A 288,358-nucleotide genomic window follows, 5' to 3' on the forward strand; every position below is an offset into this window, starting at 1 on the left:
ACCTCGGACAGCAGCCGGTCCCACACGGCTCAGCACCTCGGACAGCGCACAGCTCCGCACGGCTCACCACCCCGGACAGCGCCCGGCGCGGCGCGGCAGGCGGCTGCGGGCCGCGGTCCCTCCCTCCACACTGCGGCGGGGCGGGGAGGGGGCCGGGGCGCAGCGCGGCCCCGCGCCTCCACCGCCCGCACCAACACGGACACGGACACTCTCAGGCAATCATCGCTGCCACAACTCGTTGCCCTGCAGCGGCAGCAAGGGAAGGGCAAAGAGGAGAAAGGTAACAGCGATCTGCTCAGCAGGGAGACCGGCTAATTGCTCCAAATTAACTCGCAGCAATCCCCCATGCCTGCTGACTGACATTTCGGGGTACGCTGCTTTTACCACAAGCTAACAGCCCTGCTAATAGGCTCCAGCGACACTGGACTTTGCCACAGTATTTTAGTTTTCAAAGGTTCAAATGCTGAAGAATTTCTATTCTGATTTCACAGGCCTGTTAACCGAGCTGTACTGAACAGAAGCACTATGATTTAAGAGGAAGCATGAGTGTTCCAGCATATAAAAGATGACATCAGGGACAAAAGGTAAATAAATTTATGAATTATGAACAAAATAAAGAAGAGGAGGGCAAGCAGCAGAAGACAAAGCTTAAATTTTTCCACCCACTTTTATATTTCACATTTAGTTTGCGTTTATTTCTAAAACCCACGCTCAGAATTCCTGTGGACCCTGAACTTCTACGACAGAAGAAAGCAGCACAACAGCCAGATGGGACACAATTTAGAGAAACTAACTGTCCTGTATAAGCCTAACCTGCAAGGGGTACTTTGAAAAATACTGATTATCAGTGCAAATTAGAGAAAGTACATAAAAAAACCCCAACTCATTAATATTTGCATGTAAATTTTTGCAATGTGCAATACATTTTCCAATCACATGTTCACAACCCACAGAGCCTACTTCATTCTTTTCATAGTCAAGGTTTTTACACACCGAGAATTCTCCAATTAAATCTGGAATATTGTAAGTCTCCTAATAAGGTCTTTCTCTTAAAATACAGATACAGAAAAACACTGACCTGCTTAAATAATTCTGCCCATGTACTTCAGCAAGAACTCAAGAATGGCATCAAAGTCAAACTAATCACCTGGTGACAGGTTTGGTTTTGGTTTTTTTTTTTTTTTGAATACTATATGATTTGTCCTTGGCAATGCCATTTCTAATATCTGATTTCTGTATATTCCTTTTATTCCCCTTAGCAATTTCAGCTTCTTTATTGCCATTTGTTTCCCTCTCCTCTCTTATCTCAGAGAATCAATTCCACTTCTCTCAAAAGCAACTGAATAAACTAACTTAAGCATTACACCTCTGGCTGCTCAGAAATGGTGCTCCCTCTAAGAATATTACTTCAAAAATCTTTATCCTAACTTTCTTCCCTCTATCATCATTCTCATTCACCTGAAGTCTGAGCATTAACAGGATACCTACAAAATGAATCAGAACAATTTCTAGTACAAGTATCCCACATAAAATACAGAAAATATTACAGTCAGCAATATTCAGCATTCTTTAGAGAAAGGTGAAGGAGACTGTATAATCTTTAGAAAATCAGGACTGATAAATAATTTGGAAAGACTGTAGGAAAACTTGCAGTGGTATTTTTTATGATGTTACATGGCACCTACATACTTGATTAATGTGTTCAATGGAGATTCAGCCTTCAAGCAACAAAGATGTCAATCTACTTCTCTCTCTCAAATAAAAATCTATTATTTGATATATTTCTATTATATACAAATGATATATATGTTTCTAAGGGACTGGGTTTCAAGAGGGTGAAGCAGCTTGTAAAAAGATTTGCAAAACAGTAACTATGATTCAGTGATCTGAACGTCTGTAAGAAACCTGTAAAATTTTAGGTGGGCATCTGCAACATTTTTCTTTAACTGCTATCTGTATTTAATCTAATAAATTACTCTGAATAGGCACATTTTATTTCAAGGGGTTAGTTTTCTTGCTCAAATTAAAAGCTCCCAGCAATTAATGTTTTCTGACAGAGGAGAAAATGTTATCAAAGAGCATCTTGGGCTTTGTTTTTTCATTTAATTAATATTTGAATTTCAGATTTGGTCACAAGTTCAAATGCACAGAAATCACTGAAATAATTGCACAGAGAAGAGTTCTGTAATCAACTGTCACCTCAAAAAATGTGCAATTAATGCAGTACAACCACCTAAACAAATAGTGCACTAATAATTATTCTCATTCAACTTCAGATCAGTGGAAAACAATATCAGTTATGCCCTGTTATTAAAAAAACCCCAAACATTAAGAATGAAGCACGGTGGTAAAAGTGAGGTTATATCATTAAAATACAATACCTGGCCTTGTTCATTTAAACATGTACCAGCGACTTGTATGAAATAGAAAAATATGAAACCACTTACAAAAACATCTGTATATATTTTTATAAGTAATTATACAGTCCCCACCTTGGGTATTGTTTAATTTCTTACTGTTTGAGTGAGGAATTACTAGTTTCTGTAAAAATCAGGAGACTTAAAAATTTTCTAGTATGTATCTTCAAAGATTTTTTTTTTTTTAGTAAGTCTTGACTTACAAAGAGGATACTTTTTAAGGAAGTTTAATATTTTAACAGTTCACTAACATTTTTAGACAGTTACAAAAATCAAGTTGACTGATGTCACTTTAAATCATCTGTTGCTACTTGTAATTCTATGGTTTTACATCTGACATAATCCCTTTATTCTAAAGGAGCTGAAAACAATTATTTGGTCACACAGATTCAGAAGCTTAGTAAACATGTTTTAAGGAAAAAGCCATTTTTACCTGATGATGTTCAATGTTTCATTAACAAGAATGTACAGCTAAAATTTTACAGGTAACATTTTACACTCTTCTGGAAGAACCATTTGGAAGTAATCACCTAAATATAGATGAAAATATTTCATGATAATATAAAAATATGAAGAGAAAATCAGGGAGATTTTATATGTCTACATCAAATGCTAATTTTACATATCATGAAAAGCTTTCTCCCCAACTCTGAGAATGAATTAGCTCTGAGCTGTTTTTTTTAATTTCCTCACACACCTCAACATTAATAATCAAACCTAGCTCTTTATGAGGGAAGATTAATATTATCAGTCAACTGCTTGAACTACTTGATGTCTTTTGCTAAACTGGGTAGTCATAATGGTCTTCAAAAAGCAATTACAGTCACTGGCTATCTTACAGTTAAGCTTAACAATAAAAATCTTTACCAGCCATGATGCAGTACATTGCATCTGAAACTGCAAGGAAACTTTTTAAAGGAAATAATTGTGACTAAGCATCAGCAAGAAATATCTAAAATTATTTAGATGAATATTTTAAGTGTTGAATGGCAATTTGTATACCAGGGATCAAAATATTCAGTGTCCTATATTTAGACTAGAACAATTAATGCTTCTGTGATTAGTATGCCTCCTACAGATACATATAGAGAATAAACAAAGAAGAGAAAAAAGAAAAATCAAAATGGGCAGAAGTATCATCTTCCTGGGGAAAAAAAAAAAAAAAAGTAATAAACGAAAAGCCAGTTACCTTTCTATGAGTACTCCAGAAGAACAACAATGCACAGATTTCCAGCAGCAAAAGATGTGAGACCTCAAAAGCCAGCAGCAAGAACATGCAACATTTCCAGAGATGGGCAAAAGTGAATACCATTAGATTAATGTCACCATTAGAGTTTGAATAAATTAGTCTATTAATTTTCTTAATTAATCTGATAAACTGCACAGTAGCCCAGGGCTCAGGTTTACAAACATGGATAAATTTTAGATAGAGTCTAGGAGAAACAGCTGTACAGTTTTGCTTTTTTTTGGTTTGCCTTTTTAAGTATCATGAAGATGAGTCCACCCCAGGACTTCTCACAGCATGCAGAGATCCCAAAAGCCTCGCTTTGATCTAGGGAACCTCTCCAGCTGATCACATCACCACCCTCACAATATCTGAATGCCTTGCACCTGTTATCTTCCAACAGTCCCGTAAGAAGTAACTTGGTATCTTTATGTTATAGATCAAAGTTACACAGAACCTGAACCCAAAGCAAAAGCCAACCAATAAGAAACAAAGATCTAGATATATTTAGGAGGTTTAAATACAAGACTGAATGTTTCATCTAAAACATTAGTACTTAAACAACTGTGCAAAAATCAGTGGAGCCAAAGTAATTGCTGTTCGACCTGCCACACATCTGTAGACAGCCAGTCCCCTCACCAAGACAAGTCATAGTCCAAAATTCAGAGCCTTTAGATCACACAGGAATTCTTTTATACAGCAAGGAATTCAGTCAAGTCCTTGGCTAATGAGTCTGGATCTAGCAGAGACACAGTGAAACATAGGAAGAGACTTAAAGAACCTCACAAACAACCACTGACTCACAACATGGACAAGGCCACACCATTCTGCACCATGCTAACGACTCGTAGGATAAGTTGGGAGTCTGCCACAAATAAAATTCTCATCTTTAAACATTTTTTGTTCTACCAGCATACCACCACATTTGTTAGACTAAAAATGAGTATTTTTGCATATGTCTTCCTCTTTCCTACAAGAAGACTCTGATCAAATCACAGCTTATTGGTGTGTGTAACTTGACACAAGTCATAAAATTCAGCATATGCTCAAGTCTTCAAAGAACTTAAAAGGAGAGAAAGAAGTAAAGATGCATTTATGACCCACGGCAAAACTGCTGGCCAATGAGCTAAGGACAAAAAAAAGCCAGCTTTAAAATAAATAATTTACGAACTTTCAAGAAAATACTATTTCATGAAACTCCTCAATAAATTCAGTTATAACATTTTGATAAACGTAAACAACCTAAATATTAAGCTACATGCTTAATTTAATGCTCAAAGAAGAGAATAAAGATAGGTGAAATGTAAATATCAAAACAATAATTTTAACATGCTACTAAACAGCTTCGATTTTTCAAGAACTGAGAATGGGAAACTATACTGAATTACACCAATATATAAAATACAAAGAATAAACATACAATGTGGTTTCCTAACTTGTCCTATAGTCAAAAGGATGGGGATTTCATCATGCATGGCTAAAATTTAAACAATTTGGACAAATAAGATGAATATATGAATTTTAAATTGTGTTTGAAAATATCAACTTTGCTACAAAAGATTTTAAAAGCAGAGTATTAAAACTTTAAATTAGGTTAGCAAGATTCACAGAGCATAATCCATGTCGAATTGAAAAGTATCTATAATAGGATATCCCTACTTTAGCAGAACTTACCACATCCATCAAGTCAAGGCTCCCTTCTGACTGCATTTAATCTGTCCTTAGAACAACAGGACAGTTATGAGAGAGTCATACAACTGAATAAGAGAAAAGTTAATTACTGAAGTGGAAAATTAAACCTATGTTTCATATGGAAAACATTTACTAACGCTCTTAAAATGGGTAATTGTTAACTTTAATTAAAACATGTCTGTCTAACATACCTCTATTTATGATGGCAGTCATCATATTTTCAAGTAAGAGATTCTGATGTATTTCAGTGTAGTATTTCATGTACAGTGCTGAAAAGTTAAAGAATGAAACCTTACACCAGCATGACAAAGTTTATGCCTCAAACCATGGTTTAAGCTCTATTTTTACACTTTAAAAGCCTATGATTGTTATAAATCTTACTGGAAAATCTGGATAAATTAAAATAAAGTAAAATTAAAAAAAAAAAAGCTGTAAAAAGAAAATATTCAAATGTTGTTAATTCAGATGAGGAAAAAAATTCTTGTTAAAACACAGAAAACTGTGAGAAATATCAGAGAACATAACTCATTTCTAGGAAGAACTTTTCAATGAAAAAAGGCAACTCTTGACAAAGAATGCCTTCTGCAGCCTCAGACACACAACTGAAGAATTACATTTAAAACTTCTTACACTGTAGTACCAAATAGAGATGTAAAAATACCTACAATTTTTATATTCAGGCCTTCAAATGAATCCATATTTATACCTGGAAGGAAATAAAAATCAAACATTCTGAAAACTTCGAGTTTACCACAGAAGTCTAAACTAAAAAGGCAGGGGGAAAAAAAATCTTAACATGAAATCAGTCTTGCTGACATCACCTAATGAAATACATTATACTTGGGATTTATCTTATTTTCAATATCTAAAAAGACTGATGAGTTTTTCACAGTAAGTGATCCAAAACAGACCTAAATAAGTATGAAGTATCTTCTAATACTTTTTACTTAGAATGCAAAAATTTTTCACGCTTTTTGGGTTACAGTTTTGTCCTTCAGTGAATTAAGTACCTGTTGTCTTTTTTAACTATTCTTTTCTCCTTAACCTGAGCAATTTGTCACAATTCAAGGGTTCGTACGATTGTTGGATGAGAGGCAGTGTCAGATTAATTTAAATAATAAAAAAGAAAGAAAACAAAGCAACTTCAAACCCCAAATTCTCTTTTCCTGAAAAAGCAGAAATGAAGCACACACATGTCCCTCTTCAAAATCCTAGAAGGCTACCACCCGTGGTTGTTGAAAAGGAGTTATGTCTGGTCCTTTGTGTTGCCTGACTGCTTCTCACAAATGCTTTGCACCAAGTGCTGTGTTTCACTGCTGTGTACTTCATGTGATGCCAAACTTGGGCACGTCCTGCTCCACTCATTCTCCTAACTCTAGCTATGCACTCCTGCACTTACCTCAGACCAAATCTAATGAATCAGTTCAAAAAGATAGGTCAACCTGAAACTAACTCACTGAAGCACTGAATTGCTTTGTTATAGAAACACACTCGACTGGCTTCTTCTAAAGGCAGAAAAGCCGTTAAATTTGAAGCAAACAAGACAGAGGAATCAGGTGCAAAAGGTACCAGCAAAAGGGGAGAGAACAGGATTGCTCCTTTTAGCAGTAATTTGCAGTTTTACTGTGACAGGAGAAACAGAAAGCCACTGCCTTAGGAAGCAGCTCCACAATAGCCAAAGTTGATCTAAATTGGGCCTGCTCTTCCACTGACCCTAGCACTGAGGCAATCATGTGGGGCTGCTAAGAAGGTTAAGAAACAATGACACAAAATGGTTACTAGTTTTCAGGTGCTTCAGCTTTCCATAAAGTGGTTCACTGAGACATTGCGTAAGTGCTACTGCCAGCAAAAGAATGACAGTAAGTAGCAGCAACCACAACATGGGTTGCCTTAAATCTCCATGGGTCTGATCCTTTGATCTCGTTTAACTTTTCCATTAACTTCTAAACAGGAAAACATCTCATGATTTAGCTGTGTCTTGGAGGTAAAGCCTACTGCCTTGGTGCATTACTTCTCTTTGTTATCACACAGAGTAGGTAGACAAATAGGCTTGAATTAAAGAGTGCTGAGCTTGTTCCTGTGCTCTAAGAACAGTGAGAAGAGATCATCTGTGGATTTAAGCTGACAGCCATTACTTTGTTAACAAAACAGAAGACACTATCCAGCATATTAATAAGTAATCAGAATATTAGCTCTATCATAGTTCTATGCATAGTAAATTCTACCTGGAGAAAGCAAAATTCTTTTCAGCTTTGCTTGAACCTCTCCACCCTGAAAAGCCTTCAAAAAGAAGGAATTCAACAAGAATAAAAGAACATAACTTAGGAACAAGATTTGTGCAGACAAGATAAAGTTTAAAGAGATGACTATATAAGACAAAGAAAACTGTCACTCATTTCATCACAGCTGAAATAAGAAGGTTCGGCTCCTTCCTCTTCCCTATTTACCCTCAGCCCTGCTCCTGCCTGAATACCTTCATCACAGAACTTGCACCAACACAGAAATAAGTTCACCAGACTTCTTTGTGAGCAGGAAAGAGGGGGAGAAGGAACAAGACTCACCTTTTCACAAGAATTAAGTTTTACAATACAAAGTCTACTTTGCTTTTCTACTTTAGGAAGCTGTATTGTCAGAAAAGCAGCTTCATAGCAGAACAGAGACAAATAAAAGCCAAATCTTAAGTTTTGAAATAAACATAAACATTCCATTGTAAACCATCTTGCCATGCAGAGTCAGCCACTTTCTATTCACTCTTCATCTTTGCAAAGTAATGAGATCAAATCCTACTGCCATCTGAGAAACATTCCTTAGTGTCCTAAGCAGACCTCATGAAAATTTCAGTTGTTTTGTAACAGGAAATGGGGGAATGATAATAGGCTTATTTGGGATACAAATACGTATCTCTGGGTATAAAGAAAAAAGTGTTAAATGCTGCTTAGATCTAGACAGTCAGTGTAATAAGATATTTCTAGCCTAATAGAGCTACATGAACAGATACTCATGGCTTTCATACCCAGAAAAAAAAAAATCTATACACCGATTCTAAATGCTGGAGATTAAGGTAATGAAAACAAATCAGCAAATTATCATCTGAGACTACCAACTTCTTAAGTAATGAAAACACATTCTTAAATACAAGGTACCCTAAATACATTAAATACAAATCTGAATTTAATTTGTATTAAAGTTTAATAAAAGCAATGTTTAGAACATTTTTCACAGTATATTCTTGCTTTTACTCTCAACTCTTCTCCCTAACTTTGCTCATGCAACCTTAAACACAACAGAAACATATCGACAAGCTTTGGCAGTATGCAAAATAGAACCAACTAATGTCTTTGAAGATACAGCCCTGAAAACTTTGCTCTGTGAACCCCAATTATGCTATTGACTAGTACAAACCAGACATGAATCATCTGCAATAACTGACAACTTTCCTTGACGAGGAACTCCAGCCTGAAGTTACATAGGATCTCGAGTTAGTACCATTTCCAAATTCTAGAGTAGAAAAAAGTGAAGTTTTGATGTCACAGTGGAGTTCTATCATACTACATCCTCTTCTCTGCACAATCTGCAATGCCACTGCAGTGGTTTGTTCTTGTAAGCACTGCTTGTGGTACCCTTGACCCTGAAAAAATGGATTTTCATTAGCTAAGAATGAAAACTCGGAGTATTTCTGTCTTTTCAAATATTCTGAAGATTGAGCTTCACTGCATCTAAGATGCTTGCTAATGCAGACTACTCAAATGTACACAGAGGCCATTGGGAGGAGGTCAGAACACTACAAATGCAAGCGCTCATGGTTTGGGGTTTTTTGGTTTTCTTTTTAACAGAATGAGTTTGCATTAGAAAGTAAGTTTTTCTAAAACAGAACAGTACTTTTATGCTTTGGTGGAAAAAGTTGAAATTATCAATTTTCAGAACTCTCATTATTTTGTAATTCCATAAAGATTATCTATATTCAATGCATTATATCAATTCATTTATTTTACTATTGCATTAAAAGACAGCTTTAAATCTATTTATATGCATAATATGTAGATACTGTCTTACATACTTATTCAAAATGGCTCAGAATGATTAAAAAAAATACATTTGGAATTTCCATTCAGTAAGAATTTAAATTTCTTGTTAGAACCACTTGTTTTACAAACCTGTGTTCTTTCAAAATCTACAGATTTTAAAATAACTAAGTATATCTTCGAAGGAATCTGAGATACAGATATCCAGCAGTTCTGCATTGGCCACGCTTTCTGATATCCATATACTGAACAGGTCAGATGAAGTACAACTTTATTCAAATGGTCTACAAGATTTTCAAGTTTTTTTATAAAAAATTAGGCGCTAAGCTACAGATTATAAAAAAAAAAAACCCCCAACCCCCCCCAAAACAAAATACCAACCAACCAAACAGTAAAACATCAAAAGTCTATTTCTATTTTAAAGAGCTTTAGTGCTGGTCATATTGGAACTGCTGAAGTTTGTCAAGTTTCAGAGTTCTATAAATATCTAAAGGAGCATGGCTTAAAAAAAGCCCCAATAAAAAACTATATAAAAGAACAGCAGAGAGAAATACATTGAAAAATGTATCAATATGGTATAAATCACTATGTTTAGCTCTGTTATTATTTCAGATTTCTTGTATTATATTTAAAAATAATTCCTGAGATGTCTTGATTCTTATGACACTTATTTAACAAATCTATTAATGGAAATCCTCTATCTGTTTCAAAATGAATGTTGTTATAATTGTTTTAGATCTAGATGGAGACAAATGACAGACCAGCTGCTGTAATGGAATTTTTAATGAACTTGCACATTTCTGTCTGATTGAGAATACTACTGTGATCTACAGACAAACTGTTCAAAAAAGATGAAAATTCCTTAGATCTGTCTTTACCTTCTAGGAAGAACTATCCTATTCTGCACAGATCTGTAAATGTTTACATTCTGAAAGTGGTACACTGTCAGCAGTATATGTACTTTGTTTCAAAAATGCTTTGTCTCTTCTGTAAGACAGATTGATGTCTAAAATGAAAGACTTAATAATAGATAATCTGTCTCTAAAAATACACTCTAAGCTTAGGGTAGACCTTCTGATCTCATCTGATATTTTATTCTATGTCTCACCCAACTCCAACTCTATTAAACATCCTTACTCACTGGAGTCAAGAAGGCAATCTCTAGATTAAAAAATTGGAGCCTGATCTTCAAAAGAACTCTGCCTTGGGTATCTAAATGGCAGGATTTTGAGATGTAATTAGTATTCTGTAGCTTACATGAACAAATAGAAGCTGAACTCCTCAAACCTTTGCTACCAAATTCAGCATGAGCCATTTTCTTTCACACAACAACCTTTAAAATTCTGATCTCCAGGTCCAAACCTTTTTAAAAGATTAAAGCAGAAAAATTAAAACACAAGTACTCAACTGTGAATTGCTTCATCTTCTAATGCTTGTCTAAATATTGATAAAGAAGGGTGTGTAGAAGAACAGTTGGCGAGTAGAGAAGGGCTGGAAGGTGTTCTTACGTGAACTTCTACAGTTTCCAAACTGAGTTGTGCCAAATAACCAGTAGCACAATTTTAATCAGAAATTAATCAGATACAAAACCCCCCACACTATTTTTAGGAACACACAGTTAAAATCACAGAATAGCAAAGCTCTTATTTCAAGCATTTCTTTTCACTCTAAGTTATTTAGTCTTTTAAAGCACAGAGCCTTTTAACTAAATGGTTATACTTCCTTAGTGTATAGATCTTTTTGCAGTTGAGGCAGCTTTGGTTTTGCATCTCACTTAGTGTTGACCATATAGACCCACTTGCACCACCAGAAGAACCTCATTTCACATCAACAAGCAAGTTGCTGCATTATCAACATGTAAACTCTGGTCACACACACACTTATTTGTATACTTAATGCCAACACACCGAAGCCACTTGGTGACCATTGTAACATGGACAGATGTTTGGTATAAGCCAGAAAGAGTAACTGATTTTTTGCTATCCTATATATATGACAGACAGAACTGCCTCTGACTTCACAAACCGTAGACAGAGAAGTTTATGTTCAGGACTAATTCCATGTGTGATATTTTTGCTACTTAACTCTGAGAAAAACAGTTACTTGGTATCTAATGTTATTGTAGCCATCTATGTTTCTAAAGCATTCTGTCATTCCTGCATGCACATTAATTAGCTATTTGCCCGCTGTTGGAAACCTTGTTAGGAATATTAGACTAATCTGGCCCCAACAGAGCCAACAGCAAAATACCCATTAATTGGACAGAATCACATCCTCTGTCTCAGGCACGCTCCCAGGCATTCTGATCTAATAATTCATTATTCAACCCTCTAAGGTTTTGGTTTTTTTCTCATGTAAATGTTCACTCCTGTAATTTAAGCTCATTGCTTCTTGCAATTTTCATAGAAGACATAGAGAAAATTTAACTTTCTTCATCTCTTACACTTTTGAACTCTTATCACAACAGATCTCTTCTGTACAGTCTTATCAACCCCAATTTTACCATCTATATAAAAAAAAATAAGGCAAACGCAATTTAGGTAAGAAAACATAGCAAGACAAATATATTTAGAAAAAAAAAAGTAGATCCCATTTTGGACCTACTATCTTTATATCTATGATAATATACAGTAAAACATTTTAAAAATGGTCATTTATCATGTTCCTCAAGAGAACCAATAAAATGCAATGAATACACATCCTCTGATGTTGCACAGATACAAAATGTATAGTTTGTTTACAAACTAATTACTGAATGTAAAATGAAGCAACATTTTAAAAAAATATATTGGTAAAGGTCCAAAGTTTACATTTTCTAAAATATTAAGTTCATGTTTTATTTACAGACCAGCTTTCAAACAATTATTGGCATTTTAAGATAACTGCTTACCCTGATGAGTACATGAATAAAATGAAGCTGTAAAAAAAGCCAAACAAACAAAAAAACCCCAATAATCAAAGTTCCATAGAACAGTTCCAAAACCACTATTTTCGATTTCAAGTTAGAAAAGCAAGATGTGATCTACCACACGGCAACTTACCAGAAACTGGTCTAACACTTTCTTATGCTATAGGTATTGCAAGTGACCAATGTTACCTGGCCACATGCCCAAGAGCGCAGGTTTTTGCCCATTCCAACTTCAAATGAAGCTTTGACAACAGCTGTAGTATTTACAAATTTAAAACAAAGGCTCTATATCCCTTTGGATTACATTACGACTGTTACTGTGTCTTCTTTTGTTGACTACACACGGCAGAATGCAATCCAAAGACCACTTACTTTGTTGAACCTGTGAGTTAACAGTTAAATTAGCAGCATCTACCCAGCCTGTCTAGGAAAAAAAAAAACCCCAACAAAAAAACCAACAAAAATCAGGCAATTCTACGTAACAGGTATTAGTGAACACTGATTCTGGGTCAATTAAGACTGAAGTCTCTCACTGAAGTCTCCCTCTTGCTGAAAGCTACTGTGTTGGAAGGTGGGAGTTTTTAAACTCAAACAGGACCTATGAGCTGGTGTGACCAGCCATGACACACACACTGGGTTGCGCACTGCGGGCAGGTATGCAATAGCCTATGGCTGTGCTCTGCAGCTCTGGAGGTCTGGCAGTGACACCCGGTCACTCACCAGTACAGCTAGTCCTTCTCTGTTGTCAGAAACACTCCTTTACCTTAACTGTGGTGCCAGGTTAGGTGAATGGAAAGCTGCATAATAAAAACTACAGCCTCAGGCTGTATTAGCTTGAATGAATTTCTACTGGGTCCAGGTAAGGAACATGTCTCCTTCTCCATGCTGCACCCTTTCTGCTTTGTGGCTCTGTCCCATCTCAGGGGACCTGCATAAGAGTGAGCACGGGAACAAATGAGGCAGGCTCTTTCCCCACAGATGACATTGGTGAATGCTGTGACCCTTCTGCTTTGCCAGCCAGGACCACTGTGAATAATGCATTTTCTTCAGGAAAGCAAGTATTTCATTAAACTTGACACCTTGATTACAATAAGAGGGTATCTGAGGGAATGGAGTAAGAAGCAATTTCATTTTGACCTCTGCCCCCCCTTACACTCTGTTGTAGCAAGCACCTACATTAGGTGAAAAAAGGAGGAATTAAAAAGCTTAGGGAATAAATGTCTGTTTCTCAAAAACTGTAGGTATAACACCTTCACAATTATGAAAATCAAGTATTTCCTTTCCATGTCTGTTATTTTCTGAGATGCCAGCATTTTCAAACATAACTCACTGATTTCGATGTCTACATCGTACGCAGTATTCCATACTGGATGAAATAAAACATCAACCAGCGACGATGCCTGGTTTATAGAGAACTTGATCATATTCTCAAATTAGACCAGGTATTAGTGCATTATACTGCTAATGACAGCAAAATATTTCATATTCTAAGAATACCCAACTCTGAAATGTTTTAAAATGCCTAACCAATCAATGCTATTTGTTACTACGTAGCATTCAAATCCTCTAAAAATATGTTTTCTTGAAAAGATAATTCTCAGTCTAAATGCATACTAACAATAGATTTTGTTCAATTTAATTTCTTATATTATTTCTGATAAAGTTTCCGCTTTAGCTTTTAACTGCAAGCTATAGTTTCTAACTGCTGCTCTGCTTCAGCAGCCATAGCTGCTGCCTGTAACTGTTCCGTTTCACTCTGGATGGAATTGGCTGTCGTAACCTGTTTTCTTTCACTGTGCATATTGTTCTCATGCCTTTTTAGATCAGATGCTTTAGCAAACGCTTTAGTGCAGGAACTGCAGACAAAAGGTTTCTCTCCTCGGTGTCTTCTTTCATGGTCTTTTAGGTGGGACTTGTGCTTGAAAGCTTTATCACACATATGGCATGCAAACGGCCTCTCATTACTGTGAACTCTTTCGTGCTTTTTTAGATCTGGTGCACGAATAAAAGACTTTCCACATACCTCACAACTGTAAGGCTTGTAACCAGTGTGTATTTTCAGGTGCTCTTTCAAATGAGCTTGTGTGGTAAAGCCCTTCGTACACATTTCACAAACAAATGGTCTATCAGCAGTGTGTAGCTTTTCATGTTTTCTCAATCGCGCTTCATCAGAAAAGGTCTTACCACAAGCCTGACATACAATGTGTTCCCTGTGACCGTAAAGCAAATACTCAAACTTCATATCTCCAGCTGCTGTGGTCCAGCCTGGTGTCTGTTCATCTTTCACTTCACTTATGCCATCATTAAATGTCAAAGGCTGAGGGGTCTGAGATCCCAAGTCTTTTGATTCGGTTGTTTCCATGGGCTCTACTTCTTGGCCATAGCAGTTGACTTTTCGAACCTCTTCACTTCCCAACTCTTTCAGGATTGCCTCTTGCACTCTCAGGGTAGTGGTAGGTGATTTGCCATCTTCCTGACTTGGGGGAGTTCCTTCCACCGTCACATCTGATGGACTGTCGTCATGATCTCCAATTTCTTCCACCTCGTCATCTTGGGTATCATTAGGTTCCCCCATAGGACGGTTTATTTTTAGACAGTACTTGCTCTTGGACTGCGTGTTCTCTTCAGGACTAGATACATCACGTTTTTGAGAGCAGAGTTTATCCAGAAATCGAATACCAAGAATCTGGCCTGAAGACATCATCAAATTTACATCCTCTTTCTTAACAGAAATCTTTGCAGTATACATGTAATTGAGAACTTCCTCAAAAATGTCAGAACGAAGAAAATCTATTTCTATTACTGATGAACTGTCAACTTCCAGTTTTTTGAAAAGCTTTTTGAAGTAGGTACTGCAGGCAGCAAGCACGCACCTGTGTGCTCGGAATTTAACATCTTCAACCACGATAGCTATGTCACAAAATTCTCCTTCCAAACGTTGTTCATTTAATGTTTTCAGGAACACAGTTTTGTGATCATCGTCATTATATTTAATGGTTTCAGACATACTGATGAAAAACTCCTGTAAAATGACAAAGGAAAGTTTTGTAATTTTTATAGAGTAGTCAAGGTCATAAAATCCCAAAGTGTGTAAATGTCATTTACACACTAAAAGAATTTCCAAATACTTTTTTTTTTTCTCAATATAACCAGAAAAAGCCTTTCAGATGATAAAAGCATTACTCTCAAACTTCTTTTAAAATTGTGAATAAATACAGGTCTTTTTCTAGGTTAGACACTTTACAGTGATTTATAAAGGACTTTTTTTTGTATGAATAAATTATTTGTTTCAAATATTTATGAATTCAGTTATCCAAGATTGGAAATTTTCTCTGTGAAGCTGCAATTCCCAACTGCAGCAGAAGTCATTCTTACAGCTAAAGGAATTGCTAATACTAAAACAAGGTATAAGAAATACTCTAAATGTATCAGCATAACAAACAAAATGTGAAATAACAAATATAGGCCTTACCATGAACAACGTGGGAAATTTTCTGAACAAATGATTATTAAATATCTGACAGATTAATCCTCACAACGGGCCACCTTCAGCCTGAAAGACAGGAAGATAGTAACATTTTAAGCAATTATAAAATCTATTCCAAAAATTGTTTTAAATTCGTGTCTTAAAACACAGCATTTCCAATTATTTAAAATTATACAAAATGTACTGTTAAAATACCCAGTTCTAGAGACGACTGCATAAATTGACCTGAAAGTGCTGTGGTCATAAGCCATGTGTTTACTTGCCTCTGGCTACTTCAGTTTGCTGACTCCACATCCCTGCTACTTACTTTACACTACATCTAAAAGTCTGAAAAAAACCTCTACAGGGATCACCACAGCTAACCCAGTAACAAACGCATCAAGAAGGTGGTGAGTCTTCTGCTGAACCAGTGGACTGAGCAGGCTTAGCGGAGGGGGCCTGGCAAGCCGACCAAGCACCCCAACGGACAGCAGACTGGGCTGTGGATGGGGGTGCATCCAGGACCAGGGAAAGAGACACCAAAGATACCAGATCTCCAAACAATCATACAAACACAGAACAGTTTGGGTTGGAAGGGACCTTCAAAGGTCATCTAGTCCAACCCCCCTGCAGTGGGCAGGGACATCTTCAACTAGATCAGGTTGCCCAGAAACACACCCAGCCTGGCCTTGAATGTCTCCAGGGATGGGGCATCCACCACCTCTTTGGGCAAACTGTTCCAGTGTTTTACCACCCTCACTGTAAAAAAATTTCTTCCTCACGCCCAGCCTGAATCTCCCCTCTTTTAGTTTAAAACCAGTACCCCCCGTCGTGTTTCAACAGGCCCTGCTAAAAAGTCTCTCCCATCTTTCTTATAGGCCCTTTTAAGGTCTCCCTGGAGTCTTCTTTTCTCCAAGCTGAACAACACCAACTCTTTCAGCCTTTCCTCACAGGAGAGGTGTTCCATTCCTCTGATCATTTTTATGGCCTTCCTCCGGACCCTCTCTAACAGGTCCGTATCTTTCCTGCACTGAGGACTCCATAGCTGGATGCAGTATTCCAGGTAGGGTCTCGCCAGAGCAGAGTAGAGGTGCAGAATCACCTCCCTCGACCTGCTGGGCATGCCATGATTGGCCTTCTGTGCTGCGAGAGCACAGTGGAGATACTTGAATAGCAAAAGGATAACACAAAACTGAAATTATTCAATCCCAATCTCCCACAGGCATCTAACTGTGACAGAAGCAGGAAAGGCAGCGGAGAGGAGGGAAACTTCATATGTGGTTGAGAAGATACCCTCCATCACCTGACACAGAGCTACTGGAAACTTCTTTCCTGAAGTCTAATTTTCCCTTGACCATATACAAAACAGAAGTAGATGACAGGCATGCAATTTCCACTCGTGGCGCTGGGTGTTTAACATGGTATGGGAACACTTGGTTCCCTACAAATGCCTTCACATCTCAGCATATAGTGCCACTGGCTAAAAAAAAAAAAGCTAAGGAAAGCCAAAATTCTTTTCTTAGTCCTAAATAATAATATGTTAAAATAGCCAGATACATAAATATTTGAAATACACAAAGAAAAGCAAATCCAAGAAACACTGTGTGCATTTTTCTGGGCTGTCTGGGTCTGCTGTCCCAGGAAAATGCACCAATCCAGCACCAAAGAGAGGACAATCAACTATTTCAACAGTATCTGTTCATAGAATTCTTTGTAAACTGGGAAAAATGCTGCATGCTTTTAAGCAAACAGCAAAAAGTCACTGCTAATAATCCAGCAGCAATCTCACTCTGTTTTGTTAAACAATACACAATTTTGCTACAATTCTGTTGAGACTTCTTAAGCGAGAATCAGCTAAAGATGTAGTAATTGGCTGAAAACAGCGTTGCTGAATAGACAGGGGCATGTAATTGGTGCGAGAAACAGATACTGCTCTGCGACGAGAGTACGGCAGGCACTGGAGAGTACCTCCAGCACCGACTGAAGCCAGGGGGAAATTCCCCTTGCCACTAGGTTACTTATTCCATGGGGCGATTCTAATTATTCCCGCACACACACTTTATACACTGCCGTTACCACCGCAGGAACGGGGAAAACACGTCCGGGGTTACAATTATTCTCGCAGCTCCTGCCGCCGCCGCCCGAGGCACGCTCGGTGCCTCAGCCCGGCAGCTCTCCCGGCTCTGGAGGCGCGCTGGCGCGGCGCTTATGCGCTGCCCGTGCCCGCAGAGGCAGCCAGGCGCACGCCCGCTCCATGCACCCGCCGGCGAGGACGCGGCGCAGGCGGGTTCCCGGCGGGGCGCAGCGCAGCCCAGCCCAGCCGGGCCGCCGCCGCCACGAGAACCCGCGCCGCCACCGCCAGGGTCCGGCGCGGCCCTGCGGCAGGGAGGCGGCGCCCGCGCTCCCGGACCGTCGCCGGGGGCGCCCGCGAGCAGCAAGCGGCCCCTCTCCGGAGCGAGCCCGGCGCTACACCCGCCCCGTGCCGCGCCGCCTCACGGGACTGCGCGGGGCCGGCGCCTCCACCCCCCTCATCCCTTCCCCCTGCCCGCCCCAACGGTTCTCGCGCGGCGCCCGCGCCGCCGACGGGCCGCGGCCGCGCGCCCCTTTGTTGCGGCCGCCGCGCGGGGAGCGCGCGCCCCAACGAGCGCATCCGTCGCTGGACTTGTCCTCCTCCTCCTCGCCCTCCCCCCACCCGCCGCGCGCGCGGGAGGGAGGCGCGCGACGTGCTCCGGGCTGCTGCAGGCGGCGGCGGGCGCGCCCGCGGCGCCTCCATCTCACCCAGTGCCAGCTCTCATGGGGCTGATGGAGGCGGCGGCAGAGCGCACGGGGGGGGTGGCGCGCGCGAGGGTGAGGGGGCGCGCGCGCGCGCGCACCGCAAAGGCGGCCCTGCCGCTGGGCGCGGGGGGGGAGGATGGGGGGGTGGAGGAATAGGGAAAGGGCTCGCGCTTACCTGCCGCCCGCCCGCGCGCGCGCGGACCCGCACTTCCCGGGGAGCGCGGGGGGCTGCCGGTGCTGCTGCCGCCACCACGCGGGAGGGGGCCGGGGATAAGGGGGGGAAAAGGAAGGGAGGGAAGGACGGAGGGAGGGAGGAGGGGGGGGAATTTGGGGAGGGGGGACCTGGGGGGGGGAGGGGGCGTCCGCGCGCGTCTCTCCGATCGTCACCGCCGCCTCCTGCACGAGCGCCCAGTGCGCGCGCGCGCGCCGGGGGCGGGGGTACGTGCATGCGCGGTGCGGGCAGGGCGCGCCTGTGCCGGGGAGCGTGGGGGAGGCGGGGGCGGTGGTGGAAGAGGGGTCTGCGCGCGCTCCATCGCTCCTCTCGGCGGGACCGCGTCGCGGAGGCAGCGGCCGGGCGGAAGGAGAGGAGCTGCAACCCGCGCCGTGGGGCCTAGGGTCGGCCCTCGCCGAAAGGGCGCCGGGGGAATATGCTCCCGTCGCGCCTGCGCCCGCGTGTGCGAGACCGGCGGCGGCGCTCCCCTCTCCTCTCCCACCCTCTCCCCCCCACCCCCCACGTCTGGCGGCGCGCAGGGCGCGGCGCGGGCTCGGCTCAGAGGCGGGGAGCGAGCCGTGAGGGAACGGCGCTCGGAGGGGCGGGGCCGCGCGCCGGGCACGCCGCGGCGGGCGGGGACCAGGCGGCGCTCGCTCGCTCGCTCGCGGCGGCAGCAGCGTGTCGCGCTCGCGCCCGCAGGGGCAGCGCCGCGGCTCTGAGAGGACCGTTGGGGCCCCGCGCGGCCCCGGGCGGGGCGGGGCCGGGGCTTGAAAAGCGGTTGTGGGGCGAGCGCTCGTTGGCGGCGGCGCCGGCTCTGAGTGTCCCGGGCACGGCTGCGGGGCGAGAGCTGCACTGGGGCACAGGTTTGTGGTCAGAGGGCCAGAGCCAAGGGAGAAGCTGCTCTGTCTCCTTGTGCTCCTGGGGCAATGTGTGGTGTTCCAGCCTGTACTCCAGGGATCTGAGGCAGTGAAGCTCCCGCTTAATCCTCGTGTGCTGCCAGGGAGACAACGGCCGTGCTGGACTGTCCCTGAGGCTCTGCAGCCACAGGATGCTAGGAGTGCTCAACTGTTGCAGGTGTCGTTTCTGCCATCAACGCATCCACACTGTGGGTCGTGGCCTGCTATTCTACAGGCTGCCGGCTGGTTCCCTGCACCACAGCCACAGATTATACCATATGTTCCCTAGCAATGCACCTGACTACATGCTGCACAACTGCGTCGGTTGCTGTGAGGTGCTGCGGGGCAGGTGCCAGGCTCTGTGCGTGTGCTGCTGAGCCTGCTCGCCAAAGCCAGGAGAAGCTGGTGCCTTTGACTTCACCTCAACCACATCCGTGAACCAGAACTTTTTTACAGTGTTTCTGGGTGTAACCTGCAGATCTGTGCTGTTTTCTGTAGGGCTGTGCTGCTGTGTCCCGCTTGCCAAAGGCAGGGGAACCTGCTGCCTTTGACTTCTTCCCGACCACATCTCTGAACTGGAACTTTTTTATGATGCACCTGAATGTGATCTGAAGAATTGTGTAATTTTTCTGTGGGACTCTACAGTGCAGGTGCCTGGCTCTCCACATGTGCTACTGCAGCCTGCTCACCAAAGCCAGGACGAGTTGGTTCCTGTGCCACAGGAGCAAGTGGTGTGTGGTGCTCCTCCTATTCAGGAGCTTCAGCCACGCAGCTCTTTCCCACAGGTCTCAAGGCTTCATCTTGTTGGGCTGGATGGCCAGACACTGTGCAAATGCTTTCTGGTGCAGCCCCAGTGACTTGCTGTTGAGGCAGCCCTTGACGTGAGCTGCCAGCATTGCTGGGTTATGCTCTGCTGCTCTCCCCGAGTTCCTCCTCCTGGAAGCACCAGTGCCCCCATGAGCGTGAAGATCAGGCGAGGGCTGAGTGGCCGGAGTCTTTCTGCCATTGGCTGCCCAGACCTTCTCTGTTCCTGCTCTTGCCACCAGAGCCCAGCTATGAGCCCAGTGCTGCCATGGTGCTGGCTACTAGCAGGGTCCCTGTCTCCTTGTGCAGTCCTTGCTCAGGACTCCGCTCGCACTGTGTGTGCCCCTTCACCACTGCATCTTAGGCCATGGGGCTGTGCGGGGCAGGCCTACTGCTCTCCAGCCACGCGGCTCTGGTGCCTTCGCTGCGGGTGTGGCACAGCTGAGCAGCAGTTGGGACAAGCTGTTGGTGGCTGCTGCCTGCGCTGCTGATGGCTGTTTCGCTGGTGCTGGCACAAAGTGCAGAGGGTGCTGGTGTCACGGGCGGCAGCAGCAGCAGCCGCTGTAGCTCTTGCTGCCCGAGCTGCAGGTGCTGGCCGGGTGCTGCTGCCGGAAATGGTGTCTCCTGGTGTGACACCACTATGTGGGGCAGTGCCACGTGGTACTCAAGCTGCCTGTCTGAGGCCCAGTCAATGCCTGAAAACTTGGCCCCAGCGCCGAGGCAGCTCTGTGCAGTCCTGAACATGTATCCGAGTGAAACACTCTTCCTGTGAAATTAGCCTGTACCCAGCTAGCGCAGGTTAACATTCAGGCTTTGAAGTCGTTTTGCTGTTTTCCTGTCTGATGCACCAGCCTGTAGATACCGTGGAACCGTTGAACCAGCAGGCCTTTTCCAGACTGTTTGAATTGCAGGGATATCTGTGGGGAAAAAGTACCTTTTTTAGGATGCGCTTGGTTTGTTAGGAAGTTGTGTAACCGGAGGGAAGAATGACAAGTGCCCCGTTCTGCAGCCACGTGTGAGGCGCCGGAGGTGGCATGCAGGAAAGGCTGAAGGTTTGTGTCTAATGTGTTCTAAGTGGTGACTGTTTTAAAATGTATTGTAAGCGTTAGTGGGTTCTTGTGTGTTTTTGTGATGGTTAGATTCCTGAAGTCTGTATGAGTTACAAGTGACAATACGAGCATTGCAGTATTACGTCCAGTTTTCATGTATTCAGATTGTATCTTGGTCTTGCAGGAAAGGTCACCATACAAGGTGGACATAGATTCTTTGTGTTCACTTTTCATGGGTCAGATTTCTTGTCAGGCTGAGTGAAAGTGAAGATACAAAATGCCCAGTATTTGTGAAAGGGAATCTCAGAGCCTGTTAGCATATTCCCAAGTGTCAGCAAGGATGGTCCACATAAGCCTCGTGCGAGTTAAGTGACTGTGCTAGGACAGAGGAGGACAGTCAGGGAGCATATGCGTCTTGCAGTGTGCGTTTTCCTTAGCAACGTGGCAAATTTGCGTGCGAGTTAGTCATGTTTTCACATCATTTACCCAATTCTGTGTTTTCAAGTATCTCCACAGAAGAGGGAATAGTAGAGGCAAATGAGGAGGAGCAGAGGGTAGATGATGGAGATTGACAGCACAACCCCTGGCTAAGCTGTACAACTAGAGATGGTGAGAGGCCACCTCACCATCTGAATGAGTGGCCGAAGAGCACTCATAGTTTGCACCTGTGCCAGCAGGGACACAAGTCCTCTCTAGAGACCCCGATGTCTCAAATCTTAGTTAATAGTTTTGTATTCTAAGTAGAATAGCATTTTAATTATATACTTTTTTTACCAATTAATTCTAGTACACCCTGTGACATGTTTATCTACCTACGGTCATGTATAGTAATACATGATGATACATGTTTGTCAAAAGTTGCAGATATGTGAACGCAGCAGTTTGTGCTTTGCACATGCACAAAGCACTCCATGTTCTTTCTGTTTCTACAAGCAAAATAGTCTGGTTTAGCTGTAACTTGCATGGCTTCACATACCTTGTTACTGTCTCTCTTGGACGGACTCTACCTCTGTTCTCCTCACCTTCTCTGGGGTATATTTCTTCATGCCTTGGGGTTTGCACTCCCTTTCTTTAGTAATTTTTGCTATTTCTTCTCTATAATCCCACCACCCTCTCATTTTTCATCTCCTTTCTTCCTTTTTGCTGTCAATTACCTTACTCTAGACCCACTTCTTGACTTTGTCTCACATCCTCAATTGATTGGAACCATATGGACAGTGAGTGAAGAGGGATGGATGCCAATTTCCAGTGCCAAGTACCAGAGGAATATGAAATTTCACTTTATCTTCCTCTCCTGCAGCATTCTCTCTGTGTTTCCTTAGATTATATCCCGGCCTTATTCATTCGTGATCCTGAGCTCTGTTGCTGAAGCTGAGAAGTGCTACAGGTAGAGACTTTAGAGAGCAGCAATGGCTACTGTCCATCATACCACAGCACCCTGCTTTGGAAAGAGGACACTAAGCAGATACAAGATGTCCCAGAGGAGAAAGAAAGAGTGCTACATATATTTGGATCCTTCATCCTAGGTAAAGATGTTATCAAATGAGCAGGAGCCTAAAATTACACATTCTGTTTTAACCTGGATATTTCTTGACTTTTAAGCATGTAAAATATAAGCAGAATAGGAGACATTTTGGTGGATTAGTTAATATTCACTAGGTGAGAGCTGTTTCTGTGCTTGATTCCTGTTTGTGTTGCAGACCTAATGTTATGAACACAGTCCTAAGAAACGACTGGTCGGTATAACAGCTTCCTCGGGCCTGATCTATCAAAAGAGAACAGATTTCTCCTTCACAGGTCAGGTATACTTTTGCTTTACAGAGCACATGTGCCATCTGGTTCTAGAAGACTAACCCAGTGGTTTCAGTTTCAGCCATGTTTCATGTGCAAGGCAGGGTCTTTCAGTATGCAGTTAAATGAAGAGACTACCACTCTCTGAATTCTTTACGTGATGTCCAGCATGTGTAAGTAGGGCAGACAAATTTTTTTGGAGGAATGATGTGCTGGTGTGAGAATGGGCAGAGGAAAACAGTTTAACTCTGAGGTGGAGTTGTGGTTACCACGTTATCATGTGTATTGTCATGGCTATGCAAAAGTAATCTTTATTCAAATGTGAATTTTTAGCCATGGCATTTTCTGCAAGAGCGAAGCTTGCCAAATGTGAACAAGCACTGTTTACTGTGATGTACTTATTTTGTCAAAACCCTAAGCCTTTATCTGATCTTTGAGTATTGGAAACTGTTCTTCATAATTATGGGTAGGCTATAATTGAAAAATAGGCATCTCACAGCTACAGCCCTCGGTCCCCCTTCAGCCTCATTCTTTGTCAACTTCATGTGTTGTTATTCCTGAATGGTGGATGATTATGGTTACAGCAAGAACAACTCATTAAATTCACCATTGCTATTTTTGTTATTTAATGCTCTATAAATAAACTAAAAGCAGTATCTAATTTGATAGTTTCACATGAGTCAGCTACACAGGGTACAACAACAGAAGGAAACAGAGCCTTGTCCACGTTACATGAAATGCTTGAAATTCTGTACCTGAGACTGAATGACCAGAATTTCTGCATTCATAAACTTCTCACACAGCGCCGTGAGTAGAGAGGAATCAAGTCCCTCCCAAATAGGCTGCTTGCCTGCTTGTAGATGGTACAGCTGCTGTCTTCACTAGTTGTTTGCAGACGCTTGTTTGCAGACATTTTTCCAAGCAGTTTGAGCCTATTTTGGCATTCACGTGCGTAAAGAGAGATGGAGAACTTCACACAACTAACAGCTTGTACAGTATGACGTTTTATTTAAAGGTGATTGAGTTTCTTCACATTTGCTAACAACAGCCATAAAATTTCAGTTTTGAAAAAGTGGAAATTTTAGAATGGTCAGCACTTCCCCTGACTACTCTTGTTCGCACATTTCAAGCCTTCACCAGCGCGTTCCCCCCAGGAGATCAGAAAGGTTCTAGCCCATTAGCACCTGCATTTTTGATCTCACTATTGTATCTGAATATTTGTAGAAAGCATGGGAACAATTTTATTATTGATTGATTACAGAGGAATTCAGAACTGATCTCATCTAACACGGGAGTCATTAAAGATCACTGGAAAACGCATCACCAGAAAAAAGTTCATAACCACAGAAAAAACATTTCAGCTGAGCTGGATTCAGGCCAGAGGCAAAAAAAGCTTAGTGCTCTGTCAGAAGTGTTAAGTATCATTGATTGTAACCTGTTCAAGAGTAAGAAAGATTTAGATAATGGGAGGAGTGTTTGATTTATTTTCAGGGAATGAATGGGCCTAGAAAGCTAAAAGAGTTATCCTGATGCCATGCAACATGAAGGAGTTAAGATTCTTCTTTTCTACTTTCTTAGTCCCATGGACAAACATGCAACCTTCATTACCAGCCATTGAAAGTGCAGAGAAAGGAGTGTCTTCAGTATCAACTTCTCTTCCCTGAACTGACGGTCCCTTTGTTTGTAGTAAAGGTGTCATGAACTGTCCTGAAGAAAGAATTAATTCTAATGGTCTGTAATGTCAGTTATTAAAACTAGCTTTCTTCTTATGACTTTCTAGTCCAAAGTTGGACTGGCACAGGTCTAGTAAAGGCAGCAGCACCTCCTGGGTCCCACTGGCCTAGGCTCGTCTGAGCATCCTTAGATCAAAACCCAGCATTTCCACAGTTGGTCCTGGCCTTGGAGTAGTGGCAGGTCCCACAGTAAATCGTTCCCCTTACCATCTGCTTGTACTTCTGCTACGGGTAGCAGCAGGCCTTGTTGTTGGATGAAATTGGTTTTCTGTATTAATGTTTTGCAGAAGAGGATGTAATAAATATAATATAAAATGAATCTCAACAATGTAATAGGTCTGTACCTGTCCCAAAGAGGCTGCATAATATTTGCCCAAGAATATATGTATGTAAGAACATATATTTTGCCCAAGAATATATATGGGTAAACTGTGATAGGGAAGTGGTGTCATGGGTTTGGTTGGTGGACTGGTGATGAATATCAGTCTTTCATTTGCTGTTGAAATACAGTAGACACTTCTGGTTTCCATATTCTGAGAGAAAAAAAAAAAAAAAGAAAAAGAGCAGCAAAGAGCTTCAAAATTATTTGGAGGGCAGCAGGAAGTGTTTTACAGTGAGAGACTTTAAAAGCACAAGCTATTTAGCTTCCTGAACAAGAATGCATTAGAATGATTTGATTACGGCAACTAAGACATTTAATGGAGGGAAAATACTGAGTGAATAAATGGATCTTTGGTCCGAAGACAAAAGACCTGAATTGCCTATAGCTGGAAGCTGAGACCATGGAACCATTCAGATAGGCAATGAAGCATACATTTTTTTAAACAGAGGGAGTGATTAACAGTTGGAACAAGCCAGCAAGAAAACTAATGGATTCTCCATCTCTTGAAATCCTCAAGTGAAAAAATTAATGCCTTTGAATGGTATGCTTAGTCACACACTATTTAATTGTCTCAAAGTAAAAGCAGCAAGTGACATTGTGTCCTGTTTTATATAGGAGGTCAAACTAGATAGCTGTAATAGTTGTCTTTGGTTTGCCAGTCTATGAAATACTGCAACTGCCAAAGGCCTACATTAAAAGAAAAATAATGCTTTGAAGTTAAGCACCTCAAGGGTAAAGAAAGCAGAATTGAAGTTATTTTAGTAATCTTAACCATGATGCTCTGTGCATTTGCATTATAATGCACTCTTAACTGCTCAGTCACTCAGATTTTCCTCTCAGCATGGACCATTACCAAAGTTACATTCCTAAATTTTTAGAAATCAGATTCTTCTATTGCTTGATCTAAAGAAACGGTTCCTAACTCTTTTCTTTTACATGGGTCAACCCTTCGTGAGGGATGCAATGAACAAATAATTGTGTAAAGGACTGGCAGAATGAAAGGCACTTTGTATCAATGTCAAGTTAATGAAAATATGGTAACTCAGGATCTTTAGGAACAGAGGATTCCGCATTAGGCTATTAAACTTGTCCTACCTATACTAAAAGGCAGCACAGGTATGGAGGGGCCATGATCCTGTCATATTAAGAACCAATATTCTGTTCATAAATGCAGATACAGGATGTTGGTCATAATCCAGTTGCAGTATACAATGTATTTTTGCAGGAAGGATTTTCTTTCTTATATTTACGTGTGTTACCTGAGATGCAGACAAATATGAGACTACCATATGCCTGGTAGGAAAAGGAGTAAGACTGAGAAAATTTGCTGCTCAGTAATTTGCTTGGACTCCTTTTTCTTACAGTCAGTGGGAATATTGCCACTCATAATGGAAGTACATGTGAACCCATAATTTATAATCCAGTGTATAGATACACCTGACATATCAACTAACATGAAATTTTGAACACATCATTTCATATTTAGCAAAGCAAACTCAAATTTTGATTGAGAAAAATATATGGAGCTATGCAATTACCTTTTAAACCCATTACGAAGATCTTTTTCCACAGCTGTCTATGTAACAGTATTTAGAAAATAAATTTGCTAATTTAAAGTAAAATAATAGCATAAGTACATTTTTAGGGGAGAGGAGGAAAAAGGGTTTTAGTTTACAAAGTTGCCTGCCTTTGTGTCTTAGCAGTCCTCAACATTACATTAAAGAGGTGTATGTTAGAGTATGAAAGAAAAACCTAAACCTACATTTTGTTTATTTCTAGTTTGCCACTCTAATTTTTAGGTCCTTCCCAACTGTCATAGTGTTCAGAGATCTCATCCAACATCCACTAAAGTACCAAGAATGGCTCCCATTGATTTCCATGGAGACAGTGTCAGGCTGTGTTAAGAATAGGATTGAGCATATTTTAGCTCTCTTCAGATGTAGTGGAGTTTTATTCTGATAAATCTGTATAAATATTCTGATAAATACTGTAAATTATCAGTCTCTTTTCTTATGAAAAAACCCTACCTCTCCATTTAGTTTGATGAGAGTTTGGAAAAAGAAAAGTCCTTTATTAGAATCAATATAGGTATTATTACTGCCTTTGTCTGCTTTCTCAGGACTGGATTTTGCAAAACCTGTATTTAATTAAGTGATTATTTCTATTAAATGTATTCAAGTTATTTGCATCCTTCTGTGTTATTCAGTGTGAACAAAGTTTGTGGAATAATATGACTATGACAATGACTATGCTGAATCCTTTTAGATTTACTGTTTAAAACTGAAGCAATCCCCTGTGACCTAGTCTGGATCACCTCCAATGTTCATTATTAATATATTCTTCATCTCTGCATCGTATGGCTACTTGTCTTGCCCAAAAGAAACAATGCATTAATTGCTTAGTGGTTTTGGCTTCATTCCTCTGTTAAAGTTTACAATCCCTTGAGTTCTCAAATACTTTAATTTTTAAATCACTACCATGTCAGAATTTTGGAGCTTTCTTTTAGCAGTGTAGGATCACAGAGTTAATGTAAGTCTATATTTCTGTGCTTTTTTAAAGAGAAAAAATAGCAAGACCATTAGCTTCTTACATGAAATTAAAATAGTAAATTATTAATAGGCATTAAAAAGTACCACAAAAGGAAAAGTATTTGCTTTGTCGATGGATTGAGAACCTGATTGGGAATGAGAAAGCTGCATTCTGTGCTCGTTTCTTCTCTAAGAGGTCATTACCTCACCTCTGCTTCCTTCTCTTTCTTCCCTTAAGCTGTGCTCATGTTGATGCTTAGGTTATAAAGGTTACCAGAAGAGGCATTGGCTTCAACTACATTCCTTTCCAGATTAAAAAAAAAAAATAATAAAAATTCCTGTGATCATTTTTGCACCTCATTGTGATATTTCAGTATGAAAGGAGACTAACTGTTGGTTATAGGATTTGGTGGGTACAGAGAAACCCTTACTTACCCGTAGGTACATATTCTGTAGATAAGAATGATTTTCATCATCTCAGAAACACCCAAAAATTCTTTACAAAAGATCAGAATTTAGTGTCATATGAAGTGAAAACTGCAGGTAGGATAGCTAAGAGAAAATAGTCGGCAATCACTTACTTTGTGTATGCCAGCCATTCCTCCTATAACCACTTCAAATAATCTCTGGAATACATCCAAATTAATAGTTCACACTTTTAATTTAAAAACATATCTGGAAGGAAAACGGCTGCCTGATAGGGATAAGAGATTTGAACCACCATCAATACTTCTTTAGTTGTGCAATCTTCAACAAATTACTTTGCCACAGTTTTCTAAATCATTAAGGGAGCCAAGGATAACTAGATAAAAGTGATGATGTGCAGAAAATACTAACTTGAGATAACACAACTTAAGCAGCTCTCCCATTTTCTCCCCTTTCACTTGTTTTTGGCTGCTCAGCATCTTCCAGAGGCTTGTTAAAGAGTCCTCAATATTTACTGGACTGCAAACATTAAAAAAAAAAAAAAAAAGGGCAGTTATGAGCAAATAATATATAGTGGTCAACAAAATACTTTCCTGTACTCTGAGTGTGGACCATAGTGTCAGGTATGACAGATGGCCACAAGTGATTTCAAGGGATCACATTATTCAGTAGTTTAAATTCTCCTCACTTTGTAAAGGCCTTTACATTTTGCCTTTATATGGAAAGGAATTACCAGAGTAGAATATCCCTAGCAAAGTGACTAGTGTTTGGGGGGGTTTGTTGTTGTTTTTTTGGGGTTCTGTTTGTTTTTTTAACTTGGTTCTTACCAGAACTAGATCCAGAGCATACACCACCAATTTTGGTGGTGTTTTGTTTTGGGGTTTTTTTTCCCAACTAGTTTCCTATGAAGTCCAACTCCAAAAAATCTAATACAACAGCTTTCTGAAGCTTAGGCCTGCCTGTGTTTTGCTATTGACTTTAAACACAGCAGTCTTCACTAGTGTTTCAGGGCACCCTAATAGCTGTAGTTGGCTTTGCCATCATTGGAGAAGCCTGAAAATATCCCAGTATGTTGTAGCTCGTAATGTTTAACCTATGGCAAAACAATCTGACTTTAACCTCTGAGAGAACTGTGTAGATGTATTTGACTGATGTACAAGAATCCCCAGGGATAACGTATATCCTTATGTATACTGGTAAACACAGTTACCAAAATGAGAACTGTAACAACTATGGCATAAAAAAAGGTATGGTGCAAACAGTTCAATTTACAATTGGTCTGCTGCAGCAAGAAGTTATAGCACTGCCGAGTACTTCTTGCTGAGTCAGGAAACCTATGATTTTTCCAAATCTGAAGAGCTTGCCTACATGGGGAAGATTGGGAAAGATCCCATGGGATGTAGCTGCTGCACGCTGGAATGATAATTGGCTGTGGTGTGCCACTTCCCCTTCTGTGACGATGTGCAGCCGGACTTTGTCCGAGAACAGCCTTGGTAGTTCATCCACAGGATTGTCAAAATTTCTGCCAAAACAGACTGTTCTTAACAGCTTGTTTGACTGAAGTTCTTTTCACTGCTTGTGTCCCCAGAATATGTGTATTTTTCAAAATGATACACAATGTTGAATGCACGTGGACTTTATAGTCACAATCAGGTTGTGTGCTCCTGTGCAAGTTGCACAAAATACAAGAAACATAACTTGCGATATTTTATTGGCTTGGGTGAATTATTAGTTCCATGGAAATAAGCAGAAGTTACATTTGCTTGGTTTGAACAGTTTAGGTTTTATAACCACAGTCTGTTAGAGTCTTTTCCACAGGACAGATACAAATATTTCCAGCAGCTGTAACTGCCAAACTACTTGGAGCAAGTGAACATTGCTCAGTCTCTGTAAATGCAAAGAAATTAATAGCAATCATGCCTTATGGTCATCACAAACATTATTCATTCTGCTTTACCTAATGCATACTTTGAACTTAAATGCCCACCAACATCTCAGCCAAAGCTGATATAACTACAGTGTTAGTGATATAGCTACAACCTGTGATGGTAACGGAATAAGCTTGATATGTGCTATGATTTCAGAATAAATTGGGATTACATTAATCACTTATAGGACATCTGCAGCAGAATTTGCAAACTTATGGTCTGATTATTTTATGCATTGGCAACTAAACTAATCTGTATTTACTGTTCAATTCCAGTTTATTACTCACAGAATTCAAGGTGGATGGATAAGTGTTGTTCTCTGCTTTTCCAGCTTCTGCAGTTTTCTTTCCTGTTTTATTTTGATGTGAATGCAGAGAGATGGTCTCAGAAATATGGAAGAGAAACACATGCTAAAAAAAGAACCTCTTTTCAGAAAAGCCTAGTGGAGCTTCACAACAAAGTCACTAATCATCCAACTGTGATACTGAAGAAGATACAGCCACTGCTCAAAGGCCTTGCATAAATAACAGGATATACATACGCAGTTCAGGAATGATTGTTATAGAACCTTCTCAGTCCCAGTATCTGTATGTAATGTAAGTCAACGGAGAAAGAGACAGGGAGGACAGAGAAGAACCATTTTCACAGTATCAGCATAATAGCTCTGGCTGTTACGGAAAGTAATGCTTCCAGTCTGGATCATCCTTGAAATGGTGTGTCTCATGCAGGTGAAGTCAATGGAAAATCTATATAGTGCTTTAAGAGAGGTTCTGTCTCTTCATAGGCTTTTCCATCTCAATTATCATATCTCCCTAAATCAAATGCAAGTAGTCATTGTTTATGTTCATACCCATTAGGTGGAGATATGTGCAAATAAAGCAAGTGCGTGGTACACTGCTACTGAATATTGGCAAGCATTTTCTGAGCTTACCATAATCAAACCAGAATTTTCCACATGCTGTCCAGCGCTGCCCATAATGGTAGCAGTCACTGAAATGATTGTCAGGGTTATTTATGCACTTCTTTAGTTAGAGATATTTTCCAACTGCGGCAATTTCCAGATTTGCTCTCACATTAATAAGGGATATGGTTAGTAACAGAATTAAACCAGATTTCTTTGTGTCAGCCGTATGTGTGTGCAACTACATGCTTTCATACCTGATAAAATGACAACAAGGAAGATTTCATACACATTTGTGATGATTTAACCCCAGCTGGCAACTGAGTACCACACAAAATCAGTGTGCTGTAATTCTTGCTCCAGATACATCCATATGAGAGAGCGTGGCTGCTGTTTCTGTTAGACCACCCTGTTAATTTCTCCCATCAATGTCTATGGGACTAGTCCTAGCACGCACCGGAAGCAGCTTAGGCCATGTGTTTGGTACCTTAAAAGTACAAGCCCTGATTTCAGAGAAGTCTTTCAAACAGACTGAAACTTGGCAGATATAAGAGTGAAATGACAGCAGCTATAACATCACCTCTTACACAGACTATAGGTTCTGTAGATGTTATTCATCTCAGTAAAGGAAGTAAATTTATTAGCTTAAGAGCATACAGCTTGGCAAGTTAATGCCGCTTTTTACTTTTTTTTTTTTCAATTTAATCAGCGACTTTATGTGTACCATATTGAAGTATTTCATGCACCACACCAATCAGGAACACCTGTTAGATCTTTGGGTTGGTATGCTGCCTGTTAGGCAACTACACTGAGTGTTAACATTACATATGTTCGTGTGTTTTGCTGTAATAGTTACAAGATTGACAGGGTTATGTACAATCAACACAGAGGCTAAATATATCATAACAGCCTTAGGCATGGCAGGCTGCTTTGATTCAGCAATATTCACTTGCAGTTCTATTGAACTGCTATTGAAACTTTTTGCTTGCCTGTTTTGCAGGAGCAATTTAACCACGAAGCCAGCTTAGCCAATTACTTGGCTTTTCCTGAAACGTACAGTATGTTGCTTGCAGGCAATAACTCAAGTAAGACTTGGGTCCCATTTCCCTCTCATAAGATCATTAGCGCAGAAGGACCAGAGCGAGGATGTGACAGCTTTCCATTCTTCTTATGTTCAAATACTCTTGCCCGCTCTGGCTTTCAGAGCACTTGATCTCACCTCTCACCACGTTACCTCCGGGGTACCGGGACCGTACGGGTCCCTGCCACACCCCTCCACCCCGTCTGGCGGCGCGCAGCGCGCGGCGCGGGCTCGGTTCAGAGGCGGAGAGCGAGCCGTGAGGGAACGGCGCTCGGAGGGGCGGGGCCGCGCGTCGGGCACGCCGCGCCGGGCTGGGAGCAGGCGGCGCTCGCTCGCTCGCTCGCTCGCGGCGGCGGCGGCGTGTCGCGCTCGCGCCCGCAGAGGCAGCGCCGCGGCTCTGAGAGGACCGTTGGGGCCCCGCGCGGCCCGGGGCGGGGCCGGGGCTTGAAAAGCGGTTGTGGGGCGAGCGCTCGTTGGCAGCGGCGCCGGCTCTGGGTGTCCAGGGCACGGCTGCGGGGCGAGAGCTGCGCTGGGGCACAGGTTTGTGGTCAGAGGGCCGGAGCCAAGGGAGAAGCTGCTGCGTCTCCTTCGTCATGTGCTCCTGGGGCAATGTGTGGTGTTCCAGCCTGTACTCCAGGGATCTGAGGCAGTGAAGCTCCTGCTTCATCTTGGGCATCCACGGGCATGTTGGGCGTCCTCGGATGCAGACCGTCCGTGGGCTCCCTAGAGAGATGCTGCCTGCAGGCAGGAGGAGGAAGACGAGGCATGGGATGGAGGTGGCTGCCCTGACACAGCAGCACTGACACTGCCTGCAAGCCTGGCCCTGGCACTGAGGCATTTCCGTGCAGCCACGTCCCACTACCGGCCTCTCCCTCCTGTCCTGGCCCTCACCTGGCACCTCTGCAGGCTCGGCCAGCACTCGGTGGGCTGGGAGCAGGGTTTCACTTCCTTATCCATAGGTATCTGGGAATCTACAGGCATCTTGGGCATCCTGAAGCGCACACCTGCATTGGGCTCCCAGGGGAGATGCTGCCTGCAGGCAGGAGGAAGAGGACAAGGCATGGCATGGAGGAGGCTGCCCTGGTACAGTGGCCCCCACAGTGCCTCCAAGTTTGGCCCCAGCACTGAGGCAGCTCCCTGCAGCCCCATCCCACCACTTCCCTCTCCCTCCTGCCCGGCCCTAACCTGGCGCCTCCTATCCAGGCTCAGCCTGCTCTTGTGCGGGACCCCGCTCACACTGCCTGTGCTTAGGCCGTGGGGCTGTGCGGGGCAGGCCTACTGCTCTCCAGCCACGCGGCTCTGGTGCCTTCGCTGCGGGTGTGGCACAGCTGAGCAGCAGTTGGGACAAGCTGTTGGTGGCTGCTGCCTGCGCTGCTGATGGCTGTTTCGCTGGTGCTGGCACAAAGTGCAGAGGGTGCTGGTGTCAACGGGCGGCAGCAGCAGCCGCTGTAGCTCTTGCTGCCCGAGCTGCAGGTGCTGGCCGGGTGCTGCTGCCAGAAATGGTGTTTCCTGGTGTGACACCACTATGTGGGGCAGTGCCACGTGGTGCTCAAGCTGCCTGTCTGAGGCCCAGTCAGTGCCTGAAAACTTGGCCCCAGTGCCGAGGCAGCTCTGTGCAGTCCTGTCCCATGTTTGGCCTCTCTCTGCCCTGGCCCTCATCTGGTGCCTCCTCTGCAGGCTCGGCCAGCCCTCGGAGGGCAGGGATTGGGTTTTTGTTTCTTTATCCACCTTCCCTTGCTCCAGCGTGGGGTTTCTCCCTCATCACAGTCCTCCATGAATTTCTCCAACATGAGTCCTTCCCATGGGCTGCAGTTCTTCACAAAATGGTCTAGGGTGGGTCCCCCGCGGGGTCACAAGTCCTGCAACAAACCTGCTCCAATGTAGGCTCCTCTCTCCATGGGGCCACAGGTCCTGCCAGAATCCTGCTCCAGCACGGGCTTCACATGGGCTCACAGCCTCCTTCAGGCACTGATGTGCTTGGCCTTGGCCAGAGGTGGCTTCGTCCTGGATAGACCTGGTATTGGCTCTGTCAGACATGGGGGAAGCTTCTAGCAGCTTCTTAAAGAAGCCACCCCTGTATCTCCCCTGCTTCCAAACCCTCGCCATGCAAACCCAATAAACTGTGTCATATTTTTCATATAATGTCCCAGGTATTTGCTGTGTGGTCTGAATTTGTCAGAGCTGTTTGGTGAGCTTGCAGACTGAGAGAAAGACTTCCTCATTTCTGTGTGGAAATGCTTGAACGCTGCTGGATTTTTGCTATTGATAATATTATAAAGTGTTTACAGTGAGCAGTAGGAGTAAAGGCTGTTAAAATTTAGCAGTACCAGGAAATAATAATAAAATTGCAGGTGCAGATTAAGCAGCTGCTACTAAGCGGCTTATTTGAATTATCGCGAGTGAGATAATTACTTTTGCTGAGTAATTGGAGTGAACAAGAAATAGGAACCAGTGTCACATGAGAATCCGAGTTTCTGGTGAAACCTGCTTGTCTAAAGGTGACCGAAGAATGTCTACGCTGTACACCGTATGAACACCCTGTGCTGGAAAGTAGCAGAGAAGCCTACGAGTCATCTCAAGCACTGGTGTGTTTGAAGTACAGGTAGAATAGCTGCATATATAAAACTGAAGCACGATAACTGGTCTGAACCTGGGCGTGTGGCACAAGGATTTGAGAATAAAAGACAAAAGATAAAGGTCACTGAAATTTCCTCTGAAAAGACCTGGGGTTAAAAATATGTGTTATTGAAGGTGAAGCATAAGAATAAGAAAACACCTTCACTAGCATGTCTGTGGGATAATATATGCAGTCATATCAGTTGCCAAAAGCAAGTATATTTTCAATCTACTGTAAAATAGCCTTCTGCAGAAAAAGGGTAACCAAGAGGAAAACATGTCCTGAACATGTATCTGAGTGAAACACTCTTCCTGTGAAATTAGCCTGTACTCAGCTAGCGCAGGTTAACATTCAGGCTTTGAAGTCGTTTTGCTGTTTTCCTGTCTGATGTGCTAGCCTGTAGATACCATGGAACTGTTGAACCAACAGACCTTTTCCAGACTGTTTGAATTGCAGGGATATCTGTGGGGAAAAAGTGCCTTTTTTAGGATGCGCTTGGTTTGTTAGGAAGTTGTGTAACCGGAGGGAAGAATGACAAGTGCCCCGTTCTGCAGCCACGTGTGAGGCGCCGGAGGTGGCATGCAGGAAAGGCTGAAGGTTTGTGTCTAATGTGTTCTAAGTGGTGACTGTTTTAAAATGTATTGTAAGCGTTAGTGGGTTCTTGTGTGTTTTTGTGATGGTTAGATTCCTGAAGTCTGTATGAGTTACAAGTGACAATACGAGCATCGCTCTTGCAGAAAATGCCATGACCTTTCCTGCAAGACCAAGATACAATCTGAATACACGAAAACTGGACGTAATACTGCGAAGCTTGCCAAATGTGAACAAGCACTGTTTACTGTGATGTACTTATTTTGTCAAAACCCTAAGCCTTTATCTGATCTTTGAGTATTGGAAACTGTTCTTCATAATTATGGGTAGGCTATAATTGAAAAATAGGCATCTCACAGCTACAGCCCTCGGTCCCCCTTCAGCCTCGTTCTTTGTCAACCTCATGTGTTGTTATTCCTGAATGGTAGATGATTATGGTTACAGCAAGAACAACTCATTAAATTCACCATTGCTATTTTTGTTATTTAATGCTCTATAAATAAACTAAAAGCAGTATCTAATTTGATAGTTTCACATGAGTCAGCTACACAGGGTACAACAACAGAAGGAAACGGAGCCTTGTCCACGTTAGATGAAATGCTTGAAATTCTGTACCTGAGACTGAATGACCAGAATTTCTGCATTCATAAACTTCTCACACAGCGCCGTGAGTAGAGAGGAATCAAGTCCCTCCCAAATAGGCTGCTTGCCTGCTTGTAGATGGTACAGCTGCTGTCTTCACTAGTTGTTTGCAGACGCTTGTTTGCAGACATTTTTCCAAGCAGTTTGAGCCTATTTTGGCATTCACGTGCGTAAAGAGAGATGGAGAACTTCACACAACTAACAGCTTGTACAGTATGACGTTTTATTTAAAGGTGATTGAGTTTCTTCACATTTGCTAACAACAGCCATAAAATTTCAGTTTTGAAAAAGTGGAAATTTTAGAATGGTCAGCACTTCCCCTGACTACTCTTGTTCGCACATTTCAAGCCTTCACCAGCGCGTTCCCCCCAGGAGATCAGAAAGGTTCTAGCCCATTAGCACCTGCATTTTTGATCTCACTATTGTATCTGAATATTTGTAGAAAGCATGGGAACAATTTTATTATTGATTGATTACAGAGGAATTCAGAACTGATCTCATCTAACACGGGAGTCATTAAAGATCACTGGAAAACGCATCACCAGAAAAAAGTTCATAACCACAGAAAAAACATTTCAGCTGAGCTGGATTCAGGCCAGAGGCAAAAAAAGCTTAGTGCTCTGTCAGAAGTGTTAAGTATCATTGATTGTAACCTGTTCAAGAGTAAGAAAGATTTAGATAATGGGAGGAGTGTTTGATTTATTTTCAGGGAATGAATGGGCCTAGAAAGCTAAAAGAGTTATCCTGATGCCATGCAACATGAAGGAGTTAAGATTCTTCTTTTCTACTTTCTTAGTCCCATGGACAAACATGCAACCTTCATTACCAGTCTTGTAATTGAATTGTAATTCTAGTGATTTGCTTTGGGTTACTGCCAGATACCGAGTGGAAAAATCCCTTTTAAAGGAATTTTAGTCCTCTGAAGTAAAATTCTGAGGTAAGATCATACTTCAAAGAAATACTATACAAACAGTTTCATGAAGGATTTGGAGACCTATGATTTTAAAAGGCACAAAGGCTTTAAAAGACATAATTGTAGTTCCTGCCAACAGTGGAATGTATATGTTCCATATAAAGTTTACAAAATACCAAAAAGATTGTGTTTAGAAATGGGAGTACTTTGCAGAATTCTGCCCCATACAGAACTGCTGCCCAAACAAAGCTTGCCACAGCAGAATTCCTTTCGTCTTTTCTCATTCTGTTTCAAGTCAGGCTCCAACTGTTTTTCATTAATAACACATATCTCTTGCAGTTTCTGTTCACAAGTTTGGTTCTTAAAGTGCAAACACACAGTAAAACTTCAGTTTGAAATGACTTTTCCTGCTTTCAGTACAGTCTGGTGTATCTGCTCTGTATCTGCTGTATGCTCTAGCCTTCTGTCAGGATTATATCCTTCAGACCTGTTTGTTTGGGCTAGTTTGAATCCCAGACCTCAGAGCCTACAGACTTTCTTTTCCAAAGTAAGTAACTTAGATATTTCTGTTTATCTGTGTGATATAGGCAGATGCTATATTTTCTTTTAGATCTGTTATAACTTTTTCTCTGCCTGGCACTGTCCTGGCAATCCCAAGCACAAACACAGGCTGGGCGGAGAATGGATTGAGAGCAGCCCTGAGGAGAAAGACTTGGGCGTATTGGTAGATGAGAAGCTCAACATGACCAGCAGTGTGCACTCACTCAGAAAGCCAGCTGTGTGCTGGGCTGCATCAAGAGGAGCGTGACCAGCAGGTCGAGGGAGGTGATTCTCCCCTTCTGCTCCACTCTCATGAGACCCCACCTGGAGTGCTACATTCAGCTCTGGGGCCCCAACGTGAGAAGGATGTGGACCTGGTTGAGCAAGTCCAGAGAAGGGCCACAAGGGTGAACAGCGGGCTGGAGCATTTCTCCTGTGGAGACTGGCTGAGAGTTGGGCTTGTTCAGTCTGGAGAAGAGAAGGATCAGGGGAGACCTTATAACAGTCTTCTAGTACCTAAAGGGGGCCTACAAGAAATCTGGAGAGGGACTTTTTAAAAGGGCATGTAGTGATAGGACAAGGGGTAATGGCTTCAAACTGAAAGAGGGGAGATTTAGATTATACAATAGGAAGAAGTTCTTTACTGTGAGGGTGGTGAGGCACTGGAACAGGTTGCCCAGAGAAGTTGTTCCATGCCTGGAAGTATTCCAGGCCAGGTTGGACACGGCTTTGAGCAACCTTGTCTGGTGGAAGGTGTCCCTCCTCATGGCAGGGGTTGGAACAAGATGATCTTTAAGACCCTTTCCAACTCAAACTATTGTATGATTCTATGTTTGAAGGTCTGCCTCCCAACTCCCAATGCCGTGCCTGATTTATTTGTACTTGCAGTGGGACAAAGACACAGAAAATGATATCAATTCGAAATGACGAGTCTTCCACCCAGCTGATATGTCTTTGTCACAGGATACTTCTGCCTGCCTATGATGAGATTATGGAGAATATATTGTATGGCCTGTAGGGGAAATTAATCCACACTCTAATCTCCTATATTTATCCTTACCAGTCACAGGTAACTTTCTCTGGCTGAAGCAGGGCTTTTTAGAGCTGTGCCCCCAAACTTTATCACTTCTGTTAAAAACAGAAATCTACCCCAGCAGCTGAACCCACCGAGCTTGTGCAGGACAGTGACAGTGTTGTCATTCAGAGTGCAAATTTCATCACTTAAGTTCTCATTTTGTTTTGCTTGCATATCAGATGAAAATGGTAATTAATCAAGAAAATGGCCATCTAACCTTCACTGCTGAGCTTCCAGAAGTGCTGCACTGTGTTGTATTATTAGCAGCCATTTGAGTGCTGCAGAGCAATTGTCAGGGTCCGACTGGAGAAAACCCCAGTGGTGGGCCCTGTTTCAGTTCATGATCCCAAGAGTGAAATTAAGACGCAAACAAGGTCAAATACTGTAATTGATTAGCAAGTTTATTGCAAAAAGACAGTTATTATAAAAAAGGGAAATTATTGTAATAAAGGGGATAGCGATAGGACAGATTGGAAAAAAGGTAGAAAATGAAGCAAGGATTCGGGGTGCAGAGAGAGAGTCACCACTGTGGATCCAGCGGTGTCCTGGGGATCTGTTGTTGTCGTCGTCGGTGGTGGGAGTCCTTCAGGGTTTGTAGTCAGTATCGGAGCAGAGTGTCCCCCAGGAGTCCGTAGTAGTCATCAGAGGTGAGTGTCCTTCTGGAGTTGTCCCCTTGAAGGTACCCTGTGGAGGTGTCCTGATGGAGTTGCCCTCATGGCGATGCCTCATGGAGGGTGTCCCTCAGGGTCCGTAGTAGTCATCGGTGGAGAGTGTCCTCACGGCGGTGTCCTGGAGTCATCCTCATGGCAATGGCTCCCTGGCGATGTGCCTCTTGGTGATTACCTTTTTCCCCTTTTATCAGTTGGGGGTAGCACCTCTGTTCATGTCACGTATTATACGTTCCTGATGGACCAGTTTCCCTGGTCTTGCAGCCAGCTCTTCAACTGCATGTGGCTGCAGCAGTTCTTGGGATAATGGGTAGCAATTCCTCACACCAGTCCTTGAGGTAATGGACGGAAGAGTCTTAGCTCTTTCCCACTCATCCCTCAGGCAATGGACAGCGGAGTCTCAGTTCAGCTCCTCACACCTTTCTCCCAAGCAATGGATATTGGAATCTTATCTCAACTCCGCCCCCCCATCTCTGAGACAAAAGATAGGTGGAATTCTATCTCAACTTCTCATACCGATCTTTGAGGCAATGGACAGTGGAGTCTGATTTCAGATCAGTCTCTCTCAGCAATGAAGACAGAAGGAGTTACCAAGAGAGATCTAGAAAGAAATTACTTCAGATGCGGTCTTCTGGAAGACCTGATTGCTAGCAGATGCTTCTCAAATGTAATCTAGGTCTAGAATAAGGTTCTGGTAAGTCTGATCTGAGAACTATCTGGTAATTTTATTGAGAACGTGATGTATAACGGTAAGGAGAAAGGAGAAGGAGTTGCTTTTCATGTTCTGGTACTCCTATGATCTATAAAAGCAAGATCCTGACAAGCCATGCTGTTGAACCGCATAGCATACAACATGGGCATGTGGAGGAATCTACCCTTGAACGTCAGCAGACAGTTGTTATGAACTGGATGGGCATCTCTTTGAGAATGAAGCAAATATACATTCAGACACAAACAACATATTTGTAACCATTTATGAGGTTGATGTCTATCTTGTGAGGTTGATGTCTATTCCTACTGCTTAACAGTAGGAAGTGCCCTTCCTCGTTGGTCCTGACAGTTTTAGGCTTTTCATGAGTTCCTACAACTTTCTGGGGAGAAGGTACTAACCTTCTTTTCACCTTTGCTGTGTTTCAGCTGAGGATATTCTTCTTGCTGTTGAAGTCACCTTTATATGAATAGGAGTTGGCTGTTTCTGTGCAGCAGATGACTGAGCTTAGTCTAAAGGAAGTTTCTATTAAATATATTTCAGGAAATATTAACTTGTCTTCATCAGCCATGAGATTAATCTTGTATATTTTAACATCAGCAATGGGATATGCTGAATTCAGACTGACATTAGTTTTCTGATTGGCTCTAGCTGGCAATAATAGTAACATGCCCTGCATTTGTGAACTTCTGCTCATCAGCCATAGCAGCAGGGTATGAAGAGCTATGAATGATGGTGGGCATTCACAGGGAATAATTGTTGATAAATGGGTATAGACATGTTGCATCTATCATTAAAGAAAAAACAACCAAACCATTATTTAGGTTTGCGTTTCTCCTTTGGTACCTATTGTATGCACTTCTGTTCAGCTCACACAAAGGCTAGTGCTCAGGCAGATCCCCCAAGGGGGCTGGGACCCAGTATGTGGGTATTTATAATGTGAAGAACCTAGCCCTGCTTGCCATCATGGCAGGCTCTAAACAGGCCACAGGTATCAGCTGACAAGTAAGTAGGCATGAGGAAAGTCTTCCTGTCACCTTGCATGCATATGGATGTCTATGAAAATTTCTGTCACCGAGGTGCTAGGGATATTGTATTTGCAGGTTGAATGCAAAGACTAGTAAGATCAGATATTCAGGTCTTGTGATTTGTGTCACTGTTCTCTTTTATCAGGAAAATGGCAGTTAAACTCAGCATGAAGTGTGGCCATGACTCCATCCCAGAGAAGAAAGACAGAGATGAAGCTGAAAGCTTTGCTACAAGAGAGATGATAGTGGATGTTGAACACCAAGGGGCCCATAATGCATACAATGAGAAACACTGAAGAATAGCTGGGGGAGTGAGGGGTGGAATATAGAAAGCAGAAGCAGAACAAGAGAGGCAGGTTTCTCTCCAGTGCAGTTCTAGATTAGTCAAAGTGTAATGGAGCAGAAAAGGCTGGTGAGGAGACTGCTGCAAACCAGATAGAAAAGACACCAGCAGATCCAGTGCTCTCAAATACCACATCTTCTGAGGATGAAGGCTTGCCCTGTCTGAAACAAAGCCTCCATAGGCTTATGACTTCTTTCCATCAGTATGTTCCCAAGAGAATCAATAGAGAAATCCTGCTGTCTTTGTCAAATTTTTCCTCCTCTAGGGGAAAACAGATGCAAGAATGCAGCATCTATATTAGAAAGTCTTAGACATAACTGTTGTCTCAAAAGATCATTATTTCTCTCTCTAGCAGCAAAATGCTGCCTAATGCAGGAAGGATATGGTGTGTATGTGTTAATTGTTGGCGCCAACACAGTGCACATCAGTTTTGACAAAGAATGTTTGCTTTACTGATTGATATATGACAAATCTACTTGCCAGAGTAGCTGAACAGAGATCTTCTTTAACCAAGCAAAGATTTTAAGATGGACATCATTAGCCAAAGACGTACAGCTGGAATCAGATCACTTTGGAGTCTCAGCAATAGCTGCTTTGTCTATTTTCTGGTAGATTCAGAGATATTACTAGCTTAGAGTACAAATACTTTGAGTTTACTCACACAAATTTGTAGTTTCATGGCTGTCTATGTAGGGGCAAATGCAAATGATCGTACTACTGCATCATAAATCTGGACACCACTTGACATTTTGCTCATGTCTGAGTCATTAGCAGCAGCTTCACTAAGATAGCAGATGGAGCTGTGCAGGCACTGGATTTGGATAGTCTTTCCCCTAGTATTTCCCTGGTACATGTTAAAAATATCATGAAACAATATGTGTACATAAGCCGGGAGAAAAGTTGGAAAGGAGAGAAGATGCAGAAGAGAGGAGCCTGATAGGTCAAACACAAACGGGTTAAGTTGGAGAATATGAAAGCAAGCAAGAAGGGACAAAGAAAATTTAAAATAACTGTGAAGCGGTGGGATAAGCACTAATACAGGCTTTCTTCCCAGAGTTTGCAGAAGCTTCCTTGTCACAGGACCCCCTCATGCAGATACTCAAGACAGTCCGTTATTTCTGTGATGGCAGGCCACATGTTGCAGTGTTTTCATGTAACATATTCACTTTTATAGATCAATATGACAAAAAGTATCTGTACTGACATATTGCATCTGATTGCAGGAAAAAAATAATCTTGTGACATGTCAGTCACCAGATGGCATTTTGAATGGAAAAACAAAACAAATCCATTATTTAATGCATATTCAAGGTTGATTTCATAGAGATACTCTTAGAACAAATAATGTTCTGTGGAAAGATACACATGCGTGTATGTGTGCCTCTTTGTCCAGTAGCTTGGGCTTTAGGAGCTCTAAGGATGAGTGGTGAAACTGTCGAAACTTCTGTGACTATATAAAAAAGATTCACATTTGTCTTAGTTGGTTATGGGTTAGAGATTGGACTAAAGGAATATAAATGTCTTGAGAAGCCTTCAAATGCTAAATCCATCAACTGAGTTTGGCCAGAAAGCTGATATGTCCAAGAAACAACCTCGTAAATCCATCGAACAAAGATATCTGTGCAAGTATCACTCTTGATTTAAGGAAAGAATGAGCATCGTATTAGCTGGACTCTTCCTACTGGAAGAGGCTTTGAAGGTTTCATAATTATTTGCTTTTGTACTTTCAGATATACTGCTTTGATTTTTTTTTTTTCTTTGCTCTATTGTATGATTTATGTTGCATCCTTTCCTGAACCCTTTAATGTGCTTTGTCTAACCTTCTATCTTTTAAACTATAGTCACCTGGGATTATCCACCAAAGAACACATGCCCAGTACTTAAAAGCAACATGTGTGCTGTAAGGCAGGACTCGGTGTGGAAACATGCTGCTCTGGGTTGTAATTCAGGCAGCTCCAAAGCTCCACATGTTCTGGGATCTGTGTTTTGAAGTCCAGATTAGTTGAAATCATTGCCTGAGCTTTGGTTGTGCACAGACGAGTCCTGGTACACCTTGACACAGAAGCAGACAGCAAAGATACTTCTAGAAAATGAAAACGCAATTCCTAGTAAACTCTGGAAAAAAGAAACAAGAATAAAAGGTTCGTATTAAAGTTTTGCACTGGTGAAAACAGAGCTGGTAGACTGTACAGATAAATGTCTGATGTGTTTGAAAATGAAAATAATATCTAGTGTCAGTAATCTTTTTAATCTTTTTTTTCTTTTTCCTCTATGTCACTGTAGTCATTCTCAAAGACAGACCATTAATCCTACTTACAGTGAGTGATCATTGCAGCTGCAAGAGTGAGGTCATTGATTTATGGAGGTTATAGCTACACTTGGGAGCATGAGAGGAAGAAAGAGAGTTGACTGAGATTTCTGCATAATTTGAATCTACTGGCTTTCCTTAAACAAGGATTTTTTAAATTCTGCTCCTACCAGTCTTTACAGCAGCCATTAGTTTTAGCTTAGAAGCAGGACTGAGGTTGAATGGGAGACAGATAAAGGGTGGAGAATGAATCAAATGGCATAAACAAAAGTAATTTACAGTATGAACAAGGGCTAATAGGATCTCCAAGATAACAGAATAATATGGCTTCAATAAATGAATACAGGAATTCGTGGAAAACATTTTTATCTAAGACCTATCAGTAATATGCCTCATTGTTTATTTAAACCTAAATCCCTATTTGAGATAGAACTAAAAGATGCCTAACTAATAACAGCCTTTTTAAGCATATGACCATGTTTTTATTAGGAAGGCTGGTACTTTGTGTTGCTCTAAGGAAATGCAGAGCACCCATGGACAACCTCTTTGCTGATGTGGCATAACACTAATGACAAAAGACAGCATCATTTGCAGTTTAAGACTGATACAGCCTTTGAAATCTATAGATTTAAGTGCTTCATTTTCCCTGTACAATGGAGTAAGCATTTCTCATGGTCATTCATTAGTCCACCCATAGTCATCTCTTAGTCCATCCACAGTACCTCAAAACACCATTATACTTTGGGATGTACAGGGAGGACTTCAAGAGGTCCAGTTCAGCTCCTGTTGTCATAGAAAGCATTTCTTCCTGTTCATCCAGCCTCAGATGCTGTTTGAAAGGACTTTGGTCTTACTCCACTTGATGGAGTTTGTTCGGTGTCATTTCATCAGCACATAGCCATAGAAAACATCCACACTGAAAGCCTGTAACTAGAGATAGTGTATTTCAGGAGCAAAATAAATTGCAAAGGCATCTCAGGAGATTAGATCACTGAAGTCAGCTGAAGTACATTCAGTACCAGCAGAAAACACTTGAAAACAAATACCTGCTTCTTTATGTAATGGAGAGGAAGGGAAAGAAGAGAATGTAGAAATAGTTTTTAATCTCTCGTTAGCCAAGTGTTACTCTTTTATTTACTTCAGGAGAAAGTGGATCTAAGACTTGGTATGGGGAAATAGCCCAATTAATGATTTTCCTCAAACTTAACGATATAGAAGAGCTGAAATTAATTTTCAAAATAGTGAACGTTTGGAACATACATACCTTGAAAAACACTTTTCTTCTTAATGCTTTGTGATTGATAGCCAAAGTAAAATGAAAATGGGGTTTCCTTTGGTATTTGAACTTTGTTCATTTGAGATAGCTTTTTGTGTAGGGTCTCTGAATGCACGGGAACTAACAATATAAATATGACGCCAGACAGTTGATCAAACATGGTTGACTGGACAGGATCTTGTTTGAGCAATACAGCTCAGAGTATATAGTATGTGCTGCTGGTATGTTCAACAAACATTAAAAAAAAAAAAATCAGTCAATGTATCTCAGCATTGCCTCAAGCCTGTCACAAACATTTAACAGACTGGACTGTTAAAAATAATTAAAAATTAAGGTGTGATTCCTAGCTCTGCAAAACCTGGACCATTATTGTTCCTGTATAAAACAGGGGAACACGTTTGTTTACCTCACCCTTATTACTTGTAAAGAGGTAAGATGTAAAGGCAAAGCTTGTAAATGGGCCTTGTGATCTTAACTAACAGACTATTTTGATGGTCACAACTGATGTGATTGCTTGCTGTGCCCATCCTTGCCTAGTGTGCAAGGTCCTGCCTAGCCATCCTCATCCCATACTTCAATGGTGCAGAGCAGCCAGTTCTCATGGGGCTGAAGCTGTGACTCCAGCTGTAACAAGTGAGGCTGTCTCCTGTACTGGTGTCTGTGTTCATAATGATGTTTTCAAGTAACAGAATATCAGATGGTTTGTTTTCTAAGCTGTTTTACGTCAAGAAGCTGGACAAAGACCAACAATAAATGAGAAGAGACGGAGACAAAAGATAGTTGGTAGAAACAGGCAGGTGCTCTTTATTTCATGTGGCACAGCATTAGGCAGACAACCCAAGAAACAGTTTCTAACAAAAACCAAAACTATTGCTTCCAGGAACCATCCCCCGAACAAGGGTCTACTGCCAACAGTGGCACTGAGATGTTCTTGCCTGTCCATTCTCATCTCCTCAGTTTGCATATGCTCAGGCTGTATCTTAGCTCTGAGCATCCTTTCCAAGGAGGCTAACTTTTTAAGATACAATATCTTTAGACAGCGTACATACTGTGCAGTATCACCGAAGTACAATCTCCTCAAGCCATGCTAAAACATAACGCTAACTCTGGAGAGAAGGCTGTGCAATCGCCTCACATCTCTCTGAGGTAATACAATGCTGTTTCTTAGCCAACGACATGAGGGGCACCTGAGGGAAGATCAATATGGCTTCAGAGTCTATCTTTAAACTCCTGATGTGGTAGTGAGAACCTGGCATGCTGTCTGGGGAGACACGGGGCAATTACCTCCTCCAGCCCTGGCTGCCATTGGGCACTGGTGACACCAGAGACCTAAGCCTACGATCACCGCAAGGGCTGAGAACAGAGATGCTCTTGGACTAGGAGGTCAGTCAAAGATAACAACAGACTGTAATCTTTGTGTTGGGCATTAGGCAAGAGGTAAGCAATGATGGCGGTAAGGGGGAGTTACATAGTTAGCACTCTGGATTAAAGGCATGAAGAATGGCTGGTGGAAGGGAGATGTTTTAGAGGCTAAGGGCAAAGCTTTAAAAGCCTTGGGATATTACTTTTAATTATTATCTACAGGTTATTCTCTCTATATATACTATTTTTCTTTCTAAATTAAGAAAATAAACATTTATTAACAAGTCACTGAGTCAAATCCTGCTCTCCACTAGAGCCAACTCCATTGACTTCAGTGTAAGGGAGCCCTGTGTAAACAATGAAGGGCAAATTTGGCCCTTTATGTCCTGAAAAGTCTGCTTGTACCCATTTCTTTCAATTCTACAAAGAAATAGAGATTAAGGGTGAATTATTTGCTACAATTTTCTCTTGAGCTACGAGAGAAGTGTCAATGAGATGTGGCAAAGGAGCAAGAAAAAGGAAGAGATAAGTAAGTACTGCTTTAAAGACAATTTTATCCATGTTTCAGAACAAAACTACAAAAAAGAGAGTGGATCTGGATCGAGTGCTACTGGCCTTTACTTTCTAAGCAACCACAATGTCCTTCATTTAGCTTCAGTGAAACAGTACATAACCAGAGAAAATGAAAGGAACCAAAAACTCCTTTTCCTTTGCAAACATCATATGCCTAGAGGTGAACACTGTCATCCCTTTGGATGCTCTGCTAACTCCAACTGTCTGCGCAGTGCAGTGTCAGCCATTGAAGACAAAACATATCTACTGTGCAGATGAGTAAAACCTGTGGTGTCTTACAAACGTAACTTAATGTTTTGAATATTAAAAAACACTAGGTGCTTTTAGACACAGAACAATACGATTTTGGATGCATTTACCACTTTTATTTCACTATGCAGAAACATACATTCACCATGTGTTGTGATGCAGCTGACAGTGTAATGGATGCTATCCCTTCAGTGGGTATTATAGTTGGACACTAACGAGTTTTCAGTGGACGTTCTGTACAGGTTAAGGCTTGACTCTGAACTAGATACTAAATGTTGACCAGATTCTCAAACAGATTTTTTTCTTCTTTTCCTCTGAGAACAAAAGGGAAATCAATAGAAAACCATCACGGTTATTTCAGATTAATAATTTTCTAATGCTGCAAACTAAGTAAAATACAGATGATTTTTTTTTTCTCCAAAATAACTACATATAATTTACAAGGTTAGGATCTGTGAAGGGTGGCTGGAAGCTGACTCTGAACAATGCTGACAAAAATCGTTAAAGTTAATATACTAAAATCATTACTACCTTATAAGGTATTCAGTCAGGTATACAAAGCACACTTTGTAAGCATTTAAATATTTTGATAAGAGTAAAGAGTCGTCATCATTTATCGGGCAGTAATAAAACCAGATGAAACAAATATAAGATTCAAGTTGTTTACTGAATAAACTGTGTTATTGGCACATCTAATGTGTGGTAAAACATTATACACAGTACCTATACAGCTTCTAGCATTTTGGGGGTAATCTTCATTTACAATATCTGTAAACAAAAGGCTTGCCACCTAACAAATTTTAATTTGTTTAGACTTTCATAAACTGTGAAAGGCTAGAACTGTTTATGTGTTACATGAGATCACTGTTTATATTGTTTATGAACGTGCAGGTATAGCTGAAAACTTAGACATTTTAAGAAAATTAAAAATGCTGCTTTTCTGTAATTTTATTGTTGCTTCATGCAATATTGTTTAACTGCTGCTGATTCAGATTGCTTTCTATGGGAAGGTATCTCTGCCAGTTTCTTTATTAACGGTCAAGATCAGTTCTTCCGTACTGAAATTTTCCATAGACAGATACAAGTCAGTCAGGTTGGAACTGAGACTCCGTACAGGCTCTCGTATTCCTACTGGTGTGTATGTCTGGATTCATATGCAATCCAGGTTATTCCTGCAGGAAAGAGAACCGAGTTAATTATTTGAAGCAACTATACTCTTGCAAAAGAGATTCTGTCAATTTGTGCGTGTAACAAAAGCTGTTTGAAAATGGCATCATCCCAGAATAAGCAACTTGGGCCAAATTCAAAGTCCACTAACACCAATGAAAAGAATTAGTGACATCAATAGACTTTTAAGCAAGCCACAATGTGTTGTCTCTGAAACAATTAGCAGAACACTACAAGAATCACAGCTACTCACTCCTCAGTGACTGGTTCCATCTTCCAAATAAATAACAGGTACTGAAATTCAGTTTTCTTTAGGGTCTGTATATCCAAAAGCAGGAGAGCAAAACAGCTTCAAAAGGTGCTGTGCATTATACTCTGTTACTTACAGCAAGTGCTAGGGAATATATACTGTTTTAAGAACAAAATGCTGCTATCTATTTAAACAAATCAGACAAGCAGCTATTTTTTCCCATTCTGCATACAGCATTCAAAGCAATTTGTGCAATGGTGCTGGCATTAATGGCCTTTGCATAGCAGGTTAGTATGCATGACATGTTTTTGCACACAGAATAAATACAGTAATATTAAGACATCTGTTTAGCCAGCCACAACTAGAGAGCATGCCTTTACTGAAAAAAAGCTTGGCACAAGAAAAGCTGCATTATCATCTCATCCTGATAAACAATGCTGCTTTAAAACACAAAATGTTCTTTAAAATACAAGAAAGCCAAGACATCCAAATACTGACACACTAATTTGCTGGGTTTAAAGGAAAAATCAAAAGCAAGTTGGGCCATACCTTTGCAAGTTAGGAATTAAAACTTAATTTGTAACATATCTGCGTGGGACATATAAAAAGCAGCTGCTTTTTCCCTTGGCATTTTTAAACAAAATGCATACCTTTAAGAACAAAATAGATTTGTTCTTAAATGACACAGAAGCAGACAACAAATTTTTCTGACTTCAGAATTAGAAAATTAGACTATATCAAAGCATGGACAATGAGGACTTTCTAGAGAGCCAACAAAAGCAAATGAGTAGTTTCTCTTTCTCCAGCTGGCATCATTGAATGAAGAAAGACGTTTTAAGCTGAATGTGGTTTACATTTAAATACCAGAACTGATAACCAGCACAAATGCAACTTGCAAATACCAGTGAAAGAAAGCAAAGAGAGGTGAACTATGGTAGGAAAACATTTGCAACATGCCAGCCCAGTAAATGCCTAGGAAAATCATCTAGTCCTCTTACCTGTGGTCAATCCTCCCCATCTTCTGGTGTGATTTCTGTCTCTTTATGTACCACTACTTTGGTCACTGACATGTCAGGGTGCTGCTCTTTGGCTTCTTTAATTGCCTGAGCCAGCGCCTATCCCAAGGAAACCACAGAAGGGCAAAAACAAAAAGGAGGTGGAACATGCATGATCAGTAGCAAGGTGGAGAGATTCATGAGATATTACACAATTTACAAATGAGGAAAATGATTAAAATATGGAATATACCATCACTGATTTAACTACTAATCCAGTTTAATTTAAGGCATGCCAGTATGAATAGTATCTTTTTAAAGCAATGTTTAGAAATGTTCTCTTTGACAGTCTTCAGGGTAGCCTTTAGCAGTTTATAGACTTTACCTGATCATGATCAATATCTGCATCTCCTGTGATGACTATTCGTTTTTCAATTCTTGTCTCTGAGATGCCGCCTTTCACAGTCTAGATGGGAGGGACAAATGCATGTCAGTAACTTAGTTTAAAGAGTGCTACTACTCACTCAGAGAATGATCAGTGCAGGAACCCAGAGGTGACTGGACTAACTATCTCAAACATCACGCACAAAGGGAATGACCCTGAACTGCAACCAGACCAGCTCTGAAGTTGGCCTGAATGGATTATATGACCTCCAGCGGTCCTTCCAACACAGATAATTTTATTATTGTAGTCAGTCTGCACACGTGTCAGAAGAGATGTTTGTATGCCAGAAATGGCAGTTATTTATGGTAAATTCATCCCATGAAAAAAGAATGGACATACAGACAGCTCATATTAAGACCTAGTTAAGTCCAACTGCAGGCTTCAGAAGGACATACAGGGCAGTATGACCTTTGTATAGCTCACCTACCGAAGGGTGAATTTCACTGTAGAAAGACAAAATCCTATCCTCGGTGAACACTGGTAGGAGAGCTGTCACAGCATTAAGAGGGCTTCTGCTTAGGGCAGAACTGTTATTTAGATCCTATCTTGGAACTTGGAAGACCGAACATCATTTGTCTGTGCAGCCATAAGCTTTTGGCTTGGTTGTTGGCAAATTCCTTAGCAACGTGACTGTGGCGTCTGAGTTGACTCTGTGTCCCATTACGACTACATGATACAGATTTACTATGTGCTTTCAACACCGTGCAGGGATAATAGCTCAGGACTCAAACACAGTTATAGACAAATCAACAGAGCCTCGTTCTCAGGCAAATTATTCCTTCCAGGCTACAATATGATGCCAGTGTGGCTACACTGCTTCCAGTTCCAGGCAGTATTTGCAGCTATGTCTTTGCGCAGCAATGTTTTGTGCTTGCATAGACATACCCAAGGGGTTTATGATTTTCAGGACTCTTGTCAAGCCCTTGGATGATGCGTTAGCGAAGCCAGTATAGCCAAAGACAGGTGAATGAAGACAAATATCCAAAACAGGATTTTGTCCAGAGAGCATAAGCGTGTGTCCACGCCTTAAAAGAAATAATAGAACTGAAATTAAGAAAACATACACCCTTGTGGAAAAAAAAGCTCCCTGTTTTCTAAGGACTCACTTTGGTGATATGCGTAGTGGTTGTAGTGCTGGTGGTTTCAGACGTGATAGTTTGTGCACTCATCAGTACACCCGGTTCTGAGTCAGCACTGCAATCCACCTAGGGAACCAAAAGAGAAAACCAGTCATCAAAACCAAGATCCTGAGCACAGGGAGGCAAGAACTGGACTGGCTGAAGTTCCCTATTTCTACAATTCTTCATAAAATGAGTACCTAATGCTAGGGATATAACTGCTGTTAGGGTGAGCATGTGCATCTGGAGACTCTCCTTCGCTTCTGGAAGGACAGATGAGAACCTGGGGCCTTGAAATCTGCAGCTTCGTCAATGTTCTCTAAAAGCCCAACACAAGGACAGGAGAGCCACTCTCAAGTAAGCTATTCTTATATACATCCTTCCCATGCTAATATTCAATATTTGAACAATTTAGAATAGCTTACTCTAAGGCATACACTTAAAGATGGGTGAAGAAACATGGGTTCCTTAAAAGCATCTTAAATTAGATTCTGGCTTTTGCAAAATTTCTTACCTGAGAAGACTCATACGTAATCGTTTTTGTTTCTGTATGGACTACTGGCACTTCCTTTGTTGAAATTTCAAGGTTTTCCCCACCAGCAGAAACACTACTGAAACTGATAGTCTCAGTCTTCACAACTGGTGACTGCATGAACAAAAAAAAAAAAAGGAATTGGAACATTTGGCAAAGCTTATGGGTTTCTCAGAATGTTGGTTGGTTGTTTTTTTCCCTTGGGAAAAGGAGGGGGAACAACTAAAAAATGGTCTGCACTTAACGAAAAAAAAAAGAAAAAAGAGAAGATTCTCTTTGTTACAGTAGTACATACATGCATATACGGCTGGCAACATTTAGCACTATCCTAGATTTCATGAAAACAAACTTCAGAAAATATCTAAGCACTACAAGAGGCAATGGGCACAACCTGAAAGACAGGAGGTTCCCTCTGACCATGAAGAAACACCTTTTCACTGTAAGTTTGACTGAGCACTGGCACAGGTTTCCCAGGGCGCTTGTAGAGACTCCATGTTGGAGATATTCAAATGCTGTTTGGACACAGTCCTGGGCAACTGGCTCTGGGTGACCCTGCTTGAACAGGGGAGCTGGAGCAGATGACCTCCAGAGGCCTCTTCTAACCTCAACTGTTCTGAGATTCTGTGATTCTGTATTTTCTTAAAATGACAAGAAAACTAATCCTATCCAGGCTCAGTCTTCCATCCAGCTCTCAGATAAAGGAGCAAGAACAAGTTGTTTTTTTAAACTCCTCTGGAAAACAGTTCTTGGAATTCTGCTCAGATAAGGAACCTGGGTTGTTTAAGACATAGTGCACTTATTTACAGCTGTGCCAAGCATGGAAAAACAATATATTTTCTGTCTTTGAGGACACATAAACTTTGCCAATCTTGATGGACTTCACAAAGAGAATGCCAGCTGAATTTCTGTTATCCATTGCATAAAATGCCACCAAATTAGGTATGTCTCTGTAGCATGAAAAGCGCTTTTAGGTAGAATATGCATGGCATTTTGCCAATGATGGAAACCAGCAACAAGTTCTGCAGCTGCCATGCAAGGAGGAAATAAGAGGAGAAAATGCCTGCTGTAAGGATGCAATCATACAAGCTCAGTACACTTTACTTTCCATAACAGAAATTATCTTAGTCTGCTATTTCCCACATTCACAATTCAGCACAGACATGACCAATTTAGTTACCTCAAAATGAGGTTTTCTTTCCAAAGACTCTGAAATGTGGACTGTTGTACTGCGCTCCTCCGCTTGCTCACGCGAAACAGCAGCAGCAGCAGCAGCAGTGACTCCTTCCTGTTTGGTTAGGGCTTTGCCAGCCTCCTCCCTTTTTTCCTCCTTTTCTCCCTCAGTCTCAGCAGAGCCCTCCTTCCCTTTCACGCCAGCAGCCACCACTGATGCTGCCTCAGCCTGGGCATCCAGCACAAGTCCAGCCGCTTTAGCAGGATCCCTGCTTGCACACACATCCATCCCACGCCTCTCCTCGATAACTACAGTCTCCTGTACAACCTTCTTCACAGTATCCTGATGTGGCTGAACTGCCTGCTTTATTTCACTGGAAGTTATCTCCTGAGATGTCGTCGTGTCTATTCTCTGCAAGGAAGGAAAAGAAAAACCCCTCAGTGTCCGAAGCGGACAATGCTACTTGCAATAGCTCCTCAGCTTCATGTACTGTGAACATAAAAATGGGTATTACATTTTGCCAATTTATTTCTCTCACATTGCATGGATTTTCATTCTTGGGATGTTATCAGAATGGTAGAAATTAAAAACAAAACAAAAATCTCATTTCTTAAAAGTGAAATGTCACAGTGTTTCTCTTGTTGGTATTTTTGTGTGAGTTTTATAAAGGCAAAATACAGCACCCTGCAAAATGAACAAAATAAAGTGAAATGAGAGAAAACGGTGGGTTTTTTTTCTTTTCCATGAAGTTTCTATTGTGGTCTATTGTAACAAAAGAAAAGGCACAAGAACACATGCATTAGTTATACAGTTTCTGAGTTATGCATAAAACCAGAAAACAAAACAAAAGCAAAAATAATTGGTGTGTGGTTATGACGTTGATGGAGGGAATCAAATGGCCACCTGAGCCCAGCTATGTGAAGTAGAAGTAACCCCTCCTATGAACTCAGTCGGTTTTCTGGCAGACTCTATTAAACTGAAGATATCTGAACCATCCAAGGTTTTTTCACTGGTGGACTGTTTAGTCTAAATAGACAAAGAAATGTAGAGTCATACACAGAAGAAAGGCAGACCCACATGCACAGACATGTTAATTACTAAAACTGAAGGCGGAAATAGAGGAAAGGGAGAGAAGGTTGCGGGAGCACAGAGAGGTTGGAAACAGGAACAGAATGGGAAAATAAATCAGAGCATATTCATAATGGCTGTAGTAAGCAGTAGTTACAAAGCATAGTTGTTAGCGTTGGCATTTTGCTGGTTCAAGCAAACCTTTTTTTTTTTTCCTTTTATTAACAAGCCACAGCAGCAATACTACATTTCAGTAACATGGATCTTTAAATAAACCAGAAAGGTTGAAAGCCTTATGTAATGGCTGCTTCAGACTGTGGACGGATTCAAAGTATGAGGGGAAAAAAAATAAGCTGGGTTGTCTGCTGTCAACATAAAGCCAGGCAGCAAGAGAACCAAAAGGTAGGGTGGTGTGAGGGGATTGCCTAAAAGAAGTCATGCTTTAATCTTTAAACCATGGCGTGAAGTCAAAGCCACTTGTTACCACTACTTTGGACGCAGACGACTCAGTAACATAGTGAGCAGTAGCAATGGTAAATGGCTGTTCTCTGGAATATCTCCACTCAGACAGGCTCTTATCTCTCCGGGCAAATGCCCCTGCTTTTATAGCTTCACTGCCAAGTTGTTTTTCTGCTTTGCCATGCTGCAAGCTTCCCAGTGTACCATGTAACTGCAAATCCTGGTCCATCTTGAGTGTCTTTTTCAAACTCTCCTCTTCAGGACTTTTTAACTGTAATTCTGCTTCCTTTATGGGTGTCAAAGAGTCAGACATCTTTCTTTTTGTGCTCTGCACGTCGGATCCCCACCTGGCTTTCTCATCAGTGACAGGCTTGAGGATTTCATACTCGGACACTACGGGAATGATTTTCACAGATTCTTGCACTTCCCTTTCCATTTTTTGCAAAGCTTCTACTGAAGGCTGTACTGCTTTCTCACCCTCTTTAGCTTTACTTGTCATAGTTACAATTTTCCCGGATACGGTATCATAAGACTTTCCTAGAGTGAGCATTTTCTGCTTATTCTCCTCTTTGGATTGTATTTCACTTTCCAAGTCCTCAAAGCTCTGCATTAGAATGGTACTGGATTTTAATATCTCAGGTGGAAGAGTAGTTTTACTGCTCACAGTCACTACTTTGTATGCCAGATTTTTTTTCGATTCACCATCAACTACCTCAGAGGGTACTTTGTCTATAATAACCCAATCCTCAGTGCCCTATATTTGAGATATAAAAGCTAGATTAGAATATCTGAAGGTTTATCTGTACATCAGGAGCACTAAAGCATGAAAACTTTTAAGAAATCAATGCCGCCTCTTCTGAAAGCATATAATAACTTTTACCATTGTACCTCTTAGCGCAGTTATCAAGCAAATAAATCACCTTAGGCAAAGTATGATTTCTTTGCATATTCCCTCCCATTAGAGGCCCATATAATACAGACACAAAAAAATTACTTTTACCAAAGCAGAATAGCATTTTAGTGCATCATTTAAAATGATGATTGGAATCATCCTGAGGTTAAAAATCATGTACCACAATGGTTTGTAATGCTACGAGTCAAAAACAAATTACAAAAATAAGGGAAATAAGCCCATTCGACTGTTCCTCAGTTGTCACAAACACACTGTTTTGAGGTTTTAGAACAGCATGCATTTGTATGTAGCCATAGTCTGCACTGAATTTCCTTGTTTTCATTAGAATAACATCAACCCTCTTTTGGGTTGTTTAAATTGAGCAGTACAACACAGTAAACACCGTACTACTGAAGATTCTGAATGGAACTTAATGCAGCTTCTTTTTTCCTCCTTATGCAAATATGCTATGATATTTGCTTTGACTATGCGATTGGCATCCAGTTATTTGACCTTGAGACCATAACTTCTGTATTTAACTAAGCAAATGGGGTAATTTAAAATCAAATGAATTAAGAATAACCTCTAGGGATGATGGGATACTTTTCTGGATAATGATTTGATGAGAAGTAACCAAAGTGCCAGCAGATTCTCCTTCCTGCAGCTTCTTCTCTATCACACTTGGCTAATAGAAAAACCAATAAGAATACAAAGTTCACCATCACTCAGCATAATCTGGATTCACTTGACAGTATAAAGGAAATTCATTCTAATGACAGAAGTGCCCCATTCACCATAATGTTCTCAGTGATGCTTATGCTGGAAATGCATGCACAACTGCAAACAAAATCCACAAACAGCACCGTGCGCGAAGACTTCTAACTAGCAGAGAAAATCAGTCTCTATTAGGAAGCCATAAGCTCTGGAGAGAGCTCATTCCTCAGAATTTGGCCCCCAGATTACATCTCTCTCTGGAACTTATGAAATAATAATAATAATAATTAAAAAAGGAGGGTGGGGGGCTTGGAAAGGAAAAAATATAATAAAATAATAAATCATTGCCAGCCTATCTGACTGCATTTCAAGAACGTATTATTTGGTTTTACCTTCAATTCAAGGAATGTAGTACCTCCCTTCTGCAAAAATATGAGTTTTTCTGATTTTTCTCTTTCTTCTTTGGTCTAATGTCAGGGGAATAAATGGTTTTAGTAAATGGAGGGTATAAAGTCCACTATACAATAGCTCATCATATTTCTCTACGCTACACATTATTAACTGCATGGTAAATTAGGAATGAGAATTAGATAATTTTACAGAGGTTTCCAATAAGTGAAATTAGTGTCTCTCTGTAATGAATGTAAAGCAGACACAAGCATACCATTTGTGTAGCACAAAACCCACTAAACTGAATAACACCCCGGTGTGGTTGCACTGTGTTCATTTCATCTTTCATTATTCATTTAACTGTGTCTGGTGCCAACTTAGATGGCTTCCATCAATAGCCTAGAACAGGCCCCTCCACCTTCACCCTGGACTAAGCACTCTCCTGAGTTTGCAGCCTTCCCTGCTGAAGCAGGCTGAAGGTGTGACCTGCAAAGATTTCAGCTCTCCCTTTCTCCTTACAGGTATAAAAGGTCTCAGAACCTTTTTCCTATGCAGGAAGCTAATCATGGCTCTATTATCGCCCCAGTATGACATCAAAATCCTCCTTATTTTATCCTATCATGCCTTACCAATGCTGTGAGAATAGTATCTCTGCAACTTGACCAACTGGAAAAGTTTTAGATGCTGGTAAGACTCAATTTCCTAAGCCTTTTGAGCCCAGCTTCTAGGCTGTCCACCTTTTTCTTTGGCCAGAGCAAGTAAGCCCTTGCAGAGTAAAACAGGTTTCTTGCCAAATCCATTCTACCCACTTCAATGGCTAGTGTATTCATTAGACATGCCAAATGAAGTGCTATGAATGGCATGATAAAAGGATACTCTTTGAAGTATGTATACTCCATGTACTCAGGAAGAAAGGCAGACATTTAAAGAAGGATACAAAACTAGAAACTAGAAAAAGGGAGAAACGGCTCATCTCCTTGACTGCAGTGAGATGCATAACTTCTTTATTTCTAAAGTGCTGGTTTAATCCAATCGAGGTCAGACTAAACACTGTCAAGGAGTTTGTCAATATGATGGCTTTCATGTCCTGCAGCTATCTGGCCACAATTACAACAGATATTTGAAACTGTATTTTTCATAACTAAAGAAAAACAAGGTATTTCCCCCATTATTGTAAGAAACTAACTGGTGACAAGGCAGGCTTAAAGTCAAACTGACCAAATGCACGCAGGTGACAAATGCTCAAAGCACGTGTTTTGAAATGGCATATTTTCCCTGGTCTTCTTGTCTTATTATAGTAAAGAGGTACAGGTAACAGCACTGAATAATTTTTTAAAGTGGATATGCTAAGTTAATTTCTTTGACTAGAAGAAGCCACTACATAACGCAGATCTACGTGCTCTCTATCCTGACTACCTCTGCATTTCTCAGTAGACACCAAGGTGCTACATTTTGACCTATCCATAGCCTCAGTTTTTTCATGAAAAACTCCTCTCTCAGCATGACTTGTGAACTGATACCATACGGCTTAGCAGGACCAAACAGAATGGTGAGATGTTATCTACTGCAGGGGTCCCTTAGTGCCAGAAGTCACCTCGCAGTTAGGCTCTCATAGCTCAAATCCACTCAGTTTTCCACAGAAATACCTTAATTTGGATGAGAATTTGTGGGGCAGCTGTAGTTTACTTAGGTGCATATAAGATACAGTTACGGGACATTGCTTTTGAGCAAGTCTTTTTCTTCCAGTACAAGAAGAGATACATCAGATAATGACAACTCTTGCCCTTTTCCTTTCCAAATGAATGGTTAAATTTGGATATGTTACCTTAGCCTACATAACTGGGTAATGCTTTGCTACTGCCTGTGCATTTTAATGATAAATTGCTATTAAATTTCTAAAGTAATAAAGACATGAAATTAATTGGTAGGCAGGTATAAGTTTGTTTCACCTGCACTCCTCTGAAGCGCTGCTAGCCAGCTGCTCCCTTTTTGAGAGTTCCTTACATCCCTAATATGTTAAATGCATCCTGTTCATCATACTTACAATTATACTTTTAAGAAAGAAAACCTGTATTGTCAACTACAACCAAATGAACATGGTCATAAGATCTATTGTGATTTCTGACCAAGACAGCAGGAGCAACATTAAGACTCCTCAGCACTCTCTCCAAAAGGTAAGCTTTGGGCACCACGTCTGCTTTTTAGGTATTTTAATCCAACGTCATGGCCACTCTAATGTGTCTCATGCTTGTATCGCCTACTGTTTAGATGGGTATAATGTGGGAGAAGAAGAGCTGAGGCCTTTTTCTTGGCAGCATCCTTTTCCCTAAGAGGAGAAGCTGCCACATGCTATCTGCGTGCCTCCAGGGATTCCCTTCTCCAGAGAGCTGTGGGTCTGCAACGTCAACCTTTAATTTAAGGTGGAAAAGCAGAAAACTCTTGAATTCTACTGTCCAGCTAACTTTTGCTGAGTTCCTTACAGCATCACCTCAGTGCTGGGGAGACAAAAGCAAGCTTTATGACCATTTCCTGGTCTGTAATGCTAAAAACAAGTGGTAACCATAAAGATTATTCCTGTGAGACAAAAATCAGGTATCCATCCACAATAGAATAAAAAAATTAATGTTCATGCAGACTACACATGCATGTTTCTTTTTGCTCCACTGGATTTAAACCAAGACTCTGCTTTTTGTTGAAGATCTATGTATTTTATGGCAACATGAACGTTACACTGTCATCTCTACACCTCATTATCTATTCACAAACTAAATTAAAGGCAGCTTTTTAATTGGCTTTTTAATTGTTTCTTGCAAACACTTCAAGACTCCACAGTGAGCAAGACAGTTTTATGCATACATGCTACTTGAAAATGCATACGCTTAGCAATCTGCATTGGGTCTTCAATGAAACGGTATCCAGCAGACTGCAGCAACTACCAGCTCTCTTATGGAACTGGCCAGGCAGGTCTAATTATCATCATTATTTCCTCTCTGTCTTCAAAGACTGAGAGAGTTCTGCCCTTTGCTCTGTATTTTCTTGTCAAGCTTGGTACCATAACCCTACCTGTCCCGCTACACCGCTGCTCCCAACCAGTCACCATTATTTAAATCTTCTCTCCATCACCTTCATGGTTTCTTTCATGCATGGCTGGGCTTCCCCAAGCTCACCGAACCTGTAACGAAGCCTGCACTTCTCACCCTCAGAGAGACCCAATTCTGCCATGCAGCTTACAGTTAATTTCATACTCTAGATATACATATAAAAGTTATCTGCTCTTTCTTGCATCTTTGCCACTATAACCTGAGTCCTGAGAAAAGGGAGCACCTGCAAGCAGGGAATGGCCTCTACCTATGGCCTTTAATCTACTGAGAGCTATTATAAGTAAAAATGAATAGACAAATACATAACGAAGCCTTTCAGCTCACGCTGACCTCTTCAGGCACTAGTGGTTCAATCATAGGAGCTTCCTCCTGCCTTGCTGCAAGCCGAACGGGAGATGTGGAAAGCCTCTTCTCCCACTCATTAGATACAGCCGTTTCTGTGGAGGTTTCCAAGAAGGTGCGTTTCAGCTCGCTTATATTGGTCTGATGTTTCATCAGATCTTCCTGGGTTTTGTCTAGGTCCTGGACAGTTTTAAAAGAATAGAGCAGTTTGTAATACATCCTAAGCCAGCCAAATTTTTGAGCCAAAACACACAGCTTGGTTAGTAAAGAGGGAAGTAACATCTCAGGGAGCCAGGGAGCACAGCACTAACACAACACTCTGTGAAAATGTGGCATTTTGAAAGATAACAGCATAGCATATCTTGTACAAGTGAGCATAAATATACTCTTAAAAAGCTTATCCGTATTGCTGTAATTTACACCTGATAAAGAGGCTTCAAACAAACATACATATGCGCGTGGATGCACACATATATACGCGCGCACATATATCTACATTTATAGTACAAGTTAGAGGAGTCATCGTACTCTGAGAAAAAAAAATCTATTTAATTTATTAGCAGGTGGGAATACACAGTTCATGCATCAGAGTGCAGATTCACAGTTTACCACTAAAACTAACACACATGTACGTACATGCACTGGTATATACCAATACCAACCTCTAACATAAGATTACTATGTTTGACATACACATTTTCACCCTGTATTCGCTTAATCAGACTATTCTGAAAGAAGTGAAAAAGAAAGGGAAAGGTAAGGGACACAGTATTGAAAGGATACAAAATGCTGTTTCTACACATTTCTTCACAGAGAACCCACAATAACATGCTGAGAGAGGTGAACACCTCCAACATTGGTACCAGTAACATCTAGACCTTTCGTTTCTGTACCTGTGCCTTTAGATCTCCGTCCTCCTCTTGATCCGACTGCCAGCATGAGAAAGATTGGAAAACAACACCTTACCCACTCGTAAGACTGAAGGCTTTAGAAAACTCGGTGAGAGGAACACACTGGGTGAAAATAACATTCTCTCTGCGTTAAGGGCTTAAGGAGAAGGAGCAGACACAGTGGCTGACTTTGCACAGTTCGCCTAACTCAGAGCAAGCCTCCTCTTTTCAGATTTGTTATTTGTGAACAATGACTCTTAAACATTTTCCTTTTATCAACATTGGTGCACTCCACATTCACATATCTCTATTTAGAGAGCAGCAGCTCGACATTATCACCAAAATTACATCTGATTCAGGATTCAATGGCAACAGCAAATTCTTTGGAAGTCCATAATACCAGAGTTGAAATGTATGACATCTCCTGGGCCACAAGCGAAGCCTGGCATAAACTCACCACAGGTAAACAATCCACAATGCTTTCTACACAATGAAGCACATTTTATTTGCTTAAAATGCTATTTCCCTAACCTCAATCCCTTTCTGTATTTGTATAATTGTATTTCATATTTAGCCTGTATATATTCTTTTAGGACCTATCTGCAATGCTGGTCTTCTGCAATGACACATCACATTTACTTCAGCTCACATCTTCAAAAGCAACACAATAAGCCCCATTTCTGAGGGCTGAATTTTCAGATGGCAAGTATACAACAGGTTTGAAAACCAGGTATCCATAAGGAAAACTAAGGTTTACAGAGTCTTCTCTCCTGAAATAAAGACAGCAGCTAGGGAGATTGTCTAACAGTTTTTAGTAATAAACTGAACATTTTAAATGTCACATTTTTAGGATTATGTTTTACTTTCTGTAGGGCTCAAGGCCTGAACTTACAGAGTGCAAGAGGCACTTGAAAGCATTTTGTAATCCTGACTTGTCCCAACTTTGTGAGACCTCACCTGGAGCACTGGGGCCCCCAACATAAGGATATGGACCTGTTGGAGTGAGTCCAGAGGAGGGCCATGAAGATGATCAGAGGGCTGGAGCACCTCTCCCGCGGACAGGCTGAGAGAGTTGGGACTGTTCAGCTGGAGAAGAGAAGGCTCAGGGGAGACCTTAGAGCAGCTTCCAGTGCCTAAAGGGGGCCTACAAGAAATCTGGAGAGGGACTTTTTAAAAGGGCCTGTAGGGACAGGACAAGGGAAAATAGCTTTAAACTGGAAGAGGGGAGATTTAGATTAGGTATTAGGAAGAAGTTCTTTACTGTGAGGGTGATGAGGCACTGGAACAGGTTGCCCAGAGAAGTTGTAGCAGTGTTCAAGGCCAGGTTGGGTGGGGCTTTGAGCAACTTGGTCTAGTGGAAGGTGTCCCTGCCCATGGCAGTGGGGGTTGGGACTAGATGATCTTTCCAATCCAAAGCATTCTATAATTCTATGTTGTTGCTCCATTTGGATTATTTTAATGCTCATGCTGCTATTTTATTGTTCATTTTTCATATAGTCCTAATTACTCAAACTACCCATGGGAAAATCTGTTGATTACTTTATAACTCAGTTCAAACCTATTCTATTTACAGCCGAGGCCGAATTGTCCTGACGTGTCATACAGAGGATCTTTCCTTGATAATTTTAACAGTCTGAAATATTAATGCGATCCTACTGAAAAGCTACAGTTCTCTTCATGGTAATACTTTGTCTTCTACCAGATGTCAGACCACAGTTTGCAGCTGCAAGCATATTAATTATGAAAGCATTATATGCACTTCAATGGAATCACATAGGTTTGAATTTGCCTGCACAGTCTATATACCATGTTGTGGATATGAGGCTTCTCAGTGCTAAGAAAATATAATTTTTTTTACGTTCCTCCTCTGAAGACAATACCTGGACTACTGGTGGCAGTATGTGAAGATTACATGTGACATTACATTCAAGGAAAGTCTGAGATATTTATAATGTGGAAATACCTTTATGTAGAGAACTTGAAAAATGTTTTTGACTGTCTTTACCCCCCTCTCTCTCAAACACAAGGTGAAGATTACACGAGCAAACAAGCAAATAGAAAAACACAGGGCACAACCTGGCCAGCATGACCATCCAGGTGGGCTGTCTTGGTGTGCGTGACTCTGCCACTGCCCCGCCATCTGCAAAGCACAGAGGCCTTGCAGTTTCCAAATCAAACGCAGAAATAAGAGGAACCTGTAGGGAGCACTGAAAACTCTAGACTCTCACACTCGCGCACACACACATGCACACATGCGCAGAGAAGGATCCCGAACTGCCAGAGGAAACATGCAGTTTAGCCCTCATGCCCAGGGTTGGGAAGAGATGAGGCAAAACACTCTCCCCTGCCATAACTGGGTGCCAGCGACTGTACAAACCTCGGTGGCAGTGGTCTCACCATCAGCTGCAGTATCCGTCTGCTCACTGTCAGTCTATTTGGTTAGTCAAGTAACCGGGTCCCAAGAGGAAAGCAGGAATAAAGAATAAACCCAGCTCATCAGTACACGCAGCTCATATGGGGAACTGTTAAATTCAATATCCCTGTGAACTGCATTAGCATTGCTTTTCAAACCACGCACAAGTCAAAGAAGCAAAATAAAAATGCTATATTAGTAAACAGAACAGACTCAGAGGAAGACTTGAGGCGTACTGTACACAGTATACGGCTTTACTGGAACAAATTTATAAGCCAAATAAAACATTACTGGAAAAGTGTTATTTGAATAGCAATTTTTTTTTCTTAAGAAAGCCAGGTGGCTTTTAAAAAATGGGGACAAAAAAGCTAATATTCTCAAACTTTTCCTCCCATAATAATTTCTTTAAAAGAAAATTACTCATCAAATTTTTGTTCTAGCCAATACAGATCAATGTGGTGGTTGACTTTTTATCCAGAGGGGGAAGAGATCATTAAAAAAAAAAAGCTACTTTAACAGTCACCTGACTTTCAGCCCCTCATTTGTACAGAAGTTGTTCTTGTCTCCACATTTATACACAATGAGGCTGTCTGCATTACCAAGGAGTTCAAGTAACCGTACTCCCAGCCCATCTACTGTCTGTCTGTGGAGTAATGGTAAAGCTCAGATCCCATTCGGTTCCAATAAAGAGCAGCTGATATTGTTAATGATAGTAAAAAGAAAGAAAACTGCCATTAAAAAAAATAAAAAATACTTCTCATTCCATTTAAGAATATGGATGAAATCAGGAGAAAAAGAAATGTAATTTCCCCCCCTAAAAAAAAAAACCAAAACCAAACCCAAACACTTACTAGGTAAGAATGAGAAAAATGAAACAAAGCACAGCATTGCACAGACTGATCTATCCCTGCTTTGCTCGACACCATGAAGAACAGTTTAGTGGAGAATGCAAATGTCAAGATTTAGTAAATAGAGAGTAGAGGGTAGATTACTACAGGCTGAGAAGAGAGTTCAAATGACTATTTTTGATGTTATGCAAGCTTATGGAAAACTAGTAAGTAATCAAAGTGCTGTCTAGTGTTCCAGATGGCACATCCCAGTTGTTTCAACGTAAGTGAAAGCTCTGCTTTTGATTAGTGATTTTCTGTGGTCCTTAGATAATCTAAAGTAACCCAGGCAGGTAATGTAAAGCTAAGCAATACATCTCATCCTCAAATCACATCAGTATGAAACAAATCAGAGAAAACATCAGAGAAAAAAACAATCTACTGGTAGATGGAGTATCAGTCTTAACTTTGAATCTCCTATCTTCTGTTATTTTCTGACAACTCAAATGTATGTTTCATAAAACTGCTTTTCTGATATTTTTTCATTGCTTTGTTTTTTATCATTCATTCCTTTAAATAATTTGTACTGCTTGTATGCCAGGCAGAAGAACAGGCAGGCATTTTGTTCTATTTGGTAAGTGCATGAATGCAAGTTACATGCAATTTTCTAAGTAATAACCACTCACTAGACAGACCACTTTTATTTTTAATTGAAACTGTAATGCCAAAATAGTCTACCCAGATGGCCAAATAGCTTTCACTAAAGTGTTAGAGAATTGTTTCTTTATTAGTGAATGATCTCACATCTTTACAACAGAAGATGTCCTTGCTCATGCAGAGGGGGTGGACTAGATGACCTTTGAAGGTCCCTTCCAACCTGAACTGTTCTAGGATTCTATGATTATAAGCAAGTGTAAAGGTATGGCAATATAAAGAAAAAAATCCATGCATTGTCACTTCTATTTACAAAAAAAAAAAAAAAGAGAGAGAAGAAAAAAAAAAGATGAATTAATGAATGTAGGCATTTAAAAAGAATTAAAAGATTTGTGTCAAGGTACTGTAACATATGAGTCTGGCAGACAGGGTTCATTAAGAACTTGAAATTGGGAACATTAGAGAAAAGTCAATAAAACTATCGGCTGCTAAGGTACAAACACAAAAGCTAATGAAATCTAAGGTTTGAGATTCTGTCTCTGGCTGCACAGACTTTCTCCAGATGCACTGCTCAAGGGAGAACAGAGCTCAACATGGTATGAGATTGGTTCAGGATACTGCCTGTAGCCTTCTGCATCACTGTGAGCAATCTTTTGTGAACTAGGAGGAAAAAATGATTTCTATTTCTTTTACCATAACAGCAATGAAATCCTAAATAAGGCATAAAATTTGCTTTATTGCAACATGTATGTCTGCTAATAAGCCAATCAACAGCCATGGAGCTGAAGTCAGCATTACTGAGTTATTTGAAATCTGGGCTTATTGCAGAGCAGGGAATGGTGAATTGAAGCTGAGCAAGGCAGGTCTCCTCTGGAGCAGAGAGTAAGAAAGGTCGGGCTCAACTCCGAGATGGGCTATAGCGCAGCTGCTGGTGGGGCTTGTGAGCGTGCGAGTGATTGAGCAGGAAGAGGAAGCAGCTATCTCTGGGGATGGTGTGGCTGCACCTCCTCTAACTTGCGATCATAATTGCTGTGATTTGTTTTGCCAATGTAATGCAGACATGCCCGAGTTTAAAACATACTCATTTTCATGCAATATTTTAAACAAGAAATACCCCTGGATTAGGCACAAGTCTGTGTTGTCTGCCAGGAAGCACTGCCAGAGTAATCACCCTCATAAAAGAGTGACACTCAAAAGCCTATTTAATGCATTTTTATGCTCAATACTGCCTAACTTTACTAATGAAAAGAAGTGCTCATTTCTGAAAGAGGAACAGACCAATGCATTACATAAACACTGCCTCATTATTGCCTCTGGAGCTGGCACTGTATTAATGCTGTTATTGCTATTAGATTAATCCAACTGCAGAGCTAATGCAAATTGAGACCTAACTGCTGTCTCAAAATGAGGACACGAAATGAGACAGCAACATTTTCGATGCCTTTTATCAGAAAATGCACATTATTTAGTTGTTAGGCATCACAGAGCCAAAAGCATCTAAAAGCAATGTTTTTACAAGATAAATTAATGTGACTTTTGGCCTTCCATAAAAAGGAAATGAAATCCTGCACTGTCTCACAAAACTAACAGCAGCAGAAAACACAAATGTTCAGATGTGCAAGCTGGTTTATTGAAGACAACTACAGTAACAGCATCAAAAAGTGTCCAAGATGACTTTACAAATGGCCAACTGGTCTGCGATTGTCTGATCTGTTTTTGGTTTTATGTTTTTGGATTTTTTTACACAGAGCAAAACTGTATTTTTGAATTTGAAGATGAAAGGTAAAAAGGAAAAAGGAGGAAAACCTGAACTCATTATTTTATTCTGTCAACAAAGAATAACAGTACCAGCAAAAACTGAGATGCCAGTTACTCTGTTACTTAAACAAGTAGATTCCTTTCCTTCTTCTGGATATATTATCACATTCACAGTTCCCAGATCCACTGTAGACTCCTACTGCAGTTGGTTTATCTGCCTGTGATGACCCTGGTGGCTTGAGGCATTGGTTTCAGCAGTGCTAACTGAACACTGCAAATGGCAAGTTGGCCCACAGCTGTGGAACAGCTGTCCCAATCTGACCTCTCACTGATCTATTGGATTTAAGCATAGGAAAACAGTTCAATCTGCAGCAGAGATGGGATCAAGGCTGAAAATCCATATCCAGGTTTCATTGGACCAGAAAGCCTTCTCTGGGCTCAGGCTACAGCTGATAGCCTCTTGCAAAGAGCTCAATCCCCCTGAACATGCTAAAGTTGGTGAGGGTGCCCATTATTATTATTGGGTGGCTAGTTACACAAATATAATGTATATGTATATGTATATGTAATTATGCAGGAAATTGTACTTAATACCCTCTATTTAGATAACTATTCTAACCCTAGTACAAACTGATAGGGGAAGAAAAAGGTCTTGGTGGGTTCAGATACAATACATCAGAGCTGATCAGTGGCAATTTGTTTAGTGCAAGTCACTTTGCATCAGCTGACACAGTTTAAATCCAGCCACTTCCACACAGTGTTGTGCCTAACCCTGGGCCCCAAGCTGTGCTCCCAACACAAGAAAAGTAAATAAAAAAAGGAGTAAAAAACCCAAGCCCCAAACAAAAGAAAGAAACCAAACCCACCCCTTCTAACAGATCAGCACAGACAGAAATGAGGCTCTGAAAGTAGGACCACTATTGCAGCAATCTAACACTGGTTAGGACTGAAGCACTGAACACGAAAAAGAGTGTGTTCAATGCCGAGGTACACACCTCTTCCTCTGAACTGTCACTCAGGTCATTGGCAAGTGAGGCACTCAAGGAGGCCGCCTTGGGCTCCAGGTAGCAGAGGCACATAGCCAGAGGAAAGGAGAGAGTGAGGGCGTATGGCACTGAGAAAGAGGCAGAGAGCAGAAAGAAAAAAATGAAGAGGAAGCAAGGCACTAGGGAGGGGGAGCGGATGGGGAGATAGTGCTGCACGCTGGCAGGCAGGAGGTTGGTTTCGGAGAGGTTAGGGAGCGACAGGTAGCCATCGTCATCCAGGAGAGAAGGAAATGACTCTGGAAGTTGCAAGGAGAAGGAAAACAGCGTTCCGCCTTTGCTGGCTTTTTGCTTATAGCCGAAAGCCACATCTTGCTCGGCGGAGCACACTCGCCCCTTTCTGTCAGAGTCTGGCTCCAACTCGCCGTGCTTTGGGGCACTCTCTTTGGGCACCTCACAACCTAAGGACTTTGTTCGAGTGCTCTCCTTGCATCTCCTGCGAAGCTTTGCTGAAGATACATGGGGGCCAGGCTGCGAGGATGGCGAGGGGTGGTGGGAGTCAGTGCCAAGCAAAGATGGCTGGTGACAGAGAAAGAGCAGCAAACAAGGCGCAAAAGCAAAAGGACAAAAAGAAAACTGTAATTAGTTAATTTTCCTTTGTGATGATAAATATTATAATATATATATAAAATTATAAACAGTATTTCAACACCACAGCTTTCTACTGAGTTAAATGGTGCTTGTTCCCATGCTGCACACACCATAGGTATTAGTGAATCAGGGTTACAGCTTACAAAAGGCAACTTCTTGTTTCAGCATTTGTCTAGTCATCTGCAGTATGGGATTTACATATAAACCTTCACGGCCATATGTGGAGTTTCAGGTGCTGCCAATTTCCACTTACTGTACGACTGGCTTCAGATTGTAAGGAGCTTTCAAACATGAAGCACATGGAGAGCAACAAAGAAATAAGGGAACGTACTGCTAATACCAACACTGCTTGTGACAGTGCTCCTGCAGTCAGGAGGAGACCCAGTAGGGGCCAGATGCTTCCCATCTATGCCTTGGACAGACTCAGCAGTAATAATTTAAAACACCAAGGATTTTAAAACTGTTTGTACCCAAATTCCTCTATTACAGAATTAAAGAAAAAAATCTAGGTCCCAAACCCAACTAAAACACATTCTGGTTTGGGGGAGCATAAATCCATACATGAGCTGTTACCATTGGAAAAACTGGACTAGCTTGATGCCTACCCCAGCAGCCAGCTCCTCAGCATGGCTCCCACCACCACGCAGGCTGGCCTTCGCTGGGCATCCCCACAGCCCTGCCCTCCCTTCTGCCCCCTCCCAGCTATGTGCCCTGCTGCCCCTCTACACTGCTTCCATAGCACGCTGAAAGAAGGGAGCTGACCAGAGGGAGGTCCCTGCCCCACACAGCCACATCACAGTCAAAAGGTGATGCTTTACCAACAACAAAGAGGTAAAAATGTACCCAATGCTGTTGCCACAGATTTTACAACAATGCAAAGAATACTGGCTACCAACAAGCAGGATTTGCTTTGATATGCCGCTCGTAGGGCATCCCAGCAGTCTTTAAAGTCATTCAAGGATAAAAAACTGGTAGGAAGAGGGAGGCGATTTAGCAGGACGGGTGATTGCCACCTAGCACGCTCCCAGCAGGCAGCCATGACTGCTCTTTAGAAGGACAACAACCACCACTGCCACCAAAACACCCCAGTACAACAGACCTGCCACAATGCTGACGGATCAGAGACCTTCGGGCCAAAGTCAACTAGGTGCACTTAGCTGTAGGGACACACTGACTCCACAACCAAACCCCAAGTGCTTGAGCTGCTCCATCCACCATGCATCTCCCCCAGGAGTTACATAAGGCATTTCAACCTCACTGCCACTCACAGCTCCCAAGAGCAAAATGACTTCAAAAAGCAAAACAGCATTTGCCTGTACAAGACGGTGTCAAATGAGAGCCAACAAGCAGGATCCAAGTTTTAGACACTGGCTGCATCAATGCTAGCTACTAAGCTGAATCTTTACCAGGTATATCAATGGTAGGAATGGGATTTAAACCAAATATTTACATGGAAGAGCTTCGTCCCTTCTCTTTAATATTTCTCTTCTCTCTTTTCTAACCAGAACAGTTAAAAACCCAATCTATCAGTTCAGACAATCTATATTCCTGACTTAAGCAATGAGAACCAACCCTAACTTCAAACTGCTTGCAAATGTCTTCTTCACAGGCTTAATACAGTAACCTCATGTCAAAATTTAATGCTGATGGACTCACGGGAGTGGATGTGAGCTAAATACACAGAACTTCTCTTTATATTGTAAAGGCAAAAAAGCCAAAGTAAATTTATTCTTTGCTAATACAGACTATTCACTTACTGACATCTTTGCAGTGTTAATATTTAGAATAACTTCTAGTACTAAAATACACATGGATAAAACAAAGGAAAAATGTCTTAGTGGAAAAGTTGAAAACCTACCTATAAAATTTATATACCTTTAAATAGGAATTAATTTTTAACTTGTCCTGTTTCTTGAGACTCTATTCTCTTCATGATGAATGACAAAGCTGTTAGCAGGTCCAGTGGAAACAGGACTGAGATCTCTATAGACTTATCGAACTGAAACTCTATCAACAGATGGTTTAAACAGAACCCACCTCTTGAGTTGGGGGTAAAAATCATTAATTTGTACATGTTTAAGTACCATCAAAATATTCTCCTAAAAATATCTTTGACTATTTCTAGCCATATATAAGGAACAGATGATCTTCCAAACACAGCTGATTTCTCCACTGACCCAAATTAATAAACACTTGGAACAGAATTAGTTTCTATTGGGTATTTCCTGCATATTTGATTTCATAAATCTTTCTCCATGCAGAAACTAATGGAGTTTCAAGAAGACCCCAGCTAAATTGTTCAGAGTTTGGCTGGTTTTTTTTTTTTTTAACGCTACAGTTACAGACTACACTTTAAAAAGAAAGTATTTTCTCATCTGCAATTTTGAGTAATTCAGTTTGTTTCTGATTTTTGGTACCTTAATTGTGACCCTTTTTGAGGAATTGATCCTTCAGCTATGTAGCTCATTCTGGCCTTACATGATAAGGTTAGAAGTGCGGTCTCTAACATTTGCATGCATGACAGTTTTGTGGGTGTAAAGGTCTACATCAAGGTTTTTCCTCATAAATGAAGAGGGTAAATCTTACTAGTTTAGCAAGTGCATTCCATAGTACACCTTTTGTGTGATATGCTGGATTCAGTATTTCGTATTCTGTTTTCTTCTCCACAATATGAAAGAAACAGAGGACATTTTATGCCTGATCTTTTCTGATTCTACCTTATTTCTCTTCACTGTCAATCTCTGAAATTCAGTATCTTCTCTGTCCCCCTGCTTGACTTACTCCGTCTTAACTCAGTAGGTATAATGCACAGCCATATATGCATGTGTATGAGGTGGGTGTGGGACTGGAGATGGTGAGGGATGAATAGCTTTAACATCTGAGCAGAGAATCATCAACAAAACCAGTTTTCTTCAGTGCAAAACTTCAAAAGAGAGAAGCAAATGCTTTTGTAAGCCAGAAAAAAAAAAAAGCTTATAATAGTATATTAATACCCAAAAGTTAATTGAGAAAAATGCTCATTAAAATACATGCAAGGGAACAAAGTGTTTTGAGAAATTAATGAGAAAAATACAACAGTTTAAAGCACAGAGCTACATACAAGAACACAGAACTATTTTTTTGCCTTGTCAAAAAATAAAAACCATGATGCCCATACTAAAGTCAAAATACAACTGAAGACCAAAGGAGCAAAAACGTGCACTGTCAGGCTACTTTTGGATATTTCCTAAAGAGCTCTTGAATGCTGTGTAAAAACACTATGCTCAATGTTAAGCAGATTTAAAAAACAAAAGTCCAAGGCAGGAACTAACTTTTACAACATCATATGAAATGCAGAAGGAGTATAAAAATATTGATTCAAGACACATATATACAGGTACATACATAGAATATACAACCGTGTATATTCTAGTTTCCTTTCACAGAATGAGGGACCCCTTCCCTCCCTCCCTGACAATTCTGTGTTTCTCCAAGCACTCTCCAGGCAGGTCAGTTTAAAACAAAACCCTCAAAACTCTACCTTGGTGTCATGGCGTACTGCTGAGACTGGGGTGACTTCCTCTGCTCTTTTCTTTTTGCCCTCTTCATCATCTTTCTCTTCTTCTGCCTTTTTCTCCGGAGTCACAGTGGTTATCAAGTTGGTCTGAGAGATGCCCTTTGTTGTGGCGTACTGGCCAGTACCAACCTCTGCAGCAGACACAGAATCCTTCATGTACATTTCATGGTTTTCATTCACTGATGCTAAAAGCAAATATTTAAAGAGGGAAAGTCTGAAATAGCTTTTGCTGAGAAGCTGCATAAAATTAAAAAGCTGGGTTAGTAAAACATTTAAGATATTGCTGAAAACACAACTATGTCATGTTTCAGGAAATCAGAAGCATGTGCATACATTTAAATAAACTGTTTACTTGAAATAAAGCTAGGAGCTTTTATATGCATAAACATATATTATGGATGTGTTTACATGCATTAGTGTAGCTAATGTGCGCATTACACGGTTGTTAAATGTTAGCAAGCCATTAAAAGTGCTGCTGTAGTAAAACATTAGAAAAAAAAAATCAATGTGTTGCCAGTTATCAGGCAGGAAACATAAGGAGAACCAGCTATGACATCAGCCATGGGGGTGGAAGAGGGTTTTTTTTACATCTGTCAGAATATAACAATGCAGATCAAATGCATGGTAAGTAACGTGCTGCATTAAAGGAAATGATAATATTGATGTAATGCAGGCATAATATCTGAGAATCAAGAAATGGGATCTTTGTATTATTAAGTATTGAAGTCTGCTAGTTCAGTGAGCTCATTATCCTAAAAAATTCTGGGAAGTGATGACATTCAGTTCAGCAGACCAAACCAAAATATTTGAAGATGCAAGCATTCAATAATTTAGCAAACTTAAATATATATATAAATGATTTTGAAGTAAATAGTAAATTTACAGATAGAATGTAATCAAAACATTATTATACACACAGACCCCACTCTTGACTATTATGTAACTGATTTCTAAGTCAATACGACTATTCAAATTTATAAAGTTACTTGCATCTGTAACAGATGACAGGGCCAGGATGACAGCGTAATCATGATGCAGAATGTTACAGCCACGTTTGTGTTATAGTAACATTAGTGAAGTAATCATAAGCATTGATTAAAAAACCTCCTTTCCCCATCTGCACTTATGCAAATTAACATCATAAAAACCTCGCAGAGTCTAACAAATGCTGGGGAAAAACATTTCGGATATTTTGTCTCTTGGGAATGAGCTTAGGAGGCAGGAGAAAGCAAAGGGAGTAGAGGCAGACATTTTGTTTAAGATGTTGCAAACAAAATAACGCAGAAGGATAATTTCTGCTTTGAGACACATGCACAGCGATCAGGTCACCAGTTGCTTGGTAACGAGCAAGAAGCGCATCAGAATTAGAAGATTCCAAAATAATTAATGACAAGCAGCACCTTTAGGGGGAGAAAAGAAGGCTTGTGACTAGTATTTTTAAACCGAAGCTTCTCCCCTCCTCACAATCAACTGTACTCATTGCAATTCATTTGTGATATTATGCAGAAAAATTCACCTTTTTTTTTTTTTTAATTGTGAATTTAGTCTCAGTCTTTTTTTGTATAAAAATAAACTACAGCCTCTTTTTACTCAACAGCCAACAACAGTAACAGCTGAAGAAGTAGCTGAGACTCTGAATCACATGCTGGCTTAAACTAGAGGATCAGTAGAACCATGACCTTCATCTACCATGGAGAAAGAGAGGAGGAGGAAGGATATACTATTAACCTGTGTATGTTACTCTCCATCTCACACCCTCAAAAGAAATGTATGGAAAAAGCCTGTTAGTGCTCATCCAACTAGGACATGAGGGAACTGGAAGCAAGTGTTACTAATCGGTCAAGGGAAGTACTTAATTTATGAATTGGAACATATACTTAAATGAAAAACACAAGAAAAAAAGCCAAATTAAACCAAACCCTGAACAGTTACTCCTGCAAACCCTGAAAAAGCGTTGAAGTTTGACTTGCTCAGGCAGGCAGGTCCATGCTGGCAGGTCCAGGTGCCCTGCCCTTCCCTAAAGCAGGGAAGTGCTTCGCAGGTGTGAGGCCAAGGACAGAGGCTCCATGAAGAGTGGGCTCCCAAGGACCTCCTCCTTGGCAAACACTGTAAGGACTGCAGCAGCACATTGAGCACAGTATTTCTTCGCATCCTCTCCTACCCCTGCAGTGAATGTGGAGGTACTCACAGCCTCCACTCAGCCGAAGCTCAAGATGAGATGACAAGAGGCTTATACCGAATCTAAAGCAGTGACCACCACGATGATATCTTTTGACAAAGTCAATTGAGATGACCTTACCCCCATCTAAGCTTCGAGACATGGTATAACGTTTACTAGAAGAGCGCTCAAAGTAAGGTGCGGGACGGTCTATGAGGGCACTAGCTCTTCTCGTCTGGGCCTGCGTCCGGCCACTGTAGCGAAACTTGGAGCCCAGTGTGAGGAACTTCTTTGGAGGTGCTTCTGGCAGCAGGAGCCTAAAACACACCAAGCAGTGCACCCATTACTCCGCCTCCTCCAAAAATCAGTCCACTATTTCTGCAGAGGAGAGAAGACAACTGTTGGGTATCACTCTCCATTGTAACTTGTGCCTCACATGTCTGTGGCTAAAAGGGAATCAAAAGATGTCCCTCATACAGCATGACAAAACTGCTTAGCTAATGCATTTGAAGAGCTAAGTTCTTCAAACCAGGCAAGAATCACTCAGTCCCTTCCTGCTTGAAAATCACATTTATTATTTCTAATTGCAAAACTAAAAATAAGGTATTCCTTGTATCAGCGACCCTGATCTTGGCTGAATCATAGAATCATAGAATAGTCAGGGCTGGAAAGGAAATTAAGATCATCTAGTTCCAACCCCCTGCCATGGGCAGGGACGCCTCACCCTAGACCATGTCACCCAAGGCTCTGTCCAACCTGGCCTTGAACACTGCCAGGGATGGAGCATTTACCACTCCTTTTGACAACCTGTTCCAGTGCTTTATACTCCAAATTCAACATGGTGCTGCTACACTGAAGACAGCGCCAGAACAAATTTCCAGTGTATGCCAGGCAGTATTCATTCACAGGGGAGGCAGACATTTTTCAGGTTAGATCCTTCTCACCCTCTCTATTTTGGCTAAGGGAATTTGCCATTCAATTTGCCAATGGAAAAAAGCCATTCTCGTGCTATTAAGTTTATGTTTTAGACATCGTTTTTCCATTAAAAATCAGAAAACACCCCAAAAATGCACACTCAATTTCTTTTCATATCTTTTGCTGCTAAGACTGCATTTCATATGAACATAGAGACAGGCTAAACAAATAGTTTTAAGAAAAAAGAGAAATTCTTCAGTCCTCCCAAACATCTTCAGAGGGGTTCCTAAGCACTGCATGCCGTTTCACACCATTGAAAATCTCACCTTTTGAGTTTCCATTGTTAAGTATCTCTTTCCTGACTATCTCAGCACAAACTAATTACAGCATTTATTCCACTATCCCAAACTTTTCTCAGGTCCTCTTAGATGTCAAAAACATAGCTGCAAAATTCCTCAGTAATACAAAAATGACAGCTATGGATTGGGTATTCTGGGTGACTACAAATACACCACTGACTACTGTCTGTATTTTCATTTGAAATTAAATAAAAATATATATTTTTTAAACTCTTTCCCACATCCCCCAGTAACTTTCCATGTAAGCTGTTCTCCCTATACAAGCATATGTGCAGAAGTGCAGCAGATTCCTTAGTCTCTTTAATTATAGCAGCTGATAATATCATGGCACAGATAAAGGAAAACAATTAACTGGGACCATATGCTGATTTTAAATAGTATCTATCTGAAACAGTATGAATAATTTGGGTGAAACACTTAAAATCTTGCAGAAGCAATAACCTTCCCTTGTCTGCTCAGAGATGCTTCATGATCAATAAGATGATTTAATTTCTGCTGACAGAATTGGTCTTTTCTGTTGCATTTTATATCACACCTTTAGGAAAAGAAATCCACATACCTGAAAAATGTATGGTGCTCAACACACACTTTCCATAAGCGCTTTGCAGCACGATGATTTGGCAACTTAAACCCAATAGTGCTTTCAAACTGCTCAAACTAGGCAGGAAAAAAAGAGAAAGTTTAGAGAAAGAAAAAAAAAAAAAGAAAAAGAATAGATGCTGTGCATCTATGTTTAGACAGTGTATACAGGATCATCTTCATTTCCTCCATCTATATCCCCTTATTGCAAGGGTATATATAACCACATATATACACATCCTACAGACTACTGTGTCTGGGAAGGAAGCTGTGAGTGATAATCAGTGGCAACCTTTTTGGGGAAAAGCCAGATAATGAGCAAGAGGCTTTTGATGGTGACAGTGTTTTAGGCCCTATAGTAACAAAGAAGACTTGGGAGACTTCTGAGAAAAACATCATTTAAGTGTTTTAGCCCATTTAAGTTGTTTTAACTTTACCAGTTAACAGTGGGAAGCTTGATAATAGCCTAGAGGGGGGCAATAGTCCACAAGGACTGATCTGGTCCCATGCAGCCTTAGATTAAGGAGATTTACAGTGACAGAACTACAGTTAGTAAATCACAGTGTTTTTAGCTAATTTATCTCCTGGGGAGGATGAGGAAAAGACAGGTAATTGAAAAGAGTCGGCTGGGGATACTAAGAGACCTTTGTAGGTTGTGCTGCAGATTTATATACTCCAGATGCAAAAGCTGTGCCAAATACAACCCCTGTAACGAGTTGATGGCTACATGCAGATAGATGAGTAGGTGAAACAGAGTTGCTGCAATTGGGGAAAGGAAGGCAGAAGAGCACTTGTAGGGAAGCCTGGATCCCTGTGGGGAGCTGACAGAAAGAGACAAGGCAGGAAACAGCAAAACAATAAAGATGTAAGTGACACATGGGATCATGAATCACATTATCATCAAATGTGATTTGGGAAGAGACTGCACTGATTAGTTTGCATAAGGAACTATGACCTGGTCACTGGATGCCACATACCAAGACCAGCAGAGCTCAACATGCTTCAGTGGTGGAGAGCTTGAGTGCAGGCATTGGGAGCAACACTGGCTGTGTGTTTTGGTTTTAAAACCAAACTCAAGACTGAGAAGTCAGCCACTAAACTCTGCCTGCTGAGAGGCAGGAGATGTAGGTGTGTGCATTTTGGTTTAGGACTCTAAAAAAAAGGCTCGGGCCCTGGGCTGGTGGGGGGCCCCAGCAGATTTTCCAGGTCACTTACGAAGTCAGTACTGGGGACACTGGCTCAGACTCCCAACTGCCATACTGCATTAAAGAAGAAATGCCAGTCCTCATCCAGGTGATTTCTCTCCTGCTACACAGCTCCACCCTCTAAAATGCACACGGATTTTTTATCTATCGCACACCGACTATTGTACCAGCACTTAAAATGGAGACGCTCCTTTGCCTGTGGTGATCCTGAACTCCTCCTGGGATTTTTCCTAAGATTTATGATTTTATTTATGGGTTAACACACGCTCAATCCATGAAGTAGGTGTTTGCTGTTCAGCGGGTTGAGCCACGAGAGGGCACTCACTGCATGAGATTTCACATCACCTTTTCCAGAGCCAGACCAGGAGCTCCAGTGTGGCTGGAGGGCTCATGTGTGGAGCTACCAAAACTGCTCAATAATAGATGCCTGGTTCCTTTTTAATCAGTCACTGGATTTCTGTTCCAACTCCAAATATACTGGTCTGATATGCTCATAAAATCTGGTATGACCTGTGTACATCTCCTAGTAGGCAAGACGAATGGACGCTAATTTAATATACAACATGAAGGTGGATAACAAGCATGCCAGGAATAAACAATACATTACTTAAATTCCCAAACTATTCATAATATGGATGAGCTTTTTATATGCAGATGCACAAACTTTATGTTAGTTCATGGATGTAAACATAAAAACACCAAAGAAGGTTTTACCTGTATTTTAAATAAAGTATTTACCTAATCTTTCCAAAGAAAATCAGCACAAAACATATAAATGGAGAGGAATATTAAAGGCTTGTAAGACGTGACAGATTAACAAACAGAACACGGGCTTTTCGAAAAGGTTCATTCACTAAAGAGTGTCAGGACATCCTTACCTCCCCCGGTCGGATTTTGATGTAGAAGTTGTTCCTCTTGTAGGAGATTTTTAGAACCTTTGGCCAGGCAAATCTATTTATTCTGAGTCTGTCTCGATATATTAAAAGACCACTTGCACAAACTCCTAACATGATTTCCACTCCTTCAGAATCCTGGAAAAGCAAGCAAGGCACTTTGTTGAACACTTTTCTCCTTACATCTTACAGTACTACAGATTCTTATATACTGTGTTTCTATCTGAGCTATGTCTTATTAATGCATCAGCTGTAGTGACCTGATTTCTGAGAGCTACCCTACTCACTGACTGCATTCATGCAAGTAATAGTAAGGTTGGGCAGGAAGCATTGTGAATGTTTCCTTATATTTTAGAAAGACTTCAAAAGGAGGGGGGAAATTTCAGATGCTATTAAAAGAATGATATTAACCATACAGCAACATTTTATTAGCATAACAAAAAAGTGTTATTAGCATAAATACCAGATTGAAAGTAAGTGGGGCGGCATACAAATTTACTTCTCCTGGCATCATTCATCTCTATGACTAAGCCTTGTGAATCCTTAGATAGATTTTTCTTCCACAGTTTGCTTGTCTTGGCTTTCATTGGTTTGTTAGTTTCCCTAACGCTGTTGTGCCTATGCTCAGTATTTTCACTTTGAAATGACCAGTGTGCAGAAATTTAGGAATTTGGACCAGAAAGACTCTTCCAAAAGTGTGCAACTGTGCCTGTGCTATAACCCATGTTATGACAGAGAAGCTGTCGGTCAGACACATTAGCACTACAAAAGATCTGGCCACAACCTTGTCAGAATATATCCATAAATACATATTTTTTAAGTAAGAAGTACACATTTCTCTTTCCTTTAGAAGCCTTCAAATAGTCTAAACTCAATCTTCACTGTTTGCTACCACCTGTATAATTTTGTGGGGTTGTTTTTTCACTTAGCTGAGTGCTAATACTGCTGGAGAAAAGAAGGATCTACCTTAAAGTACAGAGTTCTTCAGTAATTATTTTAAAATAACTTAAAGTTATAAAAGCCCAACAAGAGAAGCTATGATGTCACCCTATGATAATCACAAAATGAATTCATCTTTTAGGCACACAGTGAAAATCTGATTACATTTTTAGATGAACACAATGGCATGCATGGTCAGTCATGATGAAAAGGCTACAGCACAGATCGAAATACAAAAAAACCCCCCACGTATGTTTTAAAATCAGAGACACAACATAGAATTAGTGCCTCAAATTCATTCCTGTGTTAGAAAACACACCAAGAGAGGACGCTTGCAATAATCATTGAATCACACCTTAATGGTAATTTTTTTTCTAAATAAACCTCTCATGTAGTATCACTGTCAGGTAGTACATAAAAGACAAAGCTAATTTTTTTCAGTGGACTTCAGTTTCACAGTTTTCTAAGCAAAGAGTAATGTCTAAATACAGTGAACACATTCTAAAAAAGGAAGTCCCATTGCCAGTAATCCCACTGTATGGCCAATGCCTGAAATGCATGTGTGCTCACATGTAGCACATAGATGCAGGTGCAAGGGGCTCCTTTTGATACACTTTCACAACAACTTGTTGAGCAATGCCTTCTTCCCTCATCCCCACCTTTGCAGCAGATCTAACTCCATTCAATGCTTCTGTTACTTGTCGGTGTCAAAGATTGCTTTTCAATGTGATACTTTTACTGATGTAAAATGAAACCTGAATAAAAGAATTTGGGTTTTTCAGGAGTGATGTGGTTGCATGGAAAACTGTTAGCCCGAATGTCCGAGCCACAAGATGCCGAACTGCACATCCCTGCAGCTCTGCATACAAATGGGGGGCTTTATCAGAGTGGTGACAGCCCAGAGGACAAATCTGTCTATTTGAACACATTTTTTATCGTATCATAGTGTTGGGTAATTGAGAAGTAGTTTTAACAGCAGCTGGCGAGTCCAGCATCTGTTGAATACCTAAGATATTGGCACAGCCTTAATGAATTGACATTTATATAGAGACATCTGCCACAGCACGATTTTCAAAAAGGCATCCACAGAGGTACTTGTCCTGTAGCCTGATACCATCAGATATCACTGGCAGACACAATTAAAACTAAACATTACTTCTCATGCAGTCTACTTTTGCCACCTTCAGATCAGTTTCCAAGATTACCATTGGGTTTCTTAACCTACAGACAGACCCAATTTGGTTACCACTGTAGGTTTCTTAATTCAGAACATCACGTTAGAGAGAGATTGGCTTGTCTATCCACTTTTCTTTCCATAGGAAAAACAGAAGAGTAAGACTGGATAGTAATATTTTCTAGGAAAAAAAATAAACCCCAGGATATCCTTTCTTAAACTCCACAGCTTTTCTCCAATATTCTGAAAAAAAAAAAAATAAAATAGAATACTTAAGCCTTAATGCTATGCTATGTTAAATCATCAGTAACAAAGTCTGTAATGTATTTAGAACAGGAACTGACTTTGCTGTTGTTCTGAAGATTTGTGTCAGAAAAAGGAAAAAAGCTACTGAGTGACATTCACCAGTCCGTTTCTATCTCTGCTCCAAATATGCCTCAAGATTTTGTGCCTATCTGCAAGACACAGGGTAGGCAGTGGCATGCCTCCTGGTAGAGTGCTGCCCGTTGAACCATACCCAGATTTTTCATTTTCAGTGAAGGCAATTAACAGAACACAAAAGATTGCCTTGGATTCTATAACACACATGCACAGCTCCTATGAAATGCCCCAGGGACACTGCTGCAAACCTTTTCAAGATCCAAGCTGCAAATTTATCTTGGTTCTTGAAAGGATCTGCTGCAGCACAAAACCAGGCTCACAATAATTTGACCTTTACAGAAAATGCAGTGCTTTCCACAGCTCAGGATTCTTTGTTCAGGACTCATTTGTTAAGGATGCTTGCTAACCTCAAAGATGTTAAAATCCATTAACCTTACTTTGAAAAGTGAAGAAAAATTATTTATTTGGAAAAAACCCCACAAAGAAAGAAAAATCACACAACCAACACTAGGCTGGTAGGTGGCTCTCCCAAGCCACAATAAGAATGAGCATGTTTTATTCATAACCTGCCAATGATTAGAGAAACTACTTCATCATGGGAGAATGTTTCCAGCAGAATTACTGCCCTTCCAGTCAAGTGCAAGACCACACTTCAAAAGAGAGAGAAGCAACTGTGTCCCCATTATGATCAATCTGATTAGGTTTCCAGCACAACTAAATAATTGCTTGAAAGTCCTCTGCAGTGTTAGGAATGATCTGCTTATCTAGTTAAGATACCATCATTGGCCTTATTAAATTAGAAAATGAAATGACAACTGGTCACTCTCTGGACAACTTCTAAAATTCTTCCTCGTTACTCTGTTCATTCAGGATTTTCCCAAAGGATCTAGTTGTTTAATCAACATGAAAGGTTGATGTGCAACATATTCCAATCTACAGGCTAAGTTATATGTTAGTTACAGATATATTTATGCTTATCCCATGAGTCACCTTTCTTCGTGTTGACACATGGTTTATCCCACAAAATGCCTGTCTAAAAACAAGAAAGAATAAATCACGGAGTCCACACAGACTCAAGTACTATGCCATAGGAGAAAGATGACCGGTGAAAGAACTGGACTACATACCTTGGCATGATGGAGATCTACTCCATACATTGACAGTTTTTTGGCATTCTCCAGGAAATGCATCTCAGCCTCTGCAGGTGTCATTCCCCTGAGGAAAAGCAACCAATTCTAGCATCATTATTAAGGAAACAGAATCCAAAATAAAATCCAGCAGCTGGAAAACAGTTTCAGCCTGACAGAAGCACAGCATATCCCCTAGGTAGTAAGGGTACACCCTACCAGAGCCAAAGCTCTGGTGCAGACTACAGTGATGCCCTCTGCTTACCTGTGGCTCTTGTGCAGCTCGATCACTTTGTCCTCCAGCTCCTTAGTATGATTCGGTGCAAAGCGAAATTCGCTGATGTAGTCACTGCCGTACTCGTCGGGGTCGTAGTCACCAAGCTCTGACTGCACGGTGTAGGAGCCCAGCAGAGCCAGTGTAACAAATGAGCAGGGCAGCCGACCCGACACAATGTCATCTCTCAGTTGCAAGCAGAGGTAGTACCTGCAAGGACCACCAAGACAGCTCAGAAAGTGCTCCTCCACCAGTGCCCCCAGAGGAGCACTGCCCAAGCACCTGCAAGAGGCCTCGGTTCCCCTACTAATCTGCAGACAACTCACAAGGCCTAATTTATCTTTATAAAGCAATATGGAGATCATAGAATCATAAAATGGTTTGTGTTGGAAGGGACCTTAAAGACCATCTAGTTCCAAGACCTTTCACTAGAACAGGTTGCTCAAAGCCACATCCAACTCGGCCTTGAACACTTCCAGGGATGGGCAACCACAACTTCTCTTGGCAACCTGTTCTAGCATCTCACCACCCTCACAGTAAAGAATTTCTTAACATGTAAATCTACCCTCTTTCAGTTTTGAAGACATTCCCCCTTGTGCTATCACTACGTGCCCTTGCAAGAAGTCCCTCTCCAGCATTCTTGTAGGCCTCCTTTGTGTATTGCTTAGTGACATAGGTGGAGAATTACCTATTAAACATACCATGTTTCTATTATACATCACTAAGATACACAGCTATCTAATGATACTTTTAAGGAGAAAAACTAAAGCCTTCAAATACTGTTCATTGAACAGCTGCTGAACTCCAAGCATTCAAAAAATATAAGCTGTCTCTTTAGCAAACTGTTGAGCTTTTTCAAAAATACATTTAAACAGTAAATGTTAAAACCACAGTGATAAGCAGTGCAAGGGATCACCAAATAGAAGAAAACTGGAAAAAGGGAAGAGCATTGGCTTGGTGGTGAAGGCACAGATTTCCCAGGGGAGATTTGAGAGCAACAAGAGGCAAAAAATAATCCTTTCTTTTGGAAGACCTCTGTTGAAGTGTGAATTCTCGGCACGCTGTCTTTCTGTGCAGTGCCTAGCACAGGGAACCTCTGATCTAAGCCAAAGGATTCATGCTACCTTAAAAGCAACAACTAGTCCACAAGGCCACGGGTTGCAAAATGTTATAAAAGGCTAGGGAACAGTTTGCTGGTGACACAGAACTCGTCACAGCTCAGAAGTTTTCCTACCATATACCAAGGAGGAAACCAGGTGAGTTTTTGTTTTTCTTTTTTTTCCTGTGGTTGCAATCTGAATACAAAACCAGAGAGTAGAGGTGCAGACCACATAGCTAAGTGTCTTGGATAGCAAGGAGGAGCCATTCATTACCACCATGTTCCTGATACCGTGCACATCAATTGATTACCTTGTCAAATGACATACAAAAATTACATGCATGCTTATTCTCATCCTACTTCTTTCTTTTCATAGTTACGATTATACTTACAATAACAACTTGTTACCACTGGCAAAAATGGGCATCAGGCGTCTTTGTGAAAATTAAACTCAACAGTCAGGAATATGTATTTTGGAAAATGTGGGGTTTAGGGTTAAATTATAGATAAGTCTTAGCTGAGAGGACAGACCCTGTACACAGTGTCTTTTCTGCCAAAGCACTACGTATTTTCCATAAGCTCGTAAGAGAAAGGAAGCCAATGGGAATACAAAACATTCCTTTTCTTGGATAATCAGAGTTTAAGCGCTACTACAAGCAGCTTTTAAGCCCCTTCTAGAAAGGTATTTAATGTTTTAAACACCTGGTAATATCTTCAGATAGCTGGGCAGGGTCTGGAGGGTAGAATTTCACATTAAATGCAAACTGCCAAGCACCACCTGGAAAAGAACACAGATTGACTGAAAGAACACTGTAAGTGCAAACAGAGATGCTCATGCTGTTCAATTACCAGCAAACTTTAAAATACTCCAGCCAAGCACTTCATCAGAACAGGATATAGCATCTTTTTCCCATACATCATTCTGAAGATACTACTTTTCCTTCTCACAATTACAGTATTAGATCATATTTTACAGCTCTTATTTAGTAAGATTTCCACTGAAGCGAGGACCCTAAGGGAGCACGAATTTATTTCTAACACTAAAAAAATCCTCAGTCTGAAAACAATGTCCTACTGGATTTAACCACCTGAAAACACAGCCTATACAAGCTTTAAAAACTAGTCACCCAAAAAACAGAGGTGCTGGAAATACTGCAAACCAGAGTACTAATGGGGTCTGGGGTGGGGTGATACACCGAGGTCTGGCTGCCCAAAGCAGCTCACAGAATCCTCAGAGTGCTGCCTCAGCACATAGCTCCCTGTCTCCAGCAGACATAAATTACTGTGCAGACAAAACTGCAAGGACAAACACAGAGAGCATGACTGAAAACCAGTATGTAACACTAAGGAATTCTTATTTTGTTACTTCAGTAAGTTTAGGTGACCCGTGGGATGGATACTGGTTTGCGTCACCACATGGTGTGAAATTTTTTATGGAGCTTTAGCTTTAAATGTTGTAAAGAAAGACTATCAAGACTGAAAAAAAAAGGAAGAGTTAAACATAGTATGCAAATATAAAAGCTTTCTGAAAAAGGGACAGGTTATACTAGCCCATGTTTCAAATGCAAATAAAAAGCAGTAACAAAAGACCAAAGCACAGTGTTCTTACAAGCAAGGCAGTGGCTTTTCAGTATGAGGCTTTTCACCCAGGCCTCTGTGTGGGATATACCTCTTATACGTACTTCTACCACATAAATTACAGCAGTGAAGGAATATGCAGTGAAGAAACCAAAGCCAAAGTAGTGACACTTCTTTTTCCTGAAGCACGCTGATGTCAAAATACAGATCTAACTAGAAATAAATGGATATCTCTTGAAAAGTCCTCATAGGCTGTCTAATGAGGAAGTGTTCATGAACACTGCGAAAACCAGGAATCTTCCTTATAAATCTGGCAGGGTAGAGCTTTCCCATGATCTTCAATTCAGTGGCTCTGTGTGCTTAGGTACCTCCTGAAGAGGTTTGAACGTGGATCTGCTGCACTCTCTGGTAGCATAGCTTACGTGCTGGACAGATCTGCTTGCCTGGGAATACTGTATGGCTGTTTAGGAGTACTTATTTAGAGATAACAAGGAAGTTCCATTCTGTGCAAAGCCCCATCCACTCTGGTCATCCATGCACCCAAGCAAACAGACTCAACATGCAAGAAAACATTTACCATCAGGACTTCAGCTCTTGGTTGGACTTCTGGGCTCCCTGATTTTAGGAACTTTTTCACTCTCTTGGGCCATAAAAGCTGATGGAAGTGGCTGGCACTGAAGATGGAACATGGTCCCACTAGGGACTGAGGGGGGAGCAGAGCCTGTGGATGACACCTGGCCCCATGACAGAGAGAAAGGACGAAGGCCCAAAAAATTATTCCTCTGGCTCACACAAAGTACATCTAACCTATGATACAGCCTGTCCTAAAGCATGGGTGGTTAAGATACCAGAGCAAGAGGCTTTGACCCCCCCACTTATAGGGGCTTAAATAAAACCTAATACTGTTTTATACAGTGTTACACTTGCTGTGTTTATAACACAGCAAGTTAGTGTGTTCTAACTCAGCCTCCTTTCTCAAATACTGGGATGAAATCCCTGTGGTCTGCAGTGGAATAATGGATATCTGAGTGTTGTACAACTCGACCAGCATTTAGCAGGATTATACGTTTGTCTTTTTGGAAGTGTCATGGGTAACAGCCCTACTTTTCCACCATCATCCTGTTCCAAACTCCTGGGGTGAATTGTACAGAGCAAGCAAATTATTGCTGTCATCTTCTGCAAACGCAACTGTCCCCTACGTCAAGTCCAGGACAAGACTCTTCTGCCCTGGTTAATCTCTTGCTGTCACAACCTTTCATTGTCTATCTCATGGCTTGGGCACATATTAAATGCATTTTAAATCAGTGGTGTGGAGCTGAGGTGCTTTACTTGCATTGACCATCAGCATAACCTGACTCATCAAGGTCTACATCACCTTCCTCTCCATCTTCTCACGAGATTAAAAGGTGGCAGATTTTCATTACTTTTTATTGCAAATCACTTACTTTTCATGAAAATAATACTGATGGAAAGGCTTACAGTAAGTGGGGAAGTTTTCCAGCCAGTGTAAATTAACCCTTTGAATCTTGGAGAAGGAAGTGATTCATTTGCTGGGCCTCACCCAACAAACGTGAACTACCAGATATATTTGCTTGTGAAAGCACAAGTGCTACAAGAGACCATATATAAAATGTGAAAAGAACTGCTGAGGCTTTCCTGCTTAAAGAAATCAGACACACAAACTTTTCATCAATTTTAGGAAGTGAGGGGCTGGGAAAAACGCAGGTCAAATTTTAAGCCTGCAGTCTTGACAAGATTCTCCTTCGAGAGGTTTTTGAATTTCTGATGTAGCAGAGGGCTAAATTTACCAATTGAGCTTTTTAAAATATTCATGAGAAGCAGAAAATTGTCTGGTTCTCTGTCAGTTGAATGGTCATTTTAGGAGCAGAGTTCAAGCTTTTGAAATACAGAAAGGAAAGATATTTTACATAGAGTGCTATCTTTGCATCAGTGAAGTATTTCAGTATAAGGCATGAACAGTGTTTCTGGATATGATATAAACATCAGTAATGCAAAGAAACAATTTACATACATGGTCTAGTCCCTAAGGTTACACTGCTTAATGTCAAACTTCAGTTTTTTACATCTCTGAAAATGTCAAGTTGTTTTCAGCAATGCAAGTTCATGTGTTATGAGTCTCTGTAACTGCTTTCACTCATCATGGGGTAAAATACCTAAAAGATGTAGGTAATTCCTTTGCCAAAGGCTCGGGAGAGGATGCAAAAGACGACTGTGAAATAGGCTTTGTATACCCAGGGGGAGAATGCCTTGGGGAGCATGCCCTCCTGGGGGAACGCATTGAGAATGCAGCCATGGACCCATCCCACCTCTCCCCTCACCTTGTGGGTGAGGGGCTGAGAAGAGTGGCCTGCCAAGCCGCTGGTGCTGGGGGCCCCCATGAGATGGGCCCTTCAACCTAACAGCAGTAAGTTATCCCAGCCATTTAGGAACAAGCCCCAAGGATCAGAGGGGCTGTGCAGCCATGGACACCTGGTGCCTACGATGCCCTTCTTGCATGCCAGGGAGCCCCTCTGTATCTCGCATCCCCACTCAGCGTCACAGGGGTCTGATGTCTTCACAAACACTGATGGCATTTTAGAGGAAGAGATTTTTTTGTGTAGATTTTTTGGGTCCAGATACACCAGGAAAAAAATTTTCCAGACCCCCTGAAATAAACACATAATGGTAACAAACTTACTTCGGATCTGCTTCTTGATTTCCTTGGCAGGATCCAACCAATTCTGCAAAGAAAATAGTTCCTTTTTTTTCAATTTGAATTAGAAAACACAATAAACATTATTTTTACAACAGTGCTATGACTCAAAGCTAGAACACGCAAAGGTCTGCCACCCCTTTCTCCTTGGAGCAGCAGAAGGCAGGAATAACATTAACTTTCAAGAAGTGGCCCTGGGTAAAAGCAGGACTTTTACTAACCTTCCCAGACATTGAATCATAGAATCACAGAATGGGTAGGACTGGAAAGGACCTTAAGATCATCTAGTTCCAATCTCCCTGCCATGGGCAACGACACCTCATACAACCATGTCACATAAGGCTCTGTCCAACCTGGCTTTGACCACTGCCAGGGATGGAGCATTTACCACTTTTTTGGGCAACCTGTTCCAGTGCCTCACCACCCTCACAGTAAAGAACTTCTTCCTTATATCTAATCTGAACTTCCCTGTTTAAGTTTAAACCCATTACTCTTTGCCCTATTGCTACAGTCCCTGATGAGGGCTAGATGGCTTGATATAAGAAACAATAAAATATAAATTAATAAAATAAATCCACAGAAATATTTTCCAGAGTATGTGCGGGGAAAATTAAATGCCTACAAGCTTGTTAAAAAGGTTTTCTCCCTCGGGACAGAGGGAGTGTGTGGGGAAAGCAGAGGCAGAATCACAGCACCAGGGCTGCCCCCATCCATGCTGCGCAGAGCCTGGTGACTACCCAAGACAAAACTCCTGACAAGGAGGTGGGGAATTATCACAGTGATGTGTTACTACTCCATGAATGTCAAGAAGCAGACGAAATTCCTCTGGAGGAGGTGTGCAGCAGCTTGGGGTCTCTTATTGCCACCTCTGCCTTGTCCTTTACCAGAATCAATTTATTACTTAAAATGAGTCACACAGCCCAGCACAAAAAATTCGCTTCCCCTAGGAAAGTTCCACTTTCTCCAAGGAAAGATAAATGAACATATCAGAGAAAAAAAAATATTGAAGAAATATCAAACAAGCAGAACACAACAATCCGCCCCCAACAAAAACAACCAGTTTGCAGCTGTCCAAACCCAGTCTGTGGTGCAAAACATAAGCCTGAATAGCTCCAGCTACTGCTGAGCATGAAAGCACACTATGCACCAAGAAACATGCATCAGGATTTCTATTTCCAAAGATGACATGTGATGTGGGTCTGTGTATTGTCTGGCTAGAAGTTATCTGGCAGAGGATGGAGGTGAATTGCTAAGTATTTTGACATTAAAAATATGCATGTTATTGATCTATAAATGTGATGGCAGGCAGTTATTCTTTTGTAGTTTAGCTCCAAAAAGCTAAAATCTACACATCCATAAATGTTTAGTGCTTCTAAACCACCTGTTAAAAATGAATACATTCTTCTCTTTCCAGTACAGGAAAGCACACCTATCTGGAAATGCACTTAAACATCTGTCTCAGTTTTACCACAACTCAAAACTAAGTATATGCTGAAGTGTTATCTTGCACCAGCACGGACCAAGTGACTGCTTAAGTGATTTTCTGAATCAAACAAAATCCTCATATTCAGAAGACTGTAAAGAAAGGGAAGGAAGACAAAAAGACTGATTTCTTTTGTGTCATATCACTGAAACAAAGGGAAACCTAGGAAATACGGGTGTTATTCTCAGAAGCAAACAGCTAAAGAAGTAGTAATAGCTCCAGATCCATCAGGGAAAACCTTTGAGGCCATGCAAAGCACAAAATATCTTTACCTAGTGAACGCTGCTGGGCTACTGCATATGTTGCTAGGAAGTTTTGTTACTAGTTTCTTTCAAAATATTTATCTTGAAGTGCCCAAATCACACAGCATATTTTAAATTATCCTTTGATACTCTCTCTTTCATCACGTGTTGAAAATTTTTTTGTATATGTATATGTATATATGCGTGTGTGTGTGTATATATACACATACACACACATATAAAATCACCTGCCCATAAGATCATCTTGGACAGTGTTAATACACAGCTTATTTAATACTAAAGTTGAGATGCAGAGAAGCAGAATGTGATTCACTATTGCTACCAACTGCTTCTGAAGACTAATGTCTTTAGCCAAATCAACAACAATGCTTGACTTGAGTAAGTCAAGACTTAAAGCCTTACTTTATCTGAGCAGTTAGCAGGAGCAGTCAATCAACTCCTGCCTATCTGTATCCCAACCACAGTATTATTAAGCCATATTTTAGTATTATATGTCTACTAGTGTATCTATGAATGTAAACCTGACTTTCATCTACGGCAGAAATGAAATAAATCATACTAGAAAGAGAACCAGCTATATGATTAACTTCTTTCATGCCATAAATAGCCAGCACAGAGGGAAGCCAGGGAAACACAGGGGATGCTCTTGACAAGTTACAAAAACCAGTAGCTCAAGCTATGTCTATGGAACTTGGCGAGGAAGATAAAAACAACTTCTGGACTATTTGCAACTGTCTGGGGGAAGTCTTGGGGAGCTCTGATGTCCACATGCCAAAGGCTGGCTGAAGTTTGGTGGGTTACCTTTTGGTTTTCTGTGTCTCTGTATGTTAGCCCAAAGTAGTCTTTTTCCAAAAGGTTCAGATGCTCGCACACTTTGTCAAATAGCACTTGACCTCTGGAACGTTTCTGCAGGAAATGAACAGGGGGAAAAAGAAAAATCACATTTGCAGAACAAAGTAATATAAGCATTTTTTAAAATAACACATTTTCTGTTCAGTCTTCAAATCAATAACCCCAAAGGATTTAATTAAACTCATCCACCTTTTAAACCTATTGACTTGGAAATTCGTAAGAATCTGCTGAATGGGGTAAACCTGCTTTTCGTGAAAGTTAAGGTCAATACATGTCATGTTTCAAGTTTCAATGAGAAGACCTCTTCTGTATTTCAGAAATTGCAATTTCAAATGCATGCAGAGGTCATATCTCAGCAAACCAGAGTATTCTTTGTGTGCAACAACAAACAGTGGTACAAAGTATTCCCGGTCATGGACTAACAGAGCTGTGACTAGGGCCGATCCACTGGAGGAAAACCGAATGTGAAGGTATTTCTTGCTTCGGGTAACTACGTGGACTGATTACAGGATCCTTTTTTCTCTAATACACGGGGAAACATGGTACGACCATCTACTGAAATCACTGAAAGAATCTAGTATTTCACTGGGAACACAGCTGGGTAAGAAAACAGCTTTCCGGTGTCCCACTAATCTTCTTTACTGCTAACATGTTAGATGAGATCTCTGTCAACAGTCAGAGCCCTTAGCAGAAGCTTCGTAGTATCTCTCGTACTGGCTGGCAAAAATTCAAGTCATCCTAGTTCTCAGTGTTGTATGTGACACTGAGAAAAGATCTCCAAGAAAACCAAACACAGACAGAAATGTCCTCTTTATAAGCTATATGTGCCAACTTTGATATGCATTAATTATAATAAACAATTCAAAATTATTTGGGCCACTGTTTCATCACTGCCTGCTTCCCTAAATGCAGCTGAGCTGAAGGGAAAAAAAAAACCTCTTCATTTCAAACACACGCATACATAAACATTTTAGTTGCTGTCAGTGCTGTATTTTCTTTAACTGTAGCATACATATGACTTGAAGCAGACTGAAAATGCACTACTTTCCTCAAACACAATGCAGGAGGCCAATACAGAAGAGGAGAGAACACTGCCTCCGAATTTATGTGCGTCTGCTGACAGAGCTGCGATCAGACCGTGCTCCCAGCCCAGCAGCCTTGGCCGGGGGGTGGATATTTCACAATCCAAGCTGACACAGCTATGCCAACAAGCTCGCAGAGCCCAACGCTGGCCTCAAACTATTTTAGAAGTGGTAAGCAAGCCAAGAGGAAAGGAAAAAAAAGGGAACTGAAGGTTGCTGCCTAACCCTGTGAAAACATTACAAGAGATGATGGAGGGAGTTGTGCAGCGTAACCTAATTTATGTTATATTTGGTATTTCTACTGGGGTTTTGATGTTATATTAGAAAGGAAGCAGGGTAATAACCTCCAGATTTTTATCGATGGGGAAACTGAAGAGTGTGGCTGACAGAGTGTAACAAATGTTCTCCAGCCGAGAAAAAAACACAGGCACTGAAGTGCATTATAAGCATATTGCTGCAACTTCATTTTCTGTGTCCTCCAGCATCATCTAGTCAAACAGCTCCAGGGCCTTGTTCTGCTTGTCTCAACCTTTCCACCATCTAGTAGGAAGCATAAATACGTCCCAGTCCTGTTATAATGTCAAGCAAAAGTTAAGTAAATTCTTCACACCCAAAACTTGGAAGTAGATAATAAAAGGTTGGTAGTTTTATACTTGATGCTCCATGGAGAGTATCAGGTGGATAAAAAAGATCTCACTGCTGGTGTGCAGAGAGGAGCCAACTCAGAGCGTTAAAGCCAAAATAGTCACATTTCTGCTATAAGGAAGCAATGCTGTGTTTTACCAATTTTCTTGCTTTTCTGCTTGATAACAAACCAAGTGATTATACTGAATGGAGAGAAATAAGCAGGTTAGCTCTAGAGGATACATGCTTTGAGAAACACTATGTCTGCACCACTTCACTATTTACATGTACTTGAACTGTGACAATTCAGTGTCCTCTTAAGAGTCACACAAGACCAACACAGGAGCTGTTTTATGTGGCTGATCCATGCAGCTACACAGATGTCAGCTTTGAGAAATAGCAGCTAGCAGCTGCAAGATAGAGCGTTTTAATAGGGAATTGCAGGAAACAGTTGTGTGAGGCTGTGCTGTAATAAAACCCAACCAACAAAAAACCTCCCAGCGCTCAGGATTTCTTGTTTGGCTACACATTGCAGGCAAGTGAGAATAAATATGGGAAGCCTGGAATAACTTGCATAGATCGTTTTTTGTCCAGGACAAAACATATCCTCCTCCTCCTGTACAAAGTTGCCCAAGTCGCTTCCCACAAAATTCCTGCCATGTCAGGATGTCAGAAACCCCTGTTGGTGCTGTGAGAGGACATCAGAAATACCACATAAAACTAACAGCCCTTCCCAATCAGGGTCCTCTCTTCACCAGCCACGAGGTGTGAACGGGTGATGGTTGAGAGGAAGCCTTACCAGGCGCATTGTCCTTCTCACTGACCACAGAAATGCCCATGAGTGTCCCAACAGATGAGCCTCACGTTGCAGCCTTGCCACTGCCCCCAAGCATCTCTTCCCAGGCCAGAGCTGACCCATGGGATCACTTGGGGAGTGGGGGCTGCCCGGCAATGGAGCCAGCCCGGCAATGGAGCCAGCCCTGCTGTCCTCCTAATGCAAAGACCAAAAGAAATCCTTGTGTACCTGCATATATGCATCACTGCTGCTTCATACCCATGTGGTGTGAGCACACACACTCTCTCTCTAAAACTCTGTTTCACAGAAACACAGTGAGGGTAAGCTAGTGCATAAATCCATGGGAAATTAAGAGGTTTAAATAGAAATATATAATAAAAGCAACTGAACAGACCTCCCGTGCTCTTGTTAATTGCTTTCATTTTACTGTGTGCCCAAATAAGCATGCCAGACAAGGTATGGGTATCATTGCTTTGGCAGGGAGAGAATGGGAGGAAGAGGAGGTAAAGGTCACCTTACAAATTCATATAGCTCTTCAACCCACCCTAAACCTTTGCTTTGCACCATTTTGGGGTGACATGTCTAGAGGCGATGAAAGACTGACAGCCTGCTGGTTACTGTGGATCACTAGTTAATGCCAAAAATGCCAACCAATTCTCAGCTGTCCAAAAATAAAGAACTTAAAAAAATATCAGACTTCATGTTATAAAATACTGGCCCTGTAAATTAGGAGTTTTTCTGAAAGGTAAATATGTCAAGAGTCTCCTCCAGAAATATTCTTTGCTATTTTTCAGCCATGGGATGAAATGAAATGTGCAGATGTGGAAAAAGAGATACTTCACTTCGGCTTTGGGAAATCAAGGCAACAGAAAGAATGCAAAACATAGATTGTACTGTATAAATGAGTACAGAAGCCTGGGAGCAAAAACTTTACGCTTTTCACAGTCTCCTCCCTGCAGCTTTATAAAGGCCAGTGCTCTCACTCGAAGCTGGAATGGGAATAAACAGCCTCCTGGTCAAGCTCCCAGTGAAAGGAGCCAGCAGCAGAGAACTTGGCAAGCCTGCACCCACCAGCAATTCTCACACGCAAGGCAGAGGAGAAGCTCCTCTCACCAGCTTCTCCTTGGTTGTGGAACTCAGCTTCTTTCTCCTTGGGAGGCCAAAGGCCACAAAATACTCTTGTGTCCCCTAACTGGCTTCTCCAGAAACGGTCCATGCTCAAACCTCTTCACGTCAGCTTCTTCAGCTTTTCCTCCATCATACCCCCATCCTTACAAGACTACAAGTCCAAGATAACACATTGTACATGACTGAGAGTGAGAAGTTAAAAAATCAAGTACTTCAATCTTAGCTCTGCGTGGATAACAAGATTATTATAAATTCAATTATTCTTATTGGAGGACATTTGGGTACAATGTCTGGCATTGCACAATGCAGAAAAATAATGACAAAGTTTTCTTTTGAGTAAGCCCATAAACTGTAATGTACTTATGATAAACAAACATTATTAAAGTGAAAAAATGCAAGCCTTTGTTACAGACACATTATCAGTTCAGCCACAAAATATGTATTGCACTTTAATATAACAGAATCACAGATTAGCTGAGACTGGCAGGGTCACCTACAGCAGGTTGCCCAGGGCCATGTCCATATGGCTTTTACGTATCTCCAAGGAGATGCTACAACGTCTTTGGGCAACCTGTGCTGGTGTTTGAGTGCCATCACTGTAAAAAGTGTTTGTTTTTTTTTTTTTCCTCCTGTGTTCAGATGGAGTTCCTTGTGTTTTTATTTGTGCCCATTACCTCTTGTCCTGACAAATGGGTACCACTGAGCGCAGTCTGTCGTCTTTACTTCTCCCATCAGATATTGATACACATTGGTAAGATCCACCTCAAACTTCTCCAGGCTGAACAGTCTCAGCTCTCAGCCTTGCCTCATAGGAGATATGCTCCAGGCCATTTACTATCTTCCTGGCCTTTTGTTGGACTCTCTCCAGTATGTTCATGTCTCCCTTGTACTGGGGAGGCCAGAACTGGATTCAGCAGTACAGGACTAAGTAGTGGAGCAGGATCACCTCCCTTGACGTGCTGGCAACACCGCCCAGGATGGCACTGGCCTTCTGTGCTGTTATGGCATATTGTTGACTTTTGTTCACTATGTTGCCCATCAGGACCCTCAGGTAATAATAAACCCTGCATTGCAGCAATTAAGCTACCGAAACCATATGCTACTGTGCTGTGATAAGCAACGAGGAAAATTACACGGGAAACGAGCAACCAGCAACTTAATACAAAGATGTGACACCAACTTCCTTGTCATGCAAGTGCTAGTAAGACCCCAGGAACTCTCTTTGGTATTTAATGAGATATAGGGAAAAGGTCAGGAAGATTTTGTGTTACGTGCTGGATGGTGCTTCACAGACTGGAAGCTAGTTGTAACAGAGGAAAGCTTATCAGGATCCAGAACTGCCACCTCCAAGAGACAAATTTTGCTTCTGTGCAAGAGCGTAGGCTTGGCTCTCCCCATGCTGGGAGATTCCATCTCTTGGAAACATCTTCAAGCTGCTGTGGCTCCAGGTTTGGCAATCCTGTTCTGCCCCTGAAACATGACCATTTGCAATCTTCCTGCAGGGCATTTTAACACCCACCTTGGTGATACAGCCTGAGCCTCTCTCCTGATGCACCCTACCCTGAACAACACACCTTCATTTGCTGGATAACCTCCAACCTACAGGACCAGCCGTCTTTCACAGCTTTATTCCAGCAGAAAGGCATCCATGCTTAGGACCTGTCACCACTCGGGCTTCTTCCAGACGGAATCCAATCCTGTGTCTGACAGATTTCTCCCTGGAGGGGCAATGCTGCACTAGGACTGGCATCTCAGCAAGTCTGAGGAGCCTCTGTTTTCAGAGGGTTTCAAGACATGGGCTAGGCAATGCCACATCTGGCCTGACCCAGAGCCAGCAATCGTCCTATTTAAATCAGGGTCCTCCCCAGTCCCTTTGAACCAGTATGGTCATGATACTGGGCTCCTGGCGCACCTCTGCAGGTGTTAAGGGGTTAATCGCTGTGTACCTTATTAAAGTGCAAGTGTTAGTTAGTCTACTCTCATACTCTATTTTTACCCAGCAGCAGATTACCTTCCTCTCACTGATAGCGAACTAGGATGAGGAGCTGAAAAGCAGAAAACAGTCCTCCCAGCCTCCTAGAAATGAAAGCCACTGCAACCTCTCAATTGCCGCATTTTGGAATGGTTCTACTTTTGCATCCGATGCTGCAGTCTCACATGGATGCAAAATGCTGAGCAAGGGCTGCCTGCAGCATGCAGGTATGCCCGTCCTGTTTGAAAGCAATTACAAGAGATCACATTCAGACCAAATTTTACAGTCAAGGGAAAACACAAAGTAGAAAGTCCCACAGCCAAACAGCTGTAACGGGATTTCTTTTAGCCACCACCAACCATCATCTCTCCTGCACAGTAACTGCAAGGTCAGGGAACCCCAATGAACTGAAACTTCACCTCTCTTTCTGTTCAGTCAAGGAGCACAGCAAGATGAACAAGTATCACAGCTGTGGACCTGGATTTTAAATGGAAAGAGTGCACACATATCTTTCTGCACCAATACACATGAAAACAAGACATTGCCACTTTCCTCAGAAAAGCTGTCAACCTGCCAGTGAGCAGCACCACATTAGCACTAGCCTGGCGTTAAAATCTGTACAATTACTGTAATAACTCTAGTTGGGCACGATTGCTGGAAGAAGGACAAACAGATTAGTATCATGAAATCCCGGTAGGAATAATTGGACTTTAACTGATGTTGAGGTTATCTGGTTCACATTCCTAATTAGCATTTGCACTTTCCAATGGATCTTAACAATGCACTGAATAAATGTGTGGGCTGGTTCTAGCCTTGCATGCTGTAATGTATTTTGGCATGTGGCTGCACTAACCTCTTCCTCTCTCCCCATTCTTTCTGGTGGAGAAGTGTTAGCTAATTTTTTCACTTGCAATGTGCATGATGAAAAAGATTGCTATCGTGTCCAGACCACTGATTTTATTTCATTTTACTGTTTCGATTTAAATTGCATTGTTGCAAGTTATGTTGGTTGATGCTTTGGTTTCTACACTGCGCAGGCCACATGGTGGTCTCCTCTGTGCAAGTGCAAGGAAAACTCCCATAAAAGTTAAAATGTATATGGCAACAAATAACTAGCACACACAGGGTGGAACTTTCTCCCTCCCCATGTTGCAGCTTCTGTAATTATTCTTGCAACACAAGGGTAAATGATTAACTGGTTGTCAGGAATACTTTGTACTTGCTGCAGTGAGCACTCTCTTCCCACAAATTCCCCCAGCTGAGTCTCTGAGTTGCTGAATTCCAGCCTCCTGACAACACACTTTTTCATTCTTTCCTCATGAATTACCCAATTTACACAAAAATATGCCCAATCCCAGGAAAAAAAAATTACTTGCGCAAATGGCCATTACTTGCAAACTGAAACGGTAAAGTGTATGCAAGCTTCCAAGATCGCTTCTGTACTGAGAACTCCATTTCCGGAGGAGGGATCTGAACATTACAAATATGTCATAATTTAATATGCACAAGCAAATATGTGAATAACAAATGTACATAATATGTGCATACACAAACATATATCAATTTATAAGTGAATGTTCAGTGTGGTTACAAATGCAGAGGAGCTGGTGACCACATCACAAGGCTTCTCTATCTATGAAGAGTCAACCAGAGATGCTAAACTCACGCGGTCATTCTGGTAAGGAGCACATTTTTATCTTTGAATGAAATAAAAATCTACATACTATGACGATTTCCATGTTTTTTTCTGAAAGAGTTGAGCTGGTCAAAATACAAAGGGCTGAACGGAGAAATTCTAGAAACTAATCACTGCACTTCAGGCCAAAGAATTTCTAAATAGGGAGGAATGTATTTTTTTAATAAATCTTGATTAGAAGATGAAAATAGCAGAAGGTTTATTTTTCCCAAGGAAGATAAATTGAAGAAGTCACTCCAAAGAAGTTTAACTTCATCCACTTCTACACATTTGTAATTTGAGTTTTCAAAGGATTTGCTCTTGTGTATTTGCACTTCTCCACAGGGGAAAGAAGATAAAGGAGAAAGGTGACAGAAAAGAAATCCTGAATTTCTTCAAATATATCGTTTCTCAACTGAAATCCCCCACAGGCAGCAAAGCGGGGAACATCCAGGAAGAGGAATAGAATTTTCTGGAGTGTTAATTGGCAGAAAATCAGCAAGTTTTCCTCTGGTTTACTGAAGTACCTCCTACAGACAATATGTATAACTTGCAGGATGAGAGTTTTTAAAAGCATAACATGGCTTAACCACTAGAATTTAGGCCCCTACATCCCCTGTGGTGCTTGCCGAAAATGGGACTGGCAGTTCCAGAAACATCAACATTTAGTTCATCTGAAAGTTCGGTGTGTTGAGAGCTGAGAGCTATGGTCTAGGCACTATACAAAACATTTTAGAGTCACTTCTGCTACAGAACAAAAACTTTGCTGAAGTTACCAGCACAATGTTGTACACCAAAGATAGTGGTAAAATAATACAAAATGACAAAGCAAACAGCAAATACCCTACTCTCTTCTCCCACACAGACAAACAGAGAAAAGTTCAAAGATAGATAGAAGAAATGACTTCATCCGGTCTCTTCAACTATTTTATGTTTCCTAGGGAAAAATCTTGGGTTTGGCATACACAGAGTAATATAAATGTATCCCTTGGATGGACATAATACTCTCATCAGTTTCTAAGCAGTTTGCCAGCACATATGGGAGATACTGAACAAGACCTTTCAGGTGGCAAAAAATAGCAGCAATGAAAAGAAAAGCTTCAAATCAAAACACATTCATTTTTTGGTTTTCAAAAGAAAGTACTATTTAATCTTTTACATATTTTAATGGTAAACTGCATTTGGAAATGTCCCAGGTCACAATTCCAAATACAATCTACTGAATAAACAACTTTTAGCCAACTGCAGGGAGAACTAAGAACTAGGCAATTTCAGAAAGATTTACCTGAATAAAAGCTGTGTAAAAAGACTTTTTTTTTCCCAATGTGAATGTATTTCATATAAGGAAATTATTTTCCTGAAAGCTGCATGCCAATACAAGCTCTGCAAATGTTCTATTTCTTTAATAACTTTTATTGCGTGAACCTGCATCTGCATCTCAGTAGATAACTAATATAGTCTAATAGCTTAAAATAAAACCTGCAATAGTATTCTGCCTCTCTCTGCTTTTTAATTTAGAACTCCATCCCATACTGCTCTGCACATATAAATGAACACCAGATAAGAAAACTTAGAGTAGACCAGAAAGTATTTTAATACACGGTGGCAACTGATCATTGTCTTTTTTCCCCTCATGGTAGTACTATGATTTATCAGCTTAGTGATATTTATTGTAATATAGCACACTGAAATACCGTTCCTGAAAAATTACCTTTTCTGACACCTATCTTTTAAGTATTTAATACAAGCATTTAGATAAATATGTATCACTGTCTATGCTACAGTTACATACCTGCAGCAAGTGTCAATGACATTGTATAACATGACATAGTTTTTATCAGGGGCAACCTTCTTTAATACCGTTTGAGCTTGCAATCCTAAAAAGCCATCACTAATCTAAAAAAACCCCAGGGGACTGCTAAATCCCAGTAAGAAGATTGGTGACCTAGTCCCGATTCTGGCATCAAACCAAATTAGGGTTTTGCCTTCTACATCAGCAGCAGAGATCACACGAGCACTGGCATCATACGAGCTCTAAGCGTATTGACGTGCACGCTACACAGTTTGTACACTTAGGAAAAAAGCAGGCACTTTGTTCATGGCAATGCAAAGCAGCAAAAGGGGGCACATGAGAAATAATAAATACCCTGGAGCATGTCTTTATATGTGGAAGTATAACAGCCATGGCTGCGTGTGCACAACAGCTGCAGAAATACCTGTCGAATGTGATGATTACCAAATGCTTGGGCATCCCAAGTGCATCAACAGAATTCATACTGTAAAAAGTGAGAATTGGTAACAGCTTACAAGCACCACTCTCCAATAAAGGAAAAAACAGTGGATACTATTTCTCCAACAGCAGTTCAATTCCCAGCACACTGATTAGTCTCACACATTTGCTAAATCCTTGCATAAAATAATATGTATTAACTATAAATAAAATATGTATTAATAATATATAGTAAGTATTCCATGATTTTTTAGGCTTTTCAACAAAGAAAGTACCCCTTCTTGCTCAGCTTTCTGAAGAACACAGATTGTTTGGGCTTGGATTTTAACTAGATGTGCAGTTGATCCATTGGCTTAATGCCTCCTGATTGCCCTACTGCTTCCTTCAACACGCTCTGCGGTAACTCAGGTGGGTCTCTTGCAATTCAATATAGCAGCTGAAGCTTTCCAATGGGGGTTATAAATACAAATATTTTCCTTATTCTACCTATACTTGGATGAGCTCAGCAAACATTCATCTATTCTGCATAACTGCTAACTATGCACAAGCCTAGTACCAACACAGCAAGTACTGGTAACATAAACAGTCACTGGCATACGTCGGCAAAAATCAACCATAAATGTTATGTTTATTTCCAGCTGAAAAAAAACTCTACCGGCAACAGAGTCCAACTTACAGAGTAATCTTGCCATATGAATTTAAAAGCCACAGAGATCTTCCTGACCTACGTTGCCAAGCTGGAGTGAAAAACATAAATAAATCACACAGAACCCATAGCACAGAAAGATGCTCTTGAGGTAGGAGAGGCAGCACAATGATCAGGCTTTTAGATTTGGGTACCTTAGACAGTATTACACCATCAATGCTGGAGTTGTCAAGAAAAATAACATAAGCCGGTTCTCAGGCTATATGCAAGCTTTATCCACTTCAGATCAAAACCATTTCTGCCAGAGCAAGATAAACCATGAAAGACAGACCTCACCCTATAAAAGCTTTGCAAGCAGGTATTTCCTCACCACCCAGTCCCATCTCTGATATTTTGTTCACTGTAACAACGGATGGGGATAAGAAAACATAAAAGCAGCCCAGCAAACACTGCATGGGGCCCATCTGGAAAAAACCCAACCGTATGAGGTGCTAGGATTTTATATGACAGGTAGTATTTTTAGGGGATGATAATAAAGTGATCATTTACTTAGTTTTGGTCTGGAAACAGAAACTCTAAGTGTTAATGTGGGGACAGCACCTATAAAACTGAAGCAACTAGCAAGAGAGTTGGAAATCAATTCAAACAGTTCGGATGGGAGCTGGAGCAGTTAACAGGTATTTGAGTAACGCAGAAACATGGCAGGAAACATGACAAAATGCAGGGAGACTTGGCCAGGCAGTGACATGAAAATCAGCAACTTCTCTGGGAGTATGGGCAGGGGGTATCTGGGGGAATGGACACATTATCCAGAAATAGCAGGAGGCTTCGAAATCTGAGCATCTGTCTGGAGAAGGGAAAAGGGTAAGCAAATCCCTTCATCCACTGTGATTTATACTCCAGTAGTATTTAAAAACACATACAGAGAAGAAGCAGCAGGCTCTCTGGGGTGAGGACCTCCCCGAGTGATGAGCCTGGAGAAGACAAACGTGGAGGGACTGACACAGTCTCACCCTGGTGAGGCCATCAGCAAGGACGGTGACAAGGACAGGACTCCTGGAGCCAACAGACCTCTATCTGTCTGGGGTAAGAGGTGGGTAAAAGGTCATCCTCTCCTGGGCTCTCGCAAACAGGTTAACCAGAAATGAGCCTTGCATTGAGTGTGCATGACCAAAAAATTTTTAAAAACTTTGCCAGATGGAGAACAAGCTCCTGTTGCCTGGCTCATGTCCAAGTGGTGCACCAAGGGGAAGGAACCGGAGGCAACATTCCACTAGAAGTTTTCAGCTAATCATTTATTCCCTAGAAAATGCAGTTTCAAGGCAGCTGAAACTATTTGTCAATGTAGGTTGACCCCTCTCAACAGTTTTCACCACTACGAAAAATGGCTGGTGCCTTCAAAGTATCCAAATGAAGATTTTTGTCTGCTAAACCCATCATTTTACTGCCTAAATTATTTTCAGAAACTATTAACGAAAGGCAAGAAATAAAAGGACTAGATGCATAAAAAAAAAAAGGATGTGGAATGGCTACAGATATATTTGCTGTTCTTTTAAACTTTTGGCATTTATTTTGACTGTGACTATGGATTGTGACCATGTCCTCTGCTGTGACAAAAGGTGGAATTTAAAGCCCAACCTGCTGTTCACTTGGTACAACGTCTGAAGAAGTGACTTGGGTTTAATTCTTTGTTCTCCTTCAGTCTCTGTGTAATACTTACATATTAACCGGAGGAAATACAAGAGTACCATTTGTCTCACTGCTTAGGTGTGTTTTCCTATCAATGTTATAAGAGACCTTTCCCCTGAACACCACACAGCCCAGATGTTCCCAGCTGTGAAGAGCTGAGCCTCTCCTGGTGAGGAGGAAACACCCCAGCCCCACAAATGCCACACCAGCATCCTCCCTCCCCCTTGTGGCATTTCCAAATGGCTTGGCTCAACCTGAAGAGACTTTTTCTTGGTTTAGATTTCTTTAGCTTTAGTGAAATAATAATAATAATCACCATCATCATCACCACCACCACTAAAAGGGAACCCAAATGTTTTGTTGTTTGGTTTGTTGGGTTTTTTTAATTACCAAACTGAAGCAAAAAAACTTTTTCTGCTCAGCCTCGCAGTTGATTATTGTAAGCTGGACAACATGAGTATCGATTTCCAAACTGTTATGCCTCTTGAACTGACAAGGATTTTAACTCATAAAAAGCTACCTACAGTACTTGGAAAACACACACCAGAAGAGTTGTGTATTAACTGTATTAGCTGGAACATACTCAGGCAATACCCAGACTCCTACTGACATGTGTCAGGTAACATAGATCTTAACTGAACCCCCTGGCTAATCAAAGTCAACCCTAATTATCGGGTCGGTGGACAGAAAACATTCTGTGTGACGACGACGATGCATCTCAACCCAGTCACATTTACTGAAACGCATCCCAGGGAAGGAACAGAAAACTAAAACAAAGCTCTTCATATTAAATTAACTGAAATGTAAGCAACGAGCAGGTCAAAAGGAAAAGACTTAATAAAAAAAATTCCCGCTTGCATTCAATAATCAGTTTCACATGTAAAGTCATTTGCAAAAGGCTGTGTGGAATTCATTAAACGATTAAAATGTGCAGGGGGTAACTGAAACTGTATCCTTCAGAAAGCAGAGTGCAGCTTATTACAGAGTTTCCTTCCTGACCTTAAAGCCTACCTCAAAATGGATGAGAAATTCAATGTTATTGAACTCCCTGTGCAAAAGCAGCATGCAGATCCACACTGAGACAGGTTCGGGGGGAGGGTTAGCTTGGATGCTAAGGAGGAGGAGAACACGGCCATGTATTCCCCCACTGCCATACAGAAACACAGAAGGGCTTTTTGTCCAGAGGTTGCCTTGCAAGCCAGGACAAGAAACACATGCAGCACTGAAGTCAGCCACCACTCTCTTTCATTTCTGGCAGTGGCAGAAATAAATCTGCTTGTTCTTTATTCTTGAAGCCTGTCCTATGACCATCTTTAAGGACCTATTTTTTAAATGAAGTATCCACGTACTCTCACTTTTTAACAGGAAAAAGAAAAATTCATGTGCAACGCAATGCTCCCGTCCAACCTGGCCTTGAACGCTTCCAGGGATGGGGCATCCACAACTTCTCTGGGCAACCTGTTCCAGTGTGAATGTTGGGAAACCCACTAAATAGTGTCTCCATCAGGGAGGAAGTCACCAGAGGTTCACTACAAAGGTGTAGCAGCAGCCTCAGCATGGGACACCCAGCTACTGCCTAGGTCCCAGCAGCAGCATGGCAAAGAAAATTGGAGGAAAACCCCCCCCAAACGGTGTATTTTACCAGTCCCCTTCTACCTCAACTGACCCTCACCCACCAAGAAGAGGGGATATCATTATGCTTTTTGAGATGTCAGCATTCCATGTGCTCTGCAGCCTATCTGAATCCTACAGCAACTCACTCTGTTTGATGTAGGGCTGCAGAGATGCCACAAGACAGGCTGCCATGGAAACATTTGTTTTCATTTACTGGTGTCCTGCACGATAAGAAAGTCTGAGTGGTAGAGGAATGAAGAAAGAGCATAAATTGAGCTCAGACAGCTGAGCCTTTGAAAATTAAGTTTAATTATTTTACCATTAATTTATACAGATTATGTTATAGCCTTCTGATCCCACTTTGTGTTTAATAACATGTGTATATTTAGAGCAGAAACGAAGGCAAATTACAACCTGTTTCAGGAAGACACCTCGAATTAAGCTACATGTAAGGGACAGGATGACAGCTGGTTCCACATGCATCTTTTAATTAAAATGCAGTAGTCGAGATAACAGAAAATTGAGATGGGGCAGAGAGGGAAGAGGACAGAAATAAATCCTAGAAATAGCATAATTATACTACAGCAGTTGAAAACCCCTACTTAAAGTGGAAAGAAACCCAGAAATAAGGTCTTTCTAATTGTTTTCTTGTATCTTAGGAAAAACCTGAGCTAGTGTGTTCATTGTCTTTTTCAAGGTTATCTGAAACCAATTTGCAGTTTTGGATCGTGCTTTGTCTTTGGTTCTTCAAACCAACAAATGCAAAGTGCATTAAGCAAGGTCAGCTTGCTTAACAGAGAAGTCTTTGGCATCCTCTTGGAAGTGCGCTTTTAGCCCCAGCTCCGGACTTGACCACTTATGACAAAGAGCATTTCTGATCCTGATGCTGGCTGGGAGAACACAACGAAGAGTCCAAAGAGAACCACTTCCATCAGGGGTGAACATCCAGGTATAAATCACTGCTCAGTATTCCTCTGAGCAGAATGCATCAACTCCTGTGACTGAGCACCCATTAGAAACCTCCAGCTTCTTCATGACACAGGAGAACCATGTAGCCATGCTAAGACTGTTTTTTTTTTTGACAGGGTACCAGGGACAATGTTATTGTACAGCAAATACTTCTGCTCCAAAAGCCAACAGCTGCCCCTGGACAGGTGAAGCACCCTTAGGTGGCCATCCCTGTAGATACATCTCATACAATATGAAAAACTCCTGGTGTCACACATGCAAAGTACTGAATGTGAGAGACTAAAAGATAAAGCAAAAGGCAGTAAGAATGCTCAGCATTAAATATGGAATAAGAAAAAGGGGCTTCTGAAACAAAGGACACCAATGGGATAATGGATTAACCAAACCTGCCTCAGAAGCATCTCAATCTGTGAGTACGTGCAGTTTCAGCTGTCAGGTCATTAACTGGATAAACACATAATTGATAAGCTCTAGGTTGTGCTCTACTTGAAAACAATAAGCTCCTTTTAAGTGATATTAATATTTAACATACATAAAAGCATTTGCCATTTGCAAAGCACTCTATAGAGTAACTGATGGATTCTATAATGACCCCCAACTCCCAGGCTAGGGAATGCAGTTCTGGAGGGATAAACACCTGGCCCATGTCCAGATCAAGATTCACTGACAGAGGTATTATTTTAGCTCAAAATTGTATTTCTAAGTTTCTGGTCCTTCTAGATTACACTGCTTTGTAGCCTTCAGAGGAAAGACGCATGACACAGACAGAGCTGGAAGACAGGAGCTGACAACATGGGATGATATTTCTGACTCACATTCACGGACTGTCACATCCCTAGCCTGGGCCACTGTCCACACTGAAAAATGCATTTAGGTGGGTCAAACACATGGAATAGAAATATTAAATATTTGATTACCATGTGTTGTCCACCCCTCTCCCCTTTCTTTTAAGGAATTAATCTGGGGGAATTCACTGACCTCCATATTTTGTTAGGTCTTCCAATATACTTTCCCCTCCCTGACAGTTTAAAGGCATACAGTAATTTCACTTGTAGGTGATCCTTAAAATAGGATAGCATTTTTCTGAAATGTGACAGATCATTTCTCATGCTGCAGCATTGAGTTTCTGTGAAACAGCCACAGAATTTTGTTATTACCCAAAATTACTGTAGGAGAACTTCACCTTCAGCCTCCTACATGATTTCCTGAGACGTCTCCTGAGACAGACCCTCAGTCTCCCTGCCCTACTAACTCCCTTTATATATACTTTTTCTCCCTGGCAGAAAAGCACAATGAAAGTCACATCATTTCTCTTGGCTGGACACAGCATTCTTTTGCTATAGCTGAACCTTATGCATATGGGAAGTGGTCTCCCCTGGGGATCTACCAAGTGTTCCCATGGGCCAGAGTGGGATGTGCCAGAGAGGTACCTACAGTTGCATCCTCAGTACACACAATATACTGACAGTACCACCTAGGAAGGGATGCAAAGTCTGGATCACCCATTTAAGTTATGTAAATGCATGCATCACGCCAGCTGCACTTGTTCCCCGAAATATTTGAGCGTCCTAACTAACTTCTGTTTCAATGAACCCGACGGTCTGCCCACCATCATAGCCTTACAGCTTTGTCATTCGAGGATTCATTCTTTTAAGAGCTCTATTCTCATCAATATTACATTCTGCCAAGAAGTCTGACCATCTTAGAAGCTGATGAAGTGATTACTGATGACAGTCAATACAACTTCAAAATATTTCAGGAGCAAAGTAGAAAAAATGCATACAAAATTTATACTGGACATTATTCGAGCTATTAAATATGTGCAAAGTAGAGAAATCTGACAAGCAATAAAATATAATGGCTTCTATATGCAAGCATTTTGACACTTCAACTCCAACAGAGTCCAAGTTTAGTGAAAAAGCAGATCTTCCTAAAAGAAAGTATTATTCACAGCATTTTTTTTTTTTCAGAAGTGGAAGTCTAATATAACAAATCTCGATTCCTGCTTAGGCTTATATTTTCATAAAGCTCAGCCTGCTAGACAAGATTTCCATAGAAATCCTATTTGGTAAAATTTGATTGATTGTATTCCAAAAAGTGACTCACATTTTACAACTAAGTGGCTAAAGCTGAAACGAGTTTGACTCTTTCCATCAAAGTCAGTATTAGTCAATTTTCCAGTTTAATGGTTCGCACGCTAATCTTAACAGACAAAACTGGGACCGCAGGCCAAGAAAGTACAGAATCACAGAATGGTTTGGGTTGGAAGGGACCTTAAAGATCACCTAGTTCCAACCGCCCTACCATGGGAGAGACACCTTCCACTAGACCAGGTTGCTCAAAGCCCCATCCCACCTGGCCTTGAACACTTCCAGGGATGGGATATCCACAGCTTCCCCCGGCAACCTCTTCCAGTGTCTCACCAACCTCACACTAAAGAATTTTTTCCTAATACCTCATCTAAATCTACCTCTTTCAGTTTAAAACCATTACCCCTTGTCCTATCACTACATGCTCATGAAAAGCCCGTCTCAGGCCTGTTAAGGTGCCTTGCGATAGCATCCCTTCCCTCCAGCACGTCAACTGCATCACACAGCTTGGTGTCTTTGGCAAACTTGCTGAGGGCGCACTCAATCCCATTGTTCATGTTGCCAACAAAGACACTAAACAGTGCCGGTCCCAATACCAACCTCTGAGAAATGCCACTCCTCACTGGTCTCCACTTGGACACTGAGCCATTGACCACAACTCTTTGAGTGTGACTATACAGTCAATTACTTATCCAGTGAGTAGTCCATACATCAAATCCACGTCTCCCCACCTTAGTGACAAACATGCCATGCAGGACAGTGTCAAATGCCTTGTACAAGTCCAGGTAGATGGCATCAGTCACTCTTCCCTTACCCACCAATGCCATGGCCCCATCATAGAAGGCTATCAAATTTGTCAGGCATGATTTGCCCTTGGTAAAGTCACGTTGGCTGTCACTAATCACCCCCTTATTGTCCATGTGCCTTAGCATAGTTTCCAGGAGGATCTGCTCCATGATCTCACTGGGCACAAAGGTGAGACTGACTGGCCTGAAGTTCCCTTGGTCTTCCTTTTTTCCCCTTCTTAAAAACTTGGGTTATGTTTCTCCTTTTCCAGTCACTGGGAACTTCACTGGACTGCCACAACTTCCCAAATATAATGGATAGTGGCTTAGCCACTTCATCTGCCAGTTCCCTCAGAACCCATGGATGCATCTCATCAGGTCCCAGGGACTTGTGCACCTTCAGGTTCCTTAGATGACCTCAAACCTGATCTTCTCCTACAGCAAGCAATTCTTCATTCTCTCAGATCCTGCCCTTGCTTTCTGCAATGATTTAATAGTCACAAAGTATGTGGCCAGATAGCTATTGCTAGGTTGAAGGAAACAACACAAGACCTGTCCAGTGGAATTATGTGGCCAGATAGCTATTGCTAGGTTGAAGGAAACAACACAAGACCTGTCCAGTGGAATTAAAAGATAGTCAACAGCATAGCTGCTAAGTTGCTGTACGAGCAGTAAAATCACAGCTCCTGTCTGAAACTAACTCCTAGCATAGCAAAATTTGGCCCAGACTGAAGCTGCAGTTAAATAAAAATCATAAAGTTCTTCTGCACCTGCCACTCTCAAAGCACTTAAAAAGAGAATGGCTGGAGGACACAAGGGCTGAGCGTTATCTGATTTTAAAGACGTTATGATTTGGCTCCCAGTCAGGAACTCCTTTCTTCCACTCTCTCTCCTTCATGTTCCTGCAGATTCTCCTTTCAAGCCTGTATCTCTACCTTTACACTCACCCATTCTCCCCAGGTGGCCTTTCTTTGCAGTGCTCTGTGGTTATCCAAAGGAAGGTTGGCTTTGCCAAGCCCTCCAACACACATCCTTTCCTTCCTGGCTGCTGCTAAGGCTCAGCCTTGCCTTGTGTGCATGGCCTTCTGACCTAAAGCAGGCTGGTCCACTGTCCAAAGACCATTTTGGTGCCAACAGCCGAACAGAGAAATGGGTCCACTCTGAGATGAGTCCACTCTCACGCTCACTCTGAGATGCTGAATTTGCTCACTTTCTGCTTCTCTGTGACCTTGTGGGGTTGCAGTCAAGGCATCCTCTTAGCATGGGTCTGCCTGTAGGCACAGACTAGCTCCTAAGTGAGAGTGTAGCAAAGACCATCCCTCTCAAAACAAGGCTCCCGGCAGAGTCCCAGCAGGGAAGGTGAGTTTCCTTACAGAAAACCACCAGCACCTTTCTGCTAGTAACGTTTAGACACAGTTAGGATTCACAGACATCATGGATGAGGACATAAAACTCCCCACTTTCACTGTTATTTGCTCTTGATGTCTCCCCTGTCTTCCCTGGGTATCTCTCATGCCCCCACTAATCTCATGATAGTCAGAATTAGTTTGGACAGTGACTCAACATGAGTCTCAACTCAGCAGATAACCAAGGAAAAGAGAAGACTGATGGGATCAAAATCCTTTGTTTACAGGCTTTGCTGCCCATAATTCATTTTCTGCATTCTGTTGCGGCATGTGCTGACACAAAATTAATCTAAAGTCTCTGGCATTTCCAGGAACTGCTCATGATCCCTCACCCAGCTCAAATCTGTGCAACGTCTTCAACCTCCAGAGAAAACAACAGAGGCATCTTTGTGCTTGGCACTGGCGAAATATCACACCATTCACTCTTTTCCTTTAATTAGGAATCTAATTTCAACTATTTTCCTCCAGACAGGATGAAAAAAAAAAAGGACAAAAAGCAATTTACCTCTACTTCACATGCATATTCTGATCCGTCCAGGAGTGTCACTTTGCATTGCATATTTTTCGGTTTCTTGACAATCTTTAGAGGAGACTTGGAAAGTTTGCTAGATGACGATCTCTGTGAAAGCTTATCGTCCTCTAGCTGCTGGTATTCCAGCTGTTTTGCACTTGCAGCAGCAAACTCCTGTTCTTTGTCTGTGTCCTAAAAGAGAAAGAAGGATACTTTTTCAAGTGATATAAACCGATCATGCTGTGCAATACACTATGCATCCAGTACTAAACCGTTTAAGTGAGCCTAGTGTGGGGCTTTGGATGAGAAAGCCCCTGATGCAGGACGGAGTCTCCTTTCTGTATTGAAAAAACTTCCCATATTCCTCCCAATCCTCCTTTCTCACTCCAAAATGTAGAGAGCACCTATGAAGGATAGGCATGTATAAAAATACTTTAGGCTTCTACTTTTTCCATAGGTACAAAATCCCACTTGGACTTCCTGGACCTGTTTGTTTGCTCTGCTGGAAATGCTGAATAATTGGTAAATGTCATGAACAGATATTGCTACAGTTTCTTGATATTACTTTTAAGTCGTGTACCTATGAAATTGTCTGATGCTTCCACAGTGTCATACAGAATAGGAAAAGACCGTCAGGTTTGCACTGATTTTGCTGTCAGTGAAAGAACAGTACCCTGAATGAGGGCATGGATCCCTGTGACAGTGTGAATTCACAGGGGGATGCTGACATGTCTGAGAGTGTGAAAGGCTCCGTGAGCAAAGGGTTAAACAAACAGGACGGAAGTGAGGGACCAAACAACTTTCATGTGTAGCCAGCTGGCTAATGGATGATAAGTACAGGGTGAGAGGCTGAATTTTGCTCTCTGCAAATGCCTGGTAAGTCTCTTAAGCTGGCAAGAAGTAGGTGCTATTTGAAAGACAAATACACTGCGGGGAAAAGGGGCAAGGAGAAACAACTGTGCTTACTTTTGCTTGGGTTTATCTGAGGGTCAGACCATTTGAAGAGTTTCTGAGATGCAGCACAGCCCGTAGTCCTCGCCACAGCACTAGATGAAAGCCAGAACAGCTCTACAGCATTTCACCTTCCCTACAGCTCTGTGCTGCAGTCGTTACCCTTCTCATCAGTTATGCCCCTGATAGTCTCCAAACAAAACCTCAACGGGAGTGAACTAACACCTAAGCTAAAGCTTAAATAAAATAAAACAAAAATAACCTATTTCCATTATCTCACTACAAGGAAAGAAAACCCAAACATGTCTGGCTCTGAATGATGTCAGAGTAATACGCAACACACATTGCTGGAAATATAATGTAAATTAATCCTCCAAGTCTGTTTCCATTCATTGTATATAATAAACCTTCATGAGAATGGAGCAAATCCATCCAAATGCTTTAATCTGCTTTGAGAGCAAAACAACCTTGCATCATATAACCAGCAACAACAGCATACTGCTAAATCACAGGGAACTTTCCCCTAGAGATTTCATACAAACAAGCCACAGGCTTCACCTCTGCCTTTGGGTGAATGGCGGAAAAAGGAATTTGGAGTCAGCTGTGCTACCAACAGTGCCAGCTCCCACCAAAGCCCCAACAAATCACAAAGAGGCAAATGCAAGGAGGTGGGGAGAACCCCACAGTCCTCCTTTCCCTGCAAGAGAGGACACACGGCCGTGTTCTTCTGGGCTTCCCTGGGTGGGGAGATTAAAAGAAAGTGGGACTAGAAAGATAAAATAGTAAGAGCTGCTTCAAAAATCCACCTTGTTCCCTGAGCTGTGGAAGTTCTTCCCCTGGAGCAGCCCCATGCCAGCCAGCTCTTTCCCCATCTAGCTCCAGCACTTGGACACCAGCTCTGTGCCTGGATATCAAGGTTCTCTTATACCTTGAAGACTGGTGGGAGATGAAGGCACAATGTATGTCAGAGGATTAGCTGTTTGCTGAGCATTTAACACTCACAGTTGCTGTGAGGAATGGGGAGAGTTCCTCCATGCTCACAGCAAGGCTGGAGGCCACTTACCCCTCTACCAAAACCACGGCCAGCTGGCACTGGTCCAACCTACTGCACCAAGAACAAGACTGAAGATGTCTCCTGTTAGGGCCTCTGTGAAAAGCTGCGCTGCTGACGTTGGGCAGAGGAGCTCTTTGATGATTTCCATATGTTTTGTTAAAGAAACCTGCCAGGGAAGGTGCACATGCACATCTGTGAGTGTAAAAGTCATTCCAGGGCTGGAAAAAATATACTGTCGTACCTGGTGGCTCATTAGATTTCTGTGAGAGTTAGCACCCCTCTCCAACAGAACGACAATAAAAATCTCAAAACAGATACATGGAATTAATCTGCTTCAATAAAACAGAAAACCTGCTTGAGAGAAAAGCCCACAACAAGGGAACCGAGCAGCCATTTAAATTTTAGAATCATCTTCTGCCTGCAAACATTTCTGCGAATCCCAATGGATTGGTGATTACGTATCTTCATTAAGACATTTGGTATCTCAAGACTATAGCAGATATTTGCTTATTTATAAATATTTAAAAAAATAGTATCAAGGTTATTTCATTTGTTAAGGTTCCCATCTACATGAAGATCAAGGGAATGTGTCTATGTTAAAATCATACAATGGATTTTCTCTCATTTGTCTGGAGAACAAAACATGCCAAGAAGTATTACAGAAGATCCCCCAAACTATGCTGACATGTTCAGGCACTGAGGTACTTTCAGACTGTATTAAGCATCTTCTTCCTAAAGAAACCTGACATTCTGGTATCTAAGAAGAGGGGGGAAAAAAGCGGCCAGTGAAAACCCATGTACTCAGTGAATTATTTTGAACTCTGCAAGCACAGTTGCATTTTCTCCTAAATTCTTCTCCAAGATACTTGTGTGCTTTATTTCTGCAGTATTTTCAGTGTTGTGGACTAAATTCTAGTGCAGCATGGGTTGCTTTAGGATTTGAGGTTTTTTCAGCATAAGGTCTCTCATTTTCATCTATATTACTGCACCTTACTCTGACACAGCATGTCCAATCCCTTCTGAAGCTGGACTCCTCTCTCGAAAAAAGCCTTTGGAGTCACAGGCTTCAGCAGTAATCGTCTTTGATGCTTCATAGCTTCTTACTGCAGTATGAAGTTACCAAGCTTGCACAACACATGAATCTCATCTACTGATCATAGTTGCTCAGTTAGTGTTCAACTCCCACGATACCTTCTTGCTCTTTCTCAACAAGATAGGAAGGCAGGAAGATAGTAAGATTGCATTACTATACGTGATAGGAAGGACTCATTTCTCTAGTAACTGCTAATCTCAACATTAAGAAGTCTTCATTAAAATGTTCTTTTTTATGTGTATAGAATGACAAAAAGTTACTGTCATGGATTGGTAACTTAAATCTTTCTTCCCAAGGTTCTCTCATTGGCTTTTTTAATGACACCATTACCAATAGCTCTGTCTCTTAGAGCTGCATTTAAGTAGTTCTTTCCTGTGATAGAGACACTTAAGCTACTACAAAACATACTGGGCAGATCACTGCAGCTGGATTTGGTAGTCACTTTACAATATGGACTTTTGGATTCAATCTGGTGATCTCAGTGAGAAGGTCTCACATGTGCCTTCACAAACCCAGTTCTTCTATCAAGGCTTCTACAGACACTGGCTCACAGGTGGTCTTCTTTGGGAAAGAAAGGGATCACACAGCAAATGAGAGCGTCTCAGGTCTCCAAACTCACACCTACATAAACACAGATGGACAAGTTTGGTGTCTAAGGGGGTTTTGGGTTTTTTTATGTTTTGTTTTGTTTTTTTTAACTGGGGACAGAAAGATTACTGAAGATGTCTGGAAGAACAGAATTAATAATACTTATGCCTAGGCTTGATAGAATTACGCTTTAAATTAATACCAGTTTCTGCAGTACCTTTCTCTTCTGGACAAGCATCCCTGCCTCTTTTCCCCAAAGTAACTACATGCAATTTCTCACCTCTTTCAGAGACCAAAATTCTCCCAACACATAATTGGTGGGTGTGGGAGCAACAGCAGAGGTGTCTTTGCTGGGCATGGAGTGAGGATGATCAAGGGTTATATCAATGGTAAAAATGGTTGGCAATCGAAAAAATAAGCAGTTCTTCCAATCTTTGACCTCCAGTAGAAATAAACACCAGAAATCCTGCTCTGCCATGTCTGCCTCTTAAGCTATGAGAAGTCAGACATAAGACATCGCTTTTAATTTGGTCCCATGAACATTTGTTGCTCCAAGCATTGATATAATACACCCTTAAATGAGGGAGATACATAAATACTTTGTATCTGAAATTGCTGACACCCCCATTTTTTCCCCACCAACAGCAAGTTTGGGCTGTAGCTCTGTTTAAAACCCAAGACCACAGCCAGCCCTAAAGAGCTTCTACAGGAGCAGTCACACTGTTTTTAAGTAACGCCTTGTATCTGCTTGCTTCACCAGCACTGTCTCACAACTAGGTAAAATAACAGGACCCCACTTTTTAAAGGATGAAGGAGAGGAGGAGTTAGACTGACTTATTCCCCTCTTCAAAAGTGAATGCAATAAAGTGCATGTCATAACCTTACAGAGCTAAGAGATGTGATTGGCAGGTACCTCAGTAATTGTGTGTCACTTACCCATGAAGAACAATGCCTGTTAATCCTATTGACTGGAAATTATTAACAGGGAAAAAGAAAGCAGCTTCCACAAATTTAATAAGTGCAACAATGAACCAAATGGAAAAGCATGTGACAGCTCTTCTGAAACCTATTACATGAATAGTTAAAGTAATTATAATGCAGTCACTTCAGAACTACGAGAAGCTTAAGGGTCCACAGGTTCTTCATGGCTCACACATCAGACAAGCAAGCATGAAATCAGTTTTCAGCAGGTGTCAAAGAAATAAACTCTTAAAACATCTTCAGCTTCTTAAAAACTGGCAGTGGTTGCTATTTAATGCAAATGGTAGATTGCAGATGTTTCCTGCTTAGTTAATAAGACTACCCTCATATTTAAGCGCTGGAGACAGAAAGACCTAACACGAACTTCCAAACATTCTGCATCAGAACTATTATTTTTTAAAAGCTAAAGACCAACCAGTCAAGATCTTCAGTATCACACCAAACAGCCTTCCATGCATATCTGAATATATATTTCCACTCCAAGCATACCAGGCTCATTTTATCCCAGGAGCCATAAGTGGACAGGTAGCTAGTTGGGTGCAGCAAGCATGCATGCAGAGGCTCCCTTACCTCTTCCTTTTTCACTGGTGTGCTGTGGGCTGCCACAGCCGAGAACTGCTCGAGTGCGTTATGATGCTCTTCGCTCAGCTGCTGCTGGTCCTGCGGCTGGGTCTCTGCCGCCCCTTGCTGTGCAGGGCTCTCCTGCTGATCCTGCTCCTTATCCTTGGACTCGGAGTCCGATCCTGATTCCGTAGTCATGGTTGGTTATTCTGTAAAACAAGGTGAGTACACCTACTGAGTACGATCTCATAGCCGTGAATTCGTAAGCTAGGCTTACAAAATGGAGAAACATCAGGCACAAGTTTTAGTCTCGTATGCTCAGCTTTTATAACTAATGTGGCCCAACAAGGTTCCCTAGAAAACCTTCCCTGGTACAAAAGACCAGGTCTAAATGCATACTCTAAGGAAGAGCGCATTGCCATAAAATCTTATTTTACATTATGGTGCCAGGAGGATGGTGCCAGACTCTTTCCAGTGGTGCACAGTGACAGGATGAGGAGCAATAGCCATAAAGGAGAGTAACATACTGAGAAAAGCTCATGTGACTGAGGGCCCTAAATCCAACACAATTCACTGCAGTTTGGGTTTCTGAACCATGTGGAAACTTTTGAAAACACTAAATCTTTTGTTCTTTACATTAAAGTCAACAGGGCTTGAACTTCTCAGCACCTGCACTCCCTTTCAGAAATGGAGTCAAGTACTTTTGATGCTTCCAGGCAACATTTATGCTAGAAACATCCAAAGTGGGCCCGCCAACATCAGTGCAAATGTACAACTGTCCTCAAGCCCACTTCCGTCCTTCCCACTCAAATTCATCAACACTTCTGTCATTTCTTTCTAAGTGCTAGAGCATCTAGAAGAAAAGATAAATACTTCCATTAAGTCATTTTACATATTAGATTTAAAATGAATTTGACTTTCCTTGAATGTGAAAAGTCTAGGTTTGAACTTAACTTTGTCCAGTACTAAATGAAAATTAAAATATTACAATATTCATTCAAAATCTTAACTATTTCAATTGAATAGTTTAATTACAAATGTGTGTGTGGCACCCAATTCTCAAACTACATACAAGCTAAACCCAACTTTAAAAAAACATACTGTGATTTCGTATCAAAACAAGGATTTGAAAAAGCAGACTTTGTGCCAGTTGAGCAGAGTGCGCTTTTATGTTTGTTACTCATACATTCTTAGTCCTCGCGATCTTGAGCATTTTGCTTTTAAGCAACTTGAAAACAAACAAGTCTGCTGTAATCTATTTCTGTTCATCATCAGGCCATGATTTCTTTAACCTGGTAACCATAGCTACTATGTAAATATAAGCAATTCCACAGAATATACATCTGCTAATTCATCTGCTAGGAAGTCACTATCAAATCTTAACATACACTACAATGTTTACTAGTAGAAGCATGTTAATTAAGAATCACAAAAAAAAGTACAGGCTTTTATTTTTTTGTTTACTTAAATGCTTAATAAGCTACATTACTTGACAGAAATGTTTTTAATTAGGCCAATTACTATTTTCAAATTCATTTATGTATTCTGCACTTTCAAGGCTAAGTTCTACAGTGAGTATGTGTACCTCTACATCAAGCAAGTGCACAGCATTCAGTCTGTGCTCAGTTTTTGCATTGTGACTGGGGCCGGGAGTGCATGTTCCTACCTCCTGCATGCCAGAACAGCACAAGAGAGAAGCAGAACTAGAAAGCATATATGGCAGATTTATGCTTCAGGCCATATTTTCAAAGTACTAACGTGTGACACACTTCTTTAGGAATACATCGTAAATTTCTACACTCAAACCGGCACAGTTATATAAAAAATACATATTAAAATGTATTGTTTAATAAATTGCCTTTACCATCCACAAAAAGCAATAATTAACTCATGTCTTTTAAAATATGACAGTCAGAAAGGCATTCACCTAATCAAACTTCAGATGTCCACATCTGAGATGGTCACTTTAAACGTAGAGGAGAAAGCCAGACATTTCAGAGCACTGACCTATTTTAGATGCCTGCATTAAGCTGAGATAAATCACATACTAGCATGACGCCATCCAACTCACTACAAAGGAAGCCTAAACAAGTTCCTTCAATGTAGATCAAACTCCATTTTTAATTCTATTAAGCCACTATTTTTTTATGTTTTAAAAATTAAATTGTAGAACAATGTTAATCTCTCAGAGTTTTGTTTTGTCCATCTCCCAGATGAATATGGAATAAACAATTTTTCAGCTGATTATGGGTGCACTGCTTTAAAAGCACCCAGGTCTCCACTAACTCCCCCACCCCCAACCCATGTTTTGTACAGGTGTACGAAGATATGACATGCAAATTAACCAACTAAATAAGTAATCAAAATCAAATTATGTTTTTGATTTTCTTTTCCATAAACTATGAATTAGGAAGCAACAAAAAACTACCTTCCAGCTAGAAAAAACATTCACCAAACACCACAGATGACCAACACAAAGTGTACTGCTTGGAAGTTGTAGCACAAAGCCTTTTTTTCCCCTCCGTCTTGATATAAGTTAGGGCAGTGTAAATAGGAAGCAACTATCATTATTTGCTGTTTGGGAACAGTCAGCCCAAGTATCTCAAGGCATTAATCTGTATAGGATCAGACTGATAGTCAATATGAACCAAAAGTCTGTCTTCCTTCAGCTGTCATCAATGTGTTTCTGGAAGCTCATTTTTGCACCTTATGTAGCTTCTTTCCTAATGAACATTTGTATCCTGGCTGTTCATGAGCATGGAAACACAGCCATTTAAATTAGCTTCATAGACACAACTTCATGTAGCAAGAGATTAAATCAAGCTTTACTTTTTTTGCCAGCTATAATTTTGTATCTCAAGGAACAACAAATGTGGTTCTTAACTTCTGCGACATTCCCACATGAAGCAGAGCCTCACAACACTGTGAGTAACTCTCTGGGACTGGTTTTCTCTCCAGTTACATGAGTCCTTGCTTGCTCTAAGAGTGCTTTGTTAGAAAACTTTTTGTGAGTTATCAAATCTTTTAGCATAAGTGATTCCCTGGATACAATATTCCTGTCATTAGTCAGACAGCAGATGGATTTAATTAACCCAAGGTTATCCATTTCCAAATGTCTTCGTTATTTCCGTACGCATGTTAATATGTTTAATAACAAATACTGAGAACAAAATACTATTGATTTCACGCTGTTATCTCACAAATGTAAACAGAAGCAAAACACACACATTCTGAATCCAATTTCTTACAAACTCTTCAGATGATTGTGCTGTTACAATTTATCTCATTCCATCTAGTGCAGGTTGAAAATACCTACACTGCAAGGCAGAAAACAAAATTCCTCTCTCAGTGCAAAACAATTGGTTGTTTTGCCTTCCTCAGCAAAAGGCTGCTTTATCCAAATGCACTTTGAAAGCATTTCATTTCTTACAAATGGCACAACAATCCTCCTAGGCAGAGGAGATTTCACTTATTGCAAGGAATAACAATGATCTTAAGAAATTTAACAACATAAATATTACTCTACCTTTGTCACAGCAAACCTGACAAAATAGCTAAGTGTCTACTGATTTGTCAAATATAATTGGCTGAGAAGTTCTTGTTTATTTACGATACCTGGATGTGTACCAAAATCATGACTTCCAATGCGAATTTCAGTACAGGAAGAAAGAAATCACTGAGGTTCCTTACACTTTTTCTGTTGCCAGCACAACCCCTGTATCAAATTCCCCTTTTCAGCAAACAGAAAACAAATTAATGAAAAGACACTATGAGCACTACCTTATACAAATGAGGTAATACTGTGCAAGCCAGATGTGCTCTTGGATAGCTAAGTTTTGGCTTACAACCCAATATTCAAAAATTCCAAAAGATTAGCTGAGTCCAAACTTAACACAGATGCTGCTAACACTGGATAGTTAAAGACTGAAGTCAATTTGGCTACAGAATTCAAACAGAATGAAAATCAAGTCTTTTGAAAAAAAAAAAAAAAAAAAGAAAAAGAACAGAAGAAAAAAGAAAAAAGAAAAAAAAACACCACCCCAAAAACCCAAAACAAAGCCCCCCCCACCCCCCCAAAAAACCCCAAGAACTAGCTTATTTTAGTTGACTACTTAAAAATTAAGTTAAAAACATATGTACTTTCAGCAGCGTGAAGGTTTAAAATATAAGTGACTGCTGCAGAAGAATAATTAAGGGAAGATAAACATTCATATACTATCAAGGTATTAAAACACAACTTCAAAAGACTACGTGACATTTTTTAGAATAATTTTTATTAGATCAAATCACAGAAAATAAATGTTTTCATACCCTTAGACTATACAAAGTAAGGACAATACACAGGGATTGCAAAACCTGCAAACCACTTGCACAAAAAGCCTACATTTTAAAACCTTCCAACGCACCTAGTCCTCGTTACCTACAGTTACCAACATACTGCAGCTTGGGACATTACCATTTCCATTACCAATTACTTGCTATGGACTTAAAGCATAGGATCATAGAATCAACTAGGTTGGAAAAGACCTTATCATCAAGCCCAACCACTACCGCAGGACTGCCAAAGCCACCATTAAACCATGTCACTAAGGGCCTCATTTATGTGGTTTTTGATTCCATCACTACCCTGAGAAGTCTGTTCCAACACCCAAACACCCTCTCTGTGAAGAAAATTTTCTTAACATTCAATCTAAACCTCCCCTGGCACAGCCTGAGGCTGTTACCTCTTCTCCTGTTGCTTGTTACTTGGGAAAAGAGACCGACCCCCACCTCACTACAACCTCCTTTCAGGTAGTTATAGAGAGCGATAAGGTCCCCCCTGAGCCTTCTCTTCTCCAGACTAAACATCTACTGAGCATCAAAATTCACAGATAATTGACAGCAGAATCCATAATTTAATTAACCCAGCAGTCATAAATAAACCTTTATTTATATATAAATACATGTTAGCGAACACATCTGCTATATTAAGCAAACGGAAGTCACATTACAAAAGAAACTGCAAATTAATTCCAAATAAATTGAGATGCAATGACAAAACAAAATTGAACCAATTAAATGTACTATACATAGCTACTATTTCCTGTAATGCACAGATTAATGATTTGCATTTAAATGCTTTTTTGAACTAATTAATTCTCTTTGTGGAAAGTTCTACTTTAATTACAATACTTTCTGAAGATTGTTTTGAATTATTGCAAAAGTCCAAATTTGGAAGTTATGTAATAAATAATGATTCCATACTTCAAAAATAATGTTCTGCAGAACTAGAGACATATTTATCCAATAATGATGAGCTGCTGATGAGAAGAGCATATGGAGAACAATATTGCTGCAATGAGCAGTAACAGAAATGTCAATATATGTTTCAAGAAAAGAATACATGCCAGAACGCCGACTTCTAAGTTTGAAACACAAACTGTTTCCATCAAACTGCTTCAAGTTTCAGCTCACTTCATTCCAGCTGGGTTCCTTATTAGGAGAACAACTGCTTTTTATTGTTCCTCTTTAATTTGGGTGAGTTTTGCCCTCACTTGCAGGAGGCACCTCAGCCACAAAAGCCTGGTGCAGGGTCCCCAGGAGAGGCACGACCTCTGCTGCATTTTGCCAGGAGTTAAGACCAGCTCTTTCTTTATCCATCACCATCCTCTGGTGCCAGCAGCAACCAGAGGCCTTAGAGAGGAGGCATCTTCCTGACATTATGGCTTCTCCAATGGACACCAACAAGCCAAAGCAACTGCAGAGACATGGCCTTAATGAACACAAGTGGGAAAAAACCCCAAAAGGCCAACTGGATGTGCCCCCTCCTAACTGCATGATCCTGTCACCTCTCCTGCGCCAGCACCAGTGTGATTTTGGGGGGCCTAGTGGCTCAGCTGGGAGTGTTGAACCTCTCCAGCATGGGGAGGGGGAAGGAGCACCCCTCATTCTAGCATCACTGGACACCCACCTGTCTAACACAAATGCAAGCCTCCAGCCCAGCAAGTGCAATCCTTCTACTTCAGCTCACAAACACACTGGCTGTAATGCAACCTTAGCATTGCACCTTAAACATTAAAAATATAAACACAAACACATTAGAGTCAGCATGGGGAAAGAAACCCACTAAAAGAAAGTAAAAATAGTAGTAACAAGATTGACAAGAGGAAAAGCAATAGAGAAAGGTGCTAAGCATCAGGATGAGCAGCAATCATGCCAGCACAGCACGCTCTGTGTTAAATGACTTAACAGATCTGGTGGCACCAGCCATGGGCCCAAACATAGGTGCAGGAGAGAGACTTCAGGGAGGATAGGGAGGTGTTAATTCTCAATAATAAAAAAAGGCTGGTTGGAAGTGCTACAGAACATGGGATGAGTTAAAATACTCATTTGGCCTTCTAGGAAAGTGCATGGTACAGATTTCTTGAGTGAAATCTGAAGTGAAATCACCTTCTTCAAGTTTCTTGAAAGAAGGAAAAATGGAGACAACATCTGAGGAAGGAGCCATGTAATCCAGAGGAGATGGAGGAGACACCTTAAAACCAAAAGACACACCCTTCAGAAGGGACAAAAAGGCAATGGCAGACCTGAATTACCCATTAGGATCCAAAACTCCTGCACCTCAGGCACACATGCACCTCCCTGGTACTACCACTGAAAGAAAATGCGCTAAGTGTTTCTAGAAAGATTATCCTCTACCTAGCAAGGGTGGGGATGGGAAGTGCCAGCAGTTTCTAAATGATGGGAGGAGGAAATATATCCAAAAGGGACTGTACGCCGAAGCAGAACCAAGGACATATGACTCAGGGATGAACATACAAGAACAACATCAACATATAAGGAGAAATGAGAACTAGGATGCAAAGTGACTTACAATCAGCAAGAGATGCAGCAAACAATAGGAAGAGTCTATGAATAGATTTAGAAGGAAAATCAGGCCTGTTACTGAACACAGGAAAGGCTGAATTATTCAGCGCCTCATTTCACAGCAGCTAGCTGGGACCAGATACCCGGGGCAACTTTCACGTCATGTGCAGAATGTGCAAGTGCAGGCTGGAGGAGTGAGGGAAGAACAGAGCAAACACATCAGTAAGCCAGGCCGTTTCAAGTCAGCAGGAACCACTGGAAATGCCCCTATAGGTCTTGGGCAACCACTAGCAATCATCTCTAAACCATTAACCACTACTCTGCAGATGCCACAGAGGCCAGGTAAGGTCTAAAAGAAATGAAAAGACCTAACATAGCACCTGATCTTAAAAAGCAAAGTGGGGACAGAAAAGCCAGAAATTACAGCACACTTAATACCAGAGAAGTTACTGGAGCAAAATGCTAAAGGATTTCTAATCCTGTAAAAATAATGAGATTAGGAAAAAAAAGCAACTAACAACAACAACAAAAAACCATGAACAGTCAAAAAGAACATATCAAAAAGTCATGCCAAACTAGCGCAATGTCTCTCTCACTCTCTCTGACAGGGCATCTGATAAACAGAAAGTGGTACAGATGACAGAGGCTATATTTAGAAAGGCTTTTAAAACAGCCCTGCGTGACTTTTTCATAAGTGAACCACAGAAATAGTTTAAATTATTAAACGGGGGAAAAAAACCCAGTTATACAAGTGATTAAAAAAACCAACCCCAAATCCTAGCCAACAGTTATCAGAAGCACACTGACAACCTGTGAGAACTTATCAATTTGAGGAATCACAGCCCTTTGAGCATCAGTGAAGGAGAGTGCCCAATCCATGCCCACTGGGGAGGCTGGAGCACGCTGCTGGCATCCTCAACAGACTTACAGAAAAGTAGTCTGACAGAAAACCATCTATGAGCTGAATCTGACTACATTCCCATAAGGGTCACAGTCACATAAGTGGGGACCTCAGAAGTGAAAAGTGATAGGGAAGCTATGGCTTAAGCAGCAGGCATGAAGCAGCATGAGGGTCTGAAGTCACACATTAAGCAAGACGAGTTTCTGTCTGGGACATGATGCTGAACCTGTTCTGCCTTCTGCAGCAGCAGGGAAAAGTATATTGTATTTCAGTTTGGGATTCACAGCTTTTGAGAAATATGCATTAAAGAGTGCCAAGAAGAGAGTAGGAAGAATAACAGGTTCAGAAAATGTGAACAGCAGAAAAAGGTTTAAGGAGCTGAGTTTGTTTACCCTGAGAAAGGGAATAGAGAGAGGGGAGCTGATAAGAGCCTTGCAATACATATAAGCTTCTTGAGGAAAGAAAGTAATCAAGAATTTGCTAACAGTGGAGCAAGAACTGGACTGTCATCAAGTGGGATTTAGAATAGATGGTATAGCAACAATAATGACAGTCAAGAACAGGTTATCCGTAGCTGTGTGGAGTCATCACTGGAGACTTATGTACAGATAAACAGCAGCAGCAAAATTCTCAGTTTGCAACTTTATAAAGCATAAGCAAATCAAATTTTGTTGATTTTGCTACCCCTTCCACTCGGATTGGCAACTGTGAATTCACAAAATGCATATATGTCCTTCTGCTTCAGAGCACATGGATGGACAGGGTAACATTTTTATCTCCTGGTTACCTTTCATTTCTATGATTCCGTGAAATTACCAGTGTCTGTTTTGCTCTCATGATGGGTGGCTTCCAACAGCAATAAAACCCAGAAACACTGTTATTTCTGTTGCTCGTCCTGCATGCAAAGTTTATGAAGGGTATGACTGATCAGGTGCCCTGAAGACACCAGATCATCTGGTCATATCCCCTAGATCACCCCAAGGCTACCCTAATTTCTGAACAGGACAAGAAAAATCAGGCCACCATAAGCCGTTTTCGCTGTTTTTTCTCCCACCCTGCTGATACAAGCAGTTTTCCCCATGGGCAGACATGGCTTTACCAGACAAAGAAGGGAACTGCGTTCTCCCACCAAACTCTCTGTAGAGGTCTCCAGACAATGGGGTGCAGTTGCCGCTGCACCCTTTCCTACACCCAGAGTGGAGGCTGGCTCTGCCCCCCTCATCCCCAGTGCCAAGATTCATCCACCTGCTCCAAAAGCAGGATCGTGGATCACTGCTCACGCCGCAGTTCCTGCAGATGGCTGCTGTATGGAAGAGACCATGCCAACTTTCCTGGGAGCACTGGGTGTAACTGTAGAAGTGCACAGAAATTAAACCCAAGTGTGGCTATTTCATTCATTAAAAAACCCAAAAAAACTAACAAACAAAAAACCAAACCAACCAAACAAAACCCAAACAAAACCCCCAAAAGGTAAAAGGAGGACTCCTGAGAAACACAAAAAACTGCTGCTTATAACAGACTTCAGCAAAGCATCTGCTCACTGAAAAGCTTTAATCCGTTCAAATACTGCAATTACAGGAAGGTAAGGGGGAGCAGAAATAACACACAAGTAACTCAATAAATAAGTATGCTGAGAAACAACAGGAGGTTACAGGGGGGAGGCAGATGTGAGGAGGAGGAAAAGGAAATGAAGGAACCAGTAAGGGAGACTACAGCAGCATCCCACAAATGCTGGTCATGAGAGAATTGCATAGAAACACCCCCACCTTCACCCTCTCCTCATTTCACTTAAAAAAGAAATATAGGCAAAACAAAACACAGCAAAACTTCTTGTAGTGCTGTGATTACAACTGATTGATGGATTATTTCATTGAGAAACTAAAAACGCAAGAAAGAGACCTCAATGGCACACCCTGGTATTCTACAAAGTGACTTTGATTACCTGGGTTACATTTCCATGAGGTTTTGACCTTTTTGAATTGCTCTGGAGCCAGACATTCACGTGGGGCCCCCCTGCATCATTCACTATTTAAAAGTCGTATTTAATGCTACAGAGACTGAGTGTGCTTCAGGCATCAGATCGTTAAAGTTCATATTCTCTTATACTGAGCACAAAATAAAATCAATTCACAATTTAAAATAAATAAATAAAAGAGTTGCAGGAGCTGCTGACACATGGCAGGTGTGCTACATTATCACACTACCCTTAGGCCAAAATACTGTAACACCTGTGAACAATATTTTCTGTTTCATACACTACCTAAATAGACCGTGCTCTAGTGCTCCCAAGCTGGTGACCTGCCTAACCTCACAGGAACAAGGGAATCAGATAGGCAAGGGATACATCAGAGCATCAAGCCAATCTCCTGCAAGGTCTTCCTGCTCCCTCTCAACAGACATTTATCTTTCTAACTCAGGTGATGCAAAAGCTTATGAAGTAAAACAACAAATGATGAACTGAAATTTAAAATATCAATATGGCTTTTTTGATTTCCTGGACATCTTACCACCTAGAATTCAGCAAAGAAACCAGCTGGGTTTTTGTTTTATTTTACTTAGTAGTGCTTGAAAAAGTGACTGATGAATTAACACCACCTCCCCCAGCCTGTTACTTGCAAAAGAGATGTAGTATCACAATTTATTTTTATTTTTTTTCCTTTGTAGTAAATGGATAATTTTCCTCCATTTTTATGGTTTGGGGGGGATTATTTTTTAAGTTTTTGTAGCCTTTTCTCCAATTCAGTGTGGTTCAAAGATGGAAAAGAGGAAGCACTCGGGGCAGAGAAGACAGACGTTTTGCAGTCAGCTGGCTAATGACTCTTTCAGCCAGCGACTGCCATTTCCATCGTCCCAGCAAGACACATTAGCACTGCAGCCAAGAGCTCTGCTCCCTGCTCCCAGACCTGGCATGGACCCTCGCATACTGCTGCCTGAAGCCTGCTCAGCTTCAGCAGGCCACAATATTTTCCATGAACCTGCCCAGAACGGAGCCTTTAAAAATTTTTTATAAGGAGGTCATCAATCATTTCTTCTTGGAGGAAGCCATCTGACACGGGTCATGCAAGACAGGGTACTTGAGGGATGGATGGCTGGCCCATGGCATCCCAGGCCAGTGCCCACTCTCCATCCCTGTGGTCCTGCAGATTTTCTGGAACAATGGATTAAAGTAATTGGGAAAACTTCAAACTCAGGCAGACATGAAAGAAAGGAATAAGTCACAGATAGTGAAAAAACCCCAGAGGAACCACCCCTGATTCCAGGGTCCTAGTTAAGTAAATGTGTCTCCATGTGAGGAGAGCCATCATGCTGAGGCCTGGGGCCAAAAGTGCTCCCTCTTCATTATTCCACCCCCACTCCCACCCTCCCACCCCAAATATCATACTAATTTTACATCCTATTTTTCAACTTTTGAAGGCATTAAGCATGTCTGATGCAGTAAGGCTACATGATGAGGCATCACAGTGTGTTTAGTCATAATAGCTTTTGTTTTTCTGAGATAGATTATTCACTTTGTATTTAGATTTTAATCTCCCAGTCATTCATGTCAGTTTTGAACACAAAACACACCCTGCAATATCAAATAAGAAACTTTCCAGTTTGGAGCACCGCATCAGGAAACCACTGGCTCCCCAAACAAATTAAAATCTTTCGAGTCTAAACAACCAAACCAATGGCATCAGACAGCCAGCTTTTTGTACTTCAACTCCTCTGGGATCCCCATGCTCCCCATCACTTTACCTACCCATTACAGATTACAAAAATACTGTTTGGCACCAGCAGCTAGCCTGTGACACCTGTGATCCAGGTTATGCTGTCATTCCAAAACCATCCTCCCGGCCCAACGCCATGTGCCAGACATCCACTGGGAGAAACGGCCAGCTCCCAAAATGCAGTTCACCATGTCCCCCCAAAACTCAAGTGCACATACTAGCAGTCAGCCACAATGCCTCAAAGCCACCAGCTGTTAAATAATATGTTGGAAGCAAACCAAGACCTAAAGATCGTGTGGGAGCAAGGACTTCTAGGAACAAACCTGTCAGATTGGAAATGCATGGACAACAAGGACTTACAGAAGGCCCAGGCATCTGCAGAGTAGAGCGATCTCACTTAAAATCACTGAGTATGCGGGATTCTCTCCCAGCTTCAGTCACACTTTGGTAACATGTTTTCTGACCATTTTACTTACGTGGTTTCAAAGTATGGGAAGCTCAAGCACACGTTGTCCCAGTGCATACTAGTTAAGTCCTGAGGGTCCTTTGCATGATGAACTCTACAAGGAATTAAGAGCAAGCTTTCTGTGTCTTCACATAACATCCCAATAAAACCAAAACCTTTCACCACCTGTGCAGCTACACTAAATTCTGAGGATTTGGAGACCAGCATCCAGTACAGCCTGAGAAAGAGAATGGCTATCTTTAAACAGGGTCTAAGCCTTTTTACCTGTTCAATCCTGAAATGCTATACATACAGGTATACAGTAATTGCTTTATATACTCCTGACCTAGTATTATACTAGATTCATCTCCGAAGATGGATGACACTGATCTGGCAACTCCTCTTCAACATGTATGACTATCTTGGACTTAAGAAACATAGAAGTGACAGCAGCTCTGAGAGGACAGAAGGGGTTGAGGCAATGTCAGGTGGCTTGAAGTGCCCCCAGAAGACATTGGTCAGAAAAAAAAATGGGGGAGGAAGGAAGGAGGAGAAGAATAAGAAAGGAGAAAGTGGCAGTGACACAGCTTAATCACAAAACTGAGAGTAAGAAGGAACGGACAAATTTTTGCAGCAGAAAGAGGAAGAAAAGCTCTTTGCAGCTTTTAAATCACTGGGGATTCAAAAAGGAAAGTCAGTCACATAAATCATTCTACATTACTCAACAGGAATGAATCATTTAAAAAAAAATAAAAACGTATGCTGTATCAAGTTTATAACATGAAAGCAGAAGTGAAGGTAATTAAGCTAGATACTGCTATTTCCTAACTCAGGAATGAATGACTTGACAACCTGAATTATTTCCTTCTCCATGTACTTTTCCTTATACATAGCTCTGCTAAATATTTGATGGTGTGTTTTTAAGGCTACAAACCACTAATTTAGTAGCTACTAAATAATCCAAATGATCTACCTTACTTTAAGGGAGAATCCTACAATTCAGAGATAAAAGACTTTGATACCAGACCCTGTTTGGTGTGCTGAGTTTCAAACTTGTCTCATGTGCTAACCAGGAAAGCACCCAAATCAGTGAAACAGGCCCATAAATGGTGACTTTTTCCATCCTTCCTCCTGATGTTGTACAGGACCTAATGCAAGACTCTGGGCATATGACAAAGGACCACTGTGCATTGCATCTGTTGATTATTTTATGCCAATCCATTTCTTTCAGTACTCTTCAGATCACAGTGTATAAAATTCAAGTTATTTATATTTTACATTATGTGGTAGTGTGCAGGGAAAGAAAGGCAACTGTCTCTTTACTGGAAAGATTTTCCCAAGAAAGCATTTACCATTTCAAAGTTTAACATTAAACAATACTGATATCTTAGTTCACAACTCAACCTTCTCAGGAGCTAATAAATATGCAGAAAATACAGAGAATTACTTCCTACTTCATCATAAAATGTATTTCATTGACAAAAAATTTCTTCTAGTAGCTATAGCTGATGCTAGGTAAATGCATTTCACCTCTCCCTCCCTTCTTCTGTTCACTGTGCAGTCTGTTTTCTGTGGGGACAGAAATCTCCACGCCAATACTCACATGGCCATTACATCTGAACTAAAAAATGAATGAAGTAATCCACCCCCTCCCTGGATGTCATGAATGCCCTGGGGAAGTGGTACCCTGCAGCCGGGGTCCAACCCACTCTGCTCTCCATCGCCTTCACTATACGCATGTGTTTCACCACAGCTGGGGCCACCTTTAAGAGATCTTTTTTTTTAAAGGTTTGCAAGGAAGCAAGAAACCAGCTAATCCTTCCGCCAGTTCCAGAACTGCATTAAATAGCCCTACAGTAACAGCCACCAAACATTATTTTTGAGAGATACAGCCATGCAAGTATGCCAAAAACACCACCAACAAAACAAGCACGTCAAATACATGCCAGATCTTAATTAGGGGACTCATTGTTTCAAAGTGTCTTGCATACCAACATCAGTGCTTCATGGTCCCCTTCCCACTTTCCTCTGTCTAAACTCTACCTGGTACATATCTATGTTCCCTGTCACTAAAATCCCACAATGCTGAAGTTTCCATGTTCCCCACAGGCCATTTATTCCACTGCCTTCCTGTTTAGGAAAATTCTCCCAAATGACTGACCCAATTCTTCCTATTTGAAATGTAGGCACACTCCTCCTCGCCCTGACAACAGTGGATGCGTAACATGGCTCTGCAGCTTGCAGACGGCTGCTGTCCGCCCCTCAGACCACTCTCTTCTTTGCCTCTTCTGGCAAGTCCTATTTTTAGTCCTCTCTCAGGCTCTTTCTCTCTCCTCTGTTCTCCTTCCTGTTCCCCCGTCAGCCCACCTCTTTCCCAAGCAATAGCATCCAAACCCTAATTTCTGCTTAAGATCAACTGTGCTTACTGGTGCTGAACAGATTCCAAGGATGGTTTCATTTCTGAATACTCTTTATACCTCCTGGTAGTAAAGACTTCAATTTTTTCACCATATTACAGCACTTACCAACTTAGTTTAGCCTTTGATATCATCATAATCCCACAATGTTTCTCTAAACATTGGCTCTTCTAAACATGTGACTCTTCTCCTGGAAAACATGCTAAGGCACATGAAAAACAACGAGGTGGTTGGTGACAGCCAACATGGCTTCACTAAGGGGAAATCCTGCCTGACCAATTTGGTGGCCTTCTATGATGGAGCCACGGAACTGATGGACAGCGGCAGAGCAGTTGATGTCATCTACCTGGACTTGTGCAAAGCATTCGACACTGTCCCACATGACATCCTTGTCTCTAAATTGGAGAGACATCAATTTGATAGATGGACCACTCGGTGGATAAAAAACTGGCTCGATGGCCGCACGCAAAGAGTTGTGGTAAATGGCTCGATGTCCAGTTGGAAACCTGTAACGAGTGGTGTCCCTCAGGGATCGGTGTTGGGACCGGTCCTGTTCAACATCTTTGTCGGTGACATGGACAGCGGGATTGAGTGCGCCCTCAGCAAGTTTGCCGACGACACCAAGCTGTGTGGTTCGGTTGATACGCTGGAGGGAAGGGATGCCATCCAGAGGGACCTTGACACACTTGTGAGGTGGGCCGATGCCAACCTTATGAAGTTTAACCAAGGCAAGTGCAAGGTCCTACATCTGGGTCGGGGCAACCCCAGGCACTGCTACAGGCTGGGCAGAGAAGAGATTCAGAGCAGCCCTGCAGAAAAGGACTTGGGGGTGTTGGTTGACGAGAAGCTTAACATGAGCCGGCAGTGTGCGCTTGCAGCCCAGAAAGCCAACCGTATCCTGGGCTGCATCAAAAGAAGCGTGGCCAGCAGGTCGAAGGAGGTGATCCTGCCCCTCTACTCTGCTCTTGTGAGACCCCACTTGGAGTACTGCGTACAGTTCTGGTGTCCTCAACATAAAAAGGACATGGAGCTGTTGGAGCGAGTCCAGAGGAGGGCCACGAGGATGATAAGAGGGCTGGAGCACCTCCCATATGAAGACAGGCTGAGAAAGTTGGGGCTGTTCAGCCTGGAGAAGAGAAGGCTGCGTGGTGACCTCATAGCAGCCTTCCAGTATCTGAAGGGGGTCTACAAGGATGCTGGGGAGGGACTCTTCCTTAGGGACTGTAGTGGTAGGACAAGGGGTAATGGGTTCAAACTTAAACAGAGGAAGTTTAGATTAGATATAAGGAAGAAGTTCTTTACAGTGAGGGTGGTGAAGCACTGGAATGGGTTGCCCAGGGAGGTTGTGGATGCTCCATCCCTGGCGGTGTTCAAGGCCAGGTTGGACAGAGCCTTGAGCCACATGGTTTAGGGCAAGGTGTCCCTGCCCATGGCAGGGGGGTTGGAACTAGATGATCTTAAGGTCCTTTCCAACCCTTACGATTCTATGATTCTATGATTCTATAAACTCCTGCCTAAAGATCTCCCAAGTGGAAGAAAACTATTTTAACTACATTATATTCAATAAAAACACCACCACTACCACTAGGTAGATATTATTTGATTTTTTTTCATTTTATATTTAAAAGGTTTCTTCTTTTGTGCTGAGTATCATTCAAACAAGTATTTACTAATGTACCAGATCTAGTTTCAGTGACAGAACGCATGTGATTTATATTAGAACAACTGCGGCTCCCTGTATCCACAGTACATTCAAGACATGGTACTCTCTTATTTATTAAAATATTAGGAAATACCAGTTGGAAACATTTACAGTTTCACTTACAGCTTGCACCCACTGCTGAAATACCCACTTCAGAAGCGGTCACCTCAGTCCTTGGCTGGTTTTAGGGGCATTATTATCAATTAGGCAGGCTGACCCCTCGACACGTTTTCTGTAGCAGTTTCACAGGAGCTAAGGACATTTCCAAAAATCGCAGGAACTCAACATTCTTGACTGTTTTCAAAAGCCTTGGGGCCATTAAGGTGACCTGAGTGGCAGTGCTGTAACCTTTAGTAAATTGGGAGCAAGCTCACATGTGCTAGGGAAGTCTAGTCTACCCCATTTTATGGTCTCTAGCCAAGTCAAGCACATTAAAATATGTATTACTTCTGTCTACCTGTCACTTCTTGTAATATGCTTAGGTGAACCTATGGCTGCAAGCCAGAACCCAAACTGTTTCAACACAAGCAGTGCTTTTGGGGAAAACTTATTTGCAACAGAAGTGCCAGGTCCCTTTCAGTATGCTTGGCAAATGCTTGCCTCAACGCTTACTGAACACCAAAAGTTAAATGGTGAGGAAAGACTGCAATTTCAGGTTAATCTGGGCATCTTAATAAACTCATAAAATGAACTCCATGCTATGCCTTGCCCATGAAAAATGGAAAATCAAAAGGCTGATTCCTTTAACCTATATTTTAAGAACAGCTTTGATACTGGTTTCTTAAGAGGGAACAAACCCCCAACCTATGTTACACCACTAAGGAGAACATCTACTCTTCCCATCCCCGGTACTGACAGAAAACATAACATGGGGAGATGATGCCAAGGAATGGGCTGACAGGCCTGTATAGGATACCATTTCATTCAAACCAGTTGCTAGACAATGGCTGGCATTCAGATGGCTGAAAACTTGCAGAGAAGCTAGTTCAAGCTGGCTTAAGTAGATGCAAGTGTGGACTTGGATATTTAGGAGTTCTTAAGAAGAAAAGCAGCTTTTCTACTGCAGTATTTCAGGGTGGGGCTCTCAGACTTTTTTTTTTTTTTTTTTTTTGTCTAATCCATTAGTACTGAATAAGACCAGAAACATGGCAGGGTCCTTTGTGCCCAGAACCGCATCTAAGCCTCGAATTACAGCTGTAATTAATGGGTTTTCCAAGCTGGAGAGGGAAAGAATCAACTGGGGGGGGGGGGGGGAAACCTTAACCAAAAGAACCCCCAAAACCCCAGCAGCGTACAGACCGAGCAAGTTATCTTCTCTTACTCACACATACACACTCACATGCAAGCACACAACAAAGGCACAACTCCCAAAACGCACATACTTGAGGCTCTTGCCTGCTCTTGCCTGCCTATTGCCATGTGTAATCTTTTCGGGTCTTGTAAAAGTGTGCTGCCTTCAGGAAGATGAGGGTTCCTTTTATTTCTTATTATTTCATCTGCAGGTCAGTGCATTGCTTGACCTACACTGACATAACCTTAAGTAAAACAGGTTCAAGTATGCAGTTTCACCAAGTGAGCCGTATTTTGTTAGGGTTTTTCCTTTTTTCTCTCCCTCTGCTCACACTTCTGAAGAGAGGAAATGCCTGCTGTGAAATCTTGTCCAATATTTTAAATACTACATGAAGTGCTTTCTTTCCATCCCTGGTGTGCTTCCCAAGGACTGTAAGCCCTCCACGAGCTTCCCAAGGACTGTAAGCTCTCCAGGAAAGAGAGGTGCAAATTCCTTTCTCCTTCCCTGGCGAGTGGGAAGCAGTTACGTTGGAGAGAGAGCCAGCATCCCCTGCGTGCTACAGCACCCACCTAGCACTCGGTGCTGCCTGAGCCCCTTCTAACCCTCCTCACGCAAGTGAAGACAGAAAATACCATTGGCAGGATAACCAGCCACTTCACTGCCAAACAGCTCCAGTTGTAACCAAAATTGGCAAGAACAAAAAAGCTACTAACTTTTGGTGTGATGATCACTCCGTTATTTTTCAAGCAGCCGGTTGTACTACCCTATACACTGCAGCCACACATTCATTAAGGTGGGTCATATTGAATTATGTGCGGAAAGGCTGAATTACTACCTTTTTGCAGCACCCTTGGTGGTGTAACACCCAGAAGTTTCATACAGGACAGTTTTGCAGCTTATTAAACTAGACACATTTTTGTGCTCCACAAGCTTTTAATTGTCAAGGAAGATCATATACACCTATAAACATATTAAATGTATTATAAATAATGCCACAAGTTCAAATTAGTTTGATTTTATGGGGAAGATGATTCCCTTAGACTTGTCCATATATGCTATTACTATTCAACATAAGAATAGAAATTCCACCAAGTCGCTATTGCATATCTGTTTTAAACACTAGTCAAAACCAAAAGGCTAGGTTTTTTTGTTGTTATTTTGAGGTGGTTTTTTGTTGTTGTTGTTGTTGGTTTGGGTTTGGGGTTTTTTTTCAGATGAAGGCTCACGTTATCATTCTGCCCTCTCAGAGCATGACCTCTGGTTACTGGAGTGTGTTAGAAAGCAGATTTGTTAAGTCATGTATGCACCTAGCAAGCTGAAGTCTGGCACACATCCTTTCCAACTCCTCCTCATTCAAACAAAAACCTGTGCCATAGAAAGGGAAAAAAAATTAAACGTGCTATTTTCAGACCAAATGTACTTGAATGAAAAAAACCTAAACTAGTATTGAGAAAAATGACAGAAAGTGAAGACTGTTTCAGCCTTAACACTGCATTGGCTATAACTGGCCTGGCAATTTGCACCTTTACTAATCTCACAGTGGTGCCTGATCTGTACAACACAATTTATAGGTACCCTAAGCAGATGCAGAACTACTTCCCAACCTATACACTTTCAAAGGCAAAAGGACTTGGAATTTTCCTTACTAGCCGTGTGGGTCTGCAACACGAGCTACAGGGTGCTTACAAACCCCGTACTCAGTGGCATGGGGTTTCTAACTTGTTTTAATTCTCAGGTTCTGGCAGACACAGGCAGCATGCTGTTTGGGAACAGAGTAAAGCCAGTGCAAAGCATGTGAATGCCAGGTCCTCAGCCCTGACCATTTCATTGTATGGGTCTCCTCCCAGGCCAATGCCCCTTGCCTAATGCGGGCTCATGCTTCTCTCCCAGTTTATATTTATCCCTGGCCCAGGTGCTGTTTTCCAACAGTGAACACAAGTTCGCCCATGCTGAGGGCTCTGAAACAAAGACAGGAATTTTGTCCCCCTTCTACACACTCCCCTACGTGCGTGTGAACAGTTAAAATGATCTCATACAAGCCAGGTTCACGTGTCAAGGAAAAACTGCCCTGCACTTTCTGAATGTTCAGAGCCAGCGTATGTTTGGTCCTATGCTCTGTGTGCTATATGTACTTTGCCACCCTGAAGCCTAAAGCAAACAGCTGTCATTAACGTTCACCCCTTCTGCTAACACTTTCCTTAATCCCTAACTGACTTTCCAGCCTATAATTAAACTTTCCAGCTGCCACAGTTGGAGATGGCACCAATATCCATCATTTGTTTCTAAGTAGTCCCTAAAAAGCTCTTTTTCCAATTTCCAATACGATAGGCTAGGACCAAAGCCTCTTACACTTATAGATTTTAGGCTAAAAAACTTCATTCACTTACAAATTGTTCCATCTTTTACTAGGGAAATTAAATGGCCAAGAAGTATTAATAATTAAACTAATGCATTTTTATAGTGCCAATAAGCACTGTAAAAAAAAGTTTTCAAGCAAAGAGCTTGAAAACTGATGGATATATGCTGCAAGTTCTTCCACATTTTGCATAGAAAATACACTGGAAAGAGCTGTATAAGAACCATCGCTTACAAAGATGTTCAATGAAAGCCCAAAGTTTAAAGAGCAGCTCTGAGATGAAAGAATTAAGATTTGGAAATACCTTGTGAATAAATGTAATGAAAGACTAAACATATTACTTTAGACTGCAACAGTAAATTGGGATTAGCACTTCAATCTTGAAAACCTGTTTTTCACATTTCATGTAAATGATTACTTGAACAGTAGAGATGGTTGGCAACATTTTTGTCTGATGCTATTGTTGCAGTGTTCAAGAGGACTTGATACTTTGTGAGAAAATGAACGGCTTCACAGCTGAAAAAGGAAGGGAAAAGAGGTCTGAAGTAAACACTGTAGTTTTTGGTAACATGACACAACCGGACCCTGGGGCAGCTGAACAGAGCATGTTAGGGCAGCATAACACCCAGTATACACACACACACACCACAGGCTTCAGGATAACAATGATCCACAAGCTGTTCAGATCCAGGGCAAGAAAACCCCACCAGACAGCCACAAACTCACATCACTTTTGTAAGCCTCAAATGTCTCAGACATCTTTTGAGCTTCTGAGTCCACAAAGCTCCCTCACCCCAAACCTGAAAGCTGAATAACCACACACAGCATCCTCAATCCCAGACCTCTACAACTCCTTACTGCAAACCAGGAGCCAACATCTCCAAATATTATCTGTTACAGAGTAGGACAACATTTGCTCGGCAGACGAAGCGCTATCATTACAAACAGTGAGCAGGCTCCATTCATAACATGTCTGGCCAGCGTCCACGAGCAATCATGACAGCCCACCAGCCTGCAGCAATCACGCTGCCTGCTGATGAAGACGTGGGGATGTTCGGGGTCAGCCACCCCCGTGTCTCCTCTTAACATGTTTAGGAGTCACAGCATGCTTTGGCTTTGCCTTTTGCCCCACATGGCAGAGATAAATTGAGTGCTTAGATCCAGTCTTCACATTTCAGAAACCACAGGCTGGTTTCATAGGAGATGAAGGCTGCAGCCTTGCTGAAAGTTAGCTGCTATTTAAACAAAGTGGGGTACCTTCAGGAAAGGAACACATTCATTTTCAGTTTTACCCTGCTGGTTGAGGCTAACAATTTAACATTAAGGTTTTAATGTTGAAAAATATTTCAGTAACTGTGCAGGATTTATCAACTACCATAAGGGTATTTTAGTAAGCTACCATAAGAGTAATCATTTGAGTTTTGTCAAGTCTAAAAGCACTGCTGCTCAGTGAAGGGATCATACCAGACAGGTGCAAAAAATCAAAGCTTGGACAGCTATGGTTTGTTCCTAGTGGCAAGGCAAGAAATGTCGACATTTTAAGTGGAAATTAACATGCTTTCAGTTCTATCTAAACTACAGTTGAAACTTTCTTCCCTTCTTACATTAAACATATCATTGTAAAGGTAAATTATGAAGAGTGCATGTGACACATAAGCTTCAAATACGTATGCTTTCAGAGGTTAAGAGAACGCGCAAACAGCCTTTCACTGAACACTGTTAGTCACTTTTAATCACAGGATAACTCTACAAGAGGTGTGACTGATGCAATTTAAATTTTCACTTGACAAACTGAATTATTAATCTTCACAGCACCTACAACAAAAGATCAAGTCAGTGAGTTACCAGCCCCAGGAGCTACTACAGAACACCTCTAAGACAGGGAAGCAGCATCTTGCAGCACCCCAAGGTGAAGCACTTCTTGCAGGTGCTGCAGCCAGCAGGGCACAGGACCTCTGTCCTTGTCCCCACTGCTACTTCCTAGCTTCGGCTTTCCAAAGCAGGGGAGGACCTTGGGCAGCGCAAACAATACAAAATGCTGTGGTTTGCAAGGAAGGTGACTGCAAAACAAAGTTGAGGGCTTTATCTACACCTGGAAAGAGCTGTTCATTCTGTACTGTCAGCTCTGAAAAGGAGGATTAAGAAGCTTTAGGAGCTTTTTACTTGCATCTGAAGGAAAGCTTTACCTATTGCAGGTCATTTCCCCACAGAAGGTAACAAACAGTCCAAGCTCACATTACGTTTTCAAGGAGTTGACTTTTCCTAACAGAGTGCACTTGTCATGATGTCTTGCCAACCCAATTCTGGAAGATATCATGCTTTTTGCAGAGCTGTCATCTTAAGCGATGTTAAATATTACTCTTAGGTACTAATTTTGTCTCTCTCTAATATTCAATATTAGATCAATAATCAATAGATCAGTAACTTCCTTTTCATGTGTCTAACCAGAGTTCAAAAAGAAATAAAGTTGTAAACAATTTCCACAGAGTAACTTAAAATGGGGTTTCCATACACCACAATTTCAGAATACTGGATTAAATTACAGTGGGTTATACAAGTTCTTAAAAGGAAGGCAAAATGCAACCAGAAAGTAAGATTCCTTGCTTGAGAATCTTAAAATGTTGGGCTTAAACATGCCACTAGTCCAAGAATGACTTCTGCTCAGCCTACTTCTCCAACTAGTATGTTTTTAAGTAGGAAATAATCCTGTTCATCATGTAAACACTTACTCAGACTCTTGATAATGTTTGTGTTATACCTTCTCAATTTCTGGACAGTTTCTTTCAGGCTCAGCAGCTAACAATTAAAAGATATTAAACCACTAGTATTTTTTAAACAATGGCATGTATGCAAAAATAATTGCCCATCACAACTACTTTACAAAATCAAAATACAGCCAATGGAAACCAGATACAAAACACTCGCCTTCAGCTGAACTAGTTTTGTTTAGAAAATGAACAGACAACGCATTTCCTTGGCTGAGACCTTGATTTGTTTGCCAAGTCCCATCCTGCAGTGATTTTTCTTCTTACCACAACATCTACGAGGCACACAGGGCACTATCAAGGAAGCAGACTCACAGTTCTGCAGGTTAGGAATGACGATAGCCCTGGCAAGCCTTTAAAAAAACCAGACATAGCAAAGCATTTTTAGTAAACTGCATAATGTAGTATGTAGTTAATGTATCCATTTTATCCCTTCATAACTGCTGGGAAGTTAGAAAATTATGGATATCTTCTTAGGGCAATTTGTATCTGTATAACATGATGGCTTGTTGCTGTATCATCTATTGCACACCCGCTTTATTTTTTTTTTTACTTAAATAAATCACAGCAAGATTTCTTACAAATCTATGGAGATATTAAACACTTGCATTGATTTCCACAAACTGGTTAGGAGACAGAAGCACAGCTACACTGATTGCGTTCTTCAAAGCCACATCACAGGATCAGAAGGTCACAGGGGGCACCTTCTTTCATACAGCTATCTTGCTTTTAGACAGAAGAAATGCCAGCAAGAGTTAGGAAGTGGTGCTTCTGCTGATGGAAAATGCAGGACATAAGCAAACAGCAAAATAAAGTACAATAACCAAACTGCTATTGGGGTGAGGTGATTCAGAACAACAGATGGGGAAAGCACTATCATCATGTCTGCATGGCAGATAGGTAAAAATAAAATTGGAGCTGAAAGGGAGGGAGTCCAAAACCAGGCAAAGAATTTACTTTAACATGGACACTCCTGTTACAGAAGCTGCTGGTGTCCTTCTGGCCAGCATAACACAGAAACTACAACCGCCGTGACTCTGTGGGTAACCCTCAAACCCCACCATTTGGTCTGTACTGGCAAAAAGCATTTTATGTCTGTTCCTATAGCACAGCAGTGGGAAGTTGGTAAAAATGTAAGAAGGAATTTCTATTCTTCAGTTCTGCATCCTTAACGCAATCACTGTCCCCTTGGGTTGAGAAAAGGACTGGCTTCACTGCTCTGCATTGCCCTGTTAGTAGAGAAGCTGCAAAGTAAAATATTCATCATGGCTTATATATAAGAAACACAGTTTTGGGTTTGCACAATGAAGAACAAGTCAAGAAATCTGTGTCGCTGGGCTGGTTTTGGCTGGGGTAGAGTTAATTTTCTTCATAGTAGCTAGTATGAAGATGTATTTTGTATTTGTGCTGGAAACGGTGTTGATAACAGAGGGATGTATTATTAGTTACTGCTGAGCAGTGCTTACACAGAGCCAAGGTCCTTTCTGCTCTCACACCACCCCACCAGTGAGTGGGCTGGGGGTGGAAAATAAGTTGGGGGGTGGGGAGGGCTGGCACAGCCCAACTGACCCAAGGGATATCCCATACCATATGGCATCATGCTCAGCATATAGAGCTGGGGGAAGATGGAAGGGAGGGGAACATTCAGAGTGATGGTATTTGTCTTCCTAAGTATCCATTACACATGATGGAGCCCTGCCTTCCTGGAGATGGCTGAACACCTGCCTGACCATGGGAAGTGGTGAATGAATTCCTTGTTCTGCTTTACTTGCATGTGTGGCTTTTGCTTTACCTGTTAAACCGTCTGTATCTCAACCTACGAGTTTTCTCACTTTTACTCTTCTGATTCTCTCTCCCACCCCACTGTGGGGGGAGTGAGTGAGCGGTTGTGTGGTGCTTAGTTGACAGCTGGGGTTAAACCACGACAGTCACGCAACTAGCAATTGAGGATAAAATACTTTCAAACTTTAAACATGGAAAGTTCTGGGTGGTTTGATTTGGCTTTGCAAGAACTGTGGTCAATTGGTACACATCGGAAATAATAACCTCAATGCCAACACTTTGAAGAGAGAGGCAGGCTTTTCCACTAACTTTAGTTACATCAGCATTTCACCATCACAATAAATGTGTGGCATATTTAGTTATGTGCACAGCAAGTACGTGGTTTATGCAGACAGACAGCCTAGCTGAATATATTTAAATATACTGATGCAGGGGGTGGGTGCTGTCTTTTCTCCTTGTCTTGGACAACTGGCGGAGGAGGTAACATCATATGCTGACTCTTCTTCTCCAACCCATTACAGGCAGAAAGGGATTCCCAAGATTGGAATAAACTAAGACAAGTCAATTATTCCCTGGTCTTGAGGATGTCATTAAATAGGGTGGTGTGAGAAATGGTTCTGGGTGGTGCTTATCTTTTTTCCTTTACTTTTCCCAAGATATAACCCATTAATACATTATTATAACCTACATACAAGACCAGTGGCATTGAAGGCTGGACTAAACACAGAATGCAAACCAGTGTCCATACCAGATCTAAACTAGTGTAGAGTCCGTCCACAACCTCTGCTTGCTGCTCTTAGCACACTACCCCTGCAAGTAAGTGATCAAACCCCGACAGTGTGCTGGCACAGGATGAAAGGACCCTCCTAATTGCCATGCCTCAAATTCCAGCTCTAAGCCTGCTAAGAGAAAGCCTGCAAAACTCTTTAATAAATCATAGAAATCAGACGGAAATTAGGTCATCTTGCCTGCGCCTCCCCTCCGCACTGCAAGTTTGCTACCCATACGCTGCTGCTGAGTGCTCTGTCTCGGCAACTCCTAAATGATTCAAGTGCTGAGGTTTCTCCCAATTCCCTGGGCAGGCTGTTACACAGCCCAGCAAACCTTGCCATTCATACGCTTCCCACCTACCAGCCTCATCCTCTCCATCCCAGTTTTACCTCTGTCTCACTTTGTTTTGTTCCTATTTATATCTCCCTTTGACTCCCCAAAAATCCACTCTTGATGCTACCTCAACCACCATCTGGCAAAAATTGTTGCTCAGGAAACGTTCTTCTGCCTCTCCTGTAATCCCACTGTAGTATGCTGCTATTTTTAGGAGAAAAAGGAGGTGGTAAGGGAATGAAAGGCTGCCAGCTCCAGCTGTACAAGAATAATGCTCCAGTATATGGAAACTACGTTACAGTGTTTCCCTTTATGCACATATAATTAACCAAAACTTTCAATCTTCTGGAATGATCCAAAAGAGAGAGACAGAAGAAACGGAAAAGACAAATTCCAAAGTAAAAACCTGCCATCTCACTTCACCTTTCAAACCCAAAGTTGGGCCCCTCCTTTCAGGGCTGTTCTTAACATTTCACATCGGTGTTTGCCTAGCAAGACACATGGTTAAACCAGCCACTTACTTCTATTATAAAATGATATATTAAGAAACCTGCTTACAACAAAAGGCAACTATGCCTTGCACCGGCCCCTCAAGTGAGAGCGAGACCTGTGTTTTACTCCTGCTTTGAGACAAGGTGACATGCTGACCTCTGAAAAGGCAGCTGTCCATCACCCTCCCCAACCTGCCCAGCCAATGGCGGTGCCAGATGTCCCATGCAAAGGGCTCAGTGCAGCCAGTGCCTGGACTATCAAGACCATCTCGCTGAAGCAAAAAGACCCTGCTTTCCTGAGAGCACACTTGCATACCTCACCCACCATCTTCACCTTTAGCAAACCTCACATTTACTGATATGCACAGTTAAGAACCGCTGGTTCTTAACAAACCTAGGAGCACTAGGAACAAACCAGAAGCACTAGGTTTCTTGCTGCAAACAATTCCCATATTCAAGAGGCAATATTCCTCTCTGTATAGAAGTATGTGTACGTATACTGACTCCAACAGAGCTGTGGGGCATTTGCTGCAATCACGATGTGCTGAGGAGTAGAGGAGCTGAGCGCTGCCTGCCCCAACCTTTGCTCTGCAACAGCAGTGATTTAATTGAAAGAAAACAGTGACGAATTCAGTGGACCTGGTGAAGTAATCATCTCCAGGGTCCTTACAGAGATTACAGCTTCCCGACCCAAGCTAGTGGGGTCAGATTTTGACACCTCTATCTAAACCAAATCAAGCCTTGCTTACCGATTTCTGTGGGAAGACTAGCAGATAAAGATACTCCTGACATGAGTCAGGGTGCAAGAACAGAACTCTCAGCATAAACTGTTTTGGTTTGGTTTTTGTTTTGGTTGGTTTTGGTTTTTTTCCTCTTCACAGCCTGTTTGCATTCGCTGGCTTATTAAACAAGATTTTATTTGCAGCCAGTATGTTCTAGGAAACTAGGAGGTGTTACACATAATTGCCCTGAGATTCATCAGGAGTAAACAAGGTAACCTCCACCACCAGGGATGATTCCTGCTCCATCACCACCAGCCATGTCACACGCCCCAGCTGCTGTGAGCAGTGTCACCTCCTGGCACCTGGGAAAGGCTGCCTCCCAGGATTTACTCACCGCCTGTGCTCCTCTGGGGAGGTGCAGAGCACTCAGGCTGAGCCACTGCAAGGTGGGGAAGCTCTGAGAATGGAGAAAGCAGAGGGATAATCCCAAATCAGGAGGCGGGGAAGTGGAACAGGTGCTTGGCCACCTTCCTGGGTGATGGGAAGGATGGATGGTGCCACAGGCTCCTGCACCAGCAGGGACCCCTCCATGGAGCCCAAAAGAAGGGTCACCCAGCCAGTGACCACAACCAGGGAAAGGGGACTTGCAGTAGGAGCAGCAGGCAGGAGGCTGGCTGGGGGAGCAGGACACAAGTGAAGAGAAGAGCAAAACCACAGGCATAAGTGTGCAGCTTGCTCTGGTCTGACATGGGCCAGAGATGGGTGCTTTCCCTTCCTCTCTCCCATGAACATCCCATCATCCATCAACAAGGCTCCAACCAAGAACATGCCAGGGTCAGCTGTTCCCACCTCAAATATATTCTCTTGCTTGCTACCTCCAGCCCATCTGGAATCAAACTGAGACCCTTTCCTTTAGGAAAAAGGCTGTAGTAAAAGCCAAGCAACAGACACATGCTATACCTTGGTAGTTCAGATTTTAACACAGCATGACAACAGAAACATCAACCATTCTCCAATTCCACACAGGAACTTTCTTATCCCACCTCTAACTCATTAGAGCAGTGCTATGACTTTTGCCTTCTGTCACGTTTGCCAGTAAACATTTCATACAAAATACATGCACTTAAGTATGTATTCAAAGCTGTATCCTGCTTTTTTTCCTCTTTACACACCCCCTCACCCCTTCCCGAAATATTTCTTTGTATTCACATATGCTTCCCATTTATTCTAGCCCTTTACCCCCCACCACGCACTCTGAGTCCCCAGTTTCCACATTCTTCTTTAACCCTCTAAACTATAAAGACTTTTCTCAGTGGGATCAAACATCTGGAGGGTGATCCTCATGCGGATTTCAGTACTTCTTTTGTTTCCCAGCTTGCCAACAGATCAGTTTTGATATGTAGTGAAGCCACTGAAAGGGATTCTCTGTCTGAGGCACTCAAAGTATTTCCATGATCTATAAAGGAAAGGGTAAAAATTGAAGGGGTTTCTGTAAAATGGTTTTTTTTTTTTTTCCCTTTTCTTACTTCTATGTTGTTTTTTAAACTTTTATTTATGTATTACCCTTCATATACTGCATCCCATAGGATGCAAATAGATACGTGATTTAGATTATTATAATTTCCTTTTGCTTTTATCCACTTTATTCAAGAACAACCAGATTTGCTGATACAATCAATGACCAAGTAAAAAGTAAAGATTTCATCTTTCTCCAGAGACAAAAAGCTGACAATTACTCAAATTGCATTATATCAATTACTCAGGGAGGGTGCAGGAAATACTGAGTTTGCTGTCTGTACAGCGCATAGTCTCAGATTAACTCAGTTGTCCCAAATACTGACCCATTTCTGCTTTTCCACAGATATTTAGTCCCCAGCAATCCTACCGAGTTTCCTCTGCACCGATGCTTTGGTGACAACAACTGAGAATGGCAGAGGCAGGAGCAAAGGGCCCATAGGATTTCTCTTACCAACACCAAGATAAGTGCCCGAGCTCCTCTTCTCCACTACCTGTGCATTTGAAATTTTAAGAAATAGAGGTCTTTCCAAAGAAAACAAGTTTTTCTCTTTGGGCATTTCTAGCCAGCTAATGCAAGACATTTCTAGCCAGCTAATGCTATGTGTCCATACACACATTTAGACTTGCTATTCCACGGTATAAGCCATTAGAAATGGCTAATACTAGAGATTAAACGTTAAGAGAAACACACTATAAAACCTAGCTAATGCACCATCTTTTCAGTAGTTCATCTCTTTTAAAGGCCTCCTTTATGATACTGATTCAAACCGCTTAGCAGTACTTATTTAAGTCTAGGTTTGGGTAAAGGTCTTTATATATATATACACACTATAACTTTTGTACCAAATAAAAATCTGTCATGATCCTTTGGAATAAACATGTTTTCAGCTTAATTTTCAGCCTAGTTGACAGCAATCATATTTTTCAGTCATACACATGCATTTTTTTTCCCTTCATTAGAGAGAAATTATGTCTAAACAAAACACTTTGAAAATTCAAACTCTGCAGCCATAACATACTTCCAGTTAAAAACATGATAAATATAATGCTAAAATACAGTACCCCAAGGCCATGCTACACACACTGAAGAAGCACAATCCTGCAGACAAGATCCCTCCCTGCATGGACCCACCCTTTGTTTTCGAAGCCCAACATACACTGAGTGCACACTGAGCATACACAGATTCTCACCCAAGGATGTATTTTGATGTGAAAAAGTCACACAGTTATTAATACTTTCATGTTGAGAACGCTGTAGCTCAGGAGATAAAGCTGATGCTTCATCTCATGAGAAACAAGTATTCTTTTATAAAAGCTTATAAATGGTTTGATGTTTTCCCCGAGACAATAAGCAGTCATTTACTGGTACATGAGATTTCCATGAAACAAGTCTGAATGTCACCCAGCATGAATAACACATTTAACACATTTCAAGAACTTTCTGTTAACTCAAGATCATGCTTGAAATACAAAGAAGTGACATTTTATGTATTTAAAAAAAACCAACACAACAAACCATGCATAGCCCCCAAGGAATTCAGAACCGCTGCACCAAACAACAAATCTAACAAACATAGGTGTGAGCGTGTTGCTGTGGGTCAAACCTACCAGGAGTGCTCATATTATCTCTAACACCACACACACCCCCCCAGCCATCAAAGACAAACCTGTAAACAGTGATTCTTTTTCAAAGACTAAATATTCAGCAGGTTTCCACTAGAGACAAAATAAAAAAAAAAAAAAAAAAAGACCTCGCCCTCCTTAATTCAAAAATTACATAAGCCGTAGCTTCACCTTCACTTGCTCCTTCTTTGCAAGAGAGAAGAAAACCCCAACTAAAATCAGACCTCTCCAGTTCTGCTGCAGTTCCCCAGCAGACAGACTCAGCCCTGCCCTGCAAGGAGCTGCCAAGGCAGAGGCACTGGGGGGGGCTGGGGACGGGTGCCACACCCTGAGGTCCCCCCCCACTCCTCCTCTTCCTCCTCCTGCTCCTCAAGGCTAAACCTGCCCACTACAGAAGCAGGCTCCCATCGGATGAGCTGCTGACACGCATCCGACCAGCTCCTCGGTCATACAGGGCAGCCTTGGGGAGAAAAGGCCATCAGCTGCATCATTAACGGAGGGATGTGACTGCGTCCAATTAATTTGGAAAGAGGCCCAGGCTGTAACAGTCAATACGGAGCAGTGTATTTTTAATACTCCCTGATGTGTTTCGTGTTCTTTGCTGCAGTGAGCAGGTCTGCAGCACACTGGCAACTCAAGAAGCCTTCCTGTTCAAGGAGTGCCGTAAGGAATAAACTTCCAGCAGCTCTTACTCTAATGCAGTGCTCTCGGGGTTTCGTCTCCCCTCATTGCCATGCAGGTCTCACCCTCACCTTAGAGCTGAAACTTTCCAACCCAAGGAGACCAGCACAGCAGTATTCACCTATACTATATTATGCATATACACAGGTGCAGCAAGACCCGTGAATTTAACCACGCCAGTAATGCAGCATGATGATCTTGACCTTTCAATACTCTATGAAAGGACTACTCTCCATAGATTTAGAGGAAAAGCATCCACTGGATTGCACCTGACCAAGATTTACTGGTCAAAACCTTACAGATTTTGCTTATATTCTCATTTTCTACGAGATTTAGTCATACCTGCTTTCTTTATACAAATCTTTCAGCTTTCTATGGGCACAAACACTGACAATATTAGAAGTAAAATGTAAAAGAGATCATTCAGTTCACCACACTGTAAAAAGACGGATGCACGTGGGACACACCTAACCCAGAGCTTTATTTTTGGCAAGCAGGCCTCTGACTTGACATCATTTTGACAGAAAGACTTGAAACATAGTGGGTACTTTCCCTTCGACTTCCAAGCAACATGCATATTGAGTTGAGGATACACTTTCCATTTCTGCCTCAAACACTGGAGCAATGACCACTTTTACTGAGCACCGTCATCCTCAAGCACAGACCAGAGAGAAATAAAATCAAGAAACCGTAGGGACAGACTGTCTACACTACTTGGCTACTTGCGATGGTCATGGAGTGGGGCTTTCATACTCGGTATATATGATAAAGTTTTATTCTCAGTATATAAAGTTTCAACTCTGAGTGAAAAACGAGAAAGCCTAAAAAGCCAAACTGCTGTTCCACCAGCCCCTCTCTGCTCTGCGCAGCAGGATGGGGAGGACGGGCACTGCACTGCCTTCCTGCCGGCCACATCCGCGGGATCTCCCTTTGCCCACACACCCGGCCGAGCACCGCAACTTCCACGCCGCGCTTTGCGGGGCCACGCGTGGAGTGTGTTTGAGGGAGGAAGCAGCGCCGGGGCCGCCGCTCTCGCGCACCTGGGAGCTGGCGGCGAGGCAGGCAGGCAGCAAGGGCGGGCAGGCGCGATTCGTTCCCCGGGCGGCCCCGGCGCGGCAGCTCTGGCGCCCGCGGGCGGCGGGGCCCCACTCTGCGGACCGGGGCCGGTGCTGCCACTGCAGCGGTCCGGGGCCGCGATGTGCTCCGCACATAACCACACCCACCGCATTGCAGAAGCCACGGCCGGGGGGGGGAAGAGGGAAACAGCCCCCCCTCGACACCGCAAGGCGCGCAGCACCCCCCGGCAGGGCGGTGAGGGAGAGGAGGGCCTGGGGCAGAGTGGGGGAGAGCCTGCTCCCCCTGCACCGCCTGGGCGCTGTGCCCCCCAGGTGAGCGGGGCAGCGGACACCCGGAGGGGGAGCAGGTCCGCGCCTCGCTAATCCAGCCCCCCTCCCCCCGCCATGCCTCTGCCGCCTACAGAAGTTTCGCACAGAAATGCGTATCGCCCTGGAAAAATTAAAATCTCAACCACCACCCCCCCCTTCATCCCTCTCCCCAGCACAGCTGCGGCGGGAGTAGCTCTGTCGTGTCTGTGTCACCGTCCCCCGTCCCCCCCGCCGCCGGGCCGGAGCGAGCCAGACACCCCGCGGAGCCCCCACCGCCCTCCCCGCTCTGCGGGGGCCACCGCTCGCCACCTCCCCAGGCGCAACCCCCACACTCTCCCCGGCACCCTGGCTTCACTCACACGCCAACCCCCGGCCCACCCCCCCCCGCCGCTGTTAACTTAAAAATGGCTCCTAGGAATGAGAGTTTTATCTCTATAAACCTTATATATATATATACATGTAGATGCGTATATATATATGAAATATATGTATATATTAAAAAGGAGGGGATGCAATCTGCCCTCCCCCCCCCCCGGGTATATCCTCTGCTTCCCCTTGCGGGGAGCACACTGCACGCACCGGGTGCGGGAGCAGCGGGAAGGTACCTTGGCGGCGGCGCGGCGAAGGCGGGGAGCGGCGGCGGTACCGGGGCGCGGGGCTGCTCCCGGCGCAGCGGCGGGAGGAGGCGGCGGCGGCGGCCACGCGTCAGCAGCGCAACCCGGCTCTGCTCTGAGCGAGCCTCCGCCGCTTCCCAGCAAATCAGGGCTGCGGAGGCTCCTCCGGAGAGAGGGAGGGAAAAAGGAAAGGGGGAAGAGAAGGGAAGGGAAAAAAATACAGAGGAGGAAAAAAAAATGGAAGGAGGGGGTGCGAAACCCACTCCGCGGAGAACGGCAAAACTGATGCCGGCAGGTTTCTGGATCCAACACCCCCCACCCCCCGCCTGCTGCCGCTGTGGGAAAGGGCAGGGTGCCAAGGGCAGCTCCCCGGGCACACAGCAGGGAGGGCCCCCTCTTCTCCCGGAGCCCGGCCCCGGGATCCCCACCTGCGTCCGGAGCGATCCGGCCAGTTTTTGGCTCAGCTAAATGAATTCTTCTATTTAGACGGATGAGTTTAGCTGCGGCAGTTGCAACCAAACCCTAGCGATGGAGGGACTCCCTGTGAACTTCAAAGGAGCAAGCTGGGTGCTGGCAAGGTCTGGCTTTGATTTGCACATGGGGTTTTGCTTGGGCAGTGGGGAATGTACCGGCCTTTTCGATTTTAATTTCCAGTGACAAACCACATGCTCTTAAAATCTGGACCCTATTTCACTCAGCAGCATCACCAAAACAGAAAAAAAATGTAGGTCTTGCCACACATGAGCGCCCGATCCAGAAAGGGTAATGTAAAACTGGAAATTACTTCTGAGTTTGCACTACAATACAGACCACAACATGCCACATGTCAGGAAGCATCAAAAATTCCTAGCACATACAGAAGCTGCCTGGGAGGCGATAATTCTACTTGCACCATTTCATTTTGGTAAATACGTAGCTCCTCTTAGAGCACATAACTAACTACACGCATAGCAGCAGCAATTGGATTTGAAACTCTGCCGCACCCCGGCATTCAGAGGCGCCGCTCCTTCGCTTCTCTGGGGTACCAGAAGCGGCTGAACTTGCTCTTTTCCAGGGAAAAAATTGACCATGGGAAGGGTAGCGATGGCTGGGGCTATGTGGGAGCCACAGACAGACACGCTGTCATGATGCACCTTCAATCCTGTTGCAACACAGTGGACCAATTAGGCTTATTCTCCCCTTAAACAGTGTATTGAGAGCTCCCCAAAACGATAAGATCCAAATTATATTCAGGCCTCTGATATCAATTGGGGGGAGGGGAGGGTAGTATCTGATTCAATTAGCAGCATCTCTGGGGGATTTAAGAAGGGAAAGAGGTTTTAATAGTAGGCAGCTGATGTACCATTCCTCAGATCTGCAAAACTGCACTGCTCTGTATTTAATGTAGAATCATAACGAGACACGCACAGACACACAGACCTTCACCTGCTATGCAGGAGTGCCTTTTAGCAGATCTGGCACACTGTAACATGCATAAAAAGGAGAGAGACTTCAAAAGGAAAATGCATGCCATCAACTGAGAGAGGGCATACCTCTAGTCGGTTGAAATACAAAGACTTGTGTACTCTTCTCCTGGAGGAGCTCTGGAAGCCATCATGAATCACAAGGGAATGGACTTGACAGCTAAGACACACATTACAGTTAACAAGGTTTGATGGGGGGGGGGGCGGCAGGAAGCAAAGTAGGAACAGGACTGAGTTGGTTTGAATCAAAGCAAGTCTCAAAAGCAAGCTAGGAGACTTAAAGAAATACTATTTGAAAAACAATGCCATTGTTTTTACATGAGATTTACCAGCTCAACATTTTGCAGCTCTTGTCCTGCCCATTACAGAGGAAGGTGTTGACACTGCTTTTAAGCAGAGATAGCACTGCTGGAGTATTAGCACTTCCTTCACAGCAACACATGTTGTCCTTGAGCAGTACTGCAGGCAAATTTGCCCCACAGCTACAATATATTCTCTGATCCCTTTTGTGGATATACTACATACATAATAGCATCTTTCATCTGAAGATCTAGAAGGCTTTCAGCACATTGATTTAACCTCAAAACATCAAGTGGCATTAACAGGCTGTTCCTGCAAGCAGGAAATCTTTGCAACAGATATGAGATAGCCTGCACTTCTGGGATACCAATATGGCCCTAAGTTTCAGAGTACTCACTTTAACTTTTTTTATTTTCATTTTCAGATGTTACTAATTCCCAAGTGGGTTAGTTGGACAGCTTGCCCTGACTTCTGCCAGATGGAAGCTCCATGGAACTTTAGGGTTCCATGAATCAGCAGGTTTTAATAATTATTTTAAAATCCTATTCTTCCAGTAATTTACGGCCAGCCAGAATCCATACTCTTCTCACACAGGTGGGAAACATGAATAATCCCCCCCCACACCCCCCGGAGTTATCCAAGTGTCCACTTACATGAAAGGAAGCTGAGATGACAAGTCCAGGCACCACTAGAAGAGACTGTTCTCCTGCCTTGCCATGGGACAATAGTTTTATTTTTGCTATTTTCTCACCTTTCTGGAAGTGGTGCTCCAGATCAGGATGTCAGGAACAAATAAGTTCAGTGATCCCATCTGAGTTTGTTTGTCCCAACTCCCAACACATCAGGCTTGGTGTGGCCCAAAACAGTCCTTTTTTGCCACCACGAAACGCCTGATGAGCAGCCCCTGCTGCCTTCTACAGAGAAATTTAACTCCTATATTGTGCTCATTAAAACCAGCACCTACTTGGGCAGGAAGAGGGGTGCCACACACTTATGGTAGCCGTGAATGCCCAGCCTTTGAACCCTTTGCATCCTGTTGCTCTAGACCCAAGCTCCCTGTCTGCCACTCCCCATGCACCATCTCCTCTCCATTCCAGTGACTGCAGAGAACTTCTGCCAGTCTGCTCCTGCTGGGTCATCCCCTTACCTCTTCCCATACCCAGCATGCCCCATTCTCCATCCCCACTCAGCGCCTTCTTCCCCTTCCTCCATTACCACTGTACTCCTCGCCGGGGGCCTCCCAACCCTCTATTCCTGCTTTGCCCTTACAAGAGGTATCTCTTCATCTTCCTTCCCTCTAAAGCAGTTTCGTTGTGCCATATACCTTCCCTGCATCTTCTCCAGGCCAGGATTCTCCATTTCCTACCCATGCAAGGAGCTAGATGCACACCCAAATTGCTCTGTGCTGGTCTGGAATCCAGGTGGTTCCAAACACCCCACCCTTTGGGGAAGAAGGTACACAGCTATTGAGATGCCAGTACCCCACTGTATGAGCAAGAGTCACCCAGGAGATCAGCACTAAGCTGAGGAAATGGGTAAACCAGGCAGCAAGTTCTGCCCTCCATTCCCTTTTCTATCACTTGGTTTTCCAGTTTCTCCCCTTCGGTGAACACATGCAACTTGCTTGGGAAGGCTCTGGGAGGAGGAATGAAAGGAACTATTCCTGGCGCAAAAAGCTAGGGAAGAATAAAGGCAAAGACAGCCTCTGACATGAAGTAGGTAAATTAGAGGTGGGGAAGGAAAAGGTACCAATGCGCCCCCATTTCCCATGCGGTACCAGTTGGAGGAGAGCAGCCATAAGGAAAATGGGCCTGTGCAGAGTATTTGGCCACGACAAGGGCTTTTCTTTTATAGGAGAGAGGAATGGGGAGACAAATGGTCTCTGCCAGGAAAGGATGAATAGGCAACCCTGGAAGAGCAGGGACAAGGATTATTGCCCAGCCCTGGGAACTGCTGCCTAAAACATTCTTGTGATTCCCTAATTGATTGGACATGGCATTCAAAATAGCACATTACAGAAAAGCAAGACACAAAAATGGTATCAAACCTAGCAAAAGGCTGTCTCAAGCCCAGCCAACGATGAATTAGCTGGGTACAGCACTTTGAAAAATGGCAAGTACCATAAAAGTAGTAGCATTATTACAGCATTATTAAGAAGATACTTCTTAGCAGACAGGAGCTTGGCACTATCTGTCTAGACGGGTAGACGGGTCTGGAGTCAAACCGATTTTTTTTATTTTTTTAATTATTATTACCGTATCCACTTCCATTTATTAAAAGCAAACTGTTCTGCCCATGACTCATGCATCTTAGCTTTCTGCATGGCAACGAAACAAAATTCTCATAATTAAGAGCGATCACTGTGAGACAGCAGATGAAGGTAAGATTTGGAAATCAGACCAAATCTTCTATTTTTGTCTTCCCCTACTGCAAACATAATGCCCACAAACATCTAATTAGCCAGTATTACTACTGCTTTCAAATATGTAAGTAGTAAATGTTCAGGTGAGATATCCCTTAGAGATATCCCTCTGTGACGCAGCAGGTCAGATTTATTCTTGACCTCAGTGCAGGGATTTATTTGGTCTGTCATTTGAAGTAAGTCTCGCTCTGCCAGTCAGTGCCAAATCCACCCCTTTTTAAGATTATTGAAAGAACAATCAGTAAATTTGGCCCCAGTGCTTCTGCAACTGAAATCCTGCCTATAGAAGATTTACTGCAATTAATTCAGTGCTGCCCTTTGCCACTTTCATATCTGTAGCTACTTTCTGGCTGAGAGCATTAACTGGATTATTAAGCGATTACTGCCTGCTGCAGTTCTCCAGCCCCCATTATAAACCAAAGGTAACCAAATTTTATGGATATATAATGCTTTTGGATGTACCTGAGGCTGTGCTGCAAACAGACAAGAATTAGTTTTCAGACAGAGTAATAAACTGAAGCTTTTAATCTCACTTAAGGTTTTAATTTTGAATTTATTTTGTCTATGCGTAGTCATTAATATGGTTTAACTGTACTCTGATTTAATATACGCTGACTATAGGAAACAGAAAATACAGAAGATACACAATGTGCAGTTAACACAAATTTATTTTGATTTAAGTAGGGTTCCTAAACAGCCTAACAGTGAGGGAGGCAAGGACAGCTCTCATTTTCTATTGGCAACTCTAGGACTCAGAGCTTCCTAGATGGCAACCACCTCTATCAAGGTCAGCACAGACCACCCTTCTTTACTGGGGTGCTTTTTGTTGAGTCCATCAATTTCAGTCCATGAAATTCTGTCTTTTTGTTCTTCTCATTTCCCCAGTGCGTGCTGTTTTGCCCTACTTGTGGGGTGTTAAGCAGGGAAGCAGATACCTTCCTTCCCTCTTTTCCATGCCATTAAACCCAGTGTGGCATTTTAGTTACCAAACTATCTCAAGCTCTTCTATGTCTTCTTTTCATGAAGCATCTAATTCAGAGAAGGATTTAAGGAGGAATTTACGTTGAGCATAAGCGTAAGTCTTACTGACTCGAAGGAGAATCAACGCTCATATTTGTTAAGTACTATCAGAAATAGAAACGCCATCCTGAATCATAACTGCCTTCTACAAATCTCTTTTTAAGATACCTTCTCCTCCTATCACCTATAATTAAATGTCTCTCAGTAGCCAGGTTAATAGGTACCGCCCCCAACTGCTTTTATATCATTTGTCTTTGCAAGCTGCATGATTTACCAGGGAGGGAGGCACTTTAATGAGTGTTTGTATAGCACCCAACACAGTTCACCTCTCATCTTAATGAAGGTTAATAGCAATCAAGGGAAGCGCTAGTAGATTCTTATTTAAAGTACAATGAATGCTTGTGTTTGTCATAATACTAAAGTGTTATTAAGAAAAGGTAAGAAGTCCTGCTCAGGAATGAATGCATTTATCCTATATGTGTATTGTCTCACATTGTCTCATATTGTCTGCACATGCTAACATGTCAGAGGTTGTTTTCATTAACGGTTGAAAGATTACTTTAGTTCCAAGGGGTCCTTAGAATGAAAACATTTCTAACCTGGCATGTCTGAAGAAGACTTTTAGGTTCCTTGGCTATCCTTCCTGTTAAACAATCCCTCTCCATTTTTATTCTCCCAGAGTGCCAGAAGAGAAGAAAAACCCTACCTGATGTTTGACAGTAAGTGAACTTTACTCGCAGAAAGGGAAAGGGCTGGTGGTTTTAATCTACCAAATATGCTTATTGAAGAAAACAACAACAAAGCAAAACCCCACAATAGACAGTGCAATTTCTCTGTCTCTAGTTAGAAAAGCGCACATTCGTTCCCAGTACACTGCCTCCTCCTGCTATTACTTCTTTCCTTGCACAGTATTTTAACAGCAGAAGTGGCTGCTCTTCACAAACCAAGGACACAGTTCTGTGTCCATGCTGCACGTGGCTGCTCCAATCCCGCTCACCCACCCAGATGTTCCTCTTGGGAAGATGTGGGAGTTGTGAATGCTCCATCCCTGGCAGTGTTCAAGGCCAGGCTGGATGGAGTCTTGGGTGACCCGGTTTAGTGTGAAGAGTCCCTGCCCATTGCAGGGGAGTTGGAATTAGATGATCTTAAGGTCCCTTCCAACCCTAACTACTCTATGATTCTATGTAGCCCTTGCTCCTTGCAGCCTGTCCCCATCTCACAGTCTGCCACGCTTTCCCAGCCAGTTACATGTCTGCAGTACGAACAGGAGAAAAGTCTCCATCTTCCTCACCATTTCCTGGCTGCTCCTTCCCACCTCTATCCAGCTCCTTTCACCAAGCCACTACAAGCATTTATCAAGGCCGTGGGAAGAAGTAGGCAAACCAATCCCAGTTAAAACTAAAAAAGGAGGAGAGACAATCATATTATAGACTCATAGAATAGTTAGGACAAATCTGATCAATTCCTCACCATGATTCCCCATGAGATCTCATCAATATGAGACTGAAAAGCAGGCGGTGTGGTGTGACATGAGAACTGGGGATGATGGCAGAGTCACACCACCGCCTCTTTTGGCGGCCACACCAGCCTGCGCTGGTGTCAGACTGTGGTGCTGGCCACCAGCCTTTATTAATGTGAGCAACTGCTCAAAATGATATCCCTAGCATTCAGCCCCTGCAGGACTGGGTTCCCAGGGACCAGTCCACTTCTACCTAACAGACAGCCCCTGAGCACAGCCAGGAGCTCCTCCACTTTATGTTCATAGCTGGTTAGACACTTTCAAAATGCATTGCCTTTAAAAACCATGCTCTAATTCAGTACACAATTTAAGTCTCACACTGAGTTGATGGGACGCTGCCAGCAAAACTGAATTGAAGGTAGTGAGGAGAAACCCATCCTTTCCTTCTGCTTTGACAGCTTACTCACCCTGCAACTCACTCCCACTACTCATGGAGAAAAATCAGGGCTACCAATCCAGGCTCTTTGTGTCTTTCCCTTAGCAAATATACTGGCATACCTTAAAGGCGGGTGGTCTGTGTGCACCCAGCATTGTATCCTGGGATAGAAAAGGAGCAGAAAGTCACACTCCACTGGTTTCTTTCTAACTGCCATAAAACTAATAGCTAACTGGACACAGACCTGCAAAACAACCCCCAGGGGTATCTGGGTTTCTATCTTTGAAGAGCAATCCTCTTAACAGCATGAAAATGTTACTATTGCATTAAGGGGGGTACTATTACATTAAGCAGGGGTGGGGGGGAGGGAATCACCTTCAACTCACAGCTTTAAGCTAAACAAATTTCACTCACCCAAATGACAAGTTATATGTATTTGTCCCCTAGGTACTGAAAAATAACCAAGACATCCATGTTGGCCTCTCACCCTTATAAAAGCTTTTTACACTTCGCAAATAATGAGTATCACGAACAGCCTCTCACAGTGCAAATGTTCAATTTACCACACATCCCCTGAACCAATAATTTTAGGACCGGGTTTGCTCGGTTGCCACCGGCTTGCTCCCAGTCAGCTCCCAGTGTGCAAACATCTGTCCAGCTGCTCCCTGAGAGACGCACGCACAGCCTGAAGTTGCCAAGCAACATCCTCAATGCCTTAAGCATCGGGCCAGCTTGCCTGCTTTAAGAAAGTTACTCAGAAAAAAGGCTGGTAGGAAAGCACAAGCTTACGTAAGGACCCTGCATTTAGAAGAGGTGCTCTGCCTCTTTCCCAGAAAACTTCTGGGCACACAATTTGTTCCTGGTAGTAAAAAAAGTGCAGCAATGCCTGTCATCGCCTCTAAAAAAAAAAGTAAACAATTTGTATGCTGGAGTTCCTAAGGTTGAAACTGAAATCTAAACAAAGATTCAGGTTGAAAACATCTGTTTTCTGGGTGACAGCAGACAGTCCCTTACCCAAATTAAGGAACAAGCAAACACTGATTCAGTGCATCTGGGACGCCAATGCAGTGCCACTGGTGGCAGTTAAAGGTAAGCGCATCTCAGTGGTTACAAAAAAACCCATAAAAATAATGTATTTACAAAAAGCCTGTGAATCAAAGAGATCAAGGCTGTGTCCTCCCCCACATTTGAACTCATTTTTCCTCAAGCATCAGTCAAATTATTTTCAAGGTCCTCTTTAATATACCAATCAAAGCAGCCAAACACACACATTTTCCAAGGTTTTAATGCTAGCTCCTCTCCCAAAACAAAGTAATAAACAGAAAAAGTGGGACCAGCATCTTTGTTACAAAATAAAATCATGCTAATAGCGTCAAGACTTACAAACAGTCCTCAGCTTCCCAACTTGCCTGCAGGAATCTGATGAGACCATGGTGACTGATTGCATCAGTTTGTGCTTTGGTATCTTGGCCAATGGAGCTGCTTTGGAAAAATGTGCAATTGCCATTGCACCTATTAACAACTACCATGAACTAGCAGTGTTCTTCAAAGTAAACAGAGCTCATAGTATTTGGAATTTCACTGATACTTGAGGTGCCAGACAAGTGCAGTAAGGCTGTAAAAGGAGTAATTTCCTTTTGAAACTTTGTTTTCTCCTGACGAGACACGTAACTGCAGAAATAATGAAAGCCACAAATATTTTCTCAAAGGAAAAACATGGTGGCATTGATATGAGGTACTGCATTTATACAGTATGCATCACACAGTTGTTTCATTTGCAATTGCAAGAAAAATCTATTATTCAATTAGTTTGGAATGAAATGTCCCAAAGCCCTCCAATTCTGACTTTGGTATTGAATCCATTTCTGGAGGCTTGGCCCATTTTGCTGCTTTTTGTACAGCAGCTAATCTATAGTCTAAGTGTTATTTTAGTGGAAGAAAGAAATGAAAAAGAAATGTAAGCAAGCCAGAAAAATGAACTCATACAACAGCCTTCAGAGCGTTCAGATGACTTCAGTGATTTGCTCTCCTATGTTCCTTTCACATTTTGGGGAGCAAAGCTGAAAAAAGGAAAATTTAGTACAGGAATTGTCATGTTCCTAAGGTTTTTATTGCTGCTCCTTGTCCTCTACTCTCCATTCTTACAACCACAAAGCCCAGCACTTCAAATATCCCTTCAGATCTTTCTGTCAGGCAAGAGAGAGCATATGCAGTAGCTATATGCATGCTGACAGGCAGCACTGCACATGCTGGTCGTCTATCACAACATACGCTTTGGTTACTCAAACAGGCTACCTGCCACTACAGCCTCACAGGACATTTAATTGCTGAGCTCATGCTAAATCATTTCCCTTAGAGAGGCAAGGTTTGCCTCCAGACCCTTCTACACCACATCACTACTCTTTATTTCTGTCACCACGTGTGAGATTTCTCTCATCTACGCAGGGTAGATCTGAACATGTAGTATCAAAGATGCAGTAGCAGTGTCTCATCATATAGAGCCTCTACCTCTTTCCCCAAGCCACCCACCCTCTGCTTTGCATTAAGCATACAAAGTCCTGCTTTATTTTCCTTTTTGGGGGATTCTGCCACTCTTTGAAGAAACCTGAAAGTGATTATACAGATGAATGATGAAACCTGAGCTCTTATTCTCATGTTTCATTCAAGTGAAAAAGCAGGAGATACAGTGGCTTATTCTTAGAGAACTTAGCCTCAAGCTTCCACCACAACTGTGGCGACATACTTGGGGTGCAAGAGTGGCAAAATCATTCAGACGGCAATATCATTTTTGTGTAGTACCGTGAAATGAGTTTCAAAGTGTTTTCATATCATCAGTAAATTCCTCACTGCCAGGTTTTGGTTTTGGGTTTTTTTCCTCCCCCTTTTTAATGAACAGCAATTAACATAAAAAAAAACCAACAACAAACACCCCACAAAAAAAAGCTCCGCCCCCCCTCCAAAAAAAACCAAACCAAAACCATCAACACCTTATAATGAACATTTCTTAGAATAACATAAAAAAAGTCTACCCGTTGAAAAAAATAACTCTTCTATACTCCACAACTCCCATGAAATCAAATACTCTGACATGCGTCCACTATTATGATTAAAGTGAGGACTTCTGAGGTTAAACTCCCCAGTGATAACTTATGAAGTAAAGCAAAGCAAATTTTTATTTTCCTGTAATTGACTGTGATCTTGAAATGAGCATGAACTGCAAGGTTTCTTGCAAAGGCTGTATTATAAACATGGACATTTTATTCCCTTAACTTCTTGAAAGTTTCTAAAGCTAAAATTATGTTCCCCGTTATTTATCCACTTTATTTAGACTAATCAAATAAAATTTTCACTTTGCAACTTCCCAGATACCACATGTATAGAATTCATCAGTCAATGAACTTAGCAGAGCAACATTCACAAGGCAATTACAATGTCTGAAAAACTTGCTATAAAAACAGCAGTTATCATGCATTATATACATGCAAACTGAGTTATGGTAAGATTATGAAGCATTTTACATCTTTTTTTTCCTTATCTTTTATTTCCTTAATACCCTCAGCTTCTGTACAGGGAGCATAGCAACTGCTCTTAACCACTTCCTGTTACCTCTTTCAGTGTCTGAAATCTGTAAGACACTTTCATGGTGTAAGGGGGGGTGTAGAAAAAGTCAAGTCAAGCCGGTGGCCAGCTCAAAATCAAAAGCAGAGTGATGGCTGCTTGAAGAATCTAGGATGCAAAGTGATAGGGCAAAACCTCATGGTACCCTGTTCAAACTTCACTAATTCACAAGTCTAAACATTTGTTATATAAAATACAGATGAAGTAACTCTCTCTCAAAAAGAAACGTGTTTATATCACTTTGTTTGGTTAAATGAAAACTTCAAACACATTGGCCTGCACTGCATTAGCTGAAAGAAGAAAACCACTACCAAAGATACTCCGTTCAAGTTTTGTCTTGGGAGTCCACATGCCAGATTGAGAAAAGTTTAGTTGCATAAACTATCTGAAAATAAAACTAAGATTTCCATAAAGGGGGGGGGGGGGGGGAAGACAGAGTTGTTTCTTTTTCCATATTTACAAAAGAAAAAGAAAGTAATGGAAAATATGGAAACTTTTGAAACACCTACAGTAGTTATTTACTAAGTGTAAAAAGTTAAGGATAAGGAACATTTTGGGTACAAGTTCCTTAGCTCACAGAAAATAGTTATAGCTATACTTAGGCAATTCCAAATATTTGAGTGTTTTACATATGGGGAACAACTGTACACTGCCTGTACAAAGATAACACATCCGAAGCGGAATGCGAGAGAGAAACAGCAGCTGCTTGCAACTGCACAGCTGACATCAAGCTTGAACAAGCCCATGGAGCACCTCCACCTTCTGGGCCACCAAGCTGGAGACCTGCTGTGGGAACTCATCTGCACAACTGCAATGCAAGTGAGCAAACACATGCCTGAAAACAACTCTGATGATACCAGGATCACATCACAGGAAGCCTGTATTTTGTGGTCAGCCTGGCCCGTTATGAAGGACCAGTAGCGAATCTGACCTGAGAAACCTAGGTTCTGTGGAATAGATGACCTGCAAATACCTACTAGTGGAGCAGAATAAAACCAGCCTGAAATTCTTACCAGAGAAAGTGTTTTAAAAGCATTGCAATGTAGCAGTAATAAACTTTCAACTGTATTGTATATTTTCTTCCTCAAATTTCCGATGTTCCTATAGAACCATAGAATAGCTTGGGTTGGAAGAGACCTTCAGAGCTCATCTAGTCCAACCCTCCTGCAATGAGCAGGGACATCTCTAAGTAGATCATGTTGCCCAAAACTACAGCCAACCTGGCCTTGAATGCCTCCAGGGATGGTGCATCCACCACCTCTCTGGGCAACCTGTGCCAGTATTTTACCACCCTCATTGTAAAGAATTTTTTCCTCACATCCAGCCTTTTAGTTTAAAACCCTTATCCCTCATCCTATCACAACAGGCCCTGCTAAAAAGTCTCCCTTCATCTTTCTTATAGGCCCTAGTTCTCCTTATATACATATATTTTGGGAAATAAAAACTACCAGGTCTTTCTGAGAGTTTCAATTCCCCCTTCTTCCTCCCACCCACATCTTTACATCTCCTGGTTTTGCTTAAGCCTCATGGCTCCAAAGAGCAGTAAAGCAACTTGTGGAAGGGAAGCAGAGTGTTGTAACTGTCTGCTACTAGAATAAGAAAATTAAACATAGAAAGGAGAGGTGGTATGAATCATGCCGAGTTATGTGACATTTATTAACTCAGAAAAAAATTAACTTTTTGAAAATTTTAGTTAATAACAGAAACTCAGCATTGTATAACTCAGACTCCCCAGTGAACAACTAGTATAAATTATTTGGACCTGCTCTTATCCAGGCTTTTTATATCTATATAATTTTCTTTATTTTTTGTAGTCTTCATTGCACTGTGATAAAGTACTTTCTACCATAAAAGGAACTCAAACTAAGCATGTGTATGAGAATAAGAAAAACCCAAACAAGATACTTTGTCCAAGTGTTCATCATTACACTGAGGATGCACCAACCTATTGAAACATCTATTATGTTTTCTAGTAAATGATTTTAGGAGATGCTATCCTCAAGTTACTATAAGCAATGGAAGATTTTCATGACCAGAGTCAGACCAAACAGTTTGCTTAAACAGACAGGTTTAAATCTGATTTGAAAGCTGCACCGAACCTGAGTGCACTGGCTAGAGGAAAGGAGGGGCAGGCAGAAGCAACCCTCCCTCCTCCATACCCATTTCCTAAATCATACTCTCCTCTCAGGCAACATCCCATAATTATATCAGTTTTCACAAGACCGCTTCTCTACCTGATCACTTTTGTTTTTTATAATACTAAGAATTAAAGCAGCATTACAGAACACACAAGTAAGTGGCCTCTCTGCCTTTTTGCACGTGGGTTATTTGTTGGTGCTTCTGAAAGGCCTTGACACATTCTTTTCCAACCAAACCACTGAGAAGTAACAGAAACTTTCTAAACCTCTGTTTGAAAACCTTATTACTCACTCAACAAGAGCCTGAAACACACTATCAGGACTCCCGGAGCGTACAACAGAGGTGAAAAAAAATAATGAAATCAGTTATACCTACAGTATCTCCCACAGTAGTTTTGCATAAGCAAACCTGATAACACCCCTCCCCTCCCCCCCGCAACAGACGGGTCTAATCTCAACAGCTCAGTGCATGAAATCCTGGACCACTGAAAAGGATGGGAAAACTCATCAGCGTAATGATGCACAGGTGTCCCTGCCCTGAGCAGTCTGATATTCCTGGTGGTCAAGCAGTTGGCCCAACAAATCCAACAGAATTAGTGTCAAAGAGAAACAGCACATTGGCTGACTGTTCTGTTTTATAAGCCAAAGATAATTTTAATAGCTGTACAGCTGTGTAAATGTGTACTATGGGAAACTAAATTCTGACCCCATCCCTTTATTTGTTTTACCCAATACTAGAAATGCTGTTTTCATTAAAGAGTTTTTAAAAATACCTGGGTTGTTTTTCTTTTTTTTTCAAATAAATGAAAAAAAGTACATTCAAGAGAAACAGCTACATTATTATATGCCTAGTAATGAACTAATTATTACAAAATACATACTCATCCCAAATGTATTCTAGCATATGATTACAGCCCATTTGATAATTCAATTCCAAATGCAGTCAGTAGTTGAAAATTACACACACACGCTTCCACAGAAAAGAAAGCAACTGTGTTCAATATGGGCAGTTAGTGCAATTACAATAATTTCTCATCTAAGCTATGTGCACAACTTGATTTTGCATGTGGCTCTCAGCATTAGACCCGCTGGACCTCCCTCTTCCCCCAGCAGCACATGAAGGTCAGCTGCTTTTAGCACCGGAAATTTAGTGAAACAGCTCGGTTTGTTATTGCATTGAAACTGGCTTTAGTCAGGGCAGCTCGCAGCTAAATGGCAGGCAGAACAAGCAAATTCAATTAAAATAGCTCTGAGGCAAAAAGGGAGATGAGTGTATTAGGAAAATACAAATGGGAATTTAAACGGGTGCTACAAGAGCACAACCAGGCCATGACACAACCCGTCTTTCTTCTGTACCCATGTTCTTCTCTTAACTGTGAAGAATATTTTTAAACAGGCTGTATCTTATCTCCACATGCAGCGAGCGGGCACAGAATAGCTAGAGTTTTCACTGGTCCTGCCACACCAATCCTTTCTTGCAGAGAACTTGCAAAATGCATGGCCCGGAGTATTCCTCTTTTCCAAGCTTAATTTTTTGACCCCTGAAGCAGAGAGAAGAAATCCTTTCAGCAGGCCAGCAGCAGCAGGCCTGCATACAGGGAGGCCGGCTGGGTGCTGGCAGGGTAAGAGCTGCCACCAGGCCCTAAGCAAAAGGGAGCAGAAAGCGGGGCGCAGCCCCTACAGCTCCAGGGCTGCTCTGCCAGGAGCTTCAGAAGTAATTCTAAGTTATTCAGGCCAGCAAAAACACTGCCAATATTCATGGAGTCACACAAACGGCCACATAATCTTTTTTTAATTGTTTAAAATCACTGCAAGACACTGCTCCACATGTTGTCAAGGATAGCATAACATTTTCTTGGGCTCATTCACTCAGGATCAGAGCAGTTTGAGACCTCTTCTCTAGAGCATGTTTTATTCTAAGGAGTCCTAGAAAAGAACATCACCAATGAACTGTGCAGCTCCATGTCTCCCCCCAAGAGCCAGGGTCCTCTGGACTAGAACTCATCTGCACCTTGCTTTGCAATTAACTAAATTCCTTCCCTTCATCACTGCTTTTGGCACCACTTTTACCTCCCGACTGCGGAACACTATCTAGATAAGGGAACGTCAAACCCATTTTACTCCCACCAGATACAAGACAGTCCTACATGACACAGAAGAGAAGCAGGAATAAAATTAACATTTTCATTATATTCAACTATGTCTGTGTCTCTCAATGAAAGGTTGGGGTTTGGTTTTTTTTTCAAACTGAACTGTATATGTGTTTTCAGAACATCTACACCTCTCTTGTGAAAACAGCCCTAACAAAAGACAAAAGAGAAAAGACAAAAAAGACAAAAAATCATCTTTCAATAGCTGTGATGTGCAGCTACATCCTTCTTGCCAGCACTAGATCAGATACCAGGCTACATCCTTCTTGCCAGCACTAGATCAGATACCAGGACCCATCCAAATTACCAATTCAGTTCTGTTTCTGTGACTCTTCTGCAAGTTAAAAAAACAAAAAGTCAAAGCAATGTTTGAGTAACACATGTTATTGAAGTTGAGCCTCAAAGTTTTTACTGTTCTCATAGCTAACTGAGAACAGGCATTTTCTGAACTAACTAAAGTTGTTTGTGGTTTGTTTTTTAGTGTTGGGGTTTTCTTGGGTTTTTTTGGGGTTTTTTTTATTTTGTTTGTTGGGGTTTGTTTTGGAGTTTTGGGGGTTTTTTTTGCCTTTTTTCCTTTCTTTTTTTTAGCATCAAAGTATTTTTCTTTCTCATAACATGCCTAAATTTTCCTTGTGGTTTGCACGACGGTCTTAATAATCAGAGAACTAATGGACTTGGGATGAAGACAGACCTCAGAGAGGACACTGAATAAAACCTTTAATCTTTTCTGTCCTTAGTACCACCTACTATTTGGGACACATTTTTTTAAGAAAGAGAAAGATTTTCTCCCCCCCCCCCCTTCTTTTTTTTAGCCCCAGTTTATTTAACAGTTCTGGTAATCATTTTCAGGTGTTAGTACGAGAATGAGAAAGCCTTTTCTATTGATACATATAAATAACATTATTAATTCTTCTCCTGTAGCATCTCAGAACTCCAGGCAGTGATAAGAGCTAAAACACGCTATACCCTGTAAACATCAACGACAGATAAAACTTGCTTTAGACACCCAGGATGAAGATTAGCAACAGGGGTAAAGTGAAACATTCACAGGGAATCCAAGTAACTTCAAATTTCTTACATATAATTTTGTTTATGTTGTGTCTAGAGCAAGTGTAACTTGGCAGGAGTGCAATACGCTGCAGACAGATATGGCAGCAGGAGAAAAGACAGCAACTCTAAAAATAAAGGCTCTAACAGTATCATAAGCAGGAGCAAAACGCAGAAGAAATACGTATTTGCTGTCAGTGAGGTGAAAGGGATGGTTGAAGCCCATGCAACAGAAAGGCCCGCTAGGTCTCTGACAGCCCATTTTTACTTTTCTGTGAGTGAACACTGGTAATGCTGAGGACGAGAACATACTGAGAAGCTTCAGAGGAACTTGTCACTAGGGCGAACTTTTACGAAAGAAAATTGACAAAACAAATAGGAATACAATATTCTATGTAAAATTACCCACCATAATATATTAAACATTAATCTTACAGAAGTCAGTACTTAAGAAATGCCAGAATTAAGTTGCCTTCTATCAACACACAGTTTCCAACCCCCTTCCCTTGGTTTTTGGTTTTGTTTTGTTATATTGACAGGAAGAAACTGCTGCCTTATCCAGTGTAAAGGATGAAGAGTATTGAAGGAATTGAACTATGAAGACAGTACTATCCATTTCCTTGCATGCTTTCCTGTAGTGCTTAACACTGATAAATGAGCACTGCAAGAATAGCCATCAATACTGATAATCACCATTTTTCCAGCCACTATTTTACACAGGAGACTGAGCCACACACATTAAAGTCAAAAGCATCCATCAATTTGGGATGCCCAACTTGTGCCACCCAGGGAAGAGTGCTTACGCCACTTGGTATTTTCTAGCACAATCCCAATACTTTTCATCTACAGCTCATCATTTTTGCATCGTGATTCTCAAACCTCAGCTCAAACCACAGAAAAGGGAAAATTCAGATAAAGTGACATAGCATCACTGGGGAACTCTGGGTCAATGGATAGGACTGATTGATCAGTCAAGCCTGACCTGCTACTTCATCACCTGCATTGCCTTGCCCCATTTACCATAGCCCTTCTGCAAAGAGTAAACAGGAGGCTGGCTGGCTTCCAAGCACAGCACCGAATGAGTCTTACCCAGGACAAAGCAAAGATACCACCCTCCAATCCTTTCCTCCGACTTGTTTCTGTTCTGCTCCCTTCTTTTCCTCCTGCTTTCTGATCCTTGTCATACCTTCCACTCTGAGGCTTTCCTTCCATTCAGCCCTAGTCTTACCAACTTGTTCAAATCTCCACTGAACACCAAGTTTTCATGCAGTATTTCTCTCAGTATGGCCTTGCCAAAAACCCACGCACCCTGCCAGACTAATAGGCTTTGCCAGAAAGCATGAAAATAATAGAATTTTTGAGAAAGGACTGTCAAAATATTTGAATACAGACAAAACAATGTATTACCTTTTCATTCTTGAAAACAAGCTTGGGATAATTTTGGCTTGGAAAAAAAAAAACCCAAAGCCCTTCTCTTCCACTCCAGGCGACACACACTCCTTTTCGATAAAAGGGTTAGCCTAAGTGTATCAAATTGGGAATAATTATGGGTGGTAAAACACTTTCCATGAGAAACATTAGACTAGCACTCATTCCTGCTAAAAATCAAAAAAGTTTATAAAGCATAGGATTTTATTTGAATCATTGATTAATTCAGGCTGGAAGTGGCCTCTGAAGGTCAAGTCCTGTCTGATGAAAACAGGGTTAACTTCAAAATTAATCAGGTTAATCAAGTGTTTGTTCCCTCAAGTCTTGAGTATTTTCAAGGATGAAAAGTCTGCATACTCTCTGGACATCCCATGTTGATATTTGATCATTCTTACTGTGAAATTTGTTTATTTACACCTAGCAGGAATTCCCATTGCTGCCATGCACTTTCAAGCTGGGTCTGATCCACCTTATCTATAAACCATGATCCCCCCTTTAATTTTTTTCTTCTCCAGGATAAGTAAAGCCACATTTCCTTCCTCTCTTGATCAGTCATTCTGTCCTTCAGCCTCCTTGCTATCTTGAACTTCCCTCCTGTGAAGGCATGTAAAAAAAATCAATGCAACCTAGGAAGTACTAAACCAGATGATTACCAAGGAGGAATGATTGATCTTTTGGGGAATGAGGTGAGGGATGTAGAATTGATAGGTTTCTTTCCCCCTCCCTCCTCTGAAAAGAGCATGAAGCTGATGGATGACTTTGTGAAGGAACATATTGTTAAAAATGTTGGCAACGCATCGCCAACCTTTTGGGTCTACTTAATCAATTAAAATGGCTGTCTCTGAAAGAATCGAATTAATATTAGACATGAAAGATGAAGAAAAAGCAAGAAGATGGAGAAAGGAACATATTTAGCTGACTCATCCATTTGAGATCCCTGTTTAATGACACTTTGCCCACAATGGAGAGAATTGTTTCTCAAATAAAAAGTTCACGGAAAGTAAATCACTTCATCCGTCACCACTGAAGCAAAGTATTGGTGGTAGGATGCTAATTATCATCTAAATTCCTACAATATTTAATTGAACCAGTAAGTGACATCGCTGGCTTCTCCCTCAGAAAGGTCAGTGTGTTGCCGCACACAAAAATAGTTGCTGGTGATCTCAGCTGGGATATAATCACCTACCCATGCCAAGGGCATTGCAGTTTTTCTGGTTGTCAGAAGAAATACTTTAACCATATCCCTGTGTACCTGCTTTGGCCAGCTTTGCTTTCTCATCATTCTCCGCCCTTTCCCAAAGCATTAAAACCCCCTGTGCTACTGTCCTAGGGGTTTTTTGTATGATTGCCCTGCTAGAGCAATGCGAGGAAGGCTGCCCAGCCTCCCTGAGCTAGTAACAGCACATAAACCTCACTATCAGTGCTTGACACATGTTTCTATTGTGCAAAAAAAAAAAAAAAAATAGCTGTTTGCTAGCAATTCAGCTACAGTTTTGCTTCCTGGATTAGATGTCAGGGTCAAAAACTAGTTGTAAAAATCACAGATCTCATGATCTCTGTAAGGAGCCAGATTCTCATCTGGCCCAAACTGGCAGGGCTCCACATTGACAGTCTGGCTCCCAGTGCAAATGGGTTATAAACGTGGTCTTTGCTTCATCTGCGAGGCTTTGGGTATCTTAAATTTGACAGCCACTGAATGAAACTTTACTCTGGGGTTTAGAAGCAAATTATTGAACTGACTTGGTAAATTACGTTTCATTAGCAGCAAGAACATTACAATCACACCCTTTGTTAGCTGAGCTTTCAATTTGATTTTGTCAAGACCATTTCATCGTTCAATTTTCTAAAGCAAATGATTCTGAAAGGTTGTGCAAAGAGCATAAAAAGCAGCCACAGAGTAATAACTTTCTGAGCAATCAGTGTGTGGGGGCAATTTATTATTTTTTTTTAATAGTGAAATTAAAGTTTTCTAAGGCTTCTCAGATCAACGGTCCTCAATGACTTCACAGTCAGCTAGCATATTCTCAACCCAAAGGTGCAAACCCTGACGAACATCACGAGAGAGCTTTGCACGCCTGTTTTTGAGGAGCCGCAGAGAGCTGCAATTTGATATGCATCACAGCAAGAGTATTTCCAGCTGCCAGCAGAAGAGGAAAAAACCTGGGAAACAGTTTCTGAGTTACTTTTGTAATTCACCAGCTAGGTATTGAGGAGGAGGAAAAAAAAAAACAAGAACAGAAAAAAAAACAAGAAAGGAAGAATGGCTGATTCAAAGCCTATAAGGAATCACTAGGTTTAAATCTACCTCTGCAGAGAATGAAATCACATCTGGAGTTTATATTATCTTTTTCCACAGAAGCAACGCAGATTTGCTTGTGAAATCCTGAACAACATAAAATGAAAAGCATGTAAAATACACCCTCATAAGAGACTTTGAAAATAACATCTTTACGCAACATAAAGGCCATGGACCTACAAAACTCACTAAAAATGTTTTAACACCCTCTTTGTTCACTTTCCAAAATTATTCTGCATATTCTCATATACAATCATTTTGTTTTCAGCTGTACTTGAAAAAGGCAGCCCTGTGACAGTTTTAAACTGTAGGTGCCCAGACTGGCTGATGAACTTAAGACTGGAGGATTACAGCATGCTCTGAGCACAGTCTTGGCTTAGGAAGTTTTCAGGAACAAGAAGAAATGGAGCCACCGAATTATCATGTGAAATTTCAGATCACACCACTTCCCACCAAAGATAAAGACCCACATTAGCCATTGGATAGCTTCTGAGAATAATTCAAGGCAATAGGTTTAACCTCCAAAAGCACCAAAATGCTCGGGAAGCAGCTTACACAGGAGCTCCTTCCCTCCCAGTTATACATGACACCAGAGAAGATACTGAAGCTCCAGCCCCACAAGAGCTGCCTGGAGAACACAAAATCCCTTTGGTGTCCCAAATCCTTCCTCCTTCAGACTGCTATCATTACTGTGCTTGGGTGCTACCTGAATACACTGCCGAGGACACGGGGGCTGTACTGGGATGCAGAGTCACACTTAGTTGTGAGCCTCCCAAAGAACGTGGGACAAACTTTTCTATTCGTGTACTTGCAAAGCAAACAAATGAGATGTGTTGAGGTGAAGCATAGTCTAAAAATATATATCTATAAAAAAAAAAATACAAAAATGCAAGGGCTTATTTGTCCTGGCTGATCTATATTTACTCTCCCCGTCACTATCAGCAGTAGAAGGAGGCATTTATGTAGAATAAAAAATAATAAGAAAAATGATTGTTCATTGTAGTCGAGTTGCAAATCCCAGAAAACCAAAAAAAAGTCTGAAAACCTTTGCTGCCGCTTCCCAGTGGAGTGTGGCCTCTCCACTGGGTGGGAAAAACAGCCCAACCCTTCATTTCCCACTCTAGTTTGAAACTGGTACAATATGCAGCAAAATAAGTCCTGCCCAATTTATACATGAAAAAGCTCTGCAAGCACCAGACAGCCCATGAGGTTCATGCCTACTTCAGGAAGTCCTAGGGCAACCCATAACCAGAGATGGCCACACGTTGGTCATCACAGAAGAAGGACCTCTGCCATTTTTCCAAACCTGTGTTTCTCACAAGCGTCACGGCCACGCATTAGAACAAGGTTTTGGTGTCAGTGGACAAGAGGTATCTTGGGCATCCCACGTCAGATGATAACACATAATCACATAAAACACAGTACCTTTTGAGCAAGTTAATGTTTCTGATTTACAAAGACGTCACCATCGGACTTGAAGCACAGCAGGTTTGTGCTTCATTATGCGGGGTGGCTGCTCTGTGGCACAGACTCCGGCACTGTTATGACCCATTTCAAAGCAGCTGGTGTATAAACAAAACAAAGCATCCGCAGCATGCAGCCCTGGGCACTGAAGGGTTGCTGTGCTGTTGCAGATATTTCATCCGCAGTTACTGCCATCAGAGAACACATCTCCGATTCGTGGCAGGGAGGCCTCACTGAGCAGCTGAAACACTACAGTCTGGTCATCAGCACTAATTGAAGGGAGGAAGAGGGTTATTTTGAAGTAGAGTAGCCCAGAAATTAAACCCAAGCCTCCTAAGTAGGAGCCTGGAGGATTATTCCACCTCCTCAAAGCCATCTTTGTTTTCCTGAGTGCTTCCTAGCCCACAAAGTAAGTAAAATGTAACACCTTTTATTATTATAAGCATAATTTAATTCTTCTCTAATTAAAAAAAAAAACAAACCCAACTTTTTTTTTAACTTTTTTTTTTAAAGGAATAAAAAAGCTCTGCCATTACTAAGAACAGAGATAACCCTACTCACCAGTGGCACGTACAGAGAGGAAAAACTCAAAGCACTCCAAATTTTTACACTGCAACGATTAAATTTATAAGGTCAAAGTGATCCCTTTGAACATTTTTCTACTCAGTCCTCCTGATGTGTTGTGTAAAAACATCACATGTATTGTACAGAGTAAGAAGTCAGTCCAGAGAAGCCCACGTGCAAGATGTCAGTAAACCAGAAATACAACATCATTTTAGCATTACATAAAAAGGAGAAATATTTGTATATAAGAAACTAAAGTACTTTTAAAAAGTACTTGGAAAAGAATATGCAGTAACCATGGCCAGCAGCAGAGCTCTTTCATATTTACTTTTCTACGGAAGTCTTAATTGCAGCCTTGCAGCAAAATTCACTTTCCTATATTAGTTCATTACTAATTTGCAACATATATAAACTTGAGAAACAAAAATGGTTTAACTCTTAGAGCAGTCTACAGAAGACCACCTCCACATAATTTATGTTACTACTTTCAAAGTACACTCCTCACATCTCACACTCAATTTTATCTTATTCTCCCACTTCCCTTTCCAGAATTCATACCACCAGGGATAGAACGTGCATAATTTCTGAATATCACCGCAAATACCACCGCATCATGTTTTCTTTGAGGGGAAAAAAAGAAAAAAAATAAAAAGAAATTAAGAAAGTGCATTTAACTTTTTCCTGAAGGATCAACAATGCCAAGCAGCACAAACCAGTAGCCAGAGCTGTCACAGTGGTAGAGGTTTTGAGGATCTGCACTGAAACTGCAGGAATGTGAAAACCTTGCCTGTAGCCAGCTGGCTGTCAAAGCGTGATTGATGACTTACTCAACCAAATTACAGGAACAACCAATTTTGAGGTGATTGGTTTGATTTTAAAACCTGATTATTGTTCTAAACACCCACCCTTAACATCAGCCTGATGCCATTCTAAGAGACTTCATTAGGATTTGTGTTCCATTAGACAAAAAAAACCCCAAAACACAACAGCTATGCTTGCGTGAAGAGCAGCTGCACTTTGCCAGGACATCTGCTAAAGCAAGATTAAACCCAAGCCTCTTGCCACCTTGATGGGCAAAACAGACTTTAGCACAATAGAAACAGGAAGAAGAGAAAAGCCTTCATCTGGGCAACCCATGGAGCTGACCCACAGATACTTTTGCTCCGCTTGTGTATAATGACATATACACAGCCAGAGCACAGTGGTGGAGGATATGACATTTTTTATTAGTCCTTAATGTTTATTTTACTATCTGTTCATGCAAAGATAGCCTCCCAGATCATATCTCATTAAATGCGTAATGAGCCAAATTATTCTCTACTACTGTAAAATTGGTGCAGGTCCATTGATCTCATTACCGGAGAGCAATTTACACTTGCAAAGAGGGTGGGTGACTATTTCTAAATGAGGAAAGGGAGCAAAAGCCCTAATGCTGGGGAGCCAATTCAGGAACAAAATGCATACAGATTACTGCCTTCTCCCCCCCCCCCATCTGAACAGCTATATTTATACCAAATATTCACAGTAAAGAGCTAAATAGTTTTTAGAACAACTTACTGAGCTTTGGAGACTTTGACGACTCTCTGCCGTGTTTGCAGAATTGAATAAAGGCAGCTTCCTTCCCCTGCAAAGACACCAGAGCCTGGGACTTGCTTGGCATTTCTAAAGCGTTCCTCCTCCATCCCTTCGCAATAACAGCCAGGGCCACTGACCACTAACCATCCCATCCGCCCTCTCCTCAGCAGCCACCACGGGTGACATCTGCCAAATGCAATGCAGAAACCTGAGCAACACCTCTGCTAACGTAATTGCCAAAGCATCTGGTGGACTGTATGTGTTTCATAAATTTGGGGCGGGGGAAAGATCCAGGAGGGAATAAGAAACTAATCTCTCTGCCACGAACTGTCTTATATAAACTTTAAACAAAACAGGGAGAAAGAGGAAAGAACAGTTTAAAAACTAAACATCAGTGCACCTCACTCTAAGAACTGATGATTTGTTTACATTTCCTCTTGGTATATTATAACGTGTCTTGCTACAATATAAGCTAGGTAGGAAAACTCATTTCAACATGGAATTACAGAAAGCACTTGTAAGCAAACAAATAGACAAACCAGAAAATTACTTATTTTTGCATGGTGTATTAATCACTTTCAAGCAGATGAATCTAAAGGCATCATTTGTTAATTAATATAATGAAGAATTATTCCTACTGAATTTGATTTATTATTTAGTATACACAGCTGTAGTCTTCTCACAGAAACTTCCAAAACAGCTCAATAGAAGGTACTTAATTGTAGTACACAGCATGAAGTTAAAGCAAAAAAAATTATACAAAACGGCTTCAATAGGCAAAATGCAGCTTATTTGGCAGAAGTAACGTCTCACATATAATATTTTCAAAAATTGCTTGTGCAGCTGCTTTTGATTCCCATATTCAGCTCAGAAAAAGGCTGAGGAGATGCTGAAGACTGATAATTAGCAAGCAGGAATCCCTCCCAGTGGTCCTCCCAGATGGTTGTTATTAAGAGAGACACGCTTGCTCTGCTGGGCAACAGGCCACAGAAATCACCCAGGATCCTATGGATCTCTGGGGACAGGATCCTGGGAAAATCATCAGCAAACTGGGATTGCACTCTAAATCTCTTGTGCTGCTATAGTGCTCTCCCATTGATGGCTGCTGCTCTGACAACTGGGATCTGCTGAGCTCTTACCTTCTGGGAGACCCACAAAAAGAGACAGGATGTCCCTCTGCTCATTACCAAGTACAACCTACCACAAAGGGACAGGAATGTCCTTCTCACAAATCCCTAGTTAATAATAATAAACAGTAAATACCACTGGACTCAAAAGCACACCATCCCAAATGGGGAAAGCATATGGAAGAAGCTGCAAGGACTGTGCAGAAAAGCGCTCTCTCTGCCCTGGGACCAAGAGCCCAACCTCCCTCTGCTGGAAGTAAGGATGTTTGGATTCGATTAATAACTGCAAAGTGCTATTCTCTCCTATGCAAGAGCCTGTTACTTTTTTATTACTTTCATTAGCAGGAGGAGGTGTGCAACTGTATGAAGGAGCAGCAGTTGCATCCTTCCCAAATGCTGCTTCAAGAAAGGGCTCATGTCTGAGTTGAGGACCGGAGACAGAAGTGCTTCCCACAGTATAGCGGGACAGGCGAAAGAAGCTCATGGCCCAGCAAGCCCATAACCACCAGCCACTGCTTTTCTCTGGGTGTCATCACAAACAAAGAGCTTTAAGGAAAGTAAAAAGCCATTCTGGTTCTGATCTGAAAACCTGACAGCTATTAAAAGTCCTTTTCTAGCTATATTTTATACAGGAGGCAGGGGAAAGGAGAACCTAGAGAAGGGCAACAAGCAAAAATTTTCCTTTTTTAAGGGAGCAAAAGAAGAACGAAACATAGAAGGGAAGAAGATTACCCAGTATTTTATCAGCTGTCATTCTGGAAGAATGTCCAAGTGAAAGTGGAGGCAGAGCAATGAGAGGGAGGGAAGGAGATGGACCATGAACCTGAGACAGTGATGGCTGGGAGAAGAGCTGAGGGAAGGCTGCACTTATGCTAGACCAGCATGATATCATAGGAGTCCTGAATTTATCCTGAAAAGTCAAGATGGCTGTGCACTTTCTGCCAGACACACTCTGCAGTATGTTAGCAACATTCTTCTCAGTAATGAAAATAAACCCTGGGCTATTGACAGGCTGCCATTTAACCATGCTTAGAAAGGACGTTTCCAGAAGTGAACTGGCATAGGAGGAAGCAGCAGCATTTTATGGGGAGGTGGAAGGGAAGGAGGTTTTCACCAGTAGTTGTGATACATTTATTCGATACATATATAGATCTTTATGTTGCTGGCCGAAGAACAATTCTTTCTGTAAAGCACAGTAACCTTACAATGGATGAAAGATGCATTTGTTTAACGTTACATATGCAAAATAAATAGTAACGGTTAAGCCACTGCACTTCAGTGTATCCATACTCAAAAGTTCAGAGAAAATTAATATAATGAAAAAATATTTACAGAATAAAAGTGATGAACCAGAAACCTAAGGATTATTTTGTGCCTAGAAATAAGAAGAAATACAACTGCATTAAAATTAAATAATCAAATTTAATTTATCTTCCAGTAAATATGAACATTTGGAAAGTACAGATCACTAGCTAAAATGTTAGCCTTATCACAGTGATTTCCTTCTCCTCCTAAGACGTCATCTACTTATCTAAGGTTGGCATCAGACATTCATTAAGAGGAAGGAACATTCTGTAGAGGTCAAACAGTGAAAGCTGTCTTTGGTGACCACTCTAGATAGTAATAGTGAGCCAGATAGCTCCACCTCTGGGATTCTTTAAAGGCAATTCTCACCTTAACCATAAAAGTTGCAAGGCTTTCAAGGGGAAATTTCTCAGGCTCTTTTTTTAAAGATTAAGTCAGTTCAAGAGAGCTGTTCTAGTAAGGTATCCAAACAGAAACAAGCTTTCTAGTGCTGCAAGGTTCTGGGCCTTGAGTTTCCATTGTGATCTCAGTCAGAAAATTTTAACACGTCTGCAGTCATATCATAATATTATGGAATACCAGGTTGGAAGGGGCCTCAAGGATCATCTGGTCTAACATTTGCTTCAGCTTCAGGGGAGCCACAAAAATCAGGATGGGGGGAAATGAAAAAAGCTGAAATGAAAGGGAAATGAAATGTGAGTATAGCATTTAAATTAGAAAAAGAGGGATTCAAGGGAAGAATGGGAAACATCAGAAACCCTCCAGCCACTTGTGTGTCTGTGCAGCCAGCCACCAGCCTCCTCAGTCCTCTGCCCCATGCAACTGCTTGAGATGAGCTTGTGACAGAGGGGTGAAGCCAGCAGCGAGACAGGGGCAGAGTGGCACAGGGATGAGATGGCAGGCAGAGCCCTGCTGGAGCAAGGAGAGCACCCTGAGATATACCCAGGTTCCCTGTGTCATGACGGGAGGGCATGGAAGGACAGCAAGTGCTGGACACAGCGGTGAGATGCCAAGCAGGATGGCAAGCAGAGGTCAAGAGCAGTTAATCATTTAGAGAAGGAAGCAGGGGGGAGATCCAAAGGAAACATCCTTATGCAGTGGGGTGGGAAAAGGGAACCCGAGTGTTGCAACAAGCAACATGGCAAGGAGAGGGGAGGCAAAACCATGGCAGGACTTCAAGGGAAGAATACCCCACTGACAGAATCTCAGGTGCACTTCAGGGCAGAGACTGCATTTGTCAATAAAAGGGTTCCAAATTTCTGTCTCATAACTTTTTTTTTTCTGGTGGTACAATAGGTGGTTCAAAGATTTCCTTTCCTCTTCATTTGCATCAAGCAGTAGGAATTCATTAAAAGCAACATTTTTTGCAAGACCGGCTTGGGACATAATCCAACAAACAATTATAAATCCGCTTAACTTCAAGAACATAATAGGGCCTTTTGACATTGAGACTACTCACATACCCTGTCTTAAGCAGATGTGGAGTGTGTGCACGACATCACCTAATTCAGCTTTTAATTGCATGATGGCCTCTGCATCTTCTGATTTACCTCCAGACTGCAACCTGTCTTTATGCACACACCCTTCTCTCATCCACCTTCTTGCCAGCAGGCTTCAAGCAAGATTCCCCTCCTCCCTTTTTTTTTTCCTAAACTGGAAATGTTGCAGCAAGCCATTTTAATCATATATAGAGTAGTACCAGTATAACATCAGCAACACTAAATTTTAAACTTAAAGCCAGCAAATTCCTACTACAGTATTTTTTTGATCAGGCTGATCTGAGATATAGTGCAGTCACAGATTTTACAAGCAACACTTCCTTTCTAAAATAATGAAAATATTATTTTCTCTCAACAATAAAATAGCAGATATTAGGACTTAATGCAGGTCAGAAAGAAATGAAATAATTCCCCCACACAAGAAGTCTTTTATTTTATATCATCACCAGATATGTCAGTTCCCCTATATTCTTTTCCCCTACTTCCAGAAAAAGTAATACCAGTGAATTTCGGAATGGATGCCAAAGTCCTCATTTTCAAAAAAGTGATGGCTTATTTCCTATTCAAAAATAAACAACAGATTGAAAATTATTTTACTCCTTATCTGGCAAAATAAGCCAGGCCAGAAAGAAAGAACATAAAACTCCTGTGCAGTGCTAGTATTGAACAGCTCCTGAGAGCTTTATAAATACACTTTGGTCATAATACCATCTCAAACATCTCACTCAGACGCATCATCACTTATCAATACTGCATTTTTTCTGCTCTGATTGAGCTAGTTTGATGTAATGACAAAATTGATCTCTAAATATTCAAAACTCTGATTATTGCACTTTTATGAGATGCATACTTTTTTTGCTTAAAAAAAAATAAATCCTAGTACTGATAACATTTACATTTTCCTTTGGAAGAAAAAGACTTGTCTTCATCACTTCTGTTTGCAATTTACTTTATCTCTTTTAACATTGAGCACAGCAAGGAAGAGATATTTGCATGCAAAGTGTGAATGCAATCAAATCAAACAAAAAGTAAGATCATCTCTGGAATTAATGAAATTCTTCTTCCCCTCTTACAACATGAACTCAGCACTTTCTTTTCCCCACCACTGACCAGCTGCCAACTCTTTCCTTTACTGGAATTACGGAGAAAACCAAATCTTCAGGAATTTGACATTGTATTGTGCATTAAAAAAAGTTATGAAAGGTTTTTTGGTGTTTTGTTTTTTTTTTTTGTGAGAACATGTACACTTTAATTGACAAATTCAGATCAAATCCCAGTTTTTCTAGAATCAAAAATTTTCAGGTAGGTGTTGTCCCTTTATAACTTCAAAGGAAGGACAGGAAGGATAAAACCATTACAATTTAAGACAGGAAGGATAAAACCATACCAAATGCTATTGCATACTCCAGCCTGATCTAGTTTTATATTGCTATTTACACAGCAATCAGATCACAAATAGCTCCAACTAACCTCATACCTACTTTGTAAGGACAACAGCCGCAAACATGCACGGGCTTCAAGCATGAGGGACATTTACTGCAAGAGCAGGCATTCTGGCAAAGCAAGCTAATAAAACTTGGATTACGTGTAACCTGCAAAATGCCCCGTAGGCAAAGCAATATTTTTTGCCTATTGCATTACAAGGTATTATGTCAGATGGCATTTTTCATGGGTTTTGTAACAAAATGAACCTGAAGTGATTTTAATGGTGGGTATTTGGCTTTAATAATGCTATTTAAGATTAGATACTAAATTGTGTAACTTGTGTCTTCAGACTGGGCAATTTCATTACTTTCTCCTATAAAAGAAGTGGCTTTAATAACTAAGCTTTTAAATTGTTTTCCCCATAATAAATAAATGAAGCCAAAAGGCACTTGTCAGCCCTGAAGAGTTGGATCCAGTGGACATTAACGATACAGATTAGATCAAGCCAACAAAACACTTAAAGCAAAGATTTTCCCTATTAGCTGTAGCAATCTTAAAACTGAGATTCAGTAATATGATTTTAATGCCAGGTGAATGAGGTCAGACAAAGAAGAAATTATGTCAGCGACAACAGGCAAATTCTTACCAATTTAATGACTACAAATTAGAGCAAACTTTACTTCAGAAACCTTTAATGTCTCTATAAGCATACAGGATACCAAAAGCAAATCACATCAGACTTGTGAGAACAGAGCTACAATACAATGATGTTTGTTATTATTTCTTATGGGCACATTAAAAAAGAAGTTATATTAGCAGATCCATCTCTTCCCCAAGTAAAAAGATAATTTAATGATAAAAGCAACAGTTTACATCATGAAACCAATCCTCTCTATCGCAGGACAGTGAAGTTGCCTTCCTGATTTCTCTTCCTGCAGTTTAAACTGATGTCCTTTTAACAGCAAGTTTCTGGCTCATAAATTCCGATGCCACATGCTAGCATGGCACAGACCCAACAGGTCGTGCAGCTACCAAAGACATCAGTCCCCAGCAGAGAGTTCAAGTGAGGTAACCAAAGCCAATGCAAGACTGTGCTGGCTAGGTCTAGCTCTCACACCAGCAGGCTCAAGTTTGTGTGGGGAAGAGAGATGAAAGTACAAAAGAGGTGAACATAGATCTACTGCAACACAGGTGCTGTGCCCATTGCATAGAGGAACATTAACAGCCAGGAGCAGACCATACCATGGTCTGAAATGCTGATCTAAATTAAGGATCTTGTCGTCTTAGCATCCTTAATCTAGTTAGTTGATGTATTAGTGTATTCTCTTCCTCTCAAAATACACTGCCTAGCCCTTCAATTAGCTGATGCTAACTACCTACCCTTATTATTTACTTGTACAGTGCATTGCATATCTGCTACCTCTACCATAAAACAAAACATAGATAATAAATTATTTTATAACTTAATTTTGCTTGGAGATACTGAGTCCAAAGTAGCCAAGTCTTCTTAATATTCTACCTCTCCTCCACAATTCCCCGCTTGCTCCCACACCACCACCACCTCCCCCACTCCCCTTTTTATTTATAGGTTTCTTTTCCTTTCAGGTTAAACAGGACAGGACTAATTACATCTTTATGACCTGCACTACTTGAAATCATGAATCATTTCTGCTCTTTTCCATTCCCTGTCTCTATTGTAGCACTTTCTTCCTCTAACAGGGTGACAGAAGTGATCAGAAAGCTCGAGACACCACTTTCATGTGCCAGAACCACCCTTGCAACCTCATGTTCTCAAGACTTTGCTTTCCTTAATTGCTCCTATAAACCCTGCAACAGCTCTCCTCGGTACAGCAAAGCATCTTTCCTCTAGATTATCCTCAACTTTGCCATTCTGCAGTACAGAGGGACTATTTGGCATTTGTTTTGTCACTCTGGGCTCTTCCACACCCAGCAGAGGGACTTTGTGGACACAGAGGCACCCATTATTTATGAGCTTCCCCTCATGCTGCCACCTCCCTGCCTGCAGTTCAGCATCACAGAATCATAGAATGGGTTGCGTTGGAAGGAACCTTAAACATCATCTCATTCCAACACCTCCTCCATGGGCACGACGCCTTCCACTGGACCAGGTTTCTCAAAGCCCCATCCCACCTAGCCTTGAACTTTGCCAGGGATGGGGCAGCCACAGCTCCTCTGGGCAACCTATGCCAGTGTCTCACCACCCTCACAGGAGAGTGTTTGCCTTTCTGAGGTTTCTCCCTCCTCCACTGAGCTTCACCACAAGCGATCTGGGACCTGACTGGGAGGTTCAGATGCAGCTCTACCATGGGGTCATGCTGGGGGATGGGGACAATTCTTTGGAGACTCTCCTTCTCCCCAGCACCAAAACAAACCACCACCACTGCGATCACCAGCAGTGTTGCACATGGCAAGCATGGGTTCAAAGCCCACCTCTCACAGACTCAAAGGAAGAACTTGAGTGAGGTGCTCCATCCCGTTACCTGGTGGGTGCCAACAAAACCTGCCTGTAAAGCCTTTGTGGTCAATTTTAGCCTCAGCTAGAAGTATGGTGTTGGTTACCATGCAAACCAGCTTGTGCGTGGTGCAGCATTTGAGTTGACAACGCCGTATTATCCAGCTCTAAAAAAAAAGATACTGCCTTGCTTTTTTTTAATCTTTAATTTTACAAATAGGTTTTAAAGGCACAGTGGCATTTTTTATTTGGACCCAATTTAATTTTAAGGAGGGAAAAGGGGTTTTTTACAGGATTTAAGAAAAAACAGGTATTTCCATGTTTCGTTTAGAAATTGCAGTGTAACCACTGCTTCTAAATAGGTAATTAAAACAAAAAAACCCCAACCCCAAACAACACAAGATATCTAGTGATCTACTGGATCACTGTAAGGCTCAGAGGCCTTAAGTGACACAAACTTCTGTTTGCATTGATTGTCCGCTCTAGGAGAAATGTGAAATTAAGTAACATGGAAAAGTAAACTAGATTTAACAATATGTTATTTTAATTTTTCTAAAAAATTCAACAGTTGAATGAATGGGGTTTTTTTCCCTACAGAAGACAGTATTTAATAACAAAAAAAGTGGTCAGGCAGTCCAGCAGGTTCACCCCAACACTACTGTCTCTGTGGGGCTGAGAGACCAAGTTTACATCTATTTGGGGCTGGAAGTTTAGAAGTTGCCAAGTATACCAGAGTCTCAAAAGCAAAACAAAACCCGTGCCTGTGGCTTGGCGGTGCTGCCCTGTGCCCAGGGTGGGTTTCACCACCCACATTCAACTTCCCATGGCCACCACTCCCAATCCTTTCCCCCCCACGCTGCAGTCATCTGGGTCCCCCAGCACCCTGCTGCAGTGGCTCCTGTTTTCATGCAGCCGAGGTAACATCTCACTGCTCCCTCCCAGCACCAGATGTTTCCCATTAACTTTGTCCACACTCAGCTTGTGAGTGTCAACTGGAAAGCCCAGACCCCAAATATTTGACAAATGAAACAACAACAGGCTCTTTGCCAATGACACAGGCCTGGATCCCAGCCCCTGCTCCACATTGCTCTGGCGCCCAGCAGAAAACAAGCCAAGAGCTGTCTTGGGATATGTGTCGGGGATCTCCACCTTTACAAGGGGCAGGCAACTCCACAGATCTCTGACCACAGGGGCAAATTACACAACCCCACCATGCCTTCAAGCTGCAGCAAAGGTCTGCAACTTCCCCGCTTCTCCAGTTTGGTGTTTGAAAGGTCAGTGGAGAAGGCAAATCTGTGTTCAGTCTGAAGTATTTCGACTTTCTCAGTCTGAGCCAGTTTCAAAAAAAAGAAAAATAAGTTGCTTGTATGAATTATCACCACGTTGAACATATGAACAACTGTTTTTCTTCATGCTTCATGCCTGTTTCACAACATTGTTTATTATCAAGACACTGGTGACATGAGACAATATCTATCAAATACTTTTCTATTTTAGTTTATATTAGTTCAAAATGTGATATCCATTTTAATAACAAAGTAAATAATTTACACAGCCTTTACCAGAGGATTACATATTACAAAACCTGAAATATTAAGAAAACAGTAAAAATAAAGGACAGAAGCCCACATGCTTCTTTAGAGAAGCGTTACATACTGGAAAACTGTTCTGTTGATTGGATATTAATATCCAGTACATATTTCAAAATTCATTACTTAAGAACTGCACAATTAGCTTTCTAAATCTAACTTTATAGACAAACATGCTGGTTTCCAACATGCCACATCAAATAATGTGAGAATACATACAGGAACTAACGACAATATAGTCCAGGATCACATTATTGCCATTCTGGTATAATTTCTTTTTAGCCATATACCATTTCATAAAAGAATATTATAGCTTCAAGTGCACATGCAAGATATAAGCAGTCTTTTGGCTGCCATTCGCATACTGACTGTATTGAGAAATGTCTCATTCTAGATAATCATCAAGGAAAGTGATGCCTATCGCAATTCCTCCACTATGTCCTTTATCCACACTGCAAGGGCATTCAAGAAAAGGAACTGGAGTTTCTAATCTTTAATTTAAACACTAGATGGAGCCCACTTCCCAAGACTGGAAAAATGAAAGCCCTCCTTGCAGCGAATTCTTACCAGCCTATTGCAATAGTCATGCATAAACATGACAGAACTCCAGCAGCTGCGGTGACTGTCATTACTGCAGAAACATATACTGGCCAGCAATTAGACTTCTGCATAAAGAGACAGGCTTTAATACTGAGCAACTGCAAAAGAATTTATATTCCTCTACAGATACATTAGCTTCATGTAAAAGACCTGCAATACTTGGATAAACTAGGCACATACGGATTTTTGAAGTACCCTACAACAAACATAATGCTGGTTTGAGAGGACTACGACAGAGTCTGATCCCTCTGGATTTTGACAATAAACTCTCCTGATTCAACTATATGAGAATTTTGCATGAATAAATTTATATTAAATAGGAAGGATCCGTTTTCAGTTGGTCTGAATCAGTTCTAATAAGAAAGCTCATCTGTGATGTTTGATAAAATGCCATCTCTCTCAAATGAAATATACTACATCTAACTAGAGATAAGCGAGCCTTGGTGTTAAAAATAGGATGCAACACCACCAAACCTTGGTGTAACTATTCTGGTGGGAAGGAAAAAAGAAGAGAGCCAAGTTGCCAAGATCGAACTTAAGCAGCCTCACGGTTACTGGATAAATCCGCTTATCTCCAGCTCCACTACAAACAATTGCCACTTCTGCAGTATTTTGGCCATGCTGTGGACTAGCTTCACAATCAAGGGGCAAGCAGAAATCGTAGGCAGTCAACCCTTGGCCTTTCCTTAGCTTGCTGAAGGACATGTTCACAGGAACAGCTAAAAGCCAAGCAGACAATAAAGTTGTGCAAAGCCTGAGATGCGATTCCCAGCAATGTAATTCTGCTGACAGCTGAGATATCACTGATTGCTTTAACCTTTGCTCGATCTGGGCCACTGCCTTCACCTAACTCTCTTCTTAACAAACCTATGGTAATAGCTTCATCAAGGTTAAGATTAGCACAAAGGCAGTTAGCTTTACCACAGAAGACTACCTTTTGCTCACAAACAGTGTTCCATCCAGCTCAAACAAAATTAACCACAGTAACCCAGCTTGCCTTAGGACATACTCTGAATCACCTTGGAGGAGAGATGAAGGAAGTTATAACTAGCCACCAACTTGGATCCTAACAGCAATTTTCAGAAGGAAAAATAGTGTCTGTGAAGAAAGGTGCAAATTTTCTCTAAAGGACCCTGCTCGCTCCTTATTTTTGTGAAAGAAAGATCTACATAGTATATTTTCATGGTCCCACATCCCTGTGGATGAAAGCTCATCTTCAGGGTCTTGCTGCTGTGATGCTTTGAAACCAAGTAAAGATCTTCAAAAGTGAGATCTGCTGCTAGGAGATCATGGCTTGTACTCACCATCACGTTGACAAGCAAATGCTCACTCTACCAAAGAGCGGGCACAGGGCGATGTTCACATCTGCCCAGTCTATTTGTCAGACCCAGGGCTTGCAAGCAAACATGCTGCTGCCATAAAAGCAACAGGCTTTCCAGCTGTAGCAGGCATACAGTCAGCTCAAACATTAATACTTCTGTTGATGAATATCCTGGTTCAGTCCTGCTACATTATGTATGTTTTCCAATATACCTGAATGGAACATGTATCTGCTCTTAGGCAGACAGATTCATTTGTGTCTTGGTTTTGGTTGTTGGTGGGTTTTGGTTTTTTTTTTAAACAGTGGGTATAGCAAGCACCTAACATTTATTTTAAAAGCAAATCTGAAAACAATGACTATGTGTTTGGCACTTGACCTAAAACCATCTGGGGGAGCACGCCCATTTACTTCCACAAGCTTCTGGTTCAATAAAACAGGGACTTTATTAGCAGGAAGAGTATCTCACCAACTGCACAAATTAAGTGTCAGCAAAAGGAGCAGACAATCGAAGTACCAGCCACAGTTGCAGGTTTGACTAAATAGTAATGTTTAACTACTTCCTTATCACAATCTTGCTGTACAACTATAATTTAGGAACCTTTGCCACTGTAATTTTCTCTCCTTCATTTTCTTTACAGCTATGCTTTTTACGTGACAGACTAAATACTTGTTCATCAGCGCTATTATCCATGCAACAACTGAAAATAAACAGCTATGGGGAAAAAGCCGAGAAGAAGAAATACAAAGTCTTTGCATATATATAAAAAGTTAAAATAAAAGGCATATTACCCAGTGTAGTATTCGAGACTGGATGAAAAATATTCATGTAACTATTGTGACTTTGTCCATAATTCTAAAGATAGTCACTGTGCAGGCACATGGAGCAGCATGACTACAGTCTAGGTAAAGATTAAAATCTAAAGCTTTCAGTTTCTCACTGCAATAACCCTGATGGCTTTCAGCTTCTGAAAATGGAAGGGATGAGACACTTAGGCCTTGCTGGGACCTCACCCACTGACCATATCCCATCACAGACAGGGCACCAGGCAAGAATAACAGTTCACTTGCTTTGTGAGCAGAAGCAGATGGGATAGGGGTGGGAAAAAAAAAAAAAAAAAAAAAAAAAGTGCAAAAACAAGAGAAAGCCTTTGAAATCCCAGTCAGAGTTACTAACTGTTGCTTTCCATATTCACACGTATTGTTTCCAAACACAAGGAAGGAAAAATCAACCTGTAAATTAAACTAACTCTCTTCTGGAAAGAACAAAAATCAAGCCAACAAAATCAGAAATACAACAGAAAAATTGGGATTGGGTTAAACACTTCAATCACTTGCATGATCATAAGCCATATCCTATTAAAAGCACATTTTGTATATTTTGTTTTCCAGTGTTTGCCAGACTAACTCCAATGTTGCAGGCCATCTGCCTGAAAACATAAAGGATTACTTGGGGAGTTGTCTAAACCATGAGCAGTCCTTCGCTCCTCCAAAGTCGCTGTGGACATCTCTGACCCATATACACTCCTCTTTACAAACTCACCTACTTCTTCCTGCAAGGCTGCCTTGGTATTTGACCACTTCTCTCTTCCCCACGTCCTCCATAGGAGCTGTTTGCCTTCACATGACCACCCGAAACCACCTACCTCACACTGGGGAGCTGACTTCTGCTCAGTCCAACCAACCACAGGTTTTAATCTGCCTCCTATTCGCACTCTCACATAATTTTTGAAGGACTGGGAACGGCCACACCAGAGTCAGTTGTGAGACCCGACCAGGTTGCTCAGGGCTTTAACCACTCAGGTCTTGAAAACCCCAAGGATGGGGACTGCGCAGCCTCCCTGGCAACCTGTGCCCCTGCCTGGACAGCCATCCTTAGGGTGAAACTACTTCTCCCTGTAACCAGTGTGAACCCCGCTCCTTTCAACTGCTGCCCACTGTTTCCTGGCCTTCCACCACACACTGCTGGGAAGAGCCTGGAGTGACATCCATTCTACTCTTTTAGCGAAAGGAAAGGAAATATCATTCCTTACACTTTTAGCTCTGATATTTATCTGTTTATGCAAAGTACACTCTGCACTTTGATTTAGATTACTGTTTCAGATTTTAACTTTGCTAACTGCATTTGCCAAAAATTCAAATGTAACCAAATTGGAGAGAAAGTGAAAAATAAATCTAAGAATAAAACTTGGGTGGAAATGCTCATCCATGTGATCACATCAAACTTCCCCTGATGTGCCATGGTGATGGCAGCACTTCAACACTCATATTACCGAGTTTCCAGATATTGAAGCGGCATATCTTTAAATAGGTGTAACACAAGAGCCAATTATTCATATACATTACAAAATAGGCTAAAAAAGAAAGATACATGCTGAAGCAGAGCCATAAGGAATGCACTCTGCTCATTCTCAGACTCAAAGAGGTTTGGGTAGTCTGTCCATCACAGTAAATACACATTACTTTCATTCCTGGGCACAGGAGCTATTACTCTCTCAGGCTGATCAAGGCTCCTTAGCACATCAAACCATGGCAATCTGAAGCAGCAGTCCACTTACAGACCTTACTGCTACTCAGTTGCCAAATTACCATGTACCAGTCATGCAGAAGAGTTCTTAACTGCACTCCTAAGCCACACTGCTGAGGAATAAAAGATACGTAACCAGAACTAAGAGAGGAGAAAAATGCAGTAGTGCAACAGATGTTCATCCTGCCTGAAAGGTCATGTGAAATGTGATTAGTGCCATTATCCTCCAGGACTCATATATTGCCTTGAGGCAAGGGCTTTCCGGAATAAGCTATGGATCAATAAAAAGGATTAAGCAACAATATTTCGGAAGTGCTCAAAAGCAAAATATCAGCTTTATCTCAGATTTCTCCAAAGCTGTACCCAAGAAGAAACCCTTAAGTTTAAGACCCATCTTTCCGTCTCAGGCTCTTGCACTGGGGGAAAAGATGTAGGTGCCACAGACTGCACATTCAAGAGAATGAAAAGGAAGGAGAGGGAGAGAGATGATGCCAACCCCCCAAAGGGGTGTGCATCAGCTAAACCCAGTGGCAATCTGTTGGGAGAGCAGCCAGCACACAGCCCCACACCTTACCCAGGATGGGGCCACCATACAAGTCATACTTGCCTTCTCCCTCAAAACACAAAGCTGTGCATGAGGTTGTCACCACAGAGGTGAGAGGCAAAGCAAGTTGATTTCCTTAATTGAGCCTATTAGTAGTAACAAGTCACTCCTGCTAGGTCTAAATAGCTCAGAGATAAATCCCCAGTGTGCTAAGCTGCCAACTACCTCCAGTCAGTGCTCAGATGGAGCTTTACTCCTACAAACAACGCTGGGTGAATACTGCTACCTCCAACCATGCTTCTGGAGCAAATCTCTGGGCAGATACATTTGCAGCAAGTGCCTTCCCTGCAGCTGTCTGGTTACCTTTCATTGAAAATCTAAGTGCCAAAGCCTCATCCTCAGGGAGTAACAGCGGATACCCCCAGACTGGTATTCCGAGGTCTGCCATGTGCATGTGAGTAAGGAGTATGACCCTGAGAGAGTGTTGTTCTCTTTTTTAAACTTTAAAAAAAAAAAAAAAAAAAAAAAAAAGAAAAGAGAGAGAGAGATCTCACCTGAGACTACTTGGGATGTTAATCCTTTTCACGGAAAACTCTGGTACAAGATTTAATTCAAACACACCATCAACACATCATCTCTTAAAGTTCACACCACAGGCAACACAGGTATTAGGAACAGTAAGAACTGCACAGCACTTTTCTGAAAAGCCATCCAATGAATTAATCATTTTCTGTCTGAACTATTTGCAGAAACAACTGAATAAGCCAGAAAAGAAAAATTAAAATGTTCCAAGCCATTGCTTCACAGTGTGTCTTACAGAAAAGTAATTTTAAAATTATTACACTCAATCTCATAAAATGACACTATTTCAAATTAATCCACTGCGTGTTAATTCCTTCACCTTTGCCAACAATAAAACAGAAGAAGAAAAAACCACTTCATCAAAAAAAGTTGAAGTTCAGTAAGCTTTGCCTGTTGCTTCTACAAGACAAACATCACAGAATTAGCTTTCATCAAGCCCAACTTCCAATAAGTAACACTCCTCTTTCTCCCAAGTAGCATAAGGATGTGAAACTCATTTTGCAGACTCACCAAAGTCATCCATATTCCAGGAGGCAGCCGTTTGTCCAGTTTGTGAAGTCCATGATTGCAGCATGTTCATAGCAATCAGCAGGAAAACGAAGGGGAAAAGAAGGAAAAGAAAAAAGAACTCTTCAGATTCAATGAATAAGACAACATTATTGTTTTCTATAAAGTCTGTGTTACAGAATAGTTTCAGATAACTCATTAAATGGACTGAACATACACCTACACCCTTAACTTACTCTAAAAAGAAAGAAAATAAACACAATAGCAACATCAATTGATAAAAGAATAATAATTACAGTCTAATAACAAACTGTCAAGGTTGGCCTTCATAAGGAAGGCTTTGTGAGGGGGGAAAAATATTTACAAAAAAAAAAAAAAGAAAAAAAAAGGGCAAATCTTTCACAGGACACCCTCACCCTCCCCCCCCCCCATTAGCAGTAACAGGTGGAGAACATCACATCCAGAAAAGGTGTATTATTTTCTCATATTGCTGACATTTCTAAACCCTTGATGAGAAGATGTAACATTTGTCAAGGAAGTACGTCAAAAACGACAACAGGCCACAGCGACTGCTCATTTTCAGAATCCTCAGTCAAGGATGGGGGATTGATAATTTATTCTTTGCAATTAAGGGGGCCTGACGCCTACCCCACATCTAAGTATCTATGCACAGTTACACATCTGCAAGATGTCAAGAACACCCAAGGTGAAATAACAGATTTTCTTTTACTTGGACCTCAAACAGTGTCTGGGTGACCAAACCCAGTAAGTGTCACCTCTCCTACTAATAAAAAGCCCAAGAACAAGTTTTATAGCTTTCCCAGGCTCAGTGTTGATTTCTTTTGGCAACCACTCCAAAACATTCGACCAGTTTAGCATTTGGTATTTTGCTTTTTTATTATTATTCCTTTGGAGAAGGAATGCTTCAAAGAGATTTGTACAAAATGACAATTACTATGGGTTAGCCTAAACAAATTGCACATGTGTATGTAACGGCAGTGAAAGGCATGCTCTTCTTTTGACTAGAGAAATCAATTGCATTTGCAAGTTAAGAAGAGCACAAAGCCATGAGTACAGAGACACCAGATGAAGAGAGCACTGAAGCTTGCAGTGGAGAGGTGGTGGCAGTGAAGGAAACCTGTCATCTTCTCCCAGCAGCTGTATGATCATCAGATAGATTGTCATTGCAAACACCACCAAGGCTGACGAGATGCCAAAAAGCCAAAATTCACTGCAAAGTCTCCTGCAACAGACTGGGATATCTTCCCATTTCATAGGTTTAGACCATAGAATCATAGAATAGTTAGGGTTGGAAAGGACCTTAAGATCATCTAGTTCCAGCCCATCCAAATTCTTAAAACCAACTGTTCTCAGGAATACAGATATCCTCACAACTCAGTGATCTCCTGCGGGGTCCCAGCAAAGGAACCTGGGGCCAGAGCAGCATTTTGCTCCAGAAATCCCAAGGCAGTGTAAGAAGGCAGTGAGCTACCTGCACAAATCCTGGTGTGGTTTCTTTCTGATCCCTGTAGAAACCATGCCTTATGAAGGCAAATTTATCTGTTGGTGTCAAAGAGAAAAACATAACTGGCACAGTCAACTAATTTGCAGCCCCCCTGTGGATTACGGCTGATGAGATATCTCCTCCTCTGCCTCCACGGCCCATTAATAAGACAGCACGAAGACTGCAGAAGAAGGATGATGATTGCTCATGTATTTACCACTTTGCTAGGGAGCAACTTCTTTTTACGCTGTTTTTGTAGGAGTGCTTTTACAGAAGGAGCCTTTCCAACGCCTTCATGTGAAGAATATTAGAGGGGAAAGGAAAAAGAGATTGCAAAGGATTTGCCTTAATTTCTGACTTCTCTTTTCAGTCTTGTGAACCACAGTCCTTCCCCAGAGACATGACCATACACCATTGCTGTCAGCGTGACTGCTCAAGGTATTACCTATCTTTTCCCCCTGCAAGGGAATTTGTGATTACTGGGAGAACACTTTTACTGGAGCAGACATGATTCCAAGATACTCCCAAGGACTGTAGTGGCCACTGAGTGACCTGACTAAACACAGGACTTCAAATTAAGGGAAGTCAGATTTTGATGGTGGCATGGAGCAAGACGAACATTAATGAACTTATCAGGAGATGAGAGGTCAAGAGCTCACAGGAAAGCATATGTTGAGTAGGTGGGAACAAGGGAAATGTGGTGTGCAAAAAGAGGAGGAAGGAACAAAAAAAATAGTGTGGATGACTCAAAATCTGTAGAATTTGAGCAGGAAATCTGCTGAACTAGTTTATTCAGGATGGTGAGGGGATGGGAGAGAGGGATAGTACTGCAGCATCGCCATTGACAATACTGCACATGCATTTCTGCAAGGGAACAAAAGGTGGTTGCTGAAGTTTGACATGTTACAAGGGGCAGCTTTCCATGGGCAGCTCGGAAGGTTTGTGGAGGCGGGGGGGAAGTCACGATATGCCATGATGGGATGGATGTATGAATGGGTGTGATGTAAATTGCCTTGAGCACTGCAACAGCATCCACTGCCTACACTACATGCCAGTTGCTTGGCTCAGGGTGAGGAGAAATACATTGGAGCAAGACCACAAAGACATTTTGCATTCCCCTGCTCCTCTTTGCATGCTATTTTTGCATGACACTGGTTATGAAACCAAAAACATTGGTTCAGCTTCAGGCAGTAATTTTAGGGTCAATTGCTTCTTCACCAGACACTGAAATCACAATTTTTCAAGCATCAAATTAACTGTGAATGTTTTAGGGGACAGTGAACTTTAGTTATGCAGTATTACTGTGGGTCCCCTATCTCAAAAGCCTATCTTGTAATCCCTCTTGTTATGCCAGATGCCTTTTTTTTTTTTTTTGCTAGAATCACACTTTAAGATGAACTCTGCAATTACACTACTTGCTTTTTGCTCCATCAACTTGTTCCTGACTGTTACACATTCTCCAGCATACAGCTTTCAAGAGGTGGAATTCACTTTCAAAACCACGTGAAGCATTTCATCCATTTATCACAGAAGTACATCAATATAGGTTTTCCAGCTGAAAGCTTCTGAAAGTTTCCTCAAAACTTTTATGATCAGTTTGGACCCATTCCTAATCCACAGGCAGGGTAAAAGACTCATCTGGCACCAGTGCACCATGAAATAAATAAACGATAAAGCCTTAATGAGGTTAGCTGTCCAACAAATACAACAAAAACCAGGGCTATGCACCTTTCCCTAATACTGTCAGTACAATACAGAACAACTACAAGCCTTGAAGCTGTATCTGATTTCACTCTGGATCCAGCTGAATCAAACTGGTATTTAAACAGCATCTCAGGCAATGCTCCAGTGGGCTGAGACAGAAACAAATGGAAATTGGAAAGCCGTTGCTGGGGATGATGTCAGATTTGGATTTATGACATCACCTGCCAGTGGAAATTCTAGGACAGAATCGGACTTTAATATTTTACTCTTCTATGCAAATGTTATTCAAGTGTGAACATGAAAAAATGTTCTTTAAAATGGAAAAAACCATCCAGCAATATCCTACAAATTCTGTAGATCTTCAGCTAATCTAAATGAGAAGTGCTATTTCATATAAAAAAAAAACCCTTTATGGAAATAAGATAGTTGACATGACAAATGATTAAATCAGTGCTGTGGAGATTTCACATTTGAGTGATGCATAACAAAGTCGAGTTTGGTTTGTTTGGTCTCCATTTCAGGTCTACAGTCCCACCTCCACAGCTTCCTATCTGACAATTGAGACAATTGCCTCAAGCTTACCACATCATGAGCAATGAGCTATACAACTGAAAATTCCCAGCTGCCTTCAGTAAAGCCAAGGCAGCATTAAACATCAGCAGTATCAAAATCTCCCCTCTATCCTTGCAATATAAAACCCAAGCGCTATTTGAGTTTCACAAAATGCAAACTGTGGTCAGTCTTCACAAGGTGAGAAACTTCAGGTCTTGGCAAAGTCTCCTAGGTTCACCTAAGAGCAACTCTATGAAAAACCCATACACCCATATGTAAATAAACGTAGTATATGTATGTATACACACAGAGATACACACATACATAAATTATATCGAATTTATATAAAATTTGTATTTTTCTGTCACCCAGCAGGTGGCACTCGTAGCACAAGCTCCCGAGGCTGGAGCTCTGTGGGAGGCTGCGAGCAGGCACAGCTCTACAAGAGGCACCATCTCCTGAAAGGTAAAACCACCATGGTCACGAAAGCGTCTACCACCCTTTTGCAAGACCTGAAGCACGAAGTCCAGCATCCGGGCCAAAATCCCATTAAGCTTACTGGCCAGGCACCACCTCCATTAATTCCCTCAACAGCTGCCAAATCTCAAGTGCTGTTGCAGCCTTTCCAGAGGAGCAGCATTTGGGGGCTGGAAGGGTTCTGGGATATTTTCAACATAGAAGCATTACATTATGATATCAAGGACAATACAATTAAATGTAAAGCTTGCTTCAGACTTCATCACTTCTTTTCCCCATTTAACACACCAAACTAGTTTTCAATTAGTCCCGCTAATAATTTGGGCTTTTGAAGATCTCATGAATGAGCAAATCAGAACTGGCAGAGGAAATGCTGTTTTCCTTTGATTAAAATTAAAGACTTGTTTTCACCCATGACTTAAGTGTCACTATTGTACGTACATTCTTAATACACCTCTTCTTCAGCTGAGTGGTGCTTCAACTTCAGCTGAGTGGGTTTGTTTCAAAAAAACCATTTTCCCTTCAAATTCAATATTCCACCCATCTGCCTCCCCTCTCTTAAAAAAAAAAAAAAAAAAAAAAAATCAGTTCAGAAGCATCCATTTGAAAACATCAGCTCTGTGCGGAACAGTGTTGTTCCCTGTAAGAGAATGCCTCGTGTCAGATTGAAAGATGCCTTTCCAAGGTCATTTTATGTTCCAATAGGTTTGTTATGAAGTTGTGGAACAGCAGATAAGGTTGCGCGAGATAGTGAAGTGCCTTCCTAAGCTAGTTCTGGGCAGTAATGTGCAACCATTATTTGAGCAAGGGACTTCTATACCATTTACCTCTGAAAGAAACTTCATACGCTGAGATAAATGCTGCTGCAGGAAGGGCAGGAGTAGTGCTGAAATATTGATAGTCTATTTTCCTGCTAGCTCCCAATTAAATCTTTTTTTAAAAAAAAGGCCAAGAAAAAATCATTTTCTTGACAAATTTACATTAAGTGCATGTGCTTATTGCAGCTGGCAAAGGCTGGGGGATTTCTAGGAACATTAGGGGGTGTCTCTTCAAGAAGTTTTGTTAAAATACCTGACCCTTCTTAATGATGAGAATTTGATGTTAAAAACCGCTCAATTCAGAATCAACAGCAAAGCTTCCAAGTTGCAAAACAAGGATATCAGAGTAGCTCTTTATTAGGTACCAGGACTAACAGTTTTCAAGGTTAAGGGGGGCGGGGGGGAAGGGCATATATAAAGCATATATCTAAGAATGTTTATTTGAAAGTCTTGTAGTCACATTGTGAGGAATGATGATCCGGTATTTTTAGATGCTTCTAATATAGCCTGAAAATGGAGGAAACCATAAAACAGTATCGTCTTAGCAAGCTTTTAATACTGCCTGAGCCTATCCCAAACTCCAAAAGAAGGTGAGCATCTGGCAGCACACTGAATTGCGTGTCACCATTTCAGCCATCATACCAGGGACTAAAACCTTCCCTGGAAAGAACAGGGGAACACGCATATGAAGTCCAGAGGGATTGAAGCGGGGGAGGGGGGGAGGGGGGAAATCCTTCTCACAAATGGTTAGCTACATCTTAATGAGGTTTAAAGCTTGCTGAAGGATCACCAATTTGGGATCCCAAAATGCGAGCACTTGACACCGAAACAGCCCTAGCAAAAGGGTGAGGGGGGGGTTCAAGTCCCACACGAGCATTTGGGGGAGTCCAACAGCCCGTCAGGAAAAATTAGAAAAATGGCCACCCAGCACTGAATTGTGCACAAAATGCAGAGTTTCGGTGCTTCCAGTTCTGCATTGCACCCTGCGCTCCCAGCCCCCCGCATACCCACACGCTCCCGAGCGCCCCGCATCCCCTTCTCGCCGGCGGAGCGCGGAGCTGCCGGCCCCCGTGCGCTGTCCACTCCGCTCGTCGCCGCGGCTCCACTGCTGCGACTTCTGATTTTCCTGCTAGTATCACTTTTCTAATGAACTGCTGTTACTGCCGAAATGTAAATTGTGCCTGCTGAATAGTTTTAGCTTTTTTCAAACATCCGAACATGTGCATGTGTGTGGGGAACACCTCATAAATACCCTATTACATATTTTTAACGCTGCAGACGTGCTGACCCCGCCGCCCGCAAAACCTTGCGGCTTCCTCAGGGCTGGCCTCAAGCCTACACTAAACCACCCCAAAACCGGGCTCCGGCACCCCATCAGTACCGAACGGGCTTACCAGTGGATGTTCCCCTGGCCGCGCTCCAGACTGCGCAGCGCGGATCCCCCCGCTCCCTGCCCGCCCCGTTCCGCAGCTGCACCGCGCAAAGCCCGTTAACTTTGCCGCTGCGCCCCAGCCCCCCGCACCTGGGCGGATCTTCCGCGGACGATGCCGTGGAATCGAGAGAGGCGGGAAGGGCGGCTGAGGGACAGGCTCCCGCAAGAGCCGTACCCGCCTGCGGCACTCCGCACCGCGTGGCCCCGCGCCTCCCGCACCGCGGGCGGCAACTCCGCTCCGCCGCCGGATGGAGGGGGGGGGTGGCGAGCCCTGACGGAGGGCACCGCGAAACGACCCACGGCGGGAGGTGAAGGGGCCGGAGGGATATCCTAAACAGCCAAAACCAAAAACGCGGAGCGGGGAGAAAGAAAAAGGGGAAGCGGCGATCCCGCAGCGCCGACCCGCGTCCCCGGTCGTCTCCCTGCGCAGCGACGCGGAGCGGAGCGCAGCAGCACGGCGACCCGCGGGAGCAGCCGGGGCAGCGCACGCCCCTCGGCCCTCCCCGCTGACCTCAAGCCAAGGACAGCTCGGCGGTCCCGCTGCGCATCGCGACCCGGCGGGCCGGGCTGCGCGGCGGCACCGGGCTGGCAATGGCAAGGGCGGCCCGGGGAAGCGAGGACCACCAGCTCCTCACCTGAGCCTGCCCGGGACGTGTTCTCCGCCGCCGCCGCGGGAAGCGCCTCCTCCCGCTCTCCACGGAGAAGGTTGGCGCGGACAGCCGCGGCCCGCCGAAGTTACGCGGGAGCCGGGCTCCCACCTGCAGCGCCCGGCAGCCGGCACAGCTCAGCTCGGATCGGCACCGCGCGGCTTGGCCCGCCCCCCCGCCTCCCTATTGGCGCCGCCGCAGCCGCCCCGCCCCGCCCGCCCGAAGCGCACTCCGGGGTGGCGATGGACAGCGGGACCGGACCCCCGGGAGCAGGCGAGGAGCGGTGCGAGGTATCAGCGGCTCCTGCTCCCCTTTCATCCCACCCACCTGGGCCCCGGTTTTTCCCTTTTCGGGACAAAATAATAATATCCGTGACGTTACTTGGTGCCATCATTAGGCATGTGGAGAGTCTATTGACACAGCCGGCCTGAGAGGCTCGGGTGCAGGTGCTGCTGCCCGGTCCGATCTAGCTGAACACGGTCCTTAACCCCCTGGGGAGGGAGCGGGAGCCCAGGAGTGTGTAGCAGGGTGAGTGCTCCACCCCGGATCCAGGAAAAACACAAACTTCCTTGAGACATCTGAAGGACAGGGCCGGGTGAGCAGCCCGGACCTCCCCGACAATAATGCCCGCCAGAACACCCCAGCACCTTGTCCTTTCAGTCTCTTTCCTTCAGCAGCCCACAGCAATTTCCTGCCTTTTTTGTTTAAATTATAGGTAGCCCTTGGACAAGTGTGCTCTAGACATGGAGGAGGACAGTGTATAGGAGGTGTGGGACAAAAATCAGAGTACAGCTGCACTGTTGGAAGTGTGAAAAGACTTCTCACATAGTAGTAATGTCCCATTGGATTTGGGACAACCCTGAATCTCAGGAGAAGTGAGGTGGCACCTCTGGGAACACAGCTGTCATGTGATTTGAAACCGTCAGCTGCATTTGGAGGTGATGGGGATGCCCACACAGAAGTGAGAAATTCCCTGGAGAAGAGTACGCTGAGGAAGAGCCAGAACTGCTCAGGGATGACTTGTCTTGAGCAAAGTGCTCATGAGATGTCCTGCTAGGAGGCAGGAAGCATGTTCTCCGCTTTGGGTGTGATGTCTTAAGTGATTAATGCCAAGATTACAGCTGACCCCGCTGAGGTCTCCAAGTCACCATGAGGCTGACTTATCCCCCGTTTGAGGCAGCCAGCATCACCGCATTTAGCAAGCCTGCCGTCTGCGCAGTACTGGCGCTTACCATCCGGCAAATCCCTGTTCCCGGTGGTGGGGAAGGCTGTCTCCCTTTCCAGAGCCGACCAGCAGGAGCAGGCGGGATCCCGCCCAAACGCTGTGGTAGGAAGGGCTGCAGCGTCCCTTGGAGCTCAGCCAGCAGTGCTGGCTGCCATACCCGCCTGAAGTTTGCCTGCAGTGCAAAATATTGCTGAATTCCACCACACGTTGGCTGAAGAGGTCAAAGGATACCCGGCGGGGGGGGGGTCTCCTTGCAAGGGGGGTGCAGGGTGCCAGACACCAGTGGCAAAGGTTGAAGTTCCAACCAGGGAAGTTTAGTTCAGCACGTGAAATAATTTTCTGCGATAAGTTATGCTGAGGTCGGCTCAGCGAGAACATCCTGCTTTCCAAGGGAGTTGTGTGGCAGGCAGATTTCCTGGCAGCCTGCTTTTATTTTATCATGATTTTTTTATTTATCCAGGGAGCCGTGTACAGTTATTGACTTTTACAGCTTTGCAAATTGATATGCAAGAGGTGATGGGCTCAAAGAGCCAGAGGCAAAACTTAGTTACATAGCCTGACTTATTTTTCTTCTATTTGGCAAAGTGTTCATAGAAAATAAACTCCCAGGTTTATGGTAGGATACACAGGATGAGGTGAGGGAGCTGGGACCTCGTGCTGGCCGATGTATCAGCAGGCATCCACTAGCTGAGGGCCACTGGTGTTGTCACGGTGGGGATGTTGTCACAACGGCTCCAGCTGGGGATGGCAAGGCCAGGCTTCCCAGCTGAAGAAGAGCTACAAGGCAAGGAGTGAAGCTGTGAGCAGGAAAGTGGCTTCGGTCATGCCACGTAGATTTCCACTGGAAAGGCCCAATGGTGCATCCCATGGTGTAAGGGTTTTTTACCTCTGCTACGGTCGAGGGGGCCTCTGGGAAGAAATCGCATGTGTAGAGAAAGTGCTATAAAATGAGTGCTAGGTGTGGGAAGGCTCCCAGGGGAAGCTGGTGCTTTGCCCATGGGTGGCAGCAGGTACCTGGAGCTTCAGGGAAACTGCCTCCAGGCATTTCGGAAGCAATCGCCCATCCTCGCTTTATTGGACAAAATGGCTGAAGCATATTTTGTTCCGCTGATGTGGCAAAAGGCCGTGCCAGTCCGTGTCAGGGAGGCATTAATTAAAGGAACTAATGGTGAGTGATCAGGATGTCTGCCGAGAGAAATCTGACTTGCTAGGCTTCAAGTTGTGCCAAGTCATTGTGTTCATCAGGAAATGAGAGCGTTCTGGGGCAGGTAAAACACAAATAAATCATGCTGACCCTCCTCCGGTACTTTCTGCTCATATTTCCAAAGTCGTGTTCCAGGAGGTGGCTTACATACGTTCATTACGTATTTACTTAATAGGCTGTAACAGCCCAGAGGCATTTTTTTGCTTGTATTGTGGTTAATGCTTTCTGCACATTGTATAGGATTCTCTCCTTACTAGAATTACCATCCTAAGCACCCCTCTCTGAAATTCCCCTGCTAAGGATGCATTGCAGAGGCTGCATTCAAAGAATGTTAATTTGATTTACGGTAACCCGGCATGACAACGTGCGGTAATAGGTGATAGAAAGTTGAAACCTTGCGACAGAGAGGACATTCGTCTCTGACCATGATGTGAATGTGGAAGCCCCAGGGGGGCTGGCTGGGGAGAGTGCAGAGCCTGTGAGCATGGGGTGATGAACGAGGGGAAGTATTTACAGCATCACCTTAAAGAGCCATTTACACTGGAGAGCATCATTATTTCCACACATATCACTACTTGCTAGTGTGGGCTAGCCTCATATATCCAAACTTTTATGGGCTCTCTGTATTATTTGCGTGGCAGTGGCAGGTTTTTACTTTGAATGAACATAATTAATAATGCTTTGTCTGCCGCTGCTTATTAACACACTGCTGGGAGACCGAGTGGTGGGAGAGGAGTGCCTTGTGGCCGCTGCTCTCCAAACTCCAAAGGAGGTGTCCAGCCCTTCTCAAGCTCCATGCTCTGAGAAGGCCAGAGGTATGGATTTACAACTAAGTTTGGGTTCACATAAAAAGAATAATAAATGCTATAGTAATATACTATGCAGACAGCATTTTCTTTGCAGAAAGACCTTTCTGAATGGTTCCTGCAGCCCCTCCATTGCTGGCACATAGGAGAGCAATGCTAGCTCCTGGCATCCCTTGCCCCCCCAGGGTATTCCGCAGATCTTTCACCATAGCATGGATCCTCCCTCCCTTGCTGTGCAGATCAGTTCCTGAAAAGTTTTCTGATCTGACAACTTACCTGCTTACAGCAAAATCCAAGAGCACTCGTTTAAATGCTCTGTTTCCGGTAAATGAAACCATACACTGCTTTGCCCATGCCTGGTCATTTTAAATTGATGGGGTTTGCCAGTCCCTGAGGATTGCTTTCAAATCAGAGACCATTATTATCTGAGATTAGAGCTATCCACAGCTTTTTTATACTATCATCAGCGCACATGATGTTTAAAAGACAAAAAGACAGAAAGAGGCAGCATCCCTGCCCCAGCAAATATACAGTTTTGGGACTGCAACAGATTTATTGGAACCAATGTTCCAATTGGAACCAATAAACACTTTACTGTTAATTTCTTTGTGCAGAGAGGTCTCCTTTAAAGCTTGACAATTTTTTCTCTGAAAGCCGAAATGAGACTAACCTGCAGTATCAACACTGAGTAGTTTGACATGATGCTTCTATCTCCCTCTCTCCCCAGACTTCTGAGAGACTGCAGAATTACTTTTATTTAAAAATACATTTATCACATTCACTGAAAGTGCCCAGGCTGCCTAAAACAATACAAAATGCATGCAAATTTCAGTTTAGCATTGGCAGGGGACTTGACCAGATGATCTAACTGGTCACTTATCACTAGCTATGACTGTAATTATGTGTCACATCATGCTGTCTAATATTTTAAATTCATCCTACACCATATTTTCATTCAGGGAAAGGAATTTACTTTTGCATCATTCTTTCCCCATGTCACAAGAGCAATTTTTCACCGTTGATAAGAAAATATCATTTTTTGTTAAGAAATTGCAAATGACAGAGCCATTGCTATGTCACTTGAGCTTTCCTTATTTATTGATTGTCTCCTTAGTTAGTGAATAATTTTAATGAATTTCAAAATAATAACAATCTGTAGTATGTATCTATCAAATTGTACAGAAAAGACTTCAAATAAATTACTGTGAATCAGGATTTCATCATATGAAATGCTGCTTTTGCAGCTTTCAAAGCTTGACCCTTAAAGAGAATAGCAAGACATATATTATTTGACATTTTAAGTGGACTGTCCAGAGGGATGTGATCAAAGGCACAAGGTCCAGTTGGGGGCAACTCACTAGAGGTATACCCAAGGGCTTAAGGTTGGGTTCAGTCCTGTTTAACATCTTCATTAATGATCTGGGTGACGGGACAGGGTGCACCCTCACCAAGTTTGCTGATGAGACAAAACCGGGAGGAGTGGTGGATACACCAGAAGGTTTTGCTGCCATCCAGAGGGACCTCAACAGGCTGGAGAAATGGGCTGGCAGGAACCTCATGAGGTATAATAAAGAGAAATGCAAAGACCTGCAACTGGAGAGGAACAAACCCAGGCACCAGTAGAGGCCGGGCGCTCGTCAGCTGGAAATCAGCTCTGCAGAGAAAGACCTGAAGGTCCTGATGTAGAAGCAGCTGGCAATCAGCCAGCAATGTGTCCTTGCAACAGACAAGGTCAGCAGTATCCTGGGCTGGATTAGGAGATGTGTTGCCAGCAGGCCGAGAGAGGTGATCCTTCACCTTTACTTAGCACTGGTAAGGACACAGCTGGAGTGCTGGGTCCAGTTCTGGGCTCCCCAGCACAGGAGAGAAATGAACTTACTGGTTTGAGTCCAGCTAATGAAGATCATTAAGGAACCTGAGCCTCTGAGGTATGAGGAGAGGCTGAGAGAGCTGGGACTGTCCAGCCTGGAGAAGTCTCAGGAGGGATCTTACCAATGTGTATCAATACCTGATGGGAGGGAACAAAGATCAGGGAAGCAGACTCTTTTGAGTGGTGCCCAGTGCCAGGACAAGAGGCAATGGACAGAAATTAAAACACAAGAAATTTCATCTGAACACAAAACCCCCCACTTTTTACAGTGATGGCACTCAAACGCTGGCACAGGTTGCCCAGAGACTTTGTGGCGTCTCCCTCCTTGGAGATATTTAAAAGCCATCTGGACATGGCCCTGGGCAACCTGCTGCTGTAGGTGGCCCTGCTTGAGCAGGGAGGTTGGACAATGTGACCTCCAGAGGCCCCTTCCAACCTCAGCCATTCGGTGATTCTGTGACTAATTCAGATATCCCACAGAGCAGCACTGTTCCTACTTCTCAATGACAAAATAGCAAAATACTCTAGTGAAATTCCTTTTTCTGACTTTGATGAAAGAAAATGTGTTACGCATCATTAACAACATAGCAGCATATTAAAGCCATATTATGCTTGTAAAATAAAGAATGTTTTTTCATCTGTTGCCATCAAATTTATGCCTGTGTTAATGTGAAAAATTAAATAAATCCACATGGATCTCCCAATTAGTGATGCAAAATAGGTATATTATTTAGTTTGAAATGAAAACATTTATGTTCAAATTTTGGGATGGAATATGTACACTCCCATGTTCCAAATTAAAATAAATTGGACAATTTCCAATCAAAAAGCTATGTCAAGATGAACGAGATGGCAGGTTGGCCATTCTGCCCTATAATGGCTCCTCAGTCTAGGCCGAAAATGCAGTAAACCCAGAGAAACATCTGTCCTTGGTCTGGTTGACCTGAATGTGCAGGAGGCGTATTGTGTTGTTGGACAGGACTGGTGGCAGCCTGCAAGTGTGAAATCTGTACAGTCACAGACCACACTGAAGTGGAAGGGCATGCTGATCATCTTTCTTTCAAAGGAAGTGAAAGAGAAATTAAAGCCTCATTTGTTTAGTGTTAATTGAAACAAGACAAGTCACCGCCCAAGGTGCAACACAATATAGGAAGGCTGGATTGGAAACTCGGCCATGTGGCTAGAGGGGTTTCACTGGAAATTGGTTGCAAAAAAGAAAGGAAACGGGGCATTGACTTGATTGAAGCTCTGCATTAGCTTGTGGGTGGAAAGAAGCACAAAGGGAGCAGGCAGCTGGACAGGCAGAGTGTGTGTGGCCCCAGAAAGGTAGCCAAGAATAAATGACTTTCTTTCCAGCTCTGAAAAGGCTGGAAAAAGATCTCACAAACAAGAAGACAGCTTCTAACTGTATGGTCCCCCTGTGTTTGAACGGAAAAAATATTTATATTTTAACAAAGAGATTTTACCCCACTTATAAAACCAATTTTGACTTGAAGTGACCCTAGAACTCTGTGCAAAGAGCAGCTTATCTACCTGCAACATCATACAACCTACAGCACTTAAATCTGTGCCCCATAAAGCTGGCTTAGAGTCCCATCCTACTATCAATTAGAACTCTTCTCACAAAACAGTCTGAAAAAGATGTATATTACAGCCTCAGAGCTATACAGCTTCTCCCACAAAGTTATGAAACCTTTCTTCCTTTAGGGATAAACAGTAAAGCAACATCTAATTTGTATGAATAACTCTTTCAGCTGCTTAAATACTTCCAGCTTGATGAATTTTTTAGGCTGTTCTGACTTCTCTGAATGTATTAATCTTCCACACCTGTTAGTTTATTGGAAACAGTGGAACATGCTGTGCTACTAGTGTTTCACCCTTCCTTCTCTGCTTTTTGAAGATTCATGGTTTGATAGCTTTTTTGAAACAATAAAATATTAGTTAACTGTCCTTTATATGGATCTCCAGGTAAGATTTTCTGTCTGGATGGTCTGTGGCATGAAAAAAATGCTCTTGTTGACCAAAAAAACCCCTCTTACCCTACTTTAGTTGTTTAGTCTAGTCATGGTTCTTGCTGAATTGAGAATTTGTGGAAATGAGTAATAGTGCACGGACTACTGCTTTTTTCTTGCCAACTCCTCATCTCTAGATGCGATGCCATTTGGGTACAGAGCTATCCAGATGTGTGTTGCAGCTTGATTTCCTGGGGCTGTCTGAGGAAATGGCTCAAGAAAAGCAGTGCTCTCTACCCCAGTGACGTGATAAATCCCTTCAGGATGCTATATAGTACCGGAGCAGCAAAGCTTTGTTACATTTGCCTTAAATGTGTCCCTTTCTGGTTTGTGCAAAAGCCATCCTCCCTTACAAACATGTTTGTGAATCCCACAGAAAATGTGTTTTGTCATGTTTGACTGAACCTTCTTTAATTTGACAGTGGAAACTGCGCTTCTGTAGCCTGAGCTGTTTGTAATCTGGGCTTTTTCACTGATACAACAGAAATAGCTTCAATTTGAAGGTGAAAATTTTAGCCCAAATTTCTGTGCCAACAACGCACACAAAAGTCTACAATGCAGGGGGAAAGAAATGTATGCCTTAATCCTCTGAACGAGCAGGTGCCTCAGTGTTAAAGACAGATGAATATTGATTCGGAATATTTATTTTACATATCCCCTATTGGTCTCTGCCTCTCACTACCCTCTTGCAATGCTAAAGACTCAGATTCCCAAAGCACAGCATGGGTTTTATTTTCTCTTGCACCTGATTTGTGGAAGAGGAGGTAAGCTTGTAGCAAGAGCCGAGGTGGGAACTGTTCATAGCCCTTGGAGGTGGCACGTAGGCCTTAATAAGCAGGGAAAGGGGAGGAGGGAAGGATTTAGATCCCCTTGATGGGATAAGCCTACAGCTTGCAATCTTATAATAATTTTTAAGTTGCAGATTCCCTTGTTTTGACTTCTCTCTCATTTTACTTTTTTTTTTTTTTGACAATGTGCAATAGTGGGGGCTTATAATTGCACTTTGCTATAGCAGCTGTACCTGTGTTTTAGCCCTGATTCAGCAATGGGAGCTTGAACCACGCTGCGGGACCTCCAGCTTCTTGTCCTGGGATGGATTTCCCATGAAAGAGCTGGGCTGCAGGGGCAGTTCTTACTTTTACCTTGCATTGTGCAGGGCAAACTCCCTGTTGTGAGGGCTTGTGCACTCTGCTGCTGGAAATGTCCACTGCTAGGGCTGCCTTTGGGACTCATTTGTCATGGTTTGTGTAGATGGGCTGGGAATCAGAGCTGGTGCCAAGGGAGGCACTGTGATTTATGGGGCTTGCCCCACTCTGCCCAGCCTGCACTTTCCCTCTTGCAGTCCCTGGCCACATGTTCAGCCGGGTTGTCCCCGGAGGACAACCCAGTCCTGCCTCTGGCCAGACAGGCACTGCATCTGCTGACATAGGTGGTCTAGAATGGACATGAAGAACCAGGTCCAGGTGTAGGTAAGGCTGCTTTTATTTCCATGGGAGCTGCCACAAGCCTAAGATGACATTTAGCAGAGCATGTTCATGTAGCTGCCTTTTTACTCTTCTTTAAAGCTTAGGCTTTTACAGTGGAGAAAATAAAGATGACAAGTGAGCTGAAAACATTCGGAGGATCAGAAGATTTATAAAGGTGCTTCCTGACAGCCTTTTTATTTTGACTATGTCATTTCTTTATGACATTTACATTTACTGTGACAGTTACTATTAGTACCCTTTACGTTCTTGTATGTGATTTTACAGCATGGCTCATGGATTGATTACAAAACACCATTGCATATACATAAGATCAATAATCTGCAGGGCATGTGATATTCAAAAATAAAAAATAAAAAATGCTTGAAGCAGGATTGTCTGATGGACTTACACATGTTTTCAGACCATTCTCCCTGATAAGCCCACAGATTCTGCTGGAGAGGAAGGGTTAAGCTTCCTAACAGCTGCAAAAGTTTTCACAAAAGCAAGTGGCACATGTATTATTAAAAAAAATCCAGAAAATTAGTCCAGTCCCTTCACACTAGTGACTGAAAGATGATAATAATTCCTTAGTGAGATAATGTTTGTCTTGGGTGAGTATCAATGTGGAATCTTTTTTTTTTTTCTAATTTAATTTTCAATTTTAAATAAAGGGATCAAAACTAATGATTAAAACAGGACCTCAAATTGGCTTCTTAGTTATTACAGAAAGAAAGAGATTATTAACATTCATGAGGGCCCTACTTAAAAAAACAAAAGACTTCAAATGAGCTGAAGGATGAAGTAGATTCTGCAAACAATAGGTAACGCATTAAGAAATACAGAATAGCATCAATTAGGCTTAATAACTACAAATATGTTGACATATTTGACTACTTTTGTACAATTTATTAACTCCACACACTAAAATCAAATGCACACAACTGTAGAAGTGGCAAAATGGATGCATCTAAGTTCAGTTCTTCTTTGACACCAGTAGCATCTTTCTTAATCATATGAGTGGAGGAACAAAGCTTTTCAAAACTGAGGCTATAATTTTTCAAATGTTGCTGGAAAGACAGTGAATCTGCAGGCAAAGGATACAGCTTGTCCACTCTTCAAACTTCGCCCAACAGAAGACAGCTATTAGCTTTACTTATCATTTGTAGCTTGAATATTAATGTGGAGACTCGGTTAAAAAAATCTAACCACACTACAAAACCCTACCTGTAATTAGTGTGCCTTTTATGAGTGAGACTGAAAGTCATCGCTTATGGTCATCACTTCAGTGAGGCAAGTGTTAAGAGCATATGAACAGCAGCAGGATTGTAACTTGTGATATTAACAATGCAGGAAGATTCCTATGTCTTTCAACTTTGGAGTGTTACTTGTGTAAAGGCTAAGGAATATATAAAGTCCTTAAAGAAGAAAAATGAATATGTATTTTCACATATTTATTATTTTAGTGAGAGCCGTAACGTTTTCTGTGAATTATTCATAGCATTTTGTCCCACTGCACTATACCTTACACATGTAATCTAGCAAGGCTGTCTTGCTTGCAGTGGCTAAGACTCATTTTGTCAGTCTGTTTTTCAGAAACAAATTTAGATGCTAAAAATCTTTCCAAGCTGCTTTCAAGCAGACCTGCCCATACCATGCCATACGTGCTGTATGCCAGAGTCATGGGTAGTGTGAAGGGATGTATGGTACTGATTTCATTGTGGCCCCCATGATCTGCCCCAGCAAAAAGCAGAGCCTGACACCCATGAAGTAAAATATAAAGCCTTAAAAGTGTGCTCAGCAGTTTGGAAAGAAGGTCAACCATGTGTTTTATGTATTACAATTTCTCTGATAAGCCTGTGGCTGTACCAGTTCAGAGGACGTACTGTGCCTTCAAAATTAATATTGCAGTCAGACTTGTTACTTAGCATTTATGCCATGACCTTTTAGTTTGATAATAAGAGAAAAATTCACATTTTTATGTTATTTACAAAACTGGTTTTAAATGTTCTACATTCTTTTGATAACACTGTATGCAGCTTTAGTCTTCAAGCACCTTGCTTAGTAAAGCATCTAAAAGAACAAAATTACTTTTAAGTGTAACCATTAAGTGCTCCCCTGAGTTAGAACATTATTGGCTAAATTTCACGGCTACAATAAAACAGGTTACTAGAGCAGGATTCGAGATTTTAATTCAGATTTATAATAAGACAGAAGGAAAACGGCTAATGGATATTGACTACCAAACGTTATTGTGACGAAAGATAAAGGCTGAGAGATAGTTCAATCAGCACGATAGTGCTGAGGAACTTTTTTTCACACTGAAGATGGATTTGTGATACTATGGATTGCTCCATCCTGAATAGGATAGCTTTTCCCAAGTCTTATGTGGAAACTTTCAATTTATATTGAATTAAGACATTCTACATTGGTACCAGATGTTTGTAGGAATTGCATAATGTTTTATTCATTACTTTGTAAAGTAAGTCACTATTACAGGGAGCAAATTTGATGGAACTTTAACTTTACCATGAAGTAACAAGGACGCTGCAGTAGAAGTAACAGTACAAGTTCAACTCTCAAATAGATTTTGTTGTTGCAGAAATGTTTTTTCTGAAAAATGAAAGTACTTTTGACTGTCTTGTGAAATGGGAAAAAAAAAAAATCAATACCATTCATTGACAAAACCATTCCATCTATTAACAGGGGAGGAACGACTCAAAATTAAATATTTGACAGCATAAACTCAATATTCTTAACTTCAGAATTCTATAATTAAAATCCTAGATTTATAACCTCAGTCCTACAAACTTACCTATAGCAAATGCTATCAAAAGACAATGTGATAAACTAGGATAGTTTACTATCCATTTTTATCTACTCCTCCTGTTAACCGTATTTTGGTCTAGAAAATTTTACCATTCCAGAAGGAAAAAAATGCCTTGGGACTGTAGATATAATCTGTTTTACCTTGCTTATAGGCAGGGAACCATCAGCAATTGCTCCTAAAGTGTATTTCAAATTTTGTTCCAGTCCGTGACTGGCTGATGCAGCCAATATGGATACTGATGGCCGAGCTCAGACTTGAGAGAGGATATCATGCTGTCATACTTAAATGCAATTTCCCTTACTGTACCCCAGGCCCAAGTAAGGTCCCAATAAATAATTAATCCTGTGGAAAATTCTAAAACGTCTAGGCTGTGAGACGTGAGTTTGGACATCTGCAGTTTGCTTTGGATAAAACTTTAGGATTTAAGTGTTGCAGGAACTACTTGGCACAACCAAATGCATCCTGCAAGACTTCAATCTTCAAGCCATCTCCTGCATGGCTGTAATAGGAAGGAACGTTTCTAGATTCTCATATCAACATTTTGGACATAGAGAGATAAGGAATGTTTCCAAACATGGTGCGTGCTTCCAGTGAAATAGAAAACTCTACCTTCTCTGGTTAATAAGCAAACAGTGCATCTGAACAACTTACCAGGCTGGCAATGACTCCTGCGATTTGTTCTTACCTTAATTTTTTTTTTTTTCTGAATAGAAATAGGGCCATTCTCACTAGTTTAGACTAATTCTACCTTGTAAAACATATAATAAAATAACATTGTTATTAGACAGAAATGAATTTATAAAATGAAGAAAATACAGCTGAATTCTCTTTACTAGCAGTTTAGGCAAATACTGTGAGCTACTTGATAGGTTTCTGTTCCTTATGTTAACAAGCTGTTACAAATGAAACTACTGATTTTTCTGAAATTGCTTTCTATAAATATTTTGCAATATTTATTTAAGAATGATGGCTCCATAAAAATTTCCTCCAGTGAACTTTTGTACTGCTGATAAACACAAACACAAGGTTTTTGTCACTCAAACTTGCTTCCAAGTCTAACAGTCATTGAAACTGCTCATCTTTGCAGTCATTATTTGCATTTACTTTTACTAAAGTCTACCTCAATCAATTGAACTCTTGCAAATGGCCCCTTTACACTGCACTTTGGAGCCCGCTTGGCCTGGGGGTAATTCTAGAGCTGCCTACAATTATCTCTGAGTGGCTTTAGCTTCCAAGCTGGTACCTAAGAGGAGGAAGTATGACTCAGCAAATTTCTGGCCAGCATTTTTCCCTCCTTGCAAACTAAATGCTGCAGTAACCACCCTAATTCCTCTAATTTCTACAACTAAGCATTTTTTTTAAAGTGTGTATTTTGCATTATGTATTTTAGATATATGTTTATTCAATTGGAAAGAAAGAAAATTGGAAAGAAAGAAATTAAATTGAAAAGAAATCACTTTCAAAGCTGCTGAATAAAGTAAAATAACAATAACATACATATGTGGAAGAAAAAGCACACACGTCCTGTGTTTTGATTAACAGACAATTTGCAGGAAGAAATACTGTATTAGAGCAAAAGCTATACCGGGTAACAAATACTTTCTTGGTTAAAATTTTCTCATACTTTCAATGAAAGTAGTTTCGAAAGTAGACACATCATCATATTGCTTATGCAAACTATTTAAGCTAAGCAAAGGACTTTTCAAAGAGTCTCCGGATCCTTTTTTCACTTTAGCAAAGACCTCTCCCATTGATTTGATACTCTTTTTACAGATGAAAACATTATTCCAGAATGAGAAATGTTTCCATTGAAATCACTTATCAAATAATAAGCCATTAGCTTGTTTTCTTTCTGGAAGGGATGACGCCAAATAAATTACTTTTATGGTAGGTCAAATATCACCAGCACTGAGAGCCTTGAACAGAGTTTTTAAATGCTTTGGTGGATCTATAGTAATGTACTTTATACTGCTGAGGACTTCTGAAATTCCAGCTCATCAAAATGTATTTATTCGGTGCAGCTTACCCATTCAGGTCCAGTTCAGGCGTTCTCTTCAAAGGAGGAGAACTTCACTGAAGAGTTAGAGGACACAGGAACAAAGAGCAGGGTTTAGTTTGTTTGTTTATAATTCTCCTTTGTGAGATCCCCCAGGAGTAGAAAAGAGAATAGTTCACAGTCTAGTAAGATCAGAACAGCAAAAGTATTTGCAGCATGGCACACAATAAAGCATTGCTTGCTTGGAAATACTCTACTCCCAGCCAGCACCATCCTGTGAGACTCACAGATCAGCTTCAGGCCCTGCCGCAGACTTGCTTTGGGAGCTAAGATTCCCCTCACCTCCGGAGACTTTTCTTCCCTGGAGAGCCCTAAGAAACTGACGCAAAACAGATCTGACACCTACAGAATATCTGATTAATTTTCTGATTTTTTTCCTCTATGGAGGGGTAGACTTTTAAATACTGATTTAAAATTTGAGGTTCGTTTTTTATTCCCAGTGACAATATTCATATCCCAGTAAATTTGTATTTATTTTACAAGCCTGTTTTTAGTTTAATCATGTCATGAAGAAGACCACTAATTCTCTCCTTCTGGATGGCTGCAGCGAGACCACACATGCTCTCTGCTCTGAGCACTAGCAGACTGGAAAGAGATGAGAAGACAAAGCAAGAACAAAATACCATGAGAAACCCAGTGCTGTTCCCATCTGAATTGTTCTTATGTGGTTCCTCACCAAGCCGGCAGACTTCAGGATCTTTGGTCTCTGTGGCCTCGCTATCAAAAAGGTTTTTTTTCACTGGTTTATCATTCCATAAAGTGATGGCAAAGGTACATCCAAAGAGCTCTCAATTAGCCCTTGGAGGTAGTCTAAAACAACGAGTAGCCAGCGCTATACTTTTTGGTTAAGAAACACTAAGACCTGAAAAGGACATTTTGAGCCCATAAGCCTGAGTGAATACAGGGCCTCTGCGGAGTACCTAACGAGAGAAGTTTTGAAGTGCGATATGCCAGTTATATGGAGGGATGACACTGATGGGAAATAAAGTCTCTGTATTAAAGTGCTCATTGATTAGTTGTTTCCAAAAGCACAACTAGGATCTATTTTGAGTGCACAGTGGGTACTTGTCCAAACTATGCTTTCCCTGTTTCAAGCAAATTGGCAGGCTGGAAAAGTTTGGCACAACTACACAGACTGTAGTGGCCTCCATCTTAAAGGGAACTGCAATTTGAATTTTAATCTCACCTAGAGATGATTCTGAGAAGAAACTTGTGTTTCCTGATCTAAAACTACAAAGCATTCAGTTTGATTTTGATGGCAGTGATATAATCTAAATGAGAAACAGATTGTGGTAGGTACCTCTGCCTTGACACAAAAAGCTCTCATTTATCTTCCTGTCCAAGATGACATCACCAGGGAGACATTTTTTGTAACATGGATCTCTCCTGAACATGTGGAAAGAAAGCCATAGTTTGGAGATACAGTTGTTCAGTTTGCATCATCTGTGTAGTTCCTGGGGCAGATGTTTATACATCTGATGCAAGAGACACTGGAGAATCAGTCTCAAAGTGCCATTGACTGCCTCCACTTCTGTAGCATGCACAGTGACATTAACATTAAATGTGTTTCGTCATCAGGAATTCAGATACAGTCTTTCTCTTCAGCACCATAACTGTAGCTCCTGGTCTTACCTTAAACCCATGATTTTTACAGATAAATTCTATAAGATATCATGCTTTTTTATAGACATGCGATAGCTTGCAATGCTTTCTGGTGGCTCCATGGGGATGGGCACACTGCAGATTCTTAGCGTTGCAGTTCTAAATTTGGTCACCTTTCTCTGCTGGCATCCAAAGTTAGGTGTCTGTGCCCTTCCTTAAACAGCTTTGGCTGATCCTTCTAGGTCTGCCTCTCCTATTGATCAATATTACATTTAGCATCAGAGGTGTCTGGGGCTGAGGTCCGCTAGTGTCATGGATAGAACCGTTCACCCACTGTCCATGGGCATGTTCAGGAGCTGTTTGGGAGCTCAGCTTGCCCCAGCTGCAAGGCTTGCTTTGGCGCAGGAGGTGCTGTGCATGGGCCACCCTTGGGGCACTGCAGCACACAGAAAGCCCCGTGTTGTGCATTGCCAGCCACAGGGGCTGCAGGGGAATCCAATTATTCAGCAGCTCAGTCATACAATGGCATTTTTACATAAACCTGTCTCTTACACTTAATATCTCTTTTTTTTTTTTTCATATGTAGAGTGTGTATTTTGTGATAGATATTTTTATTCAATCATGAGGACATACACTCTAGGTCATTAAATGTTTCATGAGCTCTGTTCATGCCGTGTACCTTTATTACATATTCCTACTCTTCCTATGCCCCTACCCACGACATTTCTGGTGGCATTTCCACCCATCTGTTAACTTCTGCTTGTCTTTTGATGGACATCAGGCCTCCTGCTTGTTAGTCCATTCTTTAGCTGCCCATCTCAAACTCTCAAGCTTGCCTTTACTTCAGCTGCGTAATAATAGTAACATAACTTCTTATTCTTCAAGCTTTCTTCATGGCTTTGCCTATGGACAACAACTTACATCAAGGATAAAAATAAGAAGTGAGTCTCTGCTTAGTAGAGTCCCCCATGTCAGATTGCCTTCTAGGAGGTTATTCAATGCAATTTTCAATATGCATATCAGTAACTGAAAGGATGTAGTTTATTATTGCCGCTGATCACAAGTAAGTCTAAATATTCATTTTTTATTTGAAACAAACAATTGATTCAAGTGTTTCAAGAAAAGCTTCTAAGCTTCAACAGAAAAAAAAGCTTTGGGTGGATGGTGAAATAAATCAAGAGTTTATTTGCTAGTTTTTAACAGTCATTTGCTCAAGGTGAAATACGGCCTCTGGCACAACATGTGCAACAATAAGCGAAAGGTGTTTGTACTGAGGAACTTGCAGCAAATGTCTACTATTTTTTCTGACAAATATTTACCTTTATGTGTTGCATTATTTTTCTAACCAACATCTTTGTTACCAGCTCCTAAAAAAAATGGAAGGAAACTGTCTGAAATGCCACGGCAGATCCAGATAAATGCAATCATGAACATGCTATTGTATCAAACTGCATATAAAAATGGATATTAGAATCAGTAGTATATTGAATTAAATGACTGTTACTGCCTGCAAAGTATGTTTTGTGCATTTCAGCACTAAATTTTATTTGTCTTCTCCCAAATTGATCCTTTTCAAGGTGTGTCCCAGGCTGTTGGACTGAAAATGCTGCATTACCTTGTAGCCTAGGAATTTTGGGGAGGAATTTGGAGGGTTTGGTGACTGGGCAGAGGACAGGTGGTGCATCTGGCACACAGTGAAAAATGTGGGAGGTGTTTTGGGAATGTAATAAGAGCACATTAGCTGGATGTTTCTGTTAGAGTATTCAGTAGCAAAATATTTAATGATGCTGACATTTAAATTGTGATAATTAGATTTCCTAGTTAGCACCACATTGAGAAGAATGGGAACAGTTTATATATTGCTCAGAGCTATTATTTCAGACTGTCTGCAAACTCTGATTGGCAAGAATGACCTGGTTCATATTCTATTTATATATGAGTTTTATTTTGGCTTTAATGAAAGCTTAGCTTCTGGATCACAGTTCTCTACCATTATGTGGTTCTGCGAGGATGGGAATTACAAAAGGCTTGCTTTCAGCCAAGCTCAGGGCTCCTCTAGTGAGATAGCTCCACAACTCATTACCTCTGCAAATAGTAGTCTGCAAATATGGCCATGACACCTACCATAGTTTCAAGGGAAGGGAGGTTATCGAAATGTCTTAGAAGGTACACTGGACATTTGAGTAGAAAACATTTTCTTTGCAAAAAGATTGCAGAAGGACCAAAGTAAATGTTTCCATTATTATCTCTCCAAGACTTTTGTCCCCTTGTTGTAAGAGGTTTGCTGTGCCAGGCAGAATGGAGAGCAGCACCCACCATGACACAGACTGACAGTCTCCATCTAATGGCCAGGTTTGCTGCCTTTTACAGTATTTGCGGAGAAGCAATCCATGTGAAAAAATGTCTTCTGCCAGCTGACTTTTTTCTCCGCAGAGTTTTTGCAACAGAACAGCTTTGGTGGATGGGATGAGGAAAGAATCTACTGTCCTGCCCATTTTAAGAAATATGATTATTCTTACAGTCGTGGAGAACGGGAGAGGTGCCTGAGGGCTGGAGGAAAGCCGATGTCACTCCAGTCTTCAAAAAGAGCAAGAAGGAGGACTCGGGAAACAGCAGGCCAGTCAGCTTCTATCCCTAGAAAGGTGATGGAACAGCTCATCCTGGATGTCATTTGTAAGCATGTGGAGGAGAAGAAGGTTATCAGGAGTAATCAACACGGATTCACCTAGGGGAAATAATGTTTGATCAATCTGATAGCCTTCTCTGATGGATGACTGGTTGGGTAGACGAGCAGAGAGCAGTGTATGTTGTCTACCTTGAATTCAGCAGGGCTTTTGACACTGTCTCCCATAACATCCTCATATGTAATCTCAGGAAGTGTGGGTTAGATGAGTGGACAGTGAGGTGGATTGAGAACTGGCTGAATGGCAGAGCTCAGAGGGTTGCGATCAGCAGCATAGTGTCTAGCTGGAAGCCTGAAGCTACTGGTGTTCCCCAGGGGTCAGTACGGGTTCCAGTCTTGTTCAATTTATTCAGCAATGACCCGGATGAAGGGACAGAGCGTACCCTCAGCAAGCTTGCTGATGATGCAAAGCTGGGTGGAGTGGCTGATGCACTAGAGCGCTGTGCTGCCATTCAGTGAGACCTGGACAGGCTAGAAAGCTGTGTGGAGAAGGGTTCAACAAAGACGAGTGCAGGATCCTGCACCTAGGGAGGAATAACCCCACAACCCAGTACAGGTTAGGGTTGGCCTGCTGAAAAGAAGCTCTGTGGAGAAGGACACGGGGGTCCTGGTGGACAAGAAGTTAAACATGTACCCTTGTGGCCAAGAAGGCCAATGGTACCCTGGGGTGCATCAGGAAGAGTGTTGCCAGCAGGTTGAGGGAGGTGATCCTTCCCATCTACTCTGCCCTGGTGAGGTTGCATTTGGAGTACTGTGTCAAATTCTGGGCTCCTCAGTACAAAAAGACAAGGAGAGGGTCTGGCGGAGGGCTGCGAAGATGATTAGGGCACTGGAACATCTGTCCTGTGAGGAAAGGCCGAGAGAGCTGGGCCTTTTTACCCTGGAGAAGAGATGACTGAGAGGGGATCAGAGCAACGAGCACAAACTGAAATACAGGAAGTTCCATTTGAATATGAGAAAAATTCTTTACTCTGAGAGTGACAGAACACTGGAACAGGCTGCTCAGAGAGGTTGTGGAATCTCCTTCCCTGGAGATACTAAAAATCCACCTGCGATCAGGAAGCAGAGATTTATGCAGTAATTATGTGAATAAACAATACTGCTGCTGAAGTTCAGATGATGCATGCCTGGATTTGAAGAAATTATTAAGCCCTTCAGACCAACTTCAAATGAGCCTTTTCGTAAACATAAGAAAAAAGAAAGGAAAGGAAAGGAAAGGAAAGGAAAGGAAAGGAAAGGAAAGGAAAGGAAAGGAAAGGAAAGGAAAGGAAAGGAAAGGAAAGGAAAGGAAAGGAAAGGAAAGGAAAGGAAAGAGAAAAGAAAAGAGAAAAGAAAAGAGGAAGGAAGGGAGGAAGGGAGGAAGGGAGGGAAGGGAGGGAAGGGAGGGAAGGGAGGGAAGGAAGGGAGGGAGGGAGGGAGGGAGGGAAGGGAGGGAGGGAGGGAGGGAAGGGAGGGAAGGGAGGGAAGGAAGGGAGGGAGGGAGGGAGGGAAGGGAGGGAGGGAGGGAGGGAGGGAAGGGAGGGAAGGGAGGGAGGGAGGGAAGGGAGGGAGGCAGGGAGGGAGGGAAGGGAGGGAGGCAGGAAGGAAGGAAGGAAGGAAGGAAGGAAGGAAGGAAGGAAGGAAGGAAGGAAGGAAGGGCTGCAGAACAAAGCATTCATTATTTAAGAAAAGCATCCAGAATTAGCAGGGACTTAGTACGCTCCCCACGCGTGTGCTCACTGTGAGCCAGTCTTTAATTAAGTGATCATGTAATATTTCATCCACAAGACCTTTGCCTGATTACGCACACAGGGCAATGAGTATTCACAATTTTTGCTGCTCTTGTAACCCACATTTCTGTAGCAGACATTTTATTTTGCTCCACAGTAATTAAATGTATTTATTGAGCTGTAGTAGGTTAACAGGGGAACTATCTAAGGAGAAGCAGAAGGGAGGAATGACTTGATGAGTAACTAATCATTCATAAAATTCTTATAGTCACAGTTCCTACAGGGATTTCTGAATTTGCAAACTGCCTCATCTCTGTTTTAATTTTTTTTTTTTTTTTTTTTTTTACTCTCAAATCAGGCATTATTTACTTTATCTGGCCTCTAAATATAGTAAAAGTTGAACTTAAATAGCAGCAGTCCCCTTGGAGGAAGCACTAAGATGGTCTTTTGACCTATATTACTGTTATTTTCATGAAACTTGCAGGACCTGGATAATGCAGAACTTTAGATCTACTGTCAAATCTGGCCAGTGACAAGTACGTGAGCCAAGAGGCAGACAGCCCAAGCCCACACTCACGCTCACACTTGCACTCACACTCACAGTTACTCAGTCAATCAGCCACCTGCATGTGAGGACCTAAGCTCTGTTTCTGTGGGCCAAACAGATGGGAGCTTGCAGAAGGTTTTTTCCAGTGTCTATAGCATTAGACTTGCTCAAAAGGGTTGACTCCCACATTTGTGAAACTTTATCCTGGGTTCCCGGGCACGGAATGCCTAGCTGAATGGAAAGCACTGGTGCTGCCAAACCATGTATGTAAGTGAGGGAGGCACCAAAATGCAGGCTGTCAAATCCCTCCTGGGTGAGCATCATCAGCTGGACAGCCTTTAAAACCAAATACACTGTTTCATCAGAAAGAATACATCTGACCAAACACATACCCTCAAGCCTGAAGTATCTGCAAACAGTCAATTTGCTCACGGTATGGAAGCTTATCATCAGGCAGCTATTTCAGCTTTCCTCCACTGAGAGAATAAGTTCTATTTACTTACCTGTTATCAGCAACAATTGTTGTTTAAAAAGAATGAAATGGAACATGATTGATTAGTTCTTTCCCCAGGTCTTTGAGGATCCAAGGCTGTTCTTCTCATTTATCATGCCACATTCACACAAGCATGATTTCTTTCAAGGTAGAAGTGTGGCTATCATGGTAACGGAGTGGATTATTCAGCGACGTGTTAGGCATTAGTAGCTGTTTTTCTCCCATCTTCACTGTAACATTCATATAAGATTTCTAAGGCTACCGTATGCCTTACAGCTTTTTCTCCCATACTTTATTTAGATAGAAAAACCTGTTGGTTTCTGTATAAATTTCAGTGTCTAGAAATAAACTGCAATCCTCTGAACTAAAACTGGAGTTCAGATATATCTCTTTGCTAGCAGAAGAGGATGAAAGTAGAGCCTTTATTTATTTATTTGCTTACCCGTTCTTGATCTGTATGTGTGAATATGTGAATTTTCTCTTCCATTTTGCTGAGAAGTCTCTTGCCAGGGCTTAGGTCCTTTGTTCTGCCCTCGGCATTCTCTTCATGGAGCAGCAGTCAGCCAAAATAGAGCCAGCAGAGCTGTAGCCATGCCCTTGCTTATTTGCTTGCTATTAAAGTCTGTCATTGGTTCTACAATAGACAATATGATTTCCATTTGTGACAGGTGGTGGAGCAAATGCAACCCAGACAGGTCCTCACCCACCACAGCATCTGTGACTCTACCTCCCCTGAGACCCTCCATGAAAAAGTTAATACCCTTCCAAGGCACATTTTTTCCTAAAAACTGCCTGTGTGTTTGGATATGGACAGCATAAGCCTCCCTTGCCCTGGCCCCAGCCTTTCTTCTCCTCCGCCTGGCGTGTTCATACTCTACCATGAGTCCCTAAGCCAAGGCTCCCTCCTCAGGATCTGGGAATCTGCATGCTAATGATGAAGATGAAGGTATACTCACTTCAACAAGGTGGACAGACTGTCTTTTTTCCCCAACAAATCGTAAGGGCTCTGTGGGCCATTATTTTTGGCAGTCTGATGCTGAAGGGGTAACACCAATCCCACCACAGTCCAAGTCTTCTCTCTTTCTTCCTTTCCTTTACTGCCTCAAAAGCTCCCCGCTCATTCAGCTGTCAAGATAGGCGACGAGGGGTAGGAAGGCATACAGGTGATCAGAAGACAGATAGCCTAAGTGGTGCACTCATATTCTCTCGTTTTAGAAACACCAAATGTATATGCTGTCTCTTTCTGTCTGGCACCTACTAGGATCTCATCTTGCCATTCCTGATCAGCAACAGGCACTGTGAAAGAGCGCTGATGCTTAGACTTGCTTTTTCAAAGCATGTCCACGCTCTGTGGAATCTCACCTGGAGGTGGGGGACCCATGGGGATAGTTGTTGCCTTGAGTAAAGAAGGATTACCATGCTGTGTGAAGGAAAGGTGGGTGCATCATGAGACAGTCCCATTAAAAAAACAAAACAATGAAAAAGAAATTACTGTGAATGAACTTCATGGAAATACTCTGAGGCCCCAGTTCAGTTTTCGTCTGAATTAACATTAAGATGATCTTGTAACTGACTTAATATTAACCAAGTGAGGGGAGTTACTGGTAGGCCTGAGGGGAAAATGAAAGAAATGCAGCCGAGGAGAAAACCTGCTGCTGCGCTGGATTCATCACACCTTGCACTAATCCATCCCTCCCTGCTCTGCTGAAGAGGGGAGGGGGAGGCAGTGACTTTGTGGGTGGCCAGCAGCCAGCCAAGGTTGATCTACGACACCTTGTGACCCGAGAATCAGCACTTCTGAAGGCCAAACCCTGCGCTGACCAAAAATATTCACTGGGTGTTGAATAATCATCATGGAAGCCTCCAGGCTGTCCCTTCAATGTGAGGTGTTGGAGCAAGCAGGCAGTCAACTGCACACGAGCTGGCATCTTCATCCCCTTCAGATTGCAGCTTGGAACACTGGGGTGGAGTGTGGAAAAAGCCATGTGCTCCCTGGCAGGCAGCGAGGCACCTTTGCTTTCCTCGTGATTGCTATGGCACGTGACAGCAAGCCTGCGTTGGGTTTTTAGGACCAAGACCTTACTCCACCTCACTTAATGAAATCACCGTCTCCTTGCAGCCAGAACAGTCCCTAAGCCCAGGGAAACCTCCCTTTCAAAGGGACTCCAGGCTATTACTCTGACATAATGAAATAATTGGCTGTAATGGGAAATGGTGAATGAGATAATGCCAAAAGGACTGTCCCAGAAAAAAGTGGAAAGTCGTCCTTTAATGGCTTCACATAATCAGAATTGTAGGCATTTCTGTTTAAAGATGCAAACATACATTTTTCATAAAAGCTTTTATTATGTTCCTTTAAAAAAAATCCTTTCCTTTAAATCTATAAAAATATAGGAAAGTGCACTAGGTCATAGAAGTAAAATAAAAGAATCTGTCCTGCTATTTCTTGACCCGATACAAAATGCAAAAGGAAATATTATCTTTTAAATGCTGTTCCAACATCATTATTTCTGAGCAGTTTACACTGAAGATGTAATATGTTGGTGCTTTGAGCAACAGAAGACTAGGGATGCTAGTAGGTTAGTGAGCCATTTCTAAGGAAAAATTAACTGTTAGCTTTTAATAACAATCTAATTTTTTCCATGTTATATATAGCAACGTTCCTAGTTCTGAGTCACACACGCTGAGAAATGCGAATGTAATCATCACTGGTTTTTTTGTTGTTTTCTGTAAACAGAAGTAACCTGGCACCTCTTGTGCAAATGGTGCTGTGCATATTTCTCAATCCGTGAAACAAATATCGTGATGATTGAAAGTAGCTACAAAAATAAGGCTTCATCTATAACATAGTAAGCTGTCCCAACTTATTCTCATGGATTTTAAAGATTCATTTTGGAAAAGCAGTCCTAGCAGGACCTTCATTGCAATCGAGTCACAGCCTAAACCAGAATAATCTAGAAACAAACAGAGCTTAAATAATAACACTTCTATGTCTGTAAGTAGCAGAGCTCTCCACCTATACGTACATTTGCCCCAGTAGGCCTTTTGGAAGCTGCAACCATTTTCTGCCACTTTATGCTATACTGCTGTATTTTTAATGAGGTCACTTACTGGAGGGTTTTGGAGCAAAATCCAGAGCATTCCCAGATTGGCATGGATTGCCAAGAACAATTGGTGATAAAAATAGAATGGATGACTCTTTCATAGAGGGAAAACTGAATTCTGTAAACTAATTTTCAATTACAAGGTGCTTGATCTGGGAGATGCGTGATATATTCCAAATCTAATTAATGCTTAGCTTTTTTTTTATGATTTATTAATTTTTTATCAGATTTCTAATATTCTTCCATGCTATCAAATATATCAAATATAGTAAGCCTGATTCTCATGAACAATAGGTTTCTGTCCCCTTTTGACCACTCAAGGAGCCCTGAAAGTGAGCAAAACTGGCAAGAGAAAATTTTACACTCTTTTGTCACACTCTGGTAATTTCAGAATAAGACCTGAGTCCACTATAAGTGAGAATCAAGGTCGCTTTGTGTCTTAAAAGGGAACAAACATATTCCTTGCACAGGAGGACTTATATGTTTTTAGAATACCTTTGGCTTTTGCGTTGGTTTAGCTACAGCGAGCTGGGTATCTGCAAAGAGAACCAGTTGAAGACTATGTTTATCATTCTAGCTTAATTATCATCTTCCAGCAGCTAAAATATACCTAAAACATTTCGAAGTCCTCCAAGAGCAGAGCTGCATCCTTGTTCTGTTATTTTACTTCTGTGCAATGGTCTGAAATAAAAGGTCACTGACTCTCCAAATATTCACACTTCAGTGCGACTATTCATGTTATGCTGGTTCAAGTGTATATCCACAACCCCATAAATGAGGGTCATCTTGAGACAAAATTAGACCTTCTTGACTACTTCTTATACAACTCTCCAGATCCTCATTTAATTTACATGGCGTAAAGTGAGATTAAGCTCGGGCTTTGAGGTTAATAGTGTATTCCCTGGAGTACGTTTAGTCCAGTCACTATCAGTGTCACCACTGTTTTAACAACAGACTTTTAGGCTTTGTCTTATTGAGCATATATTCATATATCCTGAGATTTTCTTGAAGAGGAGCTTGAATTCAGCTAGCAGATTCAAATTGGCATCTAATCTGATGCCAAGAAAATATGTGTCTCTGCCTTTCAAGACAGGGAGCTGAATATTACTGATCTGACTCTTTAGAGACATGCACAAGTTTGAATGTTAATCAGTTAACTCAGTACTTAAAACTTCCTCTAAAATTGATTGAGTTAGCATGTTTCCAAACGTAAATAATTAATTTGTTTTATGCCTTGCTTATTAACCAGCTCTGCTCCATTGTGGCCTGCTATAATCTTCAGTAAGGGAAACAAAATTGGAGGACGAAGAAAACTGGGAAGAAAAATAATGATGAGAGCTGTATGTTCTTCTCTGTTAGCACAGGGGTTGATGGACCATCCATAGCTGTTTAAATAGACAATGCCAATAGAAAGATTGGCTCTGGTGCTTGTGTATCATTTACTGGTAGAAAGTAAATCTTCGCTATTGCTTGCAAAGCAATGCCTAAGATGAAGTGCTGTATCATAATGAGGAATTAGAGCCAAGCTATGAAAAGCCTTGTTGCCCGCAACTAATCTGCAGGATGAGAGTATTTTGAAAAATGGATAAATGCTACCTGAGCAGGGGGGGAAATTGCAATATCAGAGAAGACACAGCATATTTTCTCATCAGCAATAGAGGATATATCTCGCAGTATTCAACATATTGGCTGCTGTAATCATATTCAGTACAGCATGTGATTGTTTTATGTCTTTGATTTACTGTTATCTTTAATTAGTGGCAATTCTGTCTGTCTGAACATTAAATGAGTTTGGTTTATGAATTCTAACTGTAAATGTCTCTCAAATTAACAGAATGGAAAAAAATACATTCATAATTAACTATTTTTTTTAGATTACAATAAGCTATTACAGGAAACAGAATAAATGTGTACAGAAAAATTATTAAACTGCGCAGAGTTCTTCACGTTGTACCACGTTCCCCTGGCTTCCCCATTTTGGGTAGACACATTTCTGGGCTTTTTCAAGCCCAGAGCTTTCCTTTTCTACAGCCACAGTCAGCTGGTTCCAATGGAGACACTTCCTGAGCCTCAACCACCCAGTCAGGGGAAGAATATGAGCACACTGACTCAGGCTGTAGATCATAATTTTCAAAGGCTAGAGTGACTGGAAGATTTTCTGCCACTTAATATAGCAATGAGTGTAATCTTCCAGAAGAAATTTCACTCTCCCACAGCCTTGTCTTGAATCTTCTGTCAAAGGAAATGGGCTTATATATTGCTAAAATATCTTGAGCAGCTTTTGACACTTCAAAGCATCAGTGTGCTCAGCACAACATGGACTAGCTAACACTTCCAAAGCGACTGTACACTGAGGATCACACTGCTTTGGAGACAGACAAAATTCTTCCAAAACAGATGTCAAAACTGACACGGCAACCGATCTCTCAGGCAGTTCTGCTGTGTGCTCTGGCTGTCGCCTTTCTTAAACCTGCCACAGGGCAACGATCAGCATACTTGCCATTCAATACATGTATTTGCAGCTCTTTCATGATATATTAAAAAACTACCTCTGCAAAGCCAAAAGGACACGTGAATGTAATTTCTTTTTCCACAAAACATTTGCTGTGTTCTTCAAAAGGTTAACCCACCTTACTAAACTGTACAAACATTATTTCACTTTTATTGACACTCTTTTCAGACCATGAAATGGCTTAAGGTTTAATCTATTCTTTTTTTATACTGAAAGAAACAGATTAATTTAATAAGCTCCATACACGGAGATATTTCAAAAACATGTTTTCTAAAGCTCTTTCTTGAAGTTGCAAGGAGGTAAAGGAAAATGGTGTGTCACAAAGAAGAGGTTATTGTTAAGATAAATATAGTTATATTTACTGGGCTGATATTAAATTATTTTTTTTTTCTAGTCCTAGGTATGTCTAGAGACTGTCTCGTAGCTTTGATGCAGGAAATGCTCCATGCTGCTTGGATTGTGAATAGTGGGGTTATATTATTCGGTTGTCTTTTACTAGGAAAAAATAAAATAAAAAAGAAAAAAGAAAAAAAGAGAAAATTTTGAAAAGATTATTTCATCTCAGCACAAAATGCTTTTTGCAAATGCTCTTCACTTCTGATGGTGTGAGAAAGCAGCATGTGGAGTACTTAGCAAGACTGGCTGCTCACTGGGGTAGTAGCAAGAGTTGTAACCTCCAGTCTGGTGCTACATAAATGAAAGTATAGGCAGCAATTTGGTCACTCAATTTTGCCATAGAATTTCCAGAATCAATTTTCCATAACTGTCCTTAGGGGGGAGTAAAGGGTCCCAACACACCCGAGCATCTCTGTGGGCCTACCTCCAAAAGCTGATAAGCCACTGTGTTATAGAATAGCTGGGGTTGGAAAGGACCTTAAGATCATTTAGTTCCAACCCGCGTCATTGTGAGCAGCATCTTCAGCTGAATGAGCAGGATGGTGGAGCGGGGCTGGGGGCCAGGTACACAGTGAACTCCTGTGTTCAGTGACTGTGGGTCCCATGAGATTGTTTCCCAAAGGCTGTGTCCACTCAGGAGAATGGAATGTCCACCCAATGCAAACTCTCAGTGGCGATCCTTGTGCCAAAGCAGAGCAGTGGGCTGGGTCCTCCTCCCATGGGAGACCATAAATCTGTGGGACACCACTCTGGACCATGATGCTCCTATTAAATACTCCAAACTATGAAACAACAGAAATATTGCAGAAGTGTGGGGCATCACGATTCTGCTGATAGCAAATTGTCTCTACTAATGATTCTACCCAGTATTTTCTGGTGAGAGGATAACTCAGGGATGCTATGCCACAAATTCTGATTCCAAATTCAGTAATGTATTTTAAAATGCATTTAAGTAACACTGCTTTCTTCTGTGGAAGTGGATTTGACTATGTCTGCAGGATCTTGGGTTTCATACTTCCTGAAATTGCTTCACATAGCAAAATATTAAAGAACTCATGCAGATTATGTAGGCTATATAGGTTAGGAAAATAATGGCACACAGCATTAGCTAGTTGTTGCCTGATACTTAAAAGGAAAAAAAAGTAGTTCAGACTACTCTACTGTGAGCCTGTAGAGAATCCAACTTGTAGAAAAGTGTTGAAAAGACTCTTGAACATCAGGCTGGTCAGACTGACCAGAATAATAACTTCAATCTATATTAAAAAACCTTGTGAGTACAACAAAGGAAACAAGGATTTTGTTCTTGACAAAACAGTCCCATCAGTGCTGAAACTTACAACTCCTTTGTTTTTTCCTCCCACTGTTTGGCTGAGCATTTGGGCATTACTAATCCTTAAACTGGCAGCAGCAAACAATCTTTATGGTAAGAGGAGAGACTGCCAGGATCGCTGCCTATCAAAGTCTATACCAAAGTGATAAGCACTGGTAAGGCCATAGCCTGAGTGCTGAGTCCAGTTCTAGGCTCCCCAGTACAAGGGAGAGATGGACATACTGGAGAGAGTCCAGTGATGGACTACAAAGATGATGAAGGGAATGGAGGATCTCTCCTGTGACGAAAGGTGGTGAGAGCTGAGACTGCTCAGCCTGGAGAAGAGAAGGTCTTATCAATGTGTATAAATACCTGAGAGGAGGGTGCAAAGAGGACGGAGTCAGGATCTTTTCAGTGGTGCCCAGTGACAGGACCAGAGGCAATGGGCACACACACTGAAACACACAGTTTCAGGAAACAATTTTCTAATGTGAGGATAACCAAGCACTGGCACAGGTTGCCCAGGAAGGTTGTGGAGTCTCCAACCTGGGAGATATTCAAAAGCCATGGACATGGATGGGCAGATGGCTCCAGGTGTCCCTGCTTGAGCTGCAAGGTTGTATCAGAAGTCCTCCGGAGGTCATACCCAAAGTTTCTAGCCTGGTCTTGTTTTGTTTCTGTGCTATTTTTAACATACTGCTTAAATTTTATATTAAAATGCAGTGACTATTGAGGTACCAGTTGTAAGAATCAAACCCCAGCTCAGCGTTCAGCTTGGGTCTACAAACAGTGAAATTCTTGTGTTTCAGTCAGCATAGCTTTAATTGACTCATATTGCAAAAGCAAAAGAAAAAAAAGACAAAAAAAAAAAAAAAAAGGCAAGAGCTCATTTTTTTTTTACATCTACTTTGTTGATTTGTGGTACTTCCTTAAAATCCATAGCTTCAAGTGTCATGACAGATCAAGTAAAATATATATTTCATAATGCTATTTGTTACCTGAAATAAGCTTCCTTGCTAATGCCTCATCAGGCCAGTACACAAGATTCACATGTTCTGCCTTGACAGACAGTAAGAAACATCACATCCCAAGAGAGAAAAGCAGCCCTACATATAGTGCATGCATCTAAACGGAATGCTGTGTTCGATATGAGGAAAATAGTATTTTCTAACAACTACTTTACTGACTTGTTAAATGTTTAGGGCCAGGCTCTTTTAGAAAGGATTGCTATAACTAAAAATAAATTTGATATGAAATATTTCTGGAACTGTAAACAAAGCTAAAACTTTCCCACTCTGTTATAAAAAAAAAGTTTTTTGTTGGTTTTTTTTTATTTTAACATAATAAAAAGTTTCTTCTGCAGCCTTTGACAGGTATTTTGTATACTGTTTCCTTTGCAATTCATTAAGAATTCTGTTGAAAACTTGCTGCATGTTTTTTCTGATACCATATTGACACCCTGCATTTTCTTTATTTGGAATCTTTTGTACTCCCAAGTACAGACATTAGATGACACAGTCATCTTTTCTTCTTTCACTAGTTTAAGCTTGTTGTGGATAGATCAGGGTCCATTTTTCCCCAAGAGTGTCTTCTAAGCACTTTCTGAAAGCCTGACCTACGTGTGAAATGTCAAAACCCCAACGCACTTACTTGGGCATTTTGTGCTCTCTCACTAAACATTTAAATGCTCCATAGAATCAGAAAAAGTTATATTTCTTCACAAGTGGGACAGCACTGCAAATATATGGAAAAATATATGGAAAAATATACACAAATATGAGAGCATAGTGTACTGAAACATAAAAGCATAATGGCAGTTTTAACTCCCCAGCTGATGAGTGTTGATAACATTTGGTTATGAGCACATAACTCAGGAGAGGCATATCAGATGGTTGTGGTAATTCCTGTTGTCTTTCCAATTGGGTGTAGTGTATTTGCACTAAGCCACTGTAGCTGGAAGAACTTTGAGATGGAGAAGAGATAGCAACACTGAGGCCATATCAAACAAAGAACAACAAGGGTGGGAAAGAGGAGGTATCGTATAAACTGATTTACAGAAGTCCTTATAAGTTTTGGATAACTGAGTATTTCAAAACATTATTTATATTGGATTGTGTGATACAAATTAGGGTAGACCTGTATGATACCAAAACTGAAAACCTTTTTATAGTCTTTTGTTCAGTAACAAAAAAATAATTGAATTGTACTAAGATACGCAATATATTTAATGTAGAGATTGATTTTTTTTTAAAGTAATAAAAAATTAGGACATTTTTCTAAGCCTAAATTTTGAAACTATTACTTTTCAAAGTTAAGGGAGAAATAAATATCTAAAATCTCTGTAAAAAAATACTTTTTATGATGCACTATCTCATTTTTCTACAAATAGATAAGCTTTGCATGTTGTATTAGTTCTACTTATACAGAACCTGCAGATTTTCTTCGAAGGCTTGTTTTGTTAGTTCCTGACACCCAAAGACTAAGCAAAGGCTTTCTTAAGTAGCAAATAAAACAATTTAGAGGCTTAATGGACTGTCACTTGGAAGGAAAATTATCTAAATACAGGCAGCAATTGGTTTTCACTGTAACCGTTCTGCTTTCAGCTCTTCCCATTACCCTAACCTTTTGCACTGCAGTGAAAATACATTAACAGGAATGTGAACATGGCTAAAGTGATAATTTAACCTGGCAAGTTTTGGAGCCATGCAAAGTAAATTTTAATAAAAAGTCCTGTTAAGACAGACAGAAGTAGTTTGGTCCCATCTTCCCCTGTTATATTCAACTGAGTCTGAACAGCAGCCATTCAATTTGCATAGGAGCTTGCATTACCAAAAAAGAGAAAAAAAAAAAAAAAGGCACAAACTGCAGTCAGGAATTTGACTTCTTTGCCTGTAAAGGGAATGGACATTTGTTCTCTACTTAAATACAGAGTAGTAATATGAGAAATATTCCTTTTTTATGGCTACAAGCAATGCATGAGGACTGGTGAAGAAAATTTCTGTGTTTACCTTTTCGCTTCAGAAATCAAATGAGATGTGTGAAACTTAGCAAGAGAATGTTAAAGCTTCATTGTAAATTCAGTATATTTTTAGAGATGTGCTATCTGCTTTAAATGCTTTCTAATTTGGATCTGAGCAAACAAAATCTGCTAGCTGAGATAAATACCTATGTAGGATGGAGCAGATTTTGGCTGGGATATATGTAATCATCCATATTAAAAACCTTTAATAAAGCACTGAAAATCTTTGTGATGCCTTATCAACACATAATAAAATACAGTTTTAAGACCTGAGTTTTCACTTATGTTTCACAGATCAGAATAAAAATGTTCCTCCCTTGGAAGGTTGTGACTTTGGACCCGGAATCTTCCCACTGTGACAATCTTCCCCCTCAAAACACAGTGTGGTACGGAAGTCCCCAGCAAGAGCTGAGGCAGGCTGCTCAGTGCAACATTCAGATAGACCCAGCGTGGGCATCTCTGCACCTACAGCAAACATGTTCCCCAAAGACCTAGAAAGTGATTTGGGTGACTCACATGAATGCCCAGACCCATCGTGTTACCCACAGAGTATCCTTGTCACCTGCCTCTCAAGCAGAGTATAAGATTCCTGCAGGTACCACGTCATGTCTGCTTGTGATTTGGGTACCATCAGGCATTTGAAAAGGTTCTACCTACCCTGTGCTTAGACAGTTGAATCTCCCCCCAGGCCCCCGCTACCTACTCATAGGAGTAGGTATCTAAATGTCTTCAAATATCTAGGCTTCAGACTCTAAAATTTGATGGTGGCACCAAAATCATTATGCAACACCACACTGCAAATGGTAAGGTTATTCTGGTTATTCAGCTATTTTTAAATCCATAGTAAAAAAAACCCTCACCAAATTTGCATATTCTTAAGTTGGTTTTGTTAAACTCTAAAGGTCCCTTTTTGGCTTTACTATAACTATTTCTGCTCATGTTAAAGGCTGTATATTTGGCTACAGAAAGCTTTTTAAAGATTCATTAGAACACATTGAACACCATGCTTTAACCGTGCTTCCTTTCTCTAGGCAAGTGCTAAGCATTTCCAGGAGTCCTATCATGCCACTGCAGAAGGATGGCTTCTCTAAGGTTTCCAGGCTTGTGTTACAGATAGGGGAGAGAAAAAGAGGCAGCAATATGCTCTCCCATCCTTTCAGCCAACTCAATCTTCTGTGTGATGACCCTCCTTTTCCCTTCTCTTCCTGACACAGCCTGCCCTTCCTGCGCCCCACTCCACTTTCTACATCACAGCCCCAGCGAGGTGGAGATCCCCAGGTCCTGGTCTCTGATCTCAGGGTCGTTCCTATTCTTCTCTTCTGTGATTGCCTAGGGGAACACAGCCCTCTGAAAGCAGGACTTACCTGCTCTCAGCTGCGTACCATAGCTGAGAAGAGTGGAGTCAGCTTCCTTAACACCTCCCCTTCTGGTTCAATGAATTTTGCCCTGCTGCGAAGTCACCTCATATGCCTCCCTCAGGCACCTAGCCTCTAAGGAGGTCAGAGTCCAGCCTTCACTCTTGTACTAATCCTTTCTTTGGGCTGGCTGGAAGCAACTCTTTGCTCAGTGAATGGCTTTAAATCATCTCCCTCAGTCCCTGGATTTCATAGTGGTCAGCATGTTTCTAGAATGAAGAATTGCAGCATCCCAGTTGTAAACACCCAAGGCTTTTATTAGCTATGGTTCTAAGAGCCTAATTCCATGGTTTAATAATTAGATAGGTCTTCCTGCTAAAGATCAAACTTCAAAGTCAGTCTTAGGTCAAGTTAACATTGTTTAATAAACGTTCCCCCATACCAAACCATGTACTGTTGAAAGGTCAAAAATCACCCACCACACTGCTTGCCTTTTTCACCCCTGGAATTAATTGGCTTCAGAAAAAATCATAGTCAAGAAACGTTTTTTCAATTAGTTAAGAAAATCCTCACCTACTGGAAGTTACAAGTCATCAGTAGGATGCAACAAATAACTGAATGAAACTTGCCTCAGTTGTGAATGAAACTCATCTCATTCATCTCAGAAAGCTCTGTTGCAGCAACACTGAGACTATGAGACTTGTAAAGAGTGCCTTTTCCTTAATTAATTTTACAGCAGCCTTCCGCTATATTTCTTGGGGAAATACCAGAGCTCAGTGGTGGTAACATTTAATGCAAACCCTTCCCTCTATGTGAGTTTGGGTCACATGGAGATTCTATGTTTCAGCTATAAGAGCCACACAGAGGCTGAATGTTTCATTTCCTGAAATGTCCAAGTTAAGAGTAAAGGGATGCTACTGTGGGACAGTACAAACAGGAAATCTTCATCCACCTGATATACAATAAAGAGATTTACAAGAGATGTTTGAAGTGTCCAAGAACTGTTGGAAAAACTCTGTCCTTACAGAGTTCAGTCTTGGACTCTTGGCAGCCAATATTCCTCACAATAGGAGGGAGAATTGCCAAGGAATTTTGGATCAGGCCTCTACACTTATTCTAGGCTTTGAAATGTGTTTTGCAATGCCTGGAGGAAAAAATAGGGAGAAATTAAAACTGTGAGTCAGAACCATCCCTAGAAGGTGTAAATTAAAGGGTTAGAAGACATCTCACTTTAAAATATTACTCACATTCAATAGAGAAAAGCAGCCCCTTGATGTTGTACTGACTTTCTGATTTAAAGCTCAGTAATTAAAAGCAGCTATTTTTAAAATTGATGTTTGCTAATCCAAGATGCTGTTACTTTGCATTTCATTCCAGGCAGCATTTTTATAAGTTTTCTCATAAAAAAACATCCCAAAAGGACCAATTTTAAACCAAAAATCCTGTGAATATTTATCTATTGGATTTAAGATGTGATGAATTTAAGAAGCTTGGGAAAAAGCCAGCAAAAGTCCACCAACTTTCTAGCACCACAACTGATGTGATATAAATTGGAAATGAATTTATTTCAGAAGAGAGGGCTTGCATTGGAAATTGCACACTCTTATTTGGGCTCCAAAGGGAGAGGGAAAAAAGTTGTGTTTGTACCTTGCTGGATTATCATCCTAGGGGAGGGAACTGCTGGGCATTCTGCATTGACTGAAAAACCCCTAGGCCCTAAATTTTTCCCTGATTAGATAAATATAAATGGGCATTAAGGTTAGATTTGAAACTCGATGGAGTTTCTTTGTCACCCAAAGACAGGAGTGACAGCTATGTATTTCAGATCAGCTGTGGGGAAAAACAGCCTGAATAACATCAGGACAGATTAGCTGCCATTAGCTGGGCAGAAAAGATCCTGGAGTTAAAAGTTGAAGATGGGTATGTGAGATTTTTGGGTCTGTGAGTGTCCTGTTATGATATTTTAAAAGAAGACTTGATCCTTGTCTGCTGATAATGTTTTCAATTTATCTCTTTAGTCCTAATTTCATTTTTTTCTGCTTTACTCCGTTTATTTGTTCCACTTTCTTCTATTCTTCTTCCTGTAGAACTGAGCTCTAATATTTTTTAAGCATTCCTTTACTAGAAAGAAGGATGCAAATGAGGGTATGTCTTTACTTCTAGTAATGTTCAAGTCACCAGGTACCTAGTTAATTGGTCTTGCTCAAATGTTCATAGTTGCCTACCTCTAGATCTGGAGCCTGAAGAAAATTTCCACCTCCTCTGAATACATCAACAAAGGGGTGCTGGAGATATGTTTTCATGGAGTGTGGAGCACACTCTAGTTTTTAACCAAAGCTCTTAGGACAGTAACAAGTTTCCTTCCATGGAATGGATCTAAGGTACATACATGGCCCTCAACTTTTCTTAGTAGTATAGCTGTATTTGCAGTTTTTTTATTCCTGAGTTTGTTATAGACTGCTGAGAAGTTCTGGAGTGTGAGACATGAAGGGCTGCCTCTCTGAACCTGAAACTAGAGACTGTGCCTAAGATGGCATGTGACAGCCTCTAAGAACAGGTCCCTGAGCCCCATTTAATTTGTTGGTGCAGAATCCGGAGTTGTATGTCTAGAAATTCAGTTTCCCAGGGAGAAACATCTGTGACTAGATGATGGAACTTAAGTGACATTACTCTGCAAGCATGCTTGTCAAATGAAACATCGATCTGGGAGCATCATTACATTTGGTCTGAGAATTTCAGTGGGCAAACAGGACTTCATCCAGATAAATTTATTTTAGTTTTAATATTTCCATTCTTGTGAGTTTGTATCGTATCAATCTTTGACAAATATCTTCGCTCATTTGTCAGTAAAAATGAGAAAAGTGTAAGTTCAGAAGCATGTCAGCACCTTCTGTTTTGTCATCAACTGTGATAAGGTTAACCTTGAATATTTTTGAATTTATTTGGTAAAGAAGAAAAAATGACATCTGTTTTGTAACCTCACATCTTCCTACGCTTTCTGACAGCATGCAGTGTTTCCACTGAACTGTAAGATTTTCTCATGAAAGCTGAGCTAATCAGAGGTGGCTATCCAAAGTTCAGTCAATAAATAGCTTGGCTTTCTAGCTTGCAACAATATAAAGGGAGATCAATAAGAACTATGAAGATTATTTCTCCATTTCCTTCTGCTTCATGTTAAACTAGCCATGGAGCTTCCTTTCTACCAGTTTTTGTCCTTAGCTATAGTGTTGCACCTGTACAGTGGATAGAGAGAAGTGTATGTGAATACTAGCCTCTGATTATTTGCATTTAAGTAATACATTCCTAAACAATACCTATTTATAGCCTTTGCATATTCGCTATCAAATCAGAATGTTTAATAAAAAATTATGTAACTTCAGTCCCTAGGACATCCATGTATTTTTTCCTACTGTTCTTACAGAACTGGCTTTTGTTCTGAAAACAAGTGTATAGTTTCTGCCTTAACAACATAAAGCACAGCTTCAGTAATGTCAGTCCAGATGGAGCTTGTGAAACATACATTATGTCAGATTATTTTCTGGAGAAGGGTTTAGTAAATGGCTGTACTGAAATAGCGAGGAAGAGTCCAATTTGAATTGAATATCAATGTGAAGATTAAATACTGACCAACATGAAGTGAAGGCTATTTCTGAGACAGAACAGAAGAAAAAGCCAGTAAAGAGAGTTACATAGTTAATACAGTCCCTATAGAGAAAAGGCAAGGAGAAGGATCCAAGAGAACCAAGTCAGGTTAAAGTGTTTACATAAAGGTGAATTATCAGCAAACCCATTGTCTGTTGATGTTGGGATTTTTTTTAAGCACTGATTTAAGTGAGTGTGTACTTTAAATCTGTATCTCGTCTGCAATTAGGGTTATTTGTGACCAGACATTTAATATTATTTTAAACAGAGGACTAAGGTACAAACCAGAATCTGGAAGAAAACATTTAATATTCACAAAGAGTTAAAGGTATTTTAATTGCCAGGATGGTTCAAATTTCAGGAAAGAGTCTCAGGAAATAAGCCAAAATAATCTTGGAACAATTCTCTTTTTGAATATTCATTGAGGACGAAGAAGGTCTGAGAACAGGAAAAGTTCAGAAAGTATGTCTGAAAATGAAATCCAGGGAACAAAACAGAAAACCTAACTGCAATACCCAGGAAGAACATGGCAAAAGCATCAAAAAATTGTGGGGGTGTTTTGGTCTTGATTATCTGCCCTTAGCACTGATGAATTCTGTCATTGCAACTAAACTTGACATTAGTTAAAACTCTGGGATAGTAGGTAATGCAGTGTCACGGTCCAACATTTGTGTAAATAACTTCCATCCCAGAGTAGGAACAAATACTAATTCGGAGCACGCTGAAAAGAACATCACAAACTCCACCTTTGAACATCAGGGGTACTGGCTGAAATCTGAAAAATTAATTTCAGTGCATGAAACTGCAGAGAAATGGGTTAGGAAACAACAAACACAGAGTAGGAGCCATGCAGCTGAATAGCACTACTGCAAAAGTCTAACTAGTGGGTATGAACTTTTCAACAAAAGCAAACTGAATTTTTGTATGTTGTGAGCATCATACCTAAGTCATAGGAAGCAGGGGGTTTTATTTCACCTCATGTGGTGCTTAGGGTCAGCAGCTGGGGCCCAATGCGCAATTCTGGATACCATAAGGTGCAGAGAGAATTATAAGGAGGAAAGAAAAAAAAACCAAAACCTAGGGTGAATCAGTTTAAAAGATCTGAAGTGGAAAGGACGAAGAGACTAGACCTAGCTGAGAAATATGAGAGAGAGGAGACTATCCAAGCATGTAAAAGTTTTGCCATAAAGATAATAGTCAGCAAATGTTCTGCATGCTCTTTGGGACTATGACAAGAAATAATCAGCCCCAGTGTTCAGCAAGCACTTAAAGCAGATATCAAGAAACCAAAACCAAGTCTGGGTTTGATCAGTGGAGGTTTGACATTTTCCAAGGATGGAGACTACTCAGCCACTCTGGGCAGCTTGTTCCAGAGCTTAACCACTGAGATTTACCCAGGCTGCAGCATGGCCTCCTGCCCTGTCACTGTGTACTGCTAAGTCTATCCCTGTTGCCTCTGTAATCATCCCCACAGATAGTTGTAGACAGCAATTTCAGCTCTTTCGCCCCTTACTTTTTAAGGCTAAAAAAGCCAGTTCCTTTTCCTCTCCTCTCCTGTGTCTTGTGACATGCTCCAGCCTTTCCATGTATTTTTTGTATAAGGGAGCCCCAAAATGGATACATAGCTCTCCAGATGCTGTTTCACAAGTGCTAAAAAGAAAGGAAGAAGTAATCTGCTCAGCCTCTTCTCTGTCCTGTAATGCGTGTATACAGGTGGCTCCCATTGCCATAAAAGCATATTGCTGACTCACATTAAGCTTGCCTTGTCAGGATTCCCACGTCCTATCCTGCAGAGCTGCTCCACAGCCAGTCAGCCCCAATGCAGGGTTATGCCCCCCCAGATACAAGACTCCATGGTTATCTTTGTGGAGCGTCATGAGGTTGCTGTCAGCCAACTGCTACAGTTTGCTGAGGGTTCTCAGCTTCAATCCTGCCTTTCAGCTGCTTCTCCCCAAGTTTCATATCACCCACCAGTTTGCTAAGAGCCCAGATGGCATCCTTACATGTGTTCATTTTTTGAGCACTGAAACAGTCCTTTCTTCCCCTTTGAGAAGGCCGTCTAGGAATTTCAAGCAGCTCTTTGGAGTTCCTCTGCCTTTCAGGGCAGTATCCCCTATGGTCATGAGACTTCTTCCACATACTCAGCTTTGCTCAATTGCTGTTCTTGATCATGGTCTGTAGCAGACATCTATCACAGTGTCCTCTCTGTTCCCTGCCCATAAGCTCTGGACATAGCAGTCCTCTGCATTTGATGCATTATTCTGCATGGCATGCAACATGTCCTCCTTGTCTGCCCAAACTGTCCTTCCTAAAGAGCTTGCAGTCATCCATTACAGTGCTCCAGACATAGAAACCAGTCTATCCCTCCAATAGCTCTGGGGTTGCTTATGAGCTCTTAGCACTTCTTTTTCCATTCTGTGTATGTTTGTGTTCCCCTTTTTCCTTGCTCTTTCATAACTTCCAATTTCAACATACAAAAGGAAAGATACTCCGTAGATCCCTGAGTGTTTATGGAGTAGAATACTTAATTTTAGATATGGAACTAAAACTCTTCACAAGAGGATATCTTGGAGCAGGCAAATGTAGAGGTACAAGCTTCAACACACCCATTCCAAGCCAGATCAAGCCTAGAGGCAGTACGTGTTCATCAAACTCGAAGTTATGAAGTCCATGTCAACATGGGTGCTGTGTTGTACCAATATGGCTGTGTCACTTCTACATCCTGCACATCCACCAATTTAGAGTGCTATTTGCCATGTACCGTGTTCCCAAACCTCCTGAAACCACTAGTTAATCTAAATAGCCTAAATGTACAATTAAACTGTGCAGATTCATGGGCAACAGTTGCAGCAGCAATGGGCAACTCCATACCCAGTTTGGGTGACTGCAACCTGGCTGGCTGGAAATCACTGTTGATGCTTGCTTGGAAGTTTCTTTACAGTGAAGCATTGTGTTACACAGGCCTGCCTTCGGCCATGCTGTGACAGGAAAAACAAGCTTTAGCAAGAAACATGAAAAGACACTCCAGAAGCTCTATAACATCTATCTTCTGTGAAGCCAGAAAAACTTTTTCTAAGGTTCTCCCTGCTGGTCTTCATCTTAACGCAAAATCCCCAAGCCAACTCTCCTCAAATATCCATCCCCACTAGTTTAACATCTACTTGCCATTAATGAGTTTGACTTGCTCCTGTCTGCAGCACGAAGACTTGCAATTTGCACAGCACGGTACCCAGCTCGATGAGCAATATCAAGTGCACCCTTTTGTATGGTATAGCCAACCTATTAAAAATAGAAACAGACTAAAGCCCTCATAAGGAGGGATTTCTCATTCTCCCACCATCAGATGAAGCTCTTCAGACCCATAATTTAACTGTTTGTCTCATTGTAGAGGTGCTAAAAAATTTGTCAAAAGACTTCAGCTAGTTAGTCTGCAATTTAACTTGAAAAGTTTGCTTCTTCCCATTCTTTCTAGTTTTTGAATAAAGAGATAAGGGATAACGCCTGCTTGCCATGGTAGGTACATGAGCTATAATTTGCAATGAAATATCATGAACTGTGCCATACTACAGAAGCTTTAATTAGAGTAATTTAAACACATTGTAACTTACCAGTGATTTTGCATTCAGTATATTTTAAACAGCTGAGCCCTGAAAAAAACGCAGTGATTTGCTCACCACCACATATCAATGGGCTTCTGCAGCTGTGGAATCACACTCAAATCAAGCTTGCACAGGCAGCCAAATTATTCTTCAGAAACTGGAGAAAATCAGAGAATGATATCTCCATAGACAGACCGTTAAAGAAAAGTTAACTATTAGGTCTCCTATGTGATTTTTGGCTGTTGGTACCTGGATGGCAGACTTCAAGGGTCTTTAAAAAAATAAAGTTAGTATAATAGTTCCTAGATATTTCACCTGTTTGTCTCTTTAGCCTCACACACTTGCTGTTCTCCATTGGGCAGGAGGTGGCTAATTGGTCTGCACATAGGGCCATGAAGGTGTCCCTCTAGGTAGTCAAAGCAGAGAAATACGCTCCAAGGGAATATGCTATAAGGCTATTAAGAATACTATGAGCATGGACTTGCACTAGAAAGGAAAAGATACCAGATACTACTGGCTGGCAGTTTCAAACCAGCTGTTTGTTAAAGGATAACCTCACAAGACTGTAATTAAGAAATGAATATGCTTTTAAGTGAAGGAATGAGGTCTAGACAATTTTTTTTTTCCTTGCTCTTTCTTGGCAATTGCATTAGCTTTGTATATATCCCCAGAGTATTTTATTATGTAGGCTCTTGCCACTTCCAGAAGTTAGAAAATATAAAAGATTCTTTCATTCCTTGCACAGCTGCTTAAATCAAGACCAGCTACGGGTAGGAGACATCTAATTTGATTGCAATTTTACACATGCTGCTCAAGCACTTAGTGGGAAAATATGCAGCAGATTCAGCATCAACATCACCATCCCTCCACTGTGTCTCCATTTGGCACCTTGCAAAGGCTAGTTCATATTGTGCATTTGGTGCTGGTCTAGTCCAGACTCATGCTCAAACCGTGCATGCTTTACACGCAGAAATCCCTAAGCACAGACCACCAAATGTATTCCAGCACTGTGTCTGCTGGTAGAGAAGCAATCAAGCCTATCTCCAATACGTAGCACAAAGAGACACTGGTTGGTCGCAGCTAACTGCCCATCTGCCACCAGCCGTTTCTGTATGCATGACATGAGGACCAAGCTGAGTAGTTGAGGGTCACCTAAGCAAAAGTGCTGACCTCCTCCTAGCCAGGGCCCATCAGAGGCAGATTTGGACAGAAAAGTGGCAGTTCAGGCACCAGATGTGCAAAAACCAGATTTCCGTTAAGGAGAGATCATCCTGTAAATAGAAGATTTTTACACTTCAAAGTTTATAAAGGTTAACATCCCTGAGACTAAATGTTCACCACAGTATCTGTAAATGGTAGAGAAGGGTACCAAATCTGTAAAGGGCATGCAATTTCCACACAAAAGCAAGGGATTCCTCTGGAAATACTCTCTCCAGGCAAGGACTGCTCTGATAATATTTTCAAAAGACAGCACAACAAACCAGATAATCATTATAGGCTTCTAGAAGACACCTTACATAGTCAATTCAAACCTAAACCACAGAGGAGTAGAAGTACTTTATTCCAACAAAGTTGCTTTTTTTTTTTTAAACTACCTTTCTGAAAATCTAATTGAGTCAGTGGTTCAAGTGACAGCATTCACAACAGGGAAAGGATGAGTCTTCAGCGAGTGATTAAGTTCTGGAGCAAGCCATTTAGATAACCATAAAAATATTTTATTGCAGATCTAGTCCAAATCCAGGAATATGTTTGTGTCATAGGACAAAAGAAGAATTAAAAAAGAAAATTAAAAACTAGTACAAGCCTTTAAAATAAGTCTATTCTTTCTTGGGAGCATTTGAAAATTGTAGACTATTTCTGAGACAGAAACTTGTCACAGGACAGCCTCTCACTGCCCGCCAGGCTGTCCCTTCACAATTCTTGAAGCTGTGAGTGCCTTCTGCCCACACAGCAGGCACCAGATTTCATTAGTGTGCTCCGACAGGAGACCAATTAGCAGGGCTGTGACTGAGCTAGGGACACAGATGAACCTTTGCTTGGTTCAAATACTCATTTTATCTAGAAAATTAATAAAACAATAACAATAAGACTTCACAAAGCAATAATACTAAGCATCTACTTCAATGACTTCTGATAGCATTCACAGGCCGCCACACAGATGCATCTCACTTGCACAATGAGCCATTCCAGCTACAGCGCATGTACAGCCCCAGGGAGGTCAGGGTCCCATGCACTGGCCCAACAGGGAACCAGGGGAGGATGCCCCATTTTGCTTAGATCAGTAGGGTAGGGATAATGTCATGGCAACCACACGCCAAATGGCAGTAGCACAGCTAGCTTCATCTCAAGTCCAGCAAAGAGGGTCCATTGTGCCTTCCCACAAAGATCTTCTCCCACAAGATTTACTTCACCATGTGAGGTTTATATCACCAGTGCCTATGATGAACTTTACATGGGTCATCCAGTTGATTTTGATGGTTTCATCCAGTCATTACCTCTTTTCTCTGTCAAGGAGTAGGGTGCCAAGGGATGATGGCGCAGACTCCTCCACACCCCAACACACGTCCTTTGCATCAATATTTCAAGGGTAGGGAAATCTGGCTGAGGAGTCAGGGTAAAGAGAAAACAATCCAGCTCTGACCTCCATAAATCAACTGGCCCACTAGTACAGATAAATTCCCTCAATAGCTGTATTTAGTTAAAAGAATATAGACTTGGTTTCTGGATATAATGTGTAAGAAGATTTCAGGATCTTCCTGTTTTACTGGTCAATCTATCTTTCATTTGACCTGTTACAAAGCTTGAATGAAATGTTTTTTTTAAGACACATGTCAGCACTGTATAAAGACAGCATTAGTTATTGTGACCTAATGCAATGCAATCTGTTATTTTATTATTAAAAAAGTATGGAGGTGTTAACATACTAGGGAGAGAGTTATGAACAGGAATTATAGCATGAGCCTTAGTAGTACCTGCAGTGTAATGTGCATTCTTTCTTTGAAGCATGATTAAAGAAAACAATATTTGGTTGCACGACCAAGTTTTTCAATACCGTTATTTACTGTCTTAACTTCCTTACCTTCTCAAAGGTCAGCCTAAAAATCATTACCTAAATACTTACTGTTCTGCCTAATCAAACTGCTTTCTTAGGGGCACATATTTAACAGTAGTCAATTTATTAATTTCAAAATGCTGGAAAAGCCTCAACTCAAATCAATCGGATCCCTCCCTTTAGAAACAACACCTAAAGAACCACAAAGCTTAATCTCGCACCTTCTTAGTTTGACTTTATCACTAAATACCACTGAGAGTGTCTTCTCAGCAAATTTCAAAGGACATACAAGGCAAAAGACAAAAAAAAAAAAACCAAAACCAAACAAACAAAAAAAAACAAACCAAAAAAACCATGGTGAAAGAGAAGCTTTTGTACAAGTAGGTCACAACCAGCCCTAGGCACTTATTCATTAACACTTAACTGAGAGTGTCCAAGAGCCTCAGGTGTTCTATGTAAGAAAACAGGCTAAAGCAGTAAAACTTTTAAGGAAATATTTGGTGTTGCAGCTGTATCAATGTTTGCTCTGCTGTCTGCCCAATCTATTAGATAAGCAGCAACTTGTAGTAGTTAAACTTCAGGTTTTTTTCTCCTAAATGACCACTTTATTCACCACAGGTGCAGGTGGGTCACATTCATGAGATAGGCGCAGTCATGTGAATTTTATTTGATATAAAAGCCATCCCATTTACTTTGTTGATAGTGTGAGTTTTAGTAAAAAAATGTATGTAGCTTTGTAGGTATTGCTAGCCAAAGTGTTTAAAGGATTCTTATGTAAGCTGTCAGTGTTGTTATTAGCAGGTAGGTATATAAGCAGCTACTTCAATTTTACTTCATAACTGTTATTGTGCTATAGCCTTGCTCTTTAAAGAGCTATAGTTGGTTATGCAAATATGCTGTGCACAGAGAATGGCAAGTTATGGCTGCTGCTAATGTGCTTGAGAAATGGTTAAGGATAATAGATCTTTGTGGGTTGGGAGAGAGGAGACAGGGAATGGTGTGGTCTAGGGTAATTTGATATTAGTGAGGATAAAATGCAACTGCTGCATGTGCAAAACCGAACTGCTCAGTGTATTTATATTGTGGGCTTTTATTATGGCTCTGCATTTTACCTTATGACCCTGTTTTTACTTCGAAGGGAATCTCCCTTTAAAATGTGTTCCTTGAGATATTGTAATGATGTCCCTTAGTATGGGCTTCTATAGCAGGAGGCAAGCCTGCTGTGAATCCAGATTATGAATTTATATCTTTTCTATTTTAAATCTCTCAATATTTTTGCCTGTGTCTACTTGTGATGCTAGGGTAATTAGAGAACTCAAGGAGCAAAACCCAAAACTACATAAACTGAACCTAAATTCCACTTGTTTAAGTGTGGGGGGGAGGGGGCTGGAGGGAGATTATCATAAAAATAATTTTATTTTTCCTTTGATTTGCTTTCTATTTTGACTAATGTTTGTGCTTGGAGTAAATTGGCCTTGAACACCAAGTTACGAGTTAATGTATGTTTGTAGAAACCTGACCCTCTAAAGATATAGTTACTTAGCATGCTAGGCTATCCTGTTGTTGCCTTTAATAGGCTTTCGAAGATGTGCAGCTTGAATAATAATCTAAATTTAAGGTTGTTACCAACTGACTATAGGCCTAATAAGCTACTGCCACTGGGAATAGTTAATGACAATAGTGTCCTACTTATTCGTAACTTGTGTTATTTTTGTTTATGCTTTAGCATTTGCTGTTATGACAGTTTAAAAAAAAAAGGCTGAGAAACTTTTCTGTCTAAAGTTGTCCTTTAGCTTTGGCATGCGATTTTGATAACTTCAAGATGAACCTGGTATTTACTGGAACAATGTCAAGTCAGTGGCTTTGAAGTGTAAATCTGTTTTGTTTGCCCAATATGTGCAGAGGAGCACTGGTAACACAGGTCTACCTAGCCTTGAGAGTACTTGGTAGCATGCCTGAGGGAGGCTAGCCTGTAGCTGAGAGCATTTCACCACATCAGGAGAGATATCTTACAGCTTTACAGTATTGCTGAGGGACCGGGGAATGATGCTTTGGTAAGATGTAATGAGTAGAACCCTTTGCCCTTGTCTCACACTGATCTCTGGCTGCCTGTTTTCTCTTGCTGCCCTGAGAGCCTATTTGCGGCTGCTGTTCCTTTTCACCTATGGAATGACTGCCTTGAGTCCAATTTGCCTCTTCCTTTTGGCTATATGGTAAGTCTGCTGTGATTTTACTTAGGCTTTCTAACCACTTTAATAAGAGTGTGGCCTTGGGAGATGTCTTCATATGGGAAGCCAAAAGGGGGATACTGGAAGGGGAAAAATGCTACCTTAAATTGCTTGTTCTGATTTGCAGAGTGGATTGGCGGGTCCTTTGAAGATTGCTATGAAGATTAAGTGCTTGCTGGTCTCTGTTAAGTAGTCTTTCCTTTTTTGGGGGGATCTTTTTATTGCAGAAGGGAACATATGGATATGCAGTGTAAAGGGTTTCCATAGTTAAGGAATGAGAGAGCTGATTTATACTCTGTTGATACATATCAACAGTTTGTATAACTAAAATGCATGTTTAGGTTGTATAAATATGTGTATGCAGATACATACACACAGTATGCGTATGTATATGTATACAAGCTGTAACTTAAGACTCCTGTTGCCTATTTTAATTCTGAAAAACAACCCCCAACCCAAAGCATTTTTTTCAGGGCTCCTTTATTAATTGTTAGTTTTGTGGTGTTCCTTATTCCTCATACTGATACTGCAATTGATGGTGTCAGACTGCTTTGAGATGTTGAATGGGTTATCAAAAGATAAATTTTCTGTAAGGCTTAGTTCAAAGTTTTATATTCCTGCACCTCTCTTCCATGTTTCCATATAATCTTTGGAATTTAAATAGATCAACTACAGTTGATGTCTCTTCTTGATCTATTTGAATTGCTTCTGAAGCAACTGATCATGTGCTTTCATCTCCATGCTGGTGGTGCAGCTGCTTGCTCATTGAAGGCCTAGCTTCTGAAGTTCTGGGATTGTTCCATGCCTCTAAAGTGGCTCTAAAATTGCTAGTTCTTACAAGTAATCAATGCTAGTTCATTTTTGGAAAGGATTTAATCCACACAAGGGTTTTGATGGAAAGGTTCAATTAGTCTTTCTCTTAAACTTGATTGTCAGAAGCAAAAGGAATAAGGGAGATGGGGCAGTTTCCATAGCTCTTAATGATATTGTGCCTTACTCTGCAATTAATAGTATTTATAGCTTTGTGTACTCTTCTGCCTTCTTAATATAGAAAGGTGACTTACTGCTTCCTAAAAATCCATAATAAAGACAAAATAACTCCTGTAAATAACTTTTTTATAGTTTATTTGAGCAGTTAATTAAGTATGGTATTGTTTCTCTTTTTAGTGACTGAGTAAAACTCAAAGCGGTTTCTAAAGAACACGAGTCTATACACATGCTGAATGTGTATTCAACAAATATGTAACAATTACTTCCCTTGTAGCATTAGGTAATATTTTCTTTTCCTGTGGATGCTTCTGAGTAATAGCCTTATTAAAACTTCTACAGAAACAAGTTTGCGTTTTGAAAAGTTCCCATTTCTTTGTTTCCTAGGCTATTTCATCTGGCAAGTGTTGTGAATTTCCTTTCAGCTCCTCTTGCTCTCTTGTGTGTTGGAATGCACACATGTAGCATCACATTTGAGGTGAAGATGACTGACCCACAAAAAAGCCTCCTCTGCTGTGGGTATCTGACCCACTTTTAAGTGTGCAGGAGAATTTCAGCCATAGAAAATTAAAATATCTCCAAGATGGTTTTGCCATGTAAGTTTTGCTTGAGTAGGAGGGTAGTGAGTACCTACAATAATTCTGACATATTGCACAAGCCACAGCATGTAAGAATTGTTTGCATAATATATGCCCAGATCCGTTATTCCTCTCCAGGAGGTTCCTAGCAAATTAAAATTTCATTTATGGAAAAGTTATTTTTCAGGATTGTGTTTTCTTTGAAGACTCAACAACAATCTCAAAATATATCAAAGTAGTTAATTTGTTCCTGTTTTACTGAAGTGTTGGCAAGGGTGTGCCTTAACAGCTTCCTAATAGATGCTTAAGAAGTTGGGTCTATGCTCATAACTGTAGCAAGCAGAAGGCTCTCAAAACGTTATGGTTGATAATTACACACAAATTTAGGTAATAGGGTTAATATGCTGCAGTGAGAGGTCAATTTTTAGCTGTCACATTTGAGAATTCGTTGTCAGAGAGATCTTTCACCAGAGATGTCCCAATGTGATGTTGATTTTTAAAAAGTTGGGGGATGGGAAGGAGGCAAGTTCTGCGTATAGTGTGATCTGCTGCTTCTGAAGGTCAGTAAGTTGGATGACATACAGAACTGAGCTTTGTCCAAAATCATGCCTGTAATTTAGCTGTGTCATCCTATAACTCGTAACTTTAGGTATGTTGTGTGGTTTAGTAAAACATTATGTAGTACAAGACTAAATTTGTGCAGCAAACTTTAATTTCCTTGTGGCAGCTTGCCAGGAGGCTGTCAGAGGTAACCTTCCCCCCTGTCCTGTCACAATCTCTTTCCTAACCCACCACAGGAAAGCTGGCCCAGATGTAGGCAGGTAGTTCCCTGAATACATTGAGGGATCGTTTCCTCCCAACACATCCTGCTAATAGAAACCAGAAAAAAATCAAGAGAGGTTTTAGTTTTTTTAGACTTGCAGTCTAAGTAACAGCTTTCATGATGATAACTCTGAGTAGGTTGCTTTTAGATCTTTTGTTGTCATTGAAGAAAATAGCTTCCTGTTTTTGGTACCCCAGACAAAAAGGCATAAGCATCACAAGGAGAATTTGACAGAAGCATGCCACAATATGTACTATGCGGCATAAGAGCACTAGTTCTTGACTCTCTCCATTGGTCATGTTGCAGTAATGCAGGTGGAAATATGTGTGGCGCCCCCCCCCCCCCCCAAAAAAAGTCCCAGACACCACTCGAACAACAAAACCAACCAACCAAATGAAAAACTCAAATACAACAACAAAAAAACCCAACCAACAAACCAAAACAGAAAAAAGGGAGAAACTTAGAGAACTTAATGGGCATCATCTTGCCAGAGTAGATAAAGGAGTTTCAGGGATAACTGTTTTCTTTATACCCTGCAACTATTCTTCAATTTGAGAAGAAAATCACTTCCTTGATAACAGTCAAGAATCACAAATGCTTTTTGCTTTGTTCAATTTCCCCTGCTGTATGTTCACAGGACAAAAAGGCAGTGTATATACTGAATGGTAGTTGACAGCTCATACTTGCAAGATGGTATAATAGTAATGTACTCTGTAATTTCACTACAGTCCAGTGTGTTGCCACTATTTCTGGCTTTAATACAAAATGCAGATTAGCAATGCAGGATTATTGTGCTGTACAGTGCTATGTCTATAATAGCATGTGCTTTGGAGAATGCAAAAGTCCAAGCCACAAACCCTGTGCTGGAGTGTTAGGTACAGTCTTTGTGTCTAAATGTGGTGAGCATATGAATGTGAAATGTAAGAGGAGATTTGCCAACTCCTGATATCTCTCTTATTTCTCTGCCTCCATATGTCTTTCCACTGGCTGCCTCTTACATCACAGTTTCCATCCCCCTGCTCAGATGCTTTTATATCATCTTTAGAAGAAGGATCTGTGTTCCTCTAGCAGAAGGCACACATAATCTGAGCTACTTATTGAAATATGAGCATTTTCTTGGACCATACATATACTTTGACTTTCCTGAGCTCTCCTTTGAGAATACAGGTAGGGAGGCTGGGAAAAAATAGCATTACCTTTCATATCTGAATAGGTCTGCAGTCCCTTGGTGCAGGGTAAACTGCAACAGGAGCATGACTCTGCAGAAGTGTTTGTTTACATGGTAGAAAAAACATCCCAGTTGTGACAGAGTGGTTTGTTCTGTTTACATCAACACACAAGATCATTTTTATTAACCATGCCTAAAAAATCCTCAAGGATGTGTATGTAATAGATTCTTAAACATTATCAAAAAATATTCAGTTCTGCAGCAAGGTACATGTTGGAACCTTGCTCCAGCTGAAGAATGGAAAATGCTGTTTCAAGTGTTTCAGTAAAGAAACAAGAAATAGTCAGTAAAAGTTGCTTTGCAAAGAAATATTTAAGCCACTGACTCAAAACTCTTGTTTAAATAGCAAAAGTGTAATTTTCCCACATAAGTCAATTTCTGCATTGTTAAAATACATTTCTAGCTAATATCTGTTCCATGGTATACAATAGGTACAAACCAGACCTGTTATGAATAATGTATGTTGTCAAAACCTTTGGGCAATTAGCAGTCTAGCAACTGAGTTTAAAATAATTTCTTATTTATGTAAAGAAGATTTTTTTTTTTTCTTAAGGATATTTGTAAAATAGGGGCATTTTTGTTTCCCTAAAATCTTCAGTCCTTCTGCAAGTAAGAAAAAATATGATGAGGTGATTTTTTTTTTTTTTTTTTTTTTTTTTTTTTCCCTTCCCTGATGGGTTTGAGAGATGCTTTCTCTGGTCCCTCAGGTACACTCCTCTGGAGTGGAACATGCTGACCTTCAGCAGCTCTGTGCCTGCCTCCATCCCAGCTTGCATCATATGCTGCTGTGGCTGAAGGGGGGCTGGATGCTGTGAGGTGGTCAAATGTTCTTCTGCAGCATTTGCTGCATGGCTGACAGACGCCCTGGCTGTACTGTGTTCTGCCATATACACTTCTAGCCTAAAGAATGTGTTAGCCTCAGTCCTTTCACACTTCTTGCTTAAACAGTGTTTGTGTAATTGGCTGATTAGCAAGGCTTCAGGCAGGTGTGAGGTAAGGACCTGACAGTAAATGGTTTGGATGCTCATGTGGGGTTTGGAAATATGCATAATTAAAACTTATAGTAAAGGCTTAGCTGTTCAGATATGGTATTCTCTTTTGCCAAGGTTGTGTACTCAGGCACTTAAGATGGAGACTTACAGATATTCTTGTGTACTCAAAGAATAATTATTTTAAAGGAGAAAATAATCTATATTTGCTTTTCCAAGTGGATATGAGGTACTTAAGGAAAGCCATTAGTTTACTGTGTAAGTCCTTTAAATCGCAGACAATCGTTGTGGCTGGGTATTATTGGAGACTGTCGAAAGCAAAGGCTTAGGTGATGTAATGCACTTTATTTCTGATTAAAGGTTCTCCTTAATTGATAGCTGGAAGGTGGTCACTTTGAGTATTCTGGCTTGTGAAATGTTGCTGAGATAATGGAATCTATAGAGGTGCATCAAGAAATTGTCTGTGATAGGGTAGGTGGGCAGTATCTGGACTGTGCTGTCTCAAATACACAGGTGCAGGTGTTGGTCTAATTCTAACAGTGTAAACCCTGCTTTTGCACTTAAAAAGTGTTTTGAAGTAGACAGAAGCACTTGGGGAAGAGGTGTCTATTCTGTGTAGAACTGGCTTGGTTCATTGGTGCCTCAGAAGTTCTGGTGCCAACGGGTGATGGGAGTGCCAGCTCTGCCTGAGCTGTGGTGGCTGGGAGCGCCCAGGCATGGAGGGTCCAGGCTTGAATCTCGTGCCTGAGTGAGAAGAAAACCTTGCTTACCAGAACAGGAGTTTCCTAGATCAGTCTTAGTCTTAGCCTTCTCACCAGTCTGTTTAGTGAGGGCTTAGGCACTGCCTTTGTGAAGGAGTAACAAAGTTAGCACATACCTGCAAGATCTGCTGGTGGGCAGCTGACTGTGTGTGTCCTCATTCTTTTTAATTATTACTTCAGTCCTGGCATTTTAGTTTCTCATGTATCAGAAGTGATTGACTCTTACCTTTTTAAAGAATGATGTTTGCTTGCATAAATGATATGCCTATCAAAAATCAAAGTAATCTCAAGTGTGTGCTGATTATTTTATGTAGATTATCTTAAGTTTGTCTTGTCTTACTACAAGAGTAACACTTTAATTCTAGGAAGTGTAAAGATGCATTTTGAAGTGCAGACTAACATGGCTAAATGAATTGTACCTTAACTGAGTTTTGCGTCACTCAATATGGGGTGGGGGACAGCAGGGATTGTAATTTAAACCAGCTGAGAAGGTATAGAATACCTTCTTCTGTTATACCTAAAAGATGAGTACAGCATCAAGGATAATCGTTGTTTAATGGCTGCTTGGAGATCTTCATAAAGAAAAGCAATGACTGGGACATGTTTTATGGGTGAATCAGTTCTTGCTGCAATGGGAGTGTGACACAATTTCTTTATCTTAGTATAAAGAAACTTCTGCAAAACTCTTTAATGCAGTAACTCACAGGGGAGCATGTATTATTTGAGGGAGGATGGTTTATCTTGCATATCTAACATTTTTTCTAATTACAGTGTTTTAAAAAATGGCTAATAAAACAAGCTACATGCTGTCATTTAAAAGCTAATAACTGCTTTCCACGTCAGAGGAATGGTGTTGGCTTTCCTTCTCTACCAGATAGTAGTGGTCTTTGTAAGACACTGTAGTTGCTATTGTATACACATGCTAAATGCTGAAACTGTACACACATGCATATATGTTAGTGGTGGATCATTAAATACAAGCCAAGCCTTTCTTATCTTTCATCTGTATTCTGGGAACAATTCATTCAGTGTGGTCTGACAACGTGTTGAATCATAATGAGCCACTAAGGAAAAAGTATCTTTGTGAAGTACATGTTGCCTCTGTGAAGTGTGGGTCTTTCTGCCCCTAATGTCTTTCCACCAAGCCTAAATATTGTTCAGTTCATAGCTCCCACTTCTCTTATTTTCATCCTCCACCCCCTTTTCTTGGCCTCACCTGTGTAGATGAGCAAACACTGTAAATTTACAGTCTTGGTGAGGAATTAGTGGCCTTCTGTTACATAGCAGCTTGGAATACCCTACTCATTTGTTACTTGAGCTACTAGTCAGACAAAAATAGACATGATGAAATACAGTATTGGTTTTGAGAGGTGTGAGTTGCCTCATTTTGCTGCTTTTGTACTAGGAAAATGGTAGGCTAATAAATGAAAATATCAAGAAACTCTTGAACCTGGGTGCCTCTTTATCAACAGATAATGTTACACACAAAGCAACCAACCAATGAGTTTTCTTCACTCTGAATTGGTTAGGTTTAGACTGTGAAGAATACTATGTACAGACCTGGGAACATTGATGGTTTTGATCACTTAGTCACTGTTTCTGTGTTATTCAACAGTGGCTCTGTATTCCCTCCCACCTTCACCCTTCCTCCTCACCCTGTATTAAACCTGTAGCAAAAGGTGAGACAGGATAAAATGTTTCAGTAAAACAAGTTCTCTAGCTAAAGTTGTGTTGTACAGATGACTTGCTTCTTGAATTTGATTTTGCTTCCTCAGTTCTTCCTGCTACCATTTCTTGTCAACTGCAACAGAATTTCACACTTATGAAGGTGCAATAAACTAGTAAGAAACTCAGGCCCAATAAATTGTATGTGCTTTCTCCTAACCTAACTTAATTTAGATTTCACTGATAGGGAATGAGCAGATTTTTGGGCCGCACTCTGGTGACTTAGAAGATGATGCAACTTACACAAATATTGTTTCTAAGAGCGTTTATGGTAGGTTCCTTGGCCTACTGCTTCCTCTTCTACTTGATAACAGGGGAACTGAATGCTGAAAAGGCAGTTTAACAAGAAAAATATACAAGTGTCTGATGTCCATGTTGCAAAGCATGCAGTTATTTCTGGGGGGAATAAGGCCTGTTGACAATGCAAATATATCATGAGATTGAGGAAAGTAACTTGTGTAACTACAGTCTTTTAGCATGGCTGGACAAGTTGCGTGTTTTAAGCATGGGTTGCCAGAAGACAGTATTGTTTAGAGAGAGACTCCTGCTGCACCCGGGTTTGCTTGCTCCAAATGCCTTTTGCCTCCTGCACATCAGATTATTTCAGCAAACTGGTAGCTTTATTGAGAAGAGGAAAGGGGGTGGGGGATAGGGGAAGCAGGAGGGGTACTGAGGCCTCAAGCAGCTGTTCACATATTGGGTAAAACGTAAGTGAATTATTAGAGTGGGCAGGTGCTTATGCTTGACCAGGACCTTGACAGGACCTTGGCAAGTCTTCCCTTTATTCCCAGCAGTCTAAGCAGCCTCTCTGGACTTTGGATGCAAACCCTGCCCCTTAGCTGCTGAGCTGCATCTGCATCCTGCTCTCCTGTAATTGAGTGGTGAGGAAGAGGACTTAGAGCAGAAAGCAAGGCCCAGAATAGACTTTCATTTGTGGTTTCCCAGACCAGTGCCAGCAAACTTGTATGTTACTGTCACAGCTGAGGAGTTTGACCTACCTGACAAAGCAGAACTGTGTAAAAGCTGTTGTCATGCCTTATTTTCTGCCCAGGGAGGCTGGTTTGCATGAGGCAGGGTGGCTGTAGCAGATTGCAACATCATCCTTCGGAAGTATTGAGGCAGTGTTACACAGTCAGCAGTTTCCCATGGGACTTCCCTGCAGTGCAAAAACTGTTTCTGGGTAGAAGCAAACATTGACTAGCTTCCAGGGTTTCTGTATGATATGGTGGTTTATCACGGGCAATGGCTGGGCAATGGGAAATTGTTTCACACTAGAAGAGTTAAAGCTTAGAGCAGCAGAGAAGTATGTATTGTGATTCACTTTGAGCATCTGATTACTCTAAGACTGAGGTGAGAAGCAGCAGAGGGTAAACTGGGGTCTTTGGCTAAATGTTGCCTACATCTACATAGGACAGGTCAACTTTCCTTCTAGATGTTTACAGAACCTTTTCATCGAGGGTGATGCTAGCTAGGCAGAGTTAGTAGCTGTTTCCAGAGTTAGGCATGGGACTAAAGGTGGGGGTAGCTTGCCTTTGGAGTTCTTGCTTTTGCTGTTTCAGAGCTACTGGTTGGGATGCAGGTGTCTGCACAAGGTCTGTTGAAAGGCTAAAACTGGAAAAAGCAACTTATTTGAAGAAAGAGCTCTCATATTTTACACGTTTTGGATGTGAGTAGGTGGTCTAGCTTTTTTTAAGGAGCTCCAAAAATTATATTTCAGGGCTTTTTAAGTCCTACAGGAGAAGGAACCTTTCTTATTTTTATAGTCTTATTTGTATAGACTGCAGTCTTTGGCACTTGGCTTTTGGCTGTCTGCCTTACACTGGAGCTTATTGCAGGTGGACAAGTATTTGTTGTCACCTGCAGTGGCTTGGCAAGGCTCAGGGTAATAGTGGAAGGAGTTTGAGGGAAGCTTGGAGCCCTCTGGGATCTGTAGCTGCTTTTTATTTTATACAGGTGCTGAAGTGTTTGATGGGCCAAGATGCTACCACTTTGACCTCTGAGGAGTTCAGGTTGTACAACAAAAGTCAGAAAAATCCTTAATTCATGACTTGATGATAGCCATGCAAAGTCTGCAAAGACCCTGTGGACTTGTGAATAGTGTAGGGGTGACTGGGTAACAGTTGAAGCTCTAATTCTTTTAGGTGGTGGAGATGTCAACAGAAGATTTTATGGTAGATCTGCACCTATGAAGCAACACAGGTTTAAGACCAAAATAGTGTAGGGAAAGAATTGTGTAATATTGACAAGACTACTTGGATGTTATGAACTGAAAATCATAGAAGATGTCCATTAGTTTGTAAAGGACACTGAAGCTTCTTTCCATGCACTACTTTTATACTCAGCCTGAGCTGTAATGTTTTTCATTCCTACATTGGTGACAGTCTGCAAAATCCTCACTGAAAGTTATTGTGCAGGCACAAATGCAAGAGATGACAAGCTTGTAAGTGTTAGGTTGGGAAGGGAAAAAACCCAACAGAAACCAACAAATGCCCACCACCTTGGCACTTAGTACTTGTTTTAACAAGTTGCTATATGTTCTAATAATTTTTCCCAGAGCAATTTAGGCCGAGTGCAAGAAAGAGTTTGTCTAAATCTGTTGCATCATGCTTCAGCTGTACACAACTAATAAGACAAAGACTTCAGTGGGGTTTACGAAGTTTTAGTGGCATGAATCCTGCTGTCACTCTAAGTGCATTAAATATTATTTCCGATTGAGATGCATATCAATACTTGTTTGCTGAGTAAACAGTTTACTGTTTTACTTGGATGCTGCATTCTCTGAATCTTACTGAACTATCATAGTATCTACTTACCAAGGCTTTGCACAGCCTTGAGACTTAACTTGACTTCTGAAAGAGAAAAAGGGGTTTGCTTTCTCAAGTAGCTTCACTGTGAGGAAGGTAGAGGAGTGTAAGAGTGTCTCAGCAGCTAATATTCCATTACAAGTACTTTACAAATGCACCTGTGTTCTACAGCAGTTACATGGTTGGAAGCGGAGACTTCAATATTTTCTTTTCTTCAAGTTCCTTACTTGGACAGTGAAGACTTGACAGCAATGGTAGAGCTTCCTTTTGTCAAAGCCTATGTTGGAGAGATACTTGAAAGTGAGTTCCATGCTGTTTCAGGATGAAGTACTACACTGGATTATGCCTTTCCTTAAGGATCATCTACTAGCTGATCGGGGACTTAGCATACCCCTGATTAAACACTCTTCCAGAAGGACAAAATTTTCATTGGAGCCCAGGCACAAATATCATGGGTAATAGCCGATTTTATAATTAGTGGATGACCACAGTGCTTCATCTCCAGAGGTAGGATCTATTTCCATATGCATTTGGTCTCTTGCATTTTAAAAAGTCTTCATTAGTCTCTTTTTAAGGCATTGGATTTGACATACAGGCAACAAAATTCCTGAAGTGTAATCGAATACAAGACATGGAGCTAACTGATTAGTGAAATCGCATATGAAGTGTACGCAAGCATTCAAATCCCCTTTTTAAAACTAGCCCTTTGTACGGAACAACACCTGCACATCTGGATTCTTGAAAGTATAGTAGCTTAATATGAATTCAGGGCAAGTTTCTTAAACTTCTCATCTTTAGCCCACTGCAAAAAAGCTTGTGTTTTGGTTTGGTGTGTGTGTGTGTTTTTTTTGGTTTTTTTTTTTTTGGTTCCCCCCCCCCCATAGGGAGAGAGCTGTATTACCTGTGGCTTGGGCTGCCCAATATTAAAATATTTAGGTTGTGTGAGTTTGTTAGGCTTTGTCTGTTCAATTGTGACTTTCATGGATGTGAGTTTTGTGGGGGTGGGGAGGGATCTACTTTTCTTCCAAATTTTGAACAAACGTTTTGGTTGTCTTGGAGAACAGATTTGTGAAAAATATATCTGCCTGCATTTTTTTTTTTATAACTTCAGGGGAAAAACTCAGTGTTGCCATGACTTAAAAGGACTTAAAGTTAAGGCAGGTCATAATCTGGGAACTGAAGCATTTTTCCCGATACAGATAAATTCTACAGACCAAACAGGATTTATTTGCTTAGATGTCTTCCTTTAATAGTGACACTTGTGTTTGGATGCTGTAGATCCAACTGCACTGAAGAGCTGTACTGATTGATGAGGAAATAGATTTTGGTTCTCTGGGGTTCTGTGGAGTTTGCCTCCGAAATAATTAACAGGGGAAAAAAAATCCTGTTGTGCTTTCAGTGACTTCTTTGCTTGTAATCCAAATAGTATAGATGAAAAAAACATCTCTGCAACTTTACTGCAGGGCAGAGGAAAATAAGATAGGATGAATGAAAGATCTTCAGATAAAGGAAGACATGGCAGGGTTTTGGGGTAGAAAAGCAGGAATGTGTACTTGGGAGGAAAAAAGTGTGTGCTAGTCTGATTAGATGGGAACATGTTGCTGTTACATGAGACCAAAGCTTCACTGGCAAACTTGATTCTGGATGTAGTCAGCATTTGAGTCTTTGGCTCAGGTTATTCTTTTAATCTGGATTTCTTTACCTTAGGTAATGTACTTGCAGTCCCTTGATAAGGCCTACATCTATACTGCTGCATGTTGTGAAATGGCATACTTGTACCTTAAAGTATGTGAGACCTAAACAGGGCAAGGGTAGAAGTCAAGACTATTGTATACTGTAAACTACCCCAGTGGTTTAATATTGAAGTGGGGTCTCCAGAAATTTTTAGATTGAGCTGTTTCACCTGGTTGGTGCTCCCTATAGTGAGTCAAACTGCAGAGCTGAACCCTGACTGAACTATTGTAAGCAATTCTTGCTTTTGATAGCTGTTGGGCTTTTTTGTTTGTTTTCCAGTTGCTTTAAAAAATTACTTGAAACGCCAAAGAAAGAGGAGGAGGATCTTGAAGAATCTTCAGCTTTGGAGAAGAAAATTTTGTTGCTGTAGGATGGAGGTTGTAAAAGGAGGCTCGTGTAGGAGTAGGCATCAAGAGATGGTCCAGGAGCAGGTTCGTGCAGATCAAAGTCCAGAGGGGGCTCAGCAACTCTACTCACCAGTACAGCTGGGGCAAGGAGGAGACCATCTCTCAGCAGCACAGCTGATGCCCCTTGGTCAGAAGCCCCAGGGAAGGGACAATGTCCATGTGCAGCTGCAGAGGCAGACAACACGAGGAGGCATGGCCCCAAACATGGGACCACAAGAACCAGACCAGGGGTGGGAGGCCCCAGAGGTGACTGTGCAGGTGCGCCCGCAGAGGATGAGCCAAGGCTTGGAGTCCCCAGAGGTGACTGTGAAGGTGCAGCCTCGGAAGCCAAGCCCAAGGTGGGAGGCCCTGTCAGTAACAGTGCAGGTGCAGTTACAGCAGAGCGGCCGAGGGCCAGCTCCCCCACAAGTAACTGTACAGGTACAGCCACAGGAGCGGAGACAAGGTATGGCTGGCATCAATGTCACTGTGCAGCTGCAGTTGGGCCATGGCCAGGAAGAGGTAACCTGCCTCCAGGACCAAGGTGAGGAAGTGTTAGGGAATGGAGAGCAGCTGGTCCCAAAGCAAAATCAGGGAGAGACAATAGCAAGATCTGAAGGTGAGAGTGAGCTGGCTGTGGTGGAGCAGGTGCCACAGAGGGCTCTGAGCCACAAGCAGGATCAAGGAGGAGAGGTGCCACAGCCCCAGCAGGATCAGAGCCAAGAAGACGGAAATGCAGACGTGGTGGAGCTGCAGGAGATGCAGGTTGAAGACAATATAGACCAGGATGGGATGGTGGCAGAAGAGCAGATTGAGGATCAGAATCAAGAGCAGGAACAGCTAAAAGCAGACCTGCCCTCACAAGAGGAAGGTCAAAGAGCTACAGAGAGGAGGCAGGAGCAAGGCAAAGTCCAAGAATGGCCTAAGGGGATGGTGAAAGACCAGAGAGAAGACCTGTCAAAGAAACGTCCACGAGAAACTCCAAATTATTTTGTTGCTATTCCAATAACGGATGATCAGGTATTTTAAAGTAGCTGTTCTATCAAAACAATGAAAGCCTTCAATAAGCTAAGCATAGACTTAGTTACCTTGGTTTCAAAACTTGTTGAGAAGCCAGGCAGTGGAACAGAAATTGATTGCTCCTGAAGTAGTCTATGTGGTCTGGTTGGGATGGAGTCAACTTACCCATAGCAGCCCTTGTAGGTGCTGTGCTTTGTATCTGTAGCTAGAACAGTGTCAATAGCACACCAACGTTTTAGCTACTTCTAAGAATAAAAACCCCCAAGCAAACAATACTTTGAGGATTGCTATTGCCCTTTCTATAAGGTCTGAGTGGATGTGTCTGCCCTCAATAATATCTTCTACTCTCTAATCTTTTTCCGAATGAAAGCGATGGCTTTCAACACCTTGCATTGTTCCATCCTATGTTGCCTTACAGCCATATTTAGTGCAAAGGTATTGCCTTGTTTGTTCATGTCCTTCCCTACTGAAGTTCACAACAGAGTGTGAGAGTTTCCTTTGCTTCTGTGGAAGATTCTATTATATATCTATTCTCTTTTCCATCTTTTACCCAGCAAACTTACTCTGAAATCTTAGGTTGACAGTTAATTCCAGGAAGGCTGTGTGTGGAGTCTGCATGCTAATACTTCATCCATGTTTGCAGAAGTGTTGAAAAAGCAACAGATTCTTTCACCTTCATACTATTAAACCAAACAACAGCAAACAGCAGAAGTACAAATAGACATATTTTCTTCTAGAGCCTTTATGAGGGACCTAAAGCATTCCAGTTACCATAGTAAATATTTGTTCTTACATATGTCAAGACAGCCTTGCAGTGTACTACAGGCACTGTCTTAGGAAACATGGAAGAAAATTCCAAAAATGATACAATAGCTGGAGGGACAGATTTCACACTTTGTTCTTTAACTAGTTATGTATGATTGGTTTGAAGCCCCTAACTTTGGCACAATTCTGTGTCCCCTTGTTAAATAAGAGAGACTGTATTTGTTCGCCTTGAGCTGCATATTCCCATTCTGGTGGAATAAATCTTGAACCCCTCACAAAACTTTCTAAAGAAGAATAGAGAGTCTTGTTCCCAAAGCAGTGCTGTCAGTACCTTTATGAACTGTGTTTTTTGCACTTTAGCCTCCCACAGACAATTGGTTTTCTCATGGCAATGATTTGTTAGTAGCTGCTTAGGGTATGCAGAAGCAGACAGGGCCCTCACTTTGCACCTGTAACTGCTGCATCCCTCTTGGCTGGGAGACTCTGGTCACTTGGCTGGTGAAAAGAAATGTTGAGGTGGGACATGCTCTGTGCTGTGGACTTTGATGTAGGGGCACCAGGTGACTATGCACTCAAATGCAGAGAAGAGAGAGAAAAGCTTTGGGGTGCAAAGACAAGAAACCGACTCTTCCATCTGACAGAGGTAGGCAGGGAGAAGACTTAATTTGAATCAGTAACTGCTGTGTCCCAGCTGCCATGGGCAGAACTGAGAAACAGCATATAAATTGTGTGAATTAATATTTGTAATACATATGCATCTTGGGATCTTTTCTTACCAAGCTAAAACTGAGTGTTAACTTGTGTGAATGTAGTGAAAATATAACTCTCTGCTACCAGCTTCTGCTATTAGTTTATGGTGTGTTTTCCAGTGAACCAATTGAATATTGCTTGTTGCAATGTACAACTTGAGTCCTATTTTTCCCTAGGCTAGGTTTCCATGCAGTGTCTGGCATGACTGTATTTATGCTGCTGAAAGGTAATAATTAAGTAGGAAGGCTGTATCTGTTGTACTTTTTTCCAGTGTGACAAGAAGCTGCAGTACAGTAGCTTTCTTTGGCAGACTTTTGAGTTCTTGTTTTTACCTTAGTTAGGCATAGAAACTCTTATGTATGTGTTAAATGGAGATGTCAAAGGTGCCTTCCTCTTGGTAGGCAATTATTTGCTTTGGCTTCGTCTTGAGTGGAAGAGTCTCTGAAGGTTATCTGGAGGATGGCCTCGTATAACTTCTGGTGATTCCTACATATGACTGGCTTTTGAGAGATGAACAAAAGTGCAGAGCACATCAGGAAGATAAATGCCAGGAAGGGAGAATAACTGTGTAAGCTGGAAGACAATGTTGGCAGATGAACAAATGCGTATGAAGTGGGCAAAGAATAAATCTAGGCTGGAAAGTGGAAAGTTTCCTGCCATTTGAGGAATGAGATCATGGAACAGCTTGGAGGGACATGAATGCCTAACTTATTCTGCTATTTTAATGAGATTTGAGTGTCCTAATATACAGCTTGTGACCACATCCTGTACAGCTCTACAAATGTCCTTCTCTTCTTTCTCCTTTTACTCTCTCTCAATTCTGCTCTTCCAGATTTCCCTGTTTCCACTAGCCAGATCTGGTAATCTGGATGATTCTTTGCTGGATGCTCCTCTCAGGATATTCCCAGTTTATGCTCCTCTTAAGTGTTACCTTTAAGGGTGGCAGCCCTAGGTGAGGCTCTGTGAAAGAAACAATGAAGGGTACAGTACTATAGGCCTGGTATATGTGAAGGGTGAGTAAATAAATGTGTGTGTGTATATATATATATATATACACACATACATGCATGTATAATATATTTTATCTACAATTTCAGATGCTTTTACTGCTAAAGCAGATGTTCCTAACCTCACTGACTGTATAGCGTGTTTGCCTGTTATACTGTAGGCCTTGTAGCCCATTACAGAAGTGTTTTAAAGATGCTGTTAGTATTTTGGGTAGAATTAAATTCCCTTAATTATATTTGAGAGATCTTGAGATGACTCTCAAGAGTTGTCTCAATTTTTCTCCTTTTCAACAGGACAAAGGAAAAAAACCCTCTTGCAGTCCTGGTGGATGCAACAGTCTTTTTCCCTTTGTATCTAGTAAGGACACCAGCCTCTAGTAATGGAGGCTTCAGGCTTTCAATACTCCATTAGAAGTGCTTACTCCCTGTCCCTCACCCTTGGAAATCAGCCATCCCATAAAAACTTCACTTTTTTTAGATAAGTGCTACATGCTGATCTACAAAAAAAGTAGAGATAAGGTAGGCTGGTTCTACAGGAGAAGCAGAAAGTTCTGAAGATACATTTGTGAAGCTGACAAGAAAGGGTAGGAAAAGACATTAAAATTGCTCTGCAATAGCTAGATGCTTACATGAAGGACTCCTGTTCAAACTTGGCTTCCCAGCTGGCGAAGCCTCCAATTGAAGAGGCAAAGGAATCACTTTTCTTATTTCAAGAGTCTTCTTAGAAAGATTAGGCAAAGGAGAAGAATACAAAGCTGTTTTATGGAATTGCTGTCAATACTTTACCTAGTCTTGTTGAAGCAAAGATTTTTAGTTCCTATGGTCAGACAACTTGATGGCTTGATTCCTGCCCTGTTTTCATGATCTAAGCAAATGTGCTGTAAGTAGCAGACCATAATAAATTGTGCCTCAGTTGTAGTAAAAATTACCTTAATATAAGAGTCGCTTCACTGATGTGGTTTTCAGTGACAAATGTACAGTAAGAGTCTGTGCATTCAAGGAGTTTCCTGTTCATATCTTCAAATGGATGCTCTTAATTGCGTGTGGGTTTACCATGATATTTATCAGAAACTTGTTATACTAATCTCTTCTGCCGTGCAGGTTGTGGGACTATTGACTGGACTGCACAACGACTGCCAAGGCTTTATGTAGAAAGATTACAAAACAAAACCATATTGACCCAGCTGTTTCAACCTGTGTAAGAATAAAGTGGAGTTCTAACATGTGTGAGCACCTAGACATTTAAGCCAGAATTCGCTCAGTGAAATAATCTGAAAATCTATAAATGGCTTGGATTTAACAAAGGCTTCCACCAGGTGCTCAGTCCCTGTGTGATTGAATTCTTCTCCCTCCTGCCTTGTTCTATGACTGGCTTATATGCCTTAACAGATCATTTTGAAAAAATCTTTCTTTGGAGTAAAGGCACAGACCCAGAAGAACCAGAAAATGGCCACATGCTTCTGAAAAATACCAACTTGGAAAACAACATGCTTACCCAGTTGATCTTTGTTTGGTGTTAGTTTCCTTTTGGGAAGAGACATCAGTTTAATCTGCGATCAAACTTGTAATCAGAAAATGGCATAAGATTAATTATGAAAATGTTATTCAATTTCCATGGTCTATTAACAACTGACAACTGCATGAAGATCCTATTAATATTTACACAGTGCTGTGAGCTTTATTCTAACATGCTTAGGGTCAGATTCAGACCTACTTTAAGATCTAGGAGTGCTTGCTCACATGAGAGCTATGACTTTAGCCAGTAGGTTTTAAAAAGAGGACCAGATCAATCAATTCCTGAAAAATTAACTTTGAAATTGAAACTGAAAGTTGTTATATGATAGGTCTGGGTGGGTTTGTTTTGCAGATTCCTGGCTTAATTTTTGAGTTGGAATTTTGTATGCGTAAGGCTTCCTTCTGAGTTCAAGTAATACTTGGGCACTCTAAAATGAAATTGTATTTTGCTGTCTACTGCATTTCAGATTTTGGACCGAATTGAAGATGTCCAAGAGCTCATATTCACCAAAGAACCTGACCTGTTGAGAGCTCTTCTTCCTGTTCAAACTATGCACCTTACTGTAATAGTAGCTCACCTGGGAACAGAAGAAGAAGTAAAAAAGTAAGAATCCTGCGAAACTCAGGTGCAACTATTTTTTTTTTTTTCCCTGTAAATGCAGTAGCCTTACTTCTGCTGTTGTAAATGTTTTAGTATAGCTTACGTGCAATTTGTCTTAGATTTGTTACGAGTTTCTGTCTTGCCCTCAATACCTGTGAGGAAAAACCTTTACAAAACCTAGGTGTGATGCTTCAGAAGTTGAAATTTTGTTTATCTAACATGGGTGTCTATTACTACTGTGTTACTGTATTACTGCTATAAATTAACTCCATGGATGTAAAGTTCTCTGAGCTGCTGCATTTTGAGAAACCACAGCTTCTCAGATCAGCTGTGTTCATATCAGCTGGGAATTGTTAGCTGGTAGGATGTCACATTTAGAAGAAAACAAAAATCTGCATAGTTCCTTTCCAAGCTGCTTATTTGTCTAATTCAAGCTGTGGGGTATCAATGGGGCACTGTGGATTAAGATGGGGATATTGAAAGATGACTAAGAAAAGCTACCCTGTAGTCAGGAAGGTTAGAGCTGTGTTGTGGTTTAAGCCCAGCTGGTAACTCAGAACCACGCAGTCGCTTGCTCACTCCCCCGTTTCTTTCTCCTGCTGCTCCCAGAGAGATGGGGAGGAGAATTGAAAGAATGTAACTCCCACGGGTTGAGAAAAGAACAGTCCGGTAACTAAGGTATAATACAAAACCACTACTACTACGACCAATAATAATAATAAGGGAAATAACAAGGGGAGAGAATACAATTGCTCACCACTTGCCGACTGATACCCAGCCTGACCTGAGCAGCAATACTCCCTTCTGGGTATTTCTCCCCAGTTTATATACTGGGCATGACGTGCTGTGGTATGGAATACCCTTTTGGCCAGTTTGGGTCAGGTGTCTTGTCTCTGCTCCCTCCTGGCTTCCCCTCCTCCCTGGCAGAGCATGAGACTGAGAAAGTCCTGGATCAGAGTAAACATTACTTAGCAACAACTAAAAACATCGGTGTTATCAGCGTTGTTCCCAGGCTGAAAGTCAAAAACACTGCACCAGCTACTAAGGAGGAGAAAAATTGCTGCTACAGCTGAGCCCAGGACAAGCTGCTAGAAAGGTTTAGCAAATGGAGCCAGTATGCTATAGGTCTCTCTTCTCTAAGCCTGTACCACATAGGGAAACTTAAGACATGAAGAGGCAGGGAGGGAAGGCCCTTATGTTTCTTGGAAGGCACTGCATGATAGAGGTGGAAACCTGGTGGAAGCAGCCCTTTCTCCAGGGACCTTGGCTTGCATCAGCAAGGGAATGAAAAACAGTAAGGCCTCGACACCATAGGAGTGTGACATAGGCATAAAGCAGAATGTCTAGCTGAAGAGATGTCAACCAATATGAGTAGAGAAACACCTTTGCCCATACAGGCAGCAGCTGTTAAACAGGATTAAGTTGGAAATTACAGGTTTGTATGTGCCTGTCTTTAAAATTACCTGCCTTATTGTACATTCCAGAGGCCTTTTTGGAGTGCCTGAGGTGGGGGGAAAAAAGATAGGAGGATCATTATATGGGCTAAACTGCCTTCATGCAGAAGACACCATGTACAGCAATTTAGTAATAAAACCTTGTGTCAGTGCTGCTGACTAGGCAGGCTGTCTTCCAAGAGCCTGGAAACCTAGCGGAGAACAGCAATCAAAATGAAAATCAGTTGGTTAGGGAGGCGAGTGGAGCTAAGTAGTGTTAATGAACTTAAGACTGGATGTGTGCCTGTAATATAGAAATAATGGGCATACCTAATGAAAAGCAGATCTTCCTTGCCAAATGCTTTTTATCCTTTATCTTCTGTCTACCTATACAGCTCTACTAAATGAGGCTGTAGTTCAGTGGCTACTGCTCACATGAAAGACTGCGTTAAGGTGTTAGGCCAAGTATTTCTCACTTCTGAAGCTAATAGCACTGCTGAAATTGCTGGCCCAGCCCCTCACAGAGGGAGGGAGGCAGGCAGGCATCTTCATATCTTAGGACAGAAGCTGGAAAGGGACTTTTTTTAAATCTGGAGAAAGACTTTTTACAAGGGCAGGTAGTCATAGGACAAGGGGGGATGACTTTAAGATGAAAGGGGAGAGATTTATGTTAGATTAGGAAGAAACATTTTGCTGTGAGGGTGGTGAGACACTGGCACAGGTTGCCCAGAGAAGCTGTGGCTGCCCCATCCCTGGCAGTGTTCAAGGCCAGGTTGGATGGGGCTTTGAGCAACCTGGTCTAGAGGAAGGTGTCCCTGCCTGTGGCAGGGGCGTTAGAACTAGGTAATCTTTAAAGCCCCTTCCAACCCAAACCATTCTATGATTATATGAGAAATTGTTCTAGCAGCATTTAACTGTAGCTTGGACATAATGGACTTAAATGAAAGGCTAGATTAGTCTTGCTTGTTATTAAAGTGGAAGAAGCAAGATCCTCTGCAAAGAATTCATTCTCTTTTCAACTTCAGTTCTGTTCTCACCAGAACTTCACCTGCGGAGTCCCCAGGAGGCTCAGAAGGAAGTAGCTCCTAAGTTGCTATTGCTGAAATAGCTCAAATGTAGTAGTGAATATTACTCTAAATGTTGACTTTTGTTGGCTGAAGTGGCCTTTGTATGCATGCAGCATGCTTGCTTAAGAGAGTTTGTGCTATGTGGGTTGCAGTAGGTACAACTTTTCCTAGGTGAAATAATGAAGTAAATGTGGTTACAAGAGCCACAGCAACCCATTGGCTGGTGTCCTGCAGTCCTTAGTTATGCAGTATTTTGTTAGAAGTAAGAAGCATTAGCAGAAGGTTTCTGCTCAACTCTGGGGACTGGTAGGATCCCCCTTCCTGAGACACCAGGGTAAAGAGGGGCACCCATGAAACTTCAGTGGGTAGTAAGTTGCTGAAAGACTTGGTGTCTACATTTAGAAACCTATCAGTTACACTTTTTTTTTCCTGTGTCTTTCAGAAAAATGTTTGAAATATTTATGTCTTTGGGTAATTTACTTTTTTTGGAGATATATCTGTGCACAGCAAGGTACACATGTAAACTTTATTGAAATGGGACATAGAGTTCCCAACATAAGCATAAATTTGATATTTTCTTAGCTGTCCTGGAAAAAGAATATAATTGAGACAAATGCTAAACGTGCTTCAGGTGGGAGAATAGATTAATTTTGGCTTAAGAATAAAATTAGTGAACCAGTTGAAAATAGCAACGATAAAGTTTTAAACTACATGACACAAATATAAGTTCAGTTTTAGCCTTTTTGACTCTTAAGCAGCATATAGTCACATAGCTATTCCTAGCATGTTAGTGACTTGAACATTCACTTTGCTCATAAACTCACTCTTACTATATAAGCTAAGGTTGAAGTTATTGAAAGATATAATGTATTTAAAATGCCTCTGCATCTTCTGTTACAAAAGCATTAGCACTGAAATACAGTGTGCCTGTTACACCTTCCTTAGTGCTGTGAAGTGGACAAAATTAGGTATATTGTCTGGTATTAAAAAGATCAATATCTTCATATGTAACCAAATCTTCCTTCAGTGTGTATATATATTACTTACTTTTGAAGGGCTGTTCTGGCGCTGAAGCAAAGCAAGGCTAAAGCGGAAGCCATCTTGCAGGGTAATGACCTTCACATGACTTTTCATGGGATTGGACAGTTTAACAATCAAGTGATATATGTGAAAATGCTGGAAGAAGACCAGAAAACACTGAGCAGAATTGCAGGTGAGTATCTAACCTGACTCTTTAACACTTGTGGCAAACTACTTTGTAGAATCCATCAGCTGTAAGCACTGGCCTGAGCTGCTGTGCATGGCCATGATGTGCTACCTTTCCTCTTGTCTCTTCTTTTTCTTGATTGTTAAATATGAAGCTGACAACTGGGATCCTGCAGAGCATTAGGGCTAAAATAAATTCTCTGTACTAACCTGGGACAAGTGAGATTCACAGGCACTTGACATGTCAAGACTACACAGCAAGGCTATCCTAGCCTGCCCTGTAGTCAGGATCTCACAGGCCTGTATAGAGTACATAGGGTCTTCAAAGTGACACCTCAAAACTGGGTCTCTGTTCCTTCTAATAAACTGAAAACTTTTAAAAGTGTTGGCCCCAGTTGAATTTGCAAGCATTTCCTTTAAACTGGAGTGCACATGAAATCACAAGTACCTCTGGGAGAGGAGGTGACAGATAGCAGTGATTGCATATATGTGTGTAGCACCAGCAAACCAGTCTTTTGCTTCTACTGTAGAAGATGGAACAAGTGTAAAAGTATCTTGTGTCCTCTGCTCTAACTTCCCAAAGCACTGGTAGGTTCATGAAGATGTTCCAGATCTTTGACCTGCTTACCTGCATCTGAGCACAATTTTAAAAGGGTTTGATACTCTCCCCTTTCCCCACAACCTGTTCTGTTTTTAGTTGCTGCTTTAGCCTGCAATGCAGAACCTAATCTGTGTCCTGGGCTTCTACTTCCAACAGAGCAGAAACAATCAATATACATTTGTTTTCTTTGCTATTTTCATACTAAGCAAAAAGGAAGCATAGTGCAACTAATGCTTCTCAAAAGGCATGCAGTACAGATACTATGTGATCTTCAAAGGATATGACTTTTTAGAATAGTCTGTTTTCTTTTTGTTGAAGCTGCTTCCTACCTTCTCCAGTTCTTAGCTTTGATAGGATAGTCCTGCTCTTCTGTTTATTTTCCCTCTTAAGTAGTCAGTGTAGCAACTAGACAAAAGATGCCTCTTAATATGTACAGCTGCTGTGCTCTAATCATCAGCCAAATAAAAGGCCACTTCACTGTTACCTTTTTTGCCTGTCTCCAGCCTTCCTTTCTCTTATTGCTTCATCCATGGTAAAGATTATTTTAACTCAAAACAGACATGTTTTTGTTTCAAAGTACTCTGTTGTCGCTACATATTAGCATTAAAGCCTCAACAAACTTGCCCATGCTCAAATTGTTTCTTCAAAAGTATTTAAGTTTACCATAAAATAATCCTGACTGGAAGATGACTGAGTAGAAGGCACATGATGCAATTACCTTTAAGATCATATATGGTACATACCTGTTCACAACATGTATACTCAGTGCCACTGAAAGAAGGCCCTGCTTTACTGTGATGCCCCCTCCTCACCGTAGCTATTTCCTTCTTCAATTCTGAAAGATGCAGAAGTGAATACTTCCTTTCTCGTCTGACTACTGCTTTTTTCCATTTATTTGTTGGTTTTTGTTTCTTTTCTTTTTTCTTAACTGAGAATTTTATTCCCAATGAACCATAGCATACAAGGTCAATCTTTATTGTGCTATTTTAGCACTAGCAGAAATGTTTAATTTTGGTTCTTCAGGATGTGTGCTATGATGCTCTCCTTTCTTTAAAGTGATATTTGAGCTGCATTAACTCTAAAAGCCATTACAATTATGGGTGGCAGATCCTTTTGTGTTCTCTGCCTGGATAACATGTATCTTCAGGGTTCTGGAAACCTGGTGTCTAGCTTCTCATCTGAACCCCTTAAGGGTTGAGATGGAGGAGAAAAATTTTGATTACAAACCCCAGGAATATTCTGTCAGTACTTGTGTGTAGTTTAATGTAATGATTTCTCACTGATTGCTTGAAATGCTTCCTTGACTGTGAGACAAGCTTCCAGTTTTTGAGCTGTTAACTCTGTCACCAGTGGCTTTGCTATTCACAGAGATGTAACTTCCAGTGGTGTTCTCCTTTCTGCATAACTTCTGACCATTTCTAGAACTTAATGAGTCTGGGGATTATTCAAGTATGTATCAAAATCTATCCTTTTAATGACATGTCTGAAGAAATGTTTTCTTGTTTTTTCTCCTCCCCCTCTCCTTCAGCATAGCAATTGAAGGAATTGTTATAAAATGAATAGGGTGGGGTTTTTTTTTTTTCTTACCCTTTAGTCAGTATTTTTGGTTGCTTATAGGGTAGGTTTGGATTTTCAAATGCTGTCTTTTCAAGCAGCATGATGGGTGAATAATTTGATTGGCAAAGGTCAAGCTCCTCCTGCCAGCTGCCTCTGCCATGTTGTGCCCTTATTGTCAGCAACAGTTTAACAGTTCAGCCTAATCTAACGAAGTTTTTGAACCTCTGAAGTGTTCCTGGAATCAGAAAATGTAAAAAATAGGTGGCTCTTGGCTCTTTATTTGGTTTTGTTCCTATGTCATGGGCTTTAGTGTCAAAGTGGAGAGTTGTCTTGTCTCTTGCTCAATTAACATCATTATACTGATCATTACTGGGCTTCTCTTGTTGCTGGTGACCCCATCTGCTTTGAAAAAGAGGTACTGCTTAAGATGTCTTTGAATTTTCTTAGGCTATTTCTCAAGTAAGCTAGGGATGATAGTGTCTGGAAAATTGAGTGCCATCCATGGGCAGGACATCAGCTATTAACACTAGTCCTAAACAGACTTCTTGAAGATGATTCCTACCCTTGACCTTTCTTCTATCTTCAGCCTTTCTGATGAAACTCTGCTCATGGCAGTAAGACCTTCACCTTGCAGTAGCAACTTCTTCCTGCTGTTTGGTAGGACTGGTGTTGGGTGGTGAACATGAGGAGATGCTACTTACAGCTTTTTGTTAGGTTAATCATAGAATCACTAGGTTGGAAAAGATCAAGTCCAATAGTTACTCCAGGACTGTCCAGTCCACCACTAAACCACGTCACCAAGGGCCTCATTTACATAGTTTTTTACACTTCCAGGTTTGGTGATTCATTGGGCAGCCTGTTCTAATATATGACTAACCTCTCAGTGGAGAGATTTTTCCTAATACCCCATCTAAATCTCACCTGGTGCAGCTTGAAGCTGTTATATTTTGTTCTATAACTTCTTACTTGGTAGAAGAGACCAGCCACCAGTTAAGCTTTAGGTTGCTGGTTTTTGTGCATCTGAAGGATGTTATTTATCAAGATAATGTGTGCGGAAGAGCTTTTTCCTAAAGGGAGCTAAGGTACTTTGCAGCTGCATGTGTTCCTTGAGGCTTGCTGTGCTTTGACCTACTGACAAGAAGGCTTAATACAGGTTAGATGGGGCTTTGAGCAACCTGGTCTAGTGGAAGGTGCCCCTGTCCATGGTAGGGGGGTTGGAACTAGATGGTCTTTAAGGTCCCTTCCAGCCCAAACCACCCAATGATTTTATATAGAAACTCTTTGTTAGTGTGCTTTATTTGACCAAGTACCAGAGGCACTTTAGAGCTTATTTCGTACCTAGCTGTAATCACCTAGTACCATTTTTAGATGCCCTAAAGTATCTGCAGTGTCCACACTGGACCTACAGCCAGACTGCACCCTTCTGCAGTGGCAGATGGAGGCCAGGTGGGCATCTAAAAGGGCACTAGATGCTTGTTCAGGCAACTGGTTCCTATTATTTATATGTTTTCTAGCTGGAAAACAAAGTAGTTGCCTTGGCAAAGTGACCAGACAGCCTCAGCTGCTGTTCCCTCACAAGTACTGAGATGAAACATTTTAATGTATTAATTAGCTAAACTCCAAGCCAGAGATGTGGCCTTAATACAAAAGCATGTGACAAACTAGTAAACACACATGTAGCTAAAATTCCTGATAGAGGGAGACAAAAAATGGAAGTAGCATGATTTTCAACAAGGCACAAATCACATATGTGATATGCTATTTGTAATACAAATGTCAACATTGAACCTGCTTCTCCCGGTGCCTAAGCAGTTAAGGAGTAACAAGGATGGGTGCCAAGGTTGGGGGGGTCTGGCAGGAAGAGCCATATAAATGTTACAGGTTTTCAGATGTTGATTCCACACAATCCCCACACCCCCCACCCCGCTTTATACCTTGGTTGTATAAAGGGCATAGAAGACCTCTGGCAGTAAGAAAAATGGTTGGGAAGGGGCCCTAAATACTTCAGCCTTAGCCAAAGCTTTTGGTGTTATTTCTGAATTATTTTTAACTATTTAAGCACAACTGTTGAACAACACTTGATCTTCTACATTTGCTGGACTTACAGGATCTACCTCATGCAAGCTTCACCTCACCAGTCTCATGGGACTCTGCATTCCTCAGTTCAAAGTTCATGAAAACCAAGGATATATCAGCTTGGCTTGACTTGTTGTTACAAGTTACAATCCTTAGCAGAAAGACCTTGAAGAATATAAATTCTGGAGTTGTTCACAGACACTTCTTTCAATGCAGAATAAAACCTTATTGCTTTATAATTCTGTGGCCAAAGTGTTTAAACCAACACCATCATAAACACTTTGTATTGCATAATCTGGGGAAGGAGTACTATGTGTGATGTTTCCCTCTGAACTGCTCTAAGGTCTGCAGAGTTGTACTAGTCCTGTGAATCTTGCCACCTTTTGTTGGAAGTACTTTGCTTATCTCATTGCTTGTTTCGATAACTGGGGAGACTCTGTCCCATTACACTCCCCAGCTGTGGCCACTGGTGGCTGCATCTTGTTTGGGCAGGGCTCTCATGGACATGTGCTTCCCTGAACTCACCGTTGCTGCAGCAGCCCTGTGAGTTCAGAAGGAGTTGCATTGCAAACATGAAAGTTTGGATCCACTTTCAGGTTTGCAAATATAGCTGTACGTCATGCACAAGTGGTTTTGCTTATTTTTCACTTCTGTTGTCTGTGATGGTATGGCAGCTGGTTATCTGCTGTGTGTTTTAACTGTGTCTTGCTCAAGAAAGGTATAGTGGCTTTTCACCTAACCTTCCTGTAAATATTTTTAACTACGTCATAACTGTTATTTTTTTCTTATTTTATCTCTTTACCAGAAGCTGTGGAAGAATGTTTTATTGAAATGAATCTTGATGTTTCAGGGAGTAAGGATTTCAAACCACATCTTACTTTCCTAAAACTCTCCAAAGCACCAAGGTTGAAAAGAAAGGTAAGTAATGGGGTTTAACATATATGTATTTCTTTACCAGAATCTGTTCTAGTCATTCTTTTTCTTCTAATTAAATTCTTGGGGACTATATACTTATGCAATAGTCATTGCAACTAGTGAAAAAAATATTTCTATTTAATAAAACTTGTGTATAGGCTGGCCCACACAGTTGTTTGCTCATAAACAATTAGAAGAGATGAGATCTCTTGCTCATATTGTGTATGGCTCTACTGTAGAGAACAGAGTGCTTTCCTTCTGCTGTGGCTAGTCAAATCTGCATGAAAACACAATGTCAATCTGTTTCCATGGGGCAGGATGGATTCTGAACAATATTTATTTGAGAACAAGATTAATGTCATGTTGGCAGCCAGGCTGGTACTTTGATTTATGCTAGAAATGTGTGATGTGCTTTTCTAACCTTTACTGCAGCATCGTATGGTATTTTATCACATACAATTAAAGTAAAAACCAACTCTGATTAGATTGCTTATTTCCCAGTGGTATATTGTCCTGCTTTTTTCCAGGAATAGTACTTGTATTTATGAGGTCAATACATTGCAAACCTGAAACACTAAAGGAGCATGCACAAAGAAAACAGAAAATGCTATAATAGCTGAAGAAAATGACCTTGTATTTGTGCACATCAAGTACTTCATATTGACTTGATATTTGCCTTCTTTATACATGGTACAATCAAAGTTGGACAGTACTGATAGTTTTGTGCTGGAGGCTTTTTCTTTTATATTGCCTGTGGGGAATTTTGTGAGTACAGGCATCAGCAATGCCTAATGTAAAAGACATGTAGGAATTACTGTTGACTTTTGTCCAGAGTATTTTCACACTTCTTACTATCAAGCTGAAAGTAACAAAAAAAACCCCACAACCAAAAAACCCCCAAAAAACCAAAAAAAAAACCCCACAAAAGAAAAAACACCAAAAAAACAAACCCCAAAAAAACACCCCAAAAAAAACCTTATTGCATGTTCTTCTCCTTTGATCTCTAGCACCAAACATGGCATATATTCCTATGTAGTATAATCCATATATGCAATCTTCTTGCTTATATGAAGTGTATAGAGCTTTGAATATTTGATTATCAAGTGGGGAGCCCAGAGTTGAGCCCAGTACTCTGGCTATAGTCTCACCAGTGCTGAGCAGAGGGAAGGATCACCTCCCTTTAACCTGTTGGCAATACTTGTCCTAATGCATCCCAGGATACCGCTGGCCACCTTTGTTGCAAGGGAACACTGGTGCCTTATGGTCAATTTGGTGTCCATCAGGACCTCCAGGTCCTGTTCTGTAAAGCTGCTTTGTCAGCCCTCAGCCTGTACTGGTTCACGGGGTTGTTCATCCCCAGTGGCAGGACTTTACACTTCCCCTTTCTGAACTTTATGAAATTCCTGTCAGCCCATTTCTCCAGCCTGTTGAGGTACCTCTGGATGGTAGTATGACTCCCTGCTGAATCAGCCCCTCCTCCCAGTTTTGTCAGAGAAGTTGCTGAGGCTGCACATATGCCCCATCATCCAGACCATTAATGAAGATGCTGAGCTAGAAGTATACCCCAGTATTGACCTCTGGGCTATGCCTCTAGCTACCAGCCTTCAACTAGACTTTGTGTCACCAATCACTACCCTCTGGACCTGGCTGTTCAGCCAACTTTCAATTCACCAGTGTTCACCTAGCCAATACTTCATCAGCTTCCCTATGAGGATCTTAAGGGAAAACAGGGCCAAAAGACTTCCTGAAGTCCAGGTAGAAAATATTGTCTGCTCTTCCCTTGTCTACCAAGTATTGCTCATTTCTGTCCAAATTTATCTGTACCTTAAAACAGTTGCTCCTAAAATGCCATTCTACACATCAGGGCTGTGAAAACTAAAGTGAGGCAGGGCTGTATGTTAAGTTAGTTATTAGGGGCTATGTGCACTTTATATATCCACGTACAAATCTCCCTGAAGTTAGTAAGGCTCAACCTTAGACATAAGATTTAGCCTTAAAGATCAAACCAGAAGATTAGTGTGTACATATTTTGAGAATTGACATGTCAATTAAAAATTGACAATTTAATACACCTCTTACTAAATCGAAACATAATGGGAAAAGGAGAACTGATTACTTCCATAATATTCCATTTGTAAGGACTGCAGGAGAGAAATCAACCTTCCTAAACACTAGAAGATGCCAAAGTATGAATAAGGCAATGTATTACCTTAGTTATTATGATGCCATCTACTGGCTGTAATTTCTTTCTTTATACTATAAATAACTGTTCCCTTGTAGTAAGGATGCAGTTTCAGTGCTTCATGCAACTTTGGTGCTTCATATAAGAAGCTTGTGAAATAATTACGAGTACTCACTGTTTATATTTTACATCTCAATAATACTTTGTTAACAAGACAGGTATGTGATGCTACTGGTGGAGTAGCTACAGACTTTGTCCTTATCTGTGAGGAAGGAGGAGCTGGTTCTCTTTAAAGCAACTACTACAAACTCTAACTTTTATCTCTGGGAACTGTGCATCTTTGACTTTAGTTTTGTTTGTAAATATTTCAAGAGGTTGGAGAGCTTGGTTTGTGTGCTATTTAGCTGGAATAGCTACCGAAGGAGCAGTATGTGCTGTTTTTAGGGTTCAAAATGTGAAGTGTGCCCCTAGCATAAATATAAAATATGGGCTTTTCAGGTTTTCTGACCTCTTTCTTTCTAACGAGCCAAAAGGGAACAGTTCACCTCTTAAGAGAAACCACTTCAGTACCTGTAGTAAGAGCGCTTCTCCAGCACACAGGCCAAGAAGTGCTTCTGTCAGCATAGGTGGTTGGCCTCCAGTGCTGGCTGCTGCCTGCACTTGCCTGTGCCAAAGTAAGCTGTGGATCGAGTGCCTCATGTTAAAGCAGAAAATGTTTGTTCTTGGTCTTTATGCTGCTTTAAGTAGATTCATTTGGTGCAGGCCTGCAAATAGCTGTGGTCTAACCTAGATGGTGAGAGAGCAGCAATCCTGCAGAGTTGCATATTTGTATCAAAATATTTGGAGCTTTTTAATGAAAAGACAACCCTAATCCTGCCCTCTTCTGGCTACTTGATAAGTTATCTTCAATGACATGACCTTACTCAAATTTCCATTATCCTCCTGAACTACCCAGGAAACAGCCTGTGCGCAGTGTACCTCTGCGTTTCAGCAGAACTTGAACCTGGTGGCATTAAAGTAACACATAGCTCTTGGCTACTGGACAGCCTGGCTCTGTCTGACACATAGGTATCTTTGGAGCACAGGAAGAGGTGCACAGTTTGTTTAATTAAATTTCAAAGTGTTTTGGTGATCAGGGTGCCTAATGGTTTGATAGGTTTGCTTGTGAAGCTATTTATATCTGGTTTTGTCCAGGTGACACTGGCCATGCTCCTGCAATCCCCACACCATGAACCATGCATGTCTGCCTGATAAAAAAGCTGTCATTACAAGGAAGGAAGCATGTAAAGAGACTTTTTTTGTTGTTTTTTTGTTTTTTCTTTAACTGTGCATTTGTGAGCAGGGCTGAACAGATTGAGACTTCTTTGAAGCAATGTGCTGCAAATGGCTCCTTAGAGCCTTGTTAGTTTGCTTGCTCCTTAGGTTAAGAAAAGGCAGAGACTATTCCCTCTTGCTTAATGATTCATCTGTCCTTCACTTCATCTCCATGTGTGCCCCTGGCATCTGTGGTTTGTTATAGGCTAAATACTTCGTTGGAGCCCCTTGTTTAGAGTAGCAACCTATTGCTGGCTGAATTAAAGTTGTGGGGACCATGGAATTGTTGAATTGCTTGCCCATCCCTGGTGACACCTGTACAGGAGAGCCAGTGCTGCTGTGCCTGAACTTGTTGGAGAACCGCGAAGAAGTTACTTGGGGGGGACTGTGGATTTTAAATCTTGACAGTCCTAAACTATAATGGTTTCTGAATGCATGCCTTGATTATACCAGTAAAAGCTATTTTTTTCTTAGTCTGAAAAGAATGTGTCAACACCTGAAAACACATCTATAGGTGTAAACACTTCCATTTATATGCCATGACTGCTGTAGCATTTGGCCATTGGGATCCTAGCAGTGCTTGGTAGCTATCAAAAGAGTTGCTGTGCTTTTCCTTTTCTAGCTTGCTGAAATGAGCTTACTTTCACAATAAGTCAGTGAGTTAAATTTCTTTTGAATGCTACTTGCTCACAGGGAAGAAAGTGCATGAGCTCTCTAACCTGTTTCTATCATGCCATTTAATTAAATAATGTGTACACCAAGGAGAAGGATTAATTTTTCAGCCTCTAAAGGTAGCAGTGGGATGAAACAGCAAAGTAAACTTGAAGTGAAAAAAATTCCATGTAAAGGCAATTCAGAAGACTAGAGAATAGCATCCCAACGGATGTGGTAACTGCAAACTTGCTTGAAATATCTAAAATTAGGTGACTGCATTTGAATAACAGTGAGTTAAATTGACTTTTGTTTCTGTATTTTCACTGGTATGTTTGTGCTTGTGGAAGGTGGAGTAGGTGGAGGATTCGGCAAAAGCCAAACTTCCTGTAATTTTCACTTGTAATGGTTGATTTTTCTCAGCATCAACTTAAGTACTACCAGATAAAGTTGATACTGCTATCTTGGGAGGGGGAGGGAGGTATTTTCTTTGCTAAGTTTTATAATACTATTTAATACATACTGTATATTTCTAAAGTGCATGTATTAGTTTTATGTGTGCTTGTGTAATGTACATATAATGTGATGTTGCTTTTTCAATATTTAGGGCTTCAGAAAAATTTGTTCAGATCTGTATAAAGAGTACGAAGACAGATACTTTGGCACAGAGGTCTTCAGGCAAATTGACCTCTGTTCCATGCGTAAGAAAAAGCAGCAATCTGGTTACTACTATTGCGAGTGTTCAATTACTGTGGGCTCCGGCAGTACAGAAGAGAGTAAAGAGCAAGAAATACAGACAGATGTGGCAGAGACCAGTGAAGACCTTCCAAACAGTGCTGCAGAGGCTGAAATAGGAGCAAGTACTGCAAGCTGTAAGCTTGCCTCAACAGTAGTAGCTGATGATAAACCACCTGAAAATACTGCTAAGGCTTTGATTGCAAGTAAAAAAACCAAAAATGAGATGGAGAGACAGCCTGAAGCTGCAGATGGGACTCTTCTTGCAGCTGGAGAGATCTGCTCAGACTCAGTACTTGGTCTGTTGCCAGCAAGTTCAGATGCATTGAAAAGCATGAAAAAGGAACAAGAAAGTGCAGAGATAACAGATGGTAGCTTGCAGAAAACTGAAGCAACTGAATATGCACCTGATGAGCCAACAAGTTCAGGATAAAGCTGTTGCGGTCCTTGGTGAACTAAGCCCAAGCTTGGTGATGGTGGTGAAGACCCACAACGACAGTGGTGCTGAGCTTACTAGGCTGAGGTGGGGGATGCTGAACTCAATTTTGGCAGAAAATGGTCCCTTTAGGAGACTGGAAAAACAAAGTAGAATAAAATATGATGGAAACATCACTGAATATCGTAATGGTGAAATGAAACAAGAACCTATACTACAGGGGTGTGTGTATGGCAGAGCATATGTACCCTAAAGACAAATGAGCTCAGATGTATCAGGCCCTTCAGGACTCATGCATTGATACCAAAGTTGTTGCCAGACACCTCTGGTGCCCAAATACATGCTTCTACTTTTGCTACACTTCTTCCTGCCCTGCTTGCTTTGCCTGCCTGCCTGCTTTCCCCCCTCTGGGTAATGCCTAATGACACCTTTTCTTGCCTAATCACTACAGCTGCTCTGACTTAAGACTCCAAACCATGATTGCAATTCAATCATTCACTGCATGGTGGTAAATGGTGGGTGATTTTTAGTTGTTAAGCACACATTTCACAAAAGTGTGTTTCTTTTGACTAGCAGCTACTTAATGAGAAAATTATTTTGCCTGACTTAGAGAAATAGTATTTTTGGAATTAAATGAGGTACAACACTAAATTTTATTTAGATAAAGGAAAGAAGAATCCATAATGAATTGGTTTTGTGAAATGCTTTGAAGAAGAAATGAAGCACAACAGCCTTTCTCTAAACCAAAGTTATGTTGCAGTCTCACATGTATGTGTGAATTAGTGAAGAACGGGACAGAATAGAGACATGCTCACTTCTGGCAAGAAGAGATTAAGGGTTTGGGGCCGCCGCTGGGGCTGAAGTCTCCCCGCCAAGGGGGCGGGTGAGCTGTGCCTTCCAGCCAAGCCAGCCCTACCTGCCCGATAGGGATAGCGATGGTTTTTTCTCTGCGGAGCCTCACGGCCGGGAGACCAGCAGATGGCGCTACGGGAAAAACAGCCGCAGCACTGGTGCAGGGAGTGGGGAACGGGGAGGCACTTGGAAAAGCTCTGTCTACCCTTTTCTGCTCTAATTCCCCCTTGGAAAGCGGTATTTAGTCTTCTAGAAACTCCAGCTTTCCTTGAAAATGCATGCCCTTCAAAAAAAATGTGAGCGAGTAGCTTTTTTCCCCCAAAAAAATTAAGTGTATGGTGTTTTGCTTTCCTATGTGATGTGTGGGGATACACCCTTGAGCACAGGGGCTAGGATGCACTTTGTTGAATTAACATCAGGCTGTTTTAAAGCTGTTCAGCTTGTTACCAGGCTTTAGGAAAAAACTGAACTGTGTGCCCTTTTCACAAGGAGGGGGGAAACAGCCTCCCCCAGCCAGCCACTGTGCAGGAGGAAAGGCAAGGCCCTGCATTTAATGAACCCGCTTTGTGCTCAGCACCGGGGTCCTTGTCAGATCCGTTGTGCTGCAGAGCTTGGCAGAGTGTTTGTTTTTTGTGCCACTCCACTGAAGGTTGTGGACTTTCAAAGGGCTGTCCCCAAATGGTCTTCTAAATGCAAATTGGAGAGTGGTTATTCCCAGCTTCTCTGGGGTCTTCAAAATGCAGCTAAATTGCTCACTGCTAGAAGACGTGAAGCTTAATTTGGGGAAACAGTTAAGAGTGAGACTTCCACAGATCATCTCTGTATTAGCACATTCCGCATGAATTTGGTTTTCAGAAAAGTTTGCTTTAAATACACACTGAGGAAACTGTTTTTTAACAGTTTTCTTGAATTCAGAAAAGGATCAGCACTGTCATTCATCTTAGGAATTTAAGTGGATTCAATGGCCTAGGACCAAGTACACTTTAAAACAAGCTGTATTTCTTTGTATTGAAAATGTTAATTATCTTTTTATAGACAGATGGCACTGGAGTGTAGCAAATGTGTGGTGAACCTGCACTCAAAAACATGTTGGCTTTTAATGTGTGCAGGTTCCAATGAAGTTTAATTCTGGTTTAGGATTATTGTGATGATTGTAGGGTAGTTAATTTCACTTGAGAGCATAGTATACTTGTTTTGGTACATTAAGTTAAAATAAATACTTCAGATGTATCATTGTGATTAATCTTGACAATTTAGAATAGTGCTTAAAACCAAATATCTACCAAATACAGTAACCAGCTCTTTAGTCTCTAATGATAACCCAGCCAAAATAAGCTTCTATAATGCCATTCAAGTCATGACAGTATATTTTCAGCCTTACGATGGAGAATATATAGTAAGTCTTGAATCTTCTTGGTGCTCTGCTTTAGCTACGGGAATCCATGGTTTTGTTCCCTGGTGGGGATTTTACTCAAACTAATTGAAATATATTTGATTATTAGGTACTTCTGGTGCAAGTAGGGCAGGTGGGAGACAGTTTCTGAAGTGAAAATAACTTCATGTTGCTGAAGCAGATTAATTGTCCTTTAAGATTACTGTAGGGAAATGACACTACAATATAGGTCTAGAAGTGAGTTTAATTCATTCTTTATGATCCCTTACACTTACTATTATTTTTCTAATTTTTTTTTTTCCTTGGTGGTCTCTAACTTGCCTATTTTTTCACCTTGAGTAATCTGTTTTATAAGCATTAGCAGTTTATGCAGAAGACAAATACAGTCTGCTAATTTCTTCTAATTGACTTTAGTTTAATGTAACTCGAGTTAATGAAACGATGGTACAACATTGGGGTGGGAGAAAACTTGCATTAAACATTACCCACTGGTTGTGAGCTTTCTTTTTGATCTCCTTTGGAAAGAAATAAATGCTGAGCTGCACTGCAGTCATGATTGTTTTCCAAGTAAGTTGAGAGGAGGCTTCAACAAGAGCATCTCCCTGTTTCTTGGCTGGTTTTAATTTGATGTTTGTTAAACTAGCTATTCTAATAAACAGGATCCTAAAGCCAAAGGAGTGTTCTGTAAACATCTTATCCTGAATACTGTTAGTGGTTACTGTCAGGCACTAAACATCAGGTGGGCCAGTTCTTGCTTCTGGATTTTACATTTTCATGAGGGGGCTGGGAGAGGAGGATATAGATGCAACCAAGCAAGATTCCTGTATCTGTGGGTTAAAATTAATATTATATTGGCTAGTCCGGCTGGCTTTCCCTTCCCATAGTCCTGTACTTTCTACATGTGCAGAAGAGCAGATACACCTCCTTGTTTACCTCCACAAACTTGGGAAGATGCGAGCCTCTTCTGCTGAGAGCCCTCAGAAAGGTGGTGGCTTCAGGATGGAGCCCTACAGCCAGCTGGCTGCAGGCATCTTAGATGCTTGATCCTTCAGCTAGGAGCAGGTAGTTTTAGGGATGAGTAGCAATTTGACTTTCTTGGGCTATTTCATTTCCATGTGTGTATCCTGCTGTTATTAGCTGTGGCTTCTGCCTTGGTAGTATACCGTACAATAAAAGCTCTATATTGTTTCTCTACCTGCAGATGGAAGGGAATAATCCTTCAATTCAAAATATTTACCAGAACTTTCTCTTGTTCCTCAAAACCTGATTCAAAAGAAAAAAAGATCTCATGAAATAAATCCCCTACTTGACCTTGAAGCAGTTTCTTGCACAGTCCTACAATATTGCACTGGCACCTTGACACCTCCTCCATCCCCCCAGCAGAAGGACTGCAGTTGCTTAGCCAAGAGCAGGGCTTACTTAGGGCACTCATCAGTGTTGATGGGAGTGGATCAGACCAGAACTATGGATTTTTCATTAGGAGTTCTCCTATTTCTTTCTCAACATTTTATTGTCAAGAAACTAAAAGCAGAAGCAGGACCAGAAGACACTGTTTTTGACAAGCAGTCCTGTTCAAGAAGCCATATCTCTGGGAATATCTAAACTCTAGTAAATATTCTTTGTGGAAGTGGCTATTCAGAGTTAAAGCCAGAAGGACACACCTGGGGGCCCATAAATCCTAAGCAACTTAGTGTAATTGTATTGTACAATTTTCTTCTCACAACCACTTCCAGATGGGCTTAAATCGAGGCACTGTACAGGCTTAACACCTTTGAAGCTGGCTTCCTACCATGGGTTTTTGCAACTGACCTGTGCAGCAGTATTATGGAGTAAGTCTCATAAAGAGACTTTAAAAAGCCTACACATTTAGATCAGAGCATGTTTTCCATATCTTGGGAGAGAAATTAAGTACTTCCTAAAACCCAAGTTAATTTAGGCATTGAATGTTCACCCAGGGCTTTTTCTTTTCCATTCTAGAGACAGGCATCTAATCTTACAATTAGAAAACTACTTTTAAGTTCAGCTGAAACTATTCTACCAACTGCTTGTTGTTTAATTTTTATTTTTTTTTTTCCAAGTTTCAAGATGTGGGGACTTAAGGTTTCTCATCTTAAGTTTCAGTACCTGGATCAGAGGTGGGAAGGCAAATTGGTTTGTTTTTTTTTTTAAACTGGATGTACTGCTTAAATAATTGTTTTCAAAATGAAAACCTCAACTAACAGCTGCCTGTCTGTTTGCTAGCATTTCAGCCTTCAGTTTCTTAATGCAAAGAACAGTGGTGATCACCTGTATGTCATAGTAGTTTATGGACCTTTTTGCCAGAAATCCAGTATTTAGTATCTGCTGGTAGGTGTTTGGTTCGATGTTCATGCTGAATAGGAATAAAAATGTTGAATAGGCATACAGTAGTGACGCATTTACTGAGTAAATATGCCAAGGAGATGTGATTACACTGGGTTCCTAATACACGTGTAAAGTTTATGGAAAGTTTTACTTGTCTCATTCCTAGCTAAAGAAGCTGATCAACTGTACTTGTGGGTGTAGTTAACTAGAGTTGAAAACCTGTTGAGGGTTTTCTGTGATAAACTCTCTTTCAGAAGAGGGCTAAGCTTTAAATGCTGGTTGGTTCCTAAGTATTTTTCAGAATTAAGTTGGTAAGAGGTTAAATCCTGCTCAGGCTGAGGCAGTGCTATCAGTGACACCGTGGTCCTAACTGGTGCTGCTATGCCCAAACCAAAACCCAACTTTCTGCACAATAAAGGCTGTTATTGGTAATTGACTGAAATTATTTGAAATAAATTTTACTGACATTGTTTTGCACATAGAAAAAAACAGATTTTTTTTTTTCTATGTACTTTGACTCCAAATACACTGTTTTGATCTAAGCATGATGCTGCACAGACTAATTGGTTCTTTTATCTCTATGAAATCTATGGGCTTGATTCTTGAGTCTTATCCCTGTGGGAAATGCAGCCTGAGCAGGGACCTTAGCTGGCACAGTGGAAGAATGAGGTGGCTCCAGGAGACTCTGCAGCTCTGCTGGCGACAAGGTTTTCTTCTCTCAGGTTTAGCTTTGTGGAAGAGATCTTCTTGTTCTTGACTGGCTTTACTGAAATCCCCTGAACAGCTTCTGAGGCTGATACTTGAAATGACTCTGTCTACTAATTCCACTCATAAAATGACCAGAAATGATTATTTGAAGACAATATCATTTCAGTCTGAATAACTGAAAGCCTTTACAAAGTAGATGGGATTTATAAATTTGTTTCTTTTTCAGGGTTGATAACACTGTCAGTCAAAAACCAACCAAAACTCAAGCTTGGCTTAAAAACAAAAAAACAAACAAAAAACCCCTCAAAACCCGACAACATATTTTTAAGACATAATTCAGGGCATTTTGACTTCTTTTCTGAGGATTTATGGGTATTTTTAAGCCTTTTTTTTTTGCCTGCACAAGAAGAACTTAAAATGTGTTAGAAGTGATGGAAACCTACCTCATAATTCCATAAGCTGAAGCTTTGAGGAAAACCATTCACCTGATAAGAGCTGGACACCCTCATGACAGTGTTTTTCTTATTTTATTTTTATTCTTCCCCTCTCCATGTCTTAGTGTTCACTGAGGGCAAGAGCCAAGCATCTATTCCTTGGTATGCTTGCACACCTTATCTCTTGTCTTGTCCTACACACCACCCCCATGCTGCCACCCATCTTGTTGGCTGCAGGACTTGCAGTGACACCATTCTGGTTTTTGAGGAGCACGAATTGACAGCCACTGCTTAACTGACCAATATTTATGTGCACAGAAACCAAGTGGTTAGTGCATGTGAAGGTGGTGCTTAAAATCAGGTCTCCTTACTTCCTTTATACCCAGGAAATATGCTTACATAGTTAAAGATGTCTCTCAAAAACTGAAAGTATATTTCCTTTTACCATTGTCAGAAGCAGGTCTCTGTAGAATCTTGTCCCGGGTTAGCTGTAACAGTTATTTTTCTCCTTCGTGGTAGCCGGTGCAGTGCTGTATTTCAGCTTCAGTTGGAGAACAACGCTGGTAACACAGCCATATTTTAGTCATTGCTAAGTAATGCTTACTCCAATCAAGGATTTTTCAGTCTCATGTCCTGCCAGTGAGGAGAGGCATGGGAAGCCAGGAGGGAGCAGAGACAGGACACCTGACCCTAACTACCCAAAGGGGTTTTCCATACCACAGCATTTCATGCCCAGTATATAAACTGGGGGAGCTACCTGGAAGGCCCAGATCACTGCTCAGGTCGGGCTGAGTATTGGTCGGCAGGTGGGTGAGCAATTGCATTGTGCATCACTTGTGTTTATTGGGTTTGGGTTTTTTTAACTCTTCCCTTTTTAGTTTTACATTCTCTCCCATTGTTATTTCCTTTATCATTATTATTAGTAGTAGTAGTTTTATGTTATACTTTAGTTATTGGACTGTTCTTATCTCAACCCATGGGGTTTACGTTCTTTTGATTCTCCTCCCCATCCTGCCTAGGGAGAAAAGGGAGGGAGGGAGCGATTGGCTACCTGGTTCTGAGTTACCGGCTGGGCTTAAACCACAACAAATCTGCGAAGTTTTGTCATTACCCCATCACTAGACCTTCCTTTAACACTGCCTTTTCTTGTAGCTGTTTATTTTACCCCTGTTTTATTCTCCCTCCACTCCATTCATCTAGTTTGGCATGGGGTCCCACACTTCTGCCTTTTCTGTGATGCTTCTCTATTTGACTTTTTCCCTTTGCTCCCTTTTTCTGGGTAGTGAACACCCTACAGCAAGAACAATTCTTGTTGCACCATGTTGTCTTTCTCTAGGCTGCTTTCATGACTCAGCCTATTGCAGAAGGGCAGGATGCCAAACATCACCCGTTTGAGCTGGTAAAGGCCCTGGTCTAGCTCACTTTGGCAGTTATTAATCTGCTGCTTGTAAGCCCATTTTGCTCTGGTTTGCAGAGCCCCTGTTGCAATATTAGTACTGAGCCATCACAAAGTCTCTGAATGGCTATAATCCTACTGAGAATGATGGACCAAACGTAATGCTGACTTACTGCAAATGGAAAGTGGAGACAGCACAAAATGGGATTGCAGCAAACGTACCAGTAAGCATGCATCAGTGTTTTGCAGAGCAGCACTTAGAACCAACATCTACAAAGGATGGTGTAAGATCAGACAGGGCACAAGTTCTCCCTGTAGTCTTCAATTTATATAGATGATGTAAAGAAGCAGCAGCAAAATGCAGGATTTGGTGTCATAGGCTGTCCTGTCTCAGGCTGGCTCCAACCTGAGACATGTAAACAAAACAGCTGGTACTAATGTGGTGTGTGTAATGATGGTGCAGGAGGAAATGATGGAAGCGGAGGAAGTGGCTCTGCGTGTTCCTGAGGGTGCTGGGCTCCTCTACAGAGGGAGCTGAGTGATGCTGAGGCTGCTGCTGCCAGTATTCCTGTTCCTCACTGAAGGACAGTCTCTATGATGCAGCCTGCAATTGTAGGAAATGCTCCATCAGTCTCTGGAGGGGTGACATTCACGCATGATACAGGGATGTACCAGCCACAGTGATGCTGGGCCCAAAAGCAGTAACTTAATGCTAAGGATCTCTCCGCCATGGGAATCACTCCTGCCTTAACTTGGGCCCTTTCCCATGTGCCTGATGTATGACATGGCACTGGTGGGGAGTTAACTTGTGGCAGGTTCAGTGTAACTTCCCATTTCAAACAGCTCTGATTACCATGCTTATGCCTTTAAATCACTGCTGAGATGAGACCAGCTATTTCCTCATTACCTGCTCTCACTAGGACACCTGTTTAACACTGAGTGCATATGTTACTCCGTGTGTCGCACCACAATTTTGGTTTTCAGTGTTTGGCTCAGTTCTTTAGGCTATGTAGATGTATTTTAGTTGTGCATAAAAGCGGTGATTTATATATGTTGCGTTGCTGCAGTATGCAGATTTGAGCATGTGTAACAATTGCTTACACTCTGTACTGTAACAGAATTATTCATTTAAACAAAAGCTGATTCAGTCATAGCCCTTGATAGAGGAGAAACTGCAATTCTCAGGACTCTTCCTGATAGAACAAGACCTGCTAACACTTCTGTATTTTAAGACGGTAAAAACAGTGCATTAATCACTATTTCAGAGTCGTGAAGACTAAATACTCCCTATTTTCATCAAACACAGACTTTTTAAGAGAAGGCTGCGTTCTGGATGTTGCTCCCATTACCTGTGTAATCTACAATCTTGTGTGGTAGGGAAGAAAGCAAAAAAGATTAGGCAATCCAGCATCATAGTATGGAACATTTATCAGCGTGTGTTTGAAATGGATATATTACTTACCGATGTCATGCAGGCCACTTGAAGCTCCTGCTGACAAAAGCCTCCTCCATCCACTGCATTGCTACGTGTATTCCATTTAAAGAAGAAATGTTTGAGGAACATCTAATGATATTTAGGGGTAATCTATTTTCTCTGCAATTTATAAGCATTCCAACTGCTCAGAGGAATCCACAGCTAATTTTTAAATAATTTGAATAACTTATGCCTTAATTTCCTAATGACATCTCGAATCTACCAAAGTATCTGGGAACTTCTGAACACTCATGGGGTGAAAATTCCATTTCTAGCAAGAGACTGAATTGTAAAATAGCAATTCTTAAGTAAAGGAACTACTGTTGATCCAAATCTGATTTTTGTCTCCCACACAACCATTTCTCTAGGCTGGTATTAAACAAAATACTTGTGGTCACTTTCTTTATCAGTTTTGCTGAAAAAACATAGTTTTACCCTTTTTATCGCAGCAGTTACCTAAAATCTATTTGCCTGAATTGCCAGTAAGATTTATGTACAACTGTAAACTAAACCAAGATATTCTACAGAACATTTTGGATACATACCTAATATGGTTTGCTGGAAAACACTGCTATTGAGAAACCTGTTGTCTATGTAAGAATTAATTCAACCTGCTGCTAATCATTAGGCAGCATAAAATGTTTATTTGAGCAGGGGACTAGATCAATCTGCCAGTGAAGTGAAAGATATATTATATTAATATTGCTTTACAAATGCAATTACTTTGAACGTGTCACTTTTCTTTGACTTCAGGCCCCTCAGCTCCCTTGGGTTCATCAGGCAGAGGCAGCTACACGGGATAGGTGCATGTGTCAAGCCAGGAGGATACATCCGCTGCAGCCTTGATGGCCCTTTTGTGGTCCAGCCTCTCAGGGAGAGGACAGATGCATGGGAAAGAAGCTAGGGAGTGAGGTGGTGGCTTATTTTGGCTGTTACACTAGATCCTTGCATTTGAAGAAAGGAAAGCCTTTATTTCTTTGCCTCTGTCTGAGTAGGATGATGCTAGCAGAGCTGCACGGGGCTCATATGGAGTCTGTGATGAGTTACAGCAAGTCAGCGCCAGCTATAGCTGGGAGCAGCTGAGTGCTACTAACCGCTGCTGCTGCAACTGCAGTATGTGTGGTTCCTCTTTGTCCACATTTGACAACCCAAAACTGCAAGGACAAGTAAAACAGAGATTTCAGTGACTTGTTGCTTTCCTTTGCGTGCTATCTTGAATAGTGCCTTCTTGGTGAACACTAGTGATGATGCAACCTGCAATCTTGTTGGCTTCTTTTGCTCTTTGGGTAGCTTCTGGGGCTTGTTAGGTGCCATGCTGGCAGCTGACTTATAAACTGGTAATGGCTAGAAACTGCTGACCTTCCTTAGCTCACCATGTGCCCCTTTCCTTCTCCCAGATTGCTAGTTGCAAGCACGGACCAGCTAGAGGGCTACCGAGGCATAGCACTGCTGCAGCACCAGGAGCTCATTGATCCCAGAACTGTGCTACAGCTTTTATTCAGGTTTTGCCTCCTGTGTGCCAGAAGAGATGCAGTAGATCCTTGCAGAGAACTTTAGTAGGAAGGTATCCTCACTTTTCCTGAATGTCAGTCCCAAACTTTTCCTTAAAAAGTGCGACTGCTTCATTAAGGTGATGATGCATCAAAACTCTAAAGGTCTGTCCTGGGTTCAGCTGTAACCACAACAGAGTCTAAAAGAAACAACTTCCTTCCACAATTTGCTTATATTAGTCTCTGAACAGACAGTGAGAAATGTAGCCTGAGCACCTGCCCTTGTTTCAGTGCCGCTGCTCCTCCAGCCACTGTACACTTTGCAAAGACAGATGCAAGGACAAGAACTGCCCTGTTTGCATTTTCAAGCACCAAAGCAGTCTGCAGTGTTAATTAAGTTAGAAATGACAGCAGACAGATTTAAGTTTCCAAAACCCAAAGAGCTGCTACTATCATCGCCTTATGCAGTGTTACCACGATGAACTAATAAACAATGTCAGACTTGCCTTGTTCTCATTTTAAGTTCCTCATTTGAAACAGAATGGCATCAGCTGCCTAATATCATTTATGTCCTTAAATATTCTGCAGGGATGTCTTCCGAAAGCCTTATGCTTTTTCGAAGTTATTTCCTGTAATATTGTGCATGATGAGTCTGAAAGACAGGGAAATAGTCAGCACTTCAGTGCCTTGCATGCAGAAAGAGGCTCTGTTAGAGATAAGGGATGGATCTCCTGTTGGAGGACAAGTGTTCAAGGCTCTGTTCCACTTCAGGCTTCTTGTGTGGTTTGGAAACATCACTTACAGGCAGATATTTGAATGCCGTCATCATTGCATACTGGTGCCTATATTCTTCTCCCTTAAAAAAAAAAAAAAAATAATCTGGTCTGTGCACAGATTTGGCTGTACTTCTGTGCCTTTTTTCACAGAGGAAGATAGTCATGCTCTGTACCCAAGGCATGTTGGAGAGAAATACATTAAGGACTGTGAGGTTGTCTGATGCTATTTTAATAGGGACCCTATAAGCATTTTAAATAATAGGTTCTATTAGGCACTGAGACCAACCTTGTTTCTTCAAAATGAGTTTTGATTGTAAAGTCAGTGAAGTAAAAACACAATGTACCCCTCACCTGCTCCTTCACAAATGGCTGATTTAGTTTATGGCAACAAAATGAGAGCTGTACAGCATGGCCTCAGCCTCCTCCCAGGCAGGTTGGGGAGGATGTGTCAGCAGCGTGCCAGATCTTACCAGTGGCAATGAAAAAGGAGCAATCCTAGGTGATGTGATGACGTTGTACCATCTTACCTTATGCAACAGTGGGTACTGCAACATCTTATCTTTTACAGTTCACAGAGCATAAAAAATCTTGTCTCAATATATTTAGATATTTCAGTAAATATTATGATGGTTCTTCCAATTGTTTGGCAATAACTATACCCTGTCCTTGTGGGTTATGTTTTCTTTAAAGTTAGAGTTCATTTAAACTTTTCTGAAAATAATATATTAATCACTTGAACACTGAACATTCACTTTTTGCTTGTCATTTTTTACTTTAGCTGTGAAGTTTAGCACGGAATGGACTGCTTCCCTAAAGTCAAACAATCTCTTCCCATTTCTGCCTTCTGGTCCAAGAGTATCAGTTATGTGTCCTCACCAGAACCAAACTTCTCATGGAGACAAAGGAGAAATGAAAAAGGTAATGCTCAAAATCTTAGACTGAAACTCCTTTGTGCAGAGGAAGGTGAAGGAAACCTCATGGACTGAGTTTTTAATAGTGATTTTGACAGTTGTTTAGTTTGTGTTCCTATTAATACTTTCACCAAACAAGCATTCTGTCTCATTGCAATGTAATTTAAACAGAATAACAATGGAGAGGAACACTTTAAAGTAGTATTGTAGCTCCACTGCCTCTATCTAATTAAAATGTAGATAAAAGACTAACCAGTGGATAAACACAAGCCATTCTTTTCCATTTCCTGAATTATCCTGTGATCCAGTCAGTGCCTCTCTAATTCCCCCATCCAAACTTTGATGCCGTTTCACCTGATCACACCTGCCTCTGCACTTTTTTCTGAGGAAAGTTTGATGTATTTGCTGTAGAAGAAAAAAAGCCCCCCCCCCAATCTATACCTTTATTGATTATTAAGATTTTAATTGTCAGCTACCACTGAGCACTCGTATTTTGCGTGGGTTTTGTGTAGCAAGGTCTGATTTCTGGCTAGGTTATGGCCAGAGTTCGGTTGTTGCTGTTTTCTTTCATCCCTTCTTTTCCCCTCTTTTGACATGCAGAGAGAAATTTGAGGGGCTGAAATATGTTAAGGAGGCAAAGCATTATTTGGTGATCTACTCTAAATAATTAGTAATTCTCATTTGTCTCTATAAATACAGCCCTGTTTTACTGCATCCACATGAATGCATTCTTGTTTAGAAAGAAAAACTTTTGAGCGTTACCAAAAGCTATTCCTCCTGCTGAAATCCAATAAGCTTTATCACTGCACCATCCATTACTTTTAATAAAAATTATTGTTTAATTAAAGTCATGTTGCTACTTCTGTGTAAACCATTTTGGCTGTTACGGAAATCTGTCCTCTATCTATCTCAGAGTGCAGACTTACAACTGTGTTAAGTTACCTAATTTGATGTTTGTATGTGCACTATCACTCACTGTTGGACAGCATCAGTTCTTGAAAAGGCTGTTAAAAATGTATCTAAGCAATACAGGGTAATAAATCTGGGTTATAGCCTTTTGTAGTAATCAGCTGATATGTCAACAGTTGGAGAGACTGATAAATCAGTTCAGCCAAGCGAACCGGGTTAATACAAGGATTTTAAATATGTTGCTAACCAGCAAAACCTGAGCCAGAACTGTGTTACAGTATGATCACATTAACAGCTTCTCCAGAGTCCTGAGGATTTTGTAATAAACACCAGCATGACTGAAGTGCTATTAGGGCATTTGCCTGTGTCCTCAGACTGGTCCAAGCAGCATCTCATATGAACAGATGCAGCCTTCTACTTAGTGAAGGGAGCATTCTGAGGGTTCAGGCAGAAATTAACTTTTCCTCTGGAAATTTTAGATAAATATCATAGCACTTCTATGCTAAAAAACAAAACAAATCACACATTTCTGGACCAAAATGTGTTTTTTCCATAGCAAAACTTTACGCCTAGGTATTAGCATATCTTTGGGGATATAATTTTTAAATGGGGGGAACTAATGATCCCCTGTTAATAAACATTTTGTATGGGAGCACATCTCTTTACATAACAGGCAGGCGGGTGGATACTGGCAAGTAGAGGAAGCTTCTTGGCTCTTGACAAGGACTGTGGAAGAATTATTTGATGGTGGGACACTGGGGATGAAGGTTAAAAGCAAGAGACTATATTGGAGAAAAAAGCATAAGCATGTGACAGAATGGACAAATGATAGCCAAGAGGCAGCCTGGCAGTCCTGAGCAGCAGTCAGGGCCAGCTGGGAGAAACTCAAGAACAGGTCAAGGCAGGAACCCTAGCACTCCCATCACCTCCTGGTATCACCATGAAAGCCTCAGCTCCTCACCAGCTGCTGTGTTTCTCTCCAGGGCTAACTTTACTAACAACAGTCATGGCTTGTACACAGGGGCTGAATTCCTCAGCCGTTTTCCAACATCTGTGTGTTAAACTTGCCTCTGGAATTTTAAACAAAAATTTCTGACTCAAACTCCATAACCATATAAATAGCTCAACAAAGAGTTTTAATTAATAAAATTGGAGAAAAAAAGGAAGAGAGCTTTTTATTTTTGTAACTTGTAAACAGAGAGAGAGGCAGCTTTCTCTGCTTATTAATCTATATGTTACAAATCAATGCTGTTATTAAAAATCAGCTTGACTGATGAAAGTCCATGTTTCACACCTTTTTGGCAACACAGGAGCAAGCTGTTCAGCTTGTTCAGCTGTATTCAGAAGAATTACTGGGCTGCTTTGTTTTAAATCAATCTATCTAAGGAGTACCCAGAGACTCTCTTAAAGTTGTTTTGTTTCAGAGCGCACTGTAGTTTCCGATGACTAAAGAAATATTTACTAAGACTATATAAAAAAGTGCTTCCTCCTTCAGAATAAAACAATCCCCTGCCACATCTTCACAAGGACCCCATGGCCTAGCAAGTAGCCCTATGACTCACTTCTTCCCTTGAACCTCCACGAAGGGTTTTCACATGGAAAACAACAGGGTATCTTCAGCTGTGTCAGTAACCACCATTTCCGTCAGCACCAGCTAATGCTGCTCAGATACATCTTGTAAATGTTCCTGGAAGTCACAAGAGAAGGAGCAGAAGAGCAGGGCCACCTCCCGTGGGGGACTGAAAGGAAAGACCCATCATACAAATGCCAGCACCAGCCGAGCTGCCTGATTGCTGCTTCACATGGTGCCTAATCCAGCCCATGCCAGTCCAGGCAGTTTTACCATGTACTTTTGCCAGCTAGCAGTTTGATGGCAAAATATATCACATTGATGTTCATATTGTCAATGCACTGGTTGCCACTGACAGGAGGAATGAGATTGCCACCTGGATGTCTCTGTTGCTCGAGAGAATGAGCATTTTCTGCTTTTCGAGTTTCAAGACTCTGACATGGCAAATTGGGTTTTCTTTCTTTTCTTTTAGATTAGCCTTATTTAATAAAGGATTTTGCTGGATTACTAATCCAGCAATTGCATTTAGTGATAGTTATATTCCATTTTGCCATGTACTGTAATGTAAGTAGTTAAGTATGTATTTTATAAGCATTTTAAAACTCAAAAACGTAAGAAAAAATGTAATTGCAACAGACTCTTGCCTGCCTACATACTGTATTTGTTTAATGTCGATTTCTCTTCCCGTAGTAGTGAAATGCCACATCCATATTTAAAATCTGAAGTATTGACAAAATCTGAGCACACAAAGCTGTTTTGGCAAAATAAAAGAGTGCCTGCCGTGCTGCAGCTAGAAAAATGAAACAGCTCGTCAATTCACCAAAAATCTGCCTACAGACAAGGCGTTCTCCAGCCTTCAGGAAACCTGATGCTTTGCTTACGCAGGAAGAAATCCTCACCACGCTGAAATCGGTGAGAAACCTCCACTGATTTCATCAGGGCCAACTGCTATGAGATTGACAGGGCTATTATTATGCTTTAAAATTAAGCTTATGCACATGCATTCACAAACAGGAACAGTAACAGCAGAAAGGCTTAATGCAACAGTTATCAGGGAAGCGCAAAATTCAGAAAGAATATGCTGCAGTTTGAGATTAATGTGTTACAAAAAATTTAATTTTAATAGAAGGTCAAACCTCTAATTTTTTTTTTCTTAGCGTGTCAAAATCTCACATTTCTTCAGCTGTCACAGAACACTGTTAGAAATGGAGACAGAATCTGCCGATTGAATTAAAATGTGGTTTCTCAGAGATTGAACCAGTATTTATTTTGAAATTACTCCTAAATTATTAATTACCCACTTAAAAGCATAAGCAAACCTTTGGCCTCACAGCATTGCTATAATCTTTCACAGTAGAAACCCACAAGATTTCTACGTAATTACTTACCAAAATAAAGGACCTTTTTTTTGTGTGGCAGTTTTGTTTGTAAATGTTTTATTTAAAAAAAAAAATCTTTCAATGCTATTAGTCAATACACGTGTAATAATACTTAATAAAGTATCACGTAGTAGTAGGTATTTTGGATTCAGGAATGCAATGGTTTTAACTAAATCATCAGAGCTCTGTTCTGCTCCAGTCTCTTCTGAATTGTCTTTTTTTCCCCAGAATTTAAACAAACTCATTCTTTGTCAAGGTACGTCATCCTTAAGGCCTGGCAAACTTTTTAGTGATTGAACCAAAACAAAGAGAGAGCTCATCTTTCTTGATCTGAAGACCACGCTGCTCTTGAGCTTAAAAAGATGCCTGCAGTTTTCAAGCAGTTAGTGGCAAATCAGCAAGAAAGAAATCAGAGGAGAACAAGGGGCACTTGGAAATCAAAACAGTAAAGTGCACAGTTACACTGTCTGAAATTGTATTAATCTGATCCAAAGAACTTGCTGGACTGTGGATATTTAATACAATTTGGCTTGCATGAAACATACAATCACGATCAGACAGAAAGGATTTTCTTTTTCTTCCTGAAGTCATCTACAGGCTATACGGAATTCAATTTTCAAGCGTAACATACTGCAGCTCTTTGGATATTGATTGGTTTCCTAAGTCCACAAGGAGATGGAGAAGGAGGGGAAGGTGTGGAGGGCTGCAAGGTGTCCTCATGCCTTCTCTGTTTTATTTAGATGCCAGTACTCTCCAGTTCCCCGTCCTCCAGCCCTAATGCAGCATGCGACCTAGAAATCATAAACAGTTTCTCTTTATTTGTGTACTGTCTTTGAGTTTGCTGGGATTGCTTTCCTGTTTGTTCTCTGCTGGTAGCCTTGGGGGGGTCTGTCTTCTCAGGTGGTTCGTCCTCACAGTCCTGGATTTTACTGGCTGGGGTGTTGGCAACTGACTCCAAGGAGGTGCCTGCCTCCTCCAGGTGGCTGTAGCCCTTATTGCTGCTGGAAGGCTCAGACTGGGAGCTCTGGGAGTCCGTCCTGATGATGGCAGGAGGGGTTGAGGGGGGAGACCCCCCCAGATCAAGAGATTTGGAGTAGCTAGAAGATGCCTTTACCAAGAGGCTAGAGTCCAGGCCCCTGCTGACAGCTGGGGACTGAGGTGGCTCTGGGGAAAGGGGACACCTGGCATCAGGCAAGCAGCTGGTGCTCTGCCGCCTGAGAACCAGCTTGTGCCTCCTGATCCCACAGCCTCCCTTGACGTGACTGCTGCTGAGGTCAGTCAGGCTCAGTTCAAACTCCCCCCGTGGGATCTCCCGGGCTCCCCTCTCACCAGGGGGCCTCCGCCAGCCTCCCCCTCTGCTGCTCGGTGCCAAGGGCAAGAGGGCAAAAGCACTCAGTGAAGAGCTGACAATGGAGCTGGCTGTGCTGCACCGTCCCCAGCTCTCCGGTGGGCTGCAGGGTGGGCTGGTGACAGTGTGGCCAGCAACGTCAGCATGCTCCTGGTAGATGCTGTACACAGCCTCAGCCAGGCTGGGCGGCTGCGGTGGGGTGCAGAAAGAGGAACGCCGTGGTGAGGATGCCAGGTCTGGCGGGGAAAGGGAGACACCCAGCCCTGGTGGCCAGGAGCTCTTGGCCAGCATGGCCGCAGCACCCAGGCCTTCACCGCCAGGCTTTAGCTCCAGGCTCCGGGACTGCACGTAGTTGACAAAGCCATTGAGAGGGGCTGAGGCCAGGGTGCCTCCATCCTTGGTCCGCAGGCTGTGGGCATCGATGACAGTGGAGTAGAGGTCACGCAGGTTGATGATCTTGGTCTTTTTGTCGCGGTTCTCATGCAATACTGCATTGGCGCAGATGAATAGGAAGATGCCGATACCCATGATGAGGGGGCCCAGCACCTTCAGCTTGTCTGAATGCAAGTAGCTCGAGAAAAGACGGAAAAGGAAACCCACTGAGGCCTGGGGGGACAAGGAGGTGGGGGGAGACTGTGGGGACCCCCAGCTGGTAGCAGTGGTGGAGGCGTTGATTCTGGGGTGTGACTGTGGATGGACCCCTGCTTGTGCCCCTTCCTGGCTCCAGGAGCGGTTCTTGGGGGTGCCACCTTGTGGTGCCAGATGCCGGCCTCCGCCGAAGCTGCCTTCTCTGTACACCTGGCTGGGCTTCGGCCAGTAGCCCACCACAGCCAAGGCGATGCCCACCAGCAGAACCAGGATGCCACAGAGGGCGATGAGCCCCGAGAGGGAGCACAGCTTGAGCTTGCCTTTCACCACCACCACGTCGTTCTTGCGCTTCTTTTTGGCCTTGTGTTTGCGTTTGGGGACTTGGCTTTGGGGTCGCAAGGGGTCCTGTTTCCTAGCTGAGATCCTCAGGAGGCCTCCAGTGGCGATCATGGCTGGCTACCCAGAGCACTGCTCCCTACGGCCACTCCAGCTCCTGCAGTGAAAAGGAGAAGAGGATGAGGACCAGGGGCAGATGTGCAGTACAAGAGGTGTCTCTGCTGTTCCTCATTCAAACTGCTGCTAATTAAAACCCTCAACAAGTGGGACAGGGGTTGACACAAGTAGGCTGATCTCCCTTACCCACACAGCTCTGGTGTATGAGGACTGACGGCATCAAATCAGCAATGTGCCCCAATACACTCTTGCCAAAAAGCTATTTAATTTACTTACACTTTAGGTAAATCATAGAGGAAGTAGTATCTGCCAGTGTAAACAACAACAACAAAAAAATCATCTTCCTGGTCTCAGCAGGAGCTTGCAAAGTACTGGAGCTCAGAGCATGCTGAGTCTTACTCCCTAACTGGGTCTGGGGTTACACTGCACACTGGCTGTGGCTAGTGATGTCCTGCAGGATTTGAGAGGATGGGGGAAATAAAAGCAGGAAGGCAGTATGTTTGATCTATAGATACCATTTGTTTCATTACATGACTTACATATTACTAGGGGGAGGGTTAAACATCTAACTTGACTGTCTCAAATGAGTGGGAAAGGCACAAGGGAAACATTCGTACACTGGAAAGTGCTGCCCTGTGAAAGTTTCTTCCTAGCCACTTGCACTTGATCTGCAATATTACAGAAATCCATCTCCCGCCTGCGGTCCAGAGGCACCACTGGTTTGGGAACATGTGCGAAGGACCAGGTAACGGTTATGTAACAGTGGCGAATTCCCCGCCCCCAGACAGGCGAGATGGTGGCTGACAGGTAAGAGATGGCACATCAAATCTTACTAAAGGCGGAGTGAACCCTTTCGAGTCACCCGGGGAACTGACAATGACTGCTTGTAGGAAACTGGCAGGGGGCTAAACGTTCAGCACTCATGGCTTTTGTTCTGCCGGACCATCAGAAGTCTGCTTTCAGTTCAAATGATCCGAGCTACAAAACACAGCGTGTGTAGGAGCAATTCCTGCACTGTTGCAATTGTTTTGGAAGGTATCTTTTCATGCTACCAAGGAGCAGGATCCCCTTTCCCCTTTCTCTTTTTGAGTATCCGATTATTTTTTTCTTTGAGGGAACAAAAGATGACAGCACCAAATATAACACGATTTACAAAGTTCAATTAATTGCACTGAAAGGCGATTAAGTAAGCACCTAAAAAAAATCGAAGGGATCTTGCTTCCCTTCCCCCATTCAGCTTTTAAATCCCATTTCTTTTCTATTCCATTCCCAGATTTGCCATGTATGCGGTAATTTCGTGTCCTATTTACTCCATTTGTATTTTCCCCCGGAAAAAGAAGGGTATTGTCAGCGAGAACATTGTTAAATTACTCTCCGAGGTACTGCACGCTCAAAACAAAGAGCAGAGACTTACTTCTGTTTCCTATCGCTGAACTATTTATTTAATAAATAAAAAAACCCCACACA

The 288,358-nt window shown here is 41.6% G+C and overlaps 4 protein-coding genes and 1 long non-coding RNA gene across 30 annotated transcripts in view; 1 reads left to right on the plus strand and 4 right to left on the minus strand.

Annotated features, from left to right (window-relative positions):
* Nucleotides 1-11,837: 11,837 nt before the first annotated feature.
* ZBTB14 (zinc finger and BTB domain containing 14) lies at nucleotides 11,838-19,130 on the minus strand. 2 transcript variants are annotated; one of them, XM_030504675.1, is made up of 3 exons: nucleotides 18,681-19,130; nucleotides 15,737-15,817; nucleotides 11,838-15,286 (listed from the first exon to the last, which is right to left on the minus strand). In XM_030504675.1, exons 2-3 carry the CDS (start codon nucleotides 15,737-15,739, stop codon nucleotides 13,943-13,945), a joined length of 1,347 nt encoding a protein of 448 aa, XP_030360535.1. In that variant the 5' UTR covers nucleotides 15,740-15,817; nucleotides 18,681-19,130; the 3' UTR covers nucleotides 11,838-13,942. The 2 variants fall into 2 exon arrangements, with proteins under 2 accessions (XP_030360535.1, XP_030360545.1); XM_030504685.1 differs by lacking the exon at nucleotides 18,681-19,130 and having other exon boundaries at nucleotides 15,737-15,825.
* Nucleotides 19,131-19,446: 316 nt separating this feature from the next.
* On the plus strand, nucleotides 19,447-27,553 carry LOC115616162. Its single transcript, XR_003994221.1, has 3 exons — nucleotides 19,447-21,468; nucleotides 22,788-22,991; nucleotides 23,166-27,553. It is a non-coding gene; the product is annotated as an uncharacterized LOC115616162 (long non-coding RNA).
* An 18,169-nt stretch (nucleotides 27,554-45,722) lies between these two features.
* EPB41L3 (erythrocyte membrane protein band 4.1 like 3) lies at nucleotides 45,723-192,464 on the minus strand. 24 transcript variants are annotated; one of them, XM_030497524.1, is made up of 24 exons: nucleotides 192,294-192,464; nucleotides 113,952-114,124; nucleotides 108,709-108,906; nucleotides 89,447-89,551; nucleotides 86,885-86,927; nucleotides 83,311-83,386; nucleotides 81,501-81,719; nucleotides 81,236-81,323; nucleotides 77,600-77,752; nucleotides 75,497-75,594; nucleotides 73,805-73,980; nucleotides 71,470-71,690; nucleotides 63,041-63,094; nucleotides 60,667-60,702; nucleotides 60,436-60,501; nucleotides 59,762-59,953; nucleotides 56,333-56,407; nucleotides 53,711-53,833; nucleotides 52,814-53,218; nucleotides 51,619-51,750; nucleotides 51,093-51,191; nucleotides 49,927-50,007; nucleotides 49,545-49,661; nucleotides 45,723-48,301 (listed from the first exon to the last, which is right to left on the minus strand). In XM_030497524.1, exons 3-23 carry the CDS (start codon nucleotides 108,760-108,762, stop codon nucleotides 49,551-49,553), a joined length of 2,607 nt encoding a protein of 868 aa, XP_030353384.1. In that variant the 5' UTR covers nucleotides 108,763-108,906; nucleotides 113,952-114,124; nucleotides 192,294-192,464; the 3' UTR covers nucleotides 45,723-48,301; nucleotides 49,545-49,550. The 24 variants fall into 24 exon arrangements, with proteins under 24 accessions (XP_030353384.1, XP_030353272.1, XP_030353237.1 ...); XM_030497412.1 differs by lacking the exon at nucleotides 192,294-192,464 and adding an exon at nucleotides 146,287-146,463 and having other exon boundaries at nucleotides 71,470-71,636; nucleotides 113,952-114,151; XM_030497377.1 differs by lacking the exon at nucleotides 192,294-192,464 and adding an exon at nucleotides 146,287-146,463 and having other exon boundaries at nucleotides 113,952-114,151.
* LOC115612804 lies at nucleotides 53,743-55,755 on the minus strand. The gene has a single exon (XM_030497569.1). The coding sequence runs from the start codon at nucleotides 54,942-54,944 to the stop codon at nucleotides 54,318-54,320; it is 627 nt and encodes a 208-aa protein (XP_030353429.1). The 5' UTR covers nucleotides 54,945-55,755; the 3' UTR covers nucleotides 53,743-54,317.
* Nucleotides 192,465-278,266: 85,802 nt separating the features above from the next.
* Nucleotides 278,267-288,358, minus strand: part of TMEM200C (transmembrane protein 200C) — an 11,167-nt gene continuing 1,075 nt past the window's right edge. The window contains exons 2-3 of one of the 2 annotated variants that reach the window (XR_003994532.1): nucleotides 284,512-286,931; nucleotides 278,267-279,813 (exon numbers count right to left, since the gene is read on the minus strand). Coding sequence is in view for 1 of the 2 variants with exons in the window: in XM_030507422.1 (XP_030363282.1) it covers nucleotides 285,239-286,888 (1,650 nt within the window). In the remaining variant the exon portion in view is untranslated. Of the gene's footprint in view, nucleotides 279,814-283,680; nucleotides 286,932-288,358 lie in introns of those variants that run through there. The other variant, XM_030507422.1, reaches the window with a different exon arrangement.

Source organism: Strigops habroptila, chromosome 1 (genome assembly GCF_004027225.2).
Source record: "Strigops habroptila isolate Jane chromosome 1, bStrHab1.2.pri, whole genome shotgun sequence".
Classification (NCBI taxonomy): domain Eukaryota; kingdom Metazoa; phylum Chordata; class Aves; order Psittaciformes; family Psittacidae; genus Strigops; species Strigops habroptila.

What these genes read in the sequence shown, in the direction of transcription:
- EPB41L3 (XM_030497377.1), bottom strand. Translation starts at nt 114,140, where the DNA reads ATGACTACGGAATCAGGATCGGACTCCGAGTCCAAGGATAAGGAGCAG. An exon ending in AATCAAGAAGCAGATCCGAA is followed by an intron (nt 83,387 to 86,884) that starts GTAAGTTTGTTA and finishes GTTCTTTTCCAG; the next exon opens with GTGGTGCTTGGCAGTTTGCA. An exon ending in TTACGTATGAGTCTTCTCAG is followed by an intron (nt 51,192 to 51,618) that starts GTAAGAAATTTT and finishes TTGGTTCCCTAG; the next exon opens with GTGGATTGCAGTGCTGACTC.
- LOC115612804 (XM_030497569.1), bottom strand. Translation starts at nt 54,944, where the DNA reads ATGCAGAGCTTTGAGGACTTGGAAAGTGAAATACAATCCAAAGAGGAG.